Source organism: Sinohyriopsis cumingii, chromosome 1 (genome assembly GCF_028554795.1).
Source record: "Sinohyriopsis cumingii isolate HCF-2022 chromosome 1, ASM2855479v2, whole genome shotgun sequence".
NCBI lineage: Eukaryota > Metazoa > Mollusca > Bivalvia > Unionida > Unionidae > Sinohyriopsis > Sinohyriopsis cumingii.
Genome location: NC_142961.1, coordinates 139,704,423 through 139,936,359, shown reverse-complemented (window position 1 = coordinate 139,936,359; position 231,937 = coordinate 139,704,423). Strand labels below are relative to the sequence as shown.

The following is a 231,937-nucleotide window of genomic DNA, read 5'->3' as shown; positions in this document are numbered from 1 at the left end:
TAGACCCCTTTCTCCGAAATTTAAAGCTGTTGTCTTGCCGCTGTTTTGTAGCAAAATTGAATTTATATTGGGTTAGTTAGTTAGTTAGTTGTACAGGTAGTGAAGATGAGAGTTATTTTAATGGGAAGAAATAGACTTGGGTTTTATTTTTTGCAATGGTTGTTTCTTGCCTTCAAGTTTTAATTTGTTCCAAAATTTGCACCTTGTACAACTGTACCTGATTGTATTGGGTTGTAACCACCTTATATAGATTAACTGAAGAGTCAATTGTTTTTGCTGTATCATCTGAGCACAACTTTTTCGTAAGGCATTGTGCGGAAGGTTCTGGTGGTATTGGGTTTTCGCCACCTTATAGTTTTAAAATTTGGGGAGCCACATTGTGCCGCCGGGTCTGGAGGAAAACATCCCTCAAACAAAATACAATGCACACCACACAAAAAACATAAGCATCTCAAGAGAACATTGCGCAGACCTAAAACAAACTGTCTCTTAATTTTATTTCAACAAACACAATATATTCCATACAAACCCTCGATTGATAAGGGAAGGTGTTTTGCAATTAAAGACAAAGAAGGACACATCCATACACTTAACTTACGAAACACACTATTACACACAAAGATAAAAATAGTTTGTTTGCACATCACTATACCCTTACATACAAACACACTGGTTAAGAGAAAGGGGTTTTGTGGTAAAAACAAACATATGCAGACACATAGAAAACACATTTGTTAAACAAAATGATTAATATCTATTTTAGATATGTGTGTTACCCTGAAATGTGTGTTACCCTGAAATGTGTGTTACCGTTTGGATTCTTCTTTTACTCAAGTTACCATGTACCACAAACATTTATTCAGACTCCAAGGTTAATCGATACCAAAAGAGAAAAGTAAGAATGCTTAGCTTCACTTTTCCATATCCTCCGTTCCTGGAATAAATGGTTCAGACTTCTGGATGCTGTTGACACACAGAGAACAAGTTGTACTGTCCCTTCTGTTTCTTCTTCTTTGCCAATTTTCTTTTGTTTTCGTTCTTCATGTCTTCCTCCAGCAAAGAGGGTATTAACTATTTAGTTATTTTGAAATGACTCAAACCCATTTTCAAAATACTCCTATTGGGATATGGGTCCATATCTTCCACTTGACCTTAGACATGCTACACATATTCTAGGTTCACTAAAGCCTCGTACAACCTGCTGCTCATATTTTGGACAATGATGCGTACAACCTGAAAGACTAATCTTATTTTACGTGGTGTGAGACCATGTGATCATGTACAACTGTGACAAAAACAGTAGGATTCACAATTAAAGGATGAGATTATATTTATAAAGTATGGGATCAAGAATAGCCTCAATATGTTTCCTCAACCACCAAGAGCGGCCGTATAAGTGCAAGAAATATTGGAGTCTTGTTAATCATGAACCATTTGCAAATATAACCAAAAAGTCAATTTTAGAGAGGTCACTTACACAAAATATCTGCCATCATCAGTTGTGTTTGCGTAAGCTTTTTGAGGGCAGCACGGGGAACAGCCCTCTAACAATAAAGGAATTATTTTTGATTGTGATAAGAGTAATGACTACATAGAACCAAAGAAAACCTTTCCGACGTCGTTTCCAGTGTCAGACAACATTTATCTGACGAGTTTGGAATTACGGACCTCACCCGGATATTACTGGACAGAAGACTTTAACCTTATTTTTATAGATATTCCACCCATCCTCCTTCTATGGGTAAAGTGCGCGAATTTTCTTAGGTCCGGGTAAACGCTTGTGGAAGAATCGAAAACACAGCTTTTTCTGTTCGATCACAAATGTTTTGACAGGATCACGGCCGACCTCGTATCTGCCCTGCTCCAAAAAGTATCTTTACTCGGCATAGCTGATGGCTACCGCAACTATTAAGTCTAGCAGTCACCTCTTTGTGATTTTTAGGGCCTTTATCTAGTCTAAAATAACTTATCTTCGGACAGAAAAGCGTGGCGGAGAGCCCGGGAAACCAAGTATGCGATGAACCTGAGCTTGCTTTCATCCAGGACGCAAATTTGACCAATCTTTTGAGCTTTGAATCGGAAGCGTCCAACGGTATTTTATCCAGCCAGTGAGAAAAGCCCGCGCACGACTGATATGTCTGCCACAATGATAGCGAAAGGGACAGCCGCCAATGTACTGAGCACCCCCACTCATGCAATTCAAGCGCATGTGGATTCAGTGACTGACAATGCCTCTATACTGTCCGAGGCGGACGCTCTAACCACTAGGCCACCGGAGCGGTTGCTAAACTAGTCAGAAAACCATTACTATTATTAAAAACTAGGAATGGGAATTTAAAGTTTTCAGTCTCCCATTTCCTTCTATTGAATATTCACGACACCAATAAAGCTTTAATTTTTTTAATTTTGTTGATGTGATGTTATCATACAAGAGCAACAGAAGGGACATTATTCCAATTGAATGACATTAAATACGTTATTACCCTGCATGCATAGTTGCCAACATAATATAACACCATTATGCTCATTCAATGTGATTTAGCAGATCAGACCAATCGGAACGATGGTTTAAAGCAATTGTGATTGATTATGCGGCTAATTGGAAATAGACACATGTAAACATTAAAAGTAGTTTTTCCGTATTAAGTACGTTGTTCTTGCCATCGATATATTACAAAACAGTTATCTGATATGAAACATTATCTTGTGCTTTAAATAAAAGGGAAGCTTATTGCATGTACATATATGTTATAAATAGATTATTCTTCAAAATTCAGACTTCGATTTCACATAGATTATACAGAAAATTAGCATACCGTATTACTTGTGCATATATGTTCTCGTGTGTATTTTGATAGGAGCTAGAACTACTGGATATGAAGGCCAACCCAACACCTGCTTTCAATGATACAATAAACTGGGTCGAGGAATTGATGATGCAAACAATCGACAGCAAAATTGGCAGCCATTACCGGTATATAATTTAACATGCGAAAGAAATGTATTCCTACCTTAGCAACACGAATTACAGATTCACGTGGTCACTTTATCAAGGCGAATTTTGTCAATCAATTGCAACCATTTCTAAATCTTCAAAACAACGTTTCAAGAACCTTTATATATCAACATCAAAACTGGTTTAATCTGAATATAACACTGTGTCAATGTGCAAGTAATTCACCGAGGCATTTTATCATTGTTTCTGCTATAAAAGCAATGTTCTTGAATCTTGATTTAGGGTAAATAACCAAAGAGTCTTAAACAATCCGACGCTTAAAAAGTCTATTTAGTAATCAGGAGATGTGCAATCTATTTTCCTTTCTTCTTATAAACATGTGAGAATGTTGGTTTTGCTCTGCTACCTACGTTTTCTACATTGTGATCATATCTATGTGCATTCAGTTATATACTGAGACAATTTCCCCGTGCACGCTTACTGCTAACATGTCATGTTGAGGTTTTGGAATCGGACTGTATTAACTTCTTGAACGCAGGGATCCAGTGACAGGATATCTAAACCTTCGTTTAGTTTAGCTAAATTAGAAAGCATCTTCACAGATGAACGAGTCGACAATGGATGGTCAGAGTGCATCATCATCATATTTAAATTATATACGTATTGGCCCATACGGGCATACACATCTGTTTAATATCCGAAACGGACTATTTAATTGGTCATGGGGAGCGGAATGGTGCCACATTGCCCAGTCATTACTGTGCACAGAAGGCACTATTTAATTGAGCCGTCAGGTCTTGGGTCAATATGACTGGCTTCATAGACCCTAGCGACCTGGATGTAAGACTGCACTCGAGTGGGGATAGTCCCAGCACTCACTCGAGTTAGAGGTGGCAATTCAGATTGCATTTACTGCGCCCGGTGTCGACCAATCAGTATATGACGCCAGTAGCGATTGATCGCCACTATGACGTGACATCGGGACACCTAGGTTTTTTAGTTGTTTGTTCATGAAGAGAGGAAAAAGTGCCTCTTCCTTCATGTAATTAATATGACGACCATCTTGTTTCAAAACCAGTTGGAGGGCTCGCACTAACTCACTGCTCGATTTAGAAGTCAATGGCACGAACCAGGCAAATTTAGAAAAAACGTCGATAACACAAAACAAATATTTGTAGCCACGATTGTAGGTCGCCAAATGATAGACATCGGCTAAATCGGCTTGCCATTGATGATCGATGCCTTCCACACGGGTGCAACTTCTGGAAAATGTTCGTCGAACGGGTTTGTGTAAAGTGTACGTGGCTTGTTCTTGTAAATATCGTTGCACTTGAGGTAAACGGACATTGGCTAACACCTTCTCTATTTTTTTAATAAGTCACCCACTCTTCACTGATACTACTTTAGATAGGGCGAAATGGTTGTTTGGAAGTGGCTTTACGTGTCAGATGTGCCACTGGAATAGACGTCGAGGGTAGTGGTGGTGGTAATGGGATGGCTTTGGTCTTCTTTTCTTTTATCACCTCTGGTTTCCCTTCTTTCTTTTCGAATTCTGTTCTAGGAGGAATGAACATCATCTTTTTAACCCAAGTTATAGGTTTTCTTCGTTAGGGAGTGGGGGAAGGGGTCAGGAAAGACTCTGCAATCTTGCTACGAATGGGAGCTGCTGACGGTGTTTGAAAAACTTCTTGTACCTCTTCTTCCTCTGCAATTCGTGGCATTGCGCCTGTCTTGACCGATGGGGGTGGTGGTGGTGATGGACTTTTCATCAGGGCTTTAAAATCTTTCCGAGTTGGCAGAGCTACAGCTTTCTGGTGAAAGAGTTGCAGTCGTTGCAACAGTTGACCGTAACTTTGCGATTTTTCTGTTTGGGACAAATCGTTGCGATTCACCAAAGATTGCAATTAGTGTTGTAACCTTGACATCTCGGACAAATGAGGATTGTGAAGCAAATACGGGGTCCGTTGTTCTTGCCAACTATGGTATTCCATCCATCGTTTGTAAGGCACTAGAGTCAATTTTCGTCCTTTCATTCGATTCCAAAGGTCTGAGATCTTTTGACTCCAGAGGTTCCTTTTATCTTCTTGGTCCTTTTATCTTGGACCCATGGGTAAAACACCTCCCAGGAGTCCACCCAGCATGGTTCCCACTATTCCTTTGACAAAAGGTCCTAAAATAATCCTTCGCGTTGCATCATCTTTTTCTTTTGACGGATGGCTATTTTGTTATGGACCATTTGGCGGAGAACGTGTCGATGTTTGGCTAAACACTCTTTCTGGTGTTTAGACAAAGGTATCGTGGTTTTCAAGACATTCAGACAACATTCTCTAACGGGATCAATAACATCTTTGGAGCCTTTTTGAATGAGTTGATTTCGTGTGGGTGAAGGTTCTTTGGACAAGACAGACAACATTTCCCAATGTTTGGCTAAACGAGGAGGAAGTCCATTCCTTTTCTTTCCTTTGTTAGCCAGAGAGTGGTGTGTACTTCTTTTAGGGGACAGCTTTTTGGTCCAGGAACAAAAAATACACTGACGTCCATCGCTTGACATGCGCCCTTTTATCTTATTTGTCTGAGAAGGTTTGAAAAATCCTCCCCTTTGATTGCTCCTCTTTTTCTTTGGACGACTGCGTCTTTTCTGGGGGTGACGTCGATGCTGGGTTAACTGTTTTTTTTCAGATGACGAGACTGTCATTTTCTTTCTCATTTCACTTTTTGGACAGAAGAACGACGATGGTGACGGTATGCGCTTATTTGAGGGGACATCATTGGGCATTCAGCAGCACAAAAACACTGATCCCTTTCATTTACCCCAGGTCTTTTTTATACTGGAATGCGTCGCTACTGATTGTCTTTACGTTGTATTAACTTGATGACAGGCATCACATGTCGTGGTGGGGTTCGAAAATGACTAAATCGGGACAGTTCTTGCTTGGACAAATCCACTAAACTTGGTAACATGCCCGATCTCTCATGGACTTTGATTTGGGGTGTAGGTACTTTGTGGGCAGACGCGGTTTTCCATTGTTTTGTCAAATGAGGAAGAACGGGTGTCAAATTGGGGTTGGTAGGCATCACCAGAAACGGAGACGTGGAATAAGCTGAGACTACTGGGAACGCGGTCACCGTCGCTACATGTCGTGGTTTGCGAATGTAAGATTGCACTCTGGCTAAAGTGCCTCTCTTGTGGGTAGAAGCTGTTTTCTGTGAGCTTTTCTTTCTCTGGGGATGTGACATAGTCTTGACACCACTGCTATTTTTCTTTTGGGTCCGTTGGGCATTTTTGGGAGTGGGTTTTTTTCTTGGGGAAGACTTTTGGGCGTTGGGATTCCATTTTAAGAGAGAGCAAATGACGACACGTCCAGGAGAACCGCTACCTCCAGATTTCAGAATGAGTTGCTTTTTGGTTGGAATAACGATGCGAGAATCGGCAAGTTGCGTCAATGTTACCTTGTTTCTCTAAAAAAAATGTTTGATTTGATGAGTAATGTGAATGATGCCTTGCAGAAATTGATGTCTTGTCACCGTAAACCATCATCAGACTTCTTTGAGACGGGCTTCTAAGACACGAACACGTATTTGTGGATTATGTTTGCGACTGATGCCGTACAAGGCACGAATCAGTTTGACAGGAAGATGAGACTGAAGGGACGTTATGTTGATGAGGTGTGAGACAGACCGAAAGTGTTTGAGATTTTTTAATATATTTTTGTTGTTGTTGTTGTTAAGTTGACGGAGACGTGTACACGACAGGCCCTCTGTCCTGGAACCAGTGGTGAAACAGATGGGTACCAAATCGCAAAAATTCGGGGGTGGGTGGGGTTTAAATCCGCGAGTAAATATGCGTGTGGGGTTTGAGTGGCATTGTCGTACGCATGAGTCAGTCAAGGCGTTCCTAACTGTTTGGCTAAGACTTGCACTTGCGATTTATCTCTAGGGCTTTTAAACAAGACCACGTAATGAGCGTTGAGACTGATGGTGCAATGGACTTTACTGTGCTGAAACTTTACTTTGTTGAAACAAAATTTTTGAGTGATGTAAATTACACTGGCATTATGATGATGCCCTTTGCGCGTAAACCACAGTTTAATTTCTTCTTTGTAACATGTCGTCGAAAATGACCAGATGGGTTTGACTGTGGTCAGACACGAACCCGTCGTCTTCGTCAGGAATGCCTTCCACAAACACGATGGAATCGCCTTGATACTGTACTTATATTACCACACTTTGCAATACTACACTATACACTGAGGTGGACGATCGATCAAATGATTTTTATATTCCATAGAACATTTGACAAATTCGGTTTTGCCTGAACCGCTGGGTCCGGCAATTAACATGTTAAAGGGATGGCGAAGATACAAGGCCTCCCAACTGGCACGATCTAAGTATTCGTCGATGACTTTGAAAGTGGAGGAAGAGGGAGCAGTGACAGTAGAGGTAGCCATAGTAGTGTAGGAATGTCATGTTTGACACGAAGACAGACAAGACAAGAGCTTTTATATTTTTTTCAGGACACGTTTTCTGATTTTTGTTTAAAATAGAACAACGCGAAAGACAAAATATATAAAAGCCAAATAAAATGGTTAAGAACAGCGATAAAATACACACCACAATGATCAAAGTGGAATATAAACAAGTGGCTGTACAACATGCTAGGGACAGTATGCAATGTTCTGACAGTCTCAACATTGGGTACAGTCACAAAGATGTCATTCCGGAATGGTCTTTTGGGAATGTCCATGACAGTTCTGTCCTGAAGGCAGTGGTTTTTCTCGGTGGCGGGTTTTTTCTTCTGACACTGTCACTAACACATGTTTAAAAGTTACTTTTTTCACTGGACATTTGAATTTAGGATCACAACTTTCGGGCATAATTAGACACTTCTTTGGTCCATGCCTCGAAGCCCCAACTCTTCCAGTCACGAACATCTGTCCAGTGAGGGCGTAAGTCACAAGCTACACAAACATCGTCGCACACATCTTCAGTACCTAAAAGTTGACGAATATTGTTTTCCCGTAGAGGTCGAGAAGTATCCAGATGAAAACGCAAGGCTTTTAAATTAGTCTCTCGTGGACATTTAAAGGGACCAATTTCATGTTTATTTGGTGGTAAGTACTCTTCATAAAGAGCCCAGAATAAATCGGCTGGTAAACGAAATACCAGAAAGGAAGTCACTAAAACACACCACAATACGTCCAATTTATGGGACACAGTTCTAGTAATAAGTGTTGCTAACCATCCACCGTCTGAATAGTGTCTTTGATTTCCTTCCACGGAATTTGTTGTATCACCACTGGTAAAGGCTGTGGCATGGTAGTCCGTTTTTATACCTCTTTTTGTCGGAGGCAGTAAGTGTACTCTCTGCACAAAGATGATCGTACTCCAGTGGCGAATCTAATGGTTTAGTCACTAACTTGCACATCACACTCCGTTCAAAAGTTTCCTCGTGATCTTAGTTTACATTGTGTAAAAGAATTTAGTATTCCTCTAACTCTTCTGGAATTCGTTGCAGTATGTCTACTTTGTAGTAAAAAGAATGAGTCACAACAAACAAATCCTTCTCGCCCACGTCCAGTTTAACAATGTCTGACCACTGGAACAATTTCATTGGCCGAGTGGTCTAAAGCGTTCTTCGTTACGGATCACTGCCATCTCACCTCTGTCTGCGGCGGTTCGAGTCTAAGATTCAGCCAATGTGGGCATGTGAGAAAGCTTGCCAGTAGCTTCTCGTGGGTCGGTGGTTCTTTCCGGGGTTTTCCGGGTTCTTCCTCCACCATTAATACTGGCCGCCATGTATAGCCTATTGTGCTGAAAAATGGCGTTAAACCCCACAACAACAACAACAACAATTTCATCTGAAACAAGCCTCTTATATCATTCAGGTACCAGTGGTTTTAACATCAGTGACGTAACGGATGCAACTGTTCTCTAGCGCTGAACTTGTATTTTGACCAACTCTCGGTAAATGCGTTTTCTCAACTCCACAGGCAAACTACGAATGTTCTCTTGTAAAGTATCCATTCAGTGTCCTCCAAGAATCAGGAATCGCTGGGTCGAGGTCAATAGCCTCGTTTATATTTATGACTGAAGTAGTGTCCTCCAATATGCAGGCTTCGTTTACTTTGGATAAGTACATAGTTTAAAAATGGAGAAATGATTTTGAGTTTGCGTTTCACTTGTATTTTGACCAAACGCGTTCTCTCAACTCCACAGGCAAACCATAAATGTTCTCTTGCAAAGTATCCATCCAGAGATTACTGAGGTGTTTCCACTAAAGGTAGGTAATGACAATGCGGAGACCATCGAGCATGTTCCAGGAAAGCGGAGTTTTTCTGTCCCCACTAGTGTAGTGACACACGACAACTGAAACACTTGACTTTATCCCCTTCACCCAAGTAAATAAATCCGGCTCTGGCTAATTTTTCGGAGGAAGGTACTCCCAGATATTTAGGCCATTTTCTTAGGGAGGTTTGAAAATGACTTTTGAAGTTGCAGTATTCAGGCAAACGCACAGGGAACGAATATTCGTCTTTCACAGGTTGATTCCGATGAGGGTACGGTAAAATCCGCAGGAGTTTACTTGGGGCTGGATGACATCCTTAGGGTGGTAGCCACATGGTTTCACGTGGAGGATGACATTGACAATGAAAACCAGTAAAGGGTCCACGATAACGAGTGGCGTTGCTTTCGCATCCGTCAGGTTTGACACGCACAATATCACTTTCCATGGTAGGTATGGTAGTAGTGGTAGCAATAGTCATAGCAAAGTTCAAATGACGAGATACTGAATCACTGAGGCCACAGCGTACGGCATCACTCATAGTAAGGCGCATCATGGCACTCCACTTGAGAATCCCCGAACTTTAATGATGTCTGTTTAAAAGCATTCATCTTTCTCGCATGGTCTTTGCAGTTACAATGAACTACAGGTCCTGGACGATGTCCCTTTTATATGCTGACCAATATCGACGTGACTGTACCGTAAAGTGAAGTGATTGGGAAGCCACACTCGCTTCTGGTGCACGATTTGACACACTGTCTCCAAAGGCCGACTGACAATTTGCTGTGTATGTAAACGTACAATCTTGTGCGGTTCGTAGGTGGTCACTTTAACGTTTCCATCCTGTCCAGACTGCAAAGCTTCTTTCAGCACGATAAAGTTCACTTACTCGACTGGTGTGATAATTGAGAGTCAATCCTTTCACTTTACAATCGGTGTGCACTTCTCCTTGTTTGTTCCGGTAATCGTAGCCGTAATGTTTTGGACCGCCACTAGCAAAACATAGAATCTTGTCGTCGGGGTGCTAATCCGTCCAGGCTCCGAAACGGTCTCCGTCGCTTTTAGGGTAACAGTGACCCAGGCGATCAATGTAGATGTAACTGTCCGTGTCAAAATACAGCACACGATCTCCTAACAGTTCTAAAACTTCGTACAATTTAAAGCGAGCATGAGCTGTAACATAACTCGCAGTGATGACATTTCAATCTTCGTAAGCTTCGACAAAGTCCAGTTCTTCCTCGTAATTGACCAGGATCACGTCTTCGCGAAGGAAGTCCAAGTGTTTCATGTATTCATTTTTGTCGTGAATCATCTGGAAGTAGCGGGAAGGATGGGACAAATACTCAGTCTTGGGTAAACACGTTCATTGTGCCATGTTCCCCACAAACAATTCAACATCTTATTTTCAAATGATCGCCTTCCTTCGTTTTTCTTGATGTAGTCTAAAGTGATGTCTTCCTGCTTCCAGTATTTCTCTTTTGAATTGCATTTCGTCTTCGGGAGTGTGGCAGCAGGAAGGATAGCCGATGGCTTCTTGTTTCAGTTTCAAAAAGAGATTCACGTAGTGCGCGAAAAGGCCTTTCTGAGTCTCGTTGTCTTTGTGGTATGTTTCTGTATTGGGAAAGTGGTAAATTTCGTACACTTCTAACAGTTCTAGAGGTTTCAACAATTCCACGCTAACCCACGTTCCCGTCAAGGCGCGTTCTTCCTGGGTGTGCTGACAAGGCCGGTCTTGGTTGCACGTTTGGGCATAAGTACGGCACAAGGGAAACATCAGTTTTCCTTGGCAATGGTGAGGTAAAACGGGATGGTATAAGTCCGTGGGAGGCAAAACTGTACATTTAATCAATCCTTCGTATTGTCGAATGTTGTCCATGTCAATGTGTATCATCAGCTATTGAGGGTGCCCTGCTGAAAAGTGACAAGATTTGCACATGTAAAGATACAGTGAACACACATCCAAGTATTTGATTTTTTCTCCTTCTCTTCGTCGGCGTCGTACAACAAACAGGTGTCATTCGTCTGTCCTCCGTACAAACTGTCCCGCGGGTTCAGTAGATCCACCAATCTGTAACCTTCCACGATGCGTTTGAACTCGGGGTCGGTTTTCAAACGGTGATTGTACTCGTGTTTGCACATTTCCACGACTTGGTATCCTCGCTGTTCTAACTTCAAGCGCCGCTGAAAAGTAGCCTCGTACAATTCGTCCATGGTCCCTTGTAAAAACTGATTTTTAGTGTCACGTTGAGGGTAACAGAGGAGGCATCTGTGAAATAAGCAACCGTTAAACTCGCACACGATCTTGGGGTGTTCTAAGTCCAAACCATCCACTGAATACGTTCCGATGGTCTTTTAGCCTCCTCTGTTTCGGCCATGTAAAATCAATTTATCTTCCTTGTCGCACAAATAATGTAGCCAGCGTAGGGCTTTGATCGAGTATTGACGTTTGACAAAGTTCGTCGTATGAGGGCTTATGACAGCCAGAGTGTTTTCGGGGATGAATTGTTGGCGGTACACTAAGGAACACGCTTTGGCAATGGTGCAGGCTTCTTTCAAAGGCTCGATCCCTCCGTGCTCCATGAACAATTCTATAAATTTTCCACAGCAACGCCGTAAAATGTCCACGTCGGAACGATAATACTTTAACATTTCTTCCTGAAAGTTGAAGGGATCTGAGGCGTGAGTCTGTTACCAAGTGTAGAAAGCTTGTCGTTGTTCGGTACGCATGTTGTCGGGGTCATAGTTGTGAGCCTCAGGCAAATGGGGTAGAATGGCGTGTTGATTGGCCTCTTTATTAAAAAGTGTGAAAATAGCCTTTTGGTAATTTCCGTCATTACAAGCGTTTTAGGCATTCGGTTCACGGGCATGGCCAAGTAACTCATCGAATCTTTAAACTGTATTAGTACCACTTGCATTATTCGCTCCGTTCAAATTCACTTTAGGACGTTCGGTACTTTGTTCCGTATAGTATCTGAGACGAAACTGTCCATTGTACCCCGAGAAATTGTGAGCTATACCATGGCACAGCAATGACAATCTCCGTAACGTTCGATGTCCTCTTGGCTCCACGTCTCGTCGATGGGGTCTAAGATCTGAAATCGGCTAACGTGTTAGGTCCCCGATTGATTTTGTCACGTCGTCCAGGAATCTTTCTGCAGTGAGGGCAATGACTAAATATAGGCTCTTGGATGCACTTCTCGCACGTTCAATGAGCCACACATAAATTAGGAATGTGAATGGCGGTCTCTTGCATGCGTTTGAAATCGAAAAAGATGAAATCACCTTTCTTCTGGTTATCTTCTTCCTCTTGATGTTTGGAATGGTATTTTTGGATGTAACATTCGTGTTCCATGTCCACGATATGGTGGCACATGTGGCATCGTTTCTTTCCTGAATATACGTGAGCATTGGCATTATTGCTACGTATCACTTGTCTACAAGCATGTCACAATCTCAGCAGTTGACAAGCACTTTTCCGCCGTGAACCTTTCGTTTTCAGATGTTGTTGGTAACAGGCGGGGCTGACAAAAGCTCGCTGACAAGCAGGGCAATGCAATCGTTCTTGTTCTTCGTCCAGACAGGGTTTAGGGGCCAAACATCCCTCTCATTTTTATCCACAATGCTTGTATTGCTCTCGATTGTTATAGCCATAGTCACATTTCTCTCATTAATGGGGCCTTACTGGTAATGGCATCAAAATGTTAATCGTGATGACAGACGTAAATGTATTTTCTGTCTTTGAAATCTTTGCCTCGAAACAAAAGAGGTCCGTGCACTTCTTGAGGGTGCACTTTCAAGGTTTAGCGTGAAACCAGAATATCTTGCAATTTTTGCATTTCAGGAATACCACAGGGTGTGTTTTTAGATAGCCACGCTTACTGTAACAAGAGTTTAACTTCTCTTTGTTGTTTGGCTCGGTTTAATTTTTGAATAGTTTGCCAAGTTCTTTTCTATTCTACCGTGTTGTTCTTGTCGGCATACGTTTGTCCCACCACGATGGCACAGGTTAAACACGTCTTGTCTTGAGGGTTTTTAATTCGGACGAGGCCTTTCTTGATGATGCGAAGGTCATCCTCCAATAACACCTTTTTGCGTCTGTCCCTTGGGGAAGAGAAACCTGAGTCAAAAACAGTGTTGCTTTTCCGTCAGTGATGTGAAACTTGTCGTTGGATTGTTGCATGTATTGAATCTTATCGATGACTTTGGAAGGTGTCAATTCTGCCTGGCTACTAAACTCGATCCAGACGGGGGACTTCAAACAGTCGTGATGAATGGAAAGTCTCAAGTGATTGTCTTCTTTGGCTTCACATTTCGCTTCAGTTTGGTTAACAAAGAATCCCACACCTCGGTGATGAACTCTTCTGCTTTCTCCAGCGATACGTCGGAGTTGAAATCTTTAAACTTCGCCGTGTACGTGTAAGCCGTAGTTCTAAATTTTCTAGAGGAGCGCTCTTCCGTCTCTCGAATGTGGTAGTATTTTTCAGGGTTTACTAATGGTGGTGAACTTTGGTTGTATGTAGACTCTCTGGGTTTGGATTCTGGCTCACTCATGTCATCTTCACAATGGCTGGGATGAATTTGAGCCAAGACTTCAGATATTGTGCGAGGCAATAAATCACGTTTCTGCCTCTTACTTTCTTTCCATTTCTCCATGAAATGATGCCGGAACGCAATAGAAACACCGAAACGCACTTCATGTATATCGTATATACCATAGTGTATATTGGTTGTAAATGTATAATTCATATCTGTGACATTTAATATTAGTTATATAATAAATTAATATGTACTTTCTTTTCTGCAAGTGATGCAACGTCAAACTAAAAGAAGCTGGAAATTGCGTATTTTGGAGACAGTTCGTAAAGTAACAAAATTTAATATTAACAGGATGTATTTCAATTTATACACGAGTTTAATGCTTTAGATATTAATAATAAGCAAATATTAATATTGATTTCTTAAGTTGATTATTATATTGTGGTTATTAATAATTATTTTTTTCTTATTATCTTATATATATATATATATATATATATAGAGAGAGAGAGAGAGAGAGAGAGAGAGAGAGAGAGAGAGAGAGAGAGAGAGAGAGTATTAGCCGGAGTATGAAAATGCTTTGTTAGATTAATGTGAATGTCTCTTTATCATGAATATTTTATTAAACACTAATAGTGACCAACAAAACCTACATATTGAAAAGTGTGTCTTCCACGTGGTACAAGAAATGACTGTTTGATAAATCCTATATTATTTTCGCTTTCGTCCACTAATCGCAGAAATTCAACCTTTAAAAATCAGCCATCATTCGATCTTGCATTCCTGCACTGAAATAAGGATTATTTAACCAGTGTACATTGGAGTTCAATACACTATCATACGTATTGAATCAGCTAATCATGTGGATTTGTATTGCGTGTCTTTTTACTCAAATACACTTGAATATACTCAAATATACCCATTAAATATATCTTTGGTGGTATGATTTTTATTCAGCAATTGATGAATATAAAGCGGAGACTTTCCCTGTTGTAGGTCCATAGCGTCATTTGCATGTCGGTCCTATTAAACACCGAAAAGTTAGACTAAGTCTGTATAATTTGTTATTGTTTGTATATATTTGCATGCATCTATACATTTATGTAAAGAAATTGGTGTTATGCTTAATGTAAAATAAAGTAGCGAATTAAAATTATACATCTTTTTTACATTATACTTTTTTTTATATATAATACTTTGTGCAAAATTGACTGTTAAAGATATTCGACGGGAACTACACAGCATTACAACGTCAACCATTTTATAGAAAGCGGGTCATGTGCGTGCACGGTTTAATCAACACAGATGTTGCCATTCTTGAGTCTACTGGACAGTATGCTACATTACGTAGCGAAGTAAAGCGAATTAATAATATTTCTATTGTTTAGCAGGCCTTAATCATTTTGACCTTTTGTGCTTAAGAAAACCAAATGGTCATTAATTGCATTTATTAGGAAAATGTGTTGATTGCTGTAATGGTAACTATGAATTTCATAATCAAAACTTAATGAATAATGTAAATAATTCAACGATTTTCATTTTTAGTGCATTATAAACGCAAACGTTCCGTTAATAATAATCTGCACACCTTTATTCATAATATCCAAGTCGGTGTTTCACAATTTACAGCTATGGTATATACGATACTGCATTTCGGTGTTTCTATGCACCGCATCTTGGGGCAAAAAAGAGCTGTCGAGTTTTAATTGATTTTGGCAAAATGAATACTATCTCTTTTCGAGAGAGGTTGGTGGCCCTGAAAAGGACCGTCTAGTGGTTTTTTAAAAAAAAAATTAAAACAACTCAGGGATGGGATGTAATCAGCTTTAACTGCCTTAAGCCTTTGCCATGGCCAAAGCCTACTTCTGGACCTGCTCTTGCGATGATTTTGTAGAAATCACATGGGGTGGTATCTCATGCATAGTAACAGGGTTTGGCTGTTTGGGTCGGGAAGGTCTTTTTCTCTTGTGTTGTAATAAAAAGTCTGATACTCTGAGCATTGGTTCAACATACAGGCCATTTCTTGTGATTTATTGAACATAGTTTGTCATGCAATATTCTGTAATATGTTTTGACTTCATCAATTTACCTGACTGTGTGAACATATCATGGATTGAACAATTATTATTTTTACACCAAAACATTGGCACTCAGTGATGCTGCTTGTGTTGCCAGAACTGAACCACTGAGAGATACTACAGTGTGCTTTACAATATGTCCCTGTACTGGGCACCACATTGGTCCTAAAGACTGCTGTGGATGTGCATCTGGGATTGGATACATCTTATGTATCAAATGGGATCATTATAGCCAACATTTGTTTCTGGCTTAATATCATGCCACAGATGAATGGCCTTCATCCTCTAAGGATTGAGTGTTCACCTTTGAACAGTAACGATATGTTTATCCAATGCTTTAATACAATACATATTCTCTGGCATGTTTTCATATGTTAATGAAGGAGGTGATTTATTCAGTGTTTATCCAGAATTAACACAGTTTCAGAAGTGTTAAATTCAAGAACATTCCAAGAAGTGTTTAGTAATATTCATGGCAGATCATGAGACTAAAATTTATGTTTGTTTTATGGATCAGTTACATGCAAGTTTTATTTCAATGAACTCAAAATAAAATACATTTAGTTTAGAATACTGCGCAGCGGTGTTTCCAAAAAATGGAATAATCAACGTGACTGCAACTGTTTTATAAATTCTGACAATGCCATTAAACCTTTCTTTAAACATTAAAGGACTTTCACACACTGTTTAGTTCCAAATGGCAATTATCCATACTTTGATTTTGCCAAATTAAAATTCAAGAACTTTTAAGGTTTGCAGGGACCTGAATGAATCCCGTTTATCATTGAAGGTCCTGTGACTTCCATCAAAAACATGTTCCTTCTAGAATTCCACTATGTTTCACAAACAAATAGTACATGGCACGTTAACAAAAGTATACACCTTAAGCATAGGGTTGCAGGTTTCCCACAATTTGTTGTCCAGTTATTATTATTATCATCGTGTCTAGTGCATGCTCAGCCATTTAACATCATCAGCAAGGTGCAGAGCCTGCAGTCTATCTGGGAATTTTGTCAGTGGACAGTTGTTCACAATCTGCGACATGGTCTGTAGAGTTCCACAGCAACAGGAAGACTCATTGGCCTGGCCCCATCAGACAAGGTTGACTGCACAACGACCCTGTCTTGTCTGAATGTGGTTCAGCGTGGTTCATGGATGACGTGAAAGGTTGAAGTCAGGAGGGCAGACAGATGGCTCAGCAACGAGGGAGTGGCTTACAACATCTGTGGAAGACCACTCGACACTCCATACCAAAATAGCTGTAATATCTTCCTGCAACGAACCTAACCAGATTGGCTTAAGGCAGATTGTTGTCCAATGTCCCCAGATCTTGAGCCCTGTATCCTCCCAGGGGGGTGCTTTTTTTGCAGGGTAGATTTGAAAAATGTGACTATTTTTTTTCTTTTGTGCAGTTCTGTCCAAAATGTATGCTGACTCTAGCAATGTTCACTGAAGGCAATAAATAAGTCTGCATTTAATTTCCATTTCAAAGCAACATTTTTGGACAATCAAAATATTCAAGGTTTGCATTAGTCTGCCAAATTATGATGCAAAATCACTGATGGCTGCTTGAGTCTAGTCTGTCCCTGAGTAAACTATATGCTCTAGTCTCCTCTATTTGAAACAGGGGTCTAGTTCATACCCTGAGTAAACTGAATGCTCTAGACTCCTCTATTGGAAACTGGGGTCTAGTTCATACCCTGAGTAAACTAAATGCTCTAGACTCCTCTATTGGAAACAGGGGTCTAGTTCATACCCTGAGTAAACTAAATGCTCTAGACTCCTCTACTGGAAACAGGGGTCTAGTTCATACCCTGAGTAAACTAAATGCTCTAGACTCCTCTATTGGAAACAGGGGTCTAGTTCATACCCTGAGTAAACTAAATGCTCTAGACTCCTCTATTGGAAACAGGGGTCTAGTTCATACCCTGAGTAAACTAAATGCTCTAGACTCCTCTATTGGAAACAGGGGTCTAGTTCATACCCTGAGTAAACTAAATGCTCTAGACTCCTCTATTGGAAACTGGGGTCTAGTTCATACCCTGAGTAAACTAAATGCTCTAGACTCCTCTATTGGAAACAGGGGTCTAGTCCATATGTTAAAAACATGATTAACTCAGAATTAACAACAACTTAAGATTTGATTTCAACCATTAGTATTTATGTTTGGTGAAGCAATGACATTTTTTAAATAATTCATATTTTTCATGTACAAAGAAGTATATAGGCTTTGAAAGAAAAAGGAAATGTTAAAAGAACTTTGTATTAAGTTCAAATATCTTTATTACCGTGTATTCAGCAAACCTGAAAGAACTAGAGAGTATTCAGCAAAACTGAAAGAACTAGAGAGTATTCAGAAAAACTGAAAGAACTAGAGAGTATTCAGCAAAACTGAAAGAACTAGAGATTATTCAGCAAAACTGAAAGAACTAGAGAGTATTCAGCAAAACTGAAAGAACTAGAGAGTATTCAGAAAAACTGAAAGAACTAGAGAGTATTCAGAAAAACTGAAAAAACTAGAGATTATTCAGCAAAACTGAAAGAACTAGAGAGTAGCAAAGGACTATCATAAAGATCATGTGATCTAATAAAGTTTATAAAAAAAACTGCAAGAAATATAAACAATAATATGATAAAATTCTCTTGAAAAGTTGTTGTTGTTGGGTTTAATGACATTTTTCAGCATACGATAGGCTATGCATGGCGGCCAGTATTAATGGTGGAGGAAGAACCCTGGATAAAACCAGGAAGAACCACCAACTCACAAGAAGCTACTGGCAAGCTTTCTCACATACCCACATTGGCCGAATCCTAGACTTGAACCCACGCAGACAGAGGTGAGATGGCAGTGATCCTTAACGGACAGCGCTTTAGACCACTTGGCCACTCCTCTTGAAAAGTAGAATACATCTCTACCTCTATAACTTGCACATAATAGGGTTAAAAAAACATACATCACACTATAAGTGAATGCGTGAGTTACTGAAGGACCTCCAAAAAATGAAGGGGCTATTATCCCATCTAAACATGAAGAAGATTGGGCAATGATTTTAATGGCTGAATACTTATTTTAAAATTGTGTTGGGAATGATTGTCAATAAACAGCTTTTTCTAATTAATTATTCATTTTCCTACATAAATTCTGGGGCCCTGAGTGGCAGAGTGGTTTAAAGCGCTCTTCCTCCACCATTAATACTGGCCGCCATGCATAGCCTATCGTGTGCTGAAAAATGGCACTAAACCCCACAACAACAACAACAAAATTCCTTTAACTTTGAAGACAACCAATTTCTGAAAGATCCTTTAAAAAAAAAACATTATTCCAAGAGGTTTCAACACAAACATCACATACATGGATACTTTCTTGTGTACCTGCAAATACTGTATTATGTCAGTGCTTACTTATTGTACAACAGAACGAAATTCCTTTTTTTAAACCCTGGGATATTTCTTCTGTGAAAAAAACATCAACACTGAAACTCAATTCTTGTTAATGTTTTATTAGTAAAGTATTATGCCATGATTTCCATGGAAGTACCATAATAGTGAAACTTCTACTAATCCTTGAACAAATCTCTGAATGCCAATTCTGGAATTTTAAGTTCATTCTAAACTTTGGAAATTGCTTCTTCATAATGAATCATATCTATGAAACAAAGCTTTGAATACATAGAGGACTCTGGTTGGTTGGTTGCCTTGAATACATAGAGGACTCTGGTTGGTTGGTTGCCTTGAATACATAGAGGACTCTGGTTGGTTGCCTTGAATATATAGAGGACTCTGGTTGGTTGGTTACCTTGAATACATAGAGGACTCTGTTTGGTTGGTTGCCTTGAATACATAGAGGACTCTGGTTGGTTGGTTGCCTTGAATACATAGAGGACTCTGGTTGGTTGGTTGCCTTGAATACATAGAGGACTCTGGTTGGTTGGTTGCCCTGAATACATAGAGGACTCTGGTTGGTTGGTTGCCTTGAATTGATAGACGACTCTGTTTGGTTGGTTGCCTTGCTATCTAATCACATTTGTGAATGATGAGGATAATTCAAGGTAGCTTAATTGTTACTTACACAATAATAGCTATAACAATGTTCAAGTGGTCAACTGACATGAGTTGACCAGACACAATTATGACTGCTAGCTCTTACACAGGTAGGATTTGCTTGTTTGTTAACTTTTGTTTTTCCACCCCCTTTATTTGATTTGATACAAAAGATATAATTAACGTGATAATACAAAGCAGGTCTGCTTTTAATTTAGTCAAACAATCCAACAAATATGTCTGCAAATAGGAGATCAAACCACAGTTGGTACTTGATTTGGTTCTCAAAGAAACACTCTCAGACATAGCTGTGATGGTAGATTTACATTTTTCATGCTGAACACAAGGGGGCATATCACATTTTCGATGATTACAATGAAGCTGAATTAAAACATGGAACTGAAACACAAATTTCACTTGACAAAACTTATTTCAGAGGTATTTATCTCTTATAGTGTTGCCATCAGTAGACAATAGTGACATTTTCAATAAATGAAATTTGATCAAATATTGTTACTTACAGTATACTTTGATTTTTTTGCAAAGAAAATCTAACAAAATATATGAATTTTATTAAAAGTTGAGAATTTTTGTGATGGTGATACAAAATTCCAGGCACAAACTGCTATTTTTAATGATAAAACATAAAACAAGTAAGATATCAAGGTTTCGTTTACCAGTTTTGATTGCAATTTTCTTCACATTCAACAAAATGCATCAATTCTTTTAGTATTTTCTAGGAACAAAAATGGGGTCCACACCTGCCCTTTTCTGCAAGTTATCCAGGCACAAGTTATCAAGGGGGGTGGTGGTGTACATTTTCATTTTTATAGCCTTGATAAATTAACAATGAAATGTAACAGATCTATACACGCCCTACATTATAAATGTATGGCATTTCTGAAATTAACTAATGGTGAATTATTTATTTAATATGATTGTGAATGAACCTTACGAGTCCATTCAACTTTATTTACACTTTGAGCAATTTAAAACTGACAAGAGATGCATATAAGTAAGTACAATTAACAGTTAAATGTGTGTGGAGAATGTACATGGATGGCATTAATTTCAATAATCATCTTTGTAAATAATAGAAAATAAATGGCATAGTATACATCCACCCCATAATTAATAATAATCTATGTGGGCATCAGTAGGATATGGCTAACTCCAGAGATTGCTGACCACTGGGTCTCACTGACCTTGACCTTTCATCAAGTTATGCAGTCTTGAACTAAACAATGAGCATAAATCATTATTTTCATATAAGACTTACCTTAACCATGACCTCTGACCTCTAGACCTTAGAACCAAATAGGTTTCTTCATTACCTAAGTGCAAGCCATCAACAAACATTGGTCAAGAATAAAAGTTATTTTGCAAAACAACATTTTCTTTATTTAATCAGTGACCTTGACTTTTGTCCTTTTGACCACCTAATCAATGGGTTTCTTTCTCACCCAATGTGTATGTCATTTACAAACTTTGACAAAGGTACTATTAAAATTAATACTAATGGACCAAAAAATCTAACCAGTCTGCTGAGAAGATAACAAATAGAGGGGCCAGTTTAGTTAGTATCATCACTGTACCAGTAATAACATAATAAATCTTCAGTGTTGAAGGAATCACACAATTTACACAGCTCTAAGTCATGCCTCCTCTTTCTATTGATGGTCATCAACTGAATCAACATTCATTATTGCAAATTCTGAGATTTCAATAAATACCAAGGTAAACTTCTGATGACAAAAATCCCAGACATAGAAACACCATGGTATAAATAACATCATACTTTTTGGTGTTCCTGCTAACTAACTATTGTTACACCAACTAAGAGTAATATCATATGCAGCTGTATTTCAATAACTCAATTCCTGCTATTTTTTTCCTATAAAGTATTTCTTTAAAGCTTCTACTGCTTTTCCTCTATGAGATATCCTGTTCTTTGTTTCCTTTGACATTTCTGCATAGGTCTGTTCGAATCCATCTGGTTGAAAACAAGGGTCCCAGCCAAAGTTCTGCGGTCCCCTAGGGGAGACTACTTTCCCTGGAGTCTTTCCCACAAAGAGTTCTACTTTGGAATTGGGTTCTCCAGCAGAATATGCAAATATACATAAAGCATTGGCAGTTTTGTCTTCAAATCCATGAAGCAGTCTGAATAAACCTAAAACAAAATAAACAAAGAAATAAATACATTTGCTACAATTTTCTTGGCAGGTCCTCAAACAGAAACGGGCAATCAGGGGCTACCTGGAAATTAAAATTATTCAAGGTCTTCTCAGTATAAAGGTATACCAGTATACCAACAAGTCTCTGTAAAGTAATGCGGTAGAAAACAAGATGGGCAATCAGTGTGCATAACTGAAGTAAACAGTTTCATGGAATGCTGGAAACTAAACTAATTATAATCTCTTCAGTATAATTCTACATACCATATTTGGTTAAAATTCAAAGAACTAAGATAAAGTTGTGTTCCAAATCTAAAAAATTTGGAACATAAACAAATCTAATCAGGGGACATAACTCTTGTAAATGATGTCAGAGAACAAAGGACATCAAACTCATTAAATATCTCATCAATGAAAAGCCAAATTCCAAACCTGGTTGAAATCCAACAACCCCAAGTAAATTAAGCTACAACCCCCCCCACCACCACCACTACCACAACTGCCAAAGTTAGAAGGACAGGCAGTCAGGTGGCATAACTCTTGTCACTGATGTCAAAGAAAGTGGGAAATTGAAGTCTTTAAAGATCTTATTAATATAAAGTTACATACCAAATTTGGTTGAAATCCAACAGATTGGAGTAAAGTTATGTTGAAGAAACCAAATCAGGAGGACAGGCAATCTAGAGGCATAACTACTGGACATGGAAATCTAAGTATTATTAAGATAAAGCCACATATCAGATTCGGCTGAAATCCAACAACCATGGTTAAACTGGGCTGCAAAATGCAATGTCAAAAGGTTGGACAATCAGGAGGCATATAATTACAAATAATGCAGAATGGACAATCAAGCGGCATATAACTACAAATGATGTAGGATGGACAATCAGGGGGCATAACTACAAATGATACAGAATGGACAATCAGGGGGCATAACGACAAATGATGTAGAAGGGATAATCATGGGGCATAACTACAAATGATGCAGAATGGAAAATCAGGGGGCATAACTACAAATTATGTAGAATGCACAATCAGGGGGCATAACTACAAATGATGTAGAAGGGACAACCAGGGGGCATAACTACAAATGATGCAGAATGGACAATCAGTGGGCATAACTACAAATGAAGTACAATGGACAATCAAGGGGAATAACTACAATTGATGCAGAATGGACATTCAGGGAGCATAACTACAAATGATGCCAAATGGACAATCAGGGGGCATAACTACAAATGATGTAGAATGCACAATCAGGGGGCATAACTACAAATGATGTAGAAGGGACAACCAGGGGGCATAACTACAAATGATGCAGAATGGGCAATCAGTGGGCATAACTACAAATGATGTACAACGGAAAATCAGGGGGAATAACTACAAATGATGCAGAATGGACATTCAGGGAGCATAACTACAAATGATGTAGAATGGACAATCTGGGGCATATAACTACAAATGATGTAGAATGGACAATCATGGGGTATAGCTACAAATGATGTAGAATGGAATGGACAATCAGGAGTCATATAACTACAAATATGTCGAATGGATAACACTGGTCAACAGTGAAATCATTACTGACTTGAAAAGGCCCTAATCTGTAGTATTTTGGTGTGCCGAACACGAATATAACCGTGAAAAATTTGTATTGGCTCTCGTTTTGAAGATATTCATATACCTCATTTTCTATGTTTCACTGTGTAAATTTCTCCAGTAGGACTGCAGCAACATCCGGAATAATGATGTAACATTGCATAATACCATCATGCTCACATCATCCACAGTTGATTGCATCATTTTCTGATGCAATGCAATACTAATGCCATGCGGCTGCTGAAGTAAGTTGACGTCAGCAGTGTACTATACATGTGTAGGCCTATTATACTAATGCCAGGCGGCTGCTGAAGCTGACGTAAGCAGTGTACTATATAAAGCCCAATCAGATAGGTTCAGCATTTAAAATATTTTAGACGTTGTGCGAGACAGTTCAAGCTACTGTTACATAAAACTTATTATTTTATCCATTTACGTACAATAAAGAACAGTAATGCCTCGAAAGTGTGTTAATACCGCGGACAATTTTTGCTATATTTGTGGGGAAGTGACATTTGCCAACCAGAAGAAAAGTATCAATTCTCAAGTGAAGAAGGCATATCATCTTTACTTCGGATGCAAGGTTGGTGACCAAGACAAGCCTTGGGCTCCGCATATATGCTGTGCTACATGTACAACACAGCTTTCACAGTGGTTGAATTGCAAAAGGTCATCAATGCCGTTTGCAGTCCCAATGGTGTGGAGAGAGCCAAGCAACCACCTAAATGACTGTTACTTCTGCTTGGTTCCTCCTCTTTCCGGCGGAATAACGAAGCGAAAGAAGTCGAGAATAGTCTACCCAAACATTCCGTCTGCATTGAGACCAGTTCCACATGGTGAGGGACTTCCTATTCCAGAACCTCCAGCAGAATATTCTCTTGATTCATCTGACGAAGACAAAGGTGAGTCGACCTGTTCTTCTCCTGGTCCATCAGCATGCAGTGATCCAGATTTTCACTGTGGTGCATCATCAACCCCACACAGAATAACACAGGAAGAACTAAATGACCTGATTCGTGATTTGGACTTATCAAAGAACAAGGCAGAATTGCTAGGATCAAGACTCCAACAATGGAATCTTCTAGAAGAAGATGTCACAATTACTGCATATCGAAAGCACCACCAGCAATTGGAGCCTTTCTTCAGAAAGGAAAGTAATCTGATATTCTGTTCCGATATTGAGGGCCTCATGAATGCTTTAAAAATCACTCATGACCCACAAGAATGGAGACTATTTGTGGACTCTTCGAAACTGAGTCTCAAGGCTGTGCTTTTGCACAATGGAAACATTCTTCCATCTATTCCAGTAGCGTATGCTGTCCACATGAAAGAGACATACGATAACTTAAGGCAGCTACTGAATTCCATTGAGTATAACAAGTACAGCTGGCACCTCTGTGGTGATTTGAAGGTAGTTGCCCTTTTAATGGGACTGCAGCAAGGATATACAAAATACATGTGTTTCTTATGCGAGTGGGATAGCCGAGCAAGGGAAATGCACTACATGAGGAAAGAATGGACTCACAGGCAGAATGTAGCCATTGGAGAGAAGAATATCCAACACCCAGCTCTGGTTGAGGCTCAGAAAATCTTGCTACCACCCCTTCACATCAAACTAGGTTTGATGAAGAACTTCGTGAAAGCCATTGACCGGACTTTGCCAGCATTCCGATACCTGCATGAAAAATTCCCTCGACTCAGCGAAGCAAAGATTAAAGAGGGAGTTTTTGTGGGTCCTCAGATTCGAGAGCTTTTCAAAGATGACCGGTTCAACAACTTGCTGGAAGGTGACGCGAAACAAGCATGGGATGCTTTTCGCCTAGTTTCTACAAACTTCCTCGGAAATGTTAGGGCAGAAAACTATAAGGAACTAGTAGAAGACATGTTGATGAAGTATAAGAAACTTGGCTGCAATATGTCTCTAAAGATTCACTTCCTTCATTCCCATTTGGATTTCTTTCCTAGCAACTGTGGTATTGTTAGTGATGAACACGGCGAACGTTTTCATCAAGATATCGCAACAATGGAACAAAGATACCAGGGAAAATGGTCCACTACAATGCTGGCTGACTACTGCTGGACACTCCTCAGAGATGCTCCCGAACAGCTGTACAAGAGACAGGCGAAGAAATCTAAGATGTAGTCAATGACTTGATATTTTATAGGTAGGCTATTACAGTTGACCTTTTACTATTGGAATGCATTTCGTTATGTAAACATTAATTTCTTGCAGATTACAAAAAAACTAGAGCCAATTTTGCAATTTGACTGTCATATTCGTGTTCAGCACATAAAAATTGATAAGAATTGACTAATTTTATTTCAGTAACATGACTTTTGTAAAAATTTGTTGTCCAGTGTAATCAGGGGCATATAAATACAAATGATGTAGAATGGACAATCAGGGGGCATAACTACAAATGATGTAGAATGGACAATCAGGGGGCATAACTACAAATGATGCAGAATAGACAATCAGGGGGCATATAAATACAAATGTTGCTGTTATTGTTGGGTTTAATGCCATTTTTCAGCACACGATAGGCTATACATGGCGGCCAGTATTGATGGTGGAGGAAGAACCTGGGAAAACCCCAGAAAGAACCACCAACCCACGAGAAGCTACTGGTAAGCTTTCTTACATACCCACATTGGCTGAATCCAAGACTCGAACCCACACAGACAGAGGTGAGATGGCAGTGATCTGTAACAGAGAGCACTTTAGATCACTCGGCCACTCAGGGCCCCCCTACAACTACAAATAATATGGAATGGACAATCAGGGGGCGTATAACTACAAACGATGTAGAATGGAATGGACAATCAGGGGGCGTATAACTACAAATGATGTAGAATGGAATGGACAATCAGGGGGCATAACTACAAATGATGTAGAATGGAATGGACAATCAGGGGGCATATAACTACAAATGATGTAGAATGTCAGAAATTGAACCCATTCAGCATCCCCCCAATATAAAGCGGCATGTCATACTGTTTTATGTCCAACCATCCTTGAAAAGTTAAATTGCCCTAACAAAACTATGACAGAACCCTGGAAATAAAATAACTGTAACGTCTCATCTTCACTAAGCTAAACACCAAATTCAGTTAAAATCCAACATTTCACAGGCAGACAATGTGACTACTAGAGTTTTGCTGACTTTGTCTAGTTTGATTAATCTTTCTATCTAAATGAATAAAAAATAAATAAACAACAAACAGGGAATCTATATACAACAAAACATGAAAAACTGTAACAAGACAACAAAAACAGTACACTTATCATGAGACAGTTTGTGGTTGATCATTTTGGACAAAGGCATGGATAGTACATTAGTACATTTGTCATACGACATTTGCTGCTGGTCCTTTCGGACAAGGGCATGGATAGTGCAGTAGAAACACGCTCCTTTTATGCTACAGTTATGCATTAATCCTGCAGCTGTCATTTTGGAGAGTAAGTATCTCAAGCGTCCCTATAAAGTCTCATCTTCCTTCTCCTAAAGGGTATTATCAGTATGATCACAACCAATAGACCTAACTTGTCATACAATCCATAGAAAAAAGTTCTGTCCATGTGATTATTTGACCGTGAGATCACCCACTGTCAAGTGGCATACTGATAAGAGTGCTCCAGTTGGAGACATAATCACTGTCCAGTGACATACTGATAAAAGTGCTCCAGTTGGAGACATAATCACTATCAGGTAGCATACTGGTAAGAGTTCTTTAGTTGGAGACATAATCACTGTCAAAATGGCATACCGATAAGAGTGCTCCAGTTGGAGACATAATCACTGTCAAGTGGCATACTGTTAAGAGTGCTCCAGCTGGAGACATCATCACTGTCAAGTGGCATCCTGATAATAGTGCTCTAGTTGGAGACATAATCACTGTCAAGTGGCATACTGATAAGAGTGCTCCAGTTGGAGACATAATCACTGTTAAGTGGCATACTGATACAAGTGCTCCAGTTGGAGACATAATCATTGTCAAGTGGTATACTGATAAGAGTGCTCCAGTTGGAGACATAATCACTGTCAAGTGGCATACTGATAAGATTGCTCCAGTTGGAGACATAATCACTGTCAAGTGGCATACTGGTAAGAGTGCTCCAGTTGGAGACATAATCACTGTCAAGTGGCATACCGATAAGAGTGCCCTAGTTGGAGACATAATCACTGTCAAACTGGCATACTGATAAGGGTGCTTCAGTTTGAGACATAATCACTGTCAAGTGGCATAGTGAGAAGAGTGCTCCAGTTGGAGACATAATCACTGTCAAGTGACATACTGTTAAGAGTGCTCCAGTTGGAGAAATAATCACTGTCAAGTGGCATGCTGAGAAGAGTGCTCCAGTTGGTAAAATAATCACTGTCAAGTGACATACTGTTAAGAGTGCTCCATTTGGAGAAATAATCACTGTCAAGTGGCATAGTGAGAAGAGCGCTCCAGTTGGAGACATAATCACTGTCAAGTGGCATACTGAGAAGACTGCTCCATTTGGAGACATAATCACTGTCAAGTGGCATACTGATAAGAGTGCTCTAGTTGGAGACATAATCACTGTCAAGTGGCATAGTGAGAAGAGTGTTCCAGTTAGAGACACAATCACTGTCAAGTGGCATACTGGTAAGAGTGCTCCAGTTGGAGACATAATCACTGTCAAGTGGCATACTGAGAAGAGTGCTCCAGTTGGAGATATAATCATTGTCAAGTGGTATACTGATAATAGTGCTCCAGTTGGAGACATAATCACTGTCATGTGGCATACTGATAAGAGTGCTCCAGTTGGAGACATAATCACTGTCAAGTGGTATACTGATAAGAGTGCTCAATTAAAGACACACTTCCTGAAAATGCCTACTTTTTATGAAGGTGTAACACACATCAAAATGCATCCCCTCACAAGTTCTATAAAACCCTCTGGTAGTACAAAAGCTGTTCTTTGTAGAGGTGAGAAAATAATTGAAAAAAGGGGATTCTGAGAAACATTCTTAAATTTTTAAAATTTTTGCTGACCTGTAAAATTGCTGAAAATTTACATACAGCAAATATTTCCAGCTTTACAGTAGGGTGATACCACACCCCTTGTATTCTCCCTTTCATCCTTAGTGCCTCCTCTTCTGCCTTATTGATGCTCTGCTGTACCTCTTTCTCCATATTAGTGAAGTATCTCATTAAGCCATTTTATATATAAATTGTCTACACTTTTCCTCTTGAAATTGTATATTATTATGCATAAATAATACAAAAGGAACATGTCTTTACAAGTCGAACACATTAAAATAATATTTTAAATTAGTCCTCAGAAGCAACTTCTTTCTTAGCAGAAAAGGATGCTTTGTTTCCATGGTAAACAAAAGCCTTTCTATCCAATCCTTCTAAATAAAAGTGTCAAAGTCTGGCAATAACGAGATTCTTTTGCCTACCTGCTGGACCCAATTCTTTCAAAAACCACTTGATATATGGACCTGGTAATCCCCCAAGGGCATTGAAGCAGAGACTGGTATCCTCAATAATCACTGGCCCTCTGATCTTTTCAGCTGCCAGCTTGCATTTGTCAATAGCTATTTGTTCCGGTTCTCCCTGGTATTCAGGTAGATCAATGTCTTGACTTGTTACCTATAAAAAGGATACACTGTTGTTTGTAATTTTATAAATGCTTTTATTCAATTTTATTTTTGGAGTATGAGAAAATAGAAAATTTAAAAAAAAATCTCAAGTACTTCAATTTTGAACTTTTTTCATGACAAAAGTGTCTATACAAAATTTAGATTACAAAAGAGAATCCTGATTTCTATGGACTGATGATGCTGCTTGAAAAGTGTGTGTGTAAAAAAAAAATGTGATGGTAAGAAACGTTTCAGGGTATGAACAATTTGAGAGTATGAAAAATTAGAGGGCATGATAAATAAGAAGGCATAAAAAATTAGATGGCACAAAAAATTAGAGGGTATAAAAAATTATAAGGCATGAAAAACTGACATGAAAAAGTGGAGGGCATGAAAAATTACAAGGCAAGAAAAAAATTAGAGGGCATGAAAAATTTAAAGTCATGAAAAATTAGAAGGCATGAAAAATTGGATGGCATGAAAAATTTGAAGGCATGAAAAATTAAAAGGCATGAAAAAATTAAAGGCATGAAAAATTAGAGTTCATGAAAAATTAGACGGCATGAAAAATTAGAATTAGAGGGCATGAAAAATAAGAAGGCAAGAAAAATTAGAAGGCATGAAAAATTGGATGGCATGAAAAATTAAGACAGCATGAAAAATTTGAAGTCATGAAAGATTAAAATACATGAAAAAATTAAAGACATGAAAAATTAGAGGGCATGAAAAATTAGAATTAGAGGGCATGAAAAATTAGAAGGCATGAAAAATCTGAGGGCATGAATATTAGAAGGCATGAAAAATTTGAAGGTATGAAATAATTAGAGGGCATGAAAAATTAGAGGCCATGACAAATTAGAAGGCATAAAAAATTACAGGGCATGAAAAATTAGAGCTGATGAAAATCAGATGAAATGAAAAATTTGAGGGCATGAACAAATTAGAAGGCATGAAAAATAGAGGGCAGGAATATTTTGAGGTTATGAAATAATTAGAGGGCGTGAAAAATTAGAGTGCATGACAAATTAGAAGGCATGAAAAAATTAAAGGGCATGAAAAATTAGAAATTAGAGTTCATGAAAATTAAATGAAATGAAAAATGAAAGGGCATGAAAAAATTAAAGGTATGAAAACTTAGTGGGTAGAACAAGTGTACAGCATCTCAAACATAGTGTGGTATTTGTATATATGAACCCTTTAAAAACTATTCAAATTTCCAAACATACCTTTAAAGATATTTTTGAGCTATAATTTGCATTGTAAAGTGACATACCTTTAAAGATATATTTCAGTTATAATTTACTTTGTCAAGTGACCTTAAAATCTTCACTCTAAGGAGCAAAAGTATATTACCCACCAGAACTCAGATAATAAATTAGCAGAAATTTATTGATGTGCCTCATTGCTATCAACAGTGTAGTTAAAAAATGGTGTATTAGCATACACTGACTTTACTCGCTTATAAATCGAGTCCAGCTACACAACTGTATATACCCAGATCTTCCACTGCATAATGTGCTAGTAGATATGATTCTATGCAGTTTGATAGGAGTAATCAGTAGAACAAACAACAAAGACCTTGATCTACTGGTGCATCATGTGATGGCATATCAGTGTCAATGTTGTTTGCAGTTGGACATGATTTATAAGCAAGTAAACATGGTAATTAATAGCGAAATATCTAATAATTATATACTTCAGTTTTAGATGATGAAAGAGCCATTAATACATTTTATATAAATACTACCTCAAGTGTCATGGGAATAAAGCATGTGGTCTGGAAAAAAATGGCAAAAAAAATGATTATTTTTTTAGAATGCTGACTTCTTTGTAAAATTTGTTAAAGAGTAACTTGACAGTATTATTCAATCAGTACTTCATAATTTTAAAAAGTGTTAAACATTGAGTACACCTTGTTATTAAAAGTTCTTTAAAAAATATCAAGAGTTATTACTGTGAAATTGATTCCAACTGTACAGAATAATCACTGAAATGGCAATAGTGTGTAAAAGGTATGATTAGTTTATTCATGTCTAATGAAGATCAACACATAAAAGGTAATTCCATACCAAAGTAATGGGCACACACCACAGTGGCTGTCCAGCCTGGGCTGGGAAGGATTCAAAGCAGCACCTTTGTGGATGTAAGTCCAGTATACCAACCAACCAGTATAACAGTATGCTAACCACTGGGTCATGTTGCTTCCATGACAGCATATTAACCATTGGGTCATGGTGCTTCTATGACAGTGTGTTAACCACTGAGCCAGTGTGCTTCCATGACAGTATGTTAACCACTGGACCATTGTGCTTCCATGACAGTATGCTAACCACTGGGCCACTGTGCTTCCATGACAGTATGTTAGCCACTGGACCACTGTGCTTCCATGACAATATGTTAACCACTGGACTGCTGTGCTTCCATGACAGTATGTTAGCCACTGGACCACTGTGCTTCCATGACAATATGTTAACCACTGGACTGCTGTGCTTCCATGACAGTATGCTAACTGGAGCTACAAAATACTGGATTCACAGTTAGTGGGCTGTGTATTCAAATCCTGCCAAGATTAATCTGGAACAGATGCTCTTATGTGTCTGTGGCCAGATTAACCTGTATCAGCTATGGGTATGTAACTTTCCTCAAGTAGCCTTGGCACTAAAATGTCTTTAATGTGCTGATCTGTGTTAAATACCAAAGACACCCAACCAAACAATCAATCAATCAAACAACCAATCAGTCAAATCAAATCAATCAAACTTGTCATTTACTGAGAATTGTGGAATGATGGATGTAAGGTCAAAGAGATAAAATATCCTGCCTTTATCTTTTACATTGAAAAATAAAACTCAGTTTACCTCATGAGGAAATTCTGCACCTAGTATCTGTTTAAATTCTTCTAATTTATTCTTGTTTCCTGTAACCATTACTATAGGCTTCTTGTTCTTTCTGTCACCTGACATGATATTTCTTTGTACCTGAAACATAATAAAACAAAAGATAGGGTAGTCTTTTATTTCGGTTCTAAATGAAATCATTACCATTCAAAGTATTACATAAACCTTGGATTCGGCCAATGTGGGTATGTGAGAAAGCTTGCCAGTAGCTTCTCGTGGGTCAGTGGTTTTTACCGGGGGTTTTCCCGGTTTCTTCCTCCATCATTAATACTGGCCGCCATGTATAGCCTATCGTGCTGAAAAATGGCATTAAACCCAACAACAGTGACAACAATTACATAAACCTAAATGTAAAGGTATGAAAACCATTTCATTTTTGGGAATGATGTTTCTAAAAAGAAAACAGATCAATCAGCTTTGACTTGAACAACTCACTGACTTTATTTTTGGGCTATTTATATTTCATGCTGTTTCAAAAGGTTGGGACTTCTAGGAGACATATTTTGTGGATTTTAAGATAAAAACAGCCAAAGAACAAAATCTAAATGTGTTCATAAACACGAAACCAAATACCAAAATTTAAGGAAATTAAATTTCAATGTATCAACTGTGATTTTCTAAGTGTATCTGAACATACCTAAATCACACAAGCATCAAAGTACTTAACTCATCAATGTGACCTTAGCATCATTTGAATTTTGGATCAAGTCAGTACTCATGTACCTGTTGGGATATTTGGGTAAAGTCTGTATTCATCCACCTTACATGATATTTTGAATAAAGTCAATTTTCACTTGTGCATGTTGTGAAATTTTGAATAAAGTCAATTTTCACTTGTATCTGTTGCAATATTTTGAAAAAAGTCAATATTCACTTGTACCTGTTGTGAAAGTTTGAATAAAGTCAATATTCACTTGTACCTGTTGTGAAATTCTGAATAATGTCAGTATTCACTTGTACCTGTTGGGATATTTAGATAAAGCCAGTATTCATGAATCTGTTGCAACACATGTATTTTGAATAAAGTCAGTATTCACTTGTACCTGTTCGGAAATTTTGAATAAAGTCAGTATTCACTTGTACCTGTTGGGATATTTAGATAAAGTCAGTATTCATGTATCTGTGGCAATATTTTGAATACAGTCAGTATTCACTTGTGTGTGTGTGATTTGGATTTTTAATGTAACTTTAAAAAAATTCAGTCATATTGCTATGATGTCTGCAGTGTGGCAATTTATAGTGATGCCTAGCACTGGGGCATCATGTTGCAGACATGTAGTACGATGTCCCACCCAGTCACATTATCCTGACACCAGGCCAATCGGTGCTAACACTAGCCTCTTAATGCTAGCTGTTAGTACCATTTTTGTAAGTGTTTGGTATGACTTGGCTGGGGATCGAACCCACGACCTCCTGCATTCGAGGCGGACACTCTAACCACTAGGCCATCAGAGCGGGCAGTATTCACTTGTACCTGTTGGGAAATTTTGAATAAAGTCAGTATTTATTTATCTTCTGTGATATTTTTAATAAAATCATTATTCACTTTTACCTGTTGGGATATTTTTGGATAAAGTCAGTATTCATTTGTACCAGTTGGGAAGTGTTGGATGAAGCCTGTATTTATGTACCTGTTGGGAAGTTTTGGATGAAGTCTGTATTTATGTGTGTGTGTGATTTGGATTTTTAACGTAGCTTTAAAAAAATTTCAGCCATATTGCTACAATGTCTGCAGTGTGAAAGTTTATAGTGATGTACAGCACTGGGGCATCATGCCACAGACATGTAGCATGATGTCCCACCCAGTCACATTATCCTGACACCTGAGGCTGACCAGTCCTAACAAGAACCTCTAAATGCTGAGCGCCAAGCGAGGCAGCTGTTAGTACCATTTTTGTAAGTCTTTGGTATGATTTGGCCGGGGATCAAACCTATGACATCCTGCATTCGAGGCGGACGCTCTAACCACTAGGCCACCGGCTTTATTTATGTACCTGTTGGGATATTTGGATAAAGTTAAGTCATGAATCTGTTGCAATATTTTCGATAAAGACAATAAACAGGTACTTTATTGGATATTTTGGATAAAGGCAATAAACATGTACCTTATGGGATATTTTGGATAAAGGAATAAACATGTACCTTATGGGATATTTTGGATAAAGGAATAAACAGGTACCTCATGGGATATTTTGGATAAAGGAATAAATGGTTACCTTATGGGATATTTTGGATAAAGGAATAAACAGGTACCTTGTAGGATATTTTGGATAAAGGAATAAACAGGTACCTCATGGGATATTTTGGATAAAGGAATAAATGGGTACATTATGGGATATTTTGGATAAAGGCAATAAACAGGTACCTTATGGGATATTTTGGATAAAGGATGCTTGTGCAATTCATTAGTTTTGTATGAATATCATTTTGTACAACCAAATTCAAACATCTGAAACAAATCCTACATACCAGTTTTTATTTTGACAAGATATGGTATTTCTCCCCTGATAAGGGTAGGGGACCAGCTTAAGAAAATTTGTCAAAACTATGGATAGTCTTATTTTCAAAGATATTCTCTGCATATTAGTCAACAGCCTGTGAGAAAAATAGGGGTGAGGGTGGGGAGTCTTGTTAAAGAATTCATTTTATATTTTTAAATATAATAATTGCATTTTTAAATATAATGTTCCTAAATCACAAAAAGTTATAATTCCATACCCCACAAACATCATACCCTAATCAGCTGGTGCATTATGCAATGGCAGATCAGAGTCTATGTTGTTTGCAATTGGACCTAACTCATAAGCAAATAAATATAGTTCATTTACATGTATGCTGGTCTATAAACATGGTGAATTAGATGTATGTACAGTGTATATGATGAAAGTGATTGTTTAAAGTTCAATGATTTCAAGGATGTGATATATTGAATGTAAAGGCTATTTGTTCAGTTATTTTATACATTATTACTAATTTTTCTGAAGGCATATGTTAATGAAGATCATTGGATAGGCTAATTTGTTAACATCCTAATGTGTTTCATATGTACAAGTCTGAAGGTGTGTAAATCAAAGTTCACTGGAATGATTTTTGGGGGGTTAGATAGAAATAGTGGTATCTGATTCAGTGTGTCTTGGCCCAAGCCAAATCAGTGAGAAATAATAAATCAAAAAGTTCATACTCTGGGTCAATGACAATGTTAAGTTACTGCACATGTATATACTCACTTATAAGACAAATCTAACAGAAAACTGCACACACCCAGATTTATTGGTGCATAATATACCAGCAGATGTGGGTCTGTGCAATTTGTTAGGAGTCATCTGTCAAACAAATTATGAAGAGTCTTGTTTGCAGTTTGATTCAACTTATAAGCAACTACATACAGTAAGTCAATACAATTTTCTAGCTGTGGCAAAGCTAATTAGTGGTGACTGAAGCAGAACTCAGACTTTAATTACCATTAAAAGGATCCAACTGCTGAATAGTTTACTGGCCAATTAAGTTGGTCTAATAGAAATTAGACATAAGGAAAGCACCAAAAAACCCAACCCTTCATTTGTGTTGCCCTGTTAGAAAAAGCAGCAAGATCCAAAATGAAGGGGTAGTAACATTCAAAACAGAGAACAAAAATTTGATGAGATCTGGAATGATGTGTTTAACATCCAAGATGAAAATGAGAACAGCATAACAGCATACCAACAAATGAAGCCTGCAGCACACAATTGAAGCAAATTAAGTCTGCAACACACAGTGGCTGCAAACATGCAATTTTTTTCTGCAACCTTCTCCCTTTTTTCAAATGGAGAGAATTTCTCCCCAATTTTGTAATTTTTAGAATATATTGTCACTTCTTATGACACCTATCAAATACAATATTCCAGCATTTATATAACATTATCTTTTTGGCCCCCCCTCCATTTCAGCAATTATTCTCAAATAATACCTTCAATATTTTCTATTCCGCAAAAATCATGCCAAATGAAGATGAAAATTTTATTTGTGTATTTTACAGTTCAGTTATTCAAATAGCCAGCAGTATGGTTAATACTGAATCTGCCTATGAATTGACTGAATTAATGAATTTATTCTTTGCAAGTTATTTAAGCAAACTTATTTCCATCCAGATCAAAATCACTGAAGATCAACATGATTATACAAATTACCATAAATTACAAATGCTTTTGTTGACTAAGGAAATCATGGAGAATGTTGAAAGATCTGAGCAGTTAATCTGAATAAATCTTTAAACTGTAAAAATTTTTTATATAAAATGACTAAACAATATTTTCAATAAAATAAATTTGAATTAAGATTTAAACATATTTTTGGCACATTTCTTGCACATAGATTTTTGTGTGATTCCATTCTGTCATAGATGTGACATTTACTTGGTTAATTTTGCAGACTTTGGACACATAATGTTGTACAAAAAGGACCAAAGGATTAAAGGTACTCTTGTAGCAGTGTTATAATAGGGATTTTGGCTTATTTCTCCTCCAATTATTCCTGATATAGGTCACAGTCTTTATTACCCCTGACTTTTGCCCATTTTAGCAAGCAAGTAAGCCAAATACTATGTGCAACCTGTGGATTATTAATGCACAAATGTGAAGATTGTTTTATTCTACTTTTATTGTCTGTAAATCTGCTAGACAGATCCTTATGTGTGTGTTGTTGTTGTAGGTTTTCCGTTTTTTCCCACAACACTGTCTCAAATTCAGCCATGCTAATTATTTTATCCTCAATAGCCATCAAATACAGCTTACTAATCATGCTGAAACTACTTTGTGTTGCTGAATAGACGTGTGCATGAATGTAATCATATTGAAAGTAATTTGCTAGCATCACCAGAGGTACCGGTTACTATCGATATAGCCCTGACAATAATTCTGATCGGTGCATCTACAATGGTCATTTTTGTACAGTAGAACCTGTCTTGAAAGACCACCTCTTCTGCCAAAAAATAATGGTTTCTTAAGACAGGTGGTTCTCATAACAGGTCATAACACTATATAATCATTAAATCTATGCAAGGAGATTCTGATCTCTCAAAACAAGTGGTCTCTCAAAGCAGTGGTCTCTTGAGACAGGTTTTACTGAGGCAAGTTCTATCACACCAAGACCAACAGTTATTGCAAAGCCCACAAATAGCATCTACAACCAAACAAATGTCTGTATTTCACAAGTACTGTTCTTGTGGTAATTTCATCAAGCAGGTGTTGCGACACTTTATTTTTTTCACATCAGTAACATTTTGGGTCCATCATAGTTCTTCTATAAATAATACAACTGCATAGTACAATTGCATGACTGGTAGACCCTGTCCAGACTCATCATGCCCAGGTGTAATACATATATACACATCTAACCAATTACCTTTTTTATTGGCACAACTGTCATAAAATTTTAACAAAATTTCCAACTTAAGAATGTTTAAATTTTCAAAGATTCTACATTCTGGGTTTCTAGCACCCATTTAATTTATACATATACTGGCTGCACCTGTGCCTGCTGTTATAAATGATCATTGTTGCCATCCCCCAATAACTGTTACATGCACAATGTTTTTATGACTCTATGGTCTTAAAATAAGTAACAGAAAAGAGCAAAAACCAACAAAAATGGTTAAGTATCCTTATGAATAAATGTTGAGCCCTTCAAAGTGAATTTCATCCCTTGTGACCAACAACAACGAGTTTGTATATATTAAAGATTTTTAAATAGTATCCTCAATAGTACTACACGTTATTGACGCATCACACTAATAGACATTATTTATCATCATATTCAGTAAATGTGATTATGATGGGTAAATCCGAACCAGACTTGGGCACCTTTACGATGTGAGGTTTATACGTATCAAAGCCATTCCAAACAGAACTGAAATTAAGTCACCATTAGATATGCTGTCAGTTTGTATCACTTCTTCATTAGTTAATATGCCTCAAAAGATGTTCCATGAAGTTACTACTCATGGTGGCATGGGCAACTGTGATTTATGGGCAACTGTGATTTATGCATCCATGTCCTCTTTTACCACAGCCTCAGCTACATCAATATAACTTCTTATATAAGCAACTAACATGCTGGAGGCTCTGATTCCACTGTTTTCAGTGATCTCTTTGATCCTTTCAACTTGCCAATAATATCTTGAATGTCAGCATTAGAGATGTTTGCGATTGACCAGTTAGATCTTGAAAAATTACAAACTTGCCCTGGGTGAACACCAAACTGGCTGATAAACTCAGGTAATTCCATTGTTTATGATTTTTCAAATCTCCACATTCAATATCTGCAGTTTACTAGTTTTATCTTTAAAAATTAAAAGCTCACCTGGGTCTAATCCAACAACAACACAACTAGTAAACTCGCTAATATCCACTATTGTGGCAAACCTGTACAGATCCAAATTAGCACCACATCAATGTAAGTAACATCTGTATACATTTTTGTATAATATTAAATGTACTTTAATGTAAAATCAATAAGTGCCTGCAGTATTGGTGGTAAGGAAACTTTGCTTCCCACAATGCAATGCTTCAACAAGATGACCACATATGGGGCCCATCAAGCTCAGTTTGCAACTGTATAATTGTATAATTGAATAAAACAGCAGTTGTCATCCATCATGGGTGCTAGTGACTTTCATTAAATAACTGACAATTTCATCTTTATATTGTGTTATGTCACATGAAAACTAGTAATGCAAATCCAATTTGAGTTTGGACCCATAATGGACTGGTTCTAACTACAGGAACTTGTGTTCAATGTGATAAAAAAAATTTACGTTCATAGGAACTGTCTATTACATCAGGGATGTTACTGCATTAACGAAACTACCAGGAACAACATGGAGTAAATACCCTGGTAAAAAACATATTCCTGGATACAATTACTATAGGCCTGGTCCATGGCTTGATACATGACTTGATTCTAATAATAATCAAAGTCTGGTGAGGCACACATAAATTGTGTTGATGCAGCATGTTACTGACCTGACCTTGTTTATAAAACATTAAATGATATCTGTTAACATCACTGTGCCAATGGACTTGAATGTGATTGATTTAGTGTGATTGATTGAATGTGATTGATTAAATCTGATCAACTGAATTTGAACGTGATTGATTAAATGTGATTGATTGAATGATTGATTGAATTTCATTGATTAAATGTGACTGATTGAATGCGATTAGTTTAGTGTGATTGAATGTGATTGACTGAATGCAATTGATTGAATGTGATTGATTGAATGCGACTGATTCAACACTCAGAGAATTAATCACATGATGGATCATCAAAGGAGTTATGATAGCCAAGACTCTTTTGGTTGGTGGCCATCAAAACAATTATATAAATCTAACCAAACATGGATACAAAAAGCTGAATATTATCACAAATATTCTACAGTCCAGGTGGGTATTGGGGAGTTTGGGGGTACTGGAGATGCACAGCCACTGTGGAAAAGTTAGCAAGCAAGCACAGCAAAGGTCACTCTTGGGATTGCTTGGGCATCGTTGGCCAAACAATGTGACAAATTTACCTACCAGTCCCAATTACAACTGGTGTAAATTAAATTGTAAATTACAATTAATTGTAACTAAACATCACTGATATGGTGTAAATGTACCTGAAAGTCTAGATTTGCATAATTGCTCAATTACAAGTCAATTACAAAAGCAAAGATAAACATATTTTTTAATTCCAAATAAATTATAAAATTGGGAAAATACACATATTTATCTTAACTGCCAGGTGGAAGGATAAAAATATAGGAATTAATATAGATTAAGCAATAAAATTATGTTTTAGATAAGAAAACTGTATATAAATGATTTTAGTCTACTGGAGGATTCAAACTTAGGTTCAATTACAATTAATTAATTGTAATTTTAACTGAATATCACCAATTTAGTGTAACTGAAACTGTAAATGAACAGTCACAACTTTGATTAATTGAAATTGCAATATTATTTTAATTGTAAATGACAAAAGTAAATGAACCCATGTCTGACCAATACTACGAAAACTTTTGTGTGGGTGTTTTGATGTCCAAATATCTAATGATGTTCGCATGGCTGATCTTTTATTTCTTCTACATGATCATGTATGTGATTGACAAGGTCTGTTACACACCTATAAGTATGGGTTAGCCATTGTGGATATTACCAGACTAGACAGAAAAAAACCCTGAATTGTTAATATCAAACCATTCTGCAAGACACATTCAAGCACACGAACCACTAACATGGCCATGATTATTACAAGTGGAAACTGGTCAAGAATTTCTCTGATCTGTTGTTGTGCTGTTGCTGAACCATCGAGTGCAAATTCATGTTGGATACGTCAGTATACACTGTGACCAAGTTATTAATTGAAATTGCAATATTATTTTAATTGTAAATGACAAAAGTAAATGAACCCATGTCTGACCAATACTAAGAAAACTTTTGTGTGGGTGTTTTGATGTCCAAATATCTAATGATGTTTGCATGGATGATCTTTTATTTCTTCTACATGATCATGTATGTGATTGACAAGGTCTGTTACACACCTATAAGTATGGGTTAGCCATTGTGGATATTACCAGACTAGACAGAAAAAAACCCTGAGCTGTTAATATCAAACCATTCTGCAAGACACATTCAAGCACACGAACCACAAACATGGCCATGATTATTACAAGTGGATACTGGTCAAGAATTTCTCTGATCTGTTGTTGTGCTGTTGCTGAACCATCGAGTTGTTGTTGTTGTTGTAGGGTTTAACACCATTTTCAGCACAAGATAGGCTATACATGGCGGCCAGTATAATTGGTGGAGGAAGAACCCTGGAAAACCCAGGGAAGAACCACCGACCCACGAGAAGCTACTGGCAGGCTTTCTCACGTACCAACGTTAGCCGAGGCTGGACTCGAACTCACGCAGACAGAGGTGAGATGGCAGTGATCCGTAACGGCGAGCGCTTTAGACCACTCGGCCACTCGGGGCCCCGGAACCATCGAGTGCAAATTCATGTTGGATATGTCAGTATACACTGTGACCAAGTTACTGTGGAACGATTTAACTGCACACTCTTGGAACAATTATCTGCTTATCAGTATGTGCATAAATTTTGAATGATGCCTCAACGACTGCATAAATCGGTAGCATGACTTTCATTAGTCACAGCACCATTAAACGTTGATGTCCTGCATATCATCAGATTAAAACCAGCTTATGCGATTCAGCAAAAGACTGTCATGGTTAGCTAGAAAATGATTTCACAGCCAGTACCTTTGGAACCACTCAGAAACAAGTTTGTTCAGCATCTGTATGCACCTGACGAGTAGGTGGTCAATGTCATATTACTGATCAGGTATATTCCACTGATATGTTTGTGATCTCGGAAAGGATTGAAACTACAAGACATTTTACCATTTGGGGAAGTCACTGGGTAGACTAAAGATTCCCCATTTGTTAGAGGAACTAAAAGTTGTTCCAGTGAATATGGAAATGCCACCAAGATTTGTTTTGACATGCTAGTGCATCAGGGTAACGATGTGCATCAATCAACAGCATAATGACCAAATGCACAAGTGATGATTCCGTCGTGGTGTATCCATCAGTTGGTATCATGCAGTGACAAATTCATTTTGGTGCATTGGTAAACATCCATGTGATGTTTCAGACAGTGTATCATATTTGCTATGTGCGTGAATTCACGTGTCTATAGGAGACATATCATAGCATCTCTGAGTCTAACTGAAGGTAAACTGTGAGCAACAAAACTAGTTCCTATGAGTCTGGTTGTGATTACCTGTTTGCAAATATTGATGATATTTGAAAATACTACGTCTTCAACTATTTTTTCCTTGTAAGAGTATTATATGCTTTGAAGAAAACAGGCAAGTTATTTTCTCTATTCTGATTTGAATTTGCAATCGTTTTCGAGAGGCTATATGAAAACCAGTGTCTAACGTTTCATCAATAAAGTACGGCGAAATCTCTGACAACATACAATCATCTTATCGGTAAAATAAATGTTCATTTATATAACGTCAGACTCCTGGGATGAAAACACAGCTTACCGGTATTCTCTTTTAGAATTTGGTCAACTGATTTTTGGTCAGGCGCACTGACCCCCTTGGGACCTCAAGACACTTTTTAAGTCTAAAAAATGTCCTAACACTGTCTGGGAATATGGCAGGTATGGGCACAGTGAAAGTATTTTATAACAACAAAATAACAAACATAAACAAATGCGTATCGTAGCTGAAAGAAAGACAACTCTAGTCCAGGTGGACAGAAAAGGGAGTGAACTGCGGTCGATACTTATTCCCATGATAAAGAAATTATTTATATTATTTGTAGAAAAGAAATCGTGCACAATAGAGTTAAGAGGATAGTAAAACTCATGAAAAATGCAAGACGTAAAAGTAATGCCAGAACACGCACGTGACTTAAACGTATTAACAGCAATCGATGAGTAGCTTGCATGTGCAGATCTTCTCACCAAATTGCACAATCACGTAACAAATGTTCTGCACATTCGTATTCAACCGAGATACAAATTATTTACTGAAAAGCCGATATAATAAAAAACTGAAAACTACTCTAAATTATATTATAAACATAAAGACTCAACAATACATTTGTTCGTTTGGACAAATTATTTTATCGAAATTTCGAACTTATGCTCGGATGCTAGCTTTACATGTCATGAACTCGGTAGACACGATTGTAGTGTAAAATGTGACGCGAAATAAAACGCGCTTCTAATTTTGGTGTAAACATAAAACATCCCCCAACAACTGCCAAAATGTCTAGGCATAGGAACGTCCGATCGATGAACTTTGAAGATGGTAAGCTTCATTGATCCTGATAAAGCAGATTTTATCTTGAATAACTGTTCAATATGCCCAATGTCATGCGGAGGCACGATTTACCCAAATACTGTCAAAATATACCCAAATACTGCCTAAATACTCGCAGATACTCTCCAGAAACAAGCACAGGTGCTTGATGTTGAGAAAAAACCCAATAATCTAAATTAAAAAATCATACAGAGTGACAAAAATACCTTAGATTACCCCCATAACCCGTTCTGACATAGGACCCTCTCTATCATAATATAAGAGAAAGCACGGAACTTCCAAATACTTCGTTCCATCCATGACCCTCGATTTCCTTCTGCTATTTCCGTCTTTAAAGGCACACGACCATACTATATGGCTTGTATTACACCTGAGATATTTTATTATTCATCAAGTCATCATTGACTTTTCTGCGTTGTACCAAACTGACGTTACGGGCTCCAAAACGTGGCATTTTCGCGAATTTTTACTGCTGAGACAAGTCCTATGATAATAAGTATAACCTTTTGAGCCAATCATATTTCGGCGTAGAAGTGTGTGCTGCATGGTCACATTTTAGACTGGATTCTTCATAGACCTTGCATCAGATCACCTCTGCATTATATGCCATCTTGATGTATCAGTCCCAAACCCTCCACCTTTATCTGCTACTAAGAGAAACCTCAGTATGATAAATAGAACCAAACTAATGCATGACATCCAAGCAAACCTAACAACTTGCTTACTTCCTACAGCAGAACAACTCGATATCTGCCTGTGTTTATTGCTCAACAAACATGCCCCAGCTACCAAGTGCAGAGTATCAATTCAAAAGTGTTCTCCATGGTATAGCAGTGTTAGGGACCAGCTTTGCACTGCTAAAAGAGACCGCTGTAAAGCTGAAAGGCTTTGGCTTTCCACCAGACTGACTATTCATAAGCAAATCTTTGAAGCCGCTAGGAAGAATGTCACAAATATAGTCCATGCAACGAAATCAGCCCACTACACTACTAAGATCATGGGAAGTTCCAGCTGCAGTGAGCTCTTCGAGATTACTAACAAGCTAATGTCAAGGAACAAACCTACACCACTTCCAACTAGCTTCTCTCCAGTCGACCTTCCGGACATGTTTGCAAATTTCTTCCGTGACAAAGTACAGACCATTAGAGATAAGCTTGACACCACAATTTCAGTTGACTAGTCGTCACCATATAGTTGGGATACAGAATTTGAGCAGCAACCATTAGCAGTTTTTGAACCTGTCTCTATGGATTTCGTACATACAATCCTGATGAAGAGTTCACCAAAGTCATGTGAACTTGATCCAATTCCAACATCACTGTTGCTTGAATGCTTAGATCAAGTATTGCCTTCACTAACTGATGTTATTAATACCTCTCTCTCATTGGGTGAATTCCCATCATTTTTCAAAACTGCCATTGTAAAGCCTCTGCTGAAGAAACTAGCACTAGACCATAATGATTTAAAGAACTACTGCCCAGTATCTAATCTCCATTCATTTCAAAAATCATAGAAAAGGTTGTTCTATCCCAGCTTGTATCTCATCTGAATTCAAACAGTCTTTTTAGCAATGTACAATCTGCATATCACCCTTGCCACAGTACTGAAACTACTCTTCTAAAAGACATTTAATGACATTCTCCCTGCTTTGCATAGCTGAAAGATTACAGTCCTCACCCGCCTTGATTTATCTGCAGCATTTGACGCAATAGACCTTGATATATTACTTTACCATCTCCAGCATGTATTTGGTATTCATGATTCAGCCTTACTGTGGTTCAAGTCTTACTTGGTAAACAGGACACAAATTGTGTCTGCAAATGGAATACACTCCAGCCCAGTTGATCTCTGTTGTGGAGTTCCACAGGGGTCTGTTCTTGGACCTGTTGTCTTCATTATATACACTCAGCCGCTTTCAAGTGTCATAGATCATCATCCACTATCTCACCAATTGTACGCTGATGACACCCAAATATACAAATCAAGCCACCCAACTGAAGTTGATGCTACCATCCAAGGTGTAGAGAGGTGCATTTCTGATGTGAAATCATGGATGACATGTAACAAGCTGCAGATGAATGATGATAAAACTGAGGCCATTCTGATTACAACACAAAGACTTTCTCATTCACATCCTTTACCTCAGACGATAAATATCAGCAACACCAACATTAAATTCACACAATCAGTACGAAACCTAGGTGTTACTCTGGACAGTACTCTCACATTGCACCAACATGTCATGAACATATGCAAGGCTGCATATCTTGAGCTGAGATGCATCAGCTCCATTTGCAGATATCTTTCAGTTGATGCCACTAAAACACTTGTGTGTCCATTAGTACTTTCAAGACTGGACTATTGTAACTCAGTTCTGTCTGGTTCATCTTAATGTCTACTCCAAAAAGTTCAAAACACAGCTGCTCGGATCATAGAGTACCATGATCAGAGCACACCTCCCCGCTGCTCTGTAGCCTACACTGGCTATCAATTCGATCCAGAATCAAGCACAAAATTTGTTCTCTGTGCTACGTTTCACTGACGGACTCTAGTCCAGCATACTTATCTGACCTCACCCATGTGTACACACCAGCAAGATACTTACGCTCCTCTTCTGACAAATGTATACTCTTTATTCCCACTATGAAAACAAAGTCATATGGACAGCATTCTTTTGCATACCAGGGCCCAGCAACATGGAATGAGTTGCCCACTGAACTTAGATACAAAGACACAGTGATCACATTCAAGAGTGCTCTCAAAACTCATTTATTTTGACTGCAAGAACAAACTTAAAGACCTAATAATGTTTCCTACCTTTAATATTCTCAGCATGTTGTCTTATGTTTTTTAATTTCATGGTTTTTGTGTTTGTAATCATATCATTATATATGTTTTTATCTTATAGGTGCTGTCAAATGTTGTAAAGTGCTTAGAGCTTGTAAAGATTAGGTGCTATACAAAGTCTTCATTATTATTATTATTATTTTGAAAAGAGAGAGGCATGTATGCGATGTATGTGCAGTGAAGAAGACAATGTCTAATTTTTGCATGGAACATGATTCCTAAAGTTGAAGCGAGTTAATGGGAAGTAAAAACTTACTTTTACATTGACCACTGTTTTGTAATTCAAGAAGGAATGCATCGTAGAGTAGCAAACATGGTACATGTAGCTCTCTTCACCGGTTTTCACATGTGCATGCACTTGTCCAGAAAGACAAAATTCGCGAAAAAGCCATGTTTTGGAGCCCGTAACTTCAGTTTGGTACAGTGCAGAAAAGTCCATGATTGCTTATGAATAGAAAAATATCTGAGGAATAAAACAAGCCATATAGTATGGTCGTGTGCATTTAAAGACGGAAATAGCAGAAGGAAATCAAGGGTAATGGGTGGAACGAAGTATTTGGAAGTTCCATACCTTTTCTTATATATTATGATAGAGAGGGTTCTATGTCAGAACAGGTCATAGGGGTAATCTAAGTTATTTTTGTCACTCTTTATGATTTTTTTCCTTCAGATTATTGTTTTTTTTTCTCAATATCAAGCTCGCATCGAACACCTGTGGAAACAAGCAGGTGATACATTTACAACTAAAGAGATTTTTAAATTCATTGCAAAGTTAAATTCTGTGTTAAAATGAAATACGTTAAATTACTGGAGCAATTAAAAATTCTTTGTGCAAAACGTAACAAACATCAATGACCATGTGCTTGGAAATTATCTACAAAGTCCGGGATGACATATATGTCCCTAAATTGCGTACTTAATTACATATATCTGTAGTCTAGAATGATGTTAATTTTTATTTGTGGGCACACCTTCGACATTTAGATATAATTAGCTATTGGCCTCGAGTGCGTCCCCACCTCCATGGTTCTTTATTCAAAACATTCAAAGGCTTTTATGTGTTCATGTTCCCACCCTCTGATATTTATGTGTTGTATTTTCTGTAAACAGTCAAAAGGAAGTTTGAAAAGAAAATGTATTTATGTGATCATTTTTGTTGTGATGGTTTATCGTAATTTGCTACATTCTTGGATGAGTTGTTCTCTGAGGTTCATGTATATACAGACCCCTTATTTCCTCCTCTCCCAGTACTTGATAGCTTTATTCTGTAAAATTAATAACTTGTTATATGTTTTGTACTATCACCTATTGACATTTATGGCTGTGGATAATTACATAAGATCCCTTTTTCCAGTGATCGTGGCCAACGATCTTCCATGTTTGCTATGTATATGCTATAATATTGTTTCTGCTATATAGTTTTTGTGTTTGAACTGGCATTTGTGTGGTAAAATTTTTTCTTTTAGTTATTTGATGTTTATTTCTACTAGAAAAGATCTGGACTCTGATGATCCACACACACACACACATACATGTATATATAGATATGATAAAATTAAAAATACCAACATGTAGAATGTGCATCCAGTTTCGCTCTATTTCAACAGCAGACTATATATATATATATATATATATATATATATATAATGTAGAAAATTTATTCTAAATCTGAAAGAAAGATGTGATCAATAAGAGCAATATATATATATATATATATATATATATATATATATATATATATATATATATATATATATATAATGCACAAAATTGATTCTAAATCTGAAAGAAAGATGTGATCAATTAGAGCAATATCAGTCATAAAAGTAAATACATACAAAGACACACAAAGATAATTCAAAATGGTTATTGGACAGTATTGTACTGGACTATTTTCTTTAGTATAGCTTGTTAAGAATTTTCTACACATTTGTCTTCCCGGGACTAGGTACATGGACTCTGCTTTTTAAGTCCCACATTTTATAATTTAATGCCTATTGGTTTTACATGCATGAAAGTACTTTTGATTTCCCAATGCATATTTTTTAGCTATTAATACATGAATCCACAATTTTAAGATGTGAAAGTATAAAGAGATGACAAATGAATAAATTGGTATAGAATATAAAAATTCTTTATTATTTAAATATAAACAAAGTGAAAGAAAAAAAGAGATTAAAATCTCTTTAATTCTTTTCTTTTAACATTTACAGATAGAACTAACATGAAAAAAAGATAAAGAGATAAAAAAATGATATAATATATTTAGTTTGATTTTTCTTTCTTTGCATCTAGATATGATACATATACAGTTTATATACAAATAGGTCCATAAATGCGCAATGCCCTGTCCGAAGAGTTTTAGAGTCAACATCTTGGCTTTTCAGTGAATATATTGGTTAGGCTTTTTCGCAAGATGAACATGCCAAACCAACAGCATGGGACAGCTTAAATTTTAATAATTGTTGTTGAACATCATTGGAATCATCTTTGTAGCACCACAATGCTAACTGAGGTAGCACATATATGCACCTGCCAATCTGATTACAGTAGCACTTCATTACCCTATACCTTAAATATTGTATCAACAGTAAACAGTTTTTAATGATATAAATTCAATATCTTTGCGTGTCCTTTTCATTCTCTCAAAATATAATTAGATATGTTTAGAATGTTGCATGAGGACATTTCATGGTCATTATGACAAAAGGAGAGAAAAATAATTTCCCCATTTGCAAATATTTGAATAAGTAAAGAAAAGAACTTCAACAATCAACATATAGACAAATCAAACATTTCTAAGTCTTAATTTTGTATCAACTTAAATATTTTCCAGTATTGTAAATATATAACGTCTCTGCGCCACCTTTGTGCATTAAGTTTTTCTAGTACTTACCATATGTACATATAAAATATATACCCGCAATGGACTTTCTGCAGATGTTTAAATGACATAATCTTTTTTACAAATAATGATGATATTCCATTGTTTTGACAAAGAGCTTTATTAAATATTTAACATAATTCGTTATAATGATCGGTGCAAATAGGTAATAATTTCCGAGCAAATGGTAATAGAGATGTTTGTTATGTTTCGTTCAAAGAATCTAATTGCTTTAGTAATTTAACGTATTCATTTTGACCCAGATCTTAACTTTGCAATGAATTAAAAAAATTATTTCATAGTAAATGTATCGTGCTTGTTTCTGAACAGTATTTGAGAGTATTTTGGGCAGTATTTTCATATATTTGGGTGTAGAGCGCACCCCTGCTATAATGCACCTTGCTATAATGCAAATTCAGATATAATGCAGTTGTGTGGCTCCCGAAATTTCCTGTATTCATTTGCACATGAACATAAATTTTTTGTTAAAAGCACATGAAATAGTGTATAAAAATGTATTATCATTATGGGGAAGAAATGGCATATGAATTAAAATTTAATATAATCGTGGTGTGGTTCCTGAAATTTTAAATACATGTATGTTTATTTTTCTCATACTGGAAAAATTATATATATATTTTAAATATGAGAAATAGTGTGTAAAATGTTTATTATAATTTTGGGGAAGAGTTCACGTATAAATTTTAATGTAATATGATCGTGGCGTAACTTCTGAATTTAACAATATCACCAGGTTCCTGAAGTGTTATGCCAAAATAAATGATATTGGAAATGTTACTTATTACTGATCCATGAGTAAAGCCAGTAAGTCGTTTTTGTGATTGTCTTCATTTAATTCTGTATACAGTCGTTGCTCAAACAATAGCCAACATGTATTTCTTCTTTAACTCCATACACAACCAATCAGCAGACAATGCGGTGGTGGATAAAAGATTCTCACAATTTAATAAACATCAAAAAACAAAAGCTGCCAACATGTTTGCATAGCTTGGCGGTTTTATTAGATGCAGTCAGTTGACCAGTAAATAATGTCCGCTTTATTGGTTGGAAATTAAAAGATATGAAATTATATATGCGTTCAGCTTGAATTTTTTTTAAATAAAGTGACTTGTGATCATTGCAGGCCTACTGGACTTAGTTCTTGGGTTTTACATGGGTATGGTGTTTGTTTATGAACTCGTTATTAATTTTCTATTTTTTATAAAAATATTTTACCGTTATGGAAAAGCAGGTTCACAAATGCAAGTCATTCTCTGCACTTTGCGCAGTGATTAATGTAGTAGTTTTTACACATTTCTTTTGATATGCACAAAGTCTGAAGTAAAAGTTATATGCATGCTGAAAGCATGTGTTGATTGTTAATTATTCTTGCTGTAGTTGTTCAAATGAATAGGCGTACAAGCGTTAATTATTGGAAATTTGCAGTGGATAAATTTACACGACAACGCATATGAGAAAATTTTAGCAGTATGAAATTTGTACAGACATTGTTCATAGACCCAGGAATGTAATGAACCGTGCATGTGCTTCGTCTTTCTTAACCTAATTTTGCTGTTAATTTTTCCCATTGAATTGAGACACATAATGATGTGTGACAAAATTATTGAATAGTTTAAATATGTATGCAGTTTTTGCAATGGAATTTCATATATCACAGATTAATTGCAAGCCCGGACAGTATAATATCAGACAGCAAGTAAACGGTATTGATACTTTGTTCATGCTGTGTATTAGACTTTGAATTCAGACACAATGATCTTGGAAAAAATTATTGAATACTGTAAATCTGTGTGCACTTTTTCAGTGGAATTACATGCATTATAGATGAACTGCATGCCACGACGGTACGATAGTAAACAGTGTTGCTACCCTATTCATCATGTACATTAGACATTAATACACGTATATGTGCCAATGAGTTATTGTCTGAAAAAAGTAAAATACTGTAAAAACCCACATTAACACAACCCCAATATTAATGTGATCCAATTTTTTTTAACCCCAATTATCGCGTTATAGTGGGGTTCCACTGTATTTGGTAAATCGTGCCACCCAATGTCATGTCCTGTATTCAACACAGGTTCGTTACAAAGAAAATTAGGAGTATCCGTCAATGAATCAAGGGATGGGAGGTTCAACCTGTAACAGTATAACACAGGTTAGACCTCCCATCCATTGAGTTATTGACAGATACTCCTAATTTTCTTTGTAACGAACCCCTGTGGTATTCAAGTATCCTGGCCTCCTTGGTTTTGATGCACTAAAAGTACTTACTTCCAAAGTTTCAGAAATATACTCTGTTTAGAGTGATACCACTAATCTCTAGAAACAGCAGTTATATCAGCAAATTATGGATACAAATGACACTGATGAATTCCCTTTTAACTTCTCGTGGCATGCTTTTAATCAGACATCCCCTTATCTGAGTTGTATTATGTCACCCGTTTTGTTGCACTTCATAGAAGTATATTTCTTCCTGTGATACCATTGTTCATGTTGACTGTAAAAAAAAAGCAAAAAAACTATCGCATAGCAACAGCAAAAGCACTTAGAAAACTCAAATTTATAGGCAAAATTAAATAAAGAAATTTAACTTAGCATTCCTGAAAGACCACTCCGGTGGCCTAGGGGTATGAGCATCTGCAAACTACCAATGAATAATATGACACAAGTTTTGTGCTGTAAAAATACAAGTTGCACTTAATTTCTTGACAATGTGGACTCGTATTGTTGCTTGCAATTTACCAATAAATAATGGGGCCCCAAGTTGAGGAGTGTTCTAAAGCACTCACTGTTCCGGATCACTGCCATCTCATCTCTGTCTGCGTGGGTTTGAGTCCAAGGTGTGCATACATGGGAAAAGCTGCCAGTAGCTTCTCGTGGGTCGGTGGTTCTTCCCTGGGTTTTCCAAGGTTCTTCCTTCACCAGTTATACTGGCCACCATGTATAACCTATCCTGTGCTGAAAAATGGTGTTAAACCCTAGAACAACAACAACAACCAATAAATAATACCCAGAACTAATAAGCTATGAAATATATTATAAAAGTATTTTTTTGTGTAAATTTCTGAAATGAAAATAAGAACCACTCTGAACATCAGTTGTTATTGTTGTAGGGTTTAATGCCATTTATTTGCACAAGATAGGCTATACATGGTGGTCAGTATAAATGGGGGGAGGAAGAACCCAGGAATTTTAATTAAGGCCACCAGGTGGCCCAAGTTTTCATTCACAGTCCCAGAATTTTGATTTTGAAATAAACCAGTCATAAGTTAGTAAATCTTGCTCACCAAAGCTGTTCCCTCTTTCCATTCATATCCATTACATGTGTTACTAGATTGGAACCACAATTTTACCCTTTTTTTTTCTTACCAGAATGTCTCCTTCCAGAATAGGTGAATTTATCAAAAAAGGAAGAAATACATGTAATATTTAACAAATAGTCACTAAACTAATTTCTTTTGATATTTTTCAAATCAGGTTATTCAAATGATGATGAAATATTTAATTTTCATGCAGGTGTTTGAATAAACAATGAGTTAGTTGTTTTTCATTAAACAAGGATAATGCAGCCTTGGCTTCATATTAAGTAGGAAAAGTCTTGATCCTGGCCTTTATCTGAAATGGCTTGTGAGTATAATAATAAGAAAGTTTGAGAATACATCTGTATAATATATTGAATGATGCCAGTTCACCAACTAAGTTTTAAAAACAAAATCAATTATAGGTTTGTTCAGATAGGTAAATCCTGATGGTATTTGATACAGGTTTGGTAATCTTGTATCCATGGCATCAGGATTTCTCTCTCTCACAAACACGAATGCACACACATGTTTGTGTATTCATTTAATTTGTTATTTGTTTGCTTTTTTTAATGACTGCATGTTATGTATATCTGTATTTTGTAGATGACCTTGTGGAAATTCAGAATCATATTGTACCTGTCCAGTAACATTTATTTTGTAAACAGCATAATAGCGTATATTTCTCTATGAGCGTGGATTAAATATTGAAATATTGTCCATGGAGTTAAACATGTTCATTCAGGTCTGGATGTAGGACACAAAATCTCCATTTCAAAATTCCATAAACTTTTAATGTTTTGTAAAGGAGACTTACTTACATTCTCAGTTATGTTTTCGGCTTAGCTTTAATATAATGTTGTTTACTTGTAAAAAAAAATTACTCATTCATGCCTTAACATCGTGAAGCAGAATTAGTCTTATTGTTGTGTTCAGTTTTTCATTTTGACGGATTTATTTATTGAAATTATTATTCACTGGAATTACAAAATGCTCAATAATATTCTTGGACAGAAACATAAGGACATTTTTAGATTATATTATTGTGATACATCAGAGACTGTTAGCAATCATCATAATCCACATTATTGGCACATTAGCATGCTTGAAACCTTGGGCACATCAACACATTCAATATTGGAACTTAATTGGAATAACACTAGAATTCAGTTAGAGCTTTACACATTTGGATATGTGCTAAAACGTTTAGGGCTACTTACGATTTACTTCTTTTTAAATTTTCACTTTTGTATTCTGGGGAAATAATTATTTGTTGAATTTTACAAAACTGGTTTGGGCTCTTTTCTGTTACTTATTTTAAGGCGACAGAGTCATACTTATGTTAAGGCCACAGAGTCATAGCAATATATATATATATATATATATATATATATATATATATATATATATATATATATATATATATATATATATATATATATATATATATATATATATATATATATATATTAGAGGGGCAGGGGCATTGCAACATTGTAAAGACTTTGTTGTATATTTTACATCACACATGGCACTTGTCTAATCAGGCAGCAGTGCATAAAATGTCTGTTTCGTTTCTTTCGATAAATAAAAAAGTGTCTGGACATGACTTTATAAATTTGATGGTTGTTTATATTTGTTTTCAGAATACTATGATGATGATGACTACAGCCAATCCTATGATGATTCCCACTGTGTCTCGCCAGGAACAGGTAGCATTGTTGGTAGTTGTATGATTGGTACACTACCATATTACAAGTTGTATATGTATAGATTCATTTGTGTCGTATATGTACAGATCAATTTGTATCATATATGTGCAGATACATTTGTATCATATATGTGCAGATACATTTGTATTGTATATATATATATATATACCGATTCATTTGTAAAATGTATGTACAGATCTGTTTGTATCATATGTGTACAGATCCATTTGTATCATGTGTACAGATCCATTTGTATTGTATATGTACATATCCATTTGTATTGTATATGTACAGATCCATTTGTATAATCTATATAGAGATTCATTTGTATCATATATGTACAGACCTAGTTATATCGTATATGTACATATTCATTTGTATCACTATTTTCACTCTTAGGATATGTTGCTTTGACTGACTGTGAAACTGTCTTTGTTTACACAAAATAATACTTAGATTTTCATAATGACATCATAATCAATCAACTGCATGGTTTAGAATTGATTGCTGGTCAATCATTGCCAAAGAAGCCTGACCCAGATCTTATTCTCGACAAGAGGGACAATTGCTTGCACTCATTTTGGCTTTAAATACAAGATGGTGACATTGATGGATCATATGTTGTTGTTGTTGTTCTAGGGTTTAACGCCATTTTTTCAGCACAAGATAGGCTATACATGGTGGCCAGTATAACGGGTGGAGGAAGAACCCTGGAAAACCCAGGGAAGAACCACCGACTCACAAGAAGCTACTTACAGGCTTTCCCACATATCCACGCTAGCTGAGCCTTGGACTCGAACCCACGCAGACAGAGGTGAGATGGCAGTGATCTGGAACGGTGAGCGCTTTAGGCCACTCAGGGCCCCTGGATCATATGTAGAATACCATAGCTGGGATCAAGCTAGATATGAATTTCAGGGAGAAGCGGCTTCTCCTTTTAGACAGAACAGGGATAATTGAGAGCTGAACAGGGAGAAGTGGGAGCAAAGCAAGAAATGTAATGTGTTTTTGTAATCTTGTATGAATTATGCCCTCTATTGTACAGTAAGCATATTTTCATTTAAAGACCTCGTATGGCCAATTGGTCAAAAGTGCTCATAGTTACGGATCATTGCCATTTCACCTCTGTCTGCATGGGTTCAAGTCTCGTATATGGCCATTGTGGATATGTGAGAAAGCTTGCCAGTAGCTTCTCATGGTTTGGTGGTTCTTTCCAGTTTTCCCAGGTTCTTCCTCCACCATTTATGCTGGCCACTATGTATAGCCTATCTTGTGCTGAAAAATGGCAGTACTTTGTTTTTAAGCAGAAAATTTACTGATTTCTGTGTAGTTTATAAAATACATTTAGTATTTGTTTAAAACTTATATATGCAGTGTATTAAATTCTATGCAGCATATTGTAGCCATGTGATTTAAAAAGGGAAAATCAAAGCTATACATAGTAATGAATCTTAACTGAGTAACTAGATTGCAGTATTGTAATTGCAAGTTTGTAAAAATCCTAAATCTGCTACACTTAATCAAGAAATTGTTTTTACTTTCTGAAAGTAATTTAATATGGCACTTGAAAAAATTTCAAAACTTCTTTGAGACAATCCCTGTACCATGTATATGAGAGCAAATGCAAATTTGTCTTCAGCGGTGTTTCTCTTTATGCACATTTGTGTGTCAGGGATGCACGCTGGAAAAAATTGATGCACATGTTTTGTTGCCATGCATTTTTTTTAATGCAAATGATTTGCATAATGTGATGAGGATTTATTTAATATTCAATGCTTTGGTTGAGGGATGGCATCACGTGTATTCTTCGAGTGTAGGCATAGACTAGTTCTCTGCTTTGTATGTTCCCTGCATTGCACTCTGTGATTTGTATAGCAGAGTGCAATGCAGGGAGCATGTGAAATAGGGAACCAAACTAGCATAAGCAATGTTATGATGGAGCAACTTCTCCATTTCCATCGAGCTCAGTAAGATGTCATCCAAATGTTTAACCTTGATGCTTGTTGTTGAATGTGATCTCCAGATTAAAATGGCATGCACAAAGAATCATTAGCAAAGAAAGTGAAAGAAGCAGAACATAAAAGAGCAACTTTGGATCTAACTTTAATGAAAAATGGGGAAAATAACTCCTTTGACTGGAATACAGCACATCCATTAGGAAATGTAATGTGTTGATAGTTAACTGTGCTGATATTTACAATGACAGAATTGAGTGACTGAAAGACTCTTTGATGTACTGTTGCCATTTTATAAGAGTACATTAAAAAAAAAAAGAACATGATGCAACAGCTAGGCGGCTAGTTCAAAGGCTTTGACTAGCAGCCAAGTGAGAAAATGTACTGATATTTAGTGATTGAATTCAGAGGCAGAAAGACCCAGTTTTAAAATCCTAGCGAGACCTCTGTTTAAAGATTTCATATATTATGTAAGTTTTTATGATTAATAGTTGTCAGTATACTGTGAATAAACAGTCTGGTGAAATAGCGATCAACGAAAACTTCTGGTAAATGCTAACAGGTGGCAACAGAGAATGAAATAAACACCAATTAAACGTCTTCCTGTGTGAAAGTCACGTTCTAATCCTTTAATTCCGTTTCAGTGTAAACATTATAATCACAACATATTCTGTTCATTGAAAACATGAAAAGAGTCAATCGACTGTCACATCGAAACCCGTGAGTACTTCTGTGAGAACCTAATTACATGTACATGCCGGCTTTGTTTTGATCAACAACTTGGGGAAATGTTTGTTACATAAAATAAAAAAAATTGATTACAAGAGACCTCGGGTGCTGGATTAAGGGTCTTGGAGCTGCCTTTGACGTAAAGCAAAATAGTAACAGAGACAACGACGATGATAGTGACTTCGAATGTTTCAGTGAAACTGATGTCATTAATGCTGAGGCTGTTTGGGAGAAATTCATACAGACTCATGGTCCTGAGATGGGCGTTTCTCTTGATGATATGGAGGAGTGGATTTGTGCTGACAATGATTGCCCCACAGCTGAATACATGTCAGATGAAACTATAATTATTTCTATAGCAAACAAATTTGCAGCAGAAGACGATTCTAACTGGAGTAACACAAGTGTTGAAAGTGATGCAGACGCAGATGTTGCACCTCCCACCCCTCTGCACAGGAAGCAATCAAATATTTTGATATTGCCATAACATGGCTGGAGAACCCAAAATGTTGACTACGTAAAGCTCATGCAGTTGAGAATTCTGAGGGATTTTGCTCTGCGGCAGAGAAACCAAGGAGTAACACACAAAAAAAATAACTGATTTTTTCAAAAAGTGAATTGATATTTGTCAAGCATGGCACAAACGGCAAGTATTAACTTGTTCTAATTTACGTTGTTTTAAATTTGTAGACCAATTAAATATGTTAGTACTGATTAACCCTTGTTTTTTTGTTTTTTTTCCATTTTATTTCTATCGCATTCAAAGCTATCTATCTATCTATCGTTCGATCGATCGACACCGTTTCTCGAAAAGAGTCGATCTTTTGTATATAAAAAAAACGTCTAATTTGGATCAAACAATAAAACTAGAATGTATCCAATTCAACATAAAAATTAGTGACGTAGTACACAATGTGTGAAGTGGTACACATGTTAAGCGAATGGAAACCACGTGGAATAATGTTTTCGATGATCGCCTCAATATACTGTAATTTATCCTGAAATTAATGTTGTCCTATGAGGAAATAATGAAGTACACCGTTATAAAGAGATATTTATTAACAGTTAATCTCAGAACGATTATAAAGTGAGTATTCAACAGTATAATCTGCTTACCCCCCCCCATTTCTCCGTTATGTCGTCAATCACTTTATTGGTTTTGGGCTTATTTTATAGGTCCCTTGATAACTCGCGCCTCACTTATAGTGCGGTCGATGATTCTGGACCCCTATGTGCGCAAGTTATCGAGGGAGTGGTGTATGTTGTACAAGTTGCAGTATCGTATTTCAAGCTGAAAAGGGTACGGGTCAGATGAAAATTTGTCTACAATTTTGACCCCCACATTTTTTATTTGACCCCCAGTTCTGACACCAAGGATTTTTTTAACCCTCAATTTTACACCCCTGTGGGATACACTGGTCTTCATCCTAATTTCTAAAGTGGTACTTCCCAAACACAGCTGTGTCTGCCATTACTTCCCCATGACAGGTCAACTTAAAGTTTCAGATCAGTAATGTACTTGTGACAGTTAAAATTCATTTCACCAACTCTCATCTTAAAACACAAATTGCTGCTTATATGCTCTTGTTTAAGTTTCAAAATGAAGTTTGTATGTTTTTATTTTCAAAGGATAAATTGTGTAAATCAGGCAGTGATAGTTGCTAACCTACTTGGGAAGGGGTTAATGGTCTGTCAGCTATCAAAACACATGCCTGTGAATATGCAAGAGTTGGTCAGCACAGTTGATATCAACAACAGCTGTTTGATGGCTTGATGCCTACATTTCACCTTGAGCTAGAACACAAAACTGGAACTAACCTGGATAAGGCAAGGTAGCATGCAAAAAACTGCAATTACTCGGTGTGCCTCTAAAAATCACAGGGTGAAGTAATTTTCACTTTCCTGACAGAAGAAGGCAAAGTTTACATTTTTTTGTTTAGGTGACATAGTTGCCCACTTCACCTGGTAGTGTGACCCCTACCAAAGATGCTTTAACAACATGAAGTATTATGCATTATTCATCTATTATGCCCACATCCTTCATTTTTCATGTGATTAATAGTAATAAAACTTGTAGTCTCAGCAAATCTTGTTGATAGTTGATATGTCAGTTTTAGCAATATGTATCGATACTTTTGCAGTATAATCATTTATATCACATGTCATGTGACTACTTTGTTATATGTAGTAATATACTCATATCATTATTTTTATTTATGAAACATGTAATAAAATATGGTAATGTCATACAAAGGAAATGTGTAGTAATCAAGGCATCCAGATGTATTCAGGGTTTATTTGCTACACTCTTCTGTGGTTTTTTTTTTTTTTAAATCACCCTTGTTTGTCATGCAATAAATGGAATCTTACATTTCTGCTCATTTCAAATGAAATCTATGACACTATTAAAATAATTTTTTTTCTCACCAAGCCTCATAGAAAATAGAAATGATTAGACATGTTTAATCATGGGTTATATTGAATAAGGTACAGCTCCATTTCTAATTGTCTTTACATGATTTATACTGCTTGTTTGAGATGGTTAATTTTTATTTTTCAAATCGGTTTTGTATTGACATTCCAGTTACAATGGTAATGGGGTGGTAAGAAAATATAAAAAAAAATATATGAAAAACTGTAATCTTTTCCAAATATGTGACAACAGTACCCTATTAAGATGCACAGTGCATTATTTGACCCCATGAATATCAATTTCCATTGCTTTTCACTTATAGAGAGAGATAATTTCATTATAACCACCCTTGTCAGTTGTGCAACAGAGTGCCTTTCTATCATCTTTGTATGAGAGCTAAGCCCTCTGATCTCCGACTTTTGTCTTTTTTTAGAAATAATAGTTTACATGTATAATGTCACCAGTTTTAACCATTTAGATGGAAAACATCTTGACATGCTCAGCTGAAGCTATCTGCCTTATTTATCTTTTAGAACAGTATGTGCTAAGTGAGCAGTATTAGACATACTTGAGCCTCTTGTTTTGATTTAAAGAATTATATATTATATTCTTTCTTGTTTCAGTGGCTCAGTTTACATTCAATCGAGACCAAAATATTAATTTGACCTCCTATATGGGTGAGGAGGAAGGAATTCCAGAAGAGGAAGAAGAGGATATCAGTGACAACCTCCAAGGTTCCAAGGATTACTCTGTGCCAACTTTATCCGATCTTGATGAAGGTACAACCAGTCACTCAATACCAGGGCTGGTGCAGTTATTTTGAGTAATCAATTAATTGATATATGTGCTAAAATCTATATCAGGATAAAAGAAAGTAGGTAATCAAATGTTTTTTTTCCACTTAAATGTCTCTTGTTGCATTTGGTTTGTATTATTTTAATCAGAGGCATCTAATAGTCATTGCAATACATTTTTTGGAAAAAGGTATGATAGTATTGTTTCAGGTATTGCATTCTTTGACATGTAGAAAAGACAAGGCTGTACGGTGTGTGATTTGGGTTTTTAACATAGCTTTAACATATTTTCAGTCATATTGCTATGGTGTATGCAATGTGGCAGTTTATAATGATGTCTAGCACTGGGGCATCATGCCACATACATGTAGCATGATGTCCCACCCAGTCACATTATCCTGACACCAGGCTAACTAATCCTAGCACTAACCTCTTAATGCTGAGCACCAAGCAAGGTGGCTGTTAGTACTATTTTTATAAGTCTTTGGTATGACTTGGCCATGGATCGAACCCACGACCTCCCTAATTTGAGGCAGATGCTCTAACCACTAGGCTACCGAAGCAGTATGGTTATAGATGTACATAAAACAGTAACCAAATTGCTGTGTATATTCTTAACCAATGTGTGGATTCCAAATTTCACCTCTGATCTAGCATTTACCTGTAGCAGACGTTTGTTACACTGACCCTTTGATAGAAGGCTTGTAATATTAACAGTGACAAATTACAGTCACATCCATCTATGATGTAATGCTTACAAAGTGCACCAGATGTTTTCACTGCAGAAAAATGACACTGAAATTTTTATGCATTTGAGAATAATGTTTTATTCTTTAGTACTGCTGAAGAAAAACAATGGCAACTGTCTGTCTGTCTTTCCTGTATCATTTGATAATAAATCAACTGAAAATTTTAATGGGAAGAAATTATATTTGAAGTCATGCTGCTTTGTTACCCTTGAAAAAAGATCATGATATGCATTATTGGATGGTTTGGTGCACTTAACATCACTCCATCAATGTCCTTTTCTACTCTTATTCTAAATTGATAAAAAATAAATTAATTATTAATAAAACCAGCTCTTGATACTATTAGACCTGTACTGCTCATCATAATGGAATCCATTCTTTGCAAATCTTCAGGAACCATTGAAGATTGTTCAGTAAAAACAATACATTGTTAAAAACACTGTCAATGCATTGACAATTTTTATCGTTCAAACCTTCCTAATATATTAACTCTTGAAATTTGCCAGATCTGTTTTTGCCCACATTGCAAACTAGTCTCAGCTGTAGATTGATGTCTGTTAGTCTTTCCATGTTGTATCAACAAGTAGGGTTTGCATTTTGCTCATTTTTCTCAGACATTAGTGCCAGCAGTATGTGGATTTACCATGAAGAGTACTACAACCTTCAGTCAGTGAATGGTTTTAGCAGCACTATTAACATTGTTTGCATTATCATGTCGGAGAAATGGGATCAAAGTGCCATTTCCAAGGACACACTGGCACGGTTGACTTGGGCAAGCCTTGGCAGTTTTAAATCTTGCAACTCTCAGATTATGTGCCTTATGCTTAAAAAAAACCTGAGCTTCTGCTTTTCCTTGCAGCCTTCATTCAAAACCGGATAATTTAGCCTTTATTTCATTTTCTGGTGACCTCAGTTAATCATTGTATTTTGTTCAGCTTCCTGGACACTTGCCTGAAGAGATATGAAACATAATATATATATATATATATATATATATATATATATATATATATATATATATATATATATATATATATAGTTCTACCCACTTATATCGACATGTCGACAAGCTGCCTATTTCAACAAAAAAGTATGTCGATGTTGAGATTTTTAAAAATGTCGACAGAAGCCCTTGACCCCAGCTTCAAGAAATCCTTTGTTTTCTAATCATTTATGTCAACAAGCTGCCAGTTCTGACCCATACTTTGTTCAACAATTAGTTGATCTTGCCGACAGGCTTCAATTTTCCCACCTAATCATTTATGTTGGCAAGCAGCCAGTTCCGACCTGTACTTTATTCAACAATTAGTTGATCTTGCCGCCAGGCTTTAATGTCGTGGTTGGATAAAAAAAATACAGGCTTTTGTTTGGTCCTATAAAGTTGGCCTCTCGTGGCGACGTAAATAAAACCAATGAAATCTGATTGATTCTTGCATTTTCCAAAGTGATTGGTGATTAAAACAAGTTTATTGTGCTGTAACAGTTTCCTTTTTAACTTTATTTAGCATGTGTCATTTTATACAGTATTATGCCTTCATTAATCATATCAACTAAAAACCTCTTCATGGTGACTTCTACTAACAGCTGCTTCACTTGGCGCTCAGCATTAAGAAGTTAGTGTTAGGACTGGTCAGCCTAGTGTCAGGATAATGTGACTGGGTGAGACATCATGCTACATGTCTGCGTCATGATGCCCCAGTGCTAGACATCACTATAAACTGTCAAACTGCAGACATTGTAGCGATATGACTGAAAAATTGTTTAAGCTACATTAAAAATCCAAATCACACACACACACGATGACTTCTGTAACTAAATACATGTACTGTTTAAACCAACTTTGTTGACAGGTTTTCATTTACCTGTGAATAGCCCATCCCCTTGGTAGCCTCAGTAATATGGGAACAGACTGACCAAAATCTAGGCTAATTTAAGTTCACGTACTTGAAGCATGTAAATAACAACTGTGCAACCATGTGCTAATGCTGACATAATATCCACAATTTGTTTTTCAGGTAAATTGAACACATGTTTAGAGGAGGTCAGAAATATACTTGGAGAATCAGTGCCTGAATCTGTTATGAGAGAAGTGGTCCTGCGTCATCAATTTAACTTGGAGGCTTCTCTTGATGAACTTCTTAAGATGCAGGGTACGATTTTTAATCGTTTAAAAGAAATATGAAGATATAACAAATGATCATGGTGTGGGGTGTTGGGATTTATGTAGTACAGATTTCATTTTGACACAATAGTGTACCATGGTTTCATTTATTGTCATGTAAAAAGAAAAATAAACATTTTCGTGGGTGCTTAAATTCGGATTTGTCTGTCAGAGTTTGCATATTTTTAGGTATTTAATTTACGGATTAACTGCTACAAAGAGTAAAGAATACAAAAGAACAAAACTAGGCCAATGACAAACAGCCATTGCTTGAATGGTCAAAACAATAGTTCCACATGCACAAGCACAAAAGAAATACCGGTCTCTTGCACTCATCATCAAAGGGAGCCAACACACCTAACAACATTAATATTAATCAGTTAATAAAGTAACATGTTTATGATCTCTTACTTAACAAATGTCTATAAAATTCAGATGAGATCTTTGTTGGTTTGGATGTCATTATTCTACATTTGAACCAAGCATGTGACCAGCTGTCCTTTGCTTAATGCAGTTAGCCGGCAGTGTTATTATTTGATATGTTCAGAGTCCATCAGAGTGCAGAGATGCTAACTGAACTGAAGGATGATGGAATCACACTTTTGTTTGACTACCAACCATCTTAAGCTACTAGACTTGACAATAAATGAAGAATACAAAGAAGAATTAAAATCACATTTCCACTACTATTATGCTAAACAGATTATGGAGGGAAGAGGAAGATGTCATTGACATAGTACCTCATTAGGCTGATACATGTTGATTGAATAATCCAAGCTCACAAAAAAATGTGTGACCTAGTTATTCAAGGCATTGAGAGAGAGGGACATGTTTAATTCAACAATATCAGGATTATTTACCTAACAAACATCATCTGTACCAGCAGACTTGATTGTCCTGATTTTGATTCAGTGGTTTGGTTCAAATATATGTGAAGTATGAACTTAAATACGCAGCTGTGATTATCTTTTATTGTATACCTTTCAATTCTCTATCCCAGAAAGAGCCAGAATATTACCATCATTTCCTACAGATAGGAAAAACATGTTATCATTTTCTGATCTGTATTACCATACTTTTCAATGAGGTTGGAACTACTTTTTCCTCCAGGTTTCCTGGTTACAATAGCAGTGCCCCTAGTGAGGGAATGCCAACACTAGCAGCAGACAAAGTTCTCACAGTGTCATTCTTTAAGAAACCTTGCATTAAATGTAAAATATATGAAGGTCCAAACCATGATTTTGCCAATACAACAATAAAAGAAGTAGTTATTAATATTTTATGAAGTATGTAATGTAGCAGAGGTTTGTGTGAAACAAGATCCCATTCGGATATTGTGCAACAAAACAGTACTGTTCAGTATGAGTAATGTTTCCAACATAATGAATTTGAAATTATAAATATTATAATTATCTCAAAATTTATAGGGATTTAACAGAAGTATCGTCACAGAAATGTGAATTTTTTTGTGTGCAAGAACATGTCTCATTGTCATGATAAAAAAATCCATATCATGAGTCGACATATTGTAATGAGCTGGACTAGTTGGCATAATCTAACAATCAGGACTGCGATACTGTGATATTCACTTCAGTAATACCTTATTTTATGTCTGGTTTCTCTCTGTGTTTATATATCTCACAATATATTGGTTTAAGGCAGAAAGTAGCAATTACATTTACTGGATAGTTTACATATAAGCGTGCATTTAAATAATATAAAATGCCTTATTATTCTTGTGAAAGGTTTAAGATGAAATAAACCAATGTACAAGTTAATATTTTATTACCAGATTACTGTAAGGAAGTTGATTTTTCAAAAAGCTTTGTCGAAAATAATTCAAGGGAGTGTCTTCAACATAGGTGGCTAATTTTTCATTGGGTCTTTAAATTTGTGGTTTGGGGCAAATGTGAAATCCACAACTATCTGGTACCCCATGAAAATGAGTGAAACCACCGATACTCTTATGACTTGTATATGCTCATGGACTTTTGTTCAGTGCAGTCAGGTCTTTGGTTTACACAGTTTCATGGACTTTGGTTTAATTCAGTCATGTCTTTTGGTTTACACAGTGTTTTTGGACTTGTGTTTAGTGCAGTCAGGTCTTTGGTTGACCTAGTGTTCATGGTCTTGCATTAAGTACAGTCAGTTCTTTTGGTTTACACAGTGTTCTTTGACTCCATTTTTTTTTTACTACAGTCAGGTCTTTTGGTTTACAATGTGTTCATTGATTCCATTGTAACAATATAACCAGGTTGGATTTCAGAGTTATAAGAGAACACTTTTGATACAAATACAATTTTTTATTGATGAATGGCTTGAATAGGGAAAGAATTATGATTAAAACGTGTGTGTATAAGAACCAGATATTGGACAAATTAACATAATCCACACGAACCTAATAATGCAACAAATGAAAATACAAATAAATGAGCTTACGCAGTACAAGGACAGAAGTGAATGATTCACAGTAATTTCACACGACAAAAAGAAGGATGTGTTTTACTTAAATAGTAAAAATGAATTCCCTCAAATAGTGAAAACAGAGTTATTTTACTCAGATAGTAAAATGTTGAAAACAAAGCATCAGATATCATACAAAATATCTTTACAATCCCAAAACACAGGGAATTATAAACCCCAAAATTAGCCCAAGGCTAAAAGATTATATGTATGGAGTTACACACTCCGTCACCAGCACACTTGGCTACCAGTCACACTGGTCAATCAAGCAGCTAGTGTTTCAGGTAGTCATCGACCACCATTAAATTTCTTGGTCAATCAAGCAATCGGCACCCACCAATCGGTCAACAACACTTGATCACCTGCTATTCTACCAGCACTATGGCCGTTATGGTTCAGCTTTACAGCTGCTATGGTCAGCTTCTTTGGTTAGCTATACAGCTGGTACCACATTGACTCCGATCAGCTCAACAGTTGCAACTCTGATCAGCTTTATAGCTGAAGATCTGTAAGTCCATAAGTAGACTGCTCAGTGACAAGACGTTTTGTAATGTGTAGGTTTTAGTCTTATTGTGAGGCATTTATACACAGACAATTCAGACATACATCATCTGTGTGCTGAAAGTATTTGGTTTTTCTCCACTGAAAGCACTTTGCATGTGTGGCGTAGGATGAACCTAATGTACTGCTTCAAAATATTGTACAACATAGATAAATCCCCACGGATATCATTGTACACAAAAAAACAAAACCCAAGTAGATGTATTTAATAAATAAAGGGATTTATACAATTCTTGACTCCATTTTAGTACAGTCAGGTCTTTTGGTTTACACAGTGTTCTTTGACTCCCTTTAAGTTCAGTCAGGTCTATGGTTTACAAAGTGTTCATTGACTCTTGTTTAATTCAGTTAGGTCTGAAGTTTATACCTTGTTCATGGACTCTTGTTTAGTTTAGTCAGGTCTTTGGTTTACACAGTGTTCTTGGACACCTGTTTGGTTCAGTCAGGTCTTTTGGTTTTCACAATATGTACTGCACCAATTTGATGCAATTCTTCTGGTGATCATATGAAATAAACATTTTTTATTGCTGTCAGCTGTCCTCTTATGGTGTACGTTTCCTTAGATGCCACATCTGTCAACAAATATCTGTATTAAGTGTAATCAGCAGGTTATTGGCTTTCAGGTATTCCATGTGTTGAGAAGATAAAAAAGAAACCTTGACTTTCAGCTTGGTTTTGGAAGACCAGTTTTTATTGATTGAAGTTCCAGTACATTATAAACTGATTGGTTCTTCTGGAAATAGACACAAGTCTACCTGCATCTCCAGATCCTAGTAACATGAATAACTGCATAATAAGCTGTGAAGGAAGGTGTTATGAGGATTCATAACGCATGTCATGAAAACTTGATGTGAAAATTTAACTACTTATTGGCAGGGTAAGAAATTTGTTACAATGATATGGAAACTATAGTTATTACCTTTACATTTGTTTGCATGTCTATCTGTTCACACCTGTTCAGGTTGCAACAACGCAGTTTCACCTGTAAGCCTGGCAAGGACGATGTTGGAAAAATGACCTGAAAATTTGAAGTTTTGTTATATTAACAGTTTGGCTAGTTATTTTGACTACCCAAAGAGTAATGTTTACCTGTACAGGTTAGGTGGGCTTTGGAATTACAATCACCAGTTTCTTGTAACCACAGAAGCTACTGAGCACTTGTATGTAATTACATTTTATTTGGTAGGCCGCTTGCCTGTTGTCTGCTGATGTTCTTAGGAATTTTTCTGGGCCTGGTTGGCGCCAAAATTTGGCCACTTTCCAACTGCCAAAAACTGTCCATTTTCATCAATTTTACTGTAAACCTTCCTAATCAGAGCTTATAAATTAAAATTATTTGCATCAAAACAGAAGGAATGAGGATAATACTGTTATTGTGGACCCTGGGCTATTGAATTATTTTTATCTTCAGGAATCTCTTCCATGTCAGTTTGTGTGAATTAACAGTGTGTAAACGAAAGTTGGATTTGAATCATTCTGTGTCATCATTTAGGGGAGTCATGGCCCCTGAATGCATGTATTCTCTTTACCTTAGTTTGACATCACAAAGCCTTTAAGAAGCACATTGCAGTGAGTGGTCCTCATGTACATGTCTGTAATAGCTCTATTGCATTTGGTTGGTGAGTTGAGTAGCTGATAAATTATTGTGATTTTCAGAGATATGATAGTGTAGTATGTTTTGGAATTAATGGCACATCAGCACATTACAGAATGAGTTTAAGTATATTAAAAAAAACAGCAAAGGCAAACAAAAGAAAGGTAAAATGAGCTGCCAACCCTCACGATTTCGGCGTGAAGCTCATGACTTTTTCAGTGATTCATGGATTCACGCCGCAAGCAAAAATTTCATGAATTCTCCAATTCTCAATTATTTTAAATCTTTAATAAAATAGCTGATTTTCCGTTAAGCGCTAGTCGTGATATTGGCAGTTGCCAAAATGGTCTGGTACTGCTGGTCGCGATATTAGTAGAACTACAGCTGATTGGTACAGTTGGCCCAATAGCAAGCATTTTAACCTATTTTAATTTATATGCATAAGAGTAGTTTTGCAAATGCTTTTGAGAGAAATTGGGGCCTAAACGGAATTTTGTTCTGCGCATGCGTCACCAACATTGATTTGAATTACCATTCGGCATCGCATGAAAGATCTTGGAAAATGGCTTCACCACCAAGGAAAAAGAAATGTATTGCTGAAAAAGTGAAGTTTAATTTGGAATATACCAAAAATTGGCCGTGCATTCTGCCATTTAACATTGATATACATCATGCTTTTTGCACACAGCGTGCCACAAATTTTAGTATTGTGTACGGTGGCAGAGACGATGTGAGGAAGCACATCGGTTGCAAAAAACACGTAGAAGTTGGGAAAATGAAGAATTTGCAGAATTCAGCTATGGAATATTTTAAACCATTGACAGAAGACCCGCAAGCTACCAAATCCGAAGCATTATTTGTTAGTTTTCTTGTTGAAGACAATCTACCTTTATCAGCTGGAGACCATGCTAAACATTTGTTCCAACAAATGTTCCTGGTCTCGAACATCACTTCCAAATTTTCCTATGGAAGAACCAAAAGTGCTGCAGTTCCTGTGCATTCCTTACAGCAACAGAGACAGTGAAAGGAATTTCTCCTGTGAGGAAAAATAAGACAGACTTTAGAGCCTCCTTCGGTGCAGAAAATTTGTCAGCAATTTTAGTCACCAAGATCAACCAGCAGGCAAGAAGTCTGAACTGTTTTGAAAACAAATTTACGATCAAGCATTTGAGGAAGTTCAAGTCTGCCACAGTATCATGTCTTTATAAATAACCGCAAGAAGAAGTGAAGTTTATGAATACCATAAGAAACAGAAATGCAGATAGATTTCTGCATATATGTAATGTTTTAGTTTTATATTGTGATATAGTGTAGTATTGATGGTCAAAGTGGATGGAGTTATTGTCATAGTATTTTTCACTAATTCTTGTCCAAATTCACTAATTTTTATCCCTGTTTTCACTAATTGTGAGCCTGGAAGGTTAGCAGCTATGGGTAAAGACTAAAAAGGGAAATATTGTGAGAAATACAGTCAGATTTTGTAAATAAACTGCGCTCTATTATTTGCCCTAAAATAAAAATTTAGGGAAATTATTAATGACTTGCCATTTATACCACTGCCTCTTTAGTGGAAGGAGTATATAGTAACCCTGTTGTTGTCTGTGTTCATTTCTTTGCTACGTCCATTATTTTGCTGTGTGATTGTGTAAATGCAGCTTTTACTGCAGCAACTGCTGATCGATTGTCATGAGCTTGGTAAATACTTTTGATCTTCACCTAATGATGCTTAGAGTTAAATATGACATTGTAATTTTTATCAGGGTTATTGCCCTTTTTATAATAATCTGACTGCAATGTAGCATCATTGACCCAAATATCCAGGCACTAATACGTAGTTACTCTTCTCTGTGGAAAATTTGCGCATTAATGAAAATTATAAATTTTCTTTAATAATGTCAGGAAAAATTAATGTCTTTATTTTCACGATTGTGCACTGATAAGCCCAGAAGTACAGTGTGTGCTTTTGAGGTGTGTCCTTGGGCAAGGTACTGTACTCCAATTGCCTTGACACTAAATAACTTACTTGTGTTGCTCTGCAGTAAAACACCAAACCAAGTGAAACTTGCTATCTCAGGATAAGGGTCTTGACAATGGAAAATGTACATCACTGACCTTTTTCCCTGTATAAGTGTAACTAAGTTTTAAAACAACTTTACATTTTCATACATATTTGGCCATACTCCCAGCCTCTTGGTCAAGGTCACAGCAAAGATTGATTTAATTCATTTTCTGAATCTTTACCTAGGTCCACCCCTTACTTAATAGTAAAGAAGTCCCTAGGTCAAGGGTCATTGTTATTAGTTATGGGCATATCTTGTGCTGTTTGTGTTAGTCTTATTTTGTTTGAAAGAATAATTTATGTACAGATGCATAAATAGGAATCCGTAGTGACGGTCTTTTCTACAACTTTATCGTGCATTTGACACGAAACATTAGCTCTTTTTGTAAGGTTGTATTTGAATTGTTTTATTGTTTCTTGTGTCAAGGTTTTTCTTTTTTGTATAAATTGATGGAGCTTTATTTTAAGAAATTGTTTGCATGACTTAGCATAAAAAGTGTGCCATTTGCTGCACTCCTCACACTCATTTGAAGTATTACATTTGCATCAGCCCATCAAGTTATTTCATTGATAGTCTCCACATCAGCAGGTTGACTAAATTTATATTTCATCTATTGTAGATGCACCCAAGCCACAGAGGCAGCCAAGACAAAATAGGAGAAGTGGGTCACAAGGTAGGAGTTTCAGGAAACAATTTTGAAAAAGAATTAGAACCAGTTGTATTGCAAAGCGTTATCTTCTATTAAACAGGACTGGACTAATGTTCAGTTTTCTTGGAATATATATTTCAATGAAAATTCACAAAATTATAGATTTTCCATTGATATTTTTTTAAAATATATCCTGGGCAAGTGGCAGATTGCCAAGCAAAATTTTTAACCTGGTCAGGGCTGATGAACAAGGAATATTCCCATTCCTATTAAGTGGATGAAAAATAAAAAAAGATTCTGTAAAATATTAATTGGAGACCATTTTGCTCAGCAAATTAATTGTCAGTATTATCAAGATTAATGAATTAGTGGCTTCAGTTTTTTTATGGGGCATGGAGGTAGTCTCTATGAGGGGGCATGGAGGTAGTCCCAATGAGGGGCCATGGAGGTTGTCCCTATGAGGGGGCATGGAGGTAGTCCCTATGCGGGGGCATGGAGGTAGTCCCTATGAGGGGGCATGGAGGTAGTCCCTATAAGCGAACAATCCAGGACTAACAATTTCAAGGGGACACATTTGTAGTACATATAGGCAAATAATGCAGGACTTTCATGAGAACATGTACAAGTGAACAATCCAGAACTAACAATTTCATAGGGACACATTTGTAGTCATATAAGCAAACAATCCAGGACTTCAGTGGGAACATGTACAAGTGGACAATCCAGGACTAACATTTGCATGAGAACATTTTTATAGTACATACAAGCAAACAATTAAGGACTTAGATTTTCTTGGAGACAGATGATAGTCATGAGGATAGTTGAAAGTCATAGGGACAGATGATAGTACATACGAGTGAACAGTCTGGGTATATGCTCGCTTATAAGTTGGGTCCAACTACAAATAACATAGACCTAAAGATATATCTTCTAAGATAAGAAGATAGTAGTTTCAAAAGTAATATCACCACTGCGGTGATATAAACTTTCTCGCACTGATACATTTCATTATCTAATTATGACAGTATTGCAATTTTCAGTGGGTTGCTGTAAAACTTTGTACATATTATGGTCATTGTCAGAAGATATACATGTTGACTGAAAGTTGAATTCATGGATTGAGAAGTGGTTGTATTATTTCCACAGATGGATTATTATTGTCTTAATTTGTGGTTTCTTGTTTGGCTTTTAATTTTTGGTTTATTTTAGTCATAAAGTCTAGACATCAAAAATGTAAAATCAAGAGTAATGTTTGCATGTCTGCTATATATTTTCGGAAAAATTTATACATGGTATCAAATATGAAGTGCTTTTTGGTAATTGTTCCTTCATGAGCTGTTGCTTAACATATTGCCTTTTCTTTTTTCATATTTAATGGCTTCCTGCGGAAATTGCTCTGGAATGCTGAAAACATTTGTACAATGAAAAACAAATTCTGGCTGTTCTGCATGAAATGAAATTGTTTTTGTCATCATGGCTTATCTAAGGTAAGGATTAGATGAATTAGATAATGCAGATGATTTAGAAATAGATAATGCAGATGATTTAGAAATAGATTCTCCCTTTGAACTTGCATGTGATAAGTCAGGGAGTAAAGTTGAAATAAGAAAGGAATCAGAAATTCCTGAATCAAAAATATTTGTGCATAATAAAATAAAATCAGATTTAGATGATCCATCCAAAATAAATGCATTTTTGAATGGAGGACGAAAAAGCAAATGTGCAAAGTCAGTAGCAGGAAATGTCAGCTTAAACTTTACAAAATATCTTGATACAAATTCAGAATCTTCAGAAAATGGAATGGAAGTTTCAAAGGGAGAATCTTTCCCACCTAACACTTCATCATTTGGCAATCAAAATACTCTGATGGTAACATCAGGGCCTAAACAATGTTGTAATAGTTCAGATAATCCACGAAAAGTTTGTTTAAAAGACTTGGACTCTATCAGTTCATTATCACTTGCAAGTTTAGCCTTAAAGACTGGTTCTGATGCACAGCAGGTCCTTGAGACAGATGAACCAAAAATATCAGGTTCATCGTTGGCAGAAATGGCACTGGAACATGACACTAGATTAAGAGGTTTTGATCCATCTTCTACTTTGTTACATAATCGTTTTGGGGAGCATTTGGTGAAGACTTTGATAACTGGGCATATTGGTTCTACGTCAGGGGAATTGACAAGTTTATCTCTCACAGAAAAGGGAGCTAACTCTGCAGATGGGAGGAGGCCAAACTTATCACTGGCAGAACTTGCAAAAAAGCACGCAGCCATCTTGACTGACCAAAAAGCATGCAAAATTCCTGCCACAAGACAAAATGAACCAGTGAATGAAGAGAAAATAAAAAATATATCCCAGTCTCATCCTGCTAGATTGCATGACAAAAGTGCAAAAATTTGCAATTTTTTACACCTTTCCAGCCAGACAGGACAGTTACAGCCTAACATCAGTAATTTACCATTTGGGAATAACAAGAACTTACATTCAAATCTAGGAAATGAAAATGTTGCAGAGTCTTCAGAAATGGGCAGTAGAGGGACCAACCAGCAACTGGTGACGAGCAAACTTCAGTCATTGCATTTGGTTGATGAAGCAAAACAGACTCAGGGAGGTAAAGACATTGACTACAAAGGGATCTCATTATCCGAACTGGCCAAACAACATGCTCTGAATCAAACAAAACTTGAACGGAGCATGGAGCCTTCTCTTTCAGAACTAGCTACTCTTTGTACTGGAATTAAAAAGACTCCACAGCAAACCAGAAGTGATGTAGCACTTGATACAATACTAACAACCCTTTTGAAGATTAGTCCAGTAACAGAGTTGCAGATAGATAACAAAATAGGATGTTCTGTCTCATTGTCTGACATGGCAAGGCAGTACATATTGAGCAGTGGTAGCAGTAGTAATCTGTCACTAGCTCAGTTAGCTCAGCAGCATAAGAAAAACCTTGGACAAAATGATGGAACCATAAACATTGTGTCTCTTTCTGAATTAGGGAAGAAAGCTACTGAACACGAGTTGGGAACATTGAAATCTACACTTCACTTTTCTGGTCCAGTAGACAAGCCTGTTGGCAAAGAAGCTTTTTCCAAATGTAATAACCAAACTTCAGCCGTTAATAGTAGCACATTGGAGGATTTTAAGGGTCATCCAAAAGATTTAAGCCAGGAAGGTAATGTGTTTGACTCGATACAAATAATTACTGAACAGCTTGAAAATACAAAGCAACCATCAACGTTAGGAAAAGTCCTCTGTTTCAGAGTAGCTAGAGGGAGACAAAAACATGGGAGGCATTCCAGATTTACCAAATTCCTGTACTCTGTGCAGATGAGAGGCTGCAAGTCTGTAACTCCAATCAGACTGAAGAAAATAAAACCCTTTGACTTTTCTACCCCATCACCAGATGATGAAGTGAAAGAAAAACAAAAGGCAGCTTTCTCGAGAAGTGAAAGTCATTAAGTTTTGGAGGGAAGATCCATTCAGAATGATTTTCTTGATTTCTTGGAAAACATTGAAAAGTTTTTGTCTGTTTTTCATTGTTACAGAATTGATCGTTGAATATAAAATTTTGCCTTAATTTACATGTTTTTACTTAGGTATTTTAATACACTGTTAATAAATGGGTTTTGAAAAAAGAGGGAAGGTACAGTGGCAAAACATTACACATTAGGTGCATGTCAAAATAATACATAGTATGTTAAGGATTTTAAAATAGCGATCAAGTCCATACATACATCTGACATTTGTACACCAGATAGCTAGAAATATTGCCGTGTTATCCTGTCAAAATCAAATTATTTGACCTTTTTCTAGACAAAGATACTGATTTATTCTTTAGTTAAAGAAGTATAGAGATTGACATATAGTAGCTTTTTCCCTGTCTGCTAATACGTTTTTGGTAGCTATGAAATGAGTTCACAGGTCATCCAGTGCTCTGGAAGCAGAGCTACAAATAAAGCATATTATCTTGTGTTAAAATTCGTCAAGGAACTTGGCCAAGGATGCTTTCTCATTTGAATACATTCCTCGTTCACATTAACATTAGGAATATAAGGCTGCTACATCCCAAATCCAGCACTACTAAAATGAAGAAAGTTTCTCTTTTCCATCAATATCACACCAGGTGTCATTAGATTTTAAACTTCACTGGCATGCAGTCGACATTATATGAGAAACTCCCATAAATCCATGCCAATATTGATATAAATTTTAACCGTCCATCTTGAAATTTTGATTTATATTGCATATTAATCAGGACTATAGATAATAAACATCATTTTTTAAATATTTTCCAATATTTTCATGAATTTGTCACATTCTTGGACTTTGTCTATTTATATCACTGGGTACAACACACTATCATTGATGTATGTTGTGATTTACATTTTAGCACTCACTAACTATTGTTAGAACACCCAGTAAATGGTATTTTAGCAACTTGTTAACATGCAGTGTTGTTAATTATGCATTTTTGTAGTATTATATTATTTCAGTGAAACATCTCAATTTGAAGTGCAATACATACAAGAAGTGTATGTCCAGGAAAGACATGCATGAGTCATGTCTGGCTCATGCAAACTGTACTTTGTCCTTTTCTTGCATGTCCAGGAAAGACATGCATGAGTCATGTCTGGCTCATGCAAATTGTACTTTGTCCTTTTCTTGCATGGCCAGGAAAGACATGCATGAGTCATGTCTGGCTCATACAAATTGCACTTTGTCCTTTTCTTGCATGGCCAGGAAAGACATGCATGAGTCATGTCTGGCTCATGCAAACTGTACTTTGTCCTTTGTTTGCAGTGTCTTGCCTTTAGATCTCAGTATGTTTGGGCCACTGTCTTGAAGAAGTTGGCCAAAGCAAAGAAAAGGGGGTAAAATCTCACAAGGACAACACAGACATATTAAGTATTCATCTGATGACAAATCACTTAATGATGATTTTTTCGCAATCATAACTATCAATGCCAGCTCTTGAATTATAGATGTGTTGACTGCTTCAGGAGGCAGTGATGCAGCTAATACATTCCAAGGCAGATGTTGCCTTTGTATCCCTCTCTTACTTCCACCAGTAATGATAACACATTGGGGGTGTACTCCTACCCCTCCCCCCATAAATTTTATGACCCCAGTAGCCTAAAGTCCCTGGCCATGTCTGAGCAAGGCCTTTGGGCCTTTAAGTTCAGCATGTTTTTTTTATGGATCTATTGGATTCATTTTTTATTACAGTATTGCTGTCTGGAATCATCCTGGCCATCCAGCAGTCTCAGTTTGGGGCTGTTACTGATAGATTTGCCTGTCTAGTCATGCCTATAGCTTAATCTTTAGTGATAGATCTGTCCATCCAACCATGCACATGTCATGGCTGGTACCAGTACCAACTAGACCAAATTCTACATGGCCAGCACCTGTGCCAGCCATCCTTCCAGCTGTCCATTCCACTACAACTAATTTGTCCAGCAGAGCCAGCTTATAATATGTTCATGGCTTCCCTGCTGGAAAGTAACCTTCACTTGTATAAAGATGATGTTATTGCATCATCTGTGACACAGGGGATGGTTTATTCAGACATGGAGTGGAACTGCAACAGGATGCTACACACAGTGAGTATGAAGATAATCACCAGTGTTCCTCAGATCCAACCATGCAGTGGACTTTATTCAGCATGAAGGCTGCTGTCAAAGAGATATACTATTTGTTGTAAGCTTCATAATGCCTCTGCCCCACCCCACCCCCAACTATCAGACATGTCTATGAGGTCATAGTTATTTAGATGTTGATGATGAGGCAGAGGCTCTGACTTTCTGACTGCTTCCCAAGTTAGTAAAGACAAGATAGATCAATAACCATCTGTCTGCGGACCAAGTACCAGTAATGTTTTCATCAGACAAAACACACAACAATGCCCTCTATATTTAACTCGTGGCTGTGGATAAGAATTTAGCGGTGGTCCACATGTCTGACCCACTTTTTTACAAAGTGGACAAGAATGTGTTTCATGCATCTTTGAAGCTGGTTTGAAATGTTATCAACGTGTCTAGAAGGTTAGACTTACCCTCATTTTGCAATTGAGCATGTCCGGGAGGCAAATGCCTGAATTGCTTGGGTCATTAGAAGGGCATTTCACCATTCTATGGCAGATGTGCTGGCTGCCTCTGATACAACATGACAAGTGTTTGTATTCTATGTTGCTCAAGCCACATCATGCCATGGCATTTCAGATGATGACATTTGACTTGCTGTTACGCTTTGGGTGCAAAACTGACGAAGTTCGGAGGCAGGCAACTCAGGAACAGCCCCTCCAACTCACTGCCTACCTCCAGTCTTCTGAGACCAATCTGTCTCTGCCCTAGTGGAGGAATGATAGGCAAGCAAAGGAAAAGGGATCTTTCATGTCACAGGTTCAGTTCAGAGCCCAGCCTAATGCCAGGAGGCAGTAACCAAAGTAGTTTAGGAGGCAGCCATATATGGATGATTGGGGGGGGGAGGGTGAAAATAAGTTTCTCCTCTTTAAAGCCTCTTAACCCTTTGACTCTAATTTATCAACCCACCACCTGCAGACACCCTACCTCTGGGTGCCAGTCTCCTGCAATTCCAATATCTTTTGATTAAGGTATTGTATTTCCTCAAAATGAGTGGGAGATGCAAGTTGTTTAGGAGAGATTTCAGATTTAATTTATCAAAGTAACTACTCTTCATCTCCCCATCCAATGGACAGATCAGGACATGTACAATCAGATTGGGAGAAAGACAGTACTCTCCAACAGGTGATACAGGTGCACATCAGTTGTGAGAATGTCAAACCTTTTCCATCTGGGCATGGAGTTTATCACCAATCTCAGTCTGGTACAACTCCTTCATGTCCATGTAGTACATATTGTCCAGCTTGTTGAGTACGTTTCCAAGAGGACTTTTATTTCAGCGAGGGTTTTTGTAACTATCCCAGTTATTCTTGATGCTGCCTGTTGATCTTTTTATGTACCCCATACAGATTACCTTGCTTGCTGGCTCAGTGGCACCCATTTTCTAGTCCACTTGATCAAAAGGATCATCAGTAATTCTTGTGTTAGTGATGCAACAACAGTTGTCTCACAACAGGAATTTCTCAAGAGAAGCCCCAATCAGAAGTGACAGATACCAGTATGTACAGTTGTAGAGTCAACCTCTCCACATCAGCTTTCTAGAAATGAAGGCTGTCATCAAAGCCTTTCTGGTTTGGAAGGACAAACTCTCTGGGAAAACAGTCCTGATTATGTTGTACAACTCTATAATGGTGATCTACCTCCTGAAAGAATGGGTACCAAATCACCCAACCTGTCTTCTGGTTTGGCAGTTTCTATATTTGTGCTGCCAGCTCCATATCGTATTCTCAGACAACTCTATTGTCCTGGTTGAAACTCTCTCCAGAAAGAGTAAAGTCATTCATACGAAATGATCCTTGTGCTAATCAGTCTTTCATAAGATTTGTACATGTTGAGGGCATACAATGATCATTTTTTATGCAACAAGTTGCCTACCGTTATCTCTCCAGTTTTGTCATTCAGTTGTGAGGGGTTGTGGGTCTTTGCCTACCCATCCATGGTCTTGGTATAAAAATAATAATGACGTTGAGTTGTTTGACCTGCAAGCTCTTTCTGATAACCCCTCTGAGAGCCCCTCTCATATAGGACAAGTCTTCTGTCAGCAATCTACTTATCTGGCTATAGATATGCCAGATAGATTCTGGATAAGCCAAATCTTAAACAACCACGGTTACAGGTATTTCACCTTTGTGCAAACTGTTGTCTCTGTCATGCATGGATTTTGTTATTAGGAATTGCGAAAAAAAGAATTTAGACCTTTGACTTTGGAGAGAATCTTGAGGGCAAGATCTGAAGGCCTTTATGGGAAAGTGGCATGTTTTCAGGGGCTGAGTCTCTAAGCAAAAGAAAGAAGTTAGACCTTTGGCTGTGGAGAGAATCTTGAGGGCAAGATTTGAAGGCCTATGAGGGAAAGTGGCAGGCTTTCAGGGCTGAGTCTCATGCAAAAGAAAGAATTTAGACCTTTGACTGTGGAGAGAACCTTGAGGGCAAGATCTGAAGGCCTATGAGGGAAAGTGGCAGGCTTTCAGGGCTGAGTCTCATGCAAAAGAAAGAATTTAGACCTTTGACTGTGGAGAGAATCTTGAGGGCAAGATCTGAAGGTCTGTGAGGGAAAGTGGCATATTTTCAGGGGCTGAATCTCTAAGCAAAAGAAAGAATTTAGACCTTTGACTGGAGAGAATCTTGAGGGCAAGATTTGAAGGCCTATGAGGGAAAGTGGCAGGCTTTCAGGGCTGAGTCTCATGCAAAAGAAAGAATTTAGACCTTTGACTGTGGAGAGAACCTTGAGGGCAAGATCTGAAGGTCTGTGAGGGAAAGTGGCATATTTTCAGGGGCTGAATCTCTAAGCAAAAGAAAGAATTTAGACCTTTGACTGGAGAGAATCTTGAGGGCAAGATTTGAAGGCCTATGAGGGAAATTGGCATGCTTTCAGGGGTTGAGTCTCTAAGCAAAAGAAAGAAGTTAGACCTTTGTGGAGAGAATCTTGAGGGCAAGATCTGAAGGCCTTTGAGGGAAAGTGGCATGCTTACAGGGCTGAGTCTCATGCAAAAGAAAGAATTTAGACCTTTGACTGTGGGGAGAACCTTGAGGGCAAGATCTGAAAGCCTATGAGGGAAAGTGGCATGCTTTCAGGGGCTGAGTCTCTATGCAAAAGAAAGAAGTTAGACCTTTGACTGTGGAGAGAATCTTGAGGGCAAGATCAGAAGGCCTATGAGGGAAAGTGGCATGCTTTCAGGGGCTGAGTCTCAATATGAATGAGAACCTGCTGTCCTATCATGAAAGCAACATAGCCTATGGTCATGTGACTTTTATATCCAGTTAAGATGATTATTCAATTCCTCTTAAAAACAAACAATTTTGCTGCCAAGTCCATTGAAGCTAAGACGCTTTAAGTGCTTAAATTCCCCAACTGGCTGACTTTTTTCTTCGGCTCTATGAGGAGAAAAAGTTGACTCCAGTTACCATCAAAGGCTACCACTCCATGATATCAGACACATTCAGGAATCATGGCAGGAGAGATATCAGTCATTATCAAGATCTATCAGACCTACTTGCCAATCTTGATTTGGTTTGACCAAGTCCCTCACCTTGTTTCCAAAATGGAATCTTATGGGTTTTAACATGGCTCGATTCAGATAAATTTGTGCCTTTTGCCTGAAATTCACTGAAACTAATATCACACAAAACATGTTTCTTGATAGCTTTAGCTTTGACATGTTGGGTGAGAGTTACCTGCTCGTTGAGTGGACCTAAACTGTCAGAAGGTTTGGTGGTTCTCATGCATCCAGGCTTTGTGGCCAAAAATGGGTTGTCATCAGTAGGCAATCCGAGAGTCATCATATACTCCCTTTCTTTGATGGACATGCCGCGAGCAACGGCCATTGAAGACCCGAAGACCCCAAGCACTACTTGAAGTGCACAGAGAAAAGTCATTGCACATGCACTGGAGGCCGGGAAGCAGGATATCACAAGCCCTATCTTCCTGGCAGAAAAGAGTTTTACACTTGGTATATTCTGAAGTCTCAAAAGATCAGAGTTGCCTCATGAACATCTCAGCTCATTAAATTAGATGGTCTCTGCAATCCATGTCTTCTGACATAACATAATAGAGCTGTTGGCTGGCATGCAGAGTAACCTTGAAGAGTTTTTATCTCAGGAATTAAGCTTTATACAGACCAATTCCGAATCAGGTGGGTACTGTGGCAGTCAACAAGCTCAGTTAACATCAGCACAGCCTCCTTGATTCACTAGATTTGCCAGTGAAATTTTGTTCTGAATAAGGATTGAATAGGCTCCAAGTCTTTTTGTTCCTTTGATGGAGACCCAAAGTATTGGTTAGATACTCAGCATTACCCTCCTCTTTTTACCATTGCTCCTTACATTATTGTGATCAGGAAATATATTCGAAGGAGAAATTAAACTTTTCCAGCAATTTATGTATCTTGAAGAATACTTACCCAATCACATTACTTAATAACCCTCCTCATTACTCCGCAATGTTGGCATCCTTGTTAGTATTTGGCTGAGCTTAAAAACTCGTTATTGCCCTTTGTCTATATTATATAGACAGAAAATAGGAATTTTCGACTTTTAAGTAGGTCAAGATTTGGAAGGGGGTGGGGACAGGCTCATATCCCTAATGTTAATTTGATTGGAGAAACATTATTTACTGAAAAATTTTGCTTTTTTTGTCAATATGTACCTTTTCTTTTACTTTTTGTAATTTTTTCTGTGTATTTTGCTATTCATATGTCCATTTCATGGCAAAGGAAACTGATTTGTATAATTTTTTGGAGTATGACTTTTGAAACAAGATATTTTACTGAAACTTTAAATAGTTGTATATCATGACATGGCAGTGTGTCATATAACATAACAACACCCCATGCCTCAAGGGATCATGAAAGTGTCTTATCATCATCATGCGGGACATGTCATATCATGAGACATATTGTATAGCCATTGCTTAAGACATGTCATATCATCATCATAAGACATGTCATATCATCAGCACATGACATGTCATGTAACCATCACATGAGCTATAACATGTCATCATCACATGAGACATGTCATAAAAATATCACACTGATGTATTACATCACCTAATTTTGTTTGCCAATCATGTAATGTCTGCAAATTTTGGGAGAGCCTTGGTTTTAAGAGAAAGTCTATTCAGTTTGTTACCAGACCCTCATGGCAGAAATCTCACAAAACTACATGAAAGTCTGGTTGAAAGAGTAGATCAAATTATGAATTCCTGAAAAATTGCAAGTGCAAAGATTAGGAATCTGAAACTTGCTTGGAGTGATAGAATTTGTGTTACATTGAGATGCCTGTTGAGGTGTACATGTAAATCAGTTTACTGCATATTTTACACTGTCAGGAATAGAATGTAGGAAAGTAGGTATTTCATACAATTGTACAGACTGATTCCAATGCCAGCTTCAAACGTACCTGAATTTTAGCTAACTATACTAAAAGCAGTTCATGATACTGCATCAACTGACTTATAAAAATCATGAACCTGGGCCAGTTTTCATTTTTGTTAAATGCAACACCACATTTATTTGAATGTATATATGATTATAATATTTTTAGGCAGCAGTATGGACATTTGTAATTTTTTTAGATTGAGGTAATCTGATCAATGAATACTTCTCAGAAACGTTTAGTCTTTTTAAGAAATTGTATCCTATTTCCAGAGACAGTTACACTGCATTTACATTTGTATGTCTACATGTAACCTGTGACATAAAAGGGTTTTTCTTTGGACAGCAGTTCCATTGAACAACTAGTTAAGACAGTTACCATACATGAGTGTTGGACAAGTGAAATTTTATGTAATTAGCTTGATTAAACATAGAAAAAAGAAGGAAACATTCAGTTTTGATTTCACTTGTCTGCATTATCTTGGCTGGACTAGTAAGTCCCAATTTGCCCCCCCCCCTTTTTTTTTCTTTTCTTTCTGTTTCATTTCATTGATGAAATATTCCTTTAATAACTAATTTAATCAAAAGATTGTAATGATTTGAATCAAGGTGTAATTGTATTAATATTGTTAACATGGAAATGGTGCAAATAATCAGTGCTTGATTCACCATTATATCATTTGGCAGGTATGCAGGCAGGCAATTTACTTCATTTACCAGGTGTTCAGAATATAAAAAAAGTAAGGTTTAAAATTATATCAGTGAAATACTCGATAAATTATGAGAATGATTGTCTGTCCACTGTTTTGATAGTATGACTGCATCAGTTGGTTTGTGCTAATTCACTGTTGGCTGTAATATTCATCTGTCATCACTGCTGTTATGAGAGCATGATTTCATATGTTTGCTTTAGTCACATGACTGATTATGAATTGATAATTACCTAAAAATGTATGTAACAGTTATGTAATAGTTTGCCTTATATCGATCACATAAGGGGACAAACATACACAAAATGACACCATGTCAGCACAACCAAGGGGCAACACTGCAGTTATATCTTCGATTCTTGTTAAAATTGAACAGAATATATTGTACAGCATGATATCATGTTGTAAATATAATTACAGCATATTGCAATGTTGAATACTGCTTTTTAAAGTGTTTATATTTACATTTGAATATCAGAAAATAGGGATTTGACTAACCAAAATAAAGAGAAAAGTTGAACATCTCCGCATGTACCATATATATCTGCTTATAATTGGAGTCCAGCTGCAAACTGCAGTAACCCAGATCTGTCATCACATATTGTATTGGCAGATCTGGTTGCTTTCAGTTTGTTAGGAGTAACGTGACAACATTAACAAAAAACAGATCTGATCTGCAAGTGCTTGATGTGATGACAGATCAGGGTGTATGTTGTTTACAGTTGGACTTGACTTACAGCATATACAGTATGACTGGTCTATATGTTAGATGAGGTGCATAGATCAGAACATGTCAGCTGAATATTACTTACTTCTGCTTTGGATATTTATAACACATTTTCCTGCTTTACCTGTTACAAGTACAGGCCCAGAAATGGATGGTTTTTATCAGTGCAATGAAAATGGAGTGCAAAGCAAATTTAGTGGGGTTTTTATTTTAAAAATTTATTCTTTAAACTCTGCTCTAATAGATGAGAAAATCAAGCTTCATTTCTAACCCCAGTAGATCAAAAAGACTAGTCTAATAGTAATATTCCGTCATTTTGCCAGTCGGCCTATGTGGTTTGAGTATTGCCTTGTATGTAGGAGGGTGCAGGTTCAAAGACCAGCCGATTCATACCAGAGACTTCTAAAAATGGTACTAGCAGTTGCCTCACTTGGCACTCAGCATTTAGAGGTTAGTATTAGGACTGGTCGGCCTGGAGTCAGGATAATGCGACTAGGTGGGACATGATGCTACACATCTGCGTCATAATGCCTCCATGCTAGACATCACTATAACTGCCACACTATGGACATCAGAGCAGTATGACTGAAAAATTGATAAAGCTACGTTAAAAATCCAAGTCACACACACTCATTGTGCCAGTCCAGTTGGTCAGCACTATAAATGCTTGGGTAGCACAAGTCTTATGTAATTTGTACACGATAACCCAATTTTCATGCTTCGGTGATTACATTCAGTTTTTGCATTTTGCTTATTTTTGCTAGTACTGTTGTATATAGACTCTAGAAACTTGATGGCTTACTTATCTTGGACAAAAATAGGTCACTGACTTCTTAATCATGGTCCAGCAGTTACATTAAGTTTCAGCAATTAGCTAAGTTTCAATGATGCTCTTTTATGTACAGTTGTGACACTTGATGGGTGTATTCATACTGAAGGGTACTAATTCGTTTGGGCAAAAGTAGGTCAAGTGATCAGTGTTTCATGTTTCAAATATTATTTTAAATTCACGCATTTAGCTCATTTGATCAGATATCATTGTACGTACAATCGTGAAACTTGATTATATTCATCTTGAAGGTTACTACACACTATGGGCAAAAGTAGATCATTTACTGTTTTGCACTTGCACTTGCCCATGCTTATGTTTTTACATTTGCCTGTGCTTTTGTTTTTGCATTTGACTGTGCTTTTGTTTTTACATTTGCCTGTGCTTTTGTTTTTGCATTTGCCAGTGCTTATGTTTTTGCATTTGCCTGTGCTTATGATTTTACATTTGCCTGTGCTTTTGTTTTTGCATTTGCCTGTGCTTCTGTTTTTACATATTTCTGTGCTTGTTTTTCCATTTGCCAGTGCTTTTGTTTTTGCAATTGGCTAAGTTTTTCATGTGTATGATTAGTTCTAAATCTTGATGGACGTATTCATATTGAGGTACTCATCATGGACATTTGTAAGTCTCTGATTATGCATATCTAAGACATTTGACACATGTTGAAATGTCAAATATTGTAATTTAGTCACAACTTCATATTTGTGTAGGTTTGTTATTTGTGACAAGTTTCTTGCTTGTGATTCATCTCCCCGCCACTTAATTACATTGTCATTTGTATTAAAGTGTCTGATATTTTGAAGAGAGTGAGATTATTTCTAAATTAATTCTTTAAAAACTTTTTTATAAATTCTTTAAAAACTGATAATCTTTTGCAAGGCAGGAAAAAATAGGCACATTTTATTTTAGTGCAGAATTGAGATTTTCATTACATTTTCATTATATCGATATATTTTCTTCATGCATTATATCAAAATACTGGCTTACTAACACACTATTCTAGTTGCCCAGCAAAATGTTTGACTTGACTTGGCTACAAAACGAATCATCTTACCATTCCCTCTTGTTAAGTAACATATATTATTGCTGTGTCTGATTGTAAGTCATTTATTGTCTTTTTTATTTAATATGGATGCACAACATTAAAAACATTTTTACAGCTTGCTTTTATCCTCAGTACAAGTTATAAATTTCTCAGCTAGTCCTAGATTTATCATCTGTCCATTGGATTTTTTTCAAAGTAAATTTGACAGCAGGTGTCACATGGCAAGTTATTGTCACTGTGTTGGGAAATACTAGTAATCGGCTCAAATTCTGCTTTTCCTTCAGTTTCTCTAATATAAAAGTAGCAACTTTTTTTTAACAAGGGACTAAATATATGTTCATTTACAAATATAAATATTTCATGTCACAATAATAATAATAACAATAATCATAATTTAAATTTAAGAAATTTGTAACAAAAAAAATATTGGAATATTATCAGCTATAAATTGTTTGAAATGTTGAACATGTATTTGTGATGTCGTACTGCACAATGTGAAATTATACAAGCACCAACAATTTTTCGAAATAATTGTTTTAGAATGGGGATAGCAGTTTTGTTAAAGATGTTTTGTTGTTAAGTATATGTCTTTCCTGCTTCCTTTTTCTGAGCTTAAAGTCGCCATGTGCAGCCTTAAATTTCTCAAATTAATGGGTCAGCAACATAATCACGACCAGGATATATGACATTTTCATTTTTACCTCCTTTGGTGCAAGTGGTTTTTTTATTATTGTATTCAAGACTTGGTTAAGACTATGTCCAAAGTTGATAGGGAATCAGGCTACATTTAAAGCAATTTTATAATGCCTTTCTTTTCACTAATGTTTGCTGACAACAAGAGCAAGAACAGTTGTAAACTGTCAGCTAATGTTTGTGAAATAATTTATGACTATTTGAGAGGAAAATTCAACAAATTTTACTAGAGTGTTTGTAAAACATGTCCTTATGCCAAGTTGTGCTTTGTCCCTATGACATATGAAAGCTGAATAAGAGGTCAGTTTAAATTGTATATTAGCAGTTGTGTTGATAAGGTGTAGATGGGTATATGAGGGGATTGCAAATAGTATCCAAATTATGATCAAGGGACCAAGTCCCTGGAGGATGGCATGGACCTAGTATTAGTTGCATGTATAAATAGGTCTTCTAAAGCCCAGTAAATGCTTATATGGATACAAATTGGGGATCTTGACCACAGTTACATAGTAGCTAAGTCCCTGGAGAGAAGTGGGAGGAAAAAAGACACCAAGGCATGATCCAGGTCTAGTGTAAACTGTTGACACATAGTGATTACATTCCAGTTCTCTGACACATGCAAAGAATAGTTCAGGAATTACTTGACATTGATGAAAATTAGCCTTCATTTATTAATTCTGTCTCTACTCCTTTCCCAGCCACAGCACCCTACTGAGGAATTATTTTATTTTAAATTTATGAAAATCACATTATTCTCTAAACCCTCCCAGGACTAGTTTTTCAAGAGTTGCCAGAATCTGCACCCATAGGACTATCTTTGTCCCTGATTTCATGTACGTGTATCTAACTTCACCAGTGTAGGCCAGCTCACCTGTCTGCGTGGGTTTGAGTCTCAGGTTTAGCCAATGTGGGTATGTGAGAAAGCTTGCTAGTAGCTTCTCATGGGTCGGTGGTTCTTTCTGGGGTTTTCCCTGGTTCTTCCTACCCCCCCCCCATTTATACTGGCCACAATGTATAGCCTATACTGTACTGAAAAATGGTGTTGAACCCTACAACAACAACTATCAACAGTGTAGGGTTGGGGGACTGGGCTGTCCGAGTGCTCTAAGGCATTCGCCTTTACAGATCACTGACATGTCACCTTTGTCTGAGTGGGTTCAAGTCTTGGGTTTGACCAATGTATATATGCAAGGTATTTCTTATTTTTTGTATTGAAGAAACCTGTTTTACTCAGAACAAATAAAAAAAATATTTTCCAATTTTGTATAAATAATGTAAATCATATTTGTAAATAGTGGAATTTTGGCAATGTGGCAGTATTATGCTGCTAACTTGGTTTCTGAATCACAGCTTTTCCAGTGTTCCATGTTGTATTAAGATGAGATATGGTCCCTCCATGTGACATCTTCATGCCAACAAAAAATTGCTTCCTTTATTCAAATTTTGTTGGCAACAATCTAGAATGTGACAGGCTGTGAAGCATGCCACAGTTTTGATACAGACTTGACAATGAACACATCTGTGATTTGGTTGTAATGAACCAATAATAGAGTAGCATGCTTTGTTTAGTTGAGATGAGAGTATTCTTATGGTATCTTAGTTATTACAGTAGAACCTGTTCTGGAAGACCACCCACCCCGTTTGTCAATAAAACATGGTCTCAAGATGGGTGGTCTTATTTTATGTCTGTATAGCAGTATAGATGTACATCTATCATAAAACATTCACATTTATATTTGAAGATCATAAGTTAACTTCATTTCTTTCAGTGACATTATTTCTTTCCTCCCAAGCAAGAATTTTTTCTCCCTTTTGCTGGTGGTTCTGACATTTTTAGCAGTGATCAGTTGTAGTAACAACTTTTGTGGTGTTGGTCAGACTTTGGGTAATTTGGAATATACCATTGAACAAAATCAAAGGATATAATGATAAACTCATCCAGAAACAGAATAATCTAATTTAGAGACAAGTTCTTGTTTACCAATGACATAAATGGATTAATTCTATAAACATTTGGTGTAACTGTCTGCACTAAGGTGAACAGATAATGCAATTTGATGTATGGGTTGTAATCACTCTAACAATAAAAAAACAACATTACAACCTTTTAAAAATTCCAATCAGATCTGGAAAATGATTATCACTTATTAGCATTAAAGACGTGTACAAAGGCCTCATTAATTACAAGTATTATCGATTAAATCCAAAGTCAGACAAAGTAATTGACCAGTACACTGAAGTCCTTTAAAAAGATTTATAATGACGTCATTGGCATAATGTTGATTTTCATGAAAGAGTAAAAATAACAGCAATATAATCCTTTAAACTTACTGTATGTCCATGATTATTCTGTTTGAAGAAAGAATGTTTAATCTCGGTGTGTATTAACATAACTTTGGCACTACATTGACAGTGAGCAACATGTACTTAGTCTGGTTTACAGTCAATAATGATACCACTTGCATGACCTGTAAAATTTATGAAGCTGGTAGCTGGCCTAATTTTTTGTTTGTTTTTAAAAGTCTGTATTGTTTAGATGGTTGTGGTTACAATTAATTGACTAAAGGTCATTGGGTTTTGTATTTTTGTGATAGCAGTGTTGTTTAGAACAAACAGTGTGTATTTTGACTGTGGAAACTCCTAAGCGCTCATCTTTACAAATGATTAAATCAAGGTCACTGGTTTTTTGTATCAGTATGATTGTTCCCATCAGTGTCAAAACATTTTGCACACAATCATGGTTTCTGGTTGAATTCTGATTTTGGTTGCTCGCAGTATTGCATTTATGTAATTAAATTGATCAGTGCATTACAGTTGTGGTCATAAACGACAGGTGGTCGCGCAAGACAGATTTCACTGTAATAACTATGCATGATATAAAACTTAAGAGATCATACTTTTCAGACATTTCCTCAAGCTGTAGTGTAACACTATGGTTGATAATCATAAAATGTGTCAGAAAATTAGGATTAAGAATAAAATTAATGACTATGAAACTTCTGAGTAATTAAACTGAATAAAAAATGTAGAATAAACTTTACGATAAAGATGGTATATAATATAATATAGATGTTAAAGGGTAATTAATCTTGATAGAAAACTGGTAATATGCTACCACCTTAACTACTTGGTAGTATGTAATATGTGTCACTAAATCGGCACCACTAAATAATCTTACTAGGTAAAAATATATGGTGTCAAAAAATCATTGACATTTACCATACTCTTAAATTGGGTTTAACTGCAAACAATATAGACCCAGATATGCAGTTGCATAACACACTGACAAATCAGGTGTGTGTTGTTTGTTTTACTGATTACTTCTGACAAAATGCACTCACATCTGCCTGTGCATAATGCTATGGCAGATCTGGGTCAGTGCACTTTGTATTTGGACTTGACTTAAAAGTGAGTAAATATGGTATTCTTTATGTTCAGCACAAATCTTGATGTTTATTTAAAGATTTAAGCTTTTGTAATTGAATGTGTGCAATGAAAGCACATATAAATTTGACTACACTCCATAAGGAGAAGTCTTTGACTAAAAGAAATTAGTAAAACTGCTTTCAGACATTTTGAGAAGTTTAACTGTACTGAGATAACATTGGGTCTCTTGAGAGGACTTTCAGGACTAAAAGTGACATTGGGTCTCTTGACAGGACTTTCAGGACTAAAATTGACATTGGGGTTCTTGACAAGACTAAAGGGTTTCAAGACTAAAATCAAAAAAAAAAACTCTGATGCAAATCGCAATGCTGGGACATGTGCACAATTTTGTGAAAATGTACTTCACCAAGATGAAAATACTTTATATACCTTAACAATGGCAGCCAGTTTTTATAAGGTACATGTATTTGAGCTTTACATTTGAAAACTTGTACTGTAGTATACAAGACTAAACTATCTCATCCCCCTCCCCCTAGCTACCTTGAAAGTTATGATTCATCATTATATAGTCATTATTTATTGTAGTGGATGAGTTTAAAAACTGACAGCAGGGTGTGAGTGATGGGGTTCCTATACAGGTTATATCAGATATATTGACTTCAGGGTTTGTGTATTTTCTACTTAATGCATGCACCATAATAATAAAAAAATAACACAGCTGAAATATGATCTTGATAGTAGTTGAAGTAAAGGTTTCAGCAGGGTGTCAATAAATGTTCATGCTTTAGAAATACATCTAAATAAATAGATCCTTTATCATTTTTGTGTGTGCAAACCAGCTTCACAGCATTTTGTTGTATACACTTGTGACACATGCAAATCAGCTTCTTCATAGTGTTTTGTTCTATACAATTGCATCACATGCAAACCAGCTTCTTCGTAGCATTTTGTTCTGTACATTAGTGACATGCAAACCAGCTTCACAGGATTTGTTATGTACACTTGTGTCACATTCAAATCAGCTTCTTCATAGCATTTTGTTATATACACTTGTGTCTCCTGCAAATCAGCTTCTTCATAGCATTTTATTCAATACACATGTGTCACATGCAGAATTTTGTGCAGACATTTCATGTAAATAAAACAGGTTTAAAAGTGAATACACTCAGAGAGGGGGGAGAGAGGGAGGTTGTAAAATACTATTTTTATGATGCTTTTTTATATTGTATTTTTTTAAACCAACCTAGTGTGTAAATATAATTTTTTTTTTCTTATAGCCCTATAATGTCTTATTACCGTAATGTGTTTTTCTTAGAATTTGTTCATTTTAATTCTGAGTGACTACTTTTGTACTTTTTGGCATCTGTATATATTATCAATGTGTATATGAAGTTATTTACTGTAACATGATTGAATAAAGGGTTTTAAAAAAAAATACAGGATTTAGTATTATATCTACAATCAGATAGATCAGTAGTGTTTATCTCATCTGGCTGTAAGGCCAAGTGTACATTATGCCCATGATTTTTCTCTCATCTGGCAGTAAGGCTAAGTGAATTTATGGTATGACCCTGCATTTGTCATGCATTGAGTTTTTATTTTGCATATGTCAACAATTGTGATTTAAAACTTCTTTGCAAGAACCATTATACCAGTTTTGACCAAGCTTTGCCAGATATCTCTCTGGCATAATTGGCTTTCAGATTTATACAAATGATGCTAACCATAAAATATGGCCAGTCACAAAATATAAAATAACATTCAAACAGTATCTTTTACAGAATTGCCAAGTGCAATTAGCCCAAACCTGATAGAAAGAATCCTGACCTAAAAACTTTTAAAGTTTGCATAAATGATGCTGATTCACAGATAAATATGACCACCATTATAAAATTTAGAAAAACTGCAAACTACTTCTGAAAAGAGCTGAATAGAATTTGACCCGATATGGTAAATCAATGAATGAAGACCTTTCAGAATTGTAAAATTATAGTAATCCTGATTTATCATGAAATATGGCACTGTTGCTAAAAATTTTAAACTTTTAATTCACTATTTTCTCCCAAGCCATTAAATATAGTTAGGCCAAATTTGATGGAAATGAAGATCTTTGACATTTATCATAATGCTGCCAATCTGCCATCAGATATGACCGTCATTACTAAAAATTATAACAGATAATGCTGACCACTCCAGTGGCCTGGTGGTTAGAGCATCCACCTCAGAAACAGGAGGTCATGGGTTCGAACCATGGCTGAGTCATACCAAAGACTTATAAAAATGGTACTTACAGCTGCCTCAGCAGGCGCTCAGCATTAAGAGGTTAGTGTTAGGACTGGTCATCCTGGTATCAGGATAATATGACTGGGTGGGACATCATACTACATGTCTGTGGCATGATGCCTCACCACTAGACATCACTATAAAGTGCCACACTGCAGACATTTTTAGCGATATGAATCAATTTTTTTAAAGCTATGTTAAAAATCCAAATCACACACACACACACACGCACACACACACACACACACACACACAGATTATGCTGTTCTGCCATCAAATATGATTATGATTACTGGAAGTAGAAAAACATTTACACAACTTTATCTCCAAGTCTGCACACGAGAACTGTGTAATTTTTAACAGTGCTTAGTAGGTAAGTGTGGTTAATTATCAAGATCATTTTCCCATGTCAGTCAGTGATCACATGATCTTCATATGCTCAAAGTGTTTACGTGCAGCTCATGTGACTTAACTTGAATAATGTACAATCTTACTGGATGATTTCTGCAGTTGTTTGTTTTCCAGGTTTTCTGCATCATTTCACCTTGTGTGTGGGGACAAGCAGGCTTTTTGCATTTAATAGAGGCCTTTCAGTCTTCAATATAGTATGCTGATGATGTCATAAGATATGGATGAAGATAGAAAAACTACAAAAATCTTTAAATAGTTGTTTTTATAATGTATGAAATCAAGAGGATTGGAAGAAGTTTCAAGAGAATGTATCCTACTGTTGCAGAATTATTGGCTGTTAGGCAGATGTCATTCATATGAGCAATGTCAGGCCCACTTGTACCTCTTGTGTTGTTTTTTTTCTTCATGACCCCATCGTGATAGGACAAAGGGATATATTGCTTTGCTGCTGACCATCTGAACCACTGTAAGCTTGTACATCTGCCCCAAGTCCATGATACTGCATTAGCTCCAAAACTATTGGACTTACAACCATGATGTTTCGGAAACATTGATACCTGTAAGTAGCAAAGGACTGATCTTGTAAGAATGATATCCTATACAAGAGCATCAAACATGACCTAATTTCATGGACTAATTACTACATTTATTTAAATCAGTGAGGTTTTACTAGAGATTATTCACAATGGTCATAGAATGGTGCTATTTTTCATTGCCTAACTGCAGACATCATAGCGATATGACTAAAAAGTTGCTAAAGCTACATTAAAAATCAAAATTGCGCGCACACACACACACACACTTCTCACTACATTGTCTCTTACCTCAAAATAAAAGTGTGTCCTTCATAATGTAGAATCTACTAACCTTCAGACTTTACTCCATAGTGTAAAGATAATCTACCCACCTCCAGCATGTACTCCATCATGTAAAGATAATCTACCCTCCTTTAGAGTGTACTCCTTAATGTAAAGATAATTCACCCACCTTTAGAGTGTACTCCATAGTGTAAAGATAATCAACCTACCTGTAGAGTGTTCTCCATAGTGTAAAGAAAATCTACCCACTTTTAGGGTGTACTTCTTTGTGTAAAGATACTTTATCCACCTTCAGAATGTATGCCACAGTGTGAAGATAATCTAGCCACCTCCAGAGTGTACTCCATCATGTAAAGATAATCTACCCACCTTTAGAGTGTGCTGCATAGTGTAAAGATAATCGATCTACTTTTAGAGTGTACTCCTTAATGTAAAGATAATCTACCCACCTTTAGGGTGTACTTCTTTGTGTAAAGATACTTTATCCACCTTCAGAGTGTACTCCATCTTGTAAAAATAATCTACCCACCATTAGAGTGTACTCCAATGTGTAAAGATAATCAACCTACCTTTAGAGTGTTTTCCATCTTGTAAAGATAATCAACCTACCTTCAGAGTGTACTCATAGTATAAAGATAATCTACCCACCTTCAGAGTGTAATCCATAGTGTAAAGATAATTGCCTACTTTCATAGTGTACTCCATAGTATGAAGATGATTTACCCACCTTTATAGTGTACTTCATAGTATAAAGATAATCTAACCACCTTTAGAGTGTAATCCATGGTGTAAAGATAGTCTACCCACCTTCAGTGTGTACTCCATAGTGTAAAGATAATTGCCTACATTTAGTGGCCGAATGGTCTAAAGTGCATACTGTTTCAGATCACTACCATCTCACCTCTGCCTGCATGGGTTTGAGTCTCAGGCTCAGCTAACATGGGTATGTGAGAAAGCATGCCAGTAACTTCTCGTAGGCCGGTGGTTCTTTCAGAGATTTTCCAGGGTTCTTCCTCCGCCAGCTTAACTGGCCGCCATGTATAGCCTATCTTGTGCTGAAAAATGGCTTTAAACCCTACAACAACAACAACCTACCTTTAGAGTGTACTCCATAGTGTAAAGATAATCCTTCCACCTTCAGTGTGTACGCCATAGTGCAGGGGTCGGCAACCTTTTGATAATAATGTGCCAAAGTAGGATTTCGAATTCATTCAGTGTGCCAACAACCTATATTCCTATAAGTCTACCGGAAAATCTTGTTCTTTTTCATCAAGAAACACCTTAATTGCTTCCAGACAAGAAACGAATCTATTCACGACTTTACCTCGACTAAGCCAGCGAACATCGCTGTACAACAGGAGATCTGCATATTCACTCTCAATATATTGTAGAAGAGACTTGAATTGCCTGTGAATCAATGAAGAGCGGGAAACTATAACGTTGACTATCTTAACAACAGTTGCCATCACAGAGTGCAAGTGCAATGATGAGATCTTTGCACACAAACTCTCCTGGTATATAATGCAGTGGAAGTTTAATAGTCGACGTCAAACGTGATTCTCAAGAAGTGTGACAAATCCTTTCTTTTTGCCAACCATTGCAGCAGCACCATCAGTTGTTACACAGAATAATTTATTCAACTCGATGTTCTGATTTTTGAAATAGCTTACGAATGCAGTCAGAATGTCCTCTGCTTTGGTTGTATCATGAAGAGCTAACAAGCAACACAACTCTTCATAAATACGATTATTTTCACAATATTGTGCGTCTACAGCTAGGCGTGACAAGTCATTCAAGTCAATGCTTTCATCAAGAGCGACACTAAATACAATAGCTTGATTTAATCCAGTCGTTTGTTTAACTGTTAAATTTCAGCCAAATCAGTTATGCGCCTCCCAATTGATCTTGCAGAAGCTGGTATTTCTCGAATCCAAGACAGTATAGTTTCGTTATTTGGTAAATCACTGAACAGAATTTCAGCACTGCTCAAAACAGTTTCTTTGATGTACTCTCCATCTGTAAAAGGTTTGCTTTTCGAAGCCACACACTGAACAATTTTGTAACTACATTCAGTAGCTTTATTCTTCATTCCAACTGCTTGACTCAAAATACCAGTTTGTTTGTTGAAACCAGAAATAGCCCTTTTGATGGCTTCACTTTTCTCTTCAGAGGTTTTAAATTTGGATTGATGTTTGCTTTCATAGTGTCTTTGTACACTAGACATACGACACACAACACTTTCACAACAGAAAGCACAAACAGCACGATCCGTTTGTTGTATAAATCCATAATCTTTTGTCCAATTTTTTTAAATGGGCGTTGATCAAGTTTTTGCCTTTTTTCGGCCATTTTAGGGGTACTGTATTTAATACAAGAACAAAAGAAATAGCAATAAAACTATAAACGTTTAACACGTTGGCCGCTCCCTTAGTAGCGGCAGCCTGCAGTGACTGGTGTAGCTCCTTCGGTGCCACACTAATATAGCCTGCTGCTGGCCAGTGAAAGCAGACATGTGGTGAAACCTAGCTAATGCAAGAAATATTAAGAAAATGATATGGTGCTGTCCAGTGCACGCGGCAGCCATTATGCTGACGTACGTTCTTTTGACTTGCATTGAAAAAATCTTTTTTTTCCACTTACTACCTTTTTGGGGGGGTTTTCCGCGTGCCATTGAAAATCGCTCTGCGTGCCAAGTCTGGCACGTGTGCCGTAAGTTGCCGACCCCTGCCATAGTGTAAAGATAATCTACCCACTTTTAGAGATAATCGACTCACCTTTGCAGAACATATGTTAAGTCGTAAGAAAATAAATAAATGCAAAGGTAACATCATTTTTGTCTTGCCTACAAAGCAAAGATGAAACAGAGGTATCACATAACCAGTGATGTTGTCATTGTTTTTTATTTAGGTGTCAAAGTTAAACTTATGCACATAGTTCATGCAACTCAGAAAAATCCTTGAGATTACCTTGTAAACTCCATGAAATTTTAAAAATGTGTTTTATCCATAAAAATCCTTTGAATTGATTGATAACTCCTTGAATTTTGTCATTTGCTTTCAAATTATTTGAGGGAATACAAAATGTTGCAATTGAAAAAGGGGCCCTGAATGGCCAAGTGATCTAAAGTGTTCCCCGCTACTGATCACACTGATCACTGCCATCCCACCTCTGTCTGTGTGGGTTTGAGTCTTGGATTCAGCCAATGTGGGTATGTGAGAAAGCTTGCCAGTAGCTTCCCGTGGGTCGGTGGTTCCTTCCGGGGTTTTCCCGGGTTCTTCCTCCACCATTAATACTGGCTGTCATGTATAGCCTATCGTGTGCTGATAAATGGCATTAAACCCTACAATAACAACAGCAACTGAAAAAAATAACTTGTTAAATTCAGAATATTTGCTATTTATGTATTTTACACAAATAATGAATAAATAATGAAATGAGATTAAGGCTGGTACCCAGTAAATCCAGTGGTACACAAGACCAGTAGTTATCAGTTAAAGTAGTGTCCTTTTGTTGTAGTGGCAGGCTAATCACATTTGTGGATGTCTAGTTCAGTGAGGATTGTAACCAGACTAGGAATGTGACTACCGGTAACTAGGAATGTGCTGCAGTTTATACTGTGACCCACTTTACATTTTACATTTTAAAGGAGACAGATACAAGTTATATACAGGGTGTGTGATTTAATTGCTGACATTTTGAGCATTGGACAAAGTGCATCAAAATCCACACAGGAAAAGGGAACAAAACAAGAGAATCGCAATGCTAAATTCAACTGATATCATCATGCACTAATTTTGCAGAGTATTATCAACTTTGAAGAATACAAGTTTGTATTATATGCTTTTGCTTCTGATTTTGTATCTATTTATGCAATGATAAGCTGAGTTAAAAAATGGAGAAAATTCACTTTCTGTATAAAAAAATATTAAAAATAAACCCCCAAACATTATTATCAATCTTTTCATTTAAATTAATCTTCTTATAAAATGGACCACTCCGGTGGCCTAATGGTTTAAGCATCCACCTTGGATGCGGGAGGTCGTGGGTTCGATCCCTGGCTGAGTCATACCAAAGACTTACAAAAATGGTGCTAACAGCTGTCTCGCTTGGCACTCAGCATTAAGAGGTTAGTGTTAGGACTGGTCATCCTGGTGTCAGGATAATGTGACTGGGTGGGACATCATGCTACATGTTTGCGGCATGATGCCCCAGTGCTAGACATCACTATAAACTGCCACAATGCAGACATCATAGCGAAATGGCTGAAAAATTGTTAAAGCTACGTTAAAAATCCAAATCACACAAACACACTCTTATAAAATGTTAATCACAAAAAGAACAGAAATGGTACTTCAAAATGAGGCTGGGTTTGGAGTCATATGGCTTGTGCAGGCAGTGACGTAATTTATGACATAGTCTGGGGAGAGAGTTTGTACCTGAATATGCTCAATAGTCGATGTTTAATGAATGTTGAGTTTTTTTTTTTTTAATACATTGAAAAGTAAGTGCCTGTTTGACTGTTTCAAGTAATGTTTCTAACCAGAACTGACAAGTGAAGCACAAATTGGGAAATATCAGATTTTATTCATATTTTTTTAATATCAGTTTTCTGTTGGAAATCACATGGAGATCTGTGATAGTTTGAAATATTATGAAGTGTATGTGATCATTGCTCATAGAAGTCGGAAATGTATATATCGGAGCTTATTAGACTTTCAGGCCCTTACAGCAATGTTTCCATTTTTTTAAAACTTGTTGCACATATTTTTGAATTATCTGGAACTATATGTTTATAACTATTGATAAATAGCAGAAGAATGTGTGCATTGATCTGTTGTCCAATTTCCATTGGCACAAGCTACTCTTTAACTATTGGGAGGAGAGGATTGCCATGAAACTTTACAAATATTCTTCCCAAGGTTTAATTGGTCCTAAATAAAACATGCTCCTTGGACATCCAGCATGGCTGCCATGTTGGCCATCTTGAAAGTCTTGTGGTTGCTGTTACTTCTGAACAAATGATCATATTGAAATGGGGGTTTTCACTGAATGACTTATGATGTGTGGTTGGTGCTAAATGTAAATGGTGCTTATCTGATGTCCAATACGGTTACTATGGGAGTAATATTGAAAATCTTGTTACAGCTACTTCTGAATGGATGGTCATATTGACATGAACATTTTACTTAACATCTTAGTTCTTTTGATGTGTTGCTGGGCCTAAATGATTATGGTGCCAACCTCACATCTTGAAAAATCTTATTTCTTCTTGTCCAGAATAGATGATGGTACACTGTATCATCATAGGGCCTTCACTTTAAGTTTTATTATGTTATCTTGTTGGCCCTAAATGAATATATGCCCATCAGATATACAGTTATGGCCACCTTGGTGGTCATCTTAAAAAACCTGACTGTCCTGAATAGATGATTTTATTGACATAGGATCCTCTAACATCCAATATGGCTGCCACATTGAATGGTTTTATTGATGAGGGGCTTTCACTAAGAAAAGTATTACGATGTCTTTAGTTGGTTCTAAATGAAAAAGGTGCTGCTGACAGCATCCAATATGGCTCCACATGGTCCATCTTACAAACCATGATATTGCTATACTTCCAGAACCAATAGTGATACATGTACATGTATTTACATGAGGTTTTGACTTGAAGACTTATCATGTGTACTTGGTGCTATGAAAATTCGTACCAATCAAATCTCAAAAACATGGTCTTCAAATCTTTATTAATGCTACTTCACCTAAATGGGTGGCCATAGCTACATAGGGTTCTTTGTGTTTTGTTTGTCCTAAATGAAAATTGTATCCCACACACATCCAGTATGTCTGGCATGACAGCGGTCTTGAAAGCAGTTTTGTTACTGCTTTTGGTTTAAATAGATGCCTATGGTGATCTGGGGTTTTCTTTATTAAAAAAATCTTGCAGTGCCTGGTTGGTTCAAAATATAAAATGGTATCAATCTACTATGATCACAATGATAGCCATCTTAAAAATCTTGTTTCAACTACTGAATAGGATATTCATATTGTCATTGGATTTTCAATAACAGACTGTAATTATAATGTGTAGCTGGTTTGAATGTAAGACTGCTTAACTGTGTCTGCAGAAAAGTTCCTTAACTCCAAAGTTTTATAATGTCAATAATGTGTTCAAAATGCCATTTAAACTAACTAACCAGCCTAAATGAAAATGGTGCTGATCAGACATTCAATATGGTGACATGTTTGCCATCTTACTGAACTTCACTTTATTCACTCTGCTAGATTTCACCTTCATTATGTTGAGTGACACAGAATGATATCAATTATCATGAGGTGAGGCGGGAATTTTGCCTATTAAACAGACCCATGTAGTTTTACTTACTTTCCTGCTGTTGTGTCATGTAATATATTACTTATTTGACCATCATATGCATTAATCCCCCTGATATGCACATGTATATATGTAATTATATGCACCTGTGTATATGTAATTATATGCATCTGTGTATATGTAATTATATGCATCTGTGTATATGTAATTATATGCACATGTGTATATGTAATTATATGCACATGTGTATATGTAATCAGAGAAAATACAACTCCAGTATAATGAATGAGATAATGTAAGTCACATGTAGTTTGGCACTAAAATGATTAAGATTTCTTTTTTACACTTTTTGAAAGTTGTATCATAAACATCACATCAGAGTTCTGTTTATGAATGACACACAGAACCCTTTGGAGCTTGTGACTAAATTGGGCTGATATTTGTTCTCAAGATTTTGCAACAGCTTGTTAAACCTTTCTGTTGAATTTGTGACAGTTGCAGTGTAGGTAATTGAAGAAACTTTAACAATAAATAGCCATAAGATTTCAGAAATTAAGATGTAATATATTTTTTCTAGCTGCAGCATCTCAGCTAACTGGTCCAACTGTGATTCTGAAGACCCCTCCAAAATCAAGGAGTGCAAGCAATGACAGCGATAATGTTGGCAGTGACAGTGGTAATGTAGGCAGTGACATTGGTAATGTAGGCAGTGACAGTGGTAATGTAATTGAAGCCTTGTCTAAAGTAAATGTTACTGAAAAGAACCATGTTGTGAAAAACTATGAATGTTCTCCAAAAGACTTGTCTGCTGCAGGTGCTGACTTAAAGAGCACTAACTCTAAGGCTCCATCTAGTGAGGAAAGCAGTCCCAATCGGCCCAATTTACCAGGCTCAGATTCCAGACATCTCAATGTGGCAAGCATACATGTAGCCTCCAGTAGTCCAGAATTGGTGGAAACATACAGAGGTGTAATGGATGATTCACCAATGGATTTTATTTTGGATAATGCTCAAAAGGTGGACTCTTTGTCAACCCCAAAAAGGGACCGTTTTATACCTCCATTACCTAAAAGTTCTTCCAGGTGAGTAGAAATCTTCATAACCATCAAATAAAGTACACTGGCATTTGTGTTTGTTTTTAAATGCACTGCCATGACAGTGGTAAAGACACATGGTGTTACCTATGTCTGTCTGTTCATACCACTTCAATCACATCACATTTAGGTCATTTCAGGCATCTATCTTCGTTCCATAATAAAGAAAAAACTTGCAACCATGAAGCCAATATCTTGTCCTTAATTGAAATCATTAATGTTTAAATTTCATGCTGTTGTTTATCTATTACATTGAAGTTTAATGATAACAATAAATGTCAGTGTCTGTATGTAAAACTTATATGGAAGAATGTGCCTTTCATCCGTTTTCATGTTTTATGACCTTGTTTTCCATAATACTGGAGATTTTAGTTTTAAAACCCAATAAATTCAAAATTGATATTTTCTATTCAAATATGCTGAGATGTAATCATTCCAGATTTTGCAGAATTGTGATATTTTTTCGTGAAAACTATAAATAATACGACAAAAATTACATAGGATCAATTTAGACCAGAAGTTTTCCATTTGAACACAAGTACAGAGAAACATACTTAAGCATGAAAATCATAGACTGGTACATAGAATATAGTTTCTTATTGTAAAAAACATAATTAGATGACAACCAACCACTTGATTAGACTGTAAATAGGTAAAAATGGCATCAGAAATGAAGAGAAAAGAAAGATGCAGGTAATTTATCAGGAAAACTGTATTTGTGGTTGTTATTTTGCAAAGATGTTAAAGGAATTTTAGATAGTGGAATTGTAGGAATAGATGCATGACATTTATTCCCATTGAACCTAACTTGTTACTGTGTACAGGTTTATTCCATAAAAATTTGTTCTGGGATTCTAGATAAGTATACTCATGGATTGGCATTTTGGAATTCTTAAAAATTGCAAGACGTTGTGTCAGAGAGTTGCATCTTTATTCATTTTTATGACATGTTTATTTCATTATAATGATGAAAAACTTTTTCAACATAATCTGGGATACATGAGTATTGCTTTTTCACCATTATCAGCAATATGAAGGTGCCTTGTTAGAGTTCCTGAAAGTTGAACTTGTACATCAGTGGCTCTGCTCAAATTTTGGTGACAGATCCGGTGGCCGAAGTGGTTAGAGTGGACGCCTCAGTTGCAGGAGGTTGCAGGTTCAAACCCTGGCCGAGTTGTACCAAAAACTTTAAAAAATAGTACTTACACCCGCCTCATTAGGCGCTCAGCATTAAGAGGTTAGTCTTAGGACTGGTCAGCCTGGTGATGGGGTAATGTGACTGGGTGGGACATGATGCCACATGACTGCATCACAATGCTGCAGTGCTAGACATCACTATAAACTGCCACACTGCAGACATCGTAGTGATATGACTGAAATTTTATTAAAGCTATATTAAAAACCCAAATCACACACACATGAACAAACACAAACATGTACATACTTTTTGTAATGTCATAACCCTTCCATTCCATCATGGAAAGTATCATGCTATCATGTAATGTCATAACCCTTGCATTCCATCATGGAAAGTATCATGCTATCATGTAATGTCATAACCCATGCATTCCATCATGGAAAGTATCATGCTATCATGTAATGTCATAACCCTTGTATTCTATCATGGAAAGTATCATGCTATCATGTAATGTCATAACCCTTGCATTCCATGATGGAAAGTATCATGATATCATGTAATGTCATAACCCTTGCATTCCATCATGGAAAGTATCATGATATCATTACCCTTGCATTCCATCATGGAAAGTATCATGCTATCATGTAATGTCATAACCCTTGCATTCCATGACGGAAAGTATCATGCTATCATGTAATGTCATAACCCTTGCATTCCATGACGGAAAGTATCATGCTATCATGTAATGTCATAACCCTTGCATTCCATCATGGAAAGTATCATGATATCATTACCCTTGCATTCCATCATGGAAAGTATCATGCTATCATGTAATGTCATAACCCTTCCATTCCATGACGGAAAGTATCATGCTATCATGTAATGTCATAACCCTTGCATTCCATCATGGAAAGTATCATGATATCATTACCCTTGCATTCCATCATGGAAAGTGTCATGCTATCATGTAATGTCATAGCCCTTGCATTCCATCATGGAAAGTATCATGATATCATGTAATGTCATAACCCTTGCATTCCATCATGGAAAGTATCATGCTATCATGTAATGTCATAGCCCTTGCATTCAATGATGGAAAGTGTCATGCTATCATGTAATGTCATAGCCCTTGCATTCCATCATGGAAAGTGTCATGCTATCATTTAATGTCATAGCCCTTGCATTCTATCATGGAAAGTACCATGCTGTCATGTAATGTCATAACCCTTGCATTCTATCATGGAAAGTATCATGATATCATGTAATGTCATAACCCTTGCATTCCATCATGGAAAGTACCATGCTATCATGTAATGTCATAACCCTTGCATTCTATGATGGAAAGTATCATGCTATCATGTAATATTATAGCCCTTGCATTCGATCATGGAAACTGTCATGCTATCATGTAATGTCATAGCCCTTGCATTCTATGATGGAAAGTACCATGCTATCATGTTATGTCATAACCCTTGCATTCCATGATGGAAAGTATCATGCCATCATGTAATGTCATAACCCTTGCATTCCATCATGGAAAGTACCATGCTATCATGTAATGTCATAACCCTTGCATTCTATAATGGAAAGTATCATGCTATCATGTAATGTCATAACCCTTGCATTCTATGATGCAAAGTATCATGCTATCATGTAATATCATAACCCTTGCATTCTATCATGGAAAGTATCATGCTATCATGTAATATTATAGCCCTTGCATTCCATCATGGAAAGTGCCATGCTATCATGTAATGTCATAGCCCTTGCATTCTATGATGGAAAGTATCATGCTAAATAGAAAGTATGCCATTTTGATTTTCTGTGTGACATTTTGCAAATCTTGGCATCACAGCATCTTCTGAATGGATGGTCATATTAACTTGTGTTTTCATAATATGCCTAGTTGGTCCTAATATATTATAATACTAGTCTGACTGGTTAAATTGACATAGAGTTTTTACAAGAAGGCTTTTTAAGATGTTTTGATGAAAATGGTACTGCTTAGATCAGCATTATGGTCATTGCAGTGGCCATCAAGAAAATCATGTTATCACTACAGCCCCTGAATGGTTGGTCATGCCAGCATCAGATTTCATGGTGCTAATCTGAGGTCGAATATGGCCACCATGGCAGTCATCTTGAAATTGGTTTTTCTCTACACCTTTAGAATGGAATGTCATCAAGCTGTGATTTTCACCAGAAAGCTTGTAATGATGTATGGTTGGTCCTCAGTGAAAAGTGGCACTTATGCTGCCAGTATGGCCACCAAGATGGTCAGATGGAAATCTTTTTCATAACAAGTATTGAATCGCTGGTTGGCTGGTCATATCAGCATCGGTTTTTCACTGAAAGACTTCATACGATATCAAGTTGCATGGCATCCATCTTGAAAATCATGTTATTTTTAGTCATATCTACATTGTTTATCCTGATTGAGAATGATATCTTTCTGACATCCATTATGGTCACCGTGTTGGCCATCTTGAAAATCTTCTTATTGTTATTCCTCCATTTTTGATGGTCATATCAATATAGGGTTTCACCAGAAGACTTCCTGTGATATCAGGTTGTCCTAAATGCAAATGGTGCTAATCTTGTATCATAACAAGGACATCTTGAGAATCTTGTTATTGGTACTTTTCCTTCATAGATGGTTGTCTTGACCTGTAGGTCTTCTGTTGATGTCTAGTTTGTCCTAAATGAAAATGATCCCAATCTTACATCCAGTATGGCTACTACAGCAGCTGATTTTTACAAATTTGTTATCACTCAAGAATTTCAGAGATGGTTTCTTGACTGTACAGTTAAAAAAAAAGAAAAATGGTCGTATTTTGAGTTCCTGGAATTTTTGCCTGCACAGTGTCAGTCACAGTTCCAGAATGTTGTATGGAATCTTCAGATTCTGTGCTGAAAATATGTAACTAGGAAGATGAGAGTAAAAAATGATGTATAATCATGTGTAAAGTAAGTGATATAAAGTTATGCTTCAGGTGACATTTTACCACCTGATTTAGAATGCTGTGTCATTGGTGTTAGTCTACCAAGTGGAGATAACCCACGGAGAAGAGTCTAATTACTTTAGTGTGTAAAAACCTCATGTTTACTTCTTATTCAGCTTCAGTGTGCCATTTTCACATTTAGCTCTATACATGGTGTCTGTAATGTATATATAGTGTCTGTAATGTTTTCTCTACACATGGTGTCTGGAATGTTTCCTCTATACATGGTGTCTGGAATGTTTCCTCCACAAGGTGTCAGTAATGTTTCCTCTGTACATGGTGTCTGGAATGTTTCCAGTGTACATGATGTCTGGAATGTTTCCTCTACAAGGTGTCAGTAATGTTTCCTCTGTACATGGTGCCTGGAATGTTTCCTGTATACATGGTGTCTGTAATGTTACCTCTGTACATGGTGACTGTAATGTTTCCTCTATACATGGTGTCTGTAATGTTTCCTCTATACATGGTGACTGTAATGTTTACGCTATACATGGTGACTAATGTTTCCTCTGTACATGGTGACTGTAATGTTTCCTCTATACATGGGGACTGTAATGTTTCCTCTATACATGGGGACTGTAATGTTTCCTCTATACTTGGTGTCTATAATGTTTCCTCTATACATGGTGACTAATGTTTCCTATATGCATGGTGACTGTAATGTTTCCTCTATACATGGTGTCTATAATGTTTCCTCTATATATAGTGACTGTAATGTTTCTTGAAGTTCCCATATATACCTGTAAGTCCACCTACAAACAAAATAGACCCTGATCTGCCATTATATAATGCACCAGCAGATAAGGGTTTATGTTCTTTTTCACTGTTAGCTCCACACAATCTGCACAGAATCAGATCTGCCAGCAAATTTTGTGACAGCCAATCTGGGTCAGTACAGTTTGCATTTAGACTTGTGATTATATACAGTATAAAAAAAGTGGCATTTTAACTGTAAGTTTATAGTATTATGAATGATTCGTCATGCCAACCCTTCTTAACATTATACTTTAGATTTATGGTTTGCAGTTTCATGTTATTCCACTTGGAACAACCCAATGAATGTTTTTATTTTTCCAGGTCAAAATATGAAAAAGTGGATGTAAAGGAAGAATATGCAAAACGACAAAGCGGAAAAGACAAGATTAACTTAGTTGTAATTGGTAAGCTAATAAAGCCAGAAATTAAAAGAAGTAATATCCCAACATTAAAATTATTTTTTCCATCATAAAAATCCATAACAACTAATTAGCTCAGTGCAGCCTCCTAAATGCTGTAAAAGGTAACTGAAGTAGGCAGGAGTTGTAGTGACTCAGTGCTTAGTGTGCTGGACTTAACATTTGAAAGAGTGAGGGCTAAATTCCTGTCATTGGATCCATCTGGAATGGTTCCTGTAGTGTGTCCCTCAGCAAGGTAGTTTAATCTAATTGTCTTGGCATTAAAGCAAAATATGCCATGAACACCAAACCGAACCAAACCACTCATTTATGAAGGGATGTGAAAGGTTACTGATGCACCCAGCCTGAAATTGAATTTTGAGTTTTACTTCTTTGTGTCAGCCATATATTTTGGTTTCTTTTATTTTCATAGTTATAAAACTTTATGGTTTTGCAACAACAAAAACACACCAAAAAAATTGTTTTTTTAATATGTGGAGTTTGCCTCTGTTAGATTTTATACATTTATAAGTACTCAGTTTAATGATGAAACCTCTATAAATACACAGAATAAAGAATTCAAAAGATCTAAAATATGCAGATAACAAACAACAGATAACAACAATACTACTGCCGGTAGTATTGTTTTAATCATTCAAGTAATGGTTAAAACAATACTACTGGCAGTTTGAGCACAAATCAAACACCTGTCATGATCAATCCCTTGCACCATGTTTTCATCAGAGAACTAGATTTCAAATGGAGCTGATCCACCAACAACACTGAGTCAAGTGGTTACTGAAGCACATCAAATGAAGCTGATCTTCCAGATTTGAGTCTAGGAGTTATTGAAGCACATCAAATGGCGCTGATCTACCAACACTGAGTCAAGTGGTTATTGAACCACATGAATTGGATCTGATCTACCAGCAATGAGTCGAGCGGTTATTGAAGCACATCAGTACGATCTTTCACTTGAATGATTGTCCATAAAATTGCACCATCAGCATGACTTGACAGACATGGTGTTAAGGGTGTTACAGTTAAAGTTAGAGCTCCCACTAGAAAATGTCTTTGAGATTAAATTCAGGGCTCAAAATTAGCAGTAGTCTGCAAGCCCTAGTAAATTTCCTTTAAGATTTTTTTTTTTAGTCACATAGCTAGTTAAGTTTCATTTGTTGCCAGTCAGCAAATGATGAAGGACTAGTAAAGATTCAGCAAAACCAGTGAATTTCTCAAGTATTAGTTTTTTTTGACTACAGACAAATTTGTTAAACTTTTAAGACTTGTAATAGTCAGTGGCTTTGATAAAGCTTTGATAAAGCTGAAACTGTGTAATTTTTCAATTTGAGATCATTTGCAGAATTTTGCATGTACAATGTGACCCCGCTATTGCACGCTCCATTATAACACGAACTCGGTGTGGCTCCTTTAAATTTTATATACATGTATTTTTCTCATACATGAAAATTCTTTCGTAAAAGTACCAAAAAAAATGTTAAACGTTTATTATCTTTTGGGGAAAGAGATCACATATGAACAATACAAGACGATCATGGTGTGGCTCCTGAAATTTTATATGTATTTTTCTCTTACATGAAAAAATAGTTTTTTCTTCTTAATAATACGAAAATTAACATGTAAAAAGTTTATTCTGGATTGCATAAGGCCTTGCCAATGTCTCAAACTGTGATTTTTTTTTCTTATTGGCAGCAAAATATATCATCTGGTGATTTTTTTAATTTATTGACGACGTTGTTGGCTGTTTAAACTTGTATATGCAGCCATTGGTTTGGAGTGGAGAAATTCAGAGGCCCCATGAAATGAAGCCGCAAACTTGGTATAAAATGCACTGAAATTTATGTATTGTTACATAAACAAATTCTTTGTCCATATTGACAAACCATCTTAACAGTGCATTGTTATATCATAATCAGCTTATGTTGATAGTTAGCATGAGTACTGTAAGTCGTGAGATATCCACTGTTTTTGTTGTTATATTTCTGATAGCGGTGATCAATTGGACAAGGCATTATTTCGTAATCTATCTTTCATCGGATTTTTGGCTGCTCGCTAGTAATTAATATATTTGCAATGATTGGCATTTGTATGTGGATGGTAAGTAAAATTCCTCTTTTCACTCAGAATTAAATCTTTCAAAACACTCACATTTTCTGGAGTAATCCCTGTCATCAGACCAGAACACCTGTATCTCTATCTGTTGACCCTTTGTTAAATTTCTGATGCATGCATGGAAGGCAGTATTACTCCACTACCACAAATGTTAAAAAAACCCAAAACAAAACAACAAAAAAACAACATCTTACTTGTTGGTCTATTCAGTGCGCAGGGAGAATCAGTAACTACAATTGACCAAACAATGGCCAACTCCTTTTTTAAAAATGTACCCAGATAAAATATTTTGCTGAATTTTCAAAGAAAACAGATTACCTTTGTAACACCGATTGTTATGAAAATGTACTAAGCAAATGGAAAAGAAAAAAGTCTCAATCATGCAATACAATTATTTGATGTTGCTGTCAGAATAAGAAATATTCATTTGTTTGGTTCTCCAAAGCTGTCCTTTAGCAGTGACTTCAATAACGCATGCATCCTTCATCAAAGAAAGCCGATTACAATCTTCAGTAAAAAACAAAGAACCTTTCCTCAAAGGAAGCCAGTACCAAACTTAAATAAAAGCAATGGAATCTAATGGATTTTTTCATTTTCCAACATGACTGGAACACGTTTACTGTGTTGTGAAAGTTTCCTTTTTCAGGGAAAAAGTTTATGCTTATGAACGTTACCAATGGTGGTTTAAAGTGCAAACTAACTTTTATCGACTTGGGACATACTGAAAAGTAAATGTGCTTCATCATTCATTATGTGATTGTGCTATGTTTTTCCACTGAATTATGACCTATATGACCTGTGACAAAATTATTGAATATTTTAAATCTGTGTGTGTGTGCATATTTTTGATAGAATTACTGGTATTGTGAATTCAGTATATGTGATTGGATTCAAGGGTGAGTACACGGTGTTAATACTCTGTTCATGCTATACATTAGACATGCATATATAAATAGGATATGCATATATGTACCAAACAGCGATTCTCTAAATAAAGTAAAATATTATATATGCCTTCTCAGTTTTCACTAGAGGTGTATTTCCCATTTAATATGTATTGATTTAAGATGGTAACTGTGCCAGTGATGCATGTATTTTAACACCCGCATTTATTACCTACCTACCCCCACCTCACCCCCCCTTTGCAAATTTTTGGGGTTCATGCATCATTTTCTTCAGCTAACTTACCTGGTTGCTTATATGGCTCCCAGCTACCATGTTAGAGCAGGGTCACACTGTATCAGGAAACTAGGCTATCTTATTTACTGATTTCATCTGAATTTATGTAGAATTTAATTATTGCTTGTGATTCAAGCGATAATTCTAGTAGTTTACAGTCTTAATGTTTCTTGGGATTAAAACAGCATGGATAAAATCAGATGCACTTTCAGGAGGATTGAAAATTTAATAGGAATGTTTCCTACATGTAATTAGAAGCATAATTGACATTGTGTTCACTGTATGCTATGTATCACTGGGTTAAGGGCCTTTGAGTACAATTTAATTTTTTTTATAAAAACAATGTTCTGTCAGGCTTTGCTTTGGTTAGTAGCTTCAGTACTTTATTTCTTTCAGTCATAGATCCTTGTATTTTTATTGCAGGTCATGTAGATGCAGGTAAAAGTACCTTAATGGGGCACCTGCTTTACCAACTAGGCAATGTTAATAAGAGGGTTATGCACAAGTATGAACAAGAGTCAAAGAAACTGGGCAAGGGTTCCTTTGCATTTGCTTGGGTTCTGGATGAAACAGAAGAGGAAAGGTATAAATATCAGTTAATATTATATGTGCTATTTTTTTTTCTTGCAAAATTCATGGTTCATGTCTGTTTACATTGTAGAAAATTAAATACCCAAAGCACATGTGTAATTCTCTTTAAACATACATGGTATCCAGGGTAGGCATTTGTTTTAAAATGTATGGCCAGGGTCTTCTAATCATTTAAAGATATCAGTTAAAATTAAACAGAATTTTCTGTTGCAGCCATGGGTGACTATTCCATGTTGAATGTTCTTTTCGTGGGTCCCAGCTATATTTTGCTTTAAGAGCTTACTGCCTGGGATTAGGTCATTTGCTGCTGGGGATTAGGTCACTGTGGCACAATAACTCCTGGTAGTTTTGTATTTGCACTAATAATTTGCTCACTGTTCATGTTTTAAATGTGTGCATACAAATACACATAAGCATGCATGCTCCTATGCATCTGTGTGTGTTCAGGTCATGGTACCATGGTCTAGTTGGTCCTGAACGAAAATGGTGCTGCTTGGGCAGTTAATATTGCTGCCACATTGGCTGCCATTTTGAAAATCTTGTTATTGCTACTCCTCCTGAATGGATGATCATATCAGCATGGAGTTTCACTGGAAGAATTCTTTTCTCTGGTTGGACCTTAGTGAAAATCATGTACAGTATGGCCACAACAGCAGCCATCTTGAAAATCTTGTTATTGCTTCCCTCCTGAGTGGAAAGTCATATTGACATGGGGTTTTCACCTGAAAACGTATTGTGGTTCCAGTCTGATGTCTAAAAATGGCCACCAAAATCTTTTTATTGCTGAATACTTGTTATGACTTTAATTTGTTGTAAATGAAAATGATGCCAGATTGATGTCCAATATGGCTGCCAGATGAGTCCCCTTCAAAATCTAGTTTTAACTACTTCTAGATGGCTGGTCAGACTTCTTATGTGTCCAGTTTGTCCTAAATGGAAATGGGGCCAGTCTGATATCCAATATGGCCATTATGGCAGCCACCTTGAAAATCTAGTTATTGTTACTCCTCAAAAACAAAATCTTAATAACAGCCCTGGAAGATAATTCATAAAGTCTTGTTTGTTCCTAAATGAAAATGGTGCCAATCTGACATCAGATGTGTCCACCACATCAGCTCATTTGTGAAAATATTGTTATTGCTCAAGAATATATATATATATGGAATTAAATGAAGAAATTTTCTGGTTTAAACTTTTCAGCCATTAGAGTGTCAGTCCTTTCAAGGAACTCTTTTATAATCTTCTTGAAATTATTGTGATCTGGCAACCAGTATTTCAATGCCATGAAGATTAGGGTGTTAAAATGAATGCTTTTCAAAGTCTTCTTGATTCCTTATATTATGCAGATATTTGTACTGTGGTACATTCATTTCTAGGGCCCGTGGAGTTACAATGGATATAGCACAGACTCAGTTTGAAACACCTGGAAAAATTGTCACACTTTTGGATGCCCCTGGGCATAGAGACTTCATACCAAATATGATCACAGGTAAGCAGCTGATTCTGTATTGAATTTAGGATATCAGATTAAATTCTGTAGCTTTAGAATTTATACCAGGGAAATTTAGAACTGTGTTCAAACAGTTCATGTTACAGTTTATTGAACTTCTTTTAACAGGCAATTAAAATGCAGCATTCAGTATTTATTATACATTTTTTTAATGTAATTTATGTGTATAATTTTTCTTGGACATTTCGATTTCTTTTTGGTTTGGAAAGATTTTCACTTTTTCATTTGAGGTCATACAATTTACAGTATTCTTTTTAAAACTTAAAACCGGACATGAAATTCTGTTCATTTTATCGTCTTTTATTTTGTACAAAGTTTGTTACAGCCATGGATTACCATTATTATCCAAATTAGCATTTAATGCCCTTTTCTGGAGCCTCAAAATTCTATAAGTTTAATGACTTGCCACAGTTTTTGTTGATAATGCAATCTTAGGTATGTGAGCCATAATAATTATTTAGGAAACAAAATAATTCATTGACTATAGTGGTAATAACACCAGAAATGGGCTTGTCAATTTTGACTTAATGATCCCACAGTGATTGATCTATTTTGTACATGCCAATTTGATACAGCAGTAGTAAACTAGGTTCTGTTCATAAATTTATTTAGAATTCAGTGTGTTAATTGCAGTTTATAATACAATTTGAATATATGGCCCTATGTATTTGTTTTGTTTTATTTTAATTAATTGATGTGGAGTCTGTACCACAATAATATGCCACTATTTTAAGTTGTTGTAACCAGTCAGTTTCTCAAAGAGTGACAATTTATGATGGCATGCTTGATTAAATTATCATCTTGTCTGGAGGGTATCATTGGAAGCTCTGCAATGGCATGATGTATTACACATTTAGTTATGAATCATTTCATGCTAGTTCAAAAGTTCAAAAGGTCAGAATGCAGGTGACCCATACTGTTATTTCAATAAAGTGAAAGTTGAGTCAGGTGTCATTGTCCAGGCTAAGGGTTAAAGCAAAACACAGTCAAATACTACTGTTATTTCAATAAAGTGAAAGTGATAGGTGTCTTTGTACAGGCTAAGGGTTGAAGCAAAACACAGCCAAATACTACTGTTATTTCAATAAAGTGAAAGTGACACAGATGTCTTTGTTCAGGCTAACGGTTGAAGCAAAACACAGCCAAATGCTACTGCCAGTTTCCATAATGCTTTGTCTGTTTTTGTTTTGGCCACCTAATTGGAATCTCAATGTAGCAATCACCTTGGCATCATTCTTTTTGTCTGTCTTTCAAAACCCTAGATTAAGTACAATATTGACAGGGTTGGTAGGTTCAGCTCAGTGTTGTTTACTTTCCCTGTATGTCTTTTCTAACTAAAACAAAAGGCGGGCTCAAAAAAAGTGGCTCTTGATTAATGAATGGAATTTTTGTCTTCCCTAACTGATGATTCCATGTTTGGTAAATTGCCAGCAACCGAATATTTAAACTCTGGAAAATGCCATTATTTTTCCTAAAAGGTACAAGCTACAGGTTGTAGAATAAGAGCATATTAGCCGCTTCCAATGCATATGTCTTACTCCTTCATCTCTACAAAACGAATATGTGGCAAAAATCACAGTATGTTATATGTTGTACACAGATATACATGGTTAGATATTTTATTTTTTATGATAGGACCTTGGGGGAATAGTCTTTGAGTTACCTTCAACAAATGAAGCATTATTATTATCAGTTATTAATATTATTATTATTATTATTATTAATATTATTATTAATATTATTATTATTTCTATCAGTGCTAGCAGCCTGATCCTTGAAGAGTTAAATGACTAGACAGAAGTGCTTGAAGTTCCTACATTAATCATCATTGTTTTACATGTCTTTTGCAGGCACTGCTCAAGCTGATGTGGGCATTTTAGTTGTGAATGCCACAAAAGGTGAATTTGAGACTGGTTTTGAGTTAGGAGGTCAAACAAGAGAACATGCTTTACTGGCTAGATCTCTAGGTATGTTAACCAGTCAGCCTGCAAAATCATTTGAAAATATTTTATTAAGATGTGGTTGAAAGAACTGGCAATCATGTAAGTTCAAGCCCTGTGACCTGGAAAAGTGGATGCTGGACAAACTGTATGATCTGTTTCATGGTAGAAAGAAAATTCAAAGAAAATACTTTTGGCCGTGCCTAAAACTGACTTAAATGTGAATCAAAAATAGGGAGTAGTTGATGCTTGGATAGTAAGATGATTTGTGTCCTACTCTTAGCTAAAATTATGTGTTATCCAAAATTTTGGTCCTCTTGGCATCGTGTTTTCTGTTTTGCACATTGGTGTGAATGCATTAAAAATGTTTTGGTAGGTTTATTTATTTATTACTCATTGATTTTATGTCAGTTGTAGATCTTATGCTGTGAAAACCTGTTTTATAAAAAAAAATCATCAGTTTCTTTAACAATTTCAGAGTCACATTATTGTTTTTAAAATGAAGGTTGTCAGTTAAAATTAAACCTTGAAACAACTGATACAGAGATTCTATTTGGAACATGCAAGGCATAAACATCAGGTGTTTACCGTACTTTTGGGGACTTTTCTCAATACACTTTAACATGTCACATTGCAGAAAAGATTACTAGAAAACTTGTTCACCCAAAAAGCATCTTGAATCATTGTAATGCCTAACCTGAATTGTTGGATTTAAGCTTGAAATATTTTTAGTTCACCTATCCATAAGGCCAAATGAGGAGTCTAGTATAGTCTTTCATCATTCATGCATTGTCCATTCACAGTTACTGTTTACAACTGATCTGCATGTGATTTTGACGGAGTATTCAGGTATCAACGACTTTAATACAGATACAGATGTCTTCCAATATCAATAATAAAAATAGAAAAACCTTCAAATGATATCCTGTAAAAACTACTTATTTAAATGAATTTGACAGAAAGCATACAGGCCTGAATGTCTATAAAATTCTCTTCAGAATTTGCCAGAAAGTATCCAGGCCTGAATGACTATAAAATTCTCTTCAGAATTTGCCAGAAAGCATTCAGGCCTGAATGATGTCTATAAAATTCTCTTCAGAATTTACCAGAAAGCATCCAGGCCTGAATGTCTATAAAATTCTCTTCAGAATTTGCCAGAAAGCATCCAGGCCTGAATGTCTATAAAATTCTATTCAGAATTTGCCAGAAAGCATCCAGGCCTGAATGTCTATAAATTTCTCTTCAAAATTTGCCAGAAAGCATCCAGGCCTGAATGATGTCTATAAAATTCTCTTCAGAATTTGCCAGAAAGCATCCAGGCCTGAATGTCTATAAAATTCTATTCAGAATTTGCCAGAAAGTATCCAGGCCTGAATGACTATAAAATTCTCTTCAGAATTTGCCAGAAAGCATTCAGGCCTGAATGATGTCTATAAAATTCTCTTCAGAATTTGCCAGAAAGCATCCAGGCCTGAATGTCTATAAAATTCTCTTCAGAATTTGCCAGAAAGCATCCAGGCCTGAATGTCTATAAATTTCTGTTCAAAATTTGCCAGAAAGCATCCAGGCCTGAATGATGTCTATAAAATTCTCTTCAGAATTTGACAGAAAGCATCCAGACCTGAATGTCTATAAAATTCTATTCAGAATTTGACAGAAAGTATCCAGGCCTGAATGTCTATAAATTTCTGTTCAAAATTTGCCAGAAAGCATCCAGGCCTGAATGTCTATACAATTCTATTCAGAATTTGCCAGAAAGTATCCAGGCCTGAATGTTTATAAATTTCTCTTCAAAATTTGCCAGAAAGCATCCAGGCCTGAATGATGTATATAAGATTCTCTTCAGAATCTGCTGATCCACCTGCTGATATGACTGCTATTAAGTTTAAGAAAAACAACTTTGAATGACTTCTCTTTAACTGCATAACAGAATTTAACCAGATTGGACCGAAACTATCTGGCATAAATGACTTTAGTTTGTACAAATATGCCAATTTATCATCAAATATGGCTGCTGTTACTAAGAATTATAACAAAATTAAATTGCATTACTTTTTAAAAACTGCTCAACAGAATTTTACCAAATTTGAACGAAAACCCTGGTGTAGCTGGCTTTGATATTTGAACCAATGATGCCAATCTGCCATCAGAAATGGCAGGCATTGCTAAACTTAAGAAAACCTTTAAATAACTTTTAAGACTGCATAACAGAGGGCTTTCAGTTATGTGCAGATGTTGCTGATCCACAATCAAATATGGCCACTGTTACTAAAATTAGAAAATCCTTTAAATGACTTCTGTTAAACTACTCAGCAGAGAGTATACTTGAAATGGTTGTTTTTCATAATATATGCAGTCAACAGCATCAATAAAAACTTCTACAGAAAGCATCTTAGTGACCAAAGTTGGATGGTCAACAGCTTTAGATTTTGTCTTTTAGGCAGGTGTCATCAACCTCAGTCCCACTTGCTTCTATTCTTATAGTCAGATTCCAGGGTTTAGAAGCCACCATTCCTATTTCAGATTGATAGGAGTTGTTACTGCAATTAATATCTGCTGTGGTCTTGTGCTGTCAAATCAGTTACAAGCCAATTTGTTTCCTGTTGTGGTTTCTTAGTCCATGCTACTCAGAGTCGGACTTGCACTGCTGTGTTGAGTACAGTGTGAGTATACTGCATGTTGTTTATGCTAAACTTAATACATTTTTTTCCTTCAAATTATAATCAGTGCAGTAGTTAAATGAAGGTTTGGTCAGCAAGACTAGACTGATAAGATATTAATCGTTTCAGGTGTCTCACAGCTAATCATTGCAGTAAATAAGATGGACACAGTGGATTGGTCGAAGTCTCGCTATGATGAGATTGTGAAGAAGATGGGCATGTTCATGAAGCAAGCAGGGTACAAAGAGGAGAACATCTCATTTATCCCCTGTAGTGGATTGACGGGGGAGAACCTGGCACAGACTAGCAAGGAGCCTTTATTTTCCTCATGGTATAAAGGGAATACTCTAGTGGAGCAGATAGGTTAGTAAACATGAATTTTGCCACAATAACTTAAATTCTTTTATGAATTGAGATAGAGCTGCAAAATTAAACATTTGTTATTATTTTCATTTGTTTACAAAAAGATACTAAAATTCTACAGTGAAGGCATGAATATAAGCTCCCAAGAATACATACTGAAAACAAAATCAGATTCATAAATCTGTTAGGTTTTGCTAAGACGTGATGAAACTATATCCAATAAATGCATTAAAAGTTGTTGTTGTTGTTGTTATAGGGTTTAACGCCATTTTTCAGCGCAGGATAGGCTATATATGGCGGCCAGTATTAATGGTGGAGGAAGAACCCAGAAAAACCCCAGAAAGAACCACCGACCCACGAGAAGCTACCGGCAAGCTTTCTCACATATCCACATTGGCCGAGCCCGAGACTTGAACCCACGCAGACAGAGGTGAGATGGTAGTGATCCATGACGGAGAGCGCTTTAGACCACTCGGCCACTTCGGGGCCCCTGCATTTAAAAGAAAGTCACTAAAACAATATTTCTCCGTCAAATCAGTACCTGTTCACATTAAGATTAAATATTACTCTCTGCAAGCTCTGAATCCAGCCCTCCCTGAAAGACATAAAAAGGTCTTTATATATATATATATATATATATATATATATATATATATATATATATATATATATATATATATATATATATATATATATATATATATATATAATGACCAATTCCCCTGGTTCCCACTAGGTGTCTACCCAATTTCCACATGTTTACTAGTTGAAACTTGCTTGCAGCTGTTAATGATAACTCTGAACAACCAATTGCAATTTATAATCATTTTTTACCATCCAACTTATTTTTTTCTGTAGTATAGTAAGAAGAATTCTATACCTGGTATACACAATATTTGTGGGGTTTTTTTCTGTTGAATTTATTTGTACTTTTTCCCTGTCTTTCTAGTCCATAAATTGATCAGTAAGACTCAAGTTTTCAGCAGTATATTTGTAATATCCTGTTAAACTTTGGTCTAACTTTGGGGTTTAACGCCATTTTTCAGCGCAAAGATAGGCTATACATGGCAGCCAGTAGAACTGGTGGAGGAAAAAACCCGGGAAGAACCACTGACCTTCGAGAAGCTACTGGCAAGCTTTCTCACACACCAACATTGGCCGAGCCAGAGACTTAAACCCACACAGAGGTAAGAAGGCAGTGATCTGTAACAGTTGGCCCTTAGACCACTCAGTCTTAATAAAATGAGTTTGGCAACTTAAACAGTTTGTATATTTGTTTTCTGAACTTGTTTTGTTTTTTCTTCTCTCTTTCATTGTAGAGACATCAGTGAGGTGCAGTATGTGTGTGGATACTTTAAAGTCATTGAGGACAATAATGAGATCTGTCTTGCGTACATGAACAGTTCTTCCTCAAAACATGCAGCATGTGTGTACTGTGTACAGAAAATGCTTGGTCCAGTGTCTTCAAATGGCAATTGATGGGCAGCAAGAAAAGATCATGTGTAAAATCTTCTGAACATGAAGCCTTAGGCATCCATTTGTTTGCTGGCAAATATACTCATACTCGTATCTACAGTGATGATTACTTGTGACCCCATTGAAACTACATCAAGTGATTCCACTCAAGTTGTATTGAAATCATGTATGCTGTGCATACTTTAGTAAGTTCTATCTTTGAGGTTGTCAATGAGAAAATTAGAGGAAACTAGGACTGTTTAAATCCAATTTGGTAGCCTATTGGGAACAAGTCCCCATCTCTGCCCGTGCATGGACTAGTTACTGTTAAAACTGGGCATGCAGGATTACCTTTTGACTTCACTGACTGGCCAGCCCACAAGTCTTATGTCATCTGCTGTATGCCATCCCAGCTGCTGACCAACCAGTCCAGCCATCAAGCCAATCAGTTTAAAGCTTTGGCAGACATGATTCAATCTTCTTGAATTGGTGAACTCTGTGTTGCTTGACAATTCCTATAGTGACAGTGGCCTACACACAGCTGACCATCCTTGCCAGCTGACCAGCTGGATGAACCAGATCCATGATACCAGGACATGGTGCATAGGTGTCACAGTTGGGGCCTTATGTCAAGCCATCCTGCCCAACCCAGCTGACCGCCCATGACTGATATTCCACAGCCACATCATGCTCCATGCTGTGCAGAACTCTGCAGCCCTACTTCAGTATCTGACTTGTAGAGCCATTTTATGCCTAGTGATGCCTGATCAATGAGGGCAATAACATGAACTTACCTGATTCAGATAGATCCAGCCAATGAAAGGATATTCAGTTTTAAAGCAGCACTAAAAGAGATATACAGAATTTTTCATCTAACAGAAGGACTTCCACAGCAGTCAATACTACATAAATGGTCAAGGCCTTAGTAGACATTGATGAAGATGATGAAAATCCATGCATCAGTACTTTTCTACAACCAACGGAAAGAATACAGAAATTACTGGGCATCTCAGATAAAATTTGCAACACCAGTAATTCAAGGGCCTTCAGTTTAGTGAGTCAGTTGCCAGCAACTTTTCCACCACACTGGTTTACAGCACATATCAATGTCCTGCTATCAACATGTTTACTTCACTCTGTTATAAAATAGATCGATAAGTGCTTCATGCCACATCTAAGCTGGTTAGAAACGTTGTGTCGAAATTATTCCCTATACACCCTAGCATCTTTTGTGATCTTTCACCCAGCTGTGAAGTCAGGAAGTGACCATACCTTAGAATCAGTATACCATATTGCCAAGGTAGTCAATAGGGCAGCTCAACACAAGATGACAAACACCCTTCACTACATAAAGGTAGTCAATAGGGCAGCTCAACACAAGATGACAAACACCCTTCACTACATAAAGGTAGTCAATAGGGCAGCTCAACACAAGATGACAAACACCCTTCACTACAGAAAGGTAGTAAATAGGGCAGCTCAACACAAGATGACAAACACCCTTCACTACAGAAAGGTAGTCAATAGGGCAGCTCAACACAAGATGACAAACACCCTTCACTACATAAAGGTAGTCAATAGGGCAGCTCAACACACGATGACAAACACCCTTCACTACAGAAAGGTGAATGCCTTATTGGCCATAACCTTGACTTGATTTACTCTGTACTCCCTCACTTTCAGTTCCCCAGTTCTGTTTGGAAGATGAATTGAGGAGGTGAGAAAGCAGTCAGCATATGAGTTACCTTTTCATCTGTCTATGCAAAACATGTTTCTGAAAGACCTCATCAGGGCTTGTACTGGAGAATGGATGCTCATCAACAGGAACAACTGCAACCTTTTCATGGTCAAGTGAGTTATAGGTGACTGTATGCTCCTTACTGTTTGAGGCAGACTAGGTGGGTGGAAAGAAATCAAGGTTTCTCCTCCCACCAAGCTTCCCACCAGCTGTCAGTGACTTGTCTTCCCTCCTACTTGCAGGTGACCCTTAAGTGGGTGCCAGACTGCTGCTCTGCCAGATTTGGATCAAACTCTTTCTGACAAACAGTTGAGTAATTCAAGTAAATTCAGAGGGGCTCCAGATGTTTTATCCAGTCTCCTTTCATTGTTCTTCTTTTATGATAATAACTTAGTTTGTTGGATGCCTGGGTCCTATCATCTGCTTCATAGAGTAATGATTGTTTTTTGGATGCCATGGTCCTTTTTAGCTCAAGAGTAATTGCTGTTTGTTGGATGCCTGGGTCCTGTTGTGAGCTTCTTAGACTAATTGCTGTTTGTTGGATGCCTGGGTCCTATCATAAGCTTCATAGACTAATTGCTGTTTGATGGATGCTTGGGTCCTATCATCAGCTTCATAGAGAAATTGCTGTTTGATAAGTGCCAGGGTCCTATCGTCAGCTTCATAGAGAAATTGCTGTTTGATTTATGCCAGGGTCCTATCATCAGCGTCATAGAGAAATTGCTGTTTGATGGATGCCAGGGTCCTATTGTCAGCTTCTTAAGAGTAATTGCTGTTTGATGGATGCCAGGTTCCAGTCAATCAGCTCCATAGAGCAATTGTTGTTTGTTGGATGTTTTAGCAACCAAAAAATTCATGACTATTGTTATCCCATGAAAAATAGTTAATTCACAGTTTGCAGTTTTGTACCTGTGCAATGAGATGATTTCATGTTTTCTTTTATTTACAGACAAGTTCACGCCCGTATCTCGTCCAGTGGACAAACCTTTTAGGCTTTATATTGGAGATATTTTCAAAGGAATGGGTGGTGGAATTAGTGTAACTGGTAAAATTGCCTCTGGCAGTGTAAAGCAAGGTGATCGAGTCCTGGTTATGCCTGCCATGGAATTGGCCAATGTAAAGGGTAAGATAATTGTTTCCTGTATTGGCAGATATCTAATATGTTGTTTTTTTGCTGTTACATCAGCAGATATGGCTGTAAATGCTATATATATATATCATTGCATGTTTGTCATTTGAAAATGGAAGTAAAGTTTAAACAGTTTTGTTTCTAGCAAATTATAGTTTCATATTACTTTAGAACCTTCATCACTCTTCCACATTATGTTTTAGAGAAAATCTGTGATTTAAGATATATACTGAAGTTTTTAATTAAAGTGCCATTTTGTTGTCAAATAATTGTTGCATAAAACTCAGAATTAGGTAGCACAGACAAGTGCTCAAAAATCTCTAAGATTTGCTTATTTCATGCATTGAAACCTTTGGACAAGACATGCATGTTATGTGCTGATCAGATGTCATCAAGAATTATACCATTGTATTCATCAAAACAATTAGCTCAGATCACAATGAATCTTTTCAGATAGTACATGAATTTAATGTGTGTGTGTAATTTGGATTTTTAATGTAGCTTTAACAATTTTTCAGTCATAACGCTACGATGTCTGCAGTGTGGCAGTTTATAGTGATGTTCAGCACTGGGGCTTCATGCCGCAGACATGTAGCATGATATCCCACCCAGTCACATTATTCTGACACCAGGCTGACCAGTCCTAACACTAACCTCTTAATGCTGAGTGCCAAGCGAGGCAGCTGTTAGTACCATTTTTTAAAGTTTTTGCTATGACTTGGCTGGGGATCAAGCCCACAACCTCCTGCATCCGAGGTGGATGCTCTAACCACTAGGCCACCGGAGCAGTCATTTTAAAATTAATACAATTAAGAGAAATAAGTAGATGCATATAGTCAGTAGCCAGTATTTCTTGTTTGTCTTATCTGCCAGAAATATAATAGTAGTCTCCCCTACAATAAAGGCAGTACCAAAATGCATAAAGATGAATCTTTTTCAGGTATAACAATTAACGAGGAAGCATTAAGCTGTGCATTTGCAGGTGACCATGTGACTGTAGTCATCACAGGAGTGGACATGACCAATCTAAATATAGGTAATGGAAACATTTTCATTGCTACTTTCGATATTACTATTTGGATTAAATTAAATCATTGCTGACTCTTAAAAAAATAAAAGGTAAAAATAAGCCTTTATTGTTTTGTGTACCATGACAACACACTAATTTCACTACTAACTGACTACTTACAAATAACTGAAACAAAGAACTGACTCTTTGTTTGGCCAGCTTGTATAATTAGGCTTAGAAACATCTGTTCACACTTGTAACAATATCTGGATTAACCAGTTGCTCAGCTCACTAAGATGAAAAGACAGTTTGCTTATGTAAGAGGCTTGTGATGAGTATTGAATGAACAAAAGCTTTGTATGGCTGGTAGTAACAAATGAACTGAAACTTTCTCTGCCCTTGAAGACAAGTTTTTGAATGACCCCAGCCCAAATCAGAAAGGAATATGTAGTATGTATTCCAACTCAGAGATTATTTTTACATGTATCAGAAGTAGCTTTAATTCACAGGTATATAGATGAAGATATAGAACAATACTTGTCACACTGGCACAAATGTGACTTCCTTTTCTGCTGCAACAACATGGCTCCATTCCTACCATCCATCAAATTAATTGCTAAATAATTACATGGTTTACAGTGCCTAATGATTAAAACTACCTCACATTCAAAATTTTCATATTGACACCTTTGAGTTACCTTGACAATGTGAGTGGAGAAATGTGAGCATGAATGAAATAAGAAATGTTTGTACATCGATTCACATGATATGCCTTTATCTTAACAATGCCTTCCTCAGGAAGCAGAATTCTAGTTTGTATACACTGAGCTATCGTTGTCAGTGTGAAGCTTAAATCAGTGAGAAACCATTATTTGGTAGGAAACACATGGCCACTGACTGTGGAAATCAGGTTACCATTATATACATGACATTTATATAAGAAATTTGCCAGGGGGAAATTAGACTGGCCCATGAGACTAGGTGATGGCTATATGAAGGTGATCATGTAGACATGTTTGATGGAATTTTTCTTTGAAATGTATAAACCTTATGCTTTTTTCAATAATAATATGTAAATATTGAATTCCTGTTGCTTGAATACAGTGCTAATGAAAAGGGATGAACACATATCTCTCCCCAAAGATATCACAAAAATTGAAAGAGCTCATGCAGCAATTCAAGGTATTGTCTCTGTTGGTCTTGACAACACTACCAGCAGTGGCTCCAGCTTGGTTAAATGTTTTGAGAAGATTGTTGTAATTGTTGTCCATCAGTGGTCAAAGTTGTGTTGTGCTACACCAGTTCTGATTTTGTGTTTGATCTATGACAGAAAGGAGAGATGCAGATATCACTTTTCTTATAGTAACAGTGGCAGTGGCAGTGATATCACTTTTCTTGCATTGACATTAACAGTGATAGTGGTATCACTTTTCTGGCAGTGACAGTAAACAGTAGCAGTGATATAACTTTCCTGGTAGTGACAGTAACACTGTCAGTGTCAACATTGAGATTCTGTGTTAAAGTGTTAAACTTTTATGTTAAGTTTGTGCAAGTCAGATATGGGAGGATATATCACTACACAGATTGCAGATGTGGCATGAGTAATAGGTGAGATGCCCTATATTCACAGAACAAACCCTTTTTTATGCTTTTAGGGAGTATTCTATGTTCCACTGATGTACCCATGAAAGCTGCAACTAGAATTCGAGCTCGGGTTGTCCTTTTTAATTTGGAACTACCCATGACGAAAGGATACACAGTAAGTATCTATTTGAACAGTTCAGTTTTACTACGAGTGAGATGAATAATAATTCAACATCTACCCCAAGTTTTTTAAGTATTCCTTAAAACTTTAAGTCCAGACTTAAGCAGATTGAATGGTTGAGCTTAAGGTAGTTTTAAATTTCATCCCATCAAATTGCAGGGTTCAAGGTATAAGTTTTATTTAGACTTAAAAGTTTTTCTGATGAAATCGAGCCTTAAACAACTATAATATTGTAATAGTTATCCATCAAATACATTATCAGATTGCATTAACATTGGGAAATGTCCTTGCCTTCTTCTGAATTCACCCCTTCCATCTGTATCTCAAGGGAAGTAGCTCTTAAGATTACATTCATTAAACACCCCCCACAGGTGTCCATCCATAACCTGGTATCCTCGATGTTTACTAGTGTACGATTTTGCTTAAGATTGTTAACAGCGCCAATGAAATCCACTTTTTTTCTAATAGTATTCAGACCAGTCTTAACAGAATATTGATAAACCTTGTGTTTACAACATTTGTGAGTTTTTGGTAAATATTTTTTTCACATTTGTTCTCATTTCTGCAGTTCATTATTGTCTGTTTTGTATAAATCTGTAAGATGTATTGGCTTTCCAGGTTAATTTGAATTTGCATTGTAAACACTGGTATTTCTGTTATATGTGTTCTCAGTATACAAGGATTGAATATGTGGTCAGTATCACTATGATAGATTCATATTTCCTTATACACATGATATCTCGCAGTTTCCTTGCTTACCAATTCCATGTCAGTCCATTTGACCTCAACCTCAGCCCTTGGGTTTTCACCAAGACATTGGACTTCACCATATCCCACTTCAGGATGTCCTCTTCAATAGTGATGGTAACATACCTGGACAATATTCTGAAAAACACTCTTTAATAATCCCCCTCCTCCTCCTCGCCCCAACCAAAAGTCACAATCCACAAAGATGCCAGTTTGTCCAGTTGGGTGGTGGTGTACTACTGCAACTATGTTTCTCACTGGTTCTCAGTAAGTAAATATACCAAAGAACCCTCTTTACATTAGTCTTCTGGATATGAAGGCCATTCTCCATGCCTCATGCTTGGATAGTACATCTACAGGGGAAGACAGTTTTGATAATGTCGGACAGTTCAATCATCGTAAACTTCCTTTTCAAACAAGGGATGATATGACCAGAGCTTGAATTTATGGTATGGGAATTCATCCATTGGTATGCCCAGTACATTAGATGCATTCAAGTCAGCACATCCTGGGCAGGCTTAACATCCTGGTTGATTCACTGTCAAGGAGAAGCCAGTTGTTGCGTATAGAGTGGTCTCTCTGGAATGCCTTGTGTGAAAAGGAGTTCTGTGCTTCAGTCATGAAGAGGATCTCAACAGTCAGAAGGCCCTCCATGTTAAAGGTGTATGACAGTAAGGAGTGTATTATTTTTTTCACCAACTGTGTCACATTAATTACACAAGACTAGTCTTAGCTTCCAATCCCCATTTGGTTAACTTCTTTCTTTTCCCTTTTATAATAGCAAAAATATAGCACCTATCATGATCAAGGGATACTGTTCCATGTTCAGATATTCTGGAGGGGATGATATTGGCATAACAAGCGTCTTTACAATATATTGGCCAATTTCAACCCATCCAGGCCCCGCTTGCTTTCCATGTTCTGCAAGTGGAACCTCGCCTGCATCTTGATGAGGCTTGACTCACCCATGTTTGAGCCCCTGTCTTTCATCTCGCTGGATCTGTTATACATACAAGACTTGCTTCCTCACAGCACTAACTGCCACATACAGGAGTAGGGGCTGCTTGCTGTGTCCATGGATCCAAACTGTGTGTAGTTTTACTCCAATGGCTCAGTTGTTCTAATGATGCAACCTGGCTTTGTCTTGGAAAAAAGGTTAACATGTACAGGCAATCAAAACATAACTAACTATTCACATGCTGTTCTTGATCAACACAGAGGGAGGCAAGGCTGCAGAACCCTGTTCATGCTATCAGATGCTGAGTACATTGAGAATGTTTTTGGTGCCTGTTAGTGGCTCACCCTATTTTAATATTAAGGCTGGTTAAGACTGGAAAGCAAGACAGGTGCCTGTCTCCAGGCCCAAGTGGGTTATTAGGTTGAGATACTCAGACCACATACAGGCTAAAGTGGGTTATTAGGTTGAGATACTCAGAATTCATACAGGTTAAAGTGGGTTATTAGGTTCATGTACTCAGAACTTTACATGCTAAAGTGGGTTATTAGGTTGAGATACTCAGAACATATACAGGCTAAATGGGTTATAAGGTTGATTTACTCAGAACTTGTACATGCTAAAGTTGGTTGTTAGGTTGAGATACTCAGAACACATACAGGCTAAAGTGGGTTATCAGGTTGATGTACTTGGAACTTGTACAGGCTAAAGTGTGTTATTATGTTGATGTACTTGGAACTCATGCAGGCTAAAGTGGTTTATTAGGTTGATGTACTTAGAACTTGTGCAGGCTAAAGTGAGTTATTAGGTTGATGTACTTGGAACTCATGCAGGCTAAAGTGAGTTATTAGGTTGATGTCCTTTGAACTTGTTGTTGTTGTAATTTTTAACGCCATTTTTCAGCACACGATAGGCTATACATGGCACCCAGTATTAATAGTGGAGGAAGAACACGGAAAACCCCGGAAAGAACCACTGACCCATGAGAAGCTACTGGCAAGCTTTCTCACATACCCACATTAGCCGAATCCGAGACTCGAACCCACGCAGACAGAGGTGAGATGGCAGTGATCCGTAATGGAGAGTGCTTTAGACCACTTGGCCACTCTGGGCCCCTCCTTTGAACTTGTACAGGCACAACTATGCCTCATGAAGTTCTCAGCTCATGAAATATAAATACTTCTGAGAAGTCACTGGATTCACCGAGGAAACTTTGGAAGCAAGGCATTATCCAATTGCGAGACCTCAGAGGGGTCTCCTTCACACAAACATAAATGCATATGTTTTGGTTACGCTGACTTGACATTAGGAGAAATTAATCCTATCAGAAGATCAGTCATAATGTGCATAGAAGGAGATATGAGTTGAGTTTGGATACTTATGCATTTCCATCTAGTCTTACCAATTCTCCTAATGTTAATGAGATAAGGTATTTTATTAAATCAATAAGGGAAATTTTTAGTAAATAATTTCTCCAAGAATACTTACCCAATCACTTTACCATCAATCCCTCCCAGACATCCCCCACAAATGCTATCATCTGGTTATAGGTATTGTTCAAGCTTAAATTAGTAAACATCCGGGATATGGATGGCCAAGGAGCAAGAAGTAATCAGTAAAAGTTACTCCCAGTCATCTACATGATATGTGGATTAACTTAGTCATGAAAATTTTCTGAATTGTGGTTTTTATGCAGTGTTCATGCCTTCCACTACTCAGTGTCTACTCTTTTTTTTCTTCTCTTTATTGTAGGTGGTATTCCATTACCAGTCGCTTACTGAACCAGCCATTGTCAAGCGACTGGTTAGTCAGCTGAACAAAAGTTCAGGAGAAGTCATAAAAAACAGACCTAAGTAAGTAACATTTTTAAGTGGCCTGTTTCTGTTCGCACAGACTTTAATAATTTCACTATTTCCATGCCATTATTCACCACCATATTTATAGACAGTTATATGTATAAAAAGACCTGTTAAGTTGTGGTACTCCTTCTGGATGCATAAAACCCTTAATGGTAAGTAATTAGCATGCAACAAAATAACAAATTAGGAAGCAATCAGAAAACTGTTTCTGCTTTTTTTAAAATTTATTACCATCTGTTTTAAATTAAATCATGTACATATGTGAGTATCAGAGAAGCCAACACCTCTGATTTCTGCAGAGTTTATCCAGTTTTTGGCTGAAAATGACCGCTTTAATTTATAATCCCTTTTCTGTGAATTTGTACAGTGACAGTATCAACTTGTAATAAAATTATGTTTTTGAACTTTTTCACTGTAAGAAAACATACTATCGCTAGTTCTGTTTATGATAACTAAAACAATATGCTTAACTGTCTTCGTCTCTGTGCTAGAGGCAATACAGGAAACTTGAGTACCAGTTTGTTTACTTTGAAACAGTTCACAAAATATTGGCTAATAAAAGACCACCAAGAAAGAAAACATGAATTTTGAGTCACAACAATCAGCAATATTTGGAAGAGGATTCAGTGATATTTTCTAAGTTTACCAAGTTATGACACGAGAACAGTATGTATTTTGCAAGGCCTGTACAAGTGACATAAATCCAATACAAGGAGGAAAGTCCACCCAAGCAAGACACATGACCTGAAACACCTGTTACCATTTGTTTTTAGATATGAAAAATAAATTGACCACCTCCAGACAATTACTAGGTATATTGCAGTATTTCTGAACATACCTTGATACATACCACAGTAAACTGCAATTATTTTAATGACCAATAATTGAATGTTGATGGGCAGGGGCCTGACACTTTTTTTTATAGAACAATTCTGTCCTAAATTTACTGGAACAAATATCTTGGCCAGATTGATAGCAAAATAATAGCATGGGATATCCATTATTACATTATTTGAAAAAATTGTCTTGAAAAGAAAACATAATAGCAGCCCCATCCCAAATTACCTAATTATGGATAATTTTCTATGTGTCTATTAATAGTTGTATAAGCTGTAATATGAAGTCTTTAGCTAAAGTGGGATGATTAAGCAGACACTATAGCCGACACCCTGTGAATGGCATTATGCTGACATTGGAGAGTTTGTTAATTAAAATGGGAAGTGTTAACACTAAAGCCTTAAATTTAATAGACACAATTTGGATATACAGTAATAGACAAAAAAAACTTTGAGATGGCAAGACTCGGGCAAGATATTTCTCAGAGAGAACCAGTAAATGTAAAACACACTCAAAATACAAGAAAATATTTAGTGGACTTAAGAAATTGCATAAAATTCAAATGGAAGACAGATTCTATCCTAAAAACCATAGGATGATTTCCAGTCCTAGAAAGGAATGCATGTACTTAACACATTATCATCCACTAGTAAATAGCTAAAAAAATGACTTCTGTTAATCTAAATCCTAAATTGTTTTAAAAGTTACTTGGCCCATGTATCTTTCACAATGCACTGGATGTGACCATTAGAATAACTGACTGTCGACCATTGGAATAACTGACTGCTGTATGTGACCATTGGAATAACTGACTGTCGACCATTGGAATAACTGACTGCTGTATGTGACCATTGGAATAACTGACTGTCGACCATTGGAATAACTGACTGCTGTATGTGACCATTGGAATAACTGACTGCTGGATGTGATCATTGGAATAACTGACTGCTGTATGTGACCATTGGAATAACTCACTGATCTGTCTGACCAGTGGAATAACTGACTGATCTATGTGACCAGTGGAACAACTGACTGCTGTATGTGACCATTGGAATAACTGACTAATCTATATGACCAATGGAATAACTGACTGCTTTATGTGACCATTGGAATAATTGACTGATCTTTGTGACCAGTGGAATAACTGAGTGCTGTATGTGACCATTGGAATAACTGACTGATCTTTGTGACCAGTGGAACAACTGACTGCTGTATGTGACCATTGGAATAACTGACTGATCTATCTGACCAGTGAATAACTGACTGATCTATGTGACCAGTGGAACAACTGACTGCTTTATGTGACCATTGGAATAACTGACTGATCTATCTGACCAGTGAATAACTGACTGATCTATGTGACCAGTGGAACAACTGACTGCTGTATGTGACCATTGGAATAACTGACTGATCTATCTGACCAGTGAATAACTGACTGATCTATGTGACCAGTGGAATAACTGACTGCTTTATGTGGCCAGTGGAATAACTGACTGCTGGATTTGATCATTGGAATAACTGATTGCTGGATGTGACCATTGGAATAATTGACTGCTGTATGTGACCACTGGAATAACTGACTGATCTATGTGACCAGTGGAATAAATGACTTCTGTACGTGACCATTGGAACAACTGATTGCTCTATGTGACCATTGGAACAACTGATTGCTCTATGTGACCAGTGGAATAACTGACTGCTGGATGTGTCCATTAGATTAACTGACTGCTGAACATGTTAGTAAATGACTGCTGGTTGTAACCATTGGAGCAACTGACTGTTACCCATTAGAATAATTACTGTTGGATGTAACCAGTGGAATAATTGGCTGTTAGCCCTTGGAATAACTTATTGCTGGAAAAACCGCTCCGGTGGTCTAGTGGTTAGAGCATCTGCCTCGGATGCAGGAGGTCATGGGTTCGATCCCCAGCCGAGTTTACCAAAGACTTACAAAAATGGTACTAACAGCTGCCTCACTTGGCGCTCTTCATTAAGAGGTTAGTGTTAGGACTGGTCGGCCTGGTGTCAGGATAATGTGACTGGGTGGGACATCATGCTACATGTTTGCGGCATGATGCCCCAGTGCTAGACATCACTATAAACTGCCACATTGCAGACATCATAGCGATATGACTGAAAACTTGTTAAAGCTATGTTAAAAATCCAAATCACATCACATCACATATTGCTGGAAATGATCATTTCAATAAATGATTGCTGGTTGTAACCATTAGAATAACTGACTGCTGGATATAACCATTGGAACAACTGCCTGTTGACCATTGGAATAACTGACTGTTGGATGTAACCATTGGAACAACTCACTGTTAGCCCTTGGAATAACTTACTGCTGGATATGATCATTGGAATAACTGACTGCTGGATGCTTACTGCTGGATGTGACCATTAGAATAACTGACCGCTGACCATTGGAATAACTGAATGTAGGATGTGACCATTGGTCTAACTGACTGCTGGATGTGACCATTAGAATAACTAAGTGCTGGATGTAATCATTGGAATAATGGATTGCTGATCACACTGGACAACAAATTTTTACAAAAGTCATGTTACTGAAATAAAATTAGTCAATTCTTATCAATTTTTATGTGCTGAACACGAATATGACAGTCAAATTGCAAAATTGGCTCTAGTTTTTTTGTAATCTGCAAGAAATTAATGTTTACATAACGAAATGCATTCCAATAGTAAAAGGTCAACTGTAATAGCCTACCTATAAAAAATCAAGTCATTGACTACATCTTAGATTTCTTCGCCTGTCTCTTGTACAGCTGTTCGGGAGCATCTCTGAGGAGTGTCCAACAGTAGTCAGCCAGCATTGTAGTGGACCATTTTCCCTGGTATCTTTGTTCCATTGTTGCGATATCTTGATGAAAACGTTCGCCGTGTTCATCACTAACAATACCACAGTTGCTAGGAAAGAAATCCAAATGGGAATGAAGGAAGTGAATCTTTAGAGACATATTGCAGCCAAGTTTCTTATACTTCATCAACATGTCTTCTACTAGTTCCTTATAGTTTTCTGCCCTAACATTTCCGAGGAAGTTTGTAGAAACTAGGCGAAAAGCATTCCATGCTTGTTTCGCGTCACCTTCCAGCAAGTTGTTGAACCGGTCATCTTTGAAAAGCTCTCGAATCTGAGGACCCACAAAAACTCCCTCTTTAATCTTTGCTTCGCAGAGTCGAGGGAATTTTTCATGCAGGTATCGGAATGCTGGCAAAGTCCGGTCAATGGCTTTCACGAAGTTCTTCATCAAACCTAGTTTGATGTGAAGGGGTGGTAGCAAGATTTTCTGAGCCTCAACCAGAGCTGGGTGTTGGATATTCTTCTCTCCAATGGCTTCATTCTGCCTGTGAGTCCATTCCTTCCTCATGTAGTGCATTTCCCTTGCTCGGCTATCCCACTCGCATAAGAAACACATGTATTTTGTATATCCTTGCTGCAGTCCCATTAAAAGGGCAACTGCCTTCAAATCACCACAGAGGTGCCAGCTGTACTTGTTATACTCAATGGAATTCAGTAGCTGCCTTAAGTTATCGTATGTCTCTTTCATGTGGACAGCATACGCTACTGGAATAGATGGAAGAATGTTTCCATTGTGCAAAAGCACAGCCTTGAGACTCAGTTTCGAAGAGTCCACAAATAGTCTCCATTCTTGTGGGTCATGAGTGATTTTTAAAGCATTCATGAGGCCCTCAATATCGGAACAGAATATCAGATTACTTTCCTTTCTGAAGAAAGGCTCCAATTGCTGGTGGCGCTTTCGATATGCAGTAATTGTGACATCTTCTTCTAGAAGATTCCATTGTTGGAGTCTTGATCCTAGCAATTCTGCCGTGTTCTTTGATAAGTCCAAATCACGAATCAGGTCATTTAGTTCTTCCTGTGTTATTCTGTGTGGGGTTGATGATGCACCACAGTGAAAATCTGGATCACTGCATGCTGATGGACCAGGAGAAGAACAGGTCGACTCACCTTTGTCTTCGTCAGATGAATCAAGAGAATATTCTGCTGGAGGTTCTGGAATAGGAAGTCCCTCACCATGTGGAACTGGTCTCAATGCAGACGGAATGTTTGGGTAGACTGTTCTCGACTTCTTTCGCTTCGTTAATCCGCCGGAAAGAGGAGGAACCAAGCAGAAGTAACAGTCATTTAGGTGGTTGCTTGGCTCTCTCCACACCATTGGGACTGCAAACGGCATTGATGACCTTTTGCAATTCAACCACTGTGAAAGCTGTGTTGTACATGTAGCACAGCATATATGCGGAGCCCAAGGCTTGTCTTGGTCACCAACCTTGCATCCGAAGTAAAGATGATATGCCTTCTTCACTTGAGAATTGATACTTTTCTTCTGGTTGGCAAATGTCACTTCCCCACAAATATAGCAAAAATTGTCCGCGGTATTAACACACTTTCGAGGCATTACTGTTCTTTATTGTACGTAAATGGATAAAATAATAAGTTTTATGTAACAGTAGCTTGAACTGTCTCGCACAACGTCTAAAATATTTTAAATGCTGAACCTATCTGATTGGGCTTTATATAGTACACTGCTTACGTCAGCTTCAGCAGCCGCCTGGCATTAGTATAATAGGCCTACACATGTATAGTACACTGCTGACGTCAACTTACTTCAGCAGCCGCATGGCATTAGTATTGCATTGCATCAGAAAATGATGCAATCAACTGTGGATGATGTGAGCATGATGGTATTATGCAATGTTACATCATTATTCCGGATGTTGCTGCAGTCCTACTGGAGAAATTTACACAGTGAAACATAGAAAATGAGGTATATGAATATCTTCAAAACGAGAGCCAATACAAATTTTTCACGGTTATATTCGTGTTCGGCACACCAAAATACTACAGATTAGGGCCTTTTCAAGTCAGTAATGATTTCACTGTTGACCAGTGTCATTGGAATAACGGATTGCTGATCATTGGAATAAATGCTGGATGGGACCATTAGAATAACTGACTGTGGACCATTGGAATAAATGATTGCTGTATGTGCCTATAAGAACTACTGAAAGCTCTGTGGGACTATTAGACTAACTGACTGCTGGATGTTACTATTAGAAAAACTTACTGCTTACAGTTGAAACAACTGAATTAATGATTTCTGTATGTGGCCTTTGGAATAATTGACTAATGGATGTGACTATTAGAATAACTGATCGCTGGATATAACCATTTGAATAACTGACTGCTGACCATTTGCAAAATTACATCAATGGGTGATAATCTTTGCACTGAAAAATGCCTTCCCTGGGTCCCAAATTTGTTGTACTGGAATATCCCTTTAAAAATTAAAACTTGATTATCTATCTCACTGATATAAAATTCATAATTTTATACATGTTTTCCTCTACCCAACTCCACTGGTCTTAGAAATTAGAAATAAATTTATTCTCATAAAGTTCTGGAAAAATTATTCCTATAAATATCAAAACAACAAAGTAAATTGTTTGTTTACATGACATCATCTTTCTGTTAAGAGAAGGTTATCTTCAACTAGAAGAAGGTAGAGAACCATTTTTGCTTCTATATTTGTTAGGTCAACTTGTCATGGACCAGAAGAGCTTATGGAATGATCTGTCCATCATCTTTGTGTTGTCCATCATCTGTCTGTTGTCCATCTCATCAGTAGCACAAGTTTTTATTGCTACTCTTCCTAAACTACTTAGAGGGTTGTCATGAAACTTCACACATATATACATCCCATGATCTAGTTGATCCTAAATGAAAATGGTGTTCCTTGGACATCCATGATGGCTTCCACAGTGGCCATCTTGACAGTCATGTTGTCACAACTTATCTTGAATGGATGGTCATATCAACTTGGTATTTTCACTAAAAGATGTCTTATGATTTCTAGTTTGTCTTAAATTGACATAGGGCTGATCTGATGTCCAGTATGACTACGACAGTGATCGTCTTGAAAATCTTGTTACATGTATTGCTGATCCTCCTGAATGACAACTAATACTGTCATGGGATTTTCACCAGAAGACTTCTTACGATGCATAGTTGGTCCAAAAAGAACTTGTTGGAAATCCGATGTTCAGTATGACCACAACAGTGTCCTTCTTGAAATTACTGTTATCACTACTGTTCCTGTATCAGCATGGATGTTGTATGAAACAGCTTCTTATGATGTGTGGTTGGTCCTAACGGTCCCATTAAGATATTTAGCCTGCCTGTCACTGGGATCATCTTGAAAATCTTATCACTATTTCTCCTAAATGAATGATCATATCAGGCACTGTAAGTGCCTTGTCTAAAGATACATCACAGTAGCCAACCTAAACTGACCCAATGGTAGGATTTAAACTTAGATCTTTGTCTTAAAAATGTTGGTATCTCAGCATTATGTAAGATATTATTTTATAACTCACTTCAAGTTTATAACAAACATGTTTGTATTTTGTTCACAAAAATTATGTTTGTAGTTTGCAACACTCACACCATTATGCTATTTCTTTTTATCTTCCTCAGGTGTCTAACTAAGAATACTAGTGCTGTTATAGAGATAGAATTTGAACGACCAATCTGTCTTGAACTTTTCAAAGATAATAAAGATCTTGGACGCTTCATGTTAAGGAACAGTGGACAGACTATAGCTGCAGGACTAATAGAAGAGGTTAGAACATTGTGTAATAGAATCGACATATTGAATTTCGAGGCAGTGCCTTTAAAGAAACCATGTTTATTGCTGTATATTTTTATCAATATCCCTAGACTTAGCATTGTGGGTATTGTGATTGCTACCTCTGTTGGATGGAAATTCTCAGAATTTAATAATTATCTTTTTGTTTGTTAAGTGTTGGATGGGTCATTGTATTAGGTTCCCTTCCTTGTGGTTCTGTAGAAAAGGTTTAAAGATCAGATGTACAGAATTTAAAATACAGTGACATTTTCCACAATTATTTTGCCAACATTGTGTATTATGTAGTCATAGTATTAAGACACACACACACACACACACACACACACACACACACACACACACACACACACATATTTCATCCTTCCAACTGGAAATGATCAAGGAAGCTTTCTGTTAAGTGAATTTTCTTATCACCAGCTGGCTGATAGGGTGAAAGCAGATTCACATTTGATGGCGGTTAATTAAAGGGATCTTTGTTCTTTTGCAAATACAACCAGCTTTGTTTATTAGAAGTCCATACTTTCTGGCTGGAACTTGGTTTTCAGTTTTGATTTGATTAAGCTCATACTGAGAATTTACTCTCTTCAGTACAAGGAAACACTTCCCAGAAGAAGAAAAAAGCAGAATTATCTCAGTTTGTAATTACTTAAATTCTATTCATCCAAAACCATTTTATTTGACATGTTTCTTAAATCTAGAATAGTCATAGAATAAGTTCCAGAGAACAACTTTCACAGGATGGTATTTAAATTGTTAACATCATAAAGTTTTATATTGTTGAGGCAGAGTTTATTCATGCAAAATGCAAATATTTAGTACTAGTCTCACTAGGCAAGTGGGGGCCCCGAGTGGTCTAAAGCGCTGTCCATTACAGATCAGTGCCATCTCACCTCTGTCTGCATGGGTTCGAGTCTCGGATTCGGCCAATGTGGGTATGTGAGAAAGCTTTGCCAGTAGCTTCTCATGGGTCAGTGGTTCTTTCCAGGGATTTCCCGGGTTCTTCCTCCACCATTAATACTGGCCTATCATGTGCTGAAAAATGGCATTAAACCCTACAACAACAACAACAACAACAACTAGGCAAGTGGATTTTTTTAGTGCAAAACTAGAAAAAACTTAAAATGGTTGTTTTCATAACATATGCACTCAGCGACTATGAGGTACACATCAGCCAGGTGATCTATTTTATGTTAACACATGCATTTCATAAGCCATAAAAAAAATAATCACTTAATTATTTTTAATTTTTGCAGGTATTGAAGACAAAAGCAGGTGATGAAGTAGAAGCAGAAACCAGCACAAGCTAATAGTTACCTCCATTTATCACACATGTGCATACAAGATGACTTTGAATTACCCCGGTGTGTTCAGACCTTCAGATATCAAGCCTAAAAACCTGATAATTTTTTCTTGGCTGTTGCAGTGAGCAAATGACGTGTAAAGGACAAAGGATGTGCTTAGTAGGAAAAGAAAATTGATTTGATTTAAATATGTCCTATGGAAACTTAAAGCTGCATTCACTTGCGAAGAACTCAGAAATTAAGATAATGACATGACATAGTATTTTGGCTTTCTAAATGAATATTGCTAAAATATTTTGAAAAATCTGCAATATACATAAAATGTCAGGCATGGGATTTAGCACTGAAATAGGTGGAGTTTCCAGGAGCATTGTTGTGCATTCCTGTACTAATGCCAAAGACTGACAATGAAATCAATATGGCTGATGTAATTGTACACAGTCAGCCCATAATTAACTAAAGGGGTGGCAAAGCAAAGTGTAGAGACCATGTGCTGTCACTGGGTGTCTTTGTAGGATGATTTTTGCCCAACCTACAACCTGATTTACCTATAAATGTGTAGTGTACCAGTTAGAAAATCATGACAATCATCTGAATGCAAGACGTGTTGAATGTTTACAATTTAGGACAAGGTAGTCTTGCAATCAAAACCTCCACTCCACTGAATGTACATGATACTACTTTTAGACTATACAATATAATGGTTTACAAAAAGTGATCTGGTTGTAGTTACTTTTGGACATATGATCATCAGTTTGCTTTGTTTGCTGATGTGAAGAACACAGTGATGATATTAGTCAAAAGTCAGTTTTGTGAAGTAATGCAGCTTTAATGTGATTTCAAACTGATACAGAAATTGTTCTCACAATGAGTAGAAAAGTGTGCTTTGTTTATTATATTGACCTAGAATATTTTACATTTGCTTCTATGGGGTGGTCAGGTGGTTTTGAGGTGCTTGCCTTACAGGTCACTCACACATATCACCATGTCTCAAGTCAACCAGTTAGGGTATGTGTAAGCTTCCTGGGTTCTTCCTCCACCAAATATAATTGCCACCATGTATAGCCTATTAAGTGCTGCAAAATTACGCTAACTCCCTCAAAAAGAAAATATCATGTCTCTGCATGAAGAAGGATAACCTGGAGTGGGGGGGTGGGGTGGGGCTGGTGGATGAGAAAGTTTTTAATGTCACCAATCTTTCTTATTGCTTTGTTAATTGATTTTTTTGGTATAGCGTATTGATACCATGCAATATCTTATAATGGCCAGAACTCTGGCAAGATAGTTATGCAGAAAAATGTATATATTCTCAAAATTAAATGTTGCCTTTTGTTTCAAATCTGTAGGAATGTTTAAGGCAGAAATTTTACATTGATCATGAGTTGCATTAGGCTTTTAATCATTTACTCCTCGTGGGGTATCTCATTGTTTTGCTTGCTTGTTTATTACGCATCTTATTTAATTTATTCACTCAATGCTTACATATGTGACATGTGAAGTCCATGCTCACATAAAGACCCAAGCACAGGACTCAGGTCTAGAAAACAGAAACCATGCATAGTGCTGAAAACATGGAGAGCAAATAATATTGCACCAATGCATATATTTCGACAATTCTACCATTATTTAGATTATGAATTATTTTATTATTAATTAAAGTACTGACAATTAATAATTTCACATTGTGAGTTGGAAATCAATGTTTATGTCCAAGATATTTCATTGCTGAGAACTATGGTACAAGAAATTTGGATACTTGGGTAGAGTTTTTGTTCGTGCATAACATATCAAATAGAAACTAATGTAGTTGAGGGTGTCCAGTTTTGGCCCAATATTTTTTTACTATTATTCCCAGTAAGATTATCTGAGGTCTAAAACCCACAGAGTCCATCATGTATCTGTATTTGTTTCTTGAAGGAGAAAATTGCATTTAGTTAAATTATTTATGTAAGCAGGATATACCATATTTTTATGGTTAAAGAGTTGCCAGTTACGTCCAGTCCATTGTCACCTCTTGTGGAGTAAATTTTTTTAAATATCTGTCTTGTTTCTGGAAGATATTCCTGAAAAGGATTTTATGCAATATTTATATATATTTTGAACAGTTGCAAAATTTCCAAGAGAAATTGTGCATTTTACTAATGTAAAAGTTTGCAGTTTATTGATTGTAGTGAATCAATTAGGCCATTGCCTTTTTTTTTTTACCATGAACTGTAATGTTTCCAAATGTATCAAGATATGTTATATTGGATTTATTCATACATTTTGTAAAGGGACCTCAGTTGTCCAAGTGGTCAAAGGTGCTCATCTTTACAGATCAGTGATATCTAACCACTGTCTTTGATGGGATTGAGTCTCGGGTCAGTCAACATGGTTATGTGAGAAAGCTTAAAAGTAGCTTCTCATGTGTTGGTGGTTCTTCACTGAGCTTTCCTGGGTTCTTCACGAAATATAATGGGAGCAATGTATAGCCTGTGTATGCAGAAAAACAGCATTAAACCCACGAACAAACAACATTTTGAACAACATGTTTTGATGTACAGTTTTTCTCCCATTGCACCATCCATCCATCTATCCAATATGTAAAGAAAATTAATTTAAGAAAAAAAGCAGTATCGGTAGGTTAACAGCAGATTATGAACAGAATTCTAGAAATGTGAACACTTAAGAAGAAAAAATTTTCTTGATGTTCAGTCGTTGTGAAATTACTGTCAGTATCAGAGGATTTTTGTGTTCAGAGGATCTCTCAAAACAGACCTCCAAATTGTCTGAAGAAATACATATCAAAATAAAGTTTTTAAAAGTAGTAAACTTTATTCTGTTGTCATACCATTTTAAAATTCATGAAAACAAGGAACTTTGTAAAATTTAGATATATCCTAATATATAAACAAGGGAACAATATTAATAGTTGAAATGACCTATGCTTCAAGTTATTTGAACCCTCCTTATTCAACAATCTTCAAATAATTTACCTGATAAAGTAGTTTATAAAAATGTTGCCAGCTAACTTGCAAACTAAATAATGAGTCACTTTTATTGTTTAGAACATAAGAAGAGAAATTAATAATGAGAGAGAAGCCTGTTATGTCGGTTTTCTCCTTTTTCTTCATACCAATTACAGTTATTGATTTAATGCTAATCACATTATGTCAGTGCCATTCATGGTGATTGAATTGATCTGCAGAAAACGCTTGGCTCTTAATTTACTATAGTGTTAGCTTTATCAGATGTATTAAATTTTTGCCATTTGCTTCTTACTTCCTCTTTCAGTTGATCTAAATACTGCACTTTATATTAATCTTAATAGGACTGCTTTATCGTCTTCAGGCATACCATTTATAAAAATGGGGAAGATTCTCTTTTGTGCCTCTGACATGCATTATATCTTGTTAAAAAAAACACCAAAACAACCCAAGATTTTGTTGAAAAGTCTTTGCATATATACATCAAGAATGGCAAGCAAATGCTGTCATGTGTTACAAATAAGACTAAACTTGACACATCATGCACATGTGTGTGATATTTAAACTAGGATTAAACACGACAGTGTAGCAGAAGTTTTATCTCCCAAGTGAACGGTGGTGCACCAGGTAGTGAAATTTCAGGACACTTTAATTTACCCATGTGGACCACAGTGGCCATCTTGCAATTTTATTTAATATCTACTCATCGTGAATCGATCAACTTGGAGTTGTCACTAAAAGACTTCCTATGATGTTTATTTAATTGGTCTTAACTGAAAATAGCACCGATATGGCATCAATATGCCAGAAATTGCATAATCAGCTGAATGATATCAAGGAGAATAGATGCACACAGTAAAAAATATATGGTTTTGATCTTGATAAAAATGAATGAAATAAAATTGGATATATTACATAAGAATAATTTAAAACGGTCATAAACACACATACAGAAGGAAATCTCAAGACATGTTTACAATTCATTTCATATCCATACACGATTATCATTACAACAAAAACAGACTAGGTGCTTTGTTGGAAAAATCTTGAAACTTACAATAATTTTTTATATTTGCAGTGGTGGATGCAAAGATTGAGCTATTTTTAGTAAGTCTACATATATACTGATTATATAATTGTCAACCATTACGTTGATATACATATATTGGGGCTTTGAAAGAGGGTGTATGGTCCTGTAACAGGGTTTAAAGTTTGAGGGGAGAAGGGAGCACAAAGCAATTCATTTTTTTCTGGCCTGCTGGCTGTGGGGTGGGGGTAGAGGGCACAGGTCCTTGGAAAATCCATGACTGTAACATCTACTGAATTGAAATTTCATCACAGTAGTATTCAATTTTTTGTTCGCAAAGAATTTTAAGAAGTAAGAATTAACATATTAGACCTTAAGTGAAGTATAAGGAAAACAATGTAAATAAACACTGATTTCTTTTGTTTAAAAAAATACAAAATACAAATCAATTGGACCAGCAGTGTCATAGTTGGAAAAAATGATTGTTTTTAAAGAGCCAAGAATTTTTAAGTATAAAATAATTGTTCATCTGATAGTAAACATGGACAAAATCAATCTGTTTATTTATTTATAAGTATAAAAAATGAACTGAAATGAAATGTTATATAAAAGTAATTTTTATTTGCTAGTAATGAATCTTATGTTATATAATATGTTATTATAAATAAAAAATATTTAATGTTAATATATGTAATGTTAAGGAAAAGTTGTCATTGTATTTGTAGGATTCATCCACAACACAACACATGCATTGTTATATTTAGGATGTTAAACAGTGTAGTAACCCATAGAGTACTTCAGGGTGAACTACCTAGTCAATCATTGTTCATCTGTTATGAACTATTGGTGTATTCCTAGTTTAAAACTAGTGAAAAAGAAGTACTCAGTGATGTCAAGTTTAGTCTTAACCATATTGTAGGTAGTAAGTGAACTTGTCTCTCCAATACTGTATGATGAATAGAATCCGGAATATGTATTGTGCGGTGTCATATATGCTCGTGTACAAGTTTGGCAAACAATACAGACCCAATTATTTGACCCATTATGGGTCTATGTAATTTGCAGTTAGACCCAACTTAATAAGTGAGTATATACAGTATATATATGGTAATTGACATATTGACAGAAAATGTATTTATTTAAATAATACCACCAGGTAGTAAACCTACATATTTTCCTGGCAAATGTCATGATACGCCAACATACCATAATGCTATAGAATGATCACCATGGTATATTTTAGCAAGGGGGTTGACTTGTACACTGATTGACTGATATGTGAGTATATATGGAAGGCAGGGTCAAACTTCTTTTTGGTGTAGCTAGGTAGAAGTAGCTAGAAAACTTAGATGAGAAACTGTTAAAAGATTAATTATGCTAGCTCATGGTAAAACTAGATTACTCGGGCTAGTAGGGAAGGAAAAGCATTTTGCTATAGTGGTAGAACATGCCTGATATTCTCAAAACTCTGAGCTAGAAACTCTAGCTCAGGTTCAAAACCCCAAAATCAGATACGTACTTGATGTATACCTTAATAAGTGAAATGTTGCATGCGACTACTGTGAGTTAGGAATATCCTGAAGGTTCTACAACTCAAACTTTGTTCTCCATTAAAGGACAGATTTTTAAGTTTTCAGACTTGGTTTTGTGCCAATTGGACCAATTTTTTTTTTTTTAAAATCTGATAGATAATACAGGGCAGGATTTTGGTGAAAACGACATCTGACAGAAAATACTTTGCCAGATTTTGGTGAAATGATATCTGACAAAATACATAACCAGATTTTGGATAAAAAGACATCTGACAGAAAATACTTAACCAGACTCTGTGAAATGACATCTGATGGCCAGATTTTGTGTAAAATAACATCTGATAAAGAACACATAATGCACTTTGTGAAAGATGAGCTTGTATGCCATTTTATCTTAGTTGTAGAAAGTGCTATTGATACACCTTCCACATTCTCCCACCATCATGTACACTCTTGTATGAAGTGGTCACCTTTGGAAAGTGAGAAAGACGGTTTTCAGAGACAGGTAGTGCTAAATAGAGGTTTCTTTGAACAGAAATGTGGTTTGTAGGATGTTGTCAAAGTGCAGTTTAAGACAAATGCTAGCTTAATAAAGGTGACTTTCTAGGCAGGTTTGATAAGAAAATCTGCAAATTTAATGACAGCCAATTGCATTTATGCTTTTGAATTACTATACAGTACTAGACTTGTTTTGGTGTGCTGAAAGGCTTTTTGTGACAGGCATGTTGATGGACATATTTTGCATTCTGAATATATATGTGTACAGACTCATTACTGTTGCTGCTGGTTGTTGAAATTAGTGATGGGCATCCATCTTTTCAGCTAGGTAGATAATATTCTATGCAAAATACATCACTTGATATCATGATCATCATTCTTGAGTCTGTCAGTATCTCATGAATACACAGAGCTTAAGTATATAGTTTGAAGTGGATGTGAAAAATAATCTGCCCTTTGCATTTAAATGTACAAATCTTATTCCTGAGTATTTAATTATCTTATCCCATCCACTAGCATATAAAAGAATTTATGAATTAGACATACACACACACACACACACACATTGAGTAGATCCTGTAAATCCTCCTTAAACACATTAGGTAGATAAATTATCCACACCCACACAGGGTAGATCCTGTATGCACACAGAGACAGGGTAGATCCTATATATCTTCCACACACACACACACACACACACACACAGACAGTAGATCCTATATATCCACACACACACACACACACACACAGAGTGTAGACCCTATATATCCTCCATACACACACACGCAGCGTGGATCCTATATATCCTTTCCACACACACACACAGGGTAGATCCTGTATATCTTCACCACACACACACACACACACACAGGGTAGATCCTATATATCCTCACCACACACACACACAGGGTAGATCCTATATATCTTCACCACACACACACGCATAGGGTAGATCCTATATATCCTCCACAAACAGGGTAGATCTGATACATGCATGTATTAGATTCTGTAAATCCTCCACACCCATGAGGAAGATCATACAAATCCTACCACATGGGGAAAATCATGTCCTCATCTTTGCCAATCCTTTATTTGGTAAATAATTCTGTCAATCGCACTCAGACGCCTAAAATAAATCTTTCACACACATGGAAAGATACTTGTCTGCATATGAGAAATGGGACATTTCAACATCTTGAAAAGAAACTTTCCACCATTTACAAGGGTAATTCATAGCAAAAGTGAAGAAAGCGGATGCTGCAAGTTGCAGTGTGCCGATGTTTGATTAATATACCTCATATACTTTATTAAATGACTGTATATGAAATGCAATATCTGCAAGGAATATGTATCCAAAAACTGAAAGTAAAATTTGAGTACATGAGAGATTTGTTCTCTTTTCTTGTCTTTTAATTTACCTTCATTGTATAACCATGTAGGTTTTAACACAACTAATGTCAATGGTTGAGATGTTGGTTCAAGGGGCATTAGTCTTCATAGTATAGGAAAGTGACTGATACAGAAGAAATCAATAAATGTGGATGGGAGGCCACTTACTGCTGCATGTGCTGGAATTTGGGATTGGTCACTGGACAGCAATAATTGCTAATATTGCACTGTTCTGTCCATAATTTTAAGTTCATGGAGTGCATACATTGGAAATGTAGTAGTTTGATACACTCAGCCAAAACGTTGAAATCAAACGGATGGATAGTTGGATGATATTTTGATCAAGCTCTAGTATTGTGTGACATTTGTTGAAGGTGAGACTAAAACAAATTTGACTTTAGTGTGACCTTTTACCTTTAAATCAGACTTAAGACAGGCAAGTGAAGCACCCATTGATAATTGTTGTCTTGGAAAAGTGTCTTAACATTTTTAACTAAGTAAAATGGGATGGGTACAAGTTTTAAGTATGGTGAAACAAAAAGTATGTAAACTTTAGTGTAAAACCAGATCACATTAACATCATTTCTGTTTTCATTGGTTCTGCATGTAGCTCAGTTTCTCTAACAACGTTGTATGTACAGTCATTACTTCTTAAGTGCATTCAACTTCGAGGATGCTGCTCACCACAGGCAAAAGTAGGACACAAACACTATTTTTCATGCTCCAGTCATTACGTTTTTGCATTTGCTCGGTATCTCTGATACAGTTGCAGGTGTACATGGGTGTATATCATCCTGCCATAGTGACCCTTTTGATTATACCATGGTGGAGCAGGCAAGACAGCATGCCATGGAATTCTTGTGGCAGGTTCATGTTGTACTTTCAGGACACATCCACAGTAGTGGAATGTAAGGGGGTTTCTGGACCAAAACCCTATTTTGTATTGGATGACAACATGATTCTTCCTGCCTTCATTGCCCCCTCAGGTTAGTTTAAACAATTACGAAAACAATTTTGCTGAGACAGCAAAAATTTATCTCGTAATCGTTTACCTATCAAGGACATGTTATTGAATCATCACTGTCGGCAAACTCAATAGAGGTTTGATCCAGAAACACCCCTTATCGTCCACTACTTATACATTTCACACAAAATTGCTAGAGAATATTATATTTCACACAAAATTGCTGGAGAGTTCTTGAGATATTTTTAACATCTTGGGTTTTGCTATGATATAACTCTCATCATCATGATAGAACAAGTACATATTTATTTTACCGCTGATAAGAGAATTGGGTTTTAACATTTTGATAAAGTTTCCATGAGAAACTATTGTATTATTAACATAACATTTATTTAGCTCCTCATCAGCTGTAATTTTTGTGTATTTGTTTGGTGATATTGGATTATAAAGACTTCAGTAGTTTTAATGAGCTCTTTTGTGATCAAAGAAAGTTTCAAAATAATCTGAATAATCATTACAAACCAGAGACAACTTTATCTTGTTTCTATTTTTGAAGTACATGCTGTACTTTTCGTTGTTAAGCACAATCGTTATATGCATACCCTGGAAGAGAATTCTCATCATCATCTTTAACTTGGTATCTTCCACCGTAATATCTTCCATAATATTTCATATTTCACACAAAATATTTACTATCCTTATTTTTTAAATTAAATCGCTGGCAATTTACTGTAATAACAATCTAAAAAATCCACCTTTCTAAAATCAACCTCTATCAGACATTCTATATCCCAATGCAAATGTATTAATGCCATCAGAGCAGTCTTTTGTCATCAAAAATAAAGACCAGATTTTACTATAACATCTGTCTCAGTTTTGTGACGATTTTATTGCCATCATTTCAACATGACTACTAAAACCGTATAACGCCGACTTATAATTATCAAATCCTATTACTTTACCAACCACATTTCTTTTTATTCCCTTGGCTCACTTTTTAACTTTACTATCAGATAATTTTAAGCAATACATTTTATTACGTAAATGTTCCTATTACTTTTTTATTGTCATCACAGTGAAATCCAGTATTTGTTGGTTAATCTGAAAGATCAAACAGATCCTGGTTTTCATAAAATTCTTTGTAAATATCATCAGATTCTATCTTGAACATCAACGATTCAGCATCTGTAAATAGCAACTCTGCATCAGGTCACTCAACGTTAACAAAATTATAATGAAAGTCGTACATTAACGTCTTTGATATCTCAAGCACTGCCATACCATAGACTGGTTTATTCAACTTCAAGTTTGTTCTTTTATGTATAGTGACAAGAATTTAATTTAAAAAAAATTTCATACTAACAAAATTATCAGATGCTGCAAGTTTATTATGATTTTCAGTGTTATTGACGATCACAATATTGACTTTCTTTCTGATATTTTCCATGGTCTTTCCGAAGATGCTGTTGTTCATGAGCTTAAAGAAGGTTTTTTTCTTCAAATTCTGTTGTTGCAGCTGCTCTTCATCTAGTATTATAGTCGATATAATCTTTCATCCAACGTGACTGATTAAACTTTAACACACAATGAACTTTTATTAATATTAGACCATGATCAAGCACCTGTTTGAGATTTTTATAATGTAAAATATATCTTCGTTTGTCAGGAAGATTTTGTACTAGTCAAGATTTACCACTGGTGCTGGAACTAGATGAGTAATATTGCTGTTTTCTGATAGCAAATTCTAGTCGATCAGCATTGATTCAGGACAAATCGTTATGTGCGTCACGAAGATCAGCGGGATAGTCAAGATCAACATTAACAAAATAACCACTATCATCAGGTACAGTTTTATCCGTTTCATTGAAAAACTGCTCCGGACTTATCCAATGAAATCCACCGTATGGCATTGGCTCAGACATTACAATATCTATAAAAATTATTGGCATCAAGATAAACTATGAAAAACGATGGCAATGTTGCTCATGTATTTGTTATTCGCGCGGGCATATTTTTTATTATAACGTTTATTCCACCTCGGATTCCACACTAGCAGCGGGGGGGCGAATCCGACATTTTGTCCAAACGTCATTTGGCTTAATTAATACCTTCTGCACTCAGCGGATCCGGTGTCGTCAGCGCCTGGTAAAAAAAAAACGACGTCGTCGTTGTCATCGTCGAGGGGCCAAATCGACAATTGTCCGGACGTCACTTGATTTAATTAATACCTTCTGCGCGCCGATCCCAGCGTCGTCAGCGTCCGGTAAGCACATCGACGACCGCGTCGATGTCATCGCCCCCCCTGCTGCTAAGTGGTTATTTACAATTTAACCGAATATTTGGTCAAGTCCGATACGATATCGTGTCCGAGGATCATGTAAATTTATCGTTACAAATCCATGTGGGGTCGACTGAGCATGACTAAAAAAGTTTCGAAAAACATTAAAGTCCATGTCACCGCCGCACCATGTCTGCCAAATATTTCGTAGCGTGTGTGTATCAACGCCGTTGAATACAGCAAGAATATTACAGTTGTCTCTGATTACTTTTGGAATCTGAGTGTATCGTTGAGTGACATATATCACGTCAGTGTTTTTATGCCTGCCTCTGGAAAATATCCTAGCTGGGTTTTTTTGATTGTCTAACATAACATCATTGTACACGACTAGATTGTTAACGTCGCCATCAATATCATCGATACCTGGTGCATCATTGATATCTGTAATAAACTCGATGACATTTTTTTTAGCGATCGCTGATGCATTCTCGTTGAAATCTTTCAACACCTCGTAGCATCGTTGATCATCTACGCTAGGGGCGATTAAATACAACTTATCCCACTTCATCCATCTCATTATTAAATTAAGTAACAATTGCGTCTTGCCGGATCCAGATGGTCCGATGATAATCATCCGGATCGAGTTTGGTAACGCTGCAACATGCTTAACTGGTTCTCTTGTTTTAGTCGCTGAAAAGTCAATTATATTCATGTCTCTATACATAAATTATGGATCTATATTGTGTGAAGTGTAGAGTACGTACTGGCACAAATGATATGACAACCGCTACAACAAAAAATAATAGATCGGCGCTTACTGGTAGGTGTGTACAATGCGGTACAAAGAAATTTAGATTTATTTCTATTAAACCCGGGGATGTTTTAAAAAAAAGCGAGGAGGTGATATTGCAGCCAAGTTATCAAAACTCCCCGGAACCCCGTGGGCAAAGTATCCAGGAGAAAAGCACCTCCCAGGATATAGCTACTGTGGCCCCGGAACACGATTAGATATCAGACTCGATGATCAAAATCAGCCCAAACCCGGTGAGTATCCAATAAACGCTATCGATAAGGCGTGTCATGCTCATGATGTTGCTTACTACAAAAGTAGCGATCTGCAACAGCGTCATATCGCGGACGTAAAATTAATTCACGCGTTAAATGCTATTCCTGATAAATCCGTCAAAGAAAAATTGGCCTCATGGTTGGCAAAATCGGCTATGAAAGGTAAATTAATGATTGGAAGCGGAGCCTCTCGCGTCGCTAATTGAAAACGCTAGCGTTTATAATAACAACATGGAATCCATCTATTATTCTCCGAGAGGATACTGGAAGGGGAAGGCCGCAATTGGTAAGCTTGCAAGCGCTGCAAAGGTAACAAAGGCCACTGCGGCTAATTGGTTATCCAAACAGGCTATATGGCAAATTTATCTACCACCGCCTAAACAAATCAACTTCTCGCGCTTTGATGTCAGCGTACCTAATGAAGTTCATCAGGCTGATATACTATTTCTGCCGCATGACAACGGTTACAAATACGCGCTAACCGTAGTTGATGTTGCGAGTCGATACAAACAAGCGGAACCGTTAAAAACAAAGTCAGCAACTGAAGTAGCCGATGCGTTTGAGCGGATTTATCGAAGAGGTCCTCTGCGCTGGCCAAATCTATTACAAGTTGATCCTGGTAGTGAATTTCGCGGCGCTGTTTTATCAACGCTGAAACATCATAGCGTCGCGGTACGACGAGGTCATACTGCGCTACATCGTGATCAGGCAATTGTTGAACGATTCAATCGGACTCTTGCTGAACGGTTATTTGGATATCAATACGCGAAGGAATTCATCCAAGAAAAACGATCTCGTGAATGGGTCAAAAGGTTGCCAGGCGTAATTGCGGCGTTAAATAACGAGATTACCCGAGCAATCAACATGAAGCCCAGCAACGCGATTAAATACGAGTATATACCCAGAAGATTAAAAATAGATAGCGTTTCCAAGCCGATTCTTGGCGATGTTACCGTGAGATATCTATATGAACCAGGAGAGCTTGAAGGCGGTAAAAAAAGAGCTACTGATCCTATCTGGAGTGTTACCACACATAACATATCAACGATAACACGATCAACTGGTAGACCACCGATCTATAGACTGGATTCAACTGCTCCTCAGCGCGGATTTACACGCGAGCAACTACAAGTGATACCTGACGATACTCAATTACCCCCGCGTGGTCTTAACTAGCGCCGTTGCGTCTATTGCACTCAAGACAGGTCAACCTCACATTGTTTTTGACATGACCGAGACTGTTATCGATCCTATCCACGGTAAATTGGCGAGTGTCTTTATCCGAATAGCGCCAACTCATTATACAATTACAACTCGCGCAGTGATTATTCTGTTGTTGTCGTAACGCAATTATTAATTCGGCATCAATATCAAAACGCCGCTGTTTTTTTTTATCCTGTTGGCGGTAACCCGAGAGTTTTCTATCAATGACGCTTGCATCGATGATGTCGTTGTCGTTGGTGACTCCGTCACTGACTCCGTCAATAACAATTCTTCGAAGCTGATTTATCCTCCGTACTCGGGACACTGCAAGATAGACTAGATTCGACCATTCGATGCGATTATCAACTATCCAAACAATTGTGTCCGTGATGGTTAGTCCCTGCGAGGAATGTATTGTTGTTGCGTATCCTAGCGTCCACGGGGATTTATTAGCACGTAGCGTGTCCTCGACGACGCTGATATCAACGAGCACAATATCATTCAGCACGAGAATTTGTTTTTCTGTCCGGCCTGGAATTTCAACTTCAATGTTCTGCCGCCGTGTATCCGCGTGTCTATAACATAACGGCACTGGACGCGTTGGAAACTTTTCCTTATGCAACGTAAACAACTTCCGCTGAAGTGTGTCTCTGACTATCTTTCTACTCGCTACAATCAAATCGCTTGGTCTCCATGTTTCCCAGAATTCATTTAACGGCGTTTCCGGAATCACCTCGCGGATTATTTCACATTGAATTCTATCCGGCTGTAATCTGATTAATTTTTTAACCTCGCGCAGTTGTTCATCGAGTGCCCGGTAATCAGTATCGGTTTCTTCATAATAGTCCACAAAACCCTTTAACCAATCATGTGGGCCCTCGCCGACAAATGGTGGTGGTTGGCCATGGTCGCCACACATGATTACCGCTGTATTTGCGAGCAGCAATCAATCAAGAAACATTTGTAAAACATCTAACGAAACAGTACATATTTCATCCCAGATGATAACCTCAGGAATAAATTTTTCGCCCATTCGATCAGGAGTCCACTCACCGCCGCTGTATCGAAAAAAGCTGTGATAAGTAACGGCGTCAACATTTCGTTGTTTTATTTCTCGCGCTAGTCTATGGGTCGGTGTAAGCACGATTATACTTGCCCGCGTTCGAAATAATTCAATTGCCCGAGTCGTCTTTCCTGACCCGCCACAGCCGCTTAAATAAACCGTCTTGTGTCTACAAATTGGATCAGAACACGGTGGTGCATTAGACCATTCTGACAATTTATCACCGCGTAAGTAGTTGTTCTCAACGGTGACATCTGCTGACGGGGAATAATCGCGTCGTATTTCATTTTTAATTCTCCATGTACCCCAACTCTCGTCCGGACTAGTAAACTCGGCTATGTTTTCCTTATACGCTACGTCAACATAAAACGAATCAACGGCTACTCTAACCGCGGTGTCGGGAAATTTATTTATCATCGAGAATAAATTTATGCAAGCATAACCCAGCATAGACGCCCTCAAATGCGGGTATGCTGGGCTGTCTCCATCGCTGTAGGTAACAACTGTACCCAACCTTGTTCCATTGGACAAGAAAGCTGTTTCGCAGTTCACGTATCTATTTTTCGCCACTGCGTCCTTGATTACGAAATCATATTCTGCGTCATCTATAATCAGCCGTGAGCAATATCGTTTGTAGTCGTAGTTTTTTCCACCTTGTGTGAACTTACCAATTATTCTTCTACCGAGATCTTTTGCCTCGTGGTTTCGTTGGATGAATATCCTCCTGGACCATTCGATGATATATTCCTCGTCGGCATCGATGTGTTTTCTGGACTCGTCAATTATGCTATCTAGACACTCCGGTTCTGGTAACCAGACTTCAGTCTGCGCTCGATATGATACAATCGCGTCACTGACAATCAACGAAATTAGCATTTTACAATCAATCATATACCGTAGCAGCGCTATTGGCAGCCACTTCTTTTCAGCCATGTGTCTACCGATCCAAATATAGCAACAGCGATGAAGTCCTGCCGCGAACTCAAATGATACTACGCGAGCGAATCCGGTTAAATCAAAATCAGGCAGTGGTCCATTAATAGCAACACGAGTCATTTCATGTCTGGGGTGTCCAAATCGTCTAAAGTACTCAGCGGCGGATCCATACCCGAGAAAACTCGCTGGATAACAGGCAACCATATCAACGGAAATCATAGCGTCGCGGTTGTATTCAGTGTTCCATAGTCCACCGTGATAATATTCCAAACAACTGGATTGTACATCCGGTAGAAATTCCCTGCGCGTTGGACTCCACGCATTTTTCCTTGCTGCGACATGAGCCGCAACCGATGGAATCGTAAAACAATTTGTTAGCAGTTGTTCATCATGCTCTTCAAATTCTATGGCGGTTTTTTTCATCCTGTTGTGAAATGCTTCAGTGCGATATAATTCACCGTTTGGTCTTACAAACTGATCAAAGGTATCAGCGCTGCGAAGTAACCACACTGATACAGGGTCGTTTTTACACAAGTAGGCAATAGCATCAAATAGTTTCCTCTCCGCGAGAAAACCGTCCTGTATAAATTCCCCGGGAATATACTTTACTGTTCTATCCCGTGGAAACACTGTGATCGCGGGCGTCCATGCGTGTTCGTTATGATCAATAATTTTGATTGGGGCCCCATTTGATTTATACTTCGATTCGTATAATACTTCACCGGTTATCGTTGTAACGGTTATTGGAAATCTCAACGACGTTTCTAATCTCGCTATGTCGCTGATGGTCGCTCCACGCTCTTTTACGGTTAGTTCCCACTGGTTGATTTTGCTACGTCGTAAATCAGTCAATTTGTTTCCTCGACACGCATTTGTAAAATGCTCTATTACTCGTTCTGCTACACAATTTACCCCCGTTGACTGTTTCATTGGTTTCAGTTTTCGGATATCAGGTTTCTTATTTAACGGGTATATTCCATAAACAACTGCTGTTTCAGGATACGCTCGTTCATAGTATGGTCTGTCAACTCCGGTTAACAGCCCCGGCTTGGAGTCGCGGCTAACAGTGACTGTTTTCTTGTCGCTGAGAACTGGTTCAAATTTATCACGTATGATCCAATCACCTGATTCCACCCGGACAATGAATTTTACTCTGAAGAAATACTTTTTACCGTCAAGTTGTGATATTATCGTTGCTGCGCGGTTGTCGTTCATGGTAGCATCAACAACGCCATCAATTCGAAATGTTGACCAACTATGAGATGCACCATCACGCTTGAATTCATTGATACAATCGCGTATTTTATTCAACAGGGTTCTGTCGTTTATTGCCGTTTTTGGTGTGTCCCTGAGGACTCTATCGAGATTGAACTTAATATTTTTCCAGGGCTTAATTGCTGCTAATCTCTCGAACTCATCCATATAATTAAAACAAGTATTTAAATGAAAGAATATAGTATAATGAATCACTGCAAATGGTTGATGATTGGGTCGACAACCCCGTGCAATAAATCATGCAGAGGTGAATTCTGCGGGTACCATTTACAAAGCGTTCGTAATGGTTCTCTTGGCCCCCTCCCGTGCTTGGTTTGCCACGTCGGTGTAAGAGGAAAATCGCAGTTGTGTATCAATTGTGGCGCAAAGCGATACAGAGAGTTAAAACGTTATTACGACAAGCGAATTAAAAACGCCGTCATTGACCCCACCGCTGACTTCGTCATTAAAACCCCCCAAGACTACGTTGAAAGATTCATAATTAAACCAAATAATAAATTAGACAAGTAGTATTATTATACAAATGGACCGAGAATTTCAGCCGCATCCCCTGCTCGTCAATTACGAGGCATCTCGCGACGGCATTGTTAGAAATCGTAGACTGAAGAAGCCGGTTGGTACCGTAAATAATCACGGGTATTTGATATTTGGTGCCGGGGGGAAAATTTATCTTGTTCACAGGGTGGTATTTGAAGCATTTAACGGACTGATCAACGACGGTCTCGTTATTGATCATATTAATAATAATAAGACTGATAATTCTCTTACAAACCTGCAAGCCATCTCTCAGAGTGAAAACAATAAAAAAGGCCAAACTGGCAAGTTTTCAAAGCAAGCAAGGGGCGTCAAATCGTTTGATACGTCAACGCACGAGGAAAAAATATTTCAGTCGATGAATGAGGCAGGAAAATATTTCGATATTTGTAGAGCCTCAGTTCGAGATGTTGCAGAGAATATAACTAAAACAGCGATCTCAAAAAGGACGGGCCACAGAATTCGATTTTTATATATAGATACGAAGTCACCGGCGCCCATGGCGCTGACGAAGTCGCCATGACAGTGTGAAACGTTATTGTCTGTTCCGGAAGAAAATAAATTATCCTACGGTTAACACACCTCGGAATTGATACACGGGGTTTCATATTTTTTTATTATTTAAAAACAATATGTTCTATAAGAATAATGAATATCGAAGACATCAATAATATATTAGCCGAGATTTCAAAATTAAAAAATCAAGGAATTGAATTATCTGATGGTCTCGACAGTGAAAAAATATTATCCGATTATGAAATTATTAACGAGCAATCAAAACGGGGGCGTTTTACCCTGGCCCGCGAGTACTTTTTTATAAAACGATTACAACATACGATTAATGAAAACTTGTACCACAATGACGCAAATGCATTCATTGGACTATTTACTGCCGTTGAAATAATACGAAAAAAACTCGGACGTGTTTATGAACGACGCCGGGAGATTTCTAGCAAGATCAAAAACATTAGAAGGATTATAGACGAAAACTCCGGCGAGAAATTAGAAATTGCTTCGCAATTGCAATAATGGTAGGCGAATCACTCACTACTCGGCTAGCCAGAGAGCGGCTAGCGGCGCTTAAAAAGTTCATACCGTTACGAGACAGGGTCCGAGAACAACTTCAAACGCGGCAGCAACTACAAACCGATTTTACTGTTGGAAGCGAACAACTGTTTGCCCCGGTAACTAAAGCGACCAAAGATGTTACAGCGGCAACAGAACGGGCAATATACGGAGATATTCCTAAGGAAGGCGAACGGAAAGAGGCGCCTCTTCTTCCTGTACTTGAAAAGATAGCAGCAGAGACAGAACAAACACAGCAACGGATAAAACAACTTTCCAGTGATATAAAAACCCAACGAGAGTATGAACGATTAGCTGATATTGATGATTCTGAACCCGTTGTTGAACAGGGTGATGTTGGTGAACTTCAAAAAATTTCCACTCAAAGAGGGGTTTCCTTTATGGATAAACTCACTGAAGAGGCTATAGCACAAATAAAACGACCTCAATTACTGAAATCCGACGAGTATAGGGTTTTTGGTAATTTTGCCGCTCAAAGCTATCATTCAAGAAAAAACTTTTTAAAAGACGAGTATAAAAACAGTAATATAAAACGAGATGACTGGGTTAATTGGTTGTATAAAACGAATAAAGAGATTGATCGCTTGGATACAAAAGAATTGGGATATAAAGAATTTAAAAAAGGAATTGATGATTATGATATACGACAACAACAAGAACAGCGAAAAGAAAAACGTCAAAAAAAAGCCGGTTCTAAAAAAACAAGCGGAGAGGGGTATCCAAGTGGTAGTGGTCTAGTTGAAAACGCTAGTGTTACCTGTCCTGGTAGTGTTCTCAGTGATATATCACGGATAGAGGTACTAATCGGAGGAAAACGAGCCGGAAATAACTCTCCGGAAATAATCAATGAGGCCGCTGATATTTGCAAGCGGTTATTTACGGGCGGTATCATGGACATTGGTGCGTATCGAACGCTCATAGACGAGTTAGTGGATAATTAAAAAAATTATCGTTTTGTTAATTTTGACCGTTTTTGGTCGTTTTTGGTCGTTTTTTGCCATTTTTTGACTGTTTTTGAGGGCAAAAACCCCAGGAAATCATTTAGAGAAAATCGATGTTTTTGCTGAAAAATCGAAAAAAAACGACTATAGGCAACAAAAAATGACCAAAAATCAAGAAAAAACCGGAAAAAAAACGGATTTTTATCGAGGGTAAAAACCCAAGGAAATTTTGATAAAATTTATTCCGGTTTTCCACACGGCGGTGGGAAGGGGGTGATCAATCACTGGTGATCACAATCACTAATTGAAAAACCGGTGTTTTTATAATAAAGATGATTATACACTACAACCACGATAAACCAGTACTCGTCTACGTGGTAAACTCGCGATTGCCTGTTTACCGCGCGTACTATGGAGATGGTCTCGGTAGCACCATTGCGGGGTTATTCACAAGAATGGCTCCAAAAGTAGCGCCGTTAGCCAAACAATTAGGAATGAAGGCTATTGATGTTATTCGTGATAAGGGTATTAGTGCTATTGGGGATGTTGCCGGAAAGGCGCTTTCTGCAGCAAAGGACAAACTAATGTCGTTGGTGAGAAGAAAAAAACAGAAACCACCGGTGATGCCATCAACGACAGTGATGCCTGCGAATGTCAGTAAAGTAATAAATAACGCCGTGGAAGAAAAATTAGAGTCGTTGGTAAACAATAATCAAGATGACGCCGCAAACATAATAGCGGGGAGTGGCTTAAAACGACGACGATGATTTAGATGCATCAGCGTATTATTAAATAAAATGTTTAAACGAACAGCCGATCCGGCGTTTGATATGGACGCACCAGTGCACAAGGATGATTCTGTCCGTAATTATCAATTTTATTCCTATCATGCAGTACAACCCGACATACGATCGCGAATTGAACTTCAAGTCCATGATACCAGTAAATACTTTTTGCCGTGTGAAGCGTTTATTGAAATCGAAGGAGAACTTGTAACAGAGGCCGATACTCCTGCTGTACCAGCACCGTATCCAGATGGTACCAAAGTTGGCTTAGTCAATAACGGCGTAATGGCGCTATTTGAGAGCGCAAAATATCTCATTGACGGGCGAGAGATCGAGTCTATAGAGCGCGATGTTGATGTTGCTACAACAATAATCGGGCTAGCAAGATATTCCGACGATTATACAAGATCAGCGGGTCCATCTATGATGTTTGCAAAGGATACTAGAAACACTGCCGGAAACTCGCAATTTGTGATAAGACGACCAAGAACTAATGCTGGTAACGCTGATGCTGATATTGAGAATATAATTATAAACAGCGATCCTAATTTCAACCTCGGAGCCGTAACACGCATATCAATGTTAACAGGGGCGCGTAGATCTTTCTCATGCGCGATTCCACTGCATCATATATTTGGATTTTGTAGGAACGTGCGAAAAGTTATCTACGGAGCAAAGCATACCGTGGTGCTTGTGCGAAAAGGTGATGATAGAAATGCAATTTGGAGAATTCCAGCGGATCTTGCAAATCCAAATAATGACCCTGGTAAAGTCGTTTTAACTAAAATGTCATTGTGGATGCCAGTAATGACTCCATCCATTACCACAGAGGCAGGATTGCTATCCTTTATGGAGCAGGGAGGAAAATCATTACTAAGTTGGCTAACAACAACAACAGATACTAAGCAATCAAATATTAATGGTATATTCACATGGAACCTGGCATCACAACAAGGCATTTCGGCTCCGCGTCATATATTTGTTGCGTTGCAGGATATGACGAGAGTTGATAATCAATTATTCAGCCATATGATATTTGATCGATTAGGCGTTACTGACGTCTCGCTGAGAATAAACGGCCAGCAGGAACCATCCGAGGATATACAACTTAATTACGGTCAAAACCATGTCGCACGTGTGTACCATCGGTTGCTGTCATATATGAGTCGTGATCAAAACGTCGACACTGGTTTGCAAATATCACAATATGATTTCAAAGAACTATATCCGATCTATTACTTTTCGCTGGAACATCTTGATTTAACAAGACAGTCCGTCGTTGATATACACTTCCGAGCTAATGTAACTCGCGGTGCTATTGCTAATTATAGAGCTATTGCTGTCATCCTCAGCGATAAATCAATGCTGTTGGAAGGTGTTGGTGGACGAATGAGAATCGTTGATGCGCCAGTGGAAAACATGTAATTGAAAGCACAAACGCGTTTACAATAAATGTCGTATAGTGTCGTCAGTGTAGAGTTGACTGATGGTCAAGTCAAGAAATTACGATCAAAGTCGGCTAAACAATGCGGGACCACAATAACGCTGAAGCCGTCACAGATGGCAGGTGGTAATCATAAGATATCGTTGACGACGCGTCAAATAAAACATTTCAATAATGCGATGAAGAATAAAAAGGGTGTTCAGATAGATTTCTCGGCCGCAGCGATTAAAAACATGGAAAAGACCGGTGGGATATTTCCGCTGTTAGCTGCGATTCCAGCGTTGATTGCCGCGGCCGCACCAGCAGTGGCTAAGGCGGCGGCGTTGGGGGCCGTTGGTACCGCGGCGGGAATGGCATTAAAGAAGGCAACCGGGAAAGGCTATAAAAAAAAACGATCCGTGGCCGGAAAGGGTCTAAGACTACCGGGAACCCCGTATTCATGGTACTCGGGAAAGGGTCTAAGACTACCGGGGACCGTTTAATGACCCCCATGTCTAATTTTGATTTAATAGACGCCGCAAACGCGCTAGCGATAAAAAAACTTCAGAGGTGTTTTTATGAGGGATCAATTACCGGCGGCACCAAGGAATATTGAAACCGGCATAATTAACCTCGATGGGTCCTCCGGAGCGGGAACTCATTGGGTTGCGTACGCGATTGATCCGCGTGCGATCGTCTATTTTGATTCATACGGGTTAGCCCCGCCGAACGAGTTCATGCGGTATATCCGGGCGTGTTCAGCCCCGGTTTTTTATTCCACGCTGCCAACGCAGCAATTAAGTGACCCACCGATATGTGGCCGTGAGGTATTGAACGTACTCACGGCGATTTCATCATCGCGGAAACCACCTCATGTGGTTGTAAACGAATACACTAGTGGGGTCGTAGAGGCGCGGCAGGTTAATTAGAAACGCCGTTTTTTTTTACAATAACGATGATTGATATTTGGGGACGACCGGTTTCGGCGCTGAAAAAATCCACGGAAACGCCCGCCACCGATGACATAAAAAAACTAATCGAGGATGAAATCGCTGATACGTTAAACTTAACCAGTGTTGACCCAGGTGAAATAGTTGTATTTCAAGACCGCCAGGGTAAATTGAAATCCAGTAATGTGTCGCTGGATGACGTTTTAATACGACAGCGTGATGCGCCGAGGACACTATCGCGCTGTATACCAGCGACGGACGACTCAAACCGGGTGAACATATATCGGCGGTAAGATTAGTCCAGAACGGTTTTATAAGGTTGGATGAATCAGTGACCGAACTTGACGCGCGGGTGAAAAAATCTGCCACCGAGGTGAAAAAATCTATCACCGATATACAACTCACTACCGCTAGTTTTTTCGGGACCCCGACGGTAACCGAACCGAATCTTGCAACAATAAAAAATACTATTTCGGAGTTTACAACGCTGTCGGGCCAATTTTACACGTTACGAAAAAATTTTAACAGGGTTGATAGCGCCGTTGATAAATTCCTTGGTAAAAAAAATGTCAAACCGGATGAGATTACAATAACTATAAATGATATCACTGCGTATGGACAGGAAATAAAAACAATCAAACTTGATGTTGAAACGAACAGAAATGGTGTAGACGTGCATGAACGGGAAATAGAAATAATCGGCGCTAATGTTGCAACGATCATAAATAATGTAGACTCGCATGGACGGAAAATAGAAACAATTAAAACTGATGTTACAACGATCATAAATAATGTAGACGCGCATACACAGGACATAATGACAATCAGAGCTGATATTGAAGCGAACAAAAGGGGTGTAGACGCGCATACACAGGAAATAGGAACAATCAAAACTGATGTTGAAGCGAACAAAGGGAATATAGACGCGTATTGGCGGGGAATAGGAATAATCAAAACTGATGTTGCAGCGAACAAAAAAGGTATAGACGTGCATACATATGAAATAGGAACAATCAAACTTGATGTTGCAGCGAACAAAAAAAGTATGACCGAGAATACACGGGAAATAGAAACAATCAAACTTGATGTTGCAGCGAACAAGAATAATATAGAAGCGAATTGGCGGAGAATAGAAATAATGGGAACTGATGTTGAAGCGATTAAAGACGGACTACCGAGAGTAGCAGAGCAATTCGAAAAAATAAAAATCCCTCATGAGAACACCATCAACACAGTATACACAATTCGGCATGGATCATTCGATTGGACTCCTACACAGAATACAGTAAATATCACCGCAACTGTTAAGGGCATTTATCGATTGACACTGGTTTCAATGATGCAGTTTAATATATTATCGTCGAGTTCATCCGGGTTTAACAATACAATATCAACAATTATAGACAGGAACGCAACTGAACAGTTTACAATTTATGCCGTTGATAGAAATCTAGCCGGGGCAAACATCACATGGTATGTGGAATTTGTAGCGAATCTAAGTAATTAAAAACACTAGCTCTTTTAAAATAAAAATGACCACCAGGGTAATTGAATCAGAGGTATCACCGACGTCACATCAATATCGATTCGATACCGCAAAAGAGTTCTCCGCGAACTTGAAAACGCTTTCCGAACAATACCGTGCAAAAATAAAAAAATACCGCCGAAAAATAACCGCCATCGACGCGGTCGTGTACTCGGTGTCGGGTATAGTAGCCGGTACCGGTGTTATTTTATCCACGGTGACCACGATAGCCCCGATCGCTGTTCCAATCGCTATCTCCGCGATGACAACAATTGCTGGAGTCGCCAACGCAATCACTAAAAAGATATCATCGTGTTTTCAGAAAAAACTCGACGAGTATACAGTAAAACATCAAATAGTATCCGACGCGTACTCGAAATTATCCGGGTTGATCTCGTTATCGATTGATAATTTGTTCATATCCGATGTTGAATTCTCCACGATGGTCCAGTTGTATAGCTCCGCGATGTCAAAAATCGAGGATTTTCAACTGGAAGCCGGAACCACCTGGTTGTTGAAATTAGACACTAAAAACAATGAATAATAATAATGTCGCTGAACCCCGAAGGGTCTCAATTACTTCAGCGGATCGCGGAGAACACCACTCCGGTACAAACAAATATGATATCGATAACGTCAACGAAACCCGAATTCAGTGTGAACTTCCCATCACCGGTTCCAGTGAAGGAAATAGCGCTGGCAAAATCGCGAGTATATCACAGTTGGCCTAATATCCGAGCGGACGCATTTAACGGACAACAACCTAACAACTCGCTGGTTTTTGCATGGACAAATAAGCCCGATGGGACCCCAGACTGGAATGAGGTTACAATACCAACTGGGTCATACCAAATAGAACAAATCAATAAAGAATTTCAACGCAGGATAAAATCGATCACAGGAAAAGAATCAAAAATCGCTATTACGGTTCATGAACCGACGTTATCGTCGACGATTGAAATAAGCACACCGGGGTATATGGTTGATATTTATAACAGTTCAATAAGAACCATACTAGGATGGCCTAAGAATCCACCTCATGAAATCTCCGCGGACACGCAGTCGTATCATGAGATTACCCCCCGGTATCGAGATAAATTATCTGTTATGAAAAACGCGGTATTACCCAGTATATTTGCATTTCAAGACAGGAATAACATGCAATGGTATTTTCAGTATGGGGAAACTCCTGAATTGCGCACCACATTCGCAATTAGTTTAAGGAATATCACTGATATGTTTGCCGAGATTAATCATTATTACCAATTACAACTAAAACAGCTACGGGAGACAAAAGCACAAAAACACGTTGAGATGTTAAATCAACTTATATCAGACATGGAATATATCAATGAACGAATCGTTAAAGTAATATCCGATAGCAGAACTAATAATAAACAACGATTCCTAACCGAGTATAATATCGCAGAAGCCGATTTACCCGATTTCAAGTTTTCAGGATACAACGCGCCAGAACTAAGAAAGTCTCTTAATGATTTTCCCAGTTCATCAACTGTCCTCAGACACGATAACGGAGATGGTGGTAGGCATATTGCTCCATACAACGTAAATATTGCATCGGTGATAGCGATTAATCTAGTGTGTGATGCTATCGAAGGGAGTTACCAGGTGGATACCAAGCAATCAAATCAGGCTCAACAGGGGTATATCCTTTATTCGTTTTCACCAACAGCCCCTCCGGGATTTTTAATCGTTGAGAGTCCGATTAATCCGGTCTATATGCGATGCCATAATCGGCTTTTAACGAGAATTAATTTCAGACTTACCGATCAGTCAAATAACCTAATTGATCTGCAAGAGGAGGAGTTAGTGATCACTCTGTTTGTAAGATCATAGCAGCAGGTGGGGCGATGACATCGACGCGGTCGTCGATGTGCTTACCGGACGCTGACGACGCTGGGATCGGCGCGCAGAAGGTATTAATTAAACCAAATGACGTCCGGACAATTGTCGATTTGGCCCCTCGACGATGACAACGACGACGACGTCGTTTTTTTTTTTACCAGGCGCTGACGACACCGGATCCGCTGAGTGCAGAAGGTATTAATTAAGCCAAATGACGTTTGGACAAAATGTCGGATTCGCCCCCCCTGCTGCTACATTCTATGAAAGAAAACATGTCAGGATCTGTGAGCAATTCCAGTTTTATTTTACTGTGCTTGTGTAATGTGTCCCAAGATAATCCCGGTGCTGAATAATACCATGCTGGGTCAAGTCCGTAGTTACCAGCACTGACATCTCTGAAACTTTCGAATATATCTGCATGCAACAACACATTTGTGATCAGTTACAGATCACGATAATCTCTGTAGCTTTTACAGTCAAATTTATTCTAAATTTACTGAGCGTAAGCATAGTCATCATCACTGACACTTTCAAGATTTCATCGAGAATAAAACCTTTCCCTGTCAGGTAAACTTGTTTCATTAAATCTATCTCAGTCGTCTAGATACTCGTATGGAAAGACACCTTTTCCTGTAAGTAAGTTTGCTTTGTCACCGACATGATAAGTCGAATTATCAAACTTTCTACATCCTTTCAGGAGTTTGTCTAACGATGCTGCCATAAACTGGAGATTATCAATAAATCTCAACTTGCCGAGTGTCACGAACTTACACATTTCCGTATTGTTTGGAATGCATATTATTTTAACATTGTTATTGATTTTTAGGTGGTTAATTATATCTTTGTTGCCGAAAGCTTCTACGATAATGCGAGAATCTTATCCACGGAAAGTATGTGCAACAACAGGAACGAAATCTGGTGCGGTATATTTAAGATTGCATTTGTCATGAGCTGGACCACCATACTTACTTGTTATATGACAATGATATTTTGCTCGATGTTGAGTTTTAAACGCCTGCTCGCCAATATGACATTTGAAAAACGAACATGAAATTGCACAATGATTTTTAGACCCTTTTGCGTTGCAAGCTCAGATTTTATGGTTGGCTGAAGTAGATGAAACATATTTGTTGCGAAATTTTTAGTAAAGGTTGATTGTCAAATCTCCAGCTATTATCAAATCCAGCAAATGCTGTTGCAATTTTTTTTTTTTTGTGGGGGAGGCTGATATTTTGTCATGAACAAACTTCGTTTTGCGATATCTGCAAGCTTCAACATCATATAATATAATGTTTTATATTTCTCTACTAGTACGATACAAAACTGTTAATTAGAGATTTGGAAAGCACATTATTATATGATGCTAAATTTATGCCAGTGATCTATCATAGTCAATAGTATTGCAAGGTGCCAGGAAATAATTTGGTGTCATCCAAAATATAACTTGTTCGCCAGCAGTGAACTTGGTGCCATTATAAATCTCAGGACGAAAAATGTTTATCGGAGTATTAAAATTAGAAGGATATACGATAACGGTAAAAGCAGATGATATTGAATATACTAAAATATGTTTACATGATTTTATCTGGACATTGGTCAATGACGATATTCCTGCTGGAATGAAAGTTTATCATGTCAATGATCAGATAACCGACAAAAACATTGCTAATTTAACTTTGATAGAGGGGCTTAAACCACATCTGATCTATGAGGCTGACAGAAAAGAAGTCAGAAACATCAGAACAAGAAAAGTTGTTGGTAGTATCAATAACACAATATTTTTATGTAGCTGTACGAGAAAAAAAAATAGTTTTATTAACTATTACTCCCATCGTTTTGTTTATGAGGTATTACATGGACATATCCCTGAAGGTCTTATCATTGATCACATAAACGGAATAAAGTCGGGCAACCGACCTGAAAATCTTGACATTGTGACACCAGAGGAAAATACGAGATGCCGCAGAGGAAGTGGTATTAATTTCAAGAGTACTAAAAATCTGTTGTAGCAACAAACTCTTACAGGTGAAGAAGTACTATTTCCTTCAATTTCATCCGCGACAAAATATTTTAACGTTAATACACGATCAGTAAAATATGCCGCTGATGGTACTTGTAAATCAGCTTTCTCAAGAACAACATTTGATAGAATCTTCTTTTGATACTCATGTGTTGATTAGTAATGCAACAACGTCGCTGTTGGTTAGACATCAATTAACATATTTGTTTAAAGCTTCTATGTCGTACTCTATAGAAATCTTACCATATTTGAACTTGCGATCAACTTCGACGTTGTTAAGCAAAATAAGATTTTTGTTTTACCTTCTTCGAAATGGGCTATCGCATAAACATCACCACGAAACATGTTTCTTAAAGCCTGTTCAGCTTGATATGTGTTCACAACATTAACTCGAGTAACCAACCGTTCCATGTTATTCAACTATTTAACACAAAATTGCTGACCACATATCAATCTTTAGAATATCCCTAACATTTTCTCGAGTCAAGAAACAATGAGTCCATTTCATGACAGTGTCCCAGTCATATCTGACAAACATTTAAAAAATCTTTTCCAATACCTCAGAATCTGTTAACAGCACCCCAGAAGCCGAGTAATGATCATATCCAACGATAAGATTTACATGCTTGAGATCCGTTTTATCATTGCTGATGAAAACTTTAGTTGTGTTAAACAGCAGGTTCATATTCAATATTTTAGCTCTGACAATATGCCTTATTTCGTCTGGCATTTATTACTTCTATTACATAAAAGTTTTATGAATCATGTTGCTCATAAAATGTAATATGTTTCAACTATTGTCTGATCTTGGAGCTGATCTAGATAAAAATGAAGATTGTAATCGACTGACAACATAACATCAGCATGTAGAACAATCACAATTTGATCTTGAAACATATGTTTCATGTACCTGATGATCAACTTGCCGATGAACACGGTATTATACCTCCGCACGAATAAGTTTAGTTTGCAGCGCAATCACGACATAATGTCAAATATGATCTTGCCAAAAAGATTTTTTTAAAAATTGATTTTACTGTCACAGAACATCAGATATTTTGGCAGATACTTAAGCCATTGATGTGTAGTGGACAACTTGAAGTTTATGATCGTCAAAAAATATAAAATTTGATTTTATTTTCGTTAAGATTTTAAACTTGTTGACAGATTTAACAGAAGATCGAAGACAGCGTCTGATCTTTGTGCAAATCAATAAAATGCAAGTCTATTCTTCTAAAATATGAAAAGATCCACGGCGATCTAATCGGATCGCTAGCGATCTAGTCAATGATCTTTGATTTCACTAGTTGGAATCCAACTGTTAAAACTATCACCTTAACCGCGCCATTGGACCAAACTTCGTTTACCGTCTTTTTTATCACTCGTTCGATAAAGATATATCTTGTGTTGTTAGTTAAAGTTCTTGCTCATAAAAACTTCCAATGACATCTTCGTTGCAAGAGCTTTTAGCTTTTATGTTACCGGTATTGTTGTTAAAATCTTGTCGATGACAAATACTTCCTCGAACCAGTTCGGGGTAAAACCTTTTTTAATTTAGTTAATGAAATTCTGACACGATAACCAACGTTAAACTTGTGTCTGATATATGTTCTCGTTTGCAAGAACCAGATTTAAATAGCATCGTTCGGTAATATACCTGTTGTACTGTGTTTAGTTTTATTGTAATCTGTTATCATCGCTGGCAGATCATCAATATATCTGTTGGTGTTGTTTGCTGTAAGATATTTGTAGATCTTTTCTTTTATCGTACGATTAACTCGTTTGACAACGACACTCTTTCTTTCCCTTACCGGTAACATATTTTTAAAAACTGTTTTGTTTCAGCAACTGCTCGAACCGCTTGTTTAAAAACTATGTTCCATGGTCAGTCCAAATCTTATTTGTTTTCGCTCCGTCTTAATAATAATATCTTCTAGCGCATTTGTTATCGTTGATCCAGTTTTATCAGAAACAGGAATACTAAACGCGTCAATAACGTTAAAGAAGCATCTTTTGTTATCGTTGTGCTGTGCAATGTTCTGCATATCTGTGAGATCTATCGCCCAGATAGCATCGACTGCGTTTGCGACGAACTTTCGTCAAAGAAACTATTTTTTTAGGTCTGTGTGGCTCATGCACTAGCGTCTCCATCTCAAGTTTACCAGGTACACCAACGCCAAGTTTATAGTTTGTCAAACATTGCCTGATCGCAACCTAGTTTATCGTCGACGTTATCACGGTAGCAAATATCATGACGCATCGCAATTGTATCAACTGTATTGTAAGGTTCTTGCCCTGGTAACGGATAGTCATTTTCATCGAGTTGCTAATCAAGTGGATTCCATGGTCCGGTATATTTTTGTTCTGGCAATGTCCAACCTCCCTTTGGCTTCGGTAGTTTGTCAAAAATTGTATTTATATCCAATCCTAATCCGATGAAAGCTCTTTGATTGCAACGCTGGCAGTAGGCGACTATCTTACCTACTTTTCTCAGAGCACATATCGTTGTTCACATCTTCGCAATTACATTTCATTTATTTTTACTCGCTTGCTAAAATAACTTTTTCGTCGGACGTTATTGTCGAAGTCATAGCACTCTGGGTTTGCACTGCCCAACCACCAGGGATTGTATCACCAATAATTGTATCAACAGTGATTGTATCACCAGAGCTTGTATCACCGGATTTATCTTGTTTAAGGAACATGCTCTTTCTTTTACCTCAGACATCACAGATACGTTTCAGCATTGTTCTTATTAGCGGTTGTTACTTTTGTTTCATTGATGTTATTGGTTTTGGTTCTGCATTTGAGACAGTATGTTGTCATTTTATACTTGATGTCAGACAAAATTACGTTTACGATCAAAGTACCGCTTTACAATCATTTCTGATAATAGGAAACGGGTCAAATTGCAGAATAAACTTTAAGAAATCTTTGTTTTAGATCCGCTATCAGATCCAGATATTTGTTTGATAAACATAACACAATAATAATCACATGCTGAAGATCCAACCGGTTGAAGCTGCTTCGCGTTATAATTTACTTTTTATATTTTTTAAGATGTATTGTTTGATAACATCACTCAGAGGAAGGCCAAACGAGTCAAAGTAGTTGTTGTAAAAAGCTATCCTGAAAGTTTCAGATCCGTCGTTGAAATTTAGGATATTGATGACACATCATTGATCAGCAGTTAGTAGTTTATTTGCTAGTTCGTTTTTGGAAAATACTCCGATAAATCCTCTGATATCTTTAAGTTCATCAGCAGTGTCAAAATTATTTAACGCAGACGATTTCATCGTCTTGTTCCCGGTAGCATCAGTCCTCGGTCACGTCTTCCACGTGTCCGTCTTCGTATTGGTTGTATCAGTATTCCGCATCCTATCCCTAACAGGTTTGTTAATAAACTTCCTGATATCCCTGCTATCAGAGGGCCTATAAACCCGCCCCTGACCGCGTTGCGGTTCGTTATTTTGATTCTTCTTATTTGGCAATAATGTTTGTGCTAAAGTAGCTATCAGTAGTGAAAGGGGACACTTTACGTATAATGGGAATTAGCATTAAAAACACCCTTGGGACACTTTACGTATAAGGGAAATTTAACATGGAGAAAAATCGTGGGACACTTTACGTATAAGGGGAATTAACATGGAGAAAATCGTGGGACACTTTACGTACAAGGGGAATTTAACATGGAGAAAAATCGTGGGACACTTTACGTACAAGGGGAATTTAACATGGGATTTTTTTTTTAAAAAAAGTTTTTTTAAAATTTAAATTTAAATTTAAATTTTAAAAAAGGGGTAGGCAATTCAAAGACTATCTCTTTTCGAGAAATATGGCTGGCCCTGAAAAGGGCCTTTGGGTTTTATGTTAATGTATTCATTAACATAAATGGCACCGCATTGGTCTTCTTCTTGTCCTTAGGCTGCGTCTTACTGTTGGTCCGTACATCAGCACTCTTTTCAGGCATCCTTGTCTTTCGACGTAGATCCTACGTATCCACAGGCTGGTGTTGGTCCTGTGGACAACGGTCCACTTGGATCGGACATACATGAGCAAGTCTGTCCGAAACATCATGGAAGACACAAGGGTGGATGACTCAACTGTAGTCCACATCTTGAAGCGACGAGAACAGGTGAATCAATGCAGTCAACGGCGCTTATTTATAGGGACAGAAAGGATTGAAACGGATTGAGTTCATTCACCAATCCCAACACGCGTTACAGAATTCAGTCAGCCCGCATCCAATCCGAAGAGAGCAGTCTGTGACGTCACGTAGTCTATATAGATTCGCTAGCGCTTGTGTGCAGTCAATCTATGCGACAGTGATTCAACATGACGGAAACTCAGAAAACGATCCATTGGGGTGCACCAGCAGGGGAGACTGCCCAAGGGAACTCGGACTTACTTTCAGAAGAGGTGAATTGGGATTTTGTGGATTTTCTCTCCTCGCAAGAATTTGTTCCGGAACCTTCGTTACCTTCTTCATTACCGCAAGTGGAAAATTTTAGACAGAGACAGAAAGAAGAATTGGAGAAATTTATACAACGACAAAAGGAAGCGGAACAGGCTTTTCTCCTACAGCAACAGCAACAAGAAGAAGAGGTAAGAAAAAAACAACAGCAGCAACAGCAAGAAGAAGTAGCAGCAAAGAAACAAGAGGGTGAAAATCAAACGGTCACGGTACTGTTGGACATTTTAGCTGAGTTAAGAAGTCTGAAACAAATGTATCAGACTTCTTTATCACGACCGAAGAGAATACGACCTTCCCGAGCCAAACACGTCAACCCTGTGACTAAGCCTACCGTACCACCCTTAGTGATTTCAACCCAATCATTATCATCATTACGCAGTCCAGAAGTAGGCCTTGGCCGTGGCAAAGGCTTAAGGCAGTTAAAATTGATTGCTTAAACTCACCCCTGCACCATGAAGAATAAAGGCCCTTTTCAGGGCCACCCACATTTCTCGAAAAGAAATACAATTTCAATTTGCCAATAACTCAAAAAAACTCACCCATGTTACCCTTATGGTACGTGTCTGTGTATGAGTGCGTGAGTGTAGCTTCTTATTTTAAAATCACAACTCAAAGACACTTACCTTATATCATTCATTTATTCTTTTCTCCATTTTTTACAATCCAATTCACAACACATCACTTTAATGAAAAGTTCATTGATTTCTTCTTTTCTCCTGGTTTAGTCTCTCTGTTTTTTGAATTTTTTCACCGTCACACTCTTTTCCTCTTCTTCCTCCTCACTTTCTTCCCTTCTTCTTTTCTTCTCCTGTTTCTTTTTCTTCACCTGTCTGCTTTCTTCCTCAGAAGAATCCCTCTCTTCTTTCAAAGAATCCCTTTCTTCTGAAGAATCCCTCTTTTCTTCTGACTCCTCTTGTTTCTTTTTTGGGCAATCTGGAGACCAATGTCCTTTTTCTTTACAATAATAACAGGTATCTTGACTTTTGTCTTTTTTATCCCCTGTTTTTTTTCGTTTTTCACGGTCTGGACACTCTGAAGACCAATGCCATTTCTTCTGACAGATATAGCAAGTATCTTGACTTTTATCTCTAAAGGAAGGAGAGTAGTCCGTAGGCTGGTCTGAAGAGAATTTTCTAATGACCCCTCGCAAAGCTCTGACGAAACGTTCCATCTGGTTAGTCTCTTCCATCGTTGTGCTCGGCTTGAGAGTGAAATGAATAGTGAAAGGACAAGACACACACCCTTTTATATACGCTGGTCTGCCAGGACTATAAAGTAGTTTATGGTGTTTGAACTTGAGTCATTTGACTTTTTGCTTTCAAGATGAAACGATCCCATTCATTCGAGAAGAAAGAAGAAGAAAGAAGTAAGAGGCAGAAACGTGATCTATCGCCTCGTACCAGGGCTGAAATCTTGGCACAAATTCATGCCAGTGATTTTGAAGAGGACATGAGTGAACCAGAATCCAAACCCTCTGAACCAAGTTCACCACCCTTAGTCAACCCTGAAAAGTACTATTCCATTCGAGAGACGGAAAAGCGCTCCTCTAGAAAATTTAGAACCACGGCTTACAAATACACGGTGAAGTTTAAAGATTTCAAGTCCGAAGTACCGTTAGAGAAAGCAGAAGGGTTCATCACCGGAGTGTGGGATTCTTTGCTCACCTCACTCAAGCGACAATGTCAACCCAAAGAAGACGATCGCTTGAGACTTTCCATACAACACGACGGTTTGAAATCCCCTGTTTGGATCGAGTTTAGCACCCCTGCAGAATTGACTGCTTCCAAAGTCATGGACAAGATTCAACACGTACAACAATCTAATGATCAGTTTGACATCACCGATGGTAAAGCCACACTGGACATGACCCACGTCTCTCCTCCTCAAGGGACAGGACGCAAAAAGATGTTATTGGTGGACGACCTTCGCAACACCAAAAAGAGTCTCGTCCGAATTAACAACTCTCATGACCAGATGTGTTTAGCCCGTGCCATCGTGGTGGGACGAACCTATGCCGACAAGAACGACACGGTAGAATGGAAAAGAACCTGGAACACTATTCAACGTTCCCATCTAGCCAAACAACGAAACGAAGCAGAACTTCTGTTGCAACAAGCTGGCCTGTCCAAAGACACACCCTGTGGCATTCCTGAGATGCAAAAATTGCAAGATACCCTAGCTCCACGCTACACCTTGAAAGTGCACCCTCAAGAAGTACGCGGACCTCTGTTGTTTCGAGGCCAAGACTTTAAGGACGGAAAATACATTCACCTTTATCATCACGATGAACATTTCGATACCATTACCAGTATCACCGGATTCCTGAAATACGGTTATTACTGTGAGAAATGTGACCATGGTTATAACAATCGAGAGCAACACAAGCATTGTGGATCGAAATGCACAGGATGTTTGGCCTCTTCACCCTGTCTGAGCGAAGAACCAGTGCCTTGTTCCACTTGTCTGCGCACGTTTGTCAGCCCTACCTGTTACCAACAACATCTGAAAACGCAAGGTTCACAGCAGAAATGCGCTTGTCAACTGCTGAGATTGTGCTCTACGTGTGAACAAGTCATACGTACCAATAATACCAAGGCACACGTATGTTCAGGAAAGAAAAAATGTCACATTTGTCACCACATCGTGGACTTGGAACACCAATGTTACGTGCAAAAATACCAACCCCCACCAGAGAAAGAGGACGGTCACAAGAAGAAAGGCAATTTCATCTTTTTCGATTTCGAATGCATGCAAGAAACCGGCATTCACATTCCTAATTTCTGCGTGGCTCATCGAGCGTGCGAGAAGTGCATTCAAGAACCTATCTTCAGTCATTGCCCTCACTGCAGCAAGATTCCCGGAGGGCGTGAAAAAATCTTTCGGGGACCCAACACGTTAGCCGATTTTGCCCAATGGGTCTTAGACCCCGTCGACAAGACGTGGAGCCAAGAGGACATCGAACGTTACGGAGATTGTCATCGCCATGCCACAGTGATGGCTCACAATTTCTCCGGATACGATGGACAGTTTCTTCTCAGATACTATACGGAACATGGCACCGAACGTCCTAAAGTGACTTTGAACGGAGCCAAAATCATTTTCATGCAAGTGGGACAAGTACAGTTTAAAGATTCGATGAGCTATTTGGCCATGCCTTTGAGTCGAATGCCTAAAACGTTTGGAATGACAGAAATGGCTAAAGGGTACTTTCCACACTTTTTCAATACGGAAGCCAATCAACACGCCGTTCTACCCCACTTACCTGAGGCTCACTATTACGACCCCGACAACATGCGTACCGAACAACGAGAAGCTTTCTACGCTTGGTACCAGATTCACGCCTCGGACCCTTTCGACTTTCAGGAAGAAATGCTAAAGTATTGTCGTTCCGACGTGGACATTTTACGGCGTTGCTGTGGAAAATTTCGAGAACTGTTCATGGAACACGGAGGGGTCGATCCTTTGAAAGAAGCTTGCACCATTGCCAAAGCGTGTTCCTTAGTGTACCGCCAACGATTCATGCCTGAAAACACCGTGGCTGTCATCAGTCCTCAAACGACCCACTATGTCAAGCGTCAATACTCGGTCAAAGCCCTACGTTGGTTACATTACTTGTGCGACAAGGAAGACAAGTGGATTCAGCATGCCCGCAACGGAGGGGGCGAAAAGACCATCGGAACGTATTCGGTCGATGGCTGGGACTTAGAAAACCCCAAGATCGTGTACGAGTTTAACGGTTGCTTATTTCACGGATGTCCCGTCTGTTACCCTGACCGTGGCACTAAAAATCAGTTTTTGCAACGAACCATGGAAGACTTGTACCAGGACACTTGTCAGCGACGCCTAAAGTTAGAACAGCAAGGATACCAAGTGGTGGAAATGTGGGAACACGAATACGATCACCGCTTGAAAACCGATCCCGAGTTTAAACGCCTCGTGGAAAGTTACCAGTTCATGGACCCGCTGAACCCGAGGGATAGTTTGTACGGAGGAAGGACCAATGCCACCTGTTTGCTGTACCAAGCCGACGAAGAGATAGGAGAAGAAATCAAATACTTGGACGTGTGTTCGCTGTATCCCTACGTGTGCAAATATTGTCGCTTTCCTGTAGGGCACCCGCAATTGCTGACGGAACACATCGACCTGGTCAACATTCGACAATACGAAGGCTTGATCAAGTGTAAAGTTTTGCCTCCCACGAACCTATACCATCCCGTCTTACCTCACCATTGTCAAGGCAAACTGATGTTTCCCTTGTGCCGTACTTGTGCCGAAACGTGCAACCAGGACCAACCTTGTCATCACAGCCAGGAAGAACGGGCCTTGACGGGAACTTGGGTCAGCGTAGAATTGTTCAAAGCTCTGGACATGGGATACCAACTGTTAGAAGTGTACGAAATTTGCCACTTTCCCAAGACACAACAGTACCGCAAGGGTGACCCCACGCAGAAAGGCATTTTCGCAGACTACGTGGATGCCTTTTTGAAACTGAAGCAAGAAGCCAGCGGCTATCCTTCCTGGTGTCACACTCCCGAAGACCAAATACAATTCAAAGAGAAATACTACGAACAAGAAGGCATCACTTTAGACCACATCGAGAAAAACGAAGGCAGGCGATCGTTTGCCAAAGTGATGTTAAATTGCTTGTGGGGTAAAATGGCAAAACGACCGTGTTTACCCAAGACGGAATATTTGACAGAACCTTCCCGCTACTTCCAGATGATTCACGACAAAACCAAATACATGAAACACGTGGACGTCGTTCGAGAGAATTTGATCTTGGTCAATTACGAAGAAGATCTGGACTTTGTACAAGACGACCCTTTTGGAAATGTCATCATTGCGGCTTACGTGACAGCCCATGCTCGCTTAAAATTGTACGAAGCTTTAGAACTGTTAGGGGAACGCGTCCTGTACTTTGACACGGACAGTTGCATTTACATCCATCACCCGATTCAACATCACCCTAACATCGAAGGAGACCGTTTAGGAGCCTGGACAGACGAACATCCCGACGACAAGATTCTAAGTTTCGTCAGTGGCGGTCCCAAAAATTACGGTTACGAATACCGGGACAAACAAGGAGAAGTGCACACGACGTGCAAAGTGAAAGGACTGACTCTGAATTATCGTACCAGTCGAGTGGTCAACTTTGGGGTATTGAAAGAAGCCTTGCAATCGGGAGAGGATGGAAACTTTAAAGTGACCACTCACCAACCGAACAAGATTGTACGTTTACCCACTCACCACATCGTCAGTCGACCTTTGGAAAAAGTCTATCAAATCGTATACCAGAAGCGAGTTCGACTTCCCAATCATTTCACCTTACCGTATGGACACGTTGGTATAAAACATTGGTTGTAAGAGGATAGTTACCCCGCCAGAAAGATGACTTCGCCACAGCAAGAATCGAGTGAGAAACCCGATGAGAACTCCAAGTTCAAACCCTACCATTTTCCAGTCTTCTTACCTGACTATTGTGATTGTGCCCGTCGATTGGACACGTTTCAGAAATGGCCTACGGATAGGGAAGGATTACCTTCTTCGCATGTTTTAGCTAGAACAGGATTTGTCTACTTGGGACCTGAGTCAGGATTGGGATACGAGGTACAGTGTTTCGCTTGCGGATTGAAGTTACGAATGGATCTATGTATCTATAAAGATTCAGCTATTCTGGAACATACTCGATGGTCTCCGCACTGCCCTTACCTTTCTATGGCCTTTCCACCCATCACACTACGGTACAATGTTGACGGTACCTTAGTGACGGTACCTTCCAGAACAGGACATAAAAAACGTAAAAAAGGAAAGATGTACAAGCTGGAGACTGCATTGCGACTAGTATAAAAAGGGGGCTATGGTCAAGATCGATAGTTCATTGTGACTACCAAGACCGAGCAAACAAGATGAATACTTTCAGAGAAACACAGAACAAGTTGTTTAGAAGGGCACAATTCAAGTGTGAGGCTTCGGAAGTGGAATGCGATTGTGAGCCTTGCGATGGGACCGATGCTGTACCTTGTGACCTGAGCGATGCCGTAAAGCATCATGGGAACTTTAGTGCCCCTACCCCTATCATGGAAAGTGATGCTGTGCGTGTCAAACCTGAGGGATGCGAAAGCGATGCTGTTCGTCCTCTTGGACATTTTACTGGGTTTCGTTTTAAAGGGGAATGTCGACCTTCACGTTTACCTCCCTACGGATGTCATCCAGCCCTGAGCAAACTCCTGCCCATTTCACTCAACCCTCATCGAAACGAACCTGTGAAAAACGAATATTCGTTTCCTGTGCGTTCGTCGGAATACTGCGACTTTGAAAATCGTCTTCAATCGTTCAAAGGAAAATGGCCTAAGTATCTGGGAGGACCGACCCCCGAAGAATTAGCCAGAGCCGGATTTTTCTACTTGGGCGAAGGAGATAAAGTCAAGTGCTTCAGTTGCGGTGTGTCACTTCACCACTGGGAACCGCAAGATTCGGCCTACGTTGAACATGCTCGATGGTCACCGAATTGTCATTACTTACCCTTAGTGGGACCGAGACATTGAAGTAACTTCTTACCATAATCATCTGTTCATGGATACTTTACAAGAGAACATTCGTGCTTTGCCTGTGGAGTTGAGAGAACGCATTTATCGAGAACTGGTCAAAATACAAGTGAAACGTAAAGAACAATTGCATCCGATACGTCACCGGTGTTTGAACCACTGGTACCTGAAGGCTATACAAGGATTGATTCAATTGAAAGTGTTCCATCGGACAGACATTGATCAACGATCCTCTAGTTTTAAAAAGGATTGGTTTGGTATGGACGATTGTAGTTACATCATTGTAAACGTACTGCATCGAATTCCAGAGGAAGAGTTAACGAATTACCAACATCTTGAACACAATGTCAACTTGGTGAAAGAGGAAACTTCTGAACGAATTGTAATGTGTAGATTAGTGACTCAACGATTTAAATTCGACACTGAAGTGAAACCATGTTTGTGCAAAGAGTACATTTCTTGTGTCAGACCAAAGAGGATTTAGTATGACCTATTCATGGATACTTTGCTAGAGAACATTCGTGCTTTGCCCGTGGAGTTGAGAGAACGCATTTATCGAGAGCTGGTGAAAATACAAGTCAAACGTAAAGAACAATTGCATCCGTTACGTCACCAGATCTTTAACCACTGGTACCTGAATGGTATAAGAGAACTGATTCGTCAGAAATTGTTTCAGTGGTCAGACCTTGTTCAACACTTTGAGTTAGTGAATGATCGAAATGTTCATTATTTTGGTTACTTCGAGATTCACCTACAGCAATACATTGAGGAAGACAAGTTAAAGGATTATCAACATATTTTACGTGGAATCTACTTAGAGGAAGAGGAAACTTCTAAACGAACTCTGAAGTTTCGGTTACAGTATGCAAGATTTAGATTCCCTACTGGAGAACGAAGATCTCTGGCTAGAAAGTACGTGTATTGTTTCCGAAACAAAGAGACTATAAAAACAGGCTGCCATGCCACGACTTATGTCACATGTCATCCAACAGATTCCGTGGAAGGAACTCAATGACCATATTCAAACCGTGGATCATTACCATCGATTATTACAAGAACTGTATCCATTCAATTTGGGACGACAAGTGGTGTGTGTCTTAGTGACTTGTTTTTTGGGATTTCGTTTACCAGCCGATTCTTTGTGGACTCTTTACGATCAGTACTTACCACCTCCATGGCCTTAAATGGTCACGAAAAACTCCTTTTGCTCAAAGCCTTGCGTTTTCATCTGGATACTTCTCGACCTCTACGGGAAAAAAAGATTCGTCAACTTTTAGCTACCCAAGACGTGTATGACGATGTGTGTGTAGCTTGTGACTTACATCCCCATTGGACAGATGTCCGTGCCTGGAAAGAATGGGATTTTGAGGCTTGGACCCAAGAAGTGGCCCAGTATGCACGAGAGTTGTTCAAGGAAAAAAGTTACTTTTCAACCCGTGTTAGTGACGGTGCCAGAAGAACCCGTCACCCAGGACAGGACTGTCGTGGACAGACCTGAAAGACCCTTTCGGGAGGACACTTCTGTGACCTTACCCCCCGTTGAATTGGTTAGAACATTACCCAAAACATGTGGTTGTTGTACAGACACTTGTGTTTATTCCACATTCATCGTTATCATGTGCCTTTTATCCTTGTACTTAAGCCTTTGGCTTTTATGTATTTTTGTCTTTCGTATTCATGTTTGAAAAAAAAACATTCAATAAACGTGTTCTGAAAAAGTATATAAACTCTTGTCTTGTTTGTTTTTCGTGTCACAAGTGACATTTCTCACACCATGGCTACCTCTACTGTCTCTGCTCCCTCTTCCTCTACTGTCAAAGTCATCGACGAACACTTAGATCGTGCCAGTTGGGAGGCTTTGTATCTTCGCCATCCCTTTAACATGCTCATTGCTGGACCTAGCGGTTCAGGCAAAACCGAATTCGTCAAACGTTTGATCGAACATAAACATCATTTGATCGATCGGCCCCCTCAACGGATCGTGTGGTGTTACAAAGAGTGGCAATCGGCGTACAGCCTCTTGCGAGAAAGTCAAGGCGATTCCATCGTGTTTGTGGAAGGCATTCCTAAAGAAGACGACGGCATCGTCTCTGACTCCCGTCTAACCCATTTGGTCATTTTCGACGACATGTTAGGAGAAGACGAAGAAGAAATTAAATTGTGGTTCACGCGCAAAGGGCATCACCGTAATGCCAGTGTCATTTACATCACCCAAAATTTGTTTCAACAAAGTAAAGCCCATCGTACCATCAGTCTCAATGCGCATTACGTGGTCTTGTTTAAAAGCCCTCGAGATAAATCGCAAGTGCAAGTCTTAGCCAAACAGTTAGGAACGCCTTGGCTGACTCAGGCGTACGACGATGCCACTCAAACGCCACACGCCTATTTACTCGTCGATTTGAAACCTACGACCCCCGAGGATTTGCGATTTCGTACCCACTTGTTTCACCACTGGTGCCAAGACGGAGGGCCTGTCCTGTACACGTCTCCGTCCTCGACTTCATTTCACTCCCCATGAAAAAAATCTATAAAAACCTCAGACCCTTTTTCGTCTGTCTCACACAGTGTGAACATGACGTCCCTTCAGTCTCATCTTCCCGTCAAATTGATTCGTGCCTTGTATGGCATCAGTCGAGAAAAAGATCCACAAACACGAGCCCGTGTCTTAGAAGCTAGTCTCAAAGAAGTCTTACGATGGTTCACGGTGACGGCACGTCAATTACTCCAAGGAATCATTCAGATTCCTCATCAAACCCAACGCTTTTTCGATCGAAACAAAGTCGCTTTGGTCCAACTGGCCGATCCCCGCATCGACACTCAAACCAAAAAACAAATCATTTTGAAACCTGGAGGGAGCGGTACTCTAGGAGGGGTCATCATTCGCTCACTCTTAAGATGGGATCCTAATGCCCCCAAAGTTATCCCCAAGACAAAAGTTCAACGAAGCCCCAAGAAGAAAAAGAAAAAGACCAAGTCCCCAAGAAGAATAACTTCTCCAGTGGCGGGACCCTCCTCTTACCAGACACCACCACCATCACCCCGGAAAAAGAAAAGAAGCCCCCAGAAAAAGAAACAGAGAAAAAGTCCTCAGAAAAAGAAAAGTCCACAGAAGAAGAAAACTAGTCGCAAGAGAGGCACTTCGGCCAGGACGCAACCTTACACTCGCAAGCCACGACCTGCCACAGCGTCTCCGGCAGCCTCACGTTTGTCCACTTCTCCGTTGATGTCACCAGGAACTGAAGAGTACTTGGAGACGTTGATCACACCAAGAACATGTCCGTTGATGACCCCCAAAAGAACTTCCCCAGTGGCAGGACCTTCCCATTTAGCGGCAGTGGCTGCTGCTCACAAAGTACCTTCTCCCAAAATCAAAGTTCAAGAAAGATCGGGCATGTTACAAAGTTTACTGGATTTGTCCAAGCAAGAACTGGCTCGATTTAGTCCGTTACGTACCCCTGCACGACGTGTCATGCCTGTCCTCAAACTGATAAAACGTAAAGACAATCAGTGGCGACGCGTTCCAGTATAAAAAAGGCCTGTGACCGAGTAGGGTATCAGTGTTTTTAGGTGCTCCTAAAGACTCAAAGATGTCACCCTCCAGAAAACCCCAAGGAAAGAAAAGGAAAGGACTACCACCACGTTTAGCCAAACATGGGGACCTGTTATCTGTCCTGTCCAAAGCTTCTCCACCCCTACGAAAAAAACTCATTCAAACGGCCTCCAAAGAGGTCATCGATACCGTGTGCGAATGTTGTTTGAACGTTTTGAAAGGCACGATCCCTTTGTCCAAACACCAGAAACAATGCTTAGGCAAACATCGTCACGTTCTTCGGAAAATGGTTCAAAAGAAAATTCCCATTCGTCAAAAAAAGAAGATGTTGGTCCAACGTGGAGGTATTTTACCTCTCTTGTTAGGCCCCATACTGAAAGGAGTCTTGGGAACCATGTTGGGAGGACTGGTGGGAGCAAGATAAAATGGCCTTCGGAAGTCCCAAGATCTCAGAATTCACCCCTGACAACCCCATGGAAGGACGAAAACTAGCTTTAGTGCCTTACAAACGATGGATGGAATACCATCGGTGGCAAGAACAACGCACCCCGCATTTACCTCCCAATCCCAATTTGAGCGAGATGTCCCAGTTACAACACGAATTGCAATCCTTGCTGGATCGTCAAGATTTGTCCGAAACAGAAAAATCGCAAAAGTACGGTCAACTCTTGCAAAGACTGCAACTCTTCCACCAGAAAGCTTTAGACGAAACAGCTTTACCCACTCTGAAAGATTTTAAGACCTTGATGAAAAGTCCAGCACCATCATCATCATTACCCCCACCACCACCACCACTACCATCCCCAAGGGTCACCAGAGATGCTACCCCACAAAGACCTGAGGAAGAAGAGATGCGCGAAGTGTTTCAAACACCGTCAGCAGCTCCCATTTCGAGTAAGATTGCAGCATCCTTGTTGACCCCGTCCCCCACACCCCAACGAGAAGAAATGAAAGCTTGGGTTAAAAAGATGATGTCCACGCCTCCTTCGACAGAAGTGAAAAAGAAAGAAGGGAAACCAGAAGCGAAAAAAGAAAAGAAAACCAAAGCCATTCCATTACCACCTCCACCACCACCACTACCTTCGACTTCTACTCCCGTAGCCCATCGGACACGTAAATCCGTTTCCAAACCACCCTTTCGACCCACCCAAAGTAGCATCACCGAAGAGTGGGTGACTTATTAACACACTAACAAAATGGAAAAAGTCTTAGCTAGCATTTACTACGATCCCTCGCATCCTGCAGGTTACGCAGGAGTTCAAAAATTGTATCGTGCTGCCAAAACGCGACTGAAAAGTCTCCGTTTACCTCAAGTACAACGATGGTTACAAGAACAAGCTACCTACACTTTACACAAACCCATTCGACGCAAGTTTGCCAGAAGTCGCACCCGAGTGGAAGGCATCGATCATCAATGGCAAGCCGATTTAGCCGATGTCTCTCATTTGGCCAGCTACAATCGTGGCTACAAATATTTGTTTTGTGTCATCGACGTCTTTTCCAAATTTGCCTGGGTCGTGCCTTTGACTTCCAAATCGAGCAGCGAGTTAGTGCGAGCCCTGCAACGGGTGTTGAAACAAAGCGGTCGTCGCCCTCTTCGATGGCAAACGGACAAAGGCACCGAATTTCTGAACCAAGCTTTCCAAAAAGAATTAAAGAAACGTGACATTCATTTTTTTACCACCGAGAATCCCGAAACCAAAGCCAGCATCGTGGAACGTTTTCAACGCACTTTGAAAGAACGCATGTGGAAATATTTTACGCATCACCACACTCTGAAGTACATCGACATCTTACCGCACCTGGTGCAAGCGTACAACCAATCTTACCATCGAAGCATCGGACGTGCCCCGCAAGACGTGACTCCCGACAACGAAGTGCTGGTGTTTGAGCGTCTGTTTGGTACGTCCCCGACGAGGGCTGTCCCCAAGAAAAGTGGAGAGTTGACCGTAGGAGATTGGGTGCGCATTGGCAAAACCAAACGCACTTTCGACAAAGGTTACTTACCTAACTGGACGACCGAATTGTTTCGCGTCACTGGACGAGTGCATGGCCGTCATCCTGCCGTCTATAAATTGGAAGACATGAACGGAGAAGTACTCAAAGGAACGTTTTATTTGCCCGAGTTACAACGTGTCACCAAAAAAGAAGACGACGTGTACGACATCGAAAGCATTCTCGAACGCAGAACCCGTAAAGTGGGCAAACGACGTGTCAAAGAAGTCAAAGTACGTTGGAAAGGATATCCACCCAGTTTCGATTCTTGGATCGACGCTTCGCAAGTCATCGACTATAAAAAGAAGAAGTGACCATCATGCCCTTTCACACAGCAGACGCAGCTACGTCGACCACTCCTTCTTCCCCTAGTTCTTCTGTGCAAGATTTACAAAAACAACCCTTGTGGGTGTGGTGTGGAGAACGTGTGCCTAAAACGCAAATCGTCTTTTTCTGCCAAATCTTCGTGGTGTATTGTGTCATCGGGGCAGCCATCGCCAATTTGAGTTTGCAACAAGGAGACAAACAATTGTGGACCATTTTATTGAGCAGTTGCATCGGTTACCTGCTTCCCAATCCCTCCCTGAAATTCTCCTCGAACGGGAACGTTGTGTCCAGTGCCAGTGCCAGTCACCACTCCAATAACAACCACAATCAGAACCCCATTTTGGGCGGAGACACGCCTCTGACGTCCACTAACCCCTCGGACAGCCACAGAACTCTGGAATTATGAGTCACCAAAACCAATTTTACTTAACTTTACCCAGTGACAGTTCCATGGAGGTGTTTCCCCACAACACGTTGTGCTGTTACACGGCCAAATTACCTCAGGCCATCCCCTTAGATCACGAAGCCCATTGGGAAGTGGCTTTAGTAGAAATGATTCACCCGACACAAATCAAAAACATCACTGAAACTCAAAACACTTTTGAGGTGGAAATCCTGAACGAACAATTGCAACAAGCCATGAATGACATCGGGTTTTCAGGGGACACAAAACCAGCCAGCAATCCACCCTTCAAAATCTACACCTTGAAAATTCCAGCAGGGTTTTATTTTAGTGGCCAACATTTGGTGGACACCATTGCGGACAGGTTCGAGTTCGCCTTTGGCAAAGCCCTGAACAGAGTCAAAAAAAGTGTCACCCTGGAGTACCATAAAGTGGCTCGTCGCTTACTGATGAAATTTCAGGATACCCAAACGATGTCCATCAGTTTCAATCGTGACTTGTTTGATATTTTAGGTGGAGACACAAAAATGGCTCCAAATTTTAATCCGAAGATCAACAGCAATATGGAATTTTACAAGTATTTTCGATTCCCGGTAGAACTGAACCAAGGACTGAATTTGATCTTTGTGTATTCCGATGTGGTGGAGTATAACGTGGTGGGTCACACCTCTGTACCGTTACTGCGTGTCATTCCTTTCAAAGTGGATAGTACCACGACCAGTGACCAGGAAGGTGGAAACACCTATCACGTCCACCGCGAATTTGTGCATCCTCATTATTTGCCGGTCAGCAAGTCGTATTTGGACACGGTCAACATTGCTATAAAAGGAGATTTGGGACAAAATATTCCATTCACCAAAGGAAAAGTCACGGTGAAACTCCATTTTCGAAAACGGTTCTCTCACGATTCGTAAGTAAGTCATGTATCCAGTGTACCAAGGGGTTGCACGACAGCGAGGACACGGTTTAGGAGATATGCTGAAATCGGCCTTTCGTTCGGTGGCCCCGGTGTTGAAACCGATGGTGACACGCGGATTGCACGCCTTGAAAGATGCGGCACTGACGCAAGGCAAAGAATTTCTCCAAAATGTCATCATCGACAAACAAAACCCTAAAGAAGCCTTCATGAGGGCAGGCAAAAATGTCTTGCTGCAAACGGGTAAAGACATTTTGGGCCGACGAGACACACCTATAAATGCCCTGCACGCTACCGAGTCAGGCATTCAGCAAGGACAAGGCAGAAAGAGACGACGAAGAAAACACCCTTTCACCAGACTTCAAGCGAGAAAGGCCAAGAAAAGAAGAACCGTTCGAGACTTAGACGTTTTCGATTATTGAGACACAGCAACAAAACATGATGCACCGAGAGTCTTGCGCCTGTTCCAAGACGGAACTGGATCTGTTTGCCATGCCCCCCACCATGATGACGATGCAAGAATCTCAGTGGGTGGAATTTCACCCCGTCTCCTCACTGACCGATTCCGCTCCCATCGAGTTTGAAATCAAAGGACAGCCCGAAGATTACATCGATCTGAATAGCAGTTACTTGTACTTGAAAGTCAAAGTTCTAGATAAGGAAGGAGATATTATAAGCGGCGAAGAGAAAGTAGCTCCCGTCAACAATTTCATGCATTCCTTGTTCAGCTCAGTGGACTTGTACTTGAACAACAAACTGGTCAGCAGCAGCATGGATACTTACCCTTACCGTGCCTACCTGGAAAATCTCTTGACGTACGGACCAGATGCCAAGACAAGTCATCTCAATGCCTGTGTGCTGTGGGTAGATGACGAAGCGGGCCAATTTAATGAAACAGGTCTTGAACCTGACCCCAAAACAAAAGCAAACACCAATGAGGGATTTGTAGAACGAAGAAACAGAATCAAAGATGGACAGAGTTTAGAACTGATGGATCGTTTGCATTTGGACATGTGGTTGCAAGAGAAATATTTGCTAAACGGAGTGAATGTTCGCCTGAGACTGAATCGTAGCAGTGCCACTTTCCATTTGTTGACTAACAAGGATGCTATTAGTAGTGGCAATCCCAAAAGCCAAATTTTAGAGGCCAAACTCTACGTACGACGCGTGGAAGTGCTACCTAAAGTAGGTAACGAAATCAGTCAGACGTTGAGCAGAACGACCGCCAAGTATCCCATACGACGCGTGGAAGTGAAAACGTTCACCATTCCTAGGGGACAGCGATCCATGATCGAAGATCATCTGTTCCAAGGACAGCTACCCAAACGTTTGATCCTTGGTATGGTCGAGAATGAAGCCTTCAACGGACACTTCGAAAAAAATCCTTTCAACTTTGATCATTACAACGTGTCCAAGATCGAAGTCAGTCGCGATGGCAAGACCTTGTGTACCCGACCTTTCGAACCTGACTTTGCGAAGAAGAATTACTTGAGATCGTACTTGTCCCTGTACGAAGCCACGGGACAGTTAGGAACCAACACCAGTCACGGCATTACGTACGACGATTATGACGGAGGCTACGCTTTGTGGGCTTTCGATTTCACTCCAGACCAAGGCAGCGACGAGGGACATTTCCACCCTATAAAATCAGGCCAGATTCGTGTGGAACTTCAGTTTACAGATCCACTGAAAGAGACAGTGAACGTCATCCTGTATGCAGAATTCGATAATACCATAGAAATCAACAGTTTGAGAGAAGTCATTCTAGATTACTAGAAGTCATGGAAGACTGTTATCCCTCTTTACAAAGTGGAGAAACTTTGGAGATGGAATGTGAGGAGACCGTGGAAGGAGAAGAATCTCAAGATAAAGACGAAGAAGTTGTCATGATGAAATCGAGATGGCCAGAACAAGAAGCCCATTTAGTCTCCTGTTTTGCCAAACACTTGGTCGACAAAATGACGGAATTGATCAAGAAAGATTGCTATGGATGTCAAAACGATCATCCCAGTCAAATTCAACACGATAAATGCCTGATGTTAAGTCAAGAAGAAAAATTGGACGAGTATCTGGACGAAGCTTGGAGTCTCATCTCGAACAAAGACGTGTTGCACCAGTGGTATAAAGACTTGCGTGAACATTCTTGTCCACCATTAACTACTCAAGAGATCCATCGTATCGAAGCTCTCCTGAATCAGAGTGAGGAAACAGAACGAATAACCGTTTATTCGTCAGACATTTTCAAGCAAAAAGTCAGGATCGAATTGACAACTTATTATTACCTGTGAAGAAGAAAACAAACACAAAACAATGGATACCTGGGAACTTTATTACCTTTTGAACCACAGTTCGTACACTGCTTCTTGGAATCCCGTCGTCTGTGCTAAAGATGAACTCCCTCATCGCAAACCTAAAGACCATCAAGCTTACGTGATCAACACGGACGACAGTCATCTCCCAGGAACCCACTGGGTAGCCGTCAACTTTCCTCAAGAAGGCTGTGTGGAATATTTCGATTCGTATGGATTGCCCCCTTTGGAAGACGATATCATCGACTTTATGAGAAGAAATGCTCAAACCACCCGATTCAATAATGTGAAATTACAAGGCACAGATTCCTTGGTGTGTGGACAGTACTGTGTGTATTTTCTGCATCATCGCAGCCTGGGCTATTCCTTAGAACATTTAGTGACTCATTTCGATCCTCGTTCTTCTGCTAGAAACGATGTGAAAGTAGATCGATGGTTTTGTGACCATTATGCTTATCTTTTGTCTCAAGCTAGGAAACGTAGTGTCCATCAATGGCCTAATGATTTCCAACAGTGGAAATCACAATTTCATTCACAACGTTGTCAGCCCTGTTCAAAAAGTAGTTAGTAATTGAAGAAAAATGTTTGTGATTTGAAAAATATTGTTTGATGTTATCATGTTGGATTATTGTTAGAGTTGTTGTTAGTTAGTGTTAAGTGATTTTTGAATAAAAAATGTTGTGTTTTGAAAAAAATGCCTTTGTGGTTTGTTTAGCTATAAGAATGTTGGATTGATGCTCTTTCATTTCTTACTATCCCTCTCATGAACGTTGCGGCTCGAAAACCGTGTGGGGGATGTTTTCCTTCACGTCCGCGCTTTCACTTTAAGAACCGGGTTGTTCCCAGTCTAGCCATCCATTGTCGACTCATCCTCCTAAGAAGATGTGCTCCAAACTAGCTAAGCTCAACGAAGCCTACGTGAATCTGCATAGGGTCAGACACAGTCTGATACCGAAACCAGAAGAAATAGAGAATGTGAGAATGTTAAAAATCACTGAAGACCTGATAGAAGAGCTCTTCAGAGAAGAAATGAACAGGGAGAAAGAAGAATGGACAGAGAAGTACAGACTTCAGAGACAGCAGCAACAGCAGCAACAGCAGCAACAACAGCAACAGCAGCAGCAACCTGAAGCTGACAGAGGCTTTGTCGATTGTCGTATCGACACCAAAGAATTCTTCTTCTCTTTCCGAAGAAGCAGACCAATCGCCAGAAAGTCTATCCTCAGAGGACATCGCATTCTTAGAAACTAAAAAAGAATGCCATAGCAAAAAAAACAAACAAAAAAACAGCCCTTTTCAGGGCTACCCAATACTCTAGAAAAGAAATAACTATTAATTTGCCAATGTGTGTAGGTAGAGTAGTGTGAAAATAAACACTAACTCTTTATTAATAGTGGAAGTGTATGTGTTTGAGTGTTTGTGTTTGAGTGTTTGTGTTTGTAAGTGATAAAGTAGGTTGGTGTGGATAGTAGATTAAAATGATGTTTGTTTTTTGGGCTGTTTGAGGTGTATATTTTGGGTTAGATTGGATTGCTTTGCGTATGTGGATAGTCTATTGAAGTGATGGGTAGCATAAAAAAGTGAGCGAGTGTTTCTTTTAGGTCCGCGCGTTGTTGTTGTTTTTTGGTCATGATCTAGGTAAGATGAATTTTATGTTATTAGGGGGATGTTTTCCTTCACGTCCGCGCTTTCAGTATAAATTGAAACTCGTTCGGCAGTCCAGCTACCCTTGTTGATTGATCAACAGTAAAAAATGAGCAGAAGACTGACTAAATTGATGGAACTTCAGATGCATCTGGAGTATGCCAGATACCTACTGAACGAGCTGACTGCGGAGGCCCTTGTGGAAGAAGTGAGAATAGAACAGGAGGAGAAGGAGAGAAAAATGAAAGAAGAGAATGAAAGAAAGAGAGCTGAACCACAATCACAACAAAGACAAAGAAGACAGAGGGAAGAAGAAGTGTTCACTATTCCGCAAACGGAGGAGTGGGATAGTGAAGCCACTCACCCACCGTCTGCTCTTCAAACAAGTCATGTGAATTGGACTAATGATTGGAGTAGACGTTGTGTCTGTGGTGCCAGACCCGGAAGGTGCCACCATTAACCAGGGTCTCTGAATTTTTTTTAAAAAACAGCCCTTTTCAGGGCTACCCAATACTCTAGAAAAGAAATAACTATTAATTTGCCAATGTGTGTAGGTAGAGTAGTGTGAAAATAAACACTAACTCTTTATTAATAGTGGAAGTGTATGTGATTGTGTGTTTGTGTTTGTGTTTGTGTTTGTAAGTGATAAGGTAAGTTTGTGTGAATAGTAGATTATGGGTTTCTTTATTGTTTCTTAGCGTATGTGGAGAGTATAGTTTGGGTTTGATTATATGAAATGAGAAAGTAGGGGATGTTTTCCTTCACGTCCGCGCGATGTTTGGTCATGATCTAGGTAAGATCCATTTTATGTTTTAGGGGGATGTTTTCCTTCACGTCCGCGCTTTTCGTATAAGAACCCACAGTATTAGTTGTTCAAACCATTCTGCAAAGAATAAAAAGAAGATGGCATCAAACCACCTTAACAAAATGGAAAAATTGCAAAACGTCATGGACAATTTAGGAATGTTTGAGCAAATGTTGGTTAACCTAAACGAGGATCACTACTCATATAGTCCCCATAGAGTGAAGATGGAGATAAACAATTTACGAAAAATGAAGGTAATCATTAGTGATCTGTTGAAAGAAATAAAGGAGGAAAAGGAGGATGAAGAGGAAAGGATAAGGATGAGAGAATGGAATGAAAAAATTGAAAAAGAAGAAGAAAATGAAAAGAGGAAGAAAGAAGAGGAGGAAGAGAAGAAGAAAGAAGAGGAGAAGAAAAAAAGAAAGAGAAGAAGAGTGTAGGAGATAAAATAAGAACTTGGTGGAGGAAAAGAAGAAATTAGAAGAAGAAGAAGAAAACCCAAAGGCCCTTTTCAGGGCCAGCCATATTTCTCGAAAAGAGATAGTCTTTGAATTGCCTACCCCTTTTTAAAATTTAAAATTTAAATTTAAATTTTAAAAAAACTTTTTTAAAAAAAAAAAATCCCATGTTAAATTCCCCTTGTACGTAAAGTGTCCCACGATTTTTCTCCATGTTAAATTCCCCTTGTACGTAAAGTGTCCCACGATTTTCTCCATGTTAATTCCCCTTATACGTAAAGTGTCCCACGATTTTTCTCCATGTTAAATTTCCCTTATACGTAAAGTGTCCCAAGGGTGTTTTTAATGCTAATTCCTATTATACGTAAAGTGTCCCCCTTCACTACTGCTATCATTGTTCCGATTTATCCGCCAAGTATCGCTTTCGATCTGGCAAATGCTGTTATTTGTGCCACTGACAGATCAATTATAAAAGGCTTACCTTTTAATAATTTGGATATCTGGCGTTGTTTTAGAAGTAATTTTGTTGGAACGCTACGTATTTTGAAATCTATTTTTAATGAAACCGCTATTCATTTAGCCATAGCAATTGCTAGGTTTTGTATTTTTCCTTGTGACAAATCAATATCGTGCAAAATATATTTCATTATTAATTTTATCAGATGAAATATTTGCTATCACTAAACCTGGACAGTCGTCTTACCCCCTGCGGCGTCAAGTGTTACGTATATGTCAGATGTCATGAGCGCATAAGCGTAATATAGTGGAACCTCAACAACTACTATAGGACCAACTGCAACATCAGTTCCTGGAACAGTTCCTAACGTCCACGTTACCTCAATATCGGCGGTTGATCCAATAGCTCGTTCGCTATGCTTAGATACGTCAAAGTAAAATATCGGATAAAGAGAACGAAACTCTTCGACAGATATCTGAGATCCAGTACCAGCGTCCTGATATTTTTCATCGCCTCTATCAGGTTTATATAGGTACGAGATAAGTTTCTGGTATTATCTTTTGTAAAGTTACATTCGATTGCTCGTTCAGGATATTGCTTAGAATTGATTCTGACAAATATTCGCCTTATATAAGCGCTATCAAAAACAGAGTTGGCGGTAATGATTGTCAATTTATAATCTCGCGATTGGCTTTTGTGGTGATCACAAAACAAATCTTCGTCTCGAGTATTAAATGTTCTGATGTCCATATTGTTAGGCTCATTAGAGTTCTCGTCAATATATTATATTTACTCAACCTCCGTTGCAGAGTCGTATACGGTTGTCTCATCGGCAAGATCCAGATAATTGTTATTGTAATCGTCAGACAAAATCGTGATTATTTTACAATCACATAGAACGCAGCAACATCATGCTGAGTGCTAGCACTCCAAGGTTGTTGTTGAAGGTTTTAACGCCATTTTTCAGCATACGATAGGCTATACATGGCGGCCAGTATTAATGGTGGAGGAAGAACCCGGGAAAACCCCGGAAAGAACCACCGACCCACGAGAAGCTACTGGCAAGCTTTCTCACATACCCACATTAGCCGAATTTGAGACTCGAACCCACGCAGACAGAGGTGAGATGGCAGTGATCCGTAACGGAGAGCGCTTTAGACCACTCGGCCACTCGGGGCCCCAGCACTCCAAGGTTTAACTCGTGCTACGCGTTTTCTAACAGTCTCTTCGCCGGCTGGAGACAACAATTTTTTGTTGTTGATATCGTCGCACATGATGTTTCTGATGATGGTGCTATTTCAGAAATGACCTGTTCGATATCCGGACCGCTTGGTACTCGACCTTTGATTTTATCAGCGATCTTTTGTCTGACAGCTGTGCCTGCTACAGATGCAGTTCCTGTTGCAAAAGCTTTTAACGCGTCTAACGCGATTGGTGCCACTTGTGAGCTATTCTAGGTATATTTTCGATTGTCTCTGAGAATATATTTTTAAAAATCAACCTGCGATTTTTTGTGATAAATGTTTCCTTGTTTCATCTTATTATACAAATTATCTGATAAAACTGACTGTGGTGAGCTAGCTCACTATCGTCAGCTACTGGCGCGCAGATGAAGAGGGTAAGTAAAATTTCGTTGTTAAGATCAATCTGACGACTTGATTCATCGGTAAGTGTCATCATGATAGATGATATCTGATTTTCGACACTAATAGGATAGTATATGTCTCGGATTTGCTTACATTAACGAACCCGGTGGAACATCAGGACTAAACGAATAAATCGTTTGTCCGTGGCTACCTCGTGCCGTGTATGACCCAGCTGCAATTGAACAGTTTTTAAGGATTGTATTTACATCTGTGATGTTGACGGCTGACTAGCTGTCATATGATACCGTCGCAGATGTGTCAGATCCGTATTGTTGTTTGTTAAGATCAATAAACAATTTGTTTTTATTGTTATTCTTGCTCTAGCATGTTGTAGTAAGACATAATCTCGAAATGATCAGATGCTATATCACTACTGACAGCAGTTATAATATATTGTATTGTTTTGATGATATCTGTGACGTTGTAGGCTCCTTGTGGTATCTTAACAGATTTCCAATCATTGACGCCATTGGTTTTCACCCCAAACGTAAAATTGTCATTGATGTTAGTTTAAACATTTGCGATAGAGTGCCAGACAGTAGCAGATACTAATCCGATCTCATATGGCTTTGGAGACCTAGGCTCAAGTTCGATAACAGGATTATAAAAACACTAAAAAGTTTGCGCTGTTCGATCTTGTCTAAGATGAGTCGAGTAACAGTGTCACCGACGACATTTTCATCAATTGTTCACATATAAAACTAAGACAGTTTTGAGTTAGCGCATTAAGTTGCTGTGTAATACATAATACTCGTCCGTCGTTAAAGAGCCGTTCGATCTCAGATGATCAAGTATTTCAACTATATCATTGTCAATTTCTGTGCTAGTGTTCCTAACTTCCTTTGATGATACAAGCAGCATCAGAAGATCAGTAATATCAGCGGCTGAGTTAAAGATCTTTAATCCACCACTTTCTTTTTCTTCTACAGTATCATATTCAGAATTTGATTTGTCTGATTCATCTGATTAATATGATTTCTTTACTTCGAGGTAGGCCTTTCTGAGGTCAGCATCAGACGAGTATAAATTACTAAATTTCCTTTTCTCAAATATTGTTCATTTAAAACTTCAGTCAAAACTGTACCAAACGATTTTTCTAGCGGTCTACCCCATTTGGGTTTATATGTTTCTATTGTTAGATATATATTATTTGCTATATTTCCGTTCATACGATCTTTCGCAAGATCATCAACACTCTCATAAATTTTTCATTTTCTTTAAAATTAACAAGTTTTTCATCATCGCTGATCATTTCATGAAATTTTTCGAATTCATCAATGTAGGGTTCAAGTTCTGAGATAACATTTTCCTATTCATCTTCGCTTAATTGCAACTTTTTTGTCATGTCGATATTAATCTTATTCTTCTTTAGAAAATCTGAGTAGTCGCTGGGATATTCTGGTCCAAACTTGCTGATAATTTAAAAAAAAAAAATTGTCTTACCCTTAAAATACATTTTTCAGATCCACCATTCATAAATCCGTCAACTTTTTAAAATTTTCTTCAAGTTTAATTTGATTCCTTGCGATAAACTTATTTTCTTTTTAGCTCTCTCATACGATTTTGTTTACGTCTTCAAGTTCAAAAGCGGATTTTGCAATGATGTCCTCAGCAACTTTCTTTTGTCCTTCCTGAAGTAGTCCTCGCAGACCATTTTCTTTTAGCTTTTCTATATCTTCTGGTAATACTTTATCAACACCGAGTTGTTTGCCAAGTTCAGACTTGGTGAATGGCTTAAATAGTCTAGCCGTTTCTTCTGCGGTTTGTTGTTGTCCAACATGTTCTTGCTCAACTTTTGTCTTAAATTCAGTTCTTGTAGCTACATATGTCTTTAGTAGATTTATCCGCGCCTTTTCCATTATTGTGAATAATACATTGATAGTAGTGAAAGGGGGCACTCTACGGACAATGGGAATTAGCATTACAGGGACCCCTGGGTCACTCTACGGACAATGGAAATTTAACATGGCGAAAAATCGTGGGTCAGTCTACGGACAAGGGGAATTTAACATGGCAATAAATCGTGGGTCAATCTACGGACAAGGGGAATTTAACATGGGGAATAGAGTTTGGGCTTGTTTAGGGACAAGGGGAATTTAACATGGGATTTTTTTTTTTTTAAATTTAAAAATTTAAAAAAGGGGTAGGCAATGGAAAGGCTATCTCTTTTCGAGATATATGGCTGGCCCTGAAAAGGGCCTTTGGTTTATGTTAATATGCCCTTAACATAAAGGGCATTTGCGACATCTTCTTTTCCTCAAACTTCGTCTTACAGCAGGGCCATACATCAGAGTCCTCTTGAGGCAACCTTGTCTCTCTATATAGACTCTTCTTATCCACAGGCTGCTGTTGGTCATGTGGACAACGGTCCACTTGGATCGGACATACATGAGCATGTCCGTCCTGAACATCATTGTTGACACAAGGGTTGAAGATTCAACGTCGGTCCACATGTTGAGGCTCCGAGAATAGGTGAATCAATGCAGTGAACTGCACTTATTTATAGGGACAGAAAGGATTGAAACGGATTGAGTTCATTCACCAATCCGAACACGCGTTACAGAATTCAGTCAGCCCGCATCCAATCCGAAGAGAGCAGTCTGTGACGTCACGTAGTCAATATAGATTCGCTAGCGCTTGTGTGCAGTCAATCTATGCGATAGTGATTCAACATGACGGAAACTCAGAAAACGATCCAGTGGGGTGCACCAGCAGGGGAGACCGCCCAAGGGAACCCGGACTTACTTTCAGAAGAGGTGAATTGGGATTTTGTGGATTTTCTCTCCTCGCAAGAATTTGTTCCGGAACCTTCGTTACCTTCTTCATTACCGCAAGTGGAGAATTTTAGACAGAGACAGAAAGAAGAATTGGAGAAATTTATACAACGACAAAAGGAAGCGGAACAGGCTTTTCTCCTACAGCAACAGCAACAAGAAGAAGAGGTAAGAAAAAAACAACAGCAAGAAGAAGTAGCAGCAAAGAAACAAGAGGGTGAAAATCAAACGGTCACGGTACTGTTGGACATTTTAGCGGAGTTAAGAAGTCTGAAACAAATGTATCAGACTTCTTTATCACGACCGAAGAGAATACGACCTTCCCGAGCCAAACATGTCAACCCTGTGACTAAGCCTACCGTACCACCCTTAGTGATTTCAACCCAATCATTATCATCATTACGCAGTCCAGAAGTAGGCCTTGGCCGTGGCAAAGGCTTAAGGCAGTTAAAATTGATTGCTTAAACTCACCCCTGCACCATAAAGAAAAAAAGGCCCTTTTCAGGGCCACCCACATTTCTCGAAAAGAAATACAATTTCAATTTGCCAATAACTCAAAAAAAATAACTCACCCATTTTACCCTTATAGTACGTGTCTGTGTATGAGTGCGTGAGTGTAGCTTCTTATTTTAAAATCAAAACTCAAAGACTCTTACCTTATATCATTCATTTATTCTTTTCTCCATTTTTTACAATCCAATTCACAATTCACAACACAACACTTTAATCAAAAGTTCATTGATTTCTTCTTTTCTCCTTGTTTAGTCTCTCTGTTTTTTGAATTTCTTCACCGTCACACTCTTTTCCTCTTCTTCTTCCTCCTCGCTTTCTTCCCTTCTTCTTTTTTTCTCCTGTTTCTTTTTCTTCACCTGTCTTCTTTCTTCCTCAGAAGAATCCCTCTCTTCCTCTGAAGAATCCCTCTCTTCTTCTGAAGAATTCCTCTTTTCTTCTGACTCCTCTTGTTTCTTTTTTGGGCAATCTGGAGACCAATGTCCTTTTTCTTGACAATAATAACAGGTATCTTGACTTTTGTCTTTTTTATCCCCTGTTTTTTTTCTTTTTTGACGGTCTGGACACTCTGAAGACCAATGCCCTTTCTTCTGACAGATATAGCAAGTATCTTGACTTTTATCTCTAAAGGAAGGAGAGTAGTCCGTAGGCTGGTCTGAAGAGAATTTTCTAATGACCCCTCGCAAAGCTCTGACGAAACGTTCCATCTGGTTAGTCTCTTCCATCGTTGTGCTCGGCTTGAGAGTGAAATGAATAGTGAAAGGACAAGACACACACCCTTTTATATACGCTGGTCTGCTATGACTATAAAGTAGTTTATGGTGTTTGAACTTGAGTCATTTGACTTTTTGCTTTCAAGATGAAACGATCCCATTCATTCGAGAAGAAAGAAGAAAGTAAGAGGCAGAAACGTGATCTATCGCCTCGTACCAGGGCTGAAATCTTGGCACAAATTCATGCTAGTGATTTTGAAGAGGACATGAGTGAACCAGAATCCCAACCCTCTAAACCAAGTTCACCACCCTTAGTCAACCCTGAAAAGTACTATTCCATTCGAGAGACGGAAAAGCGCTCCTCTAGAAAATTTAGAACTACGGCTTACAAATACACGGTGAAGTTTAAAGATTTCAAGGCTGAAGTGCCGTTAGAGAAAGCAGAAGTGTTCATCACCGAGGTGTGGGATTCTTTGCTCACTGCACTCAAGCGACAATGTCAACCCAAAGAAGACGATCGCTTGAGACTTTCCATACAACACGACGGTTTGAAATCCCCTGTTTGGATCGAGTTTAGCACCCCTGCAGAATTGACTGCTTCCAAAGTCATGGACAAGATTCAACACGTACAACAATCTAATGATCAGTTTGACATCACCGATGGTAAAGCCACACTGGACATGACCCACGTCTCTCCTCCTCAAGGGACAGGACGCAAAAAGATGTTATTGGTGGACGACCTTCGCAACACCAAAAAGAGTCTCGTCCGAATTAACAACCCTCATGACCAGATGTGTTTAGCCCGTGCCATCGTGGTGGGACGAACCTATGCCAACAAGAACGACACGGTAGAATGGAAAAGAACCTGGGACACTATTCAACGTTCCGACCGAGCCAAACAACGAAACGAAGCAGAACTCCTGTTACAACAAGCCGGACTGCCCAAAGACACACCCTGTGGCATTCCTGAGATGCAAAAATTGCAAGATGCCCTAGCTCCACGCTACACCTTGAAAGTGCACCCTCAAGAAGTGCGCGGACCTCTGTTGTTTCGAGGCCAAGATTTTAAGGACGGAAAATACATTCACCTTTATCATCACGATGACCATTTCGATACCATTACCAGTATCACTGGATTCCTGGGATATGCTTATTATTGTGAGAAATGTGACTATGGTTATAATAATCGAGAGCAACACAAACATTGTGGATGAAAATGCTCAGGATGTTTGGCCTCTCCACCCTGTCTGAGCGAAGAACCAGTGCCTTGTTCCACTTGTCTGCGCACGTTTGTCAGCCCTACCTGTTACCAACAACATTTGAAGACGCAAGGTTCACAGAAGAAATGCGCTTGTCAACTCCTGAGATTGTGCCCTACGTGTGGACAAGGCATACGTACCAATAATACCAAGGCACACGTATGTTCAGGAAAGAAAAAATGTCACATTTGTCACCACATCGTGGACTTGGAACACGAATGTTACGTGCAAAAATACCAACCCCCACCAGAGAAAGAGGACGGTCACAAGAAGAAAGGCAATTTCATCTGTTTCGATTTCGAATGCATGCAAGAGACCGGCATTCACATTCCTAATTTTTGCGTGGCTCATCGAGCGTGCGAGAAGTGCATTCAAGAACCTATCTTCAGTCATTGCCCTCACTGTAGCAAGATTCCCGGAGGGCGTGAAAAAATATTTCGGGGACCAAACACGTTAGCCGATTTTGCCCAATGGGTCTTAGACCCCATCGACAAGACGTGGAGCCAAGAGGACATCGAACGTTACGGAGATTGTCATCGCCATGCCACAGTGATGGCTCACATTTTCTCCGGATACGATGGACAGTTTCTTTTGAGGTACTATACGGAACAAGGCACCGAACGTCCTAAAGTCACTTTGAACGGAGCCAAAATCATTTTCATGCAAGTGGGACAAGTGCAGTTTAAAGATTCGATGAGCTATTTGGCCATGCCTTTGAGTCGAATGCCTAAAACGTTTGGAATGACAGAAATGGCTAAAGGGTACTTTCCACACTTTTTCAATACGGAAGCCAATCAACATGCCGTTCTACCCCATTTACCAGAGGCTCACTATTACGACCCCGACAACATGCGTACCGAACAACGAGAAGCTTTCTACGCTTGGTACCAGATTCACGCCTCGGACCCTTTCGACTTTCAGGAAGAAATGCTAAAGTATTGTCGTTCCGACGTGGACATTTTACGGCGTTGCTGTGGAAAATTTCGAGAACTGTTCATGGAACACGGAGGGGTCGATCCTTTGAAAGAAGCTTGCACCATTGCCAAAGCGTGTTCCTTAGTGTATCGACAACGATTCATGCCTGAAAAGACCGTGGCTGTCATCAGTCCTCAAACGACCCACTTTGTCAAACGTCAATACTCGGTCAAAGCCCTACGTTGGTTACATTACTTGTGCGACAAGGAAGACAAGTGGATTCAGCATGCTCGCAACGGAGGGGGCGAAAAGACCATCGGAACGTATTCGGTCGATGGCTGGGACTTAGAAAACCCCAAGATCGTGTACGAGTTTAACGGTTGCTTATTTCACGGATGTCCTGTTTGTTACCCTGACCGTGGCACTAAAAATCAGTTTTTGCAACGAACCATGGAAGACTTGTACCAGGACACTTGTCAGCGTCGCCTAAAGTTAGAACAGGAAGGATACCAAGTGGTGGAAATGTGGGAACACGAGTACGATCACCGTATGAAAACCGATCCCGAGTTTAAACGTCTCGTGGAAAGTTACCAGTTCATGGACCCGCTGAACCCGAGGGATAGTTTGTACGGAGGAAGGACCAATGCCACCTGTTTGCTGTACCAAGCCGACGAAGAGAAAGGAGAAGAAATCAAATACTTGGACGTGTGTTCGCTGTATCCCTACGTGTGCAAATATTGTCGCTTTCCTGTAGGGCACCCGCAATTGCTGACGGAACACATCGACTTGAAAAACATTCGACAATACGAAGGCTTGATCAAGTGCAAAGTTTTGCCTCCCACGAACCTATACCATCCCGTCTTACCTCACGATTGTCAAGGCAAACTGATGTTTCCCTTGTGCCGTACTTGTGCCGAAACGTGCAACCAAGATCAGCCTTGTCAGCACACCCAGGAAGAACGGGCCTTGACGGGAACCTGGGTCAGCGTAGAATTGTTCAAAGCTCTGGACATGGGATACCAACTGTTAGAAGTGTACGAAATTTGCCACTTTCCCAAGACACAACAGTACCGCAAGGGTGATCCCAGTCAGAAAGGCATTTTCGCAGGCTACGTGGATGCCTTTTTGAAACTGAAGCAAGAAGCCAGCGGCTATCCTTCCTGGTGTCACACTCCCGAAGACCAAATACAATTCAAAGAGAAATACTACGAACAAGAAGGCATCACTTTAGACCACATAGAGAAAAACGAAGGCAGGAGATCGTTTGCCAAAGTGATGTTAAATTGCTTGTGGGGTAAAATGGCAAAACGACCGTGTTTACCCAAGACGGAATATTTGACAGAACCTTCCCGCTACTTCCAGATGATTCACGACAAAACCAAATACATGAAACACGTGGACGTCGTTCGAGAGAATTTGATCTTGGTCAATTACGAAGAAGATCTGGACTTTGTACAAGACGACCCTTTTGGAAATGTCATCATTGCGGCTTACGTGACAGCCCATGCTCGCTTAAAATTGTACGAAGCTTTAGAACTGTTAGAAGAACGCGTCCTGTACTTTGACACGGACAGTTGCATTTACATCCATCACCCGATTCAACATCACCCTAACATCGAAGGAGACCGTTTAGGAGCCTGGACAGACGAGCATCCCGACGACAAGATTCTAAGTTTTGTCAGTGGCGGTCCCAAAAATTACGGCTACGAATACCGTGACAAACAAGGAGAAGTGCACACGACGTGCAAAGTGAAAGGACTGACTCTGAATTATCGTACCAGTCGTGTGGTCAACTTTGGGGTATTGAAAGAAGCCTTGCAATCGGGAGAGGATGGAAACTTTAAAGTGACCACTTACCAACCGAACAAGATTGTACGTTTACCCACTCACCACATCGTCAGTCGACCCTTGGAAAAAGTCTATCAAATCGTGTACCAGAAGCGAGTGAGACTTCCCAATCATTTCACCTTACCGTACGGTCACGTCGGTATTGGTCTGTATATAAAAAAGGAACCCTAGGCAGGATCGATAGTTCATTGTGACTACCAAGACCGAGCGAACAAGATGAATACTTTGAAAGAGACATCGTTCCAGTTTGGGGATTGTAAAAAAGCTGTATCTTTCTCTAGTGTGACTAATACTGGATGGATAAGACCCAGGCATTGCGACGGAAAATGTCCGGAAGGAAACTGCGATTGTCCATGTGGTTACCATTGTAATTGCGTAACGGAGTTTGCAGACGAGTGCGATTGTGAGCCTTGCGATGGGACCGATGCTGTACGTTGTGACCTGAGCGATGCCGTAAAGCATCATGGGAACTTTAGTGCCCCTACCCCTATCATGGAAAGTGATGCTGTGCGTGTCAAACCTGTGGGGTGCGAAAGCGATGCTGCTCGTCCTCTTGGACATTTTACTGGGTTTCGTTTTAAAGGGGAATGTTCACCTTCACGTCTACCCCCCTACGGATGTCATCCAGCCCTGAGCAAACTCCTGTTCCTGTCACCCAACCCTCATCGAAACGAACCTGTGAAAGACGAATATTCGTTTCCTGTGCGTTTGTCGGAATACTGCGACTTTGAAAATCGTCTTCAATCGTTCAAAGGAAAATGGCCAAAGTATCTGGGAGGACCGACCCCCGAAGAATTAGCCAGAGCCGGATTTTTCTACTTGGGCGAAGGAGATAAAGTCAAGTGCTTCAGTTGCGGTGTGTCACTTCACCACTGGGAACCGCAAGATTCGGCCTACGTTGAACATGCTCGATGGTCACCGAATTGTCATTACTTACCCTTAGTGGGACCGAGACATTGAAGTAACTTCTTACCATAATAATTTGTTCATGGATACTTTACAAGAGAACATTCGTGCTTTGCCTGTGGAGTTGAGAGAACGCATTTATCGAGAACTGGTCAAAATACAAGTGAAACGTAAAGAACAATTGCATCCGTTACGTCACCGGTGTTTGAACCACTGGTACCTGAAGGCTATACAAGGATTGATTCAATTGAAAGTGTTCCATCGGACAGACATTGATCAACGATCCTCTAGTTTTAAAAAGGATTGGTTTGGTATGGACGATTGTAGTTACATCATTGTAAACGTACTGCATCGAATTCCAGAGGAAGAGTTAACGAATTACCAACATCTTAAACACAATGTCAACTTGGTGAAAGAGGAAACTTCTGAACGAATTGTAATGTGTAGATTAGTGACTCAACGATTTAAATTCGACACTGAAGTGAAACCATGTTTGTGCAAAGAGTACATTTCTTGTGTCAGACCAAAGAGGAATTAGTATGACCTATTCATGGATACTTTGCTAGAGAACATTCGTGCTTTGCCTGTGGAGTTGAGAGAACGCATTTACCGAGAACTGATCAAAATACAAGTGAAACGCAAACTCAAAGTGATTCATCCGTTTTTAAATTATGCTCTGTTCCAAAGTACAAGAAGACTGATTATGAGTGGATATTACATTAGACACAAAGTTAAACGAGGCTATTGGTCACCACCCAACGATTCCAAAAACACTGTATATAATTATGGATACTTTACAAGAGTACATTTTGGGCTTGCCTGAGGAGTTGAGAGAAAGGATTTACCGAGAGCTGGTGAAAATACAAGTGAAACGTAAAGAACAATTGCATCCGTTACGTCACCAGATCTTTAACCACTGGTACCTGAATGGTATAAGAGAACTGATTCGTCAGAAATTGTTTCAGTGGTCAGACCTTGTTCAATACTTCCAGGCCCCCGATGATTCACGTGTTGATCATTTTGGTTACTTCGAGATTCACCTAGAGCAACCCATTGAGGAAGACAAGGTAAAGGATTACCAACATTTGTTACGTGGAATCTACTTAGCGGAAGAGGAAACACCTAAACGAACTCTGACGTATCGGTTACAGTATGCAAGATTTACATTCCCAACTGGAAAACGAAGATCTCTGGCTAGAAAGTACGTGTATTCTTTTCGAAACAAAGAGACTATAAAAACAGGCTGTTATGCCACGACTTATGTCGTATGTCATCCAACAGATTCCGTGGAAGGAACTCAATGACCATATTCAAACCGTGGATCATTACCATCGATTATTACAAGAATTGTATCCATTCAATTTGGGACGACAAGTGGTGTGTGTCTTAGTGACTTGTTTTCTGGGATTTCGTTTACCAGCCGATTCTTTGTGGACTCTTTACGATCAGTACTTACCACCTCCATGGCCTTAAATGGTCACGAAAAACTCCTTTTGCTCAAAGCCTTGCGTTTTCATCTGGATACTTCTCGACCTCAACAGGAAAAAAAGATTCGTCAACTTTTAGCGACCGAAGACGTGTATGACGATGTGTGTGTAGCTTGTGACTTACACCCCCATTGGACAGATGTTCGTGATTGGAAAAAGGGGGGTTTTGAGGCTTGGGCCCAAGAAGTGGCCCAGTATGCACGAGAGTTGTTCAAGGAAAAAAGTTACTTTTCAACCTGTGTTAGTGACGGTGCCAGAAGAACCCGTCACCGAGAACAACCACTCGCTTCAGGACAGGACTGTCATGGACAGGCCTGAAAGGTCATTCCGGGAGGACACTTGTGTGACAATACCTCATGTAGAGACTGTAAGAACATTACACACTGTCCCTAGGACATCTTCGTTACCCAAAACATGTTGTACAGACACTTGTTTATATTCCACTTTGATTGTTTTGATGTGTTTTTTATTCTTGTACATCACTATTTGGGTTGTATGTATTTTTGTCTTTCGTGTTCATATTTGAAACATTCAATAAACGTGTTCTGAAAAAGTATATAAACTCTTGTCTTGTTTGTTTTTTCGTGTCACAAGTGACATTTCTCACACCATGGCTGCCTCTACTGTCTCTGCTCCCTCTTCCTCTACTGTCAAAGTCATCGACGAACACTTAGATCGTGCCAGTTGGGAGGCTTTGTATCTTCGCCATCCCTTTAACATGCTCATTGCTGGACCTAGCGGTTCTGGCAAAACCGAATTCGTCAAACGTTTGATCGAACATAAACATCATTTGATCGATCGGCCCCCTCAACGGATCGTGTGGTGTTACAAAGAGTGGCAATCGGCGTACAGCCTCTTGCGAGAAAGTCAAGGCGATTCCATCGTGTTTGTGGAAGGCATTCCTAAAGAAGACGACGGCATCGTCTCTGACTCCCGTCTAACCCATTTGGTCATTTTCGACGACATGTTAGGAGAAGACGAAGAAGAAATTAAATTGTGGTTCACGCGCAAAGGGCATCACCGTAATGCCAGTGTCGTTTACATCACCCAAAATTTGTTTCAACAAAGTAAAGCCCATCGCACCATCAGTCTCAATGCGCATTACGTGGTCTTGTTTAAAAGCCCTCGAGATAAATCGCAAGTGCAAGTCTTAGCCAAACAGTTAGGAACGCCTTGGCTGACTCAGGCGTACGACAATGCCACTCAAACGCCACACGCCTATTTACTCGTCGATTTGAAACCTACGACCCCCGAGGATTTGCGATTTCGTACCCACTTGTTTCACCACTGGTGCCAAGACGGAGGGCCTGTCCTGTACACGTCTCCGTCCTCGACTTCATTTCACTCCCCATGAAAAAAATCTATAAAAACCTCAGACCCTTTTTCGTCTGTCTCACACAGTGCGAACATGACGTCCCTTCAGTCGCATCTTCCCGTCAAATTGATTCGTGCCTTGTATGGCATCAGTCGAGAAAAAGATCCACAAACACGAGCCCGTGTCTTAGAAGCTAGTCTCAAAGAAGTCTTACGATGGTTCACGGTGACGGCACGTCAATTACTCCAAGGAATCATTCAGATTCCTCATCAAACCCAACGCTTTTTCGATCGAAACAAAGTCGCTTTGGTTCAACTGGCCGATCCCCGCATCGACACTCAAACCAAAAAACAAATCATTTTGAAACCTGGAGGGAGCGGTACTCTAGGAGGGGTCATCATTCGCTCACTCTTAAGATGGGATCCTAATGCCCCCAAAGTTATCCCCAAGACAAAAGTCCAACGAAGCCCCAAGAAGAAAAAGAAAAAGACCAGGTCCCCAAGAAGAATAACTTCTCCAGTGGCAGGACCCTCCTCTTACCAGACACCACCACCATCACCCCGGAAAAAGAAAAGAAGCCCCCAGAAAAAGAAACAGAGAAAAAGTCCCCAGAAAAAGAAAAGTCCACAGAAGAAGAAAACTAGTCGCAAGAGAGGCACTTCGGCCAGGACGCAACCTTACACTCGCAAGCCACGACCTGCCACAGCGTCTCCGGCATCCTCACGTTTGTCCACTTCTCCGTTGATGTCACCAGGAACTGAAGAGTACTTGGAGACGTTGATTACACCAAGAACTTCTCCGTTGATGACCCCCAAAAGAACTTCCCCAGTGGCAGGACCTTCCAATTTAGCGGCAGTGGCTGCTGCTCACAAAGTACCTTCTCCCAAAATCAAAGTCCATGAAAGATCGGGCATGTTACAAAGTTTACTGGATTTGTCCAAGCAAGAACTGGCTCGATTTAGTCCGTTACGTACCCCTGCACGACGTGTCATGCCTGTCCTCAAACTGATAAAACGTAAAGACAATCAGTGGCGACGCGTTCCAGTATAAAAAAGGCCTGTGACCGAGTAGGGTATCAGTGTTTTTAGGTGCTCCTAAAGACTCAAAAATGTCACCCTCCAGAAAACCCCAAGGAAAGAAAAGGAAAGGACTACCACCACGTTTAGCCAAACATGGGGACCTGTTATCTGTCCTGTCCAAAGCTTCTCTACCCCTACGAAAAAAACTCATTCAAACGGCCTCCAAAGAGGTCATCGATACCGTGTGCGAATGTTGTTTGAACGTTTTGAAAGGCACGATCCCTTTGTCCAAACACCAGAAACAATGCTTAGGCAAACATCGTCACGTTCTTCGCCAAATGGTTCAAAAGAAAATTCCCATTCGTCAAAAAAAGAAGATGTTGGTCCAACGTGGAGGCATTTTACCTCTCTTGTTAGGCCCCATACTGAAAGTAGTCTTGGGAACCATGTTGGGAGGACTGGTGGGAGCAAGATAAAAAGGCCTTCGGAAGTCCCAAGATCTCAGAATTCACCCCTGACAACCCCATGGAAGGACGAAAACTAGCTTTAGTGCCTTACAAACGATGGATGGAATACCATCGGTGGCAAGAACAACGCACCCCGCATTTACCTCCCAATCCCAATTTGAGCGAGATGTCCCAGTTACAACACGAATTGCAATCCTTGATGGATCGCCAAGATTTGTCCGAAACAGAAAAATCGCAAAAGTACGGTCAACTCTTGCAACGAATGCAACTCTTTCACCAGAAAGCTTTAGACGAAACAGCTTTACCCACTCTGAAAGATTTTAAGACCTTGATGAAAAGTCCAGCACCATCACCAGTACCAGTACCAGTACCACCAGTACCCGTGACCAAGACAGAAAAAGGAAAAGAAGAAGAAGAAGAAGGATTTCAAACTCCATCAGAAAAAGTACGCAAGTTAACAACACCACCTACCTCCAGAATTGGATGGATTAAAAAGATGATGGCCACCCCTTCTTCCTCACAAGAGAAAAAGAAAGTGAAGACAGAAGTGAAGACAGAAGTGAAACAAGAACCGATATCCCCTGCTCAGACATCCTCCTCCTCTTCGACACCTATTGCTGGCCGCACACGCAAAGCCTTGCAATCCAAGAAAATACCCCAAGAAAAAAAGAGTAGCCTCTTCCAAGAGTGGGTGCCTTATTAAGACACCAATCAACACAAAAAATGGAAAAAGTCTTAGCCAGCATTTACTACGATCCCTCCCATCCTGCAGGTTACGCAGGAGTTCAAAAATTGTATCGTGCTGCCAAAACGCGACTGAAAAGTCTCCGTTTACCTCAAGTGCAACGATGGTTACAAGAACAAGCTACCTACACTTTGCACAAACCCATTCGACGCAAGTTTGCCAGAAGTCGCACCCGAGTGGAAGGCATCGATCATCAATTGCAAGCCGATTTAGCCGATGTCTCTCATTTGGCCAGCTACAATCGTGGTTACAAATATTTGTTTTGTGTCATCGACGTCTTTTCCAAATTTGCCTGGGTCGTGCCCTTGACTTCCATTTCGAGCAGCGAGTTAGTGCGAGCCCTGCAACGGGTGTTGAAACAAAGCGGTCGTCGCCCTCTTCGATGGCAAACGGACAAAGGCACCGAATTTCTGAACCAAGCTTTCCAAAAAGAATTAAAGAAACGTGACATTAATTATTTTACCACCGAGAATCCCGAAACCAAAGCCAGCATCGTGGAACGTTTTCAACGCACTTTGAAAGAACGCATGTGGAAATATTTTACGCATCACCACACTCTGAAGTACATCGACATCTTACCGCACGTGGTGCAAGCGTACAACTAATCTTACCATCGAAGCATCGGACGTGCCCCGCAAGACGTGACTCCCGACAACGAAGTGCTGGTGTTCGAGCGTCTGTTCGGTACGTCCCCGACGAAGGCTGTCCCCAAGAAAAGTGGAGAGTTGACCGTAGGAGATTGGGTGCGCATTGGCAAAACCAAACGCACTTTCGACAAAGGTTACTTACCTAACTGGACGACCGAACTGTTTCGCGTCACTGGACGAGTACATGGCCGTCATCCTGCCGTCTATAAATTGGAAGACATGAACGGAGAAGTACTCAAAGGAACGTTTTATTTGCCCGAGTTACAACGTGTCACCAAAAAAGAAGACGACGTGTACGACATCGAAAGCATTCTCGAACGCAGAACCCGTAAAGTGGGCAAACGACGTGTCAAAGAAGTCAAAGTACGTTGGAAAGGATATCCACCCAGTTTCGATTCTTGGATCGACGCTTCGCAAGTCATCGACTATAAAAAGAAGAAGTGACCATCATGCCCTTTCACACATCAGACGCAGCTACGTCAACCACTCCTTCTTCCCCTAGTTCTTCTGTGCAAGATTTACAAAAACAACCCTTGTGGGTGTGGTGTGGAGAACGTGTGCCTAAAACGCAAATCGTCTTTTTCTGCCAAATCTTCGTGGTGTATTGTGTCATCGGGGCAGCCATCGCCAATTTGAGTTTGCAACAAGGAGACAAACAATTGTGGACCATTTTATTGAGCAGTTGCATCGGTTACCTGCTTCCCAATCCCTCCCTGAAATTCTCCTCGAACGGGAACGTTGTGTCCAGTGCCAGTCACCACTCCAACAACAACCACAACCAGAACCCCATTTTGGGCGGAGACACGCCTCTGACATCCACTAACCCCTCGGACAGCCACAGAACTCTAGAATTATGAGTCACCAAAACCAATTTTACTTAACCTTACCCAGTGACAGTTCCATGGAGGTGTTTCCCAACAACACGTTGTGCTGTTACACGGCCAAATTACCTCAAGCCATCCCCTTAGATCACGAAGCCCATTGGGAAGTGGCTTTAGTGGAAATGATTCACCCGACCCAAGTCCACAATGTCATTCCCAATCAAAATTATTTTAAGGTGGAAGTTCATGACAAACAATTGCAAGATGAGTTGGATAAGATTGGCACATATACCAATAGAACCTATGATGACAAAACTAAAACGTGGACCTACAACTTGTCCATTCTCCCAGGCTATTATTTCAGTGGTCATCATTTGGTCAGCGCCATAGCCTCCAGGTTTAATGGCGTGTTCCATAAAGCTTTGAGTAATGTCCAAAAAAGTGTCACCCTGGAATACCACAAAATAGCTCGTCGCTTTCTGATGAAATTTTCTGAGGGGTCCAAAAAATTCATGTCTTTCTTATTTTGTCCTGAATTGTTTGACATATTGGGCGGTGACACGGAGCTGAGGAAGATAGGAGAACAAAAAAAAAGCCCCGAATTACCAGTCATTCATGACAACGACTCTTTTGCGAGGCATTTTCGTTTCCCGGTAGAACTGAACCAGGGACTGAATTTGATCTTCGTGTACTCCGATGTGGTGGAATACAACGTGGTGGGACACACCTCCGTGCCGTTACTGCGTGTCATTCCTTTCAAAGTGGATTCTGCCACAAACGCTGACGAGGAAGGTGGAAACACTTATCACGTCCACCGCGAATTTGTCCATCCTCACTATTTGCCGGTCAGCAAGTCGTATTTGGACACGGTCAACATTACTATAAAAGGAGATTTGGGACAAAATATTCCATTCACCAAACGAAAAGTCACGGTGAAACTCCATTTTCGAAAACGGTTCTCTCACGACTCGTAAGTAAGTCATGTATCCAGTGTACCAAGGGGTGGCTCGACAGCGAGGACACGGTTTAGGAGACATGTTAAAATCGGCCTTTCGTTCGGTGGCCCCGGTGTTGAAACCGATGGTGACACGAGGATTGCACGCCTTGAAAGATGCGGCACTGACACAAGGCAAAGAATTTCTCCAAAATGTCATCATCGACAAACAAAACCCTAAAGAAGCCTTCATGACGGCTGGCAAAAATGTCTTGCTGCAAACGGGCAAAGACATTCTAGGCCGACGAGACACACCTATAAATGCCCTGCACGCTACCGAGTCAAGCATTCAGCAAGGACAAGGCAGAAAGAGACGACGAAGAAGAAAACACCCTTTCACCAGACTTCAAGCGAGAAAGGCCAAGAAAAGAAGAAGCGTTCGAGACTTAGACGTTTTCGATTATTGAAACACAAAACAAAATGATGCACCGAGAGTCTTGCGCCTGTTCCAAGACGGAACTGGATCTGTTTGCCATGCCCCCCACCATGATGACCATGCAAGAATCCCAATGGGTGGAATTTCATCCCGTCTCCTCATTGACCGATTCCGCTCCCATCGAGTTTGAAATCAAAGGACAGCCCGAAGATTACATCGATCTGAATAGCAGTTACTTGTACTTGAAAGTCCAAGTTCTAAAAAAAGATGATAAAGGAGTAGAAGACGATGATAATATAGCTCCCGTCAACAATTTCATGCATTCCTTGTTCAGCTCAGTGGATTTGTACTTGAATAACAAACTGGTCAGCAGCAGCATGGATACATACCCTTACCGTGCCTACCTGGAAAATCTCTTGACGTACGGAACAGATGCCAAGACAAGTCATCTCAATGCCTGTGTGCTGTGGGTAGATGACACACCAGACAAGTTCGACGCAATAGATGCAAGCAATTTAGGCTTTGAGGCAAGAGAAAGCAAAATCTTAGACAAGAAAAGTTTAGAACTGATGGATCGTTTGCATTTGGACATGTGGTTGCAAGAGAAATATTTGCTGAACGGAGTCAATGTCCGCTTGAGACTGAATCGCAGCAGTACCACTTTCCATTTGCAGGCTGCTGATCTTACTAAGGCTCCTAAAAGCACAATTTTAGAGGCCAAACTCTACGTACGACGCGTGGAAGTGTTACCTAAAGTGGGTAACGACATCAGTCAAACGTTGAGCAGAACGACCGCCAAGTATCCCATACGACGTGTGGAAGTGAAAACGTTCACCATTCCTGCTGGACAGCATTCCATGATTGAAGATCATCTGTTTCAAGGACAGCTACCCAAGCGTTTAATCCTTGGTATGGTCGAGAATTCAGCCTTCAACGGAGCTATCGCTAAAAATCCTTTTAACTTTCAACACTTCAACGTGAAGAAAGTCGAAGTCAGTCGCGATGGCAAGACCTTGTGTACCCGACCTTTCGAACCTAGCTTTGATCCCACAAAGATGAATTACTTGAGATCGTACTTGTCCCTGTACGAAGCCACCGGCCAGTTAGGAACCAACACCAGTCACGGCATTGAGTACGAAGAATATGCAAAAGGCTATGCTTTGTGGGCTTTCGATTTCACTCCAGACCAAGGCAGCGACGAGGGACATTTCCACCCTATAAAATCTGGCCAGATTCGTGTGGAACTTCAGTTTAAAGAAGAACTACCAGCGACAGTGAACGTCATCCTGTATGCTGAATTCGATAATACCATAGAAATCAACAGTTTGAGAGAAGTCATTCTAGATTATTAGAAAGCCATGGAAGACTGTTATCCCTCTTTACCTAGTGGAGAAACTTTGGAGATGGAATGTAAGGAGACCGTGGAAGGAGAAGAATCTCAAGACAAAGACGAAAAAGATATCATGATGAAGTCGAGATGGCCAGAACAAGAAGCCCATTTAGTCTCCTGTTTTGCCAAACACTTGGTCGACAAAATGACGGAATTGATCAAGAAAAATTGTTATGGATGTCAAAACGATCATCCCAGTCAAATTCAACACGATAAATGCCTGATGTTAAGTCAAGAAGAAAAATTGGACGAGTATCTGGATGAAGCTTGGAGTCTCATCTCGAACAAAGACGTGTTGCACCAGTGGTATAAAGACTTGCGTGAACATTCTTGTCCACCATTAACCACTCAAGAGATCCATCGTATCGAAGCTCTCCTGAATCAGAGTGAGGAAACAGAACGAATAACCGTTTATTCGTCAGACATTTTCAAGCAAAAAGTCAGGATCGAATTGACGACTTATTATTACCTGTGAAGAAGAAAACAAACACAAATCAATGGATACCTGGGAACTTTATTACCTTTTGAACCACAGTTCTTATACGGCTTCTTGGAATCCCGTCGTCTGTGCTAAAGATGAACTCCCTCATCGCAAACCTAAAGACCATCAAGCTTACGTGATCAACACGGACGAAAGTCATCTCCCAGGAACCCACTGGGTAGCCGTCTACTTTCCTCAAGAAGGATGTGTGGAATATTTCGATTCGTACGGATTGCCCCCTTTGGAAGACGATATCATCGACTTTATGAGAAGAAATGCTCAAACCACCCGATTCAATAACGTGAAATTACAAGGCACAGATTCCTTGGTGTGTGGACAGTACTGTGTGTATTTTCTGCATCATCGCAGCCTGGGCTATTCCTTAGAACATTTAGTGACTCATTTCGATCCTCGTTCTTCTGCTAGAAACGATGTGAAAGTAGATCGATGGTTTTGTGACCATTATGCTTATCTTTTGTCTCAAGCTAGGAAACGTAGTGTCCATCAATGGCCTAATGATTTCCAACAGTGGAAATCACAATTTCATTCACAACGTTGTCAGCCCTGTTCAAAGTAGTTAGTAATTGAAGAAAAAAATGTTTGTCATTTGAAAAAAAATTGTTAGATGTTATCATGTTGGATTAGACTGGTCAACAGTGAAATCATTACTGACTTGAAAAGGCCCTAATCTGTAGTATTTTGGTGTGCCGAACACGAATATAACCGTGAAAAATTTGTATTGGCTCTCGTTTTGAAGATATTCATATACCTCATTTTCTATGTTTCACTGTGTAAATTTCTCCAGTAGGACTGCAGCAACATCCGGAATAATGATGTAACATTGCATAATACCATCATGCTCACATCATCCACAGTTGATTGCATCATTTTCTGATGCAATGCAATACTAATGCCATGCGGCTGCTGAAGTAAGTTGACGTCAGCAGTGTACTATACATGTGTAGGCCTATTATACTAATGCCAGGCGGCTGCTGAAGCTGACGTAAGCAGTGTACTATATAAAGCCCAATCAGATAGGTTCAGCATTTAAAATATTTTAGACGTTGTGCGAGACAGTTCAAGCTACTGTTACATAAAACTTATTATTTTATCCATTTACGTACAATAAAGAACAGTAATGCCTCGAAAGTGTGTTAATACCGCGGACAATTTTTGCTATATTTGTGGGGAAGTGACATTTGCCAACCAGAAGAAAAGTATCAATTCTCAAGTGAAGAAGGCATATCATCTTTACTTCGGATGCAAGGTTGGTGACCAAGACAAGCCTTGGGCTCCGCATATATGCTGTGCTACATGTACAACACAGCTTTCACAGTGGTTGAATTGCAAAAGGTCATCAATGCCGTTTGCAGTCCCAATGGTGTGGAGAGAGCCAAGCAACCACCTAAATGACTGTTACTTCTGCTTGGTTCCTCCTCTTTCCGGCGGAATAACGAAGCGAAAGAAGTCGAGAATTGTCTACCCAAACATTCCGTCTGCATTGAGACCAGTTCCACATGGTGAGGGACTTCCTATTCCAGAACCTCCAGCAGAATATTCTCTTGATTCATCTGACGAAGACAAAGGTGAGTCGACCTGTTCCTCTCCTGGTCCATCAGCATGCAGTGATCCAGATTTTCACTGTGGTGCATCATCAACCCCACACAGAATAACATAGGAAGAACTAAATGACCTGATTCGTGATTTGGACTTATCAAAGAACAAGGCAGAATTGCTAGGATCAAGACTCCAACAATGGAATCTTCTAGAAGAAGATGTCACAATTACTGCATATCGAAAGCGCCACCAGCAATTGGAGCCTTTCTTCAGAAAGGAAAGTAATCTGATATTCTGTTCCGATATTGAGGGCCTCATGAATGCTTTAAAAATCACTCATGACCCACAAGAATGGAGACTATTTGTGGACTCTTCGAAACTGAGTCTCAAGGCTGTGCTTTTGCACAATGGAAACATTCTTCCATCTATTCCAGTAGCGTATGCTGTCCACATGAAAGAGACATACGATAACTTAAGGCAGCTACTGAATTCCATTGAGTATAACAAGTACAGCTGGCACCTCTGTGGTGATTTGAAGGTAGTTGCCCTTTTAATGGGACTGCAGCAAGGATATACAAAATACATGTGTTTCTTATGCGAGTGGGATAGCCGAGCAAGGGAAATGCACTACATGAGGAAGGAATGGACTCACAGGCAGAATGTAGCCATTGGAGAGAAGAATATCCAACACCCAGCTCTGGTTGAGGCTCAGAAAATCTTGCTACCACCCCTTCACATCAAACTAGGTTTGATGAAGAACTTCGTGAAAGCCATTGACCGGACTTTGCCAGCATTCCGATACCTGCATGAAAAATTCCCTCGACTCAGCGAAGCAAAGATTAAAGAGGGAGTTTTTGTGGGTCCTCAGATTCGAGAGCTTTTCAAAGATGACCGGTTCAACAACTTGCTGGAAGGTGACGCGAAACAAGCATGGAATGCTTTTCGCCTAGTTTCTACAAACTTCCTCGGAAATGTTAGGGCAGAAAACTATAAGGAACTAGTAGAAGACATGTTGATGAAGTATAAGAAACTTGGCTGCAATATGTCTCTAAAGATTCACTTCCTTCATTCCCATTTGGATTTCTTTCCTAGCAACTGTGGTATTGTTAGTGATGAACACGGCGAACGTTTTCATCAAGATATCGCAACAATGGAACAAAGATACCAGGGAAAATGGTCCACTACAATGCTGGCTGACTACTGCTGGACACTCCTCAGAGATGCTCCCGAACAGCTGTACAAGAGACAGGCGAAGAAATCTAAGATGTAGTCAATGACTTGATTTTTTATAGGTAGGCTATTACAGTTGACCTTTTACTATTGGAATGCATTTCGTTATGTAAACATTAATTTCTTGCAGATTACAAAAAAACTAGAGCCAATTTTGCAATTTGACTGTCATATTCGTGTTCAGCACATAAAAATTGATAAGAATTGACTAATTTTATTTCAGTAACATGACTTTTGTAAAAATTTGTTGTCCAGTGTTATTGTTAGAGTTGTTGTTAGTTAGTGTCAAGTGATTTTTTAATAAAAAATGTTGTGTTTTGAAAAAAAATGCCTTTGTGGTTTGTTTAGCTATAAGAATGTTGGATTGATGCTCTTTCATTTCTTACTATCCTTCTCATGAACGTTGCAGCTCGAAAACCGTGTGGGGGATGTTTTCCTTCACGTCCGCGCTTTAACTTTAAGAACCGGGTTGTTCCCAGTCTAGCCATTCATTGTCGACTCATCCTCCTAAGAAGATGTGCTCCAAACTAGCTAAGCTCAACGAAGCCTACGTGAATCTGCATAGGGTCAGACATAGTCTGATACCGAAGCCAGAAGAAATAGAGAATGTGAGAATGTTAAAAATCACTGAAGACCTGATAGAAGAACTCTTCCGAGAAGAAATGAACAGGGAAAAAGAAGAATGGACAGAGAAGTACAGACTTCAGAGACAGCAGCAACAGCAGCAACAGCAGCAACAACCTGAAGCTGACAGAGGCTTTGTCGATTGTCGTATCGACACCAAAGAATTCTTCTTCTCTTTCCGAAGAAGCAGACCTATCGCCAGAAAGTCTATCCTCAGAGGACATCGCATTCTTAGAAACTAAAAAAAGAATGCCATAGCAAAACAAAAAAACAGCCCTTTTCAGGGCTACCCAATACTCTAGAAAAGAAATAACTATTAATTTGCCAATGTGTGTAGGTAGAGTAGTGTGAAAATAAACACTAACTCTTTCTTAAAAAATGTGAGGGTATGTGTTTGTGTGATTGTGTTTGTAAGTGATAAAGTAGGTTGGTGTGGATAGTAGATTAAAATGATGTTTGTTTTTTTGGGCTGCTTGAGGTGTATATTTGGGGTTAGATTGGATTGCTTTGCGTATGTGGATAGTCTATTGAAGTGATTTATAAAAATTTTACAATAGTGATGGATAGAATAAAAAGTGAGTGAGTGTTTCTTTTAGGTCCGCGCGTTGTTGTTGTTTTTTGGTCATGATCTAGGTAAGATGAATTTTATGTTTTTAGGGGATGTTTTCCTTCACGTCCGCGCTTTCAGTATAAATTGAAACTCGTTCGGCAGTCCAGCTACCCTTGTTGATTGATCAACACCAAAAATGAACACGAGACTGGAGAAACTGTTGGAACTTCATGTGCATCTGGAATATGCCAGGCGCATATTAAATGAACTGGCCGCTGAAGCCATTGTCGAGGAGGGAAGGATAAGAGAGGAGGAAAGAAGAAAAAAAGAAGAGGAGGAGAGAAGATATAAAGAAGAGGAGGAGGAAAAGGAGAGAAGAAAAAATTTCAGAATCCCAGAGAGTGAAAATTGGGATTCTGAAGCGACATATCCTGCCTCTGCTCTCTCCCCCCAAAAGGTAAAAAGTAACTGGGGGATAAGATGTGTATGTGGCGCCAGGCCTGGAAGGTGCCACCATTAACCAGGTGTCCATGAAGTTCCAAACAAAACAGCCCTTTTCAGGGCTACCCAATACTCTAGAAAAGAAATAACTATTAATTTGCCAATGTGTGTAGGTAGAGTAGTGTGAATATAAACACTAACTCTTTATTAATAGTGGAAGTGTATGTGTTTGTGTGTTTGTAAATGATGAAGTAAGTTTGTGTGAATAGTAGATTATGGATTTATTTATTGATTCTTAGCGTATGTAGAGAGTATAGTTAGGGTTATATTATATGAAATGAGAAAGTAGGGGGATGTTTTCCTTCACGTTCGCGCGTTGTTGGGTCATGATCTAGGTAAGATCCATTTTATGTTTTAGGGGGATGTTTTCCTTCACATCCGCGCTTTCACTATAATAACCCACCACGTTCGTCGTTCGAACCATTCTACGGAATAATAAAAACGAAGATGGTGGTTGCAAGTGACTTGTTCAACAATTTGGTACATATATACAACTGGATAATAGATGGCATCTATGTAGTGGAGAGACTGGAAAAAGAATGGAAGATAGCAGAGTACCTGGACTACGCTAAATGTCTAAACATAGCAAAAGAAGTGATAGCAGGAATGATTGAAGAGGAGGAAAAAAGATTGAGAGGTATGATAAATCCCACCTATGTCAGAGTGGGAAGCCTAAAGGAAGCACTTGACAATGCAAGCAAAGTCAGGTGTTTTCTTGAAAAAATGTCACATGGGACAGAGTGCTCTTATGTGGAGAGAGGCCAGGAAAGACTGAGGAAAGGAGAGGAGTTGATGAGAAAAGTGATGGAGGTAGAAGTCAAGAAGATTAAAGAGAGATGGTATAAAGAAAGAAAAGAAGAAGAAAATAGAAAAAAAAGGGATGAATTTGAAAAACTGAACACAAACTGGATGAAAATCCAAGAGAAGTTCCGGGCCATGGGCCACCCGGACTGGCTGCCGGAAACAGAAAAGAAAAAGAAGAAAGGAATGATGGACAAAATAAGAGGATGGTGGAAGAAGTTAAGAAGTTAAAAGAAGAAGAAAAAACCCAAAGGCCCTTTTCAGGGCCCCATATATCTCGAAAAGAGATAGCCTTTCCATTGCCTACCCCTTTTTTAAATTTTTAAATTTAAAAAAAAAAAATACCATGTTAAATTCCCCTTGTCCCTAAACAAGCCCAAACTCTATTCCCCATGTTAAATTCCCCTTGTCCGTAGATTGACCCACGATTTATTGCCATGTTAAATTCCCCTTGTCCGTAGATTGACCCACGATTTTTCGCCATGTTAAATTTCCATTGTCCGTAGAGTGACCCAGGGGTCCCTGTAATGCTAATTCCCATTGTCCGTAGAGTGCCCCCTTTCACTACTATTGATTTTATACTTCTTTACAATCTGAGAACCTGTCAATTCTGCATCGAAACATGTGCTTGGTTATCTCTGGCAAGTTTATTGAATAAAACAAACTGATCTCCATGAGTAGCCTCATAATATAACTCAAAATAGTTGTCTCTAACTCCACCGCATTGTTCTCGTGATATGTTTCGCACATCATTGTTGTAATGTCCGTTAAACAATATAAAACAACCCGTATTCCTTCTGATCAAATGAGAAACATTATAAAACCCCTGGGCAATATAAATTGCATTATATCGTTGGTTGCTCGACAATGAAAAGTAAGATTTGATCTTATCCATCTCAGTATTGCTCAACGGGATTCATCAAACACAATAATCTTTTGTTCGTCCGAGTCTAGCTCGGCATCAGGAACAAGATCTTCGGGTATCTTTATAACAAATTTATCTTCGCCAGCACCAACTTCATTTTTTTAGTTTTTCGTTGTACTCATTTAGCAAATCATATTTGTCCTGCGGGGGATTGATCGCATAAATATACACCCGATCGTAGGTGAATATGTCGTTGAGTAACACGTTCATTAGCAAGTTTGTTTTGCCAGATCCAGTACGCCCTACTAGCAGGTACTGTCAATCTGGTAACTCAAAATTGTGTTTATTTGTTACTACTCGATCGGTATAAAGTTTATTATGCTCATCTTATTATATGTGCACCAAATTTTGTCAGCAGCAATTACAATAACATGAGCTACTACACAAAATTTGGTACGTTAATCAGTAGTTCATCTGCTGAACAACATTAACTACAGCTACAGATGTTGATCTGACAAATTATCTTAAGCGATCCGGTGACACAATGACCGACAACCTTATCATGTTAGTACAACGAGTGCTAGATCTAGAAACAACTTATCCACCTATCGACGTAAAAAACTCACAAGCAGTAAGCTTAGCACAACTTAATGCTGTCAGAAATGGTAAGGTATCATTGTCGGTTGGAAAGATGACTGGTAACTTGAGTATGTCAGGTCAGCGAGTGCTAGACCTTGAGACAATATATCCACCTATCGACGTAGATAACTCACAAGCAGTAAGTTTGTCCCAACTTAATGCTGTCAGCAATAATAAGTTGTCAATAACTGAGTTTAAAAAAAAATAAATGTCAATCATGAGACCGAATACACCCCCAACATAAATAATTCACAGGCGGTGAGCTATGCACATCTTAGTTCGGTAGATAATTCTAAGTTGTCATTATCTGGTGGGACAATGACTGACGCGTTAGATATAGGTGAGAAATTAATATTTAATACCCTACTTGAAAATAAAACATTGACCATTAACGATTCTGTAATATTTATATAATAATATATGTCGCGGAACGCAAGACAATATGTCAATCGCATTTTTTGGACTCGAACACATGAAGTATTTTCACTAATCGATCTAACCCTAGTCCGTACGCCTTAACCACACGGGTACCGAACTCTTAGAAATATATCGATGAAATTTAGATATATAAATGTTCGAAGCAGAAACTAATCTCCTTGCAGTTTCTGTGTAAATCGATATTTTGTAAAATCGCAGCGAGTTATTGTTGTTGCTGTGTTTTACGCCATTTTTCAGCACACGATAGGCTATCAACAATAGCCAAGAAAACCCCCGGAAAGAACCACCGACCCACGAGAAGCTACTGGCAAGCTTTTTTCTCACATACCCACACTGGCCGAATCTGAGACTCGAACCCACGCAGACAGAGGTGAGATGGCAGTGATCCGTAACGGAGAGCGCTTTAAACCGATATTTTATAAAATCGCAGCGAGTTATTGTTGTTGTTGTGTTTTACGCCATTTTTCAGCACACGATAGGCTATCAACAATAGCCAAGAAAACCCCCGGAAAGAACCACCCGACCCACGAGAAGCTACTGGCAAGCTTTTTTTTCTCACATACCCACACTGGCCGAATCTGAGACTCGAACCCACGCAGACAGAGGTGAGATGGCAGTGATCCGTAACGGAGAGCGCTTTAAACCACTCGCCCCCCCCCCCCAGTTATTAATAGCGCCTTCATTTTATTGATCAGAAGTTTGACCTGCAAGTCACACAGCGAGTTATGCCGTACTGGAATTTTGTGTGAATATTAGGTATAGTAATTTTGTTTGAAATATCAGATATAACAATTGCTAACAATTTTGTGTGAAATATCATATAATATTCTCTAGCAATTTTTGTGTGAAATGTTTAAGTAGTGGACTATAAGGGGTGTTCTGAATCAAACCCCTATTTTATTTGACGACGGTGACGATTCAATAACGTATCCTCGACGGGTAAACGGTTATGAAATAAACTTTGTTGTCTGAGCAAAATTGTTTTCTTAGTTGTTTAGACTAACCTGAAGGGGCCATGGAGGGGGAAGAATTATGTTGTCATTCAATACAAAGTAAGGTTTGGGGCCAGAAATCCACTCATTGTCCACTACTTCCACACACACAACTGCGTGATTGCAACCAATAAAGAAAAAGTCGCTGACTTTTACAGCTAACATTAACTGAATTCTGGTGAGACTGTGTCGCACTTAGCAAGATGAGCCCACATACAAAAGTTGTATTACTTGAAAACCAACAATATCCAAGAAACTTTCTGAACACACAATATAACTAAGCATGACAGACCTCTGAAGGGATGTTTCTGCTAATAAAGATAACAATGGTCAAATTGCATGTGTGCAGGGAATGATGGGACGCATTAATAAGCATAGATGATAAAACGTTTTTTCGTTTTTTATTTTACCTCGAAAAACGCGGTGTTTTTTACGTTTTTTATTTTTTTTGCGTTTTTTATATTTGGTACTTCCATTTTTTTTTATCATCGGCCATACAGACGGTCCTCTGTCATACTCTAGATAACAAATATCGATCAATAATGAATCTATGATGCTAGCCTACGATACTTTACGTAAACATGCTACAACATAGTGCTGATATCTGGTAGTGTAGGCCAGGCGTGTATACATTGGAAGATCACGCTGTGTTTAACCTTTTGCAGTCCCTTTTTTGGGACGTTTCGCATGCTATAAAGTCCAATTTTTGTAGCTTTTTGAGTATTTTCTAGTCATCAGATTAGGATAAATATCTTTCGCAAAATAGCAATTATAGACTGAAATTGACTGTAAGCTATGCCTAAACAATTTTCATATACTTTATAGGTCTAGTTGACTATGAAAACATCTTTTAGAAACTTTTCAGTCGATATTCCACATAATAGTCGTAGTGTTTCGTGGGAAAATCGATTTTCCCACTGCGACAGCTCGGTGCGTAGGCCGAGTTGCCTGGGCTACAGAAAGATATTGGCTCGTGCTGAAGCCTTACATACACAACTAACGGTCCAGTAGCGGTTAAGATGGTCTGATAGTAAATTACGAAATTAAAATAAATACCTCTTGTGTATAGCCGTTAAAATGCCGAAAGAAAAAAGTGAAGAATGGAAACATGTTTTAGTACTAGATGAAAAAGATAACGTCACTTTGAGCAAAGTTAGTTGCATTTACTGTAATAAAGAATTTCACGGTGGTGTTGTACGTATAAGAGGTCACCTACTTGGGGATCCAAAGTGTGGCATCAGGAAGTGTTCAAAAGTTCCATGTGAAGTGCAGCAGGCCTTACAGAAGCAGCAGTCAGTGAGACTAGAAGCGGAATCGAAAAAACGGAAACTCGACGAACTGGATAAAGCCACAAAAGCCGCTAGTAGTGAGGCGAGTGAGAAGCAGATGTCGTTACCCTCTATGTTCTCGAGTGCTACGAAAAAGGATGCAGACAAAGCTGTCGCTCGTTGGTTTTATACCAGCAGCATACCTTTCGCTATTGCCGACAGTACTTATTTTAAGGTTGCAATAGCTGCCGTGGCAAAATGTAGCCCTCACTATAAAGCACCAAGCAGAATCAAAATTTCAACTGAAATGCTAGCTGAGGAAGTACATCAAGTGGAACAATCTATGGCCTCTTTTAAGGAAGAGGCCGTCAAGCACGGAGTTACGCTTATGTCTGATGGTTGGACAAATGTGCAGAACAAGCCCATTGTTAACTTTCTTGCAGCTACTGGTGACGGCTGTATTTTTCTCAATGCTTTGGAAACTTCCGGCGAAATCAAAGATGGATCGTTTATTGCTGGTGAGATATCAAAGTGCATTGTATCGTATGGCATGGAAAGTGTTGTACAAGTTATTACGGACAGTGCATCAAATTGTGTTGCAGCTCGTACGATGTTACAGCAGCAATATCCTAATATAGTTTTCTCGCCATGCACGACTCACTGTCTGGATCTTTAACTTGAAGACATAAGGAAGCTGCCATGGATAGATAGTGTAATTACTGATTCTAAAAATATCGTTAAATTCATCACGAATCACCAGTATTCCCAGGCATGTTTTCGCAATCATTCTCATCTAGAGCTTCTAAAGCCCGGTGAAACGAGATTTGCTACTCACTTTATTATGCTCCAACTCTTGAGTACATTTAAGGATGCTCTGCAGGAAACTGAGATAAGTCGTGAGTACAAAAAATGGCTAAATGATACAGTTTATAAAGAGAAAGGCGAGGCAGTCACAAGCAGGATTTTGAATGGAACGTTTTAGAGCTCGGTGGAAACAATAACTAAAGTGTGTGAGCCGATTGTTGAGCTACTGCGACTGGCTGACGGAGAAGTACCTTGTACAGGAAAAGTATATTGGAAAATGTTCCAAATCGATCAGTCTGTGGAAGCTGCTGATTTACCACCAGCACGAAAAAAACAAATTCGCCAGTTCGTTATGGACAGATGGAAAATGTTGCATACAGATCCTCATGCAGCCGGCTTTGTGCTCGATTCTGAGTATTCTCATTTTTATCAACATCAAAACGAAGAAGTCGTCTCAGGCTTTCACGCGATGATAGAAAGAATATACCGTGACGACGTTCAGTCGCAGGTGAAAGCCGTGCAACAGCACGCCTTGTATCGTGCAGGACAAGGATTATTTGCTCGACCGATGGCGGTTGCAGCTGCTAAAGAAATGCCAGCATACAGGTGGTGGATGTCATTCGGAGGTCACGTTCCGGAGCTGCAACAAGTTGCGGTTAGGGTCTTAGCACAGGTGACGTCCGCCTCCGCCTGCGAGAGAAACTGGTCAACATCTGACTTCATTCACACGAAAAAGCGAAACCGTATGCAGTGCAAGAGAGTGCGAGATGTAGTGTTTGTGCATGCAAATCTTCGCCTAAAGGAAAAGCTGGACAATATAAATTATATGGAGGAAACCATAGAGTGGTCAGATCAGTCAGATGGTGATAACGACATTGAGTGAAAAAAATTTCAATGTTATCTGGACTACGGTTTGAAACTTTTGACATTTTTCATATTTGTATCACTGAAACTTTAAAACTGGTATGTAGCGTGTAAATAAGTAAACTATTGATTTTTGTGTTGCCTAAAAACTACTGGAACGTTTTTTTTTCGTTTTTTATTTATTGAGAAAAAAATGCGTTTTTTTACGTTTTTTATTTTAATTTTAACGTTTATAACATCTATGTTAATAAGTAATGTGGCCAGTTAAATATAAAAAGAAACATAATTTGCTAAAACAAAAACAAAATATCAAACCTTTCTCTGTCAAGAAAAGGCGTAAATGCATGAGCATCCAACCTCTACCCATGTCGCTCTGAAACAGCATGATGACCGCTCAACTGAAGGCATAAACTTCCCCCAATCTGCAGGCAGAACAACCGAAGATTATATGTTAGTACTCGTGTAAAGGAGATCCTTGTTTTATTACATACCTAGCTATTGGCTTACTTGCAAGTTTAACATGTAAATGCAGCAAAACCAAGTTTTGTGCTCAGTAACGGCCTTAGCAAACGGTCTAATCGTCTGGATTAGTTTCGGTATTTGAACAGCTGGGGGTAAGGCATAGACCCACATCACTAGGCTGATTAAAATCAGATCTCCGCAGTCCTACGTGAAGGTCTGACGACGATAGCTTAAGGGTAATGTTCTGGTGACCTTTGAATTAGCCAACGGAAATACAGCTTTAAAAAATCTGAAAGTGAATCAAATCGTTCAGTACATATTCATGCTCTTTATCCATACTGCTCAGTCTCCAATTGCTAAGATATAAGATTTCATCTAATTGGTTGATAGAATTAGCGATTATTGTAATTACATGGGTTACCAGCACATGACCTCTAAGCGGTCGCTGTCAGATCTTCATGGATAAGTGATTACCCACATGCCCTCACAGTTAATTGACAGAAAGTCGATAGCGCAGTCCTCTGAGTTTGAGAACGAAGAAACGAAGGTGGGCAGTTTATTGCTTCATCTCGTCACAAACAGGTTTAGCAATGATTAACCCCATGCGTCACAAACTCGTTGAAAAATTAACGTATGGAAAGACCACTCTGCATTAAGTAATTGCACTTTCCTAAATATGAAAAGGCCAGAACATTGAGTCTCCCAGAATGTTTTGGACTTGTATGCATATATGGTATTGATCACACCAACTGGAGGAACTCCTGTACCATAATGTAGAGTTCTATGATTCCTTCTCCCTTTCTTTTAAGCCGTAGTTCACCACGACCAAGTTGTCAGACGCTATCAAAACCGTCTCTCTTGCACGTGCTGTGTCTAAGGATGGGAGGTATGGAGAATGACCGTCATTTCCAGGATACTGATGCGAAGAACCTTCTTTTTTTTTGCGTTCATTTGCCGCTGACCAGCTAGAAGCACGGTAGCAAGTGTGCTTCCCAAGTGGACAAACTGGTGTCTGTTCAGATTCACTTGGGAGAGAGGGTAAATCCATGTCTTGCCATTGCAGCTGAAAGTGTTTGATATGGGTCGAGATCGTATTCTGGTGATCAAAACGATGGCAAGCCACTTGGATTGGAGTTCATCTGCAGAGGGTGCATGTAAGGGCAGCCGAAACAGGGCAGGTCCGTCGCTGCATTGAGCAGGCCGAGGATTTGAAGAAACGCTCTTGCAATATTATATGTCTTGGCGGACATCGTCTATGGCGCATTGATGATTGTCAATGCGTTTGGGATAAAGATGACACAGGTTGAGACGAGTTCGAAACTACGTTGAAAGAGGAAGATAATGTTATGTGGAGGAATATACCATGAAGTGATACAGGGCACAGTCCAGTATCTTTGAGAAGGCTCAAATACAGAGGCAGAGGCCAGATGGAAGGGTTTGGAATCGGCTACACTGCCTAGTTGTAAATGAAATAAAGGAAAATGCAATATATTTTGATTTTCAGGGGAGTAGTGAACTGATTGCTCCGGCGCAAGTCTATGATTGATCTCAAGTTCCCATTGACTTTCGTGACGCGAAAGAGTTTAGAGCAAAAGCCCGGTGAGTCTGCTTTCCGATCTAACTCCATCGCCCGCTCTATAATCAAATACTCTGTATGTTTCTGTAAATTTTCCACCTACATTGGATCGCTTGGGATCTCCGTTTTAAGCGTGGACAACGAAAAGGGAGGGGCTGATAACAAGATCCAGAGCCCCTCAGAAACTACTTGAATCACCTAATCGTTTACATAAAATAGGTCAATCCAGTCTGGCGAAACAGGAGGAGTTTGGGGCCCACAAGGGAAGGGGTGGGGGATCGTTAGCGGGCAAAAGAGTTGTCAAGTCCTAGTCTGTCAGTAAGCGGTTGCGATGAGACCTGAAGTGGCAACTGCTGTGCCCCCTGCTTTCTCACCTTCAGACAGCCTTCGAACAAAAGGGGGAATCAAACGATTGAGTACAGAGTCGTTGCATGGAGGTCTTTAATAGAAAAAGTCTGCTTAAGATTGTCTCGTATCACAACAAGGAAGTCATGGGGGCATTCGACATCATATTGCAAGCGGCCCTGCTGACTACCTTCGCAAGACGGCAATCTGATTCCCAAGCATAGTCATGATTCCCAAGCGTAGTCACTCCCTGACCGCTCAACTAGATGAAATAATGCTAGTGACGCAGAGTCAAGCTGGGAGGAAGTGATATTACATTCTAATAGTCTGAGACAATAGTCACACCCACCAAGCCAGTACAATGGTTGGCCGAATGCCTTGACCGGTTGGTCGGTACCTAGGACGGTGTACATTGTATGGTATATGGCTTGCAGGCCAAGCTGACCGGTGAAGTCCGATTGTAATCACACACTACCGGTTTCAACGGCACTGAGACAAGGGGTGGTGACGATTTAGAATGTGCCGTCTTCTCTCCGTCTTTCAACTCCTATTCTTTAAGAGGCTGGACCATATGTTTTCGGCTCACGGCAAGCACACACACTGAATGTGTGTGTGACAGTTAAACTTTAGTCCATGCAAGGCAATTGTCTTAATTATCTTCTGAGACTTTGACTTTGTATTTCTTGCACTTGCTTGATTTCTCTGAAATGATAGATAAATAAGTAAGTGCATACAACAATATACAACTATTTGATAAGGCAAACGTACATTGCGGACAGAAACATATACATTACAGAAATATGAATAAATTCACAGAAAACAACCCAAATATTATGTACATCGGTTTTGAACGGGTAGTGCAACAACCCGGCTCGGACGGGGACGGGTACACGAAATTTTGCTGGTCTAGGTACCTGAGAGGGCGTTACCTGGCCGGGTCAGGAATTATTACTTTATTACTAGGTGTTGCAAACCCGTCCGTCCGTTACTACTCTAGGGTCTGAAACCACGTCACAAGAAAGAGCGATAAGCAACAGGTTTTTGTTCAATTAAAAATATAATTTATTTCCCTAAAATAGAAAGTGAAAGAATTAAAACTAACTTACAGTCTGACGAATGAATTCCTAAAATTCTAAAATTTATATAAATTCCAATAATTCGAAGTAATCTGAATATGTTCCAAAGGTATTTAGAATGATGTCTGTATTGTACTCATGTACCAACAAAACAGAAACATCACTGTTATAACCCCAAAATGTCTTTGAATGAATGTTAGGGCGCTATTATTCCAACGAATGATTAAAATAAATAATCAAACCTCAATCACTCTACAAGACAAGTAATGCTATTAAGAATATCTAATTCCGCGTAATATTTCACTGATATGGAACGATTACTCACAATAGCGAGAAATACAAGGCTTTGAACGAATCATTCTTTTTATTTCGAAATCACTCTACAGTAAACAAGTGTCACGTGGTTTACACTAGTTAATCAGGAAAAAGGCCAGTTACGTTTTTATTTTCAAAAAGTCATTATAATATATTTCCAGTGGATTGCTTGCTGGGGGGAGGGGGAGGTTGTTTTGTTTTGTTTCGGGGTTGTTTTATTGGTGTGTGTGTGTGTGTGTTATTTTTTACTGTTGTACGATCATCCGATTATGACAAGTAGCTCTTACGAGTGTTAAAAGATTTTTCAATTGTTGGAAAATCACGTTCGCATAATTTTCATTTAGGTCCACCTACGTATAATTATAAGCGTTTTAGTAAACACCCCATGCTTTTGAATATGGTCTAGTATTAATCAGCACAATTTTGTGTGGGACCTGCAGGATACCTTAAAAAAAGTCGTAGTGTGAAAATCCCCTGTAAATAAGATTATACACAATGGAGGACTGATACTAAGATGGCCACCATAGACCACCACAGTGGACATAATGGATGTCAAATTGGCGCCAATTTTATTTAGAACCAACGAGACAACACAAGCAGTCTTTTAGTGAGAACCCTATGCTGGCATGACCAACCATTCAGAGCAGCGAATGCAAGATTTTCAATGTGTATCCTATGGTGGCCATATTGGATGTCAGATTGGCATAATTTTCAATTTAGGACCAGCTATTCAACATTCGAAATCTTTAGGTCAAAGTCCCATAATGATTTAACTTTACATTCTTGAGGAGCAATAACTACTACAATTTAAAGATGACTACTTTGATTTGCCATATTGGAAGTCCTGACGGCACTGATTTCATTTATGACGAAATAGGCCTTTTGATGTGTGTGTGTGTGTGTGTGTGTGTGTGTGTGTGTGTGACGGCAATCCTTAATGTAGTTTAGGCAGAATAGCAGTAATAATCTTGTCCTAGTGGGCGGACGAAACACAAGTAGAGGTAACAAGCACTTCCGTTGTAACTCTTACTCGCAAAGCATGAAGTGATTGTTGTATATAGCTCTTCAATATTTTTAGACAGTGTTTATGTTTATATTTTAGGATCAGTATGTCTCGTTGAAAACGGATATGGTTTGAAATTAAAGTAAATCATAGCTGACAAACACTAGCTTTTATCATGGCATATTCACAAGCCTTTGCAGGTGTACATAATCATTATTGCCCTGAGCGCACAAAGTCAAAGAGATATACACTTATGTTGCAGGAGATGTTTGTATCTGAATTTCAGTAAATAAAAACTCTTTCCTGTTTTCCCTGTTGTATGTGGCCCAGTCCTATAGCCAGACTAAATGTGTTGAAGAACTATCAATGGACACTATTTTTACTTAAGTATTTTCCTTGTTAATAAACAAAACTGGTCCTAATTTTAAACATGTTTTCTTTCAGAAATTTGACTATTTTATGATTTAAGAAATATTAAAGCAGCATATGAAACACAACCTAAAAAACTATTTTGGTCAACAACAACACAAGAATAGCTTTGAGATACCTGTTACCTGTAACATTTAATAATAACCAAACATAATTTTTATGGAGAACATCAAAAAGCACATTTTACAGTAATTTATGTTTCTATGAGATTACTTACCGGATCACATTAATGTTAGTAAAATAAACTTTCTTCCTTCCGAATCCACCCCTCCCAGAAATACGAAAATCGTCTATACCGTTTCCATTATATAGATGTAGGGTAGTTACTCTTTTTCATTGCCTCCCCTTATCGCCTCCAGGTGTCGCTAGTTTTAAGCTAATCGATACATTAACCAGGGAGCTAGCATGGCGGTGATGTAGGGAGGGTTTAAAATTAATATGATCGGGTTAGTATTTTCGAGGAAATCAAATTTTAGCAAATGATTTTTCTCCGATAATATTTATCTTTGGATAATTTTGTAACTTCGGTTGCAGCGCTTCCGAAAATATGAAAAACGTCTTTCTGTCTGTATATTTAGCAACTTTTGCAGGTTAATTCCCCTTTCTGCGTGCACTGTGGCTACAGTTATACCCGATTTAAACTTTCTTTTTTTTCAACTTCAGCGACATCTTAACTGAACCTCGTATTGCCGCAGAGCAAATTGTGTATTGATAAAAATTCATGGGAAAACGAATTCAAGGGAATTCGGACGAGATTTGGAACAAAGGCTGCCGAGGAAGCTTTCCGGGTGGGATAAGAAGCCATCCGAAGATTATAGAGAGGAAAAGACGTGGAGAAAACGGGAGAATATGCAGTTGTCCGGAGGAGCATGGCCGGGAGAAAGACAGTAGTGTGAAAGCGCAGGGCCGGAGAACGGAAACAAGGGTACCGGAAGTACCGAATCGGGATACAAGGCAGAAGTTGTGGATGAGTATTATAGAAGGGAATCGGGAAGGAAACACGTTCACTTTTAATTTCGCGTGATGAAATAACTGGCAATTTGAATAAGTCTTTGTACTGAGTAAGGGAAATTGCGTGGGGAAAATTGTCCTGTAATTGTTGAATACAGTAATATAATTTATTAGATTGTTATATCTTTCACCTTATTAGTTTTTTACCTTTTACACCTAGACCGTCGGCCTTGCTGACTGGGGGCTCGGAGCTATTTAATCTTTTAATTGTCCGTCTCTTTCCGTTGTTAGCAATATACCGTAGGGGGCCCATGAGAAAAGTAGGCGGCATCGTCCAGGATTTGAAATGGCATAACTATCATCATTACGAGCAAATAATTATTATTAGGAAGTATTATTTAAATTTTAAGAGAGAGTTTCCATTCTGTGTATTTTGTATTTTCACATTTGCATGCTTGTTAACTTTCATTTACTTACAGTAGTAGTGAAACAAATATTGGTCCAGATATCTTACCTGAGAAAAGTCGGGTCGTTGGAATCAGGTAAGTATTTCGTTGATACGGATTTACAGCATATATTAACTCTGCAGTAAGTAGAGGCAAGGTATCACTTATGGATGGTATTACGTACGATGGCAATGAAAAGGCAGATGCTAATGGAGGATCGTGCCATTGGCATGGAAGACTTAGGTTACAAGGGGCACCGCCTCGCAGCGTTAATCGAGGAACGAATAAAAGAATGGAAGGCAGAGAAAGTAGCCGAGAGAGATCCAGAAAGAGCTGGCCAGGATAGAGGCAGCGGAGAAAAAGAGGGAACCAGAACGACGAGCAGCCGAGAAGGAAAGAGCGTTCGCTCACGCTCTCGAGATGGAAAGATTACGAGAAGGGGCTAGAACAGCAGATAAGACACGACACCATTTCGAACCCTGGAGGGAATGTACGACCGATTGCTGACCACCGTATTGTCCAGATAAACATGCCGCGATTTAATGAAAGGGAAGAATCGATTGACGATTTCCTCGTTCAATTCGAGAAACTCGCATGCGTGCATAAGATTCCTGAACAACATTGGGCAATCAACGTTTCGGCCTTAATGCAAATTGCAGCTAGAGACGTTTATTACAACTTAGCAGTAGACCGAGCAGATGATTACAACACCCTGAAGAATGCCCTTCTTTGCCATTATCGGCTGACCGACGAAACCTACCTTAAACTTATTCGAGAGTCCACGAAAAAGCAAAGACACACTCTCATTTCCACGCCCGAGTTTGCGGGGTATTTGAGAAATGGATGAAAATGGCAGAAGTCGACCGGTCGTATGAAGAGTTACGTGAGGCGGTACAAAAGGAACACGTCCAGAGTACATACAGGCGAGAGGTGACAGAGGTGACGCTCGAAGAGATTGCCAGTATGGCGCTAAGATACAAAAGACTGGAGTTTCTGGGGGTACGGACAGACCCCAGCCGACTGAGTCGCGCCGTGTAGTTGAGGGAGAGCCAACGCGGACGGGCTGCAACCATGGAAAATGGGTTTGCAGGACGGCGAGAGCCGCCGACGTGGTACAACTGTAAGCGCCCAACGCAGTTCGCCAGGGAGTGTCCCAAGGTAGGTTGACCCAGGTGAATGCTGTTGTCAGAGAGAAACGTGACACCGAGGAAATCTGTAAACCAGTAAACCTCGCATCCGCCATCGTCAATGGGAGAGATGCCACTATCTTGTACAACACTGGATGTAGCTATCCCGCCCTTGTCGACAAGAAGTAGGCGAAGCCAGAGGACTATACATAGGAGGCAATTGAGGTTCAGTATGCCAACAGCACGCATGACTCGTTACCAGTTGTCGTCATTGACCTCGATTCGCTGGACGTAAAAAGGAAAAATCGAAGCCGCGTGCTTGTCTGGGTTTTCACATGATGTCATACTTGGATGTCGTTATGTGCAACAGCAACTTAACCCAGCAACCTATACACCTGTACCGGTGAGTGGCGTGGAAACCAGACCCAAGAGTCGTCAGGCGAAATCGACGCCAATGGAAGTTACCTCGTCGCCGGTTGCTAACGTACTTCCCGTCGAGTTGAAAAAACTGCAGCAAGAAGACACAACTCTGGCGCATTTGCATAAACACGCTGAAAAAGGAACGGAGAAAAGAACTCCAAATGGCGATGCGAGGCTTATGTACAACGGGTTCATATACCGCCACGCCAGGAAGAGACACGAGCACTTCAAGCAAGTCGTCGTGCCTACAGCGAAGCGAGGAGAAGTATTGAAGCTCGCGTATGAGTGCCATCTGATGGAACCGAAAACAGATCATCGACCCGTGCCCATGGGGAATACACCACTTATCGATGAACCATGTGTCGCAATGGATTTAATCGGACCGATCAAACCCGCGTTCGCACAAAGAAATCGTTATATTTTAACGGTCATTGATTACGCTGCACTCTATATGGATGCTGTCGCTTTACGTAATATCGGTTCCCAAACCGTCGCCAAAGCTTTGCTCGGGATTTGGTCACGAGTCGGAGTGCCCGACAAGATCTTGCCCGATCAGGGAACGAAATTCACGTGATAGAGGAGATTAACTCACTGATGTCGATTAAGCATCTCACTACCACGCTGCATCACCCCCATTGCAAAGGACTCGTCGAACGGTTTAACGGGACTCTGAAGAACACCCTTAAGAAGCTGTGTGGAGGCCGTCTTAAGGATTGGCATCGGTATATTCCTGTTAGTCTATTTGCATATCGGGAAGTTCCGCAAGCGAGTTTAGGGTTTTCCCCGTTTGTACGGAAGGACCGTACGAGGACCCATCGCCGTATTGAGGCATTTGTGGTCTGACTACAACGCTGTTGAAGAGGTAGTACTACCTATCAGTACGTCACTGACTTACGTAAAAAACTGGAAGAAGTTTGTACGTTGGCAAAGGAGAATCTTAAGCAAGCGAAGCCACGTCAGGCGGAGTGCTGCAACAAACGCGCTAAACCACGTCAGTATGAGGTAGGAGACAAGGTGTTGCTGCTGTTGCTCCAGGAACACAACAAGCTACAAGTTTCATGGAGAGAGCCGAACGTTGTAACCGAGAAGGCTGGGGGTCAGACCTACCGGATACGGCTTCCAACTAAGGAGAAACTGTACCACGCCAACCTCCTTAAGAAATATTAAGAACGAGAGCCCACTAGCGATTTCTTTGTTGCCACGATCGTCACCGAGGACACATTAGGCTACCCAGAAAACACGGACACCTTTCTGAGCTGTCCATAGACGAAGACTGAAACAACATAGGACGTGGAGTGTGACCCAATGCCGACTAGGGATCAGCGGAAGGAGATGGAGACGTTGCTGACAAGGTATTCGGATGTACTTACGGAGTTACCAGAGAGAACGTTACTTGTTTAGTTCAGTTTAAAGCTAGTGGACGACCAGCCAGTTCATCGGAAACAAGAGGTACGTGGCCAATTTCAGCGCGATTGCGGACCGTTGTCTGATTTTACCTGAAAATGGGTCCTGAACAAGGTTATTTGGACGGATGCATGTGAAGATGCCTTCCAAACTTTCAAAGATCGACTGACATCCGACGTGGTTGTCCGTCTACCAGATTTATGCAAAGAACTCGTGTTACGCACCGACGCATGTGATACGGGTCTTTGAGCAGTGTTCCTACAGGAACACGAGGGGATACTTTTTCCCGTCGTATATGGCAGTCGGAAACTGTTCGCGGAAAAGAAGAACTACTCCGTATCGGAGAGGGAATGTCCTGGAATCGTGTATGGTATATCACGGTTCGAGCGATATTTGCATGGGCGGAAGATTATATTGGAGACCGACCACCAGCCACTCGTGTATCTCGCACAAGCGAAGCTATCGACTGAACGTCTGATGAGGTGGTCGCTGTTCTTACAGCAATACCGAGAGAGAGAGAGAGAGAGAGAGAGAGAGAGAGATAGAGAGCACGCACATATGACTGCTCTTTTACTGGCATTTGATGCCATATATTCCCTAATCTTCACTACAAAGCCTGGTTACATTACTAGGATCATTTGAATAGAAGTGGAGAACCGAAAAGAAGGGAGCGTATAGAAAAAGAACAATGATCGTTTTTTAGGCTAGACGAAACATCGTCAGATGCGCGAAGTAATAGAAGGAGGAAGTCAAAACAACGTTCCTGACTAATGTTAAAGACTTGTCTGTGCACCTTATCAACATGTAGGCAATGTTCGTGTGAAGAAATTGTCTCTGAATTTTGATTTTTACTAGTAGGGTGAGAAAGTTGAATGCAACTGAATCACCGTAAAGAATCTCTAGCATGACCGGGATCGAAGACATTCCAAGAGATGTCCGGTAATGTTTGCAATCTTTAACAACTTAAGCAAACTTCGGAATGAAGAACTGTCTTTATCATCGTCTAAGTTCACCAAAGCATTAACATTGTAGGTAGAATTGATTGAAGTTGAAGATTGGCATTCCGGCGGAGATAAAATTCTAAGATTTTCTCAATCGCTCCCGGTCCGTTGCTGAATCAGCATGTTTCAGCATTTCCTTTTCATGACGTTGATCAACAGGAAATTATGATGAAGTATCATCGTCATCATTTCCTCATTCTGGTCAATGGATATGCAGTCAGTACTGATCGCATTACAGAACCCTGGTCCGGTGCGGCCGGTTAAATTGTCTCGGACGGCTTTACAAGTAATGCCTGTTCGCATAAATTTAAACGAATGATAGGTCCGGTCAATTGGTTAGCCGGCTCGACTGTCAGAGATAACCGAGCTCTGACCATTTTAAAGGTACAAGGCTAATTCGTACCACTGGACCGATTGTTCGGTAGTCGGAACAGCTTACCAAAAAACTATATATGTTCTGCGGTCCAACCGTCTAGTACGGTGTTGTCTGCACGGACCATCGATACTGCACTGGTCAAACTGCAAATCCTAAATTGATTCCCAGTTGGATTACAATATATAAACGACATTTCTACTAGTTGACTTCAACTACATAGCCTTTTGAATCATACTGATGATATGGGATTCCACGGCCTGATTCAGATCGCCTGTGCTTTCTACTGTGTACACAGATACAATACGTTCTGACGTTGTTTCTACGTATGCGCGAGTGGGAACATCGGCATTACCAATGCGACCATTCATCGATTTTACAGCATTTACAGACACATGCATTATCAAAACGACTTAAACGTTTAATGCTGACAAGTACTGAGCCCATTTTTTTTTTTAAATTTCCGGGTGAAATTGAATTTTACCGATCGGACTCGCATGCAACAAAAATGAATAGCACGATAATTGCCAAAATCTTAATAAATTCACCGGAATTCACAAGAATGTTGCATGCACCGTATAAAACATTTTGATTTACTGTACCACAGAAAAGAAACTTGGATCATTGAAATGTAAGTTACAGAAATTATAGGATTTAACTTGGTTTGTCTAGCTAAGTGAAAGCTGGTTTAAACAGGGTGAAACGGTAGCCACCTAGTGGGTTGTTTGGGAGGGCTGGATTCGGGGGTAGCAAAGAAAATTATCCTCATTTAATGTGATCAGTATGACATAAACATAATTTATTGAAACATTTGCTTTCTTCTGCAAATACATTCCCTGATCACATCATTGTTAGGTGTGTGTGTGATTTGGATTTTTAACGTAGCTTTAACAAGTTTACAGTCATATTGTTACGATGTCTGCAGTGTGGCAGTTTATACTGATGTCTAGCAGTGGGGCATCATGCCGCAGACATGTAGCATGATGTCCCAACCAGTCACATTATCCTGACACCAGGCCGACCAGTCCTAACACTAGCCTCTCAATGCTGGTATGACTCTGCCAGGGATCGAACCCACGATCTCCCGCATCCGAGGCGGACGCTCTAACTAGTCCACTGGAGCGGTCATTGTTCATTAAACTATGCCAGTGAGGAAGCTATGTTGACGTCAACTGAATCTGGTGGTCATCTTGGTAACAGCCAGTGGACCTACCAGATTCAGATCTCGTCTCCATGAGATAATAACTGAAGATTGACTGTCAGTGATAACCAACAGCTTCTAGTACGTCTTTGATCGAAACGTTATATTTGAAAGCGAGGATCGCATATATTGCTCTAATTTCATGGGCTGAAATCTTGTATAGGCAACTCTGATCTTTTGAGAGCTCAGTGTACGTCAAGCGTGTCGCCCACTTTTGCCAAGATGATAGGGTGTTCATGGTGATATCCTATTTCCTGACATTCACCGAAAGAAATGGTCATCTTTTACAACCTTTCTCTGTGTGCTTCAAGTAACACTTGAGGGCACATAAAAAATCCTGCATTGTCACTTCTCTGGTCACATCTATCAACGAGAAATAGAGGAGGTGTATGATGACTACAAAGCCTTGTTGTGTCATTATGATCATAGAAACATCCGTTCTCGACTGGCAATGGTTTACCTCCACTGAAAGGCAAGTAACTCGCTCACCCCACATGCTGAAACTTAAGTTATCTGGAAACATGATAGTAGCTTCAGTGAGGTTCCATCTCATGGTCTGAATTGACTGAAATGAGCCATGTCAAAACCCATGAATGATTCCATTTTGGAAATAGGATGAGGGATTTTGGTCTATTCAAGTCAACATTAGCTGGTAAATCCGATAGTTATTTATCACAACTGATATCCCCAGTGACATGATGCCTGAAAGTGTCAGAAATCTTGGAGCAGTAGCCTTTGAAGGTAATCTGTGCCAACTTTTTCTCCTCATATAACCAGAGGAAAAATCAGCCAGTTGCGGAATTAAGGCATTCAAATGGACGATGCTGCATTCTTTGCATTAGCCCATGGATACACACCACTTCCCTCATAAACCTACGAAGTGCAAATCCTTTTTTGCTTGCGAGATTTTCTCAAACAGTCTAAAGTTTAAATTCTTTCCTTTGCAGGCTCCATTTACATAAGCCAACATGAAGGAGCAGTCGGTCCAGATGGGGCTGAAATGCCCATTACTGCAATTGTCTGAGAAGATTCGACTTTGCTTGAATCTTTTCCAGGTAGATATATTACCAAATCCAGTACAGGGTTCCAACGTATTGTGAAACAAAACATTCCAGATATTTCCTGGGTGAATATTTTTTCTTTCAAGGATCAATTATAACCCTTACTGAGCGGAAACAAGTTTGGTTTAGGAAATGTTTTTTTTAAAAAAAAAAAAAATAATCAAAAGCTATTTTGAGACTCTTCCATAATATCTAAATTAATCATATGACCATGTAACAAAATTAGACGTATACCAATAGAAACAACAATTGAAATTTCATGTTTCCATTTTAAATTGCAGAATAAAAATACTACTCTTACTTTGCTTAACTGCATACCTTGCTATGAAGAAAGTCTTTTAGGCAAGGGTTGTTTTTTAAATTTGGAAAATTCTACTATGTTTAGTTGGTGCCCTAACATCTACTTTCAGTGTTATCAAACTATGGTCTGTATATTTAACAAAGTTATTATCAACGACAATCAGAGCATTGGATTCTGCATTGAAAATTACCCATAGTAATCCGTACATTTCCAAGTACAGGGATGATTCTGCTATACAATCTAGAACTGCCTGGCAGTCTCAGAATTTTTTTATATTGAAATATCCTAACTGAATTTAAGCAAATCTTGCTTGCCAGAACCTTTACCTCATTCCATTCACCTTGGCATTCCTTGTAAAGTGTATTAAATCATAATAAGTCAAATAAGTCACGGCAGACTAGGGCCACAATATTATGGAAAAAATACCTCTCAAGCCAGACTAGGGCTACAATATTATGAAAAAAATACCTCTCAAGCCAGACTAGGGCTACAATATTATGGAAAAAATACCTCTCAAGCCAGACTAGAGCCACAATATCCTGGAAAAAATACCTCTCAAGCCAGACTAGGGCTACAATATTATGGAAAAAAATACCTCTCAAGCCAGACTAGGACTACAGTATTATGGAAAAAATACCTTTCAAGCCAGACTAGGGCGAATTTGACAAAAAAATAGAGTATGTGTGATTTGGATTTTAACGTAGCTTTAGCAATTTTTCAATCATATCGCTACGATGTCTGCAGTGTGGCAGATGATAGTGATGTCTAGCACTGTGGCATCATGCCGCAGACGTGTCGCATGATATCCCACCGAGTCACATTATCCTGACACCAGGCCGACCAATCCTAACACTAACCTCTTAATGCTGAGCGCCTAGCGAGGCAGCTGTTAGTACCAATTTTACAAGTCTCTGGTTTGACTTGGCCGAGGTTCTAACCCGCAACCTCCCGCATCCGAGGCTGACAATCTAACCACTAAACCACCGGAGCAGTCCGAAAATAGGGTGAAACGGCTGAGCATTGTTTAAAATAAACACTTGAAAATACTGTTTTTTCATGTCTGATGACTGAAGTGCTGATGCAATACTATTGGAAATCTATAAAAAAAATAGCATCTTTTCTTATGCTGCTTGAATACAGTTGTTGTGCAACATAAAAAGAGAACATAAAAAATAAGTTAACAGTGGAAAATCAGCAACCGTTTCCATACCAAAAGGCATCATTTCATAAGTCTATATAATGAAATATTGGCTGCAATAATTTAGTAGTAAATATGGATCTGGTTATGTCCAACGAGTGATAATTTGCCTCAGACTGGGTGACATAAATCAAATTTTTCACTTGTTTTTTATATT

General features: G+C 38.7%; 3 protein-coding genes across 4 annotated transcripts; 2 read left to right on the top strand and 1 right to left on the bottom strand.

Annotated features, from left to right (window-relative positions):
• Positions 1-19,333: 19,333 nt before the first annotated feature.
• LOC149808010 (inosine triphosphate pyrophosphatase-like) lies at positions 19,334-42,703 on the bottom strand. Of its 2 annotated transcripts, none has more exons than XM_089972437.1 (4): positions 42,622-42,703; positions 32,144-32,263; positions 29,103-29,295; positions 19,334-22,064 (listed from the first exon to the last, which is right to left on the bottom strand). In XM_089972437.1, the coding sequence occupies exons 1-4, from the start codon at positions 42,661-42,663 to the stop codon at positions 21,778-21,780; spliced, it is 642 nt and encodes a 213-aa protein (XP_089828563.1). In that variant the 5' UTR covers positions 42,664-42,703; the 3' UTR covers positions 19,334-21,777. The 2 variants fall into 2 exon arrangements, with proteins under 2 accessions (XP_089828563.1, XP_089828571.1); XM_089972445.1 differs by lacking the exon at positions 42,622-42,703 and adding an exon at positions 42,255-42,453.
• A 189-nt stretch (positions 42,704-42,892) lies between these two features.
• LOC149808009 (HBS1-like protein) lies at positions 42,893-141,845 on the top strand. Its single transcript, XM_089972425.1, has 17 exons — positions 42,893-43,028; positions 53,741-53,806; positions 59,527-59,682; positions 62,462-62,596; positions 69,905-69,958; positions 98,760-99,264; positions 104,494-104,576; positions 108,306-108,465; positions 109,850-109,962; positions 111,834-111,950; positions 114,713-114,946; positions 119,089-119,262; positions 120,209-120,304; positions 121,933-122,036; positions 125,497-125,597; positions 132,964-133,108; positions 134,389-141,845. The coding sequence occupies exons 1-17, from the start codon at positions 42,986-42,988 to the stop codon at positions 134,440-134,442; spliced, it is 2,340 nt and encodes a 779-aa protein (XP_089828551.1). The 5' UTR covers positions 42,893-42,985; the 3' UTR covers positions 134,443-141,845.
• A 73,387-nt stretch (positions 141,846-215,232) lies between these two features.
• On the top strand, positions 215,233-216,099 carry LOC149808008 (uncharacterized). The gene has a single exon (XM_089963479.1). The coding sequence runs from the start codon at positions 215,233-215,235 to the stop codon at positions 216,097-216,099; it is 867 nt and encodes a 288-aa protein (XP_089819605.1).
• The last annotated feature ends 15,838 nt before the right edge of the window (positions 216,100-231,937 follow it).

Coding starts and splice junctions, on each gene's coding strand:
- LOC149808010 (XM_089972437.1), bottom strand. CDS start 42,663: ATGCAAGCTACTCATCGATTGCTGTTAATACGTTTAAGTCAC. Junction 32,264..42,621: donor TGTTAATACGTTTAAGTCAC/GTGCGTGTTCTG, acceptor ATTATGTTTCAG/GTACAAAGAAATATCATGTC. Junction 22,065..29,102: donor GAAAGAATTGGGTCCAGCAG/GTAGGCAAAAGA, acceptor ATTTTGTTTTAG/GTTTATTCAGACTGCTTCAT.
- LOC149808009 (XM_089972425.1), top strand. CDS start 42,986: ATGTCTAGGCATAGGAACGTCCGATCGATGAACTTTGAAGATG. Junction 99,265..104,493: donor TTACCTAAAAGTTCTTCCAG/GTGAGTAGAAAT, acceptor TTATTTTTCCAG/GTCAAAATATGAAAAAGTGG. Junction 114,947..119,088: donor TACTCTAGTGGAGCAGATAG/GTTAGTAAACAT, acceptor TTTTATTTACAG/ACAAGTTCACGCCCGTATCT.
- LOC149808008 (XM_089963479.1), top strand. CDS start 215,233: ATGCCGAAAGAAAAAAGTGAAGAATGGAAACATGTTTTAGTACTAGAT.